Source organism: Salmo trutta, chromosome 37 (assembly GCF_901001165.1).
Source record: "Salmo trutta chromosome 37, fSalTru1.1, whole genome shotgun sequence".
In the NCBI taxonomy this organism is placed as follows: Eukaryota; Metazoa; Chordata; class Actinopteri; order Salmoniformes; family Salmonidae; genus Salmo; species Salmo trutta.
This window is the reverse complement of record NC_042993.1, coordinates 28,186,383-28,474,740: the sequence shown is the minus strand read 5'-3', so window position 1 is coordinate 28,474,740 and position 288,358 is coordinate 28,186,383. Positions and strand designations below refer to the sequence as shown.

Below are 288,358 nucleotides of genomic sequence, written 5' to 3'. Positions count from 1 at the left end.
GTGGCACAGTTCCTTCTAATGCTCAGAGGCCTCTTTTTAGATATACAGTACTTATATTTTAATGTCTAATGCACACTGTTGCTGCAACGCTCTCAAAAGTTACAGTAGCTGTCTATTGTAAAAGCTTGTCTTTCAAAGAAAATGACAAACAGGGAATGTTCCATGCTCTTCTAGGAAAAAGGATGTATGCTCACTATGCTACCATTGCAATCGAGGACACATTTGATGTAATTGCAGTGGAAGCCAATAAACGTTGCCATTCGTAACCTAGAAAACAGAATAATTGCCTTGATGGCTACAGTTATGTTCTGAACAAATATGAACATTTGAGAAATGTTACATATTCGATTGATATACAATACCAGTCAAAAGTTTGGACACACCTACTCATTCCAGGGTTTTTCTTTTTGTTACCAACTGCCTTGATTCAGGTCTTATGTAGCTAAATTGCAAATTGTGTTTTTTACATTTGATAAAAGCAGAGACACAGAGCTACAAAAGGGTATTTCATACACTGCATTTGAAAAACAAAGGGAAAGGAATTCTGCTTTGAAAGTTGATAAACTTGTCACCTCACTTTTGAGAAAATGGCCTTTGAATATTTTTGGTACGAACTGGAGAGCTTTACTTTTTCTACACGCATTCAGCATCATTCACACCCTCTTAAGCTTTAGCCCAACCCATCTCTTTGTGGGCTATGTGGGACGCAGCCAGTGAAATATCAGGGCGGCAAATTCAAAAACAACAAAATGTCATAATTCAACTTTCTCAAACATACACTTCTCCTTGATGTAACCACATTGTCCGATTTCAACAAGGCTTTACAGCGAAAGCAAAACATTAGATTATGTTAGGAGAGTACATAGACACAAATAATCACACAGCCATTTTCCAAGCAAGCATATATGTCACAAAAACCCAAAACACAGCTAAATGAAGCACTAACCTTTGATGATCTTCATCAGATGACACTCCTAGGACATTATGTTATACAATACATGCATGTTTTGTTCAATCAAGTTCATATTTATATCCAAAAACAGCTTTTTACATTGGCATGTGACGTTCAGAACATGCATTCCCACCGAAAACTTCCGGTGAATTTAGTAAATTAATCATGATAAACGTTGACAAAATACATAACAATTATTTTAAGAATTATAGATACAGAACTCCTTTATGCAATCACTATGTCAGACTTTAAAATAGCTTTTCGGCGAAAGCACATTTTGCAATATTCTGAGTACATAGCTCAGCCATCACGGCTAGCTAATTTGACACCCGCCAAGTTCGGGGCACACTGAACTCAGAATTACTATTAGAAAAATTGTATTACCTTTGCTGATCTTCGTCAGAATGCACTCCCAGGACTGCTACTTCCACAAGAAATGTTGTTTTTGTTCCAAATAATCCATAGTTATGTCCAAATACCTCCGTTTTGTTCGTGCGTTCAGGTCACTATCCAAAGGGTAACGCGCGAGTGCATTTCGAGACAAAAAAAATCTAAATGTTCCATTACCGTACTTAAAAGCATGTCAAACGCTGTTTAAAATCAATGTATGGTATTTTTCTCGTAAAATAGCGGTAATATTCCAACCGGACAATAGTGTATTCATTCAAAGAGGAAAAGAAAAAACAGCATGCTCACGTGAATGCGCATATCCAATCTCTTTGTCATCAGGCAGACCACTGACAAACTGAGCTACTATCCTCTGCCCAGAGACAGAAGACGCCTCAATCTGCTTTCTGAAAGCTTTAGAGAGCCAATGGAAGCCTTAGAAAGTGCTACATAACCCCACAGATACTGTAGTGTTGATAGAGAATCAAAAGAAGAACTACAAATTCTCAGACAGGCCACTTCCTGCTTGGAATTTTCTCAGGTTTTGCCTGCCATATGAGTTCTGTTATACTCACAGACACCATTCAAACAGTTTTAGAAACTTCAGAGTGTTTTCTATCCAAATCTACTAATAATATGCATATTCTCGTTTTTGGGCAAGAGGAGTAACCAGTTTAAATCAGGTACGTTTTTTGATCCGGCCGTGAAAATACTGCCCCTATCCCAAACAGGTTAACATTTACATTTACATTTAAGTCATTTAGCAGACGCTCTTATCCAGAGCGACTTACAAATTGGTGCATTCACCTATAATATCCAGTAGAACAACCACTTTACAATAGTGCATCTAAATCTTTTAAAGGGGGGGGGGGGTTAGAAGGATTACTTTATCCTATCCCAGGTATTCCTTAAAGAGGTGGGGTTTCAGGTGTCTCCGGAAGGTGGTGATTGACTCCGCTGTCCTGGCATCGTGAGGGAGCTTATTCCACCATTGGGGTGCCAGAGCGGCGAACAGTTTTGACTGGGCTGAGCGGGAACTGTGCTTCCTCAGAGGTAGGGAGGCGAGCAGGCCAGAGGTGGATGAACGCAGTGCCCTTGTTTGGGTGTAGGGCCTGATCAGAGCCTGAAGGTACGGAGGTGCCGTTCCCCTCACAGCTCCGTAGGCAAGCACCATGGTCTTGTAGCGGATGCGAGCTTCAACTGGAAGCCAGTGGAGAGAGCGGAGGAGCGGGGTGACGTGAGAGAACTTGGGAAGGTTGAACACCAGACGGGCTGCGGCGTTCTGGATGAGTTGTAGGGGTTTGATGGCACAGGCAGGGAGCCCAGCCAACAGCGAGTTGCAGTAATCCAGACGGGAGATGACAAGTGCCTGGATTAGGACCTGCGCCGCTTCCTGTGTGAGGCAGGGTCGTACTCTGCGAATGTTGTAGAGCATGAACCTACAGGATCGGGTCACCGCCTTGATGTTAGTGGAGAACGACAGGGTGTTGTCCAGGATCACGCCAAGGTTCTTAGCACTCTGGGAGGAGGACACAAGGGAGTTGTCAACCGTGATGGCGAGATCATGGAACGGGCAGTCCTTCCCCGGGAGGAAGAGCAGCTCCGTCTTGCCGAGGTTCAGCTTGAGGTGGTGATCCGTCATCCACACTGATATGTCTGCCAGACATGCAGAGATGCGATTCGCCACCTGGTTGTCAGAAGGGGGAAAGGAGAAGATTAATTGTGTGTCGTCTGCATAGCAATGATAGGAGAGACCGTGTGAGGATATGACAGAGCCAAGTGACTTGGTGTATAGCGAGAATAGGAGAGGGCCTAGAACAGAGCCCTCGGGGACACCAGTGGTGAGAGCACGTGGTGCGGAGACAGATTCTCGCCACGCCACCTGGTAGGAGCGACCTGTCAGGTAGGACGCAATCCAAGCGTGGGCCGCGCCGGAGATGCCCAGCTCGGAGAGGGTGGAGAGGAGGATCTGATGGTTCACAGTATCAAAGGCAGCAGATAGGTCTAGAAGGATGAGAGCAGAGGAGAGAGAGTTAGCTTTAGCAGTGCGGAGAGCCTCCGTGACACAGAGAAGAGCAGTCTCAGTTGAATGCCCAGTCTTGAAACCTGACTGATTAGGATCAAGAAGGTCGTTCTGAGAGAGATAGCAGGAGAGCTGGCCAAGGACGGCACGTTCAAGAGTTTTGGAGAGAAAAGAAAGAAGGGATACTGGTCTGTAGTTGTTGACATCGGAGGGATCGAGTGTAGGTTTTTTCAGAAGGGGTGCAACTCTAGCTCTCTTGAAGACGGAAGGGACGTAGCCAGCGGTCAAGGATGAGTTGATGAGCGAGGTGAGGTAGGGGAGAAGGTCTCCGGAAATGGTCTGGAGAAGAGAGGAGGGGATAGGGTCAAGTGGGCAGGTTGTTGGGCGGCCGGCCGTCACAAGACGCAAGATTTCATCTGGAGAGAGAGGGGAGAAAGAGGTCAAAGCACAGGGTAGGGCAGTGTGAGCAGGACCAGCGGTGTCGCTTGACTTAGCAAACGAGGATCGGATGTCGTCAACCTTCTTTTCAAAATGGTTGACGAAGTCATCCGCAGTGAGGGAGGAGGGGGGGAGGGGGAGGAGGATTCAGGAGGGAGGAGAAGGTAGCAAAAAGCTTCCTAGGGTTAGAGGCAGATGCTTGGAATTTAGAGTGGTAGAAAGTGGCTTTAGCAGCAGATACAGAAGAGGAAAATGTAGAGAGGAGGGAGTGAAAGGATGCGAGGTCCGCAGGGAGGCGAGTTTTCCTCCATTTCCGCTCGGCTGCCCGGAGCCCTGTTCTGTGAGCTCGCAGTGAGTCGTCGAGCCACGGAGCAGGAGGGGAGGACCGAGCCGGCCTGGAGGATAGGGGACAGAGAAAATCAAAGGATGCAGAGAGGGAGGAGAGGAGGGTTGAGGAGGCAAAATCAGGAGATAGGTTGGAGAAGGTTTGAGCAGAGGGAAGAGATGATAGGATGGAAGAGGAGAGAGTAGCAGGAGAGAGAGAGCGAAGATGGGACGGCGCAATACCATCCGAGTAGGGGCAGAGTGAGAAGTTTTTGATGAGAGCGAGAGGGAAAAGGATACAAGGTAGTGGTCGGAGACTTGGAGAGGAGTTGCAATGAGATTAGTGGAAGAACAGCATCTAGTAAAGATGAGGTCAAGCGTATTGCCTGCCTTGTGAGTAGGGGGGAAGGTGAGAGGGTGAGGTCAAAAGAGGAGAGGAGTGGAAAGAAGGAGGCAGAGAGGAATGAGTCGAAGGTAGACGTGGGGAGGTTAAAGTCACCCAGAACTGTGAGAGGTGAGCCATCCTCAGGGAAGGAACTTATCAAGGCGTCAAGCTCATTGATGAACTCTCCAAGGGAACCTGGAGGGCGATAAATGATGAGGATGTTAAGCTTGAAAGGGCTGGTAACTGTGACAGCATGGAATTCAAATGAGGAGATAGACAGATGGGTCAGGGGAGAAAGAGAGAATGTCCACTTGGGAGAGATGAGGATTCCAGTGCCACCACCCCGCTGGCTCGATGCTCTAGGGGTATGCGAGAACACGTGGGCAGACGAGGAGAGAGCAGTAGGAGTAGCAGTGTTATCTGTGGTGATCCATGTTTCCGTCAGCGCCAGGAAGTCTAGGGACTGGAGGGTAGCATAGGCTGAGATGAACTCAGCCTTGTTGGCCGCAGACCGGCAGTTCCAGAGGCTGCCGGAGACCTGGAACTCCACGTGGGTCGTGCGCGCTGGGACCACCAGGTTAGAGTGGCAGCGACCACGCGGTGTGAAGCGTTTGTATGGCCTGTGCAGAGGGGAGAGAACAGGGATAGACAGACACATAGTTGACAAGCTACAGAAGAGGCTACGCTAATGCAAAGGAGATTGGAATGACAAGTGGACTACACGTCTCGAATGTTCAGAAAGTTAAGCTTACGTTGCAAAAAATCTTATTGACTAAAATGACGAAAATGATACAGTACTGCTGGCTGGTGGAGTAGGCTAGCTAGCAGTGGCTGCGTTGTTGACTTTGTTTGACCGTGTAGCTGGCTAGGTGTAGCTGGCTAGGTGACCTCGATAGTTTCAGTACTACACCTTGTCATGATACAAAAGCAACTTTGTAGCTAGCTAACATAACACTAATCAAGACGTTCCTTTGTAATGTATTTAGTTTCTACAGTGTTACTAGTTGGCTGGGTTTGGAAAAAATGGCGTCGCGGGGGACGGCAATAGCTGGCTAGCTAACCTCGGTAATTACTAAACTACACAATTATCAAGCTATGACAAAGACAACTATGTAGCTAGCTAGCCAACACTGCACTAGTCAAATCGTTCCGTTGTAAAGTATTGGTATCTACAGCGCTGCTAGTCGGTAACGGTTGGCTAGCTGTTTGCTAGCTAGCTAGCAGTGGGTTAATGATGACTAGGTGTGTTGACTACGTCTGGCGTCGCGGCTGGCTAGTTACTAATAATTACTCTAAACTACACAATTATCTTAGATGCAAAGACAGCAAAGACAACTATGTAGCTGGCTCACTAACACTACACTAATGAAGTCGTTCCGTTGTAAAGTATTAGTGTCTAGAGCGCTGCTAGTCGGTAACGGTTGGCTAGCTGTTGGCTAGCTAGCTAGCAGTGGGTTAATGAAGACTAGGTGTGTTGACTAAGTCTGGCGTCGCGGCTGGCTAGTTACTAATAATTACTCTAAACTACACAATTATCTTAGATGCAAAGACAACTATGTAGCTGGCTCACTAACACTACACTAGTCAAGTCGTTCCGTTGTAATGTAATAGATTCTACAGTGCTGCTAGTCGGTGGAAGTTGGCTGGTTGGCTAGCTAGCAGTGTTGACTAGCTAGCTAGCAGTGATGACTACGTTAGGAGGACGAAGATAGCTAACTTCGATAATTACTCTAAGCTACACGATTATCTTTGATATAAAGACGGCTATGTAGCTAGCTAAGAAAAGAATTGCTCGGATCAAACAAATCAAACCGTTGTAATGTAGTGAAGTGTAATATTACCTGTGGAGTGAAGCGTAGTGCGACTGCTCGCTCCAAACCGGAAGCAAATAATAGTGGAGTCTTTTGTTAAGACATGTAGCTAGCTAGCTAAGTAAACCATGAAGCATAATCAACTCATGACGTTACTACACTGCATGAATCTGCAGGTAGCTAACCAACCAGGTTCAATGTTAGCTAATGTTAGCTAGCTAACAGTACACTTTAACTTGAAATGAAACCTCTTTCTGTCAAAATTAGAGATGTGTAATATCTGAAAATGTAGCTAGCTAGACTATCTTACCCGTATACATAATGGATGGGCGCGTCTCCCTGTCACGGATGCCATGGTTGCCCTTAGTTTGAAGATGTAATCCAGAGACAGGTGTTTTCTCCATCTCCTTAGCTATCATACTGAAAGTGAAAAAATCTGTGGAAACTGATTTCAAAACTCGGTCCTCCAGAAAGTGGACAACAACACTCATGCAGTTATTACTACCTGATACATAAAAAAAGCTGCGTTAGACAGGATTACCTACACATACTGACCAGCTCAAATAGACAGAAGCGTGCTATATGGCAGACCAATCTGAACTCATCTCAGCATGTCCAGCCCACTCATTATCTTAGCCAATCATGGGTTAAGGAGGTAGTCACCTGGAATGCATTTCAATTAACAGGTGTGCCTTGTAATTTTGGAATTTCTTTCCTCCTTAATGTGTTGGAGCCAATCAGTCATGTGGTGACAAGGTAGGGGTGGTATACAGAAGATAGCCCTATTTGGTAAAAGACCAAGGTCAGTTTTTTCAAGTGTAGTTGCAAAAACCATCAAGCACTATGATGAAACTGGCTCTCATTAAGACCGCCATAGGAAAGGAAGACCCAGAGTTTCCTCTGCTGCAGAAAATAAATTAATTAGAGTTACCAGTGCTTTGCTGGTGACACTGTCAGTGATGTATTTAGAATTCAAGGCACACTTAACCAGCATGGCTACCACAACATTCTGCAGCGATACTCCATCCCATTTGGTTTGCGCTTAGTGGGACTATCATTTGTTTTTCAACAGGACAATGACCCAACACACCTCCAGGCTGTATACGGGCTATTTTACCAAGGAGAGTGATGGAGTGCATATATTAAGCACTAATATCATTGACTAATTCATTTGGGGTTTAACACCTGAGGAAATGGAAACTCAAAACACTAGATTGCTATCTCTTATTATAATGCCCACTGCTAGTAGCCATGTAATCATCCAACAGTAAATGCATTGTCCTATTTTTTTTTTCACTTGTAGGCTACTACCCATGAGACCTATAGGCCTATGCCCTCACAATGACCCTCACATTTGGACTCCAGTCAAGTTGTAGAAACATCAAGGATGATCAATGGAAACAGGATGCACCTGAGCTCAATTTCAAGTCTCATGGCAAAGGGTCTGAATACTTTCATATACTTCCATTGATTATCCTTGAGATATTTCTTCAACTTGACTGGAGTCCACTTGTGGAAAAATCAATTGAGTGGACATGATTTGGAAAGGCACACACCTGTCTATATAAGGTCCCACAGTCGACAGTGCATGTCAGAGCAAAAACCAAGCCATGAGGTCGAAGGAACTGTCCGTAGAGCTCAGAGATAGGGTTGAGCTTGCCGCCCGTCCAAACTGAGCAATTGGGGAAGAAGGGCCTTGGTCAGGGAGGTGAACCCGATGGTCACTCTGACAGAGCTTCAGAGTTCCTCTGTGGAGATGGGAGAACCTTCCAGAAGGACAACCATCTCTGCAGCACTCCACCAATGAGGCCTTTATGGTAGAGTGGCCAGACAGAAGCCACTCCTCAGTAAAAGGCACATGACAGCCCACTTGGAGTTTTCCAAAAGGCATATAAAGAATCTCAGATCATGAGAAACAAGATTCTCTGGTCTGATGAAACTAAGATTGAACTTTTTGGCCTGAATGCCAAGCGTCACCTCTGGGAGAAACCTGGTGGTGCTGTGGGGGATGTTTTTCAGCGGCAGGGACTAGGAGGCTTGTCAGGATCGAGGGAAAGATGAACGGAGCAAAGTACAGAGAGATCCTTGCTGAAAACCTGCTCCAGAGCGTTCAGGACCTGGGGTGAAGGTCCTCCTTTCAACAGGACAACGATCCTAAGCACAGAGTCAAGACAACGGAGGAGTGGATTCGGGACAAGCCTCTGAATGTCCTTGAGTGGCCCAGCCAGAGCCCGGATTTGAACCTGATCGAACATCTCTGGAGAGGCCTGAAAGTAGCTGTGCAGCGACGCTCCCCATCCAACCTGACAGAGCTTGAGAGGATCTGCAGAGAAGAATGGGAGAAACTCCCCCAATAGAGGTGTGCCAAGCTTGTAGCATCATACCCAAGAAGACTCAAGGCAGTAATCACTGCCAAAGGTGCTTCAACAAAGTACTGAGTAAAGGGTCTGAATACTTACGCAAACGTAATATTTCCGGCTTATATATTTTTGCAAAAATAAAAAAATAAACTGTTTTTGCTTTGTCCTTATGGGGTATTGTGTGTAGATTGATGAGGATTTGTTTTTATCCATGTTAGAATAAGGCTGTAATGTAACAAAATGTGGAAAAAGTAAAGAGGTCTACTTTCCGAATGCACTGTTTATACACTAATGTTCAAAAGTTTGGGGTCACTTGTCCTTGTTTTTGAAAGAAAATCACATTTCTTTGTCCATTAAAATAACATCAAATTGATCAGAAATACGGTGTAGACACATGTTAATGTTGTAAATGACTATTGTAGCTGGAAACGGCTGATTTTGTTATGGAATATCTACGTAGGCGTACAGAGGCCCATTATCAGCAACAATCACTCCTGTGTTCCAATGGCACGTTGTGTTAGCTAATCCAAGTTTATCATTTTAAAAGGCTAATTTATCATTAGAAAACCCTTTTGCAATTATGTTAGCACAGCTGTAGTGCTGATTAAAGAAGCAATAAAACTGGCCTTCTTTAGACTAGTTGAGCATCTGGAGCATCAGCATTTGTGGGTTTGATTACAGGATCAAAATGGCCAGAAACAAATAACTTTCTTCTAAAACTCGTCAGTCTATTGTTCTGAGAAATGAAGGCTATTCCATGTGAGAAATTGCCAAGAAACTGAAGATCTCGTACAACGCTGTGTACTACTCCCTTCACAGAGCACCGCAAAATGGCTCTAACAGAATACAAAGAGGAGGGGAGGTCCCAGTGCACAACTGAGCAAGAGGACAAGTACATTAGTGTCTAGTTTGAGAAACAGATGCATCACAAGTCCTCAACTGGCAGCTTCATTAAATAGTACCTGCAAAACACCAGTTTCAACGTCAACAGGGAATAGGCGACTCTGGGATGCTGGCCTTCTAGGCAGAGTTGCAAAGAAAAAGCCATATCTCAGACTGGCCAATAAAAAGAAAAGATTAAGATGGGCAAAAGAACAGAGACACTGGATAGAGGAACTCTGCCTAGAAGGCCAGCATCCCAGAGTCGCCTCTTCACTGTTGACGTTGAGACTGGTGTTTTGCAAGTACTATTTAATGAAGCTGCCACAGAGCTGCCACACTATGTAGATATTCCATTTTTAAAAAATCTGCCGTTTCCAGCTACAATAGTTATTTACAACATTAACAATGTCTACACTGTATTTCTGATCAATTTGTGTCACGGTTGTTGTCTGGTAAGGACCAAAACGCAGCGGGTTGTATACTCATCTTCTTTCAAACAAACACGTATACAAAAATAACAACAATGATGAACGACGAAAAGACAGTCTTGTCAGGCAGAGACAGCTAAACAAGAAACAACCTCCCACAAATCACAAACACACCCTAATATATAGGACTCTCAATCAAAGGCAACTAGACAACCCCTGCCTTCAATTGAGAGTCCACACCCCAATTATCTACACATAGACACAGACTAACTAGAAAGAACATAGACATAGACTAACATAGAGCAGTGACCACAAAATCCGGAAATAATAAATCAACTACCCTACTACATAAACCATCACCCCGAAACACATAAACAAAATACCCTCTGCCACGTCCTGACCAAACTACAATAACAAATAATCTTATTACTGGTCAGGACGTGACAATTTGATGTTATTTTAATGGACAAAAAGTGTGCTTTTCTTTCAAAAACAGGGACATTTCGAAGTAATCCCAAACTTCTGAACGGTAGTGTATATACAAATCATTACTTTTTTTGTTTGCCAATTTCAACCTGCACACCCAACAAAAAAATTGTCCAGCCCTTCTGGCATTTGCCAGAAGAGGGCTCTGCCTGTCAGGGAACAGACAAGCTACTGATAGCACTGAGCCTATACCATCACCTCATCCACCATCATCAGCATCCTCATCCATCTTCATCCATACCCCTGAAGACCTGGAGACTGACCCGGCATTAATACGCTGGGCTAGGCATCGACTGCCTTTGAATATTTCAATATAGCCCTGCTTATCTCTCAGCCCTGTGACCTGCCGGTGAGAGAGAGGGTGAGGGAGGGAGAGAGAGAGAGAGAAAGAGTGCAGCGTGAGAAATATGGAATGGATACTCTGTGTGCTGATATATAAATGAGGTACAGCCTGAAGGTACAGTAGGTTTGTCTATGAATACCAGATCTCACTGCACTCTCATTTGTGGGCCCACAACTGATACTGAATTCCAGTCTTTTTTATCAAATCCCTATTCAAATAGCCAGGGGAATGTAACATAAGCAACTGCTATATTAAGTCTTTCATTTTTTGGAAAGATCTTCTCTGGTCTACTCTTTTTGAGTCAAGTGCGCCTCTTCAATGTCCAATTCTTCATTTAAAAAAGTTATTCGGTAGGTGTTGAGAGAGTGTCTGCTTTAAAAGTACAGATTAGCGTATTCAGATCAATGTTGAGGTTAATTTGCGCTGTAGAACTATCAGTTTAACTGTTTCATATTCAGGGTTGTAACCTGCCAGTCATTAACTACAGTATCAGTATTAATGTGAATTCCATGGCTGACTGGTCCAGAATCATTTAGCTCCCTGACAAACTACAGAAAATGTATTTTGGCAAAGATTTCCCCCTGCCCAGCCTGAATTCCTTGGGATAGGACATCAGTGAAACAACCCAAGCTGTCACAATGACCATATACTGTATCTACATCACTCTCTTGTTAAAGTGGATACATACAGTCTACAGACAATCTGTGGATGCTATTGACACACAGGCTGAATATGGTTGAAACAGCATTTGACTGAATGTTATCAAAGAAGCGTGCCAGGGCATCCTTGTCAATATCTATTACCATCAGACCGGTGATACTCTTATATGTAGCCTGGCTTCTTGGCTGTGTCCCAAATGTCACCTTATTCAATACGTAGTGCAATACTTCCATATGGACCCTGGTCAAAAGTAGTGCACTGCATATAGGAAATATGATGCCATTTGGGACACAGATTCTTCAGTACAGACCCTGGTCTGTCCTTGATTTGTGGCTGGTGATGCTTCCTGAATGCACAATGAGGCAAGGGAATAGACTGACCATCAGGCATCAGGGTAATCCCATCATAACCTCACTGACTGCCACATGTCAGCTAGCTCATGCTAATGCATTTAAATGAAATTCACATGATTAGCAATCTAGAGGCCATTCCACTGTTTTGTTGTCTGGTAACAAACAGCATGATTGAACACAGAGTAATAGCAGGTAGTGGGTTGCCAATCTGTCTGTCAGAAGAGCCCATCCATAGGGTCTGATTATTGGGTATGGGAGCAGGAAGAGCAGGAGGTAGCCTCACCTAGAACCCAAGACACACAGTGGATAGCCCTGGTATCGCCTCAATCTAGAATGGGGCACAAGCTTGAGGAGGGATTTAGCACCAACCAGCAGAGAGAAGTTAGAGGATCATGGAATAGCCTAGTATGTGGGTAGGAAGGAGGGAAGGAAAATGGGTTGAGGGAACCTTGCAGCCCCTAATTGGTTTCTCATTCTGGGGCATCCATTGCTCCGTGCCTCGGAGAGCTAGAGCTGTGCTCAGAAAGTCGAGACTGAGAGAGAGAGCAAAGCCTTTGGATTTAAAGGGAATATGTATCTTAAAGGAGCGCTGTGTTGCTCGTGGAGGGGTACTATACAGGGATCTATAATTCATAAGACCTTCTCCTTATTAGGGGTCTTCTAACGGGGCCAAGGGTGCTTATGCAGGGCTCTGTATCGGATGACAGGCTTCTCGGAGGAGCGACGCGGTTACAGAGGAACCCGCCGGCGCTCGACGACACCACCGCCAACCGTCACCGCTGCACTCTCACCCATTTTTTGACACAGATCCCTTTGTCATTCATGATCACTCACACATCTGGAACTCCTCCCGCCACCCCAATCCATGCATCTTCGCATAACTATGGGTATGGTATATAAAGCTCTTGGCTTGTTTAAAGAAGTGCTGTTGCTGCCGTTTCAATCCATACACTAGGTCCAAAGTAAGGGGAATATACTATTTCTTTCTATAGTGCTCACACAGGCAGGGTATGCATCCCGGGTATGAACTGTAAGTATGTGTAAGCATGTGTGTGTACGCTGCACTGTTTGTGTCCCGTACAGTACGCGTGAGTGTGTCCGTACGTGTGTGTGATGTGTGAATGTGTGTGTGTTTGTATGTATGCGTATGTGCGTGTGAGAGTATGTACAAGCATAGGCATGTGTATGTGTGTGCACATGTACGCATGTGTGTGTGTGTGTGTGTGTGTGTGTGTGTGTGTGTGTGTGTGTGTGTGTGTGTGTGTGTGTGTGTGACAAATACAGAGTCTGGACAGACAGGGAGGCCAGCCCTCATCCTTGGCCAGTACTCATTAGAGCCCAGCTGCAGCACGATAAATTACTCATTGGCCATGTGATAAGATCTAATCACGTCAAACAAAGTCCTCAGGTTTCTTTTTTTATCATTACCTCCCCCAGGTTTCCTTTTTACTTCGTGTTTGGCTCATAATGGAAAGCAATATAGTGAAGTTTCTTTCTTGAGTGGAACATTCAGTCCAGATTTCAAGGCTAAAACTTAAGTATGAGTAGTATCCAGCAGTACAAGTGGTAGATAGATAGATAGATAGATAGATAGATAGATAGACAGACAGACAGACAGACAGACAGACAGACAGACAGACAGACAGACAGACAGACAGACAGACAGACAGACAGACAGACAGACAGACAGACAGATAGATAGATAGATAGATAGATAGATACTGTATGGCTAGAATTGATAATTTTATAGTGATTATATAATTAAGAAACATTCCCACTAAATTACTGTAAGCCTACATACAGAATCATGAGGGACTGATAGAGGCAATATTCTATGGTATTTTGAATTCAACATATGCACTTAATACAGCTGAAATGGAATGCTGTGCAGCCGTAATCTGAAGCAGATAAACGTTGATTACAGTTACACTGTGATAAATGGATGGGCTAGGGCGCCCACGTGAGCAGTTTTACTCACCATAGATCACAATTTGTCAGCCTACTGTAGAGGAGCAGCTTTCTACTGTCCATTTCACAAGGAGTCAATAAGTTGTAGTAATGTAAGTTTGGATGCATAGCAGAAACAACTTGCATTAATTCATGGATGGATAACCTGTGCGGGTGCATGTGTGTGGGTGTGTGTCTTCAGCAGAGGACACACACATTTGTGCAGAAGTTAGATGATATTGTGGTGTAGTCTTCCCTGCTACTGCTATCATGCATCATTGCATCCTCTCATTTTCCATACAAGACACAAGCTGCTGTGTTTATCACTGTGGTTACACCGTCTCTCATGTCATTAGCCCTGATCATCATTCTGCATATGGTTGGATGCCTGGCAAGTGTGTGTGTGTGTGTGTGTGTGCAACACACAAATACACAGAACTTGAATTGCAGAGCTGGAATACTGGCAATTTCTAATTTGAGCCTAGTTGTCTAGACGAGTTAGGACAGTCTGCTCTTTTTCCATGCATGAAAATCATGATCTATTTATATTTGTTTATGGCCTTTTAACCATGCAAGGTTGGCGATAAAGCAATGGATTTGTCTTACATTACTGTATGTGGTACTTTTTGGAGTCAATAGATTTGCTAAATAATTAGGCATGGAAATCAATAATCATATTGATATTACACAATGTTTCCAGTGCAGCTAAAAATACAACTGAATTATTTCTGAGAAATTAATTTCCAACCTAACCTAAGGATGTACCAATCATGATAAGAGACTGCAGCAAGTCAGGGGTCAAAGGTCAATTCATTAAGTCTCAAATCATAGGTTGCCATGAATTCCGATTTTTTTCATTAATTATAATGGTGATTGGCTGAGCAGATATGCTGAAAATAGAAACAGACAGTAACTAGGCAGATAATATTACATCTGAATGAACTACAGGAAATTACAGCGCTCTCAAAACAATGTCCACTGAGCTGGATTCAATTAACTTAATTAGCATTCATATGATTTCATTGATTCTGAAGCAAATCTGCCTTGTACTATTTTTTTCATTTTACCAGGTAAGTTGACTGAGAACACATTCTCATTTACAGCAACAACCTGGGGAATAGTATGAGCCAATTGTAAGCTGGGGATGATTAGGTGGCCATGATGGTATGAAGGCCAGTTTGGGAATTTAGCCAGGACACCAGGGTTAACACCCCTACTCTTACGATAAGTGACATGGGCTCTTTAGTGACCACAGAGTGTCAGGACAACCATTTAACATCGCATCCAGAAGAAAGCACCCAACACAGGGCAATGTCCCCAATCACTGCCCTGGTGCATTTTGTTTTGACCAGAGGAAAGGGTGCCTCCTACTGGCCCTCCAACACAACTTCTAGCAGCAACTGGTCTCCCATCCAGGGATTGACCAGGACCAACCCTGCTTGGCTTCAGAAGCAAGCCAGCAGTGGGATGCAGGATGGTATGCTGCTGCTTGCTATAAAGTACAGATCCCTTTTACTTATCTAGTAATTACACATTTGTTGCCAATTCAAATGAAATGCTCTATGACCTCATAGCATTTGGAGAACATACTCTAATCTGAAGGATTAATGTGACCAAAATGCATGATTTTCTTTATGAATTTTCTCTCTCAGTAGTATTGCCCCATTTAACATGAAAGTTCATGAAAGAGTATTTAATAAAGTGAGACCATGTACTTCACCAAAACTATTAAGTACTTTATATTTTTGTTGTCTTAATGTCTTGTTTATTTCCTCAAAGTAGCACATCATTTGTTGCTTAATAATTCCTTTGTTTTTAGTTGGAAATATTAAGCTACTGGAACATTTTATGCATTGAACAGAAATGCTAAAATAATCTCTCTCACTCAAAACAGCCATTAGACTTTTGTTTACCATTGAAATTCATCAGACTTTGTTTGTCTTAATGCCTTATTCTCTTTGAAATAATGAACTGCAACATTTCTTAATCCATTCCGTGTTTTGCATTGGCCTATTACCCTCGAGTATATAGAATGAGAATTTCGGCTCTTGAATTATCAATATTTAGCAACTATGAATTGTTTGAATTGTTTGTATATGCGTATTTTTGGCTTATTTCCAAGTACTTGTGTCAGTCAAAAAGGCAGTGATGTTGACATGTCATTGCTCCTTTAAAACAAAATACAATTTGTCTGTCATCTAATCAAGACTGATACTGCAGCGGTGGGAAGCTTCTGTTGAAAGTCAGCTACTATGACAGTGTAATCCTTTCTCCCATAGCTACCTTGTTTCAGTGCTCATGTTCATTTTTGGTTAATTTCGGCTTCCCTTCATGGCAGAACTTTGGCTGGCCTCTCTCTAGCCTCCTGAGCGGGCCTATAATACTGGACAGCCATGTGAAAAATTGCAGTCATTGTTCTCCCCTGAATGGGACAATGTCCCTTCATAAAAGGCTCCTTGGCATTATCCGCTAAATTGTGTCTCCGGCTTTATGCCTGGAAGTCCGACTTTCATTAACTTTTTAACACTGGTTTATGACAGTGGCGCTGAAGAGAGCAGTGGTACTAGCTAAGATGTTGGCTTTAAATTAAAACAGAAAGGTGATATTCACTTGTGATGTCAGAATGTTTTTTTCCATATTTTTTAAATATTTTCCTTAATTTCTTTATTTTTTGACGCTGCTACTTCCTTTGGTCGGAGTCTGCTGTCTTGTCCTCCGTGTATCACCTGGTTGGGTATGGGCTGGTAAAAATAGCTTGGCTTTCTGCAGCGGTATGTATTGTTAGTCAGTGTTGCTGTCACAGCCTGTTTACGCACAAACAGCCTCTCCGAAAGTCTGCGGTCCTCATACTGTCATATGTGATCGGGTGGATGGAGTTGGATGGCCCAATCTGCCAGCGTGCAAAGGATGCGTTACGAAGGCCCGAGGCCTTAGCCTGAGCGGCCACTGTCAGTTCTGGTCTTGGCTTAGGGGCGAGCGGATCAGCCGAGGTAGAGGATTGAAAGGTGACATGAGAAGGATGTAGGGTGAGGAAGGTTGCTGACAGAATATGCTTTGGAATGGAGAAATCCTGCGAGGGCCAGCTTGACTAAAACCACACATGACTCAATGCCCGCAGGCAGATCAGGAAAGGGTCCTGTCATGCGCTATTACTCTACAGTAGCTACCTCTGTTGTAAGAACAATGTTGCTGCTCCAGCACAGACCTATCCTGTTGTGTGTTGTTGTCCTGTGTATTTAGGTCTAAGGAGACTATGTTTACAGTAGGTGGCTCTATGTGGGGTAGTGGAACTAGACTTAAAACATACTGTACAATATTTCAATATTTTTGATTGGACAGTCACCTTTTATGTAGGGTCAAGATGGTAGCTCTGTTATTTTTAGTACTCGTCACAGTAGTAATTTCCCTGAGTGGTTGATGCACATAGCATGCAGTTTTAATATATGCAACACTGTAAGGGAAATAAAATGGAATCAACAAACAACGACAGTAAAGCAGACTACGTCGATATTACATGTTAGTGTTTATATCAGTCTCTCACGCAAGACAGCCATTAGACTTTTGTTTACCATGGAAATTCATCAGACTTTGTTTGTCGTAGAGAGAAGGTCGTAATGCCTTATTCTCTTTGAAATAATGAACTGCAACAAGATAAAAACGAGTTCATTTCTTAATCCATTCCGCATTTCGCATTGGCCTATTACCCTTGAGTATATAGAATGAGAATTTAGGCTCTTGCATTTTCAATATTTTGCAACTACTTTTTGTTTGTGTATGCTTATTTTTGGCTTATTTCCAAGTAAAGTCAGTCAGAAATGTACATGTCATTGCTCCTTTAAAACAAAATACAATCTGTCTGTCATCTAATCAAGACTGATAATGCAGCGGTGGGAAGCTTCTGTTGAAAGTGAACTAGGGTAGCCCTGTTTTTTTTTTTTTTTAATTACAATGACAGTAAAGCAGACTACACCGTATTACACGTTAGTGTTATGTCAGTCTCAGGTTTTCATTAGCACATCAGTCTACAACAATCTCTTCCATCATACAGTATCTCCAGCAACCCCACTGCCTTGAGCTAGCATCAACATGGTAACACTCAACAAATGAGGGCTCCTTACAATGCCAGTGACAGCAGCAAAGCATATAAACTCAACAAAAAAAGAAATGTCCTCTCACTGTCAATAGTGTTTATTTTCAGCAAACTTAACATGTGTAAATATTTGTGTGAACAAAACAAGATTCAACAACTGAGACATAAACTGAACAAGTTCCACAGACATGTGACTAACAGAAATTGAATAATGTGTCCCTGAACAAAGGGGGGGTCAAAATCAAAAGTAACAGTCAGTATCTGGTGTGGCCACCAGCTGCATTAAGTACTGCAGTGTATCTCCTCCTCATGGACTGCACCAGATTTGCCAGTTCTTTCTGTGAGATGTTACCCCACTTTTCCACCAAGGCACCTGCAAGTTCGGACATTTCTGGGGGGAATGGCCCTAGCCCTCACCCTCTGATCCAACAGGTCCCAGACGTGCTCAATGGGATTGATATCCGGGCTCTTCGCTGGCCATGGCAGAACACTGACATTCCTGTCTTGCAGGAAATCACACAGAGAATGAGCAGTATGGCTGGTGGCATTGTCATGCTGGAGGGTCATGTCAGAATGAGCCTGCAGGAAGGGTATCACATGAGGGAGGAGGATGTCTTCCCTGTAACGCACAGCGTTGAGATTGCCTGCAATGACAACAAGGTCAGTCCGATGATGCTGTGACAAACCGCCCCAGACCATGATGGACCCTCCACCTCCAAATAGATCCCGCTCCAGAGAACAGGCCTCGGTGCTACGCTCATTCCTTCCACGATAAACGCAAATCCGACCATCACCGCTGGTGAGACAAAACCGCGACTCGTCAGTGAAGAGCACTTTTTTCCAGTCCTGTCTGGTCCAGCGACGGTTTGTGCCCATAGGCGACGTTGTTGCCGGTGATGTCTGGTGAGGACCTGCCTTACAACAGGCCTACAAGCCCTCTGTCCAGCCTCTCTCAGCCTATTGCGGACAGTCTAAGCACTGACGTAGGGATTGTGCGTTCCTGGTGTAACTCGGGCAGTTGTTGTTGCCATCCTGTACCTGTCCCGCAGGTGTGATGTTCGGATGTACCGATCCTGTGCAGGTGTTGTCACATGTGGTCTGCCACTGCGAGGAGATCAGCTGTTCGTCCTGTCTCCCTGTAGCGCTGACTTAGGCATCTCACAGTACGGACATTGCAATTTATCTGCAGTCCTCATGCCTCCTTGCAGCATGCCTGAGACACGTTCACGCAGATGAGCAGGGACCCTGGGCATCTTTCTTTTGGTGTTTTTCAGAGGCAGTAGAAATGCCTCTTTAGTGTCCTAAGTTTTCATAACTGTGACCTTAATTGCCTACCGTCTGTAAACTGTTAGTCTTAACGACCGTTCCACAGGTGCATGTTCATTAATTGTTTATGGTTCATTGAACAATCATGGGAAACAGTGTTCAACCCCTTTACAATGAAGATCTGTAAAGTTGTTTGGATTTTTACGAATTATCTTTGAAAGACAGGGTCCTGAAAAAGGGATGTTTCTTTTTTTGATGAGTTTATCTGCTGTAAACTGAATGAGTAATCCATGTTCAGCAGGAGTACTAGTCATATTCTATTCTCTCCTCCATAGGAATCCAAAAGGTGTTATTTACGTGTTGGTTTCTCTCTTTGACTATGAAGGGACGATTGAATTAGACAGCAGTGGGAAGCCTGAGGGCCTTTGTGGCTGTCCTAATTTGGACACCGTTTATTGATACTCCCTTCGTTGGCCCCAAGACTCAACACATAACTCCATAGGGACTTCTCTAGTACTGAATATGCTGCGCGAAGACTGGCAGTGGCCCAGATATGATAATCTCACAAACCATAAAACACCCCATACAATCAAAAACCATAAAAAAGCCAATTCCATTTGCAGTGTGTTTCCCGATAAGCATATTGGAGAAGGGCCAAGCTGCTTTAACCTTTACCCTTCCACTGGGATCAAGGAACTGGATTTTCCCGCTCTGGTAAACAGTCAAATCTTTATCATCCGTATTGACCCATTTCCACAGGGCTTTTTGCATCACTTCACTTCAGGCTTCAATTGAAACTTTTCTGGACTTGAAATAGACCGAACATCAACTGTGTCATCATTATTATAACGTCTCCTATATTTTCTTATCCAGATGGGTGCGTTTCATTGATTCATGAAGTGGTCATTGGAGTGTCACTCTGTGAATAGAAGCCTGATCAAGCAGAGGTGGTTGCCATGGAGACGGATAGGAGGGAAACACAGGTAAGGGCATGGATGATTGCCTGAACTGAAGTGCTGGTTGATGAGAGGACGGAGCTTCACTGTACATTCACAGCCAGCGAGCATTGAGCGTTCTGTCATTTAGTGACAGAAAAAAACACTGAACAGTTTGGATGGAGCGGTGATGGAGCCGTGATTTCCAAATGGCCTAAAATCTGAAAGTGATTTGCTGATTAACCAAGCAAATCCCTTCTCAGGTTTTCAAAGTTACCCTTACAAAAAATATTGCGGTTTTGAAACTGCAATTAAATGCAGTAACTGCAGTCAACTGTGGTATTTTGGATGCAGCATTTGCAGCATACTGCAGTTATACTGCACTCTAACTGCAATCTTTTTTCGCAACCGTATATCTGAAATCTCATGAGAGTAGTGTAGGTCTCAGTCTGATATAGTCTGAAACCTTTTAATGGCTGTAGCATACCTGCCTCCATCCAATTAAAGAACATCTGATTACCATATGAATTGCCACGATTGCAAACAAAATCAATTGGAGACAACATGTAAACACATTAGTCTAAAAAACATAATACATTTTCCTCTTGGTACAGGACGTTGTGACGCATCTGTGTTATGAAAACAGCATTTCACAGTGTGCTCTTAAAGATGATCCGTGAATCACCTATGGGGAAAGTGCTTCACGTAAAATTATGCCCCTAATAGTCCTCTACAGATGCCCCATTATCGGTCCACAGCCAATACTAAGCTTAATCTAGCAAGGCAGTGGAGCAGCACAGGCATCTCCCACCATGTCCCACACTCTATGACGTGGCTCATAGAGATAAATGGCTTCCCAAACACAGCATCTTATTTTTTAGGTCTCAACCCTCTCTGCTGACAAATTAATTGTAGCAAATAAAATCTTTGTCCGGCTCCTTGCATCATCCTGTGGCTGAAGCCATACAAAAGGTACATTTAAAGGGCGGAAAAAAACGCTGTAGTGCAGCGAGCCTTGCCAGGGAAATACTCTTGTGTCATCTTCTCATGCAGGTTCTGTAAGTGTGAGTGGTCTTGTGGCCATGGTGTCAGGTGTTGTCTGTATAGTAGGCACTCAAAGCCACTGGCAGCAGGCTTGTGAAAAAGACAGCATGTTAGACAGAAGAAGACAGGAAAAGGGATGTGGTTGACATTGGAGGTGAAGGGTGTTTGTGAAAGGTGTTCAAACCTCAAAAACACATAGTAGAAAATTGAAATAGCCTGCCTTTGTCATTTTGGCTCATTGAAAAGCAGGATTCAGTGTTTAATATGCAGTTCAGAGGTGGGGTGAGGGGTGTGCCAGGGCTTATTCCAGCTGCAAAAAATGTTCTGTCGATGTGGAGATGGTTATTTTTACAACACAGAGAACATAGGCTTTTGCAAATCTCATTTCTCTAACCTGTGTGCACAGCATGTCACCTTTGCCAGGATTTACTTATGCTGTAATTATGATAAGTCCACTTTTTCCATGTTCCATAATTTTTCTGTTATTCATGCCTCGCATGGCAAACCGAATTTTCTGGGTCAAGAAAAATATCTGAAATTCCCTCCTTGACATTTGCGCCTGTAGCGCTTGTTTTATTCTGCTTGTTTCTTTTATATAAGCCGGATTTATTACCTTAAAGGCCCAGTGCAGTAAAAATTCTGTTTTTCATTTGTTTTGTATCATATTCTACAACAGCTGATCTAACTAACACTGTACAAGTGTGAAAACATTTGATCAGTGTTATTTCCTGATGGTTGAAAATACAATCTACACAGGATTTTTTAATCAGCAGGTTTACATGGTCTTGCCTGGTGACATCACCAGCTGGTAAACTGGTTAATAGACCAATAACGAAGAGAGTTCCAACCCCCCTGTCACGTCCTGACCAGTATAGGGGTTATTTGTTATTGTAGTTTGGTCAGGACGTGGCAGGGGGTGTTTGTTTTATGTGTTTCAGGGTGTGTTTTGTGTATGTGTTTAGGTAGAGGGGTATTTGATTTATTAGTCCGGGGTTTGTTAGTCATTGTTCTATGTTAGTATATTTCTATGTTCTATCTAGTCTTTTGTATTTCTATGTTTAGTTTATTGGGGTTGGACCTTCAATTAGAGGCAGCTGGTTATTGTTGCAGCTGGTTATTGTTGAGGGTCCTATAATTAGGAGTTTGTTTTTCATGTTTTTTTTGGGGAGATTGTTCTTGTTTAGCTGTTTTGTCTGACAAGACTGTCAAGTTCGTTTTGTTTTGTATACGTTGTATGTGTTTTCCTTCTTCACCATAATAAAAAGAAGATGAGTGTACATTTTCCCGCTGCGTCTTGGTCTCTACCCTACGACACCCGTGACACCCCCTCTGCCAATAACAGCTAGTCTTCAGTTTTCCCCTCCCCACTCAGACCACTCCCAGACAGTCCTGGCAAAATTCTTGCTTGAGAAATAGTTTTTTGTTTAAAAGCTATTTTTGCCAATTTTAATGGAAAACTATTACCTTAAGTTACTTAATTGTTACCCAGAAATTATTTGATATTGATATAAAACAGCTGCATTGGGCCTTTAACACTTAAATTTTTTCGAATTCAATTAGTTGATTGTGCAAATTATGAAAAACTGAATGTGTACAGAAAAGATACCAAAAACAATGACACAACATACTGCATATTACCCAGGTCTGGTATTTAAGCAGCGGTTATATATGAACTATTTACTCCTTGTTAAAAAGGTTTAGAATGGACTGACGTTACTGTAACTCTTGTAAATTAAGGAAATAATTATGTACAATCAGGGGGCCTTTCCATTATGTTATTGGCCAGGCAATTTGCCAATTTGTAGTTGAATTTATTCATACATTCAGTGTACAGTATACACTGTATAGCTCCTTGCCTGGTCTCAAACAAGACCACGTACATGTAAATAAATGGGAGATATACACTGAGTGTACAAAACATTAAGAACACCTGCTCTTTCCATGACATAGACTGACCAGGTGAATCCAGGTGAAAGCTAGGATCCCTTATTGATGTCACTTGTTAAATCCGCTTCAAATCAGTGTAGATGATGAGAAGACAGGTTAAATAATGATTTTTTAGCCTTGAGACAATTGAGACATGGATTGCTAATGTGTGCCTTTCAGAGTGTGAATGGACAAGACAAAATATTTCAGCGCCTTTGAACGGGTTATGGTAGTAGGTGCCAGGCGCACCAGTATGTGTCAAGAACTACAACGATTCTGGGGTTTTCATGCTCAACAGTTTCCCGTGTGTATCAAGAACAACCTACCACCCAGAGTACATCCAGCCAACTTGACACAACTGTGGGCCAACATCCTTGTGGAACACTTCCGACACCTTCTAGGTTGACATCTCAACATTAAGAAGGTGCTATTAATGTTTGGTACACTCAGTGTTTGTCCCCTCCAAACAAGCTATATATGGTCTGTACATTAGCCGTGCTTCTATATTGAGACGAAGCGATTCAATTATGCAAGCGGCGAACACATGCCAAGTTCAACATCCAATGATAAATACAGTACATAGCTACATCCAAGTGCACATGCATATTCATTTAATTTCAACCCCAGTGGGCATACATTACTACTCTATATTTATTCCGTCACACCAGCCTTCACTTTTGCTCCCCCTGCTATCCAGCTCAGGCGTTCGGCGTCGCCGGACTTCTAGCTGTTGCCGAACCTGCTGCTTGCAAACGCCCTTCACTCCTCAACCCCGGACTTGTCTCGTCATCATTATACACACACACACACACCTGGTTCCAATCTCCACTCTATCACTGTGTATATGTACTACCTCTGTCATTTGGATTTGTCGGTCATTGTAAATGTTGCTTGTTTTCCTGAGAGGAATCTCCTACTATTTCCTGAGTACTTTATTATTTTGTACTTTGGGTTTCTTCCTGATTTTATATGAACTCAGCAAAAAAAGAAATGTCCTCTCACTGACAACTGCGTTTATTTTCAGCAAACTTAACATGTGTAAATATTTGTATGAACATAACAAGATTCAACAACTGAGACATAAACTGAACAAGTTCCACAGACAGAAATGACTAACAGAAATTGAATAATGTGTCCCTGTGTCACAACGTCCACAGGTGGCGCCTCTCCCCGTTCGGGCGGCGCTCGGCGGTCGTCGTCGCCAGCCTACTAGCTGCCACCGATTTCCTTTTCTGTTTTCATTTGGTAATGTCTGGTTAGGGTAGCACCTGTTTTGTGTTTAGTAATTAGTGGGGTATTTAGTCTGTCTGTTTTGTGTTTGGGGTTGTGTGGGATTGTTTCGTGTCTGTTATCGTAGGATGGGGGGGGGGGGGGGATTTCTTTTCTGGTCCGTTTATATTTAGCGTTTTGGCTTTAGGGTTGCTGGGCTGCGTCCCGTTATATTCCCAAGACTGTGTTAGTCTTCCTTTGTTGGAATATTTTTTCCCTTGCCCTGTAGGCTTGATATTTTGGACTTGTTTTTCTTCATTAAAGTAACTACGTGTTTCACGTACCTGAGTCTCCTGCGCCTGACTTCACCCCTCCTGCTGAACTATTATTTAACACCCTGAACAAAGTGGGGGTCAAAATCAAAAGTAACAGTCAGTATCTGGTGTGGCCACCAGCTGCATTAAGTACTACAGTGCATCTCCACCTCATGGACTGCACCAGATTTGTCAATTGTTGCTGTGAGATGTTACCCCACTCTTCCACCAAGGCACCTGCAAGTTCCCAGATTTTTCTGGAGGGAATGGCCCTAGCCCTCAGCCTCCGATCCAACAGGTCCCAGATGTGCTCAATAGGATTGAGATCCGGGCTCTTCGCTGGCCATGGCAGAACACTGGCATCCCTGTCTTGCAGGAAATCACACAGAGAACGAGCAGTATGGCTGGTGGCATTGTCATGCTGGAGGGTCATGTCAGGATGAGCCTGCAGGAAGGGTACCACATGAGGGTGGAGGATGTACAGACCTCGGTGTAACGTTCATTCCTTCAACGATAAACGCGAATCTGACCATTACCCCTGGTGAGACAAAACCACGACTTGTCAATGAAGAGCACTTTTTGCCAGTCCTGTCTGGTCCAGCGATGGTGGGTTTGTGCCCATAGGCGACGTTGTTGCCGGTGATGTCTGGTGAGGACCTGCCTTACAACAGGCCTACATGCCCTCAGTCCAGCCTCTCTCAGCCTATTGCGGACAGTCTGAGCACTGACGTAGGGATTGTGCGTTCCTGGTGTAACTCGGGCAGTTGTTGTTGCCATCCTATACCTGTCCAGCAGGTGTGATGTTCGGATGTACCGATCCTGTGCAGGTGTTGTTACACATGGTCTGCCACTGCGAGGATGATCAACTGTCCATCCTGTCTCCCTGTAGTGCTGTCTTAGGCGTCTCACAGTATGGACATTGCAATTTATTGCAGTCCTCATGCCTCCTTGCAGCATGCCTAAGGCATGTTCACGCAGATGAGCAGGGACCCTGGGCATCTTTCTTTTTGTGTTTTTCAGATGCAGTAGAAATGCCTCTTTAGTGTCCTAAGTTTTCATAACTGTGACCTTAATTTCCTACCGTCTGTAAGCTGTTAGTGTCTTAATGACCGTTCCACAGGTGCATGTTAATTAATTGTTTATGGTTCATTGAACAAGCATGGGAAACAGTGTTTAACCCCTTTACAATGAAGATCTGTGAAGTTATTTGGATTTTTACGAATTATCTTTCAAAGACAGGGTCCTGAAAAAGGGATGTTTTTTTTAATGAGTTTATATGTAGTGCTTTAATAAATTCAGTAGTTCTAAACCTGCGATTGCCTCCTGCCTACTCCTCTCTACATTTGTGACATTCCCAGATGCTTTCGGCGTGGTTAGCAGGTTGAGGCGCTGCCGTTAGAGAGAGTGTGTTTACACAAGCAGATGAGGATCAGGAAATATCGTAGTAATCATTTATTATACTCTATCACTCAAGTTTTGTGGAAGGGGTCCAGTGTTGCCAGATCTGCGCAGGCAGCCTGGGGAGTCCCCACTGGCCTCTTCTCTCTGGGAAAAGCCCGAGGCGGCAAGCTTAATCCAGCTCTCTCCTGCCAGAGGGGATATCTCAGAGATTGATAAATGATGAATTCCTGACGGATTGCCCCAAGTTGGTCAGCAGGACAGAAAATAGCACTGCGCCGTAATAGACATGAGGGATGTTGTCTGGCGCACAACGTACTGCATCTGACCCCCAGTCAGACAAGATAGACGACGTCCTGCGTCTTTGTTGTTCTGTTCTGTCATTTTTTTATAACACACTTGATCTGTCAATAGTGCTTAACAATTATGGTTTCGAGCCCTACAGTTACATTTAAAGTGACCGGGTTTCATTTCTTTATTAACATACACATGAATTGATCGTTAGCTTCGTAATCGTTCATTAAGGCACAGGACATTTCCTGGGCAAGCCACACATTGATGGAGAGAGAATCATTAGTAGCCCTTTGGGTGCTTTTAATATACTCTCCCGACAGTGGCCGATTCAGCAGTCACTTCGTGGGGGGGGGGGGGGTTTAAACCCGCAAATCAACCTGTTTGACCTGCAATTTGCACTGGGGGAGATCAGTAGCAGTAAAAGCAGTTGACGCCCCCCGGTGTTTCCCTACTATTGCTTTTCTATTATCCAGCCTTTTATTGTCAGCAAGAGAAGAGAACACTCCACATGGCAGGCTGTGTTGTTATAGGAAGTCATTGACAATGGTAGCATAAGTTGAGGTAGAGTGATTCTAGGTTTTATGCAAAAAAATTTACTTATTGTCATTTCTGTATCTATTCATCTCCTCCTTTCCAGCCTTTATTGTCAGGAAGAGACAGAGCCACATATCATGAAGCAGTGTTGTTATAAGAAGTCATTGATAATAGTTGTAGTAATATAGTGATTTTAATTTTGTGCAACCAACCCTGCATCACAGCCATTTATTTATTGTAATTTCTGTATCTTTCCATCTCTGTACCAGCTGTTCCATGATTAATGTATATTTATTGTGATAATATTACAAATTGCATTGTGGGCCATGTTAGCTCAATAAGAAATTATCACCTGCCCTGGAATCTATTATACCCTTATTTTTTAACTTGTACGTATTGGAAAATTGATAGATCTCATAACTTCAGGCGATCACATGTAATTATGAGGACTGTAAGGACTTTGGTGGCCGAGTCCATTGCATTTTAAAAACCCTCGCTTCATTCATCCATATGCCTACATTTCTTCACAAAGAGAGGCTGTTTGATCGCATCGATCTCACCTTGAGTACATAAAAAGATTGGCTAGTAAGATGTTACATTAAGCCGACTGTCTCCGATACGTAACACACCGTAAAAGGCCAGTGACCTTTATATGACGAGGAAGTGCTTACACTCCATCGACGATGAACTCGGCATGATGGCAAAAAATGACAAGCCTTCTAATAAAACAAAGAACAATAATCAATAGGTCTTCCTATTCTCAAAGGGAATGGTAGTCTACAGGGCCAAACTTTTGGGGTTGGCTTTTCCCTCGTGTGCCACAAGACCTGGTGAACAGAGGCACCTCGGGTCACAAATCAAATGAAGCGCTTGATTGCATCTTCAACCGACATTGATTTCCTGGGTCGGAGGATGACCACAAGTCAATGTCCTCCCCCCTGATTAAACATCAACGTCTCCTTTGACAAACTGTTGGAGGTTATCTCGACCACTATCTCCCTCACTGGGAATCCATGGCTGATTGTTAAGTGGTTGAATTATTTGATTGGTTCCATACGGCTGGTCAGAGGAAGCCTTAAACAAGGCCCCCCCAACAGTATAGAAATGATGGTAACACCTAGCTGTGTTCTATAGGCAAACACATGTAATACCTTCTGAGTACATGTACAGTTGAAGTCGGCAGTTTACATACAGCTTAGCCAAATACATTTAAACTCAGTTTTTCACAATTCCTGACATTTAATCCTAGTAAAAATTCTGTGTATTAGGTCAGCTGGGATCACCACTTTATTTTAAGAATGTGAAATGTCAGAATAATAGTAGAGAGAATGATTTATTTCAATTTTATTTCCTTCATCACGTTCCCAGTGGGTCAGAAGTTTACATACACTCAATTAGTATTTGGTAGCATTGCCTTAAAATTGTTTAACCTGGGTCAAACGTTTTGGGTAGCCTTCCACAAGCTTCCCACAATGAGTTGGGTGAATTTTGGCCCATTCCTCCTGACAGAGCTGGTGTAACTGAGTCAGGTTTGTAGGCCTCTTTGCTCGCACACGCTTTTTCATGGCCACTCCAATACCTTGACTTTGTTGTCCTTAAGCCATTTTGCCACAACTTTGGAAGTATGCTTGGGGTCATTGTCCATTTGGAAGACCCATTTGCAACCAAGCTTTAACTTCCTGACTGATGTCTTGAGATGTTGCTTCAATATATCCACATAATTCTCCTACTTCATGATGCCATCTATTTTGTGAAGTGCACCAGTCCCTTTTGGAGCAAAGCACCCCCACAACATGATGCTGCCACCCCCGTGCTTCACGGTTGGGATGGTGTTCTTTGGCTTGCAAGCCTCCCCCTTTTTCCTCCAAACATAATGTTGGTCATTATGGCCAAATAGCTCTATTTTTGTTTCATCAGACCAGAGGACATTTCTCCAAAAAGTACAACCTTTGTCCCCATGTGCAGTTGCAAACCGTAGTCTTACTTTTTTTATGGCGGTTTTGGAGCAGTGGCTTCTTCCTTGCTGAGCGGCCTTTCAAGTTCTGTCGACATAGGACTCATTTACTGTGGATATAGAAAGTTTTCTACCTGTTTCCTCCAGCATCTTCACAAGGTCCTTTACTGTTGTTCTGGGATTGATTTGCACTTTTCACACCAAAGCACGTTCATCTCTAGGAGACAGAACGCTTCTCCTTCCTGAGCGGTATGATGGTGTTTATACTTGCTTCCTTTTGTTTGTACAGATGAACGTGGTACCTTCAGGTGTTTGGAAATTGCTCCCAAGGATGAACCAGACTTGTGGAGGTCTACAATTTTTTGTCTGAGGTCTTGGCTGATTTATTTTGATTTTCCCATGATGTCAAGCAGAGGCACTGAGTTTGAAGGTAGGCCTTGAAATACATCCACAGGTACACCTCCAATTGACTCAAATGATGTCAATGAGCCTATCAGAAGCTTCTAAAGCCATGCCATCATTTTCTGGACTTTTCCAAGCTGTTTAAAGGCACAGTCAACTTAGTGTATGTAAACTTCTGACCCACTGGAATTTTGATACAGTGAATTATACATTAAATAATCGGTCTGTGAACAATTGTTGGAAAAATTACTTGTGTCAATACACAAAGTAGATGTCCTAACCGACTTGCCAAAACTATAGTTTGTTAACAAGAAATTTGTGGGAGTGGTTGAAAAACGAGTTTTAATGACTCCAACCTAAGTGTATGTAAACTTCCAACTTCAACTATATAAGGCCTTATGATACACTTACATTATGGTGCACTATAACACTTTCTATAAACTGTCATAACTCATAAGTAGTTGTAACCTTTCGTATGGTGGATATAATTATTTGCCAAGGTAGACCACAGCAGTTTGCATTCAATCTCCATTTGCTTTGGAGGTTGCTATGTCTTCAAAATTAGTGTGAAACAAGTGAGTGAAAGTTAGCCTAAGCTTTACTGTGGAATGCAAGCTTGCAAAAGAAATGCAATTTACTAATTTACTGAATCACATACACATGCTGTGTTGAGAAAACTGCACAACTTAAGAAATCACTGTGCAAATTCCCCTTGAATCAGTGGGTCAATGTTGTGCTGTGAGGGGTGTTGACACCATTCCAATATTGTGTATTCGCCTCCAACATTGAGTATGTTCAATGGATGTACATGCTTTCAGACGAATTGCCTTAGCGTTACCTTTCAGTACGGTATGCATATTAAGACCTGCATGCTACATCAGACATACCACATGTCCATGGTCCTGACAGTTTTAGATCCTTTGGTGGTGCTGAAAAGACCGGCTACGTATTGTAAGCCGTGTATCATATCTTCTTGTTTATACGGTGTCCGTATTGGACAAACTCAGAATCAAGAAGTTGGTGTCAGTCATTCAACCACACGCACACAACAATGAGCTATTATAAACTGAATGTTACTTTGTACAATGACTAATACCTGAACTTTTGATCCAATGGATGATTTGAGGCCATCAGTGTCAACGGTTAATGACAGGTAAACTTCTGGGGATGCCATTGGTGTCACGAGTGCTGTCTTCGAATTCCCTGTCATAAATTAGCCAAGGCTCAGCGTGCCGGTAGTTCCACATATTTTATTGTGAACTCGAACAAAACAATAAACAGGTGAAACTGAAATAAACATGACATTCTGGGGCTGCACAAAAACAAGATCCCACAAAAACACAGGGAAAAACAGGCTGCCTAAGTATGGCTTCCAATCAGAGACAACGGTAGACAGCTGCCTCTGATTGGAAACCATACCTGGCCAAAACAATGAAGGTCCACCCACCTATCACACCCTGACCTAACTGAACAGAGAAAACACAGCTCTCCTAGGTCAGAGCGTGACAGTACCCCCCCCCCCCCCCCCCCCAAAGGTGTGGACTCCCGGGCGCAAACCTGAACCTATTGGGGAGGCTCCGGACTGGGGACCGTCATTATAGATTCCGGACTAGGGACCGTTGCTGCATACTTTATGCCATGGATCATCTCTACATGTTCCGCGCCATGGATCGTCACTGGAGGCTTCGTGCCATGGATTATCCCTACAGGCTCCGGGCCATGGATCATAACTAGAGGCTTTGTGCCATGGATCATCTCTACAGGCTTCGGACCATCGATTATCACTGGAGGCTTTATTCGTGGAGCTGGAACAGGTCTCACCGGACTGGGGACCGAGTGCTCAAAGCAGGCACCGGCCGTACTGGCTATGGAGGCGTACTGGAGGAAGAGTGTGAGGAGCAGGCACAGGACGTACTGGGCTAGGGAGGCGCACTGGAGGGAGAGTGCGCGGAGCAGGCACAGGACGTACTTGGCTATGGAGGCGCACTGGAGGAAGAGTGCGAGGAGCAGGCACCGGATGTACTGGGCTATGGTGGCGCACTGGAGGGAGAGTGCGCGGAGCAGGCACAGGACATACTGGCTCTGGAGGCGCACTGGAGGGCAGGAATGCTGAGCGGGCATACTCCAAACTGGCAGAGTGCCAACCTTAGCACGACAACGGTGAGGAGCTTGCTGTGAGTGCGCATGGGCAACACCGTGCGCACCACCGCATAACACGGTCCTTGTACAGTCACTCGCTCCCCACAGTAAGCACGGGGAGTTGGCTCAGGTCTTAAACCCGCCTTAGCCAATCTACCCGTGTGCCCCCCCAAAACATTTTTTTGCCGCTACCTCTCAGGCTCCTGTAGCTCCCTTAGCCGTTCTTCCCAGTATCGCCGTTCCGCCTTCGCTGCCTCTATCTCCTCCGGCGGGCAGCGATACTCTCCCGGCCTAGTCCAAGGTCCTGCCCCATCCAGGATGTCTTCCCAGGTCCAGTCCTCTGAACCACACTGCTTGGTCCCGCTCGTCTTCCTGGTGAGCGCACGCTGCTTGGCTTTCTTTTGGTGGGATCTTCTGTCACGAGTGCTGTCTTCAAAAATCCCTGTCATAAATTAGCCAAGGCGCAGCGTGCTGGTAGTTCCACATATTTTATTGTGAACTCGAACAAAACAATAAACAGGTGAAACTGAAACAAACGTGACGTTCTGGGGCTGCACAAACACAGCTGCACAAAAACAAGATCCCACAAAAACACAGGGAAAAACAGGCTGCCTAAGTATGGCTTCCAATCAGAGACAACGATAGACAGCTGCCTCTGATTGGAAACCATACCCGGCCAAAACATAGAATGCCCACCCACCTATCACACCCTGACGTAACTAAACAGAGAAAACACAGCTCTCCTAGGTCAGAGCGTGACAATTGGTTGATCCTACAGTATAGTTTCAGGCAAAGTTGGACACAACAAGCTTTGAATCATTTGAGGCTCACGTTTCACTAATTACTTTAGAACATGTATTTGAATTAATTTGCTTCAGAAGTTCAGGATGAAAAATGCATGGATGTGTGTTTCCCCCATAAATAAACAAAAATTCAAATTCCACTTCCAATTTTTTGTCTCATAAGTTAGGTTTCCATCCAATTACCGACATATTTTCATGAACATTTTTCTAAAATCTGCGTAAAAACATTGCGCATTTTCCCACCAGAGATGTGATTCCATCAAATTGACTTGTTGCATTTAAAAGGCTGTGCGTGATGACATAGTGCTTGTGCTATGAAATGTTATGTCATGTAATAGTTTTAACTGTATATAACTGCCTTAATGTTGCTTGAACCCAGGAAGAGTAGCTTCTGCCTTGGCAACAGCTAATGGGGATCCTTAATAAATACAAATAGTGCACATAAAAATAACTTTTGCTGTTAAACGTACCAAATAAAGAACACAAGTTAAATAGGTTTCCAACTCTACGGATGGTTTCGTCACAACAAATGTTGCGTTATATAGCGAATGTGCCCACTCTGGTCTTGGCACGTGCACTCTACACGTGTGCTCGAGCCAACAGTTTGCAGATACAGTGTGGGTAGGCTACCTACATGATGAGATTATTATGGATAAGAGCAAGATTATTTTTATTTGTCAAACGGCAGCCAAGCAACAATCGTCATGTTTCCATAATAAGACTCTATTGGAAAGTGCTGTTGTATCAAGCTCATCACTTTGCACTTTCACCACCCTGTGAAGTTCATCATGATTTATTCAATCTGTAGCCTAATAAACTGAACGCTTTCCCAAGTTATAGTGGGAGGACCACACAACTTATCAATAGGTGACTACAGACAGTGTATTTTGTTTTGTCGACACTTGGAAAGTTTACAGACAATTGGGCTGTTTCCATCAGGCCTGTCGTGACATTTTTTATCCAACATGTACTATACTCGCATTAAAAGGTTGAATGGAAACCTGGTTAGTCCTTAAGGAATTTGGCCTTACTGCTATTAGCCCATAGAAACACATTGAATAACAGATTCATACATGGAAAAACAGATAGTCAAAAGATAAATCAAAAGGTTTGTTTTAAAGTGTCTGTCATATATATAAGCAATACAAAACATATCAGGAAATTATATAGATTTCCAAAGACCCATATTTAACCCCTTGTTTTGTAGACACTAAACTACTTCCATATACAGTTACAGTCCGAAGTTTACATACACTTAGGTTGGAATCATTAAAACCAGCACTCCACAAATTTCTTGTTAACAAACTATAGTTTTGGAAAGTCGGTTAGGACATCTACTTTGTGCATGACACAAATAATTTTTCCAACAATTGTTTACAGACAGATTATTTCACTTATAATTCCCTGTATCACAATTCCAGTGGAAGTTTACATACACTAAGTTGACTGTGCCTTTAAACAGCTTGGAAAATTCCCGAAAATGATGGCATGGCTTTAGAAGCTTCTGATAGGCTAATTGGCATAATTTGAGTCAATTGGAGGTGTACCTGTGGATGTATTTCAAGGCCTACCTTCAAACTCACTGCCTCTTTGCTTGACAACATGGGAAAATCAAAAGATATCAGCCAAGACCTCAGACAAAACAATTGTAGACCTCCACAAGTCTGGTTCATCCTTGGGAGCAATTTCCAAATGCCTGAAGGTACCACGTTCATCTGTACAAACAATAGTACGCAAGTATAAACATTCATGGGACCACCCAGCAATCATACCGCTCAGGAAGGAGACGCGTTCTGTCTCCTAGACATGAACGTACTTTGGTGCGAAAAGTGCAAATCAATCCCAGAACAAGAGCAAAGGACCTTGTGAAGATACTGGAGGAAACAGGTACACAAGTATCTATATCCACAGTAAAACGAGTCCTATATCTACATAACCTGAAAGGCCGCTCAGCAAGGAAGAAGACACTGCTCCAAAACTGCCATAAAAAAGCCAGACTACAGTTTGCAACTACACATGGTGTAACGGTTTTGACTTACAGGGGTGCCAGGTAGGTTGTGCCTACCAGAAAAAATATTGATTTCTCCTTTTGGTTTGGGAGGGAATGAGTCCCGTCTGGTCCGTCAAGTCTACACCAATACAAAGGACTCATGTAAAAGTCAGGATGGACATACACTTTTTCAAAAACCCTTAAAACATTGGAAATAACTTCAAAACAACTGTATTCTTTTGTGTGGGTTGTATTACCAACATAAATGATCACACACACACAATATAATATAACAAATAATGTGCTCTGGTTCCTCCAGAAAAGTCCTGTTCCTCAGGCCTAAAAGAGTCCAGCCTGGTAAAGGAGTTTAGAGAACTCAAGTGACCTTAGTCACACATGTTTGTCCATTCATTTTACCTTTATTTAACTAGGAAAGTCAGTTAAGAACACATTCTTATTTTTAATGACAGCCTAGGAACAGTGGGTTTACTGCCTTGTTCAGGAGCAGAACAACAGATTTGTACCTTGTCAGCTCAGGGATTTGAACTTGCAGCCTTTCAGTTACTAGTCCAATGCTCTAACCACTAGGCTACGCTGCCGCCCCATAAAAATAAAGTGTATCAATCATACAATCAAAATATCAACTATTTTACCACACAACCATAAAGAGTATCAAATCTCAATAAGTCTTCAACTACAACTGACCACATAAATCGTCACGGTATACATCACACCAAAACAAATGAAATACCGTATACAAAAAGGTTGTAGTCAGTCGGTCAGTCAGACAATCCAATCCGCCAACAGATCTCCAGCGGAGAAAGGCCACGAAGAACAACATAGATGTGTAGTCCAAAGGAAACAATGAGTGTATCCGATCCTGGGTATACTTGCGATTAGGCTACAAAGCACACTTTTAAATACAACAAAACAAACGGAGTAAAGAAGCTTTGGAACTGAGGGTTGAACACATCCTCATTCACGTCTCCATCACAACACCACTTTTGCGTTGCTGATGCTGGCTATTTAATTGGGAATTAAAGGGGAAGCACCCTATTGGAAGTAGAAACACAGACGGTTCAGACAAATTCAGGGCCGTCACAATGGGGACAAAGATCGTACTTTTTGGAGAAATGTCTGATGAAACAAAAAATAAAACTGTTTCGCCATAATGACCGTTGTTATGTTTGTAGGAAAAAGGGGGATGCTTGCAAGCCGAAGAACGCCATCCCAACTGTGAAGCATGGGGGTGGCAGCATCATGTTGTGGGGGTGCTTTGTTGCAGGAGGGACTGGTGCACTTCCCAAACTAGAGGAAATACAATTATGTGGATTTATTGAAGCAACATCTCAAGACATCAGTCAGGAAGTTAAAGCTTGGTCGCAAATGGGTCTTCCAAATGGACAATGACCCCAAGCATACTTCCAAAGTTGTGGCAAAATGGCTTAAGGACAACAAATGTGCAGACAGAACTAAAAAAGCATGTGCGAGCAAGGAGGCCTACAATCCTGACTCAGTTACACCAACTCTATCAGGAGGAATGGGCCAAAATTCACCCAACGTATTGTGGAAAGCTTGTGGAAGGCTACCCAAAACGTTTGACCCAAGTTAAACAATTTAAAGGCAATGCTACCAAAAACGAATTGAGTGTAAACTTCTGACCCACTGGGAATGTGATGAAAGAAATAACAGCTGAAATAAATCACTCTCTACTATTATTCTGACATTTCACATTCTTAAAATAAAGTGGTGATCCTAACTGACGTAAGACAGGGAATTTTTACTTGCATTAAATGTCAAGAATTGTGAAAAACTGAGTTTAAATGTATTTGGCTAAGGTGTATGTAAACTTCCGACTTCAACTGTATACTTCCATACATTTTTTAAACTGGTACCAGGCTACCTTCAGAAGAGTCTTGTAAGGCAGCGTACACCTTCGTGTTCGCGAGAGTCTTATCTTTCCATAGAGTGGTCATACTAGTTTGTAGGCCAAACCATTCAGACGCTACAGACGTTTTCATGAGAAGACAGATTTTCAGGGTGTCTCATGGTCTGACAAACACTGCTGTAGCTCGGCCACCTTTCACTGCAGATGGGAAAGTCTGCCATTGGCGGATGCGGTGTATTCAAATCAAATGTATTGGTCACATACACGTGTTTAGCAGATGTTATTGCAGGTGTAGCGAAATGCTTCTGTTTCTAGCTCCGACAGTGCAGTAATATCTAACAAGTAATATCTAACAATTTCACAACATATACCCAATACACACAAATCTATATAAAGGAATGGAATTAAGAATATATAAATATATGGACAAGCAATGTCAGAGCGGCATAGGCTATGATACAGTGGAATACAGTACAGTATATAGATATGAGATGAGTAATGAAAAATATGTAAACATTATTAAAGTGACTAGTGTTCCATTTATTCAATTGGCCAGTGATTTCAGGCAACCTCTAATGTGCTAGTGATGGCTATTTAACAGTCTGATGGCTTTGAGATAGACGCTGTTTGAGACACAGCCCATGCAAAAAAGCTTAAAAAGACAGATTTTTGTGTTTTTTTTTATCATGCTATTTAGATTTCTATGGGGGGCGTAACATGGACTCTAGGGGGTTAGTGAGAATAGAAGAAAGTTAAAATGGGAATTTAAGAATTTCAATTCAGCCTTCCTGAATTGATAAGTGATGGGTTTGGATTAGTGAACTTTAAATATTATTAATCATTAGTTATAATAGAGACATGAGGGGTGCCATAGTTGAGGGTTTACACCAGGAGTTAATGGTTATCTGTAGGATGAAGGTTTATGGTGGGTGCAATTAAGCTTGGAATGTGCTGAGTGTAGGGAAAACGATCACATGTGGCAGTACTGATAAGGGGAGAGAGCTGTGGATTAGTGATGAAGGGGGTCGAGGTCAGGCCACGTTAAGGCAGCAGGAACAGTTTATTGCCCGTATCACTTCGTTTCCTGCCTAGCAATAAAGATACAATTTGGAGGGTAAGTCTCGTAGCTTTAACGAGGGTAAGTCCTGAGCAGGATGGTTCCTGTGGAGGGTAAATCTCGTAGAGAGAGGGTAAGTCCTGAACAGGGTGGTCCTGTGGAGGGTAAATCCCTAGCGTAGCGGTTTATCAGCCAGACCCGTAAGGAGGGTGAAGGTCTCAGCCGTAGTAGCCATGAGACAGTATAGTGTGTGTGGATGGATAAAGTGACATGCTAGGATACAAGGTTACCATTCAGGGTTAGAAGAAAAGCAATAAGATATTCGAACGATGTTGGTTTTGGGTGTATTAGAAGTAGCAATAAAGAGAGGTTTTTTTCATGCCCTGTTGGGGTGGGGAACCATGACAGATTATGTGGAAATAGGAAGACGTGTGAATAATTTTGGTAATGTGTGTTATCAACAACTTTGATATTTGAGGCACAACACTTGAATAAGACATTAGGTCATACGTATTCTCCAGTAGTACATTTGCAGACGCTATAGTATTGGTTCTAATACAAGGTATTAAGTGCTCCACAATTAATAGGCACAAATACCATAACTATTCTCCGTGGAAGTGGGTAGCGCTACCTGGGAAAATTGTTAATAGAAGGTGTGTATTAGAAACGGGAGTGAAGAAATCTAATCACCCTGGACACCGTCGTGAGATATTTTGGAATAATAGCTATTGAAATTGTGACAGACAGCCTCGATTCTCCCTGTAAGGTTGGAGCTAGGGAATTTTAATAAAGCCACGGAGGCGCTGAAAGAAGCGCACATTTGAAGGTAAGACCCAGGTGCAGATGATGTCAAAGTAACAGTTTATTAATTTGAACACGAGCAGGCAATGGAACAGGACGGCAGGCAGGCTCAGGTCAGGTGGAGGTCGGTAATCCAGAGTAATGGTGCAAAGGTACCGGACAGCCGGCAGGCTCAGGGTCAGGGCACGCAGAAAGGACAAGACCGGGAAAACTAGAAAATAGATAAGGCAGGAGCAAGGAGGAAAAATGCTGGTAGGTTTGAGCAACAAAATGAACTGGCAACAGACAAACAGATTACACAAGTATAAATAGACGGGATTTTGGGGAAGATGGGCGACACCTGGCGGAGGGTGGAGACAATCACAAAGACAGGTGAAACAGATCAGGGCGTGACATACAAGTGTTTTGATGTCTGCATTTTATCAACAGAGGAGTATAACCGGTAAAAACAAAATTAGTATATCTACTCAGCTGCAAAAAGACTGGGTACGTGAGTACATTGATATAATTTGTACGTCGGCTTTGATGATAGGTTTGAAACCTGTGATCAAAACGGCAATTGCGGGGGTTTGGGATGAAATAGAGCAGGATGCTTTAAGAATGGACTATAACTCCGATCACTTTGCAGATGTGCGAGGGGTTAACTGACTTACCTGGTTCATAAAAATGACACATCTCACAGACACATGTTAGACACGTCATTCCTTTAATCTTCATCATCATCATCAAAACATTTATCCAGTTTTGCTGCTAGTCCTAATGAGATGCACTGGCTAGCTAGCTAATGTTAGCATTTGGCTAAAATACATTTTTGGGTATAGCAACAAAGCTAGCTAGCTCAACTTGTAGTGGTACTAGCAAGCCCCATCATGATCGAATCGATGACAAAATTATACTGTACTAAACAACACTGCCTCGCGTGAAAAGAGAGCTTAGCTATATTGCTAGCTAGCTACCGACAGCAAAGCACATGTTTGTATGTAAAAGAACATAAAATCCTGTTTTGTTAATACGGCCACAGCGAAAGTCACTAACAGAGAAAAAACATCAAAGCGTATGGAGATAGATCCCTGTTTTAGATGCGGGGCCGTTAGGAATTGGAAGAATAAGTGTAGAGTGGGAATGGAGCCTGCTACATTTGGAGGTAATGCTGCCATGCAAGCGTTTGCCTTTTTTTCAAAAGAGCAGCAACAAATCCTCCTGAAAGTAGCGGGACAGGAAACTTTCACATAGCGGTGTATGGCCTCGGTACAATTGATAGTGGTTTATAGAGATTACAGTTTCTATGTGAAGGAAGACATATGAGATCACGTCTTACACAACTTTTTAATAGATGCCAGTGATCAAATATCGCAGATTCCTTACGATGAGAAATTGGCTAAATTTGCCACAGGAAAAAGTAAATTGCTTAACCTTTTACGGCTAGGGGTTCCGCTAGCGGAATGTTTCGACAACATCTGGTGAAATGGCAGAGCGCGAAAAAAAATAAAAATTGAAATATTTAGCTTTTATACATCGACAAGTGCAATACACCAAATTAAAGCTTAACTTCTTGTTAATCTAGCCACTGTGTCAGAATTCAAAAATGCTTTACGGTGAAAGCAAACCATGCTATTATCTGAGGACAGCACCCCATCAAACAAACACATGACAATCATAATTCAACCCGCCAGGTGTTACACAAAACTCAGAAATAACAATATAATTCATGCCTTACCTTTGAAGATCTTCTTCTGTTGGCACTCCAATATGTCCCTTAAACATCATAAATGGTCCTTTTGTTCGATAAACTCTGTCGTTATATCTCCAAAATGTCCATTTATTTGGCGCGTTTTATTCAGAAAAACACTGTTTCCAACTCGCGCAACATGACTACAAAATATCTAATAAGTTGATCCAAACATTTCAAACAACTTTCCTAATACAACTTTGGTATTTTTTAACGTAAATAAGACGAGATAAACTGTGTTCAATGCCGGACGAAAACAAAGTGGAGCGAGCTTTCAGGTCGCGCGCCCCAACCACAACAGTATACTAGACTCGACCCTCGTTCTGAACAGCCATACTTCTTCATTACTCAAAAGAAAAACATCAACCAATTTCTAAAGACTGCTGACATCCAGTGGAAGCAATAGGAACTGCAAGCAAGTGCCTTAGAAATCTAGATCTACATAGAAATCCCATTGAAAACCCTGTCACCTCAACAACAACAAAAATTCCTGGATGTTTTGTCCTCCGGGTTTTGCCTGCCAAATAAGTTCTGTTATACTCACAGACATTATTTTAACAGTTTTAGAAACTTTAGAGTGGTTTCTATCCAGATCTACCAATTATATGCATATCCTAGCTTCTGGGCCTGAGTAGCAGGCAGTTTACTTTGGGCACGCTTTTCATCCAAAATTACGAATGTTGCCCCCTATCCTAAAAAAGTTAAAGAATCTAGGCGAAATGCCAGGGGGATGGATTCTAAAGAGGTAACAAATTATAATTATCTGGCCAAACACTCCTGGCAACTCAGAAAACCTTGGGGGTTTTTTAACCTCTCTGGTACATGTGGGACGCTAGCGGGACACACTATTCAACAGCCAGTGAAATAGCAGGGCGGCAAATTCAAAACAACAAAAATCTCATAATTCAAATTTCACAAACATACAACTGTTATATCCAATTTTAAAGATACACTTCTCGTTAATCCAACCATATTGTCCAATTTCAAAAAGGCTTTATGGCGAAAGCATAACAGATTATGTTAGGACTGCGCCTAAACAAGAAAAACCACACAGCCATTTTCCAAGCAAGGAGAGGCGTCACAAAAACCAGAAATACAGCTAAAATTAATCACCAACCTTTGATGATCTTCATCAGATGACACTCCCAGGACTCATTGTTACACAATACATGTATGTTTTGTTCGATAAAGTTCATATTTATATCCAAAAACCCCATTTTACATTGGCGTGTGATGTTCAGAAAATGTATTGCCTCCAAACCCCTCCGGTGAATGAGCACATCAATTTACCAAAATACTCATCATAAATGTTGATAAGATTTACAACAGTTATTGAAAGAATTATAGATACACTTCTCCTTAAAACCTGTTGAGGCCAGGGGGCAGGATCTTATCCCGGTATTGGGATTCATTGTCATGTGACCATGGCGGGGAATTCAAAACTGCAAGAGTAATCATTTCAAATAATCAAATAATCAACTATTTTCCTCCATTTGAAAGATATATCTCCTAAATCTAACCACGCTGTCCGATTTTCAGAGGCTTTACGGAGAATGCATAAAGTTAGGTTATGTTAGGAGAGTACATTGACAATAGCTGTGTGTAATGTTTAGCCAATTCAAAGAAGGGCATCAACAGACAGAAAACTAGCTAGAATTATGCACTTACCTTTGACAATCTGCATCAGATGACACTCATAGGACATTATGTTATACAATACATGCATTTTTAGTTCCATCAAGTTCATATTTATATCCAAAAACAGCATTTACAGTCGCGGTGAAATTCAGAATTTTTTTCGGCTCGAATGCTCCCAGTGAATCCAGCATTACAAATCACGGAATTACTATTCGAAAACATTGGTAAATTATAATATTGTCATTCAAAGAATAATATATTATCATCTCGTAATTGCTACCGAATGGCCAGATCTCAAAATAACTTTACTGGGAAATCACATTTTGCAATAAACTGGGTACTATGCTAACAACAATAAGCTAAGCTATAAGCTAAGCTAAGCTATACAGTTAGCATTAGCATCATCTAATATCGATAATAACATTCTAAATATCCCCTTACCTTTGATTATCTCCATCAGAAGGCGCTGCCAGGGATCCCAGGTCCAGAACAAATGTGGTTTCTTTTGACAAAGTTCATAATTTATGTCCAAATAGTTAGCGTTCAGTAGGCTCCCACAAAATGAGGTGGGCAGTGTAAAGTCACGCCGAAAAGCTAAAAAAAACCTAGTAAATAATCTATTTACGTTTGTTCAAACATGTCAAACGTTGTTTAGCATTAACCTTTTGGTCCATTTTTAACGTGAAACATCAGTAATATTTTCACACAACCTATCAAGTGTCTAGAATAAACGATTATGACAAAGACACTCTTCTCAGATTTATGCGCAGGCGCAAAAAATGAAGTGATGACGTGTCAACTTCCAAGCATTCTAATTCGGTCTGTATTCATCACAGATGCTTCAAACAACTTTATAAAGATCGTTGACATCTAGTGGAAGCCTTAGGAGTTGCGAACTGAATCCTTTCTCACTATGGTATCTATAAAACAATGACACTAAATAGTACAGTCACAAAATTCAAATTTTTTTAAATCTATTTTTTACAGGTTTTTGCCTGCAATATGAGTTTTGTTATACTTACAGACACCATTCAAACTGTTTTAGAAAATTCAGAGTGTTTTCTATCCAAACCTGAACAATAATATGCATATTCTAGCTTCTGAGTTGGTGTAGGAGGCAGTTAAAAATGGGCACATATTTTTTTCCAAAATTCTCAATACTGCCCCCTAGCCCAAACAGGTTATTAATACAACCGCTGTGTCAGATTTCAAAATAGCTTTACGGCGAAAGCACATTGTTCAATATTCTGAGTACAGAGCTCAGCAATCAAAGCAAGCTACAGTTACCTGCCAAGTTCTGGAGTCAACAAAACTCAGAAATAGTATTATAAATCTTCACTTACCTTTGCTGATCTTCGTCGGAATGCACTCCCAGGACTCCCACTTCCACAAGAAATGTTTGTTTTGTTCGATAATCTCCATATTTATGTCCAAATACCTCCATTTTGTTTGCGCGTTCAGATCACTATTCCAAAGGCATAATGCGCAAGCGCAAAACCCGAGACGAAAAGTCATTGTTCCATTACCGTTCGTAGAAACATGTGAAACGATGTTTACAATCAATCGTTAGGGTCTTTTTAACATAAATCTTCGATAATATTCCAACCGGACAATAGCGTATTCATTACAGAGGAAAAAGAAGGAACGGCACGCCTGCGTGACTGCGCAGTAAACAACTCGTTGGTCTCAGGCAGTCCACAGCTCTTATTCTCCCCCCAGTAACAGTAGAAGCATGAAACAAGGTTCTAAAGACTGTTGACATCTAGTGGAAGCCTTAGGAAATGCAAAATTAACCCTAAGTCATTGTATACTGGATAGGGAATCACTTGAAAAACTACAAACTTCAGATTTCCACACTTCCTGGTTGGATTTTTCTCCGTTTTTGCCTGCCATGTGAGTTCTGTTATACTCACAGACATCAAACAGTTTTAGAAACTTCCGTGTTTTCTATCCAAATCTACTAATCATATGCATATCCTACCTTCTGGGCCCGAGTAGCAGGCAATTTAATTTGGGCACGTCTTTCATCTGAATTTCAGAATACTGTCCTCTGTCACTAAAAAGTTAATCTCATGAGACATTTTATGCCGTATTATTCTGAAATAGATTTCTAGAATGGACGAAAGGGTGGAGGGGTCACGTGGAATTAGCATAGGGGTTACCAAACCTAAAATGAAAATAATTGTTTTTTGTTCATGAACATGGTGGTGCAGTGTTTATGGAGAATAATAGGAAAAGAGACCAGTGAATTGTTAGACTCGGTGGCGAGATAATGTCGCCTTGTCTAAGGGTAGTACATGCTAAATAAAGGATACAATAACATTGGGGTGGATTAAAACAAATTAGGAATGATTGGAGTTATCATGTTTGGTTTATAATGAATACTTTTGGATTGCTGATTAAGATAGTGATGCCAATGAAATGCACAATTTATTTTCCAGAAGAGGGGGGGGGGGTTCATTATCTCTCATTGGACTGTTCCCTCAGACTATGGTCTTGGGGAGAGCAGTTAGTGATATTCGGCAATTTTAAGTATAAAAGTATCTGTATTAGGCCATAAATGGAGCTTCCAGATAAGTAAGGCCTGTTCATGTGTGTGTTTTGACATATGGTTTACCACACACCAGCAGCAACACACAATTTACCGGTTATGAATATGCGTTAGTGGTGTTGATACTGTGGGATGTATTTTGTGTGGGGCCTTTTCAATTTGGTTTTAAATTGGGTATGCAGAAGGATGGAAATATAGAAAATATTTTTAATTGTGTCTGAAGGACAGGGAAAGAAAACGGAGACTGAATAGTTAATGGCGTCGAATGCCCTGTATTCTGACTTTCTGGTGAGGCGTGATCAATCTCACTAGAAATGATCAAAACAGGTGGGATGTAATTATAAAGTGAATGAGAAACACCAGTCTCTATTCTATTTTACCATTCCCTTATGGGATACCATTATTTCTTAATGGAGTTAACAAGAGTTGTAATTCCATGTTGATTGGTTATTCAAATTGGTTTATTTTTTATTTAACATGCAGTGTTTGTTTTTCAATCACAATGTGAATCGTGTTAAAAGGGGAAATAACTAGTTGCCTGGGGCCCTGGTTTTGGGTAAATACAGTGGCTTGCAAAAGTATTCACTCCCCTTGGCATTTTTCCTATTTTGGTGCCTTACAACCTGGAAATAAAATAGATTTGTATCATTTTATTTACACAGAAAGCATCACTTTGAAGATACAAAATCTTTTTTGTTTGTTAAACAAACAAGAAATAAGACGAAAAAAATGCTGAAAATTTGAGCGTGCATAAGAAATCAGAGCACACAAGTAATCCCTCTATCAATCAGCTAATTTGTAGACTTTGTTGTTAAATTGGTAGTACCAAAATGAAAGTTTGCTCCTCCTTAAACAGAGGCTCATCATGCAAACTTTCCTCCCTGTCACAAATAATCTACAGTGGCTTGCGAAAGTATTCACCCCCCTTAACATTTTTCCTATTTTGTTGCCTTACAACCTGGAATAAAAATAGATTTTTGGGGGGGTTGTATCATTTGATATACATAACATACCAACCACTTCGAAGATGCAAAATATTGTTTGGGGTGAAACAAACAAGAAATAAGACAAAAAAACTGAACTTGAGTGTGCATAACTATTCACCCCCCCCCCCCCAAAGTCAATACTTTGTAGAGCCACATTTTGCAGCAATTACAGCTGAAAGTCTCTTGGAGTATGTCTATAAGCTTGGCACATCTAGCCACTGGGAACTGGGATTTTTGCCTATTCTTCAAGTCAAAACCGCTCCAGCTCCTTCAAGTTGGATGGGTTCCGCTGGTGTACAGCAATCTTTAAGTCATACCACCAATTCTCAATTGGATTGAGGTCTGGGCTTTGACTAGGCCATTCCAAGACATTTAAATGTTTCCCCTTAAACCACTCGAGTGTTGCTTTAGCAGTATGCTTAGGGTCATTGTCCTTTTGGAAGGTGAACCTCCACCCCAGTCTCAAATCTCTGGAAGACTGAAACAGGTTTGCCAGCCCCTGCCAATGAAAAACATTCCCACAGCATGATGCTGCCACCACCGTGTTTGCCTATTTTTTCTTTAAGTAATGGCTTTTTTCTGGCCACTCTTCTGTAAAGCCCAGCTCTGTGGAGTGTACAGCTTAAAGTGGTCCTATGGACAGATACTCCAATCTCTCCGCTGTGGAGCTTTACAGCTCCTTCAGGGTTATCTTTGGTCTCTTTGTTGCCTCTCTGATTAATGCCCTCCCTGCCTGGTCTGTGGGTTTTGGTGTGTGGCCCTGTCTTGGCAGGTTTGTTGTGGTGCCATATTCTTCCATTTTTTTTATAATGGATTTAATGGTGCCCCATGGGATGTTCAAAGTTTTGGATATTCTTTTATAACCCAACCCTGATCTGTACTTCTCCACAACTTTGTCGATGACCTGGTTGGAAAGCTCCTTGGTCTTCAATGGTGTTGCTTGCTTAGTGGTGTTGCAGACTCTGGGGATTTTCAAAACAGGTGTATATATACTGAGATCATGTGACACTTAGATTGTACACAGGTGGACTTTAACTAATTATGTGAATTCCGGAGGTAATTGGTTGTACCAGATTGTACCAGAATACATATGCACGCACCACTTTTCTGTTTTACATTTTTTGGAATTTCTTGAGACAAGTTTTTACACTTCACCAATTTGGACTATTTTGTGTATGTCCATTACATGAAATCCAAATAAAAATACATTTAAATTACAGGTTGTAATGCAACGAAATAAGAAAAACGCCAAGGGGGATGAATACTTTTGCAAGGCACTGTACACAAATATTTTTTTGTTCTGCATATAGAAGGAAAAATGTTAATGTGGGTTGATAGTTACTACAAATGGATTGTGATAGGTGTATTGCTGATTTCATGAAATGGATTGTGATATGTGTATTGCTGATTGCATTTTTGCCTTTGTTTATATTCAAATTTCACCAGATTGTGTCTACTGGATTGTTGGGATTCGTCCATGGGTTAGGGTGCCAACTCCCTGATCTGGTGACTCTTCCAAGAGGTTGCCAGTAAAATAAAGGGAGTATAAACTAATTTGGTTTCAACAGTAACAATATGTTGTTATGCTCTTCAACCACGCCCGTAATTGTTTAATTTTAGTTTGGTTTAGTTGCTTTATTGGTTAATTCATCAGATGATAGGATAGACGTTGGGGTAATTGTACTCTGGACAACATTCTGGAGGCATTGATGTGAAAGCATATACAGTACTGAGTTACCTCAAGAGGATGTAGCATTGATTATGGCTACGCACTTGCTTATCAGGTGACGTGCCTATCAGGTGGCGATGGAGGAGATGGGGAAAAAAGTGAAAATGACATGGTTTGGGAACACCTCTCGGAACCTGTGGCCGGAAAGGGATGAAAGCATGAGGAGGTTCTCTAGGGCCTTCATTTTTGTGGAATCCAGCAGAAAAGTATCCCGGAGGCATAGAGTCAGGCGAAGAGGGAGTGGGAATTGTCATGTTATCAGTCTCTGGGTTTTCATGCATATATAATTATGCAAAGCTTACCACATTGTTAATACTGTTATGTTTTGTGTTTCTCGTTGCTTTTCAAGTCTTGTGCTATCACTCTCTTAGGGACCAGAAAGAGAAAGTTGAAATGGAAGAAGTCAACAGCTCCAGCGGACACATTATTATCAATGTTCTATGAGAAATGGAAATGAGAATGTGCTTAGTGTGATCATAGAAAAGAGGCCATAAGTCTGAGTTTGTAAACCTCACTGTGAATGTTAATTATGTTCATTTTTTGTTCATGTTTTATTATCATTGGTTGTCCATTTCTAAGTAATTTACAAGTTTATGTAATGTTGAACAGGATGATATCAGATGTTCAAAAATGGGGGACTGATGGGTTTGGATTGCTGAACTTTAAATATTAATAATCATTAGTTATAATAGAGATGAGGGGTGCCATAGTCAAGGGTCTACACCAGGAGTTAATGGTTATCTGTCGAACGTAGGTTTATGGTTGGTGCAATTAAGCTTGGAATGTGCTGAGTGGAGGGAAAATGATCACATGTGGCAGTACTGATAAGGGGAGAGAGCCGTGGATTAGTGATGAAGGGGGTCGAGGTCAGGTCAAGTCAGGTCAGGTCACGTTAAGGGAGCAGGAACAGTTTATTGGTCGTATCACTTAGTTTCCTGCCAATAAATAAAGATACAATGTTTAGCGAGAAGGAGGAGACTCCACCCAAAGTGGGTTATGTAAACCACCACTGGTGGAACCATGTTTCTGGTCGGCACAGTTGTTCGATCCTCTGGGATGAATAAACTTGGTTTAAGCTTTCATAGTGTCCGTTGATTTCTTACTCTTATAATTAGAACCTAACATAAGGAATTGACTACAATATTGCTCACCAGTAACCTTTATGGATTTTGTACACAGGGTCAATGTCCGGTATCCAGTATTTCCCCCAGCCCAGCAGGTCGAATCCGACTAAAGTGTAGGAACTAGGAAAGTGTTTTTCGGTCTCTCTGACTGCCTTCCAGGAGGATATGAGAAGATAGGAGGCCTAGGAGGATAGAGGATTTGGGGAGCCAGCAGAGGCTGACTAATCAGCGGCTGCTTGGGAGAGCATTAAGACCGACGTGTGGAGGGGAAATGTGACACCTGGAAATTACACAATGTAATGGAATCAGCCGAGTGTTAAATGTAGCTTTTAAATAGGTTTTGTGTTCTCCATTAACTTCCCAGACGCTGATTGACTTTGACAGTCGGGGAAAGTGCCGGTCAGCATGTTGACCCCCCACCTGTCCCCCCCCACCCTCACTGATCCAATACAAACCCCCTCCCACACACACACCTCCCACCCACCCCAAGACACAAACTTCTTTATAGTTAGTAAGGTTGTTGAGGGTCAAATGACAATCAGGTTGGCGGTTGGCGGTTGGTGTCCCATTGGACATTGGGGCAGTCGTTATTATAGGTCATTTTGTGGCTATAAAATATGAATTGTGTTTGCAGATCTGACGTATTGCACATTGTTGCATTGGTTATGGTGGCTTTAACAAAAGCTCTGCAGCTAATGACTACAGTGCCTTGCAAAAGTATTCATCCCCCATGGCGTTTTCCTATTTTCTTGCATTACAACCTGTAATTTAAGTGGATTTTTATTTGGATTTCATGTAATGGACATACACAAAATAGTCCAAATTGGGGAAGTGAAATTAAAAAATAACTTGCTTCAAGAAATTCAAAAAACAGTTAAACGGAAAAGTGGTGCGTGCATATGTATTCTGGTACAATCTGGTACAACCAATTAGCTTCCGAATTCATATAATTAGTTAAATAAAGTCCACCTGTGTGCAATCTAAGTGTCACATGATCTGTCACATGATCTCAGTATATATACACCTGTTCTGAAAGGCCCCAGAGTTTGCAACACCACTAAGCAAGTGGCAGCACCAAGCAAGTGGCACCATGAAGACCAAGGAGCTCTCCAACTAGGTCAGGGACAAAGTTGTGGAGAAGTACAGATCAGGGATGGGTTATAAAAAAATATCCGAAACTTTGAACATCCCATGGAGCACCATTAAATCCATTATAATTTTTTTTAAAGAATATAGCACCACAACAAACCTGCCAAGACAGGGCCGCACACCAAAACTCACGGACCAGGCAAGGAGGGCATTAATCAGAGAGGCAACAAAGAGACCAAAGATAACCCTGAAGGATCTGCAAAGCTCCACAGCAGAGATTGGAGTATCTGTCCATAGGACCACTTTAAGCTGTACACTCCACAGAGCTGGGCTTTACGGGCTTTACGGAAGAGTGGCCATGTTTTGTGTTTGCCAAAAGGCATGTGGGAGTCTCCCTAAACATATGGAAGATGGTACTCTGGTCAGACAAGACTAAAATTGAGCTTTTTGGCCATCAAGGAAAACGCTATATCTGGCGCAAACCCAACATCTCTCATCACCCTGAGAATATCATCATGCTGTGGGGATGTTTTTCATCGGCAGGGGCTGGGAAATTGGTCAGAATTGAAGGAATGGTGGCTGGCACTAAATACAGGGAAATTCTTAAGGGAAACCTGTTTCAGTCTTCCAGAGATTTGAGACTGGGACGGAGGTTCACCTTCCAAAAGGACAATGACCTAAGCATACTGCTAAAGCAACACTCGAGTGGTTTAAGGGGAAACATTTACATGTATTGGAATGGCCTAGTCAAAGCCCAGACCTCAATCCATTTGAGAATTGGTGGTATGACTTAAAGATTGCTGTACACCAGCGGAACTCATCCAACTTGAAGGAGCTGGAGCAGTTTTGCCTTGAAGAATGGGCAAAAATGCCAGTGGCTAGATGTGCCAAGCCTGTAGAGACATACCCCAAGAGACTTTCAGCTGTAATTGCTGCAAAAGGTGACTCTACAAAGTATTGACTTTGGGGGGGTGAATAGTTATGCACACTCAAGTTCAGTTTTTTTGTCTTATTTCTTGTTTGTTTCACCCCAAACAATATTTTGCATCTTCGAAGTGGTTGATATGTTATGTATATCAAATGATACAACCCCCCCCAAAAATCTATTTTTATTCCAGGTTGTAAGGCAACAAAATAGGAAAAATGTTAAGGGGGTGAATACTTTCGCAAGCCACTGTAGATTATTTGTGACAGGGAGGAAAGTTTGCATGATGAGCCTCTGTTTAAGGAGGAGCAAACTTTCATTTTGGTACTACCAATTTAACAACAAAGTCTATAAATTAGCTGATTTATAGAAGGATTACTTGTGTGCTCTGATTTCTTCGGAAGGCGATAATGGAGAGGGATGTGACATTGTGAAAAGATCTCACGACTGTGAGGTTTAGAAGCAAACGTAAGTATGCTCTCTGGCGGGGAATATGGTTATTGTGCATACAACACAAACACTACATCATCATCTGCTCAATTCTTCTCTCCAGTCAACAACTGAAACAATGGTTTTTAATCCCGCTTTGAAAATGGATACAATAATGTTTGTTTTGTTACATCAAAGAAACATCAATGTTTTTGGTCCAGTTAATTATTACTTCTGTGAACTGTTTTCAAAGCGCTGGTACAGTTCCTGTCCCTGTAAGCTGTATGAATTTAATAAATGTACTACATTCAAATCAAAATACATAAATTATCAAGTACCTTTTGTAACTGTGCTGAAATAGCTTGGGTAGTCATGTAAAAACCAAACTCTTGGATATCGTCTGTGGGTCTAATACTATATTCAAACAGTATAGGTTAATTACATTACATATCTCTTGAATCCATACCAAGGCCTCATAGGTCTCATGTAATAGGTATCCTGCTTTTCTCCTCAGAAATGAAGAACAGGCAACTGTTGGACTCACATTTGCCTTGAAATCCTTTGAACATGTACTCTAACATGTGGGGGTGGGAGCTGGCCCAAGGGGGACAGTTCTGTGCCATGAAACAAGCAACCCTCAGCCTTCACTCTCACCCTACAGGCCTTTCAATGCAAATTAGAGGAGAGTTTGGTGTGCATCCATCTGCTTTCCCTTTTTGCATTTCAAATGACTAAATGATAAAAGCCCACTTTCAGCCAGTTGCTGATTGTCCTCTCTCTCTCTTTCTCTCTCTCTAGTGTAGCTGCTCTTTTCAGGTCTCCAAGGAGGAGATGCAAGTGTATTCTAATCATCAAATGAATTATTTTTGAAATTATGACTATTGATGTTCTTTGCATAGTATGCGAATGATGCAACTTTTGCTGTCACTTTCCCAGAGCCCCATAGTTATTACCCCACTTATAAAGCCAAGTGGCTTTGGCACAATATCTGAAACACATTGCAAGTGGCTAATTTGACCAGTTGCTAAAACTTTTTTTGCTGGCAATTAATTACATTGACTTCAGTGCTCATTGCCTGTGTGGTTCATGTTTATCATAATGAGGAGGACCCTCCATATTAACATCCCACGTAAGTCAGCAGGGTCTCTCTAACTGAGCAGAACCACTGGTAACACAGTATCACTGAATTTAGTGTTTGCTCTAACGATGAACATCCTACACTAGCTCTATTTGAACACTGGGGTAGAGCATGACGCGTGTAACCCTGGGGTTGTGGGTTCGATTCCCACGGGGGACCAGTAATAAAATGTAGGCTTTAAGTTGCTCTCAGAGTGTGTGCTAAATATGTTAAATGTAACACTGAACACCCTACACAGAAGTCAGTGTTAGCTTTTTTACACTGAATATTCTACACTGAATTCAAACGTAGCTCTTTTAACACTGAATATCCTACACTGAATTCAAGGTCAGCTCATTAACACTGAATACCCTACACTGAATTCAAGGTCAGCTCATTAACACTGAATATCCTACACTGAATTCCCAGAGACGAACAGGGAACTTTCTCCACCATTGTCTCCTCTGCTCTCTAACATTAGCAGCCTCGGGTAAACAGTGCAGTGTGCACAGATCTGTAAAATAATGGGCCATTACTGCTTCTGTTCCTGGTAGAATGTCGAAGTCCACCACCGCAATGTTAGAATGGTGGGAGTGTACGAGTCAAACTGTGGGTTGCCTCATGGGATGTGGGGGTGTAGAGGAGTGTATGTTTAAGTCAAACACCAATTACTGTAGGCAATGAACTCTGGATAATCCAGAGCAGGAGTTTAAACTATGCTTCAGATCCACCATGGCTAGGAATGACAGGTAACTCCCACAACCTGTCCTTATTTTACTTATTATAAATACATCTCAAAACTTAACATCTTAACTCATACATCATTCATGAATTATGTATAATGTGTTATTCAGAGTGGGTAGGATATAAATGTTTAGAGCTGTATCAGATACCTAGGGAATAAGCATATGGTCCCCAGTCAGTCAGAGCACTCAAATTCGACACTTTAAATGATTCATGTGCGTTTGCATGTGAATGAATGTTCATCATCCCATAGTACTCAACAACACACATGGTGATGAAATCAAAAACTTTCAGTGTTTCCAACACATTGTTTAGCTTGGCCACAGCCTGGTTTGAGAGCACACAAATCTAGGACAAATTCATTCATTATTAATCTCATTTCTCATTTGATTATCTGCTTTTTTAAATGTCTGCGCTCGATGCTGTTGAATATTAATAATTCAGAAACTATGCTGGCTCACAGACACAGATATTTTGATATCCATGCTGTTTTGTAATGACAATGGTTTGTTTCACATCTGAGCTCCAACAGAATATAAAAGATTGAGCTAACACGGTATGTGTATTACTGCATCACCTTTACTCAATATGTGATATCAAATATTTAGAGGTTTGAAAGTGATACGTTATAAAATATGCTTTAAAATTAGATGCTTAAACAATATTCATTTTTTTATATATATATTTATAAATTCGGTATTCCCACCAAATGTTATGTAGTTGACCACACCCAAGTAATTACAATACCTCAAATATCACATTGACTGGAAAATGAATTAAACATAAAGAATGTTGAACATCAATCAAAGCCTTGCTTTGCCTTTTTGACGGTTTGCACTGATACAAGCTCTTATTTTCAGCATCTCAGTTCTACTGAAGATCAACTACAAGGTATAAGTAGCAAGAACAAGAAAATGTGAAAAAAAATAGCTCCAGTTCTAAACATCGTGCCAGTCCTTGTATCCTATCTTCAGATTGTTCTGTGACTGGACATTCTATTCGGCCAAACATTAAACCAAATGCAATCTTTCATGACATTCTTTCTAATTTTATCGTATTTCACTTTTTAGAGCATTATCTGAAATCATCTATGCCTTGTGAAAATTCAGAGACAGTGGTGCAAAATGGTCTTATCAGCAAAGACGGATGGGATTGTCGATAGTTGACAGACATGCTGAAAGCGGGATTAGTTTTTTAAAATCTCAAATCACTTTATAGGATGGAGTTCCAGGCAGGCTGCATCTTCAAAGCAACGCAAGGCCAGCCACTCATGCAGGCCTGACAGACGAAGGGGGCTATGTTTTTAATAACCTCAGTGCCACAGAGGCCTCGGGATGACGCCAGACACCGGGGCACCAACAAGGATTCTGCCACGTGCCTCCATACCAGGACACCGGTCCTTGGCCCTCACACATGCAGGACAGCAAATACAACAGACTGCAGGCCTGAAACAGGTGATAATGTCTTTGCATGACCGCCGGTTCCACATGAGGAAAAAGTCAACAGTGATAGTGGAAGGTATCTTGGTATCTCGTGGGCTGTGACATTTAGCTCCCTTTTTTTCACACTCTGGAACAAATGTTTTTGATGAAAGCTCAGTCGATTCAGTGAGATGTCTCTAAATACTGTAACTCAGTTGTGAGTTTCAAGGTTATTACTTAAGCTTTCCTTACCAATGTTGAAATAGTAGTTTCTGTTCCAAGCTTGTGATCGAGGTCCAAATATCTATCTGTTGAAAATAAATGTTTTGATGAAGAACTACATTCTTAATACTCAGACTGAAGTGCTAAAAACATTTTTTTGGTACCAACCGCATGAAGACCTTGTGAATGTTTCTCAGCGTTACCAATAGTTCCCAATGAGTGTTTACAGTACAGTATGTGCTAGCCGTCATGCTATTGAAGAGAGCTCTTACAGCTTACAGATAACGTGAAATATTTCTGACATCCGCTTGCCATACTCTTTCCTCACCCACATCTCATCCACCTATCTGGTTCTACCCATCATGGATCCCTTCCCTTCAACTGATGTTGAAGGACGTTATGTCGACAAGGTTATGGCAGACCCTTATACATGGAGGCTATTTCAGCTGCCATCCTTCTCCATTCCGGGCCCTGCTCTGCTTCTGAGACCAAGGCTTGTTATTCTGGTTCTGTGGTATAATTTAAAATGTAAGGAAGTCCAAGTAATGGAATACTTGTTGAGAAACAGTGAATCACACATGCTGAGCCATAGTGTTCCATCAGGGCTCAGAAAGAGTATATTTTAGAGTAAAAAATGACTATTGACATGCTATTGATAAATAATGCACAGCTTCACAGTACAATGCGAGGAGAATCGCAGACTAGATGTAGCGTGTTTAATGGGAACATCGTTGAGAATGTGATGATATACATGTACAAAGGATCTAGCCTGTAATTGTTTTCAGCCGCATGCATTGATGCTCTTTTTCAGGAATATAGCAGTGGGTGAAAACTGGAAGATTAATCCAGTTCTTTATAGCACATACATTGAAATATTGAGTCATACAATTCTGAGAAGATTCAGAGTAGATGCTTTTATTCAGATATCATGTCGACATGCATTCATGGACATAAGGCATAAACATCGATGGGACTATGTGCTTAGTACTGCAAGCTCCTGTACATCAGCTGTTTTTATTTTCACATGGTTGTATCTCAATCACTTCTTTATCATAATAAATGCACAGCTGTTGTGAGATACTCCCTAAAAAACTAACAGCAGACTGTTCAGCAGCGGTGCACCTCAGGCTCAATTTATGCACATTTGCCAGACAGGTTTAGCAAACGCCTGGTACATTATTAATGATGCTCCCCTAAGAGACAGGCCGTGGGCCAGGCCTAGAGACGACATCTGTCAAGCAGAACTACTTCTCTCTTTTGGTTGGAAATTTGTACAGGGCCTTAAGAAAAAACAACTAGACAGCCCAGGAGCATCCCCAGCCCAAAGAGATCCCTGTTTGAAGGGCCTCTAATTTGACATTCTGGAATATTCCGGAATTCTTCCACTATTCCCCTGTACCTCTTTCTTATAAAAGCCCTTGACGGCCCAGGAGTATCTCAGCTCCAAAGAGATCCTATTTGGAAAATCTTTTAAGGTGACATTCCAATCACAGTTCCTGATTTTGGGGGAATTGTTAAGAATTCTCCCTCTACTTTTATGTACCTCTTCTATATATACACATCTCCAGTTTTGTCAAACAGAACACTTGGGGGTATTTTGGAACTCATTAGTTTAATTGGCAATAAACTGCAATTATTTCTACAGCTGGAATCAGCTTGACGGTACTACAAACATTGTTGGGAAAAAGGAATGAAAAAATAAGAAATGGAGCGCCAGCTTTAGTGAGTTCTCTCTCCATCCTCCATAGCTTTTAGGAGCGATATAATTACTTACTGTGAGGCAGGCAGGTTCATCTTGAAAAGTTACTTGGCACCACCAAGTGTCAATTTCTCTTTCCTCAGTTTAATAGTTATACATTTGTGGGCTTGTTTATTAATACCCGTGACTCAATAAAAAATGTATGAATAAATAATACGGTCAATTTAAGGGACTTGCTCTCTCTTTCTCTCTCAAACACATACCGTATCTCGCTATTCCCTGACCATATCCATAATTCAATAGGTTTGTGGCATGCAAGTGTTGGGTTAGATATCTCACAGAGGAAGGGCATCTCAACTAGAAATAAATGGAGAATATTGAACATTTTGTAAGATAAAATAAAACACATGCAGAATATACAGGAGAGAGGGTAAATCTTATGAGGCTGAGGCCAGAAGTATGGTAATTTATTAGATTTTTCAATGAAGAGACTCATGGAATGTCTCACATGACAATAATGTTATGACCGGTTAATTATGCCATCTTTAGGGATTACAGTAATGGAACAGGTGAGTGTGATGTAATGTTTGAATGTTGAGTAAGACAGAGATATGTAGATGATGGTGGTCATAAAGGGTGGCAGAGGACATCCATCCAATTGCGGGGTCAGACAGAGACCTGCAGTTACTCTGTGGGGCTTTGCAGTACACTATTACGGGGGAAAGAGGTTGAGTTGAATTAGCTCAACTGACATTCAGGCACACAATAATTCAGAGTATGAGGTGTATACTGTTTGTGTGTGTGTGTGTTAGTGCGCTGATGTGTGTGTGTGTCCCCGTGTGCGTGCACTGAAGCCTATGTCTGTGTCTGTGTGCGTGGACTTATTTCTTTGTGTGTGTGTATTCCTGCACAGGCCCTATGCATTTGTGAGTATATCTCACAGGCAATGAGGTCTTGGACAGGAGGAGTAATTGATTTAGAGAATCTTAAAATCAATTGGTGGACAGCTGGGGCCGGGGAGATTAGAAGTGAAGCGCAGGCGGGCCGGAGTGAAGTCAGACATGGCCCCAGAGCAAACAGTAATCTCAGGATTATAGGCCTGGGGGAGATGTACCTGTATTCTCTCATTTCGTTCCCTCTCTCTCTCCCACCAGTGACAGTCTATTCACTAACCACTTTCCCCCGTAACCCCGCTCTCACTCCACCACACTCTCCTCCTTATTCTATCATTCCCCTCTGGTGTCTTACAACATGAGAAAAGAAGTAAATGTCCCCTGGCGTTGCTGCAATGGCGAAATATTGAGAGAATGGCTGTGGTAAAAGGAGAAGGACAAGTCAGGCACGTGATTTAGCGTGATTTAGTCAGGCATTGGATTTAGCGTGATTTAGTCAGGCATTGGATTTAGCGTGATTTAGTCAGGCACGTGATTTAGCGTGATTTAGTCAGGCATTGGATTTAGCGTGATTTAGTCAGGCATTGGATTTAGCGTGATTTAGTCAGGCATTGGATTTAGCGTGATTTAGTCAGGCACGTGATTTAGCGTGATTTAGTCAGGCACGTGATTTAGCGTGATTTAGTCAGGCATTGGATTTAGCGTGATTTAGTCAGGCACGTGATTTAGCGTGATTTAGTCAGGCACGTGATTTAGCGTGATTTAGTCAGGCACGTGATTTAGCGTGATTTAGTCAGGCACGTGATTTAGCGTGATTTAGTCAGGCACGTGATTTAGCGTGATTTAGTCAGGCACGTGATTTAGCGTGATTTAGTCAGGCACGTGATTTAGCGTGATTTAGTCAGGCACGTGATTTAGCGTGATTTCACGTGTTTACGCTCTACGTCATTGTCAGTTTCCCCCCTAAAGTCCATTTCTTAAGACGTCAAGTCAGAGAGAGGCAAGTGGGCATTCTCTTACTGTACTAACTCAAAAGGGAACCACTTAACCTAATGAAGGAACTAAGGCAATGCGTTCAAAGGTCATTTGTATAATTGTTTTTGTTGACCGAGCTTTCGGAGAATGATGCAGACCTGAGTCCCAATGCTGGTGTATATCTTGTGCCCTTTCCGATAGATTGGATTAAATCACAAGAGTAAATCTGTCAGCTTAATGGTGGAAAGATTGGCTTCGGGAGTAAAGGGAGAGTGCATGAAGAGAGGTAAAGAGGAGTCATTTGAAAAAAAGAGCATTGGAGCAGCCAGCACTACAGGCTGATGTTGTCACAAAAATGTGCCAGTTCGCTTTACAATTCCCTCCCATGTTTGCAGTTCCACCTTTTACCTTTTTCAGTCCCAGAGCGGCCATGACAAAGTACAATTTAGTAGGCCTAATTAACTAGGGTTTGCTTGGTCCATTGGTCCACTGTAAGCATTTTCTGTGTACATAAAGCGATATCTATGAGTGGGACAGAAAAATCAAATTCTATTACCAAAAGTATTTTTCTAAAGTTTGAATCATTTGTCAAGGGATTTTAATTAACAATGGCACAGCTGCATGAAAGTCAGTGTAGCGCTGCACTGTTCAAAATCGATCCAATAATTCAAATCGGCTTATTTCAACCGAAAATGAAATACCGAGCTTGTTTTTCATTACAGCATTTAATATTTAATGAACACAAGCTATTAAAAAATGGAAGGCGAGAAAACTCCTGTTTTAGGGACTGCATTGTATTTTTCATCACCTCCAAATGAGAAGTAAACACATTTGACTCCAGCTTATTGTTCCACTCACTCATGATAATGTTAAATGCACAAAATTCACTTCTGACCATTACTACAACAAAAAATGAAGACAACCGATTTGCAGTGGATGAAACATGACCAAACACTGCAATTAAAAGACGCTACCTGTTGAGCTGTGTGCAGTCCCTAAATGTTTATTTTCCTCAGCAGCCTGTCTGTTCGTCAAACTCCCAGAACTACTATTCCACTCTGTCAGTCTGTCCGTTACATCACAAACTCCTCCCAACAACGGCAATGGCACTTTGCTGCCTCTTTTTCCATTCCCATTCTGGTTTCACGTTCACTGACATTAGTGAAACAGTAATGAGAATTGGTCCTTGCTGTACCGTATAGAAAGCAACTGTCAGACTTGGTTTGCAGAACTCTTGAGGATTATTCAGTACTGCGTACTACTTCAGCACATGAGCCTGGTTTGACGTCAATAGGGAACCAAGGAGACTGCATGGTCATGGAGAATGATACATAAGGTGTCACTTTGCTGTGTGTGTATCAAAAATTGTCCAAAGACAGATTTGAACTCAGTGTGCTGGATGCTTTATGAACAATCATATGATCCATTTTGATGAAACATTGAGGCTGAAGTAAGCACAAGGACATTGGGATTTAGACAAGTGCCTCTACTGCACCTTTAATTGGCTTATAACAGTACATGAAGTCATCGCCCTGAACGGTTTGAACATTTTACTAATTTGGAATTTGCAATTCACCATAGCCTCTCTGAAATAGTTAATATCAAGAGTGCTCTTCCTCTCAGTGGAACTCAATAATCAGAAAGAGAGTTAGACAAAAGGCAAAGCTCTTTCAGTGATTCACTGTTTCCCACAGCCCTGCACAGTGCACAGACCGCAGACCTAAAAACGAGGTGCTCTAACTGGTCGTGACTTTTCAGCTGTGTCGTGACATTGATGGGAGTAGTGGCTGGCTCGCTGCATGTGGCTCCCAGACCTCTTCACTGCTTTAAGGATGAACTCCCTCTGATTAGCATTGTAAGTCAACAGATGCTTCATGGTTTAGAAGTAATGGCCGCTCCTTCAGTTCATAACCTTCCCATTGCCCTCATTTATGGTCACTGAGGAAAATCAGTCTCGGCAGGGCATATTTAGAACCGTGGATGAGATCTAACCTCTGACTTACAATAGATCTCACAGGGGACTGATTAATATAGTCACATGGTGGTGTCATAGTAGGCTGATTTCCTTTTCATTGTTACAGTGTATGACAGCTGTGGTATTATAGACTTTTGATTTAATTAGGATATCGTTGCAGAGTTCTTTTGTTATCGACTGTTAAATGCAACCTTTTGCTGACTGGTTCTTCGGGTAGCCTGGATATCACTAAATTGGAGACCTCCCATTAAATTGTGAAAAATATGATGGCTTTGGTGCTGGTCCAAATCTAATAATAAATCGACATCAAATTACTGACGGAATACAGCACTAGTTGCTACTATCACACTGCTGTTAATGTTTCGACAGACCCTTCAATTTATATGAAACCATAATTTTGACAAAGATGCACAAGTCATCAAAATATATCCAGATCTCTTTGCGGTTGGTGGAAACCCTTAGTTTGCCTACTAATTTTTCCCTTTGCTGAGCTCTCCCATGACTGCTGTAGATTTCCTGAGGATTTGCATTTCCTATGAGTGGCGGAGGGTAGGTTTGGCACCATAGTAGAGAGGCTCAGGGAGGCACATGCATGGTTTCCTCCAGCAATCACATGGGCTGGGATGGGGAAGAGGATAGGGATTCGGCAGAGGCAAGGAGGGTGTGGGGTTATATGTGCTCACCGATCCAGAAGATGTGGGGGATCAGATCAGGGAGGGAGAAGGGAAAGCTGGGAAGCTTCGCAGTGTGTTTCCCAGCTCTCCATGCCGGCAGCCTAAGATTTGACAAGGCTGGGTAATTTATGCTTGTCAGAATGAGTATGCACAACATGTAAACCGGACCTGACAAAGAAAACAGCCATTGGGTAGTGATGAACACCATGATTTAAACCTAGCTAATGCAAAGTAATGTACAGTATATACATGTACAGTAGCTTGCGAAAGTATTCACCCCCTTGGCATTTTTCCTATTTTGTTGCCTTACAACCCGGAATTAAAATAGATTTTGGGGGGGATTTACACAACACTTTGAAGATGCAAAATATATTTTCTTATGAAACAAATAAGTAGTAAGACAAAAAAACAGAAAACTTGAGCATGCATAACTATTCATAACTATGATGCTGCCACCGCCATGCTTCACTGTGGGGATGAAATTCTCGGGGTGATGAGAGGTGTTGGGTTTGCGCCAGATATAGCGTTTTCCTTGATGGCCAAAAAGCTCAATTTTAGTCTTATCTGACCAGAGTACCTTCTTCCATATGTTTGGGGAGTCTCCCATATGCCTTTTGGTGAACACCAAATGTGTTTGCTTATTTTTTTCTTTAAGCAATGGCTTTTTTCTGGCCACTCGTCTGTAAAGCCCAGCTCTGTGGAGTGTGCAGCTTAAAGTGGTCCTATGGACAGATACTCCAATCTCTGCTGTGGAGCTTTGCAGCTCCTTCAGGGTTATCTTTGGTCTCTTGGTTGCCTCTCTGATTAATGCCCTCCTTGCCTGGTCCGCGAGTTTTGGTGGGCAACCCTCTCTTGGCAAGTTTGTTGTGGTGCCATATTCTTTCCATTTTTTAATAATGGATTTAATGGTGCTCCGTGGGATGTTCAAAGTTTCGGATATTTTTTTATAACCCAACCCTGATCTGTACTTCTCCACAACTTTGTCCCTGACCTAGTTGGAGAGCTCCTTGGTCTTCACGGTGTCACTTGCTTGGTGTTTCCCCTTGCTTAGTGGTGTTGCAGACTCTGGGGCCTTTCAGAACAGGTGTGTATATATACCGAGATCATGTGACAGATCATGGGACACTTAGATTGTACACAGGTGGACTTTATTTAACTAATTATGCGACTTCTGAAGGTAATTGGTTGCACCAGATCTTATTTAGGGGCTTCATAACAAAGGGGGTGAATACATATGCACACACCACTTTCTGGTTTGAAATGTTTTAAACAAAGTAGCTTTTTTTCATTTCACTTCATCATTTTGGACTATTTAGTGTATGTCCATTACATGAAATCCAAATTAAAATAAATGTAAATTCCACGGTTGTAATGTTGTAACAAATGGAAAAACACCAAGGGGATGAATACTTTTGCAAAGCACTGTACATCTTGTTTACAGTAATCCAAATAATACATTTAAAACACGCAAGTGGTTACAACTGGAGTAGACTTTTATTTATTTTGAACAAAAAATGAGCAGGTGCCTAAAAATACCTCCCTCGCTGTTTAAGCATTGCCATCAGCAGTACAGAAATCAATAGCTCAAAAATAAGGCTGCTGTATCTCCCAATCCTCCATGATTACTCCCATCTTACCAATAACCATCGTAAAGCCCTTCTTTATCCGATGTGTCTGACACACATTTCAGAATGACCTGGCTCTGAATGTACTCCCTCTAGACTCCAGACACAGTTTCTGATGGTAAAAAGAATAGACAAATAAAATGGTGGCGGCACATGCAGCGCTGTTATCTACACTGCACCATACATCAATTTCTCCTACCACCTCCATGATAACCATGATGTTACACAAATACAGTGTAAATCTTCCTGGCCATTGTATAGCACTGTGGCGCATTCTCTGGCTGACTTATTGCTTCCTTTATCAGGGGCCTAAAGCAGTCGCAATTGCCTGGTTTCGTCATAAGCCCGTTGAGTCACGCAGGTTTGGAGGATTGGACCGGCAGGGCGGGGTCCCCTTCAAACAGACATGAGGCATATGCTGGCTGGCAATGCTGTCACACAGCCCGATGCTGGGAGGATTTTGCTGGCAAGGAGAAGTGGCAAGAGTTCAAAGGCTGTGGGCGAAAATCCTCATCACCTTTTTCGTGATCAACCCCAACGTCAAGTTACAGCTTAGACGGCTTAAACCTCCATAGAAAACAATACACATTGCAAGTTATCTAAGAATAAAAGTATATTTTTCAAGGTTACACAAAAGTAAAGTATGAAATACTTTTTGTGAAAGGAAACGGTCTTTCCCCCTTGTTGAAACGTTCCACTTCACCTTCCATCTACTCATTCCATGAGTTCTAAATTCATGCATGCGATCCAACCAATTTAGGGAGAGAGAATGCATTATCGTGATTAGCAGGTGGCCCAAAATGTTGATTAAGGTGATTTGATACAGGCAGATAATTCTGCCTGATGTCTAATATTTGGCTGATCCAAAAGACAATGGACATTAATTATCATCGTTACACATGCTCCTGGCATGAAATTTGCTCATTACCTGCTCCCATCTAATTTACCAACAGTGACGCAGAGAACGAAACAGAGAGGGGGAGAGAGAAATTGAGAGAGGGTGGAGGGGAGAGAGAAGCTGAGAGAGAGTCAATTTATTCAGAATTCCTGGAATCATCTGTAGAAATGTGAAATGGGAGGGTTGTCCACATACAGATGAGAATAAGAGAGCCCTTTCGGTCAGTAAGTGACTGAGCATATTATGGATGTTCAGTGGCGACCCGTCATTCAGAGCAGGTGGGGCAGAGGCACATTTTTTGCAAAAAATGTGGTATTAATATGTGTCACATATCAGTTTGCAAACAATGTAAAATAATATATATATAATTGAGTTATTAATAAAGCCACATACAAACATGGTCTCTTTTTTGCTTTCTTGAGTAAGGCAGCACCAAAATACAGGTGTTTCAGCCTAGCTCATTGCTTTCTGTAGTGGTGGGGCAAGCCATCAGAAAATACGTAGCGTTGCACTGTGATTGGCTCAGTGTTCTGTCACTCATGGGGGACACCACATCACTGCCAAGTCTAAGTGTAGAGCTACACAATTCTAGCCCCTTGGGTGCTGCCATAGAGTTAAATTAGAAGTGCCCATCCAAGAAGGCTCAAGGTCATTGACCACAGATAAAATGATGTCAAATCACGTTATATGTACAGTAGCTTTGATTAGACTGATCATGTCAACATCATACTTTCAAAATCTTAGCTAGAAGTCATCATCATGAATGAAGTCGACAATCTACTGTCAAATCCTTTTTAAACCTTGTCATATGAAGAGAAATAATGAAGAGAAATTATAGATAAAATGTATCGTAGCTCATCGGCCATTGGACATCGGCCATTGGACAAACATTACATAACAAGTTGGAAATCGCAAATTCTACAATGAGGGGTTTGTAAGGAATCAGTGACAGTGTCTAACTGCAAGCATCGCAAAGCAATCACTAGCCTGCTATTCAGTGGAGTGGCTGTGTGGTCCCAAATCTGGCCATGATGTCAATGAAGCATGATTTGTGCCACGCTTAAAACAACTGTTAACTCAGAAATCTGACTTCAGTGAGTTCAAGACAACTGGGAAGTCAGGAATAAATGAGCACCGACTGGGGAAAATACGTTTTGAACGGTCATCCAACTCAGAATTGTAAATCCGGCCTCTTTCTAGAGCTACGACCTGAAGATCTATGACGTCATCATGATTCGACCTTGTTTTTTCAGAGTTCCCAATTGTTTTTAAAGCACCCTAAATCCAGAGAATGCCTATCTTTGATGACAAAATTTGCTCACGAAGGACCACCGCGCCACCTTCCTGTTCAAGTGAGCACAGCACAACAAGGTGTGTCCAAAAATGTATGCTGCTGCATAAATTATGTAATATGCCAGGGAGATATGTATACTGTAGCTAAGAAAGTAATACTAAGTGTATGTTGTGTATAATTTGGTCTATTTTCCCCTCTTAATTTGCCTACTGTTCTGACTTGTTGGTGCACGTGTAGCCTATAGCCTATTTTAGAGAAATATAAACATTGAATATTGTAAGAGCTTTCATAGTCTGCTTATATGCCCCCTTTATTTATCCTACGGTTCTGACTTGGTGTACAGGGAGAACATTGTAAGAACGGCCCATGTTCTGAATTCTGTCGCTGTAAATTTCTAAAGTGCTAAACAAATAGTTATATTGACTACGTCCATCCTAGCTCGCTCCTTAATGTCTTAATCGAAATTACGGATTGCCTTTTATTCACTTGTTGTTCCCTTATGCCATAGTTTGTACATCTCAATTGTCAGTAGAGACCACATTTGTTTAAGCAAGTCAGCCATATCAACTATGTTTTTTTTAAAGGCAGTAAATGAGGCTGAATTAACTATTTCGCTGCCAGACAAGGCTCCGCTGATAGCCAGGTGTAGTAGCAGTGGTAAGATGTTGGGACTGCTGTTGGGACAGCTTTATGTAGGCCGTAACAGTTTGTGGGCACCGTTTCTCACCGTTACAGTGCAATTCATGTATTGTTTAGTGTTGTGTAGTGGCTTTGCTGGCATGCATCCCACTTTTTTTTGCTCCACCTATATTTTAATGCTACGATCACCACTGTGGACGTTATATATGTACATATTACCTCAATTACCTCGACTAACCGGTGCCCCTGCTAATTGACTCTGTACCGGTACCCCCTGTATATAGGAGTACCGGTACCGCTATTGTTATTTTACTGCTGCTCTAATTATTTGTTACTTTTATTTGTTACTTTTTTAAGGTATTTTTCTTAAAACTGCATTGTTGGTTAAGGGCTCACTGTAAGGTCTACACCTGTTGTATTCGGCGCATGTGACACAACATTTGATTTGATTTGAGTATGATAGAAAGATTTTGTAGATGTTAGGGAACACTTTCTCTTTCCTCACCATGCTAACACGCACGCACGCAAGCGCTCACACAGCAACACGCACGCTCGCACACAGCCCGTCAGTGGAGCATGTCGAAGACAAAGACTTCTGACAATTAATATAATAGGGCTGGCAATCAAAAACGGTTCTCCTTAGTATCGGGTGGATGCGCCCCCTTGAATGTAAAGCACACATCATGTAACGTAAAAAAGAGCTGCATGGAAGTCTTGCGTAAGATATTAGACTTGATGTTGTTATACTCATTAATGCTGTGAGAACAGACCTCCTACTGGAGCAAATATCCCAATGATTTGTCCCAGTCTTCTGTAATTATCACAACCAAGGACAAACAAATCGCCCAAAGACAGTGAAATGAAAACTGAAATATCTGCTGCTAAAGTGATAGCTTTTTTTTTATTTCAACGGTCTCATTAAAATGTCATTTTTTAAATATTTAACCATTGTAGTTATATATCACTTCAGCTGAAATGTAAGTTATATATGTCACTTTCGGTGACTCGTTTTCGTAATCTATGCAGAAACAGTATGTAACCTTTCTGAAGTTCAGACTTATGTACACATCAGCGCTCTTCTCACCACTCAAGTGTTGGTTCAAATGTTTTCTCCTCACCCCTCTTCCACTGTTCCCCTGTTTCACTCCTCTGTGCACCAAACTGGAAATGTTATTGTTTTTAATCCTCAGCAACAGTCCGTTGCCCGACTGTAATTGTTGTGTTTTCCTCTCTCTGTCTCAGTCAGCATGTCCCACCATTCACCACGGGGGGATGGCAGTTGGTTGAGATAACACACGGATAGAGTCTCGGGTTGAAGAGAGTTCATTGGTTTGGGTGAAACTTGGCTTTCTAACTGTAGATACATATTGATGAGTCATATGTACGGAAAGCTTTGACAAACTAGAACAGTTAGAGTGGGGGTTGCTACGGACAGTATACTGTAGTTGGCAAAGATAATCTGTTATAAAAGATCATAGGGTTAAACCCCAACATAATATTGTTTTGTGGGCATCCCAACAGGTACATTAATAGAGATTAGTTCAATCTTATACAGCAAGAATATTCCAACCACATAGAAAAGTTTTCCAATATATTAATATATTGTACACATGCATTTCCCGCTCTCATAGCATAGTCTATCTACAATTGCCTTAGTAGATTGTCTTGGAAAACAGTGTTTGAAATTTCATTGACTCTACACAAATCCCTACTCTCTAATCCTTACAATTCGAGCACATTGTATTGTCATTAACCGCTCAGTGGCTGGTAAATACAAATCCCTTCACCTTTCACCATACAGTCGACGGATAATTGCTGTATTCTTCTCTTAGAAGGGGGCCCATGGGGAAACATACAAACAGTCAGAGAGAGAACCAGCAGCACAGTTGGGCTTGACACCGGTAATGGTGGGTTTAGCTCTGAAATGGCCTTGTCTTGTAGAGGTCTGCCATCCCTGACAGAACAAACAAAATGGCTAATTAGACCTTTGCAACCCAAGGTGGTGAAACACTTAAAGGGGTACTTTCTCAGCTCAAGCTTTAAGTCTTTAAGGCCAGTCTCTGGTGTGTTGGGGCAATGCATGATGCTCTGATGCATGACTTCATTCATCAGTGGTAGAATACTCACATGCTGTGACTTTGGTATTCTCTAGTTGCACCGTGATTGGCTCAGTGTTCTGTCACTCACGGGGACACTACGCCACTGAAAATTCAAGCCCCTTGGGTGCTGCCATAGAGCTAGAGTGGGGGAAAAAAGTATTTGATTTTGTACGTTTGCCCACTGACAAAGAAAGGATCAGTCTATAATTTTAATGGTAGGTTTATTTGAACAGTGAGAGACAGAATAACAAAAAAAAAACGCATGTCACAAATGTTAAAAATTGATTTGCATTTTAATGAAAGAAATAAGCATTTGACCCCCTCTCAATCAGAAAGGTAACGAGCTGAGATTAGGTAACGAGCTGAGATTAGGAGCACACTCTTAAAGGGAGTGCCACTAACCTCAGCTTGTTACCTGTAAAAAAGACACCTGTCCACAGAAGCAATCAATCAGATTCCAAACTCTCCACCATGGCCAAGACCAAAGAGCTCTCCAAGGATGTCAGGGACAAGATTGTAGACCTACACAAGGCTGGAATGGGCTACAAGACCATCGTCAAGCAGCTTGGTGAGAAGGTGACAACATTTGGTACGATTATTCGCAAATGGAAGTAACACAAAATAACTGTCAATATCCCTCAGCCTGGGGCTCCATGCAAGATCTCACCTCGTGGAGTTGCAATGATCATGAGAACGGTGAGGAATCAGCGCCGAGCTACACGGGAGGATCTTGTCAATGATCTCAAGGCAGCTGGGACCATAGTCACCAAGAAAACAATTGGTAACACACTACGCCGTGAAGGAGTGAAATCCTGCAGCGTCCGCAAGGTCCCCTGCTCAAGAATACATATACAGGCCCGTCTGAAGTTTGCCAATGAACATCTGAATGACTCAGAGGACAACTGGTGAAAGTGTTGTGGTCAGATGAGACCAAAATGGAGCTCTTTGACATCAACTCAACTCGCTGTGTTTGGAGGAGGAGGAATGCTGCCTATGACCCCAAGAACACCATCTCCACCGTCAAACATGGAAGTGGAAACATTATGCTTTGGGGGTGTTTTTCTGGTAAGGGGACAAACTTCACCGCATCAAAGGGACGATGGACGGGGCCATGTACCGTCAAATCTTGGGTGAGAACCTCCTTCCCTCAGCTAGGGCATTGAAAATGGGTCGTGGATGGGTATTCCAGCATGACAATGACCCAAAACACATGGCCAAGGCAACAAAGGATTGGCTCAAGAAGAAGCATATTAAGGTCCTGGAGTGGCCTAGCCTCAAATCTCATTATATCTACATTCAGCTTTGATTGGACTGATCAACATCATACTTTCAAAGTCTTTGCTAGCGGTCATCATGAATCAACTCGACAAGCAACTCGCAAATCCTTTTTAATCCTTGTCAAATGAAGATAAATAATGAAGAGAAATTATAGATACATTATATCGGTGGACATTGGACATAAACATTACACAACAAGTTGGAAATCGCAAATTCAACAATGAGTGGTTTGGAAGGAATCAGTGGCTAACTGCAAGCATTGAAAAGCAATCACTAGCCTGCTAATCAGTGGAGTGGCTGTGTGGTCCCAATTCTCGGTTTAAGGTTCTATTTTCCTAGTTTAAAATGATAAACATTCAACATTGGTCATGCTGTCAATCCAGCATGATTTCTGTCGCGCTCAAAACAACTGTTAACTCAGAAATCTGACTCAGGAAAAAACGAGCTCCGACTGGAAAAATACGCTTTGAACGGTCACTCAGAGTTGAATGAACTGTTTCGCCAGGTGTAGCAGTGGTAAGGTGTTGGGACTGCTGTTGGGACTGCTTTATGTAGGCCCTTACAGTGTGTGTGCACCGTTTGTCACCGTTATAGTGCAATTAATGTATTGTTTAATATTTTGTTGTGTCGTGGATCCCTGGTGCTAGAAACATGCGCATATGAGCCTGCAGCTACAGTACAAGACACATCAATGAGGTAAAACTGAAGGTACTTGCAGGTCTGTTGGTATGGTCAGGATTTTCCCCCAAAGCTTTAACATTCAAATTGAAAGAAAGCTGTGGTTTTTGAGTCATGAAATTCTAACATTTAATACCTAATACTCAACCTAGTACACATGGAGGGGAAATGGTTTAGATACATGGAAATTAAGTTGTAACACATCAAATTTAAAAGTGCCAAATTGTTTAATCGAAGATTTCTCTCTCCAAATCATGTATATATTTGCATTTCATCAAATGTTTGGACCTCTCTGTCTGTTAGCAAAAAATTACTAATCAACACAGCCTTTTTGATTAAACTTGGATACCATCATATTCAACATTGACATTTGCATCCGGTGCAATTTGAATAAAATTATCTTGATAATCGGCTTGAAATTGTTTGCTGGCTCTCAATTGGATAAAAAAAAATCAAACGTCCAAATCTAGGCATGTTGAAGTGTTACAAATGGGTTGATAAAGGCGCTCATATCCCCTCTGATGTGTTTCAGCCTCCTCCAGATAACATCAGAAACGGTGATTCATCTGATACCGTCTCAGTGAGACTGACTCCTGTAACTCAATATATGTTAATGTCACCCAGGCAAGGTTCACTTCTACTGATTATCTCTGTACCAGATCTTTGATTAAACCAGTGCAGTGGCTGCTGCTGTATGCGTTGAATGAAAGAGCAGGTTTTCTGACTAACCTATTTATCTCGTTCTATCTTTTTTCTTTAGATCGCAGACCGTGATAACTTCAATGAGGGTGCTACTCATTTTCCACTGTTTTTGACTTAGAACGATTCAGTCAAGCATTAAATCAGTGTTAAATACTGAAGCACAGGAAGGCATCTATTTTTATGCATTGTGTTATAGAAATTGTGTTATTATACAGACAGACCCAGAGAAACTCAACTGCAAGAACATTTCAGAGGAGTTCTCATGCTCATGCTCATGCTTTCACCGATTTTAATGTTTGGAAATAATGTGTCTCCGTTCAAAAGGTTCATTTGAAATTTCATCCCAGCCCATTGCATTTTAGTACATGAGATTCAGAATTAAATGGATGTTCAGACTGAGCTGGATCTGTAGTGTGAAATAGAAATGACTAAATGGTTACTGCTCTTTCGTAAAATCACAGGCAAATTCAAGCTCTGTAGCCTCTGTCAAGAGAACGGTGCATGTCATTCATTGGCAGATTGTGAATAATCAGCTTGGCATGTTCCTGTTCAAAGAAGAACAATTACACAATGTAATGTTTCTGAGGAGCTATACCTGACATTATGAGGATATCAATGCAGTGAGAATAGTTTACAATAGAGTTTAAAACTATTCACTGAGCGTACAATACTTTGTACAAAGGAAAGTATAATGAAAATTCCCTTCATCAGTGACACAGGAGACGCTCTCTGAGTGTTGTTTCATTTCCTTTATCAATGACCGGTACGCTTTTGATATTTTCTTGCTCATTCAAATCAAATCATATCAAATAGTATTTTGTCCCGTGCCGAATACAACAGGCGTACAGTAGACTTTACTGTGAAATGCTTACTTACAAGCCCTTTCCCAACAATATGGAGTTAAAAAGTAGATTTAAAAAAAAGGAAATATACTGAACAAAAATATTAACTCAACATGCAAAATGTCAAAGATTTTTGAGTTACAGTTCATATAAGGAAATCAATTAATTGAAATGAATTCATTAGACCCTAATCTATGGATTTCACATGAATACAGATATCCATCTGTTGGTCACAGATCACTTTTTTTCTAAAGTAGTGGCGTGGATCAGAAAACCAGTCAGTATCTGGTGTCACCACCATTTGCCTCTTGCAGCCCGATACGTCTTCCTCGCATAGATTTGATTAGGCTGTTGATTGTGGCTTGTGGAATGTTGTCCCACTCCTATTTAATGGCTGTGCAAAGTTGCTGGATATTGGCTGAAACTGGAACACGTTGTTGTACACGTCGATCCAGAGCATCGCAAAAATTCTCAATGGGAGTCATGTCTAGTGAGTGTGCAGGCCATGGAAGAGCTGGGACATTTTCAGCTTCCAGGAATTGTGTACAGATCCTTGCGACAGGGGTCATGCATTATCATGCTGAAACATGAGGTGATGGCTGCAGATGAATGGCACGACAATGGGCCTCAGGCTCTAGTCACGGTATCTCTGTGCATTCAAATTGCCATTGATAAAATGCAATTGGGTTCGTTGTCTGTAGCTTATACATGCCCATACCATAACCCCACTGCCACCATGGGGCACTCTGTTCACAACGTTGAAATCAGCAAACAGCTCTCCCACATGACACCATACACGTGGTTTGCGGTTGTGAGGCCAATTGTACGTACTGCCAAATTCTCTAAAACTACGTTGGAGTTATATTTGAGAAATGAACAGCAACTCTGGTGGACATTCCTGCAGTCAGCATGCCAATTGCACGCTCCCTCAAGACTTTAGCCATCTGTGGCATTGTGTTTTGTGACAAAACTGCCCATTTTAGAGTGGCCTTTCATTGTCCCCAGTACAAGGTGCCACTGTGTAATCAATAAATACAATTTATTTATAAAGCCATTTTTACATCCGCCAATGTCACAAAGTGCTATACAGAAACCCAGCCTAAAACCCCAAACAGCAAGCAATGCACATGTAGAAGCACGGTGGCTAGGAAAAAACCTAGAGAGGAACCAGGCTCTGAGGGGTGGCCAGTCCTCTTCTGGCTGTGCCAGGTGGAGATTATAACAGAACATGACCAAGATGTTCAAATGTTCATAGATGACCAGCAGGGTCAAATAATAATAATCACAGTGGTTGTAGAGGGTGCAACAGGTCAGCACCTCAGGAGTAAATGTCACTTGGTTTTTCATAGCCGATCATTCAGAGTTCCAGACAGCAGGTGTGGTAGAGAAAGAGAGTCGAAAACAGCAGGTCCGGGACAAGGTAGCACGTCCGGTGAACAGGTCAGGTTTCCATAGCTGCAGGCAGAACAATTGAAACTGGAGCAGCAGCACGACCAGGTGGACTGGGGACAGCAAGGACTCAGGTCCTCCGAGAGAAGAGAAAGAGAAAGAGAGAGAAAGAGAGAGAGTGAGAATGAGGGAGCATACTTAAATTCACACAGGACACCGGATAAGACAGGAGAAATACTCCAGATATAACAGACTGACCCTAGCCCCCAAACACATAAAATATTGCGGCATAATTACTGGAGGCTGAGACAGGAGGGGTTGGGAGACACTGTGGCCCCGTCTGACGATACCCCCGGACAGGGCCATCCATGCAGGATATAAGTCCACCCACTTTGCCAAAGCACAGCCTCCCACACCACTAGAGGGATATCTTCAACCACCAACATACTACCCTGAGACAAGGCCGAGTATAGCCCATGAAGATGATCATGCTGTTTAATCAGTTTATTGATATGTCACACCAGTCAGGTGGAGGGATTATCTTGTTTTTGTAAGAAGTGGTGACAAGCTGATTGTACCGAGCTGTCTGTTTAAACACCCACGCATACCCCACCAGACATGCCATCAGAGGTCTCTTCACAATCCCTAAATCCAGAACAGACTATGGAAGGCACACAGTACAACAGAGCCATGACCACATGGAACTTTATTCCACATCAGGTAATTGATGAAAGCAATAGAATCAGATCAAAAAAAATAAAAAATAAAATACACCTTATGGAACAGCGGGACTGTGAAGAGACGTACACATATGCACACAAGGCCAAGCACACACTCTACAGACACGTACATTGTAATATTGTTGTATGGTGGTATTATACATTTTGTATTGTACATGCAGTGCATTCGGAAAGTATTCAGACCCTATATATTTTATGTATATAAACTTTGGATTGCTGATGCTATGTATTGGCCAACGAGAGGGTTTGAAGCCACCGATTTGCCATGTTGGCACTCCACAGAAGAATCAGTCCTCCATAGGAATGACTGAAATTCTACATTATTTAAATTAAATGTTTCAAGAACAAAATTCCATGTATTTAAGTACTTTTTGTTGTGGTGTTGACAGTAACATTGAAAGTATCAAAAAAATTATACTTTAAGGAACTTCCTAAATATTTTCTACAAAGTGCCAAGATGGAGGCACGGTTGCTTCAAAACAGCTCCCCCTGTCAGTCATCTAGTTTATATATAAATCATTGGTTATACTAGGTATACATCCAAGTGAAAAAATATTCCCAAAATGACTTTGTAAACCAATATTCACTAGTGTTTTAATGTTTTACCACCCTTTTACCTTTTCCAATGTTGTATTACGTTTGCCAGCAGGCCATTCATGTATAGCACAGAATTTAGTAATGCCTCTTTCCTTATTATTGATAACACCTCATAGAGAGAGAGAGAATCAGGGGATGCCATCAGAGAAGTAGTTATTAACCCAGCATGGAATAATATGAGCATCCGCTGTTGTTTAAATTTGCACAGTACATTCAGAAAGTGCATGATCAGGGAAGTGACCAAGAAGCCAATGGTCAATCTGACAGAGCTTCAGAGTTCCTCTGTGGAGATGGGAGAACCTTCCAGAAGGACAACCATCTCTGCAGCACTCCACCAATAAGGCCTTTATGGTAGAGTGGCCAGACAGAAGCCACTCCTCACTAAAAGGCACATGACAGCCCGCTTTGAGTTTGCCAAAAGAAATCTAAAGGACGCTCAGACAATGACAAACAAGATTCTCTAGTCTGATGAAACCAAGACTGGACACTGGAGGAAACGTTTGGGGGAAACCTGGCACCATCCCTACGGTGAAGCATGGTGATGGCAGCATCATGCTGTGGGGATGTTTTTCAGCGGCAGGGACTGGGAAACTATTCAGGATTGAGGGAAAGATGAACGGAGCAAAGTACATAGAGATCCTATATGAAAATCTGCTCCAGGGCACTCAGGACGTTAGACTGGGGTGAAGGTTCACTTTCCAACAAGACAATGAACCTAAGCACATAGCCAAGACAACACAGGAGTGGCTTTGGGACAAGTCTCTGAATGTTTTTGATTGGCCCAGCCGGAGCCCGGACTTGAACCCGATCGAACATCTCTGGAGAGACCTGAAAATAGCTGTGCAGCCGACCCTCGCAATCCAGCCTGACAGAGCTTGAGAGGATCTGCAGAGAAGAATGGGAGAAACTCCCCAAATACAGGTGTGCCAAGGTGTAGTATCATTCCCAAGAAGACTTGAGGCTGTAATCGCTGTCAAAGGTGCTTCAACAAAGTTCTGAGTAAAGGGTCTGAATACTTATGTAAATGTGATATATTTTTTTATATTTAGAAACATTTGAAAACAAATTTAAAAACTGTTTTTACGGAGGGTGGTTGGGATATGTTAAAATCTTTGTACTTACATTGATGTGCATTTTGTAAAACTTGTGTAAACATATATTTTTACAAATTTTAAAAAGATCTTAATCCATTGTAAAATAAGGCTGTAAAGTAACAAAATGTGCAACAAGTCAAGGGGTCTGAATACTTTCCGAATGTACTGTATGTAGCAGTGTAATAATGTTATATGATGCACTGTTTTATCTTTTGTTTTCTATTTCATGTAAATTCCTAAATGTGTTTGGACCCCAAAGAGAGTAGCTGCTGCATTTGCAGCAACTAATGGGGATCCCTAATATTTACAAATACAAATGCTCGCTAACAAGAATGTAAACAAACTTGTGCACAAAATTTGAGATAAGTTAGCTTTTTGTGTGTATGGAACATTCCTAGGATCTTTTATTTCAGCTCATGAAACATGGGACCAACACTTCACATGTTGCGTTTATATTTTTGTTCAGTGTAGTAAAAATGTGGCTGGTTGAAAGTGATCAAGAGATGTATTTGTAAAGTCTTTATTACAACCAGCACATTGCAGGACTGTCACGTCCTGGCCAGTATAAGGTTAATTGGTATTGTAGTTTGGTCAGGACGTGGCAGAGGGTATTCGTTTTATGTGGTTCGGGGTGGTGTGTTTGTTGAAGGGGCATTTGATTTAAGTATTCCGGGGTTTTTGGGCACTGTTTGGTTTTCATGTATTCTATGGTTAGTCTAGTGTGTGTGTTTCTATGTTGAGTTAATTGGGGTTGGACTTCCAATTGAAGGCAGCTGTTTGGTGTTGCCTTTGATTGGAAGTCCTATATTAGTTGGGTGTGTTTGTCTTGTATTTTGTGGGAGATTGTTCTGAGTTTAGCCTTGTGCCTTGCCAGACTGTCTGTAGTTCGTTTTGTTTTGTTGTTTTGGAGTGTTCCTTTTGATTTAATAAATGTTCAAAATGAACAACCGCATGCCTGCTGCGTTTTGGTCCTCCTTCACCGACGACAACCGTGACAAGGACAGCCTGGCCACCACTGGAGGGTACAACAGATAGAGTTAGTATTGCCAATCTACAGGTCTCCTCAAGCCAACTTGACCCACTCACTGACTCTTGTCTTGCCCATTGAAAGACTTGTGTCTTTCCCTAAACTACTGAGATGGAGTATAAGGTCCCATGATGCCAGTGATGTCTTAAAGGTGTGTCTAGCTCCTGTCAATGTGCAGGGGTACGAGGTATTTGAGGTTATGTACGTGCAGGTAGGGGTAAAAGTGACTTAGGTAATCAGGATAGAGTAGCAGCAGCGTATGTGAAGAGTGTGAAAGTGTGTCTGTGTGAGGGTGTGTGGCGTCAATATGCATGTGTGTGTGTGCTTTGTGTGTGTGAGCATATGTAGTATGTGTGAGTGTGTATTTAAGGCAGTTATATACCATTTATTATATGTGGGGTATGCATGGGTGACCAAACTGTCTGCTAGTAGTTTAAACAGACACCTTGGTGCATTCAGCATGTCAACACTTCTTAGAAAAACAAGTAGTGATGAAGTTAATCTCTCCTCCACTTTGAGCTATTAGAGATTTGTTCTGAGCCAATTGTAATTATCTGAGGTCCCTCTTTGTGGCACCTGACAACACGACTGAACAGTAGTCCTGGTACGACAAAACTAGAGCCTGTAGGACCTGCCTTGTTGATATTGTTGTGAAAAAGTCTGACTTCTTCCCACCTTACATACTGTTGTATCAACATGTTTTGACCATGACAGTTTACAATCCTGGGTTACTCCAAGCAGTTTAGTCACCTCAACTTGCTCAGTTTCCATATTATTTATTGCAAGATATAGTGGAGATTTAGGGCATAGTGAATGATTTGTCCCAAATACAATGCTTTTAGTTTTTGAAATATTTAGGACTAACGTATTCCTTGCCACCCATTCTGAAACTAACTGGAGCTTTTTAAGTGTTTCAGTGATTTGACTCGCTGTAGTAGCTGACATGTTGAGTCATCCGCAGACATAGAGACTCTGGCTTTACTCAAGGCCAATGTCGTGTCACTAGTAAAGATAGAAAAAAGTAAGGGACATAGACAGCTGCCCTGGGGAAATACTGATTCTACCTGGATTATGTTGGAGAGGCTTCCATTAAAGTACACCCTCTTTATCCACAATACAGCAGGGGGTGTAAAGCCATAACAAATCTGCAGACTATGACCGATAATGTCAAAAGCCGCACTGAAGCCTAACAAAACAGCTCCCACAATGTTTTTATCATCAATTTCTCTCAGCCATATCAGTCATTTGTGTAAGTGTCGTGCTTGTTTAATGTCCTTCCCTATAAGCGTGCTGATAGTCTGTCAATTTGTTTACAGTACAATAACATTGTATCTGGTCAAACACCATTTTTTTTAAAGTTTACTATGTGTTTGTAACAGGCTGATTGGTCGACTTGAGCCAGTAAAGGGGGCTTTACTATTCTTAGGTAGCGGAATGACTTTTGCTTCCCTCCAAGACTGAGCGCACACACTTTCTACTATGCTTAGATTGAAGATATGGCAAATAGGAGTGACAATATCGTCCTTTATTATCCTCAGTAATTTTCCATCCAAGTTGTTAGACCCCGGTGGCTTGTCATTGTTGATAGACAACAATCATTTTTTCACCTCTTCCACACTCACTTTACAGAATTCAAAATTACATTGCTTATCTTTCATAATTTGAACAATTAATCTTGGATGTTTTGTCAGCATTTATTGCTGGCATGTCATGCCTAAATTTGCTAATCTTGCCAATGAAAAAATTATTCAAATAGTTGGCAATATCAGTGGGTTTTGTAAAGAATGAGCCATCTGATTCAATGAATGATGGAGCTGAGTTTGCCTTTTAATCCCACATTTTCATTGAAGCTTTTTACTTTCATTCTTTATTTAATTTATTGTTTCATAGTATAGTTTCTTTTTATTATTATTCTGTTTAGTCAGATGATTTCTCAATTTCTCGTTTGCCAATTGGTTGTGCAGCCAGACTTATTTTCCATAACTTTTACCTCATCCCTCTCAAGCATAACATTTTTTAATTCCTAATAATTCCTCACAGTTTTTACAGTCATTTTCTTAATGGGTGCATGCTTATTAGTAACTGGAATAAGCAATTTCATAAATGTTTCAAGTACAGCGTCTGGTTGCTCCTCATTACACACCACAGACCAACAAATATTATTTACATTTACAACATAGGTTTCACTACAAAACATATTGTACGACCTCTTATACACTATAGGCCCAGCCTTCGGAACTGGTTTTCCTAGATATGGCTACTATATTGGGATCACTACATCCAATGGATTTGGATAGTGCTTTAAAGCAAATTTCTGCAGCATTAGTAAAGATGGGATCAATACATGTTGATGATTTTATTCCTGTGCTGTTTGTAACTAACCTGAACCAGGTTGCAGGCACTATCACATACATTATCCAGCATTTCACACGTTATCCAGATACTGACTGTTAGCACTTGGTGGTCTATAGCAACTTCCCACAAGAATGGGCTTTAGGTGAGACAGATGAACCTGTAGCCATGTTTCTTCAACAGTATTTAACATGAGATTGTTGCTAAGCCTTACAGGAATGTGGTTCTGAAAATAAATGGTAACACCTCCACCATTGGCATTTCTGTATTTTCTGTAGATGTTATAAGCATGTATTGCTACCAGAGATTGTCAGAATATGAATGCCATCTGTTACTAGGAAATTATTGATTTTATGAACCTTGTTTCTTAAGCAACATATGTGGGTAGAGTCCAGTGAGTGTGCATAGAGCCAGTGCAAGAGAGTCAACGCAAATAGTCTGGGTAGCCATTTGATTAACTGTTCAGCAGTCTTATGGCTTGAGGGTAGAAGCTGTTCAGGAGCCTTTTGGTCCCAGACTTGGTGCTCCGATATCGCTTGCCGTGCGGTAGCACAGAGAACAGTCTATGACTTTGGTGGCTTGAGTCTTTGAAATTCCATCTCTATTGAGAATTTCCCTCAGACCCTAATGCTCACAGTTGAATTGTTGTGACACTAGGACACTGCTCTCACAGTTTCAACTGAGTGACATGCTTTTGGTTTCGAGGGAGCCTCTGAATGAACCCATGATGATGGACAAAAAAAGACACATTCATGAATTATTCCAACAACAATTTTACGTGTAAATAAGAAAAACTGACCTGATCTACGGGGTTTGTAGCAGCCCTGGGTTCAAACACTATTTGAAATCTTTCATACTTTGAGCGTTTGTTCTAGCCTGCCTAGAGTGCCATATGTGCTGGGTTTTAAGACTATTTTGCTATTGGTCCATTAAGTCAGGCAAGCTCAATCAAGCACAGATAAAGTATTTTAAATAATTTCAAATAGTATTTGAACCCAAGTCTGGTCTGTATAGTGGGGTAGTCTAACATTGTTGACAAAAGTGGCCTCTCTCCACCAAAAATAAATACAGACTTCAATCTACAATTCATAACTGTTCCAAATATTGAATTATTTATTACAATTCACTAATCCTACCCTGAAATCTGCAAATACCACGACCACAGTGCATGCCCCTAGGTTACAACAAACCAACAAAAACAGACATATTTACAGACATATTTTCATCATTCAAAAAGAAAAAGCCCTGTAAATACACAAGTGAGTCCAATAATGCAAGACTCTAGTGCTGACATTAATTCAGAAGAACAGTACGCTTTGTAACATAATTAAAAGTGGTCCAGGGGTAGGGAATGCTGCAGGGTGCAATTACTCATAACTGCCAATGTGATAACATGAAAGTCAGGGGATCAGTGTATTGTTTGAAAACATTTTAAATTAGCGGGGCCCTATTCAGAAGGGTTGTAATGTTTCACGCACGTATGCACAGACACAGACACACACCCACATACATGCGCACACGCACACACACACACACGTCATGTTCGCGCACACACATGCTCACATTAGCACACATTCTCACCCCCCCAACACACACACAGTACATGCAAACACACACAAATGCACACTCACACACAAAACATACATTCATAAACACAGAAAAAATTCACACAAGCACACATCGTTGTAGCTATTGCACAACAGTAGTATGTTGAGTTTAAAATATAAACCCTGTGTGACCTTAAACCACTACATTACAAATGCTCTCTCAGCTGTGTGCTGATTGAATTCTTGTAGTATTAACCCACGTCTCCAGGGTCAGGTAAGCATATAGTGCATTCAGAAGGTATTCATATCCCTTGACTTATTCCACATTTTGTTGTGTTACAGGCTGAATTCTAAATTGATTAGATTTATATTTTTTGTCACCCATCTACACACAATAGCACTTAATAACAAAGTGAAAACATGTTTTTTTGACAGTTTTGCAAATGTTTACAGGAATATCTCATTTACATCCGTATGCAGGTCTAAGTATTCACACCCCTGAGTCAATACTTTGTAGAAGCACCTTTGGCAGCGATTACAGCTGTGCGTCTTTCTGGGTAATTCTCTAAGAGCTTTCCACACCTGGATTGTGCAACATTTTCCCATTATTCTTTCCAAAATTCTTCAAGCTCTGTCAACCATTTTCAGGTCTTGCCATAGGTTTTCAAGAAGATTTAAGTCAAAACTATAACTCTGCAACTCAGGAACATTCACTGTCTTCTTGGTAAGCAACTCCCATGTCGATTTGGACTCGTGTTTTAGGTTATTGTCCTGCTGAATGGTGAATTCATCTCCCGGTGTCTGGTGGAAATCAGACTGAACCAGGATTTTGCCTGTGCTTAGCTCCATTAGGTTTCTTGTTTATCCTGAAAAAAATCCCCATTACTTGTTAGGACCGACGCTGGAGATGAGAAGCAGGTATGAGGAGTCAACATTTATTCCAGGAACAGACAGGTAACAAAACAGGAACAGCGTCAGCACACGGGTAAACAACGACAAATAATGCAGAAGCAGGGAACAGAGCGGGGAACCAGACAGATATAGGGGAGCTAATGACAGAGGTGATTGAGTCCAGGTGAGTCCAATAATCACTGATGCGTGTGACGGGGGAAGGCAGGTGTGCATAATGACGGTGGCAGGAGTGCGTGATGCTGGGGAGCCTGGCGCCTTCGAGCGCCAGGGAGGGGGAGCGGGAGCAGGCGTGACATTACTTAATGATTACAAACATCCCCATAACATGATGCAGCCACCACTATATGGAAAGTGGTACTCAGTAAGGTGTTGTATTGGATTTTCCCTAAACAAAACACTTTGTATTCAGGACAAAAAGTTAATTGCTTTGCAACATTTTTTGCAGTATTACTTTAGTGCCTTGTTGCAAACAGGATGCATGTTTTGGAAACTTTTTCTATACAGTCTTCCTTATTTTCACTCTGTCAATTAAGTTATTATTGTGGAGTACTACAATTTGTTGCTCCATCCTCAGTTTTCTCCTATCACAGCCATTAAACTCTGCAACTGTTTTAAAGTCACCATTGGCTTCATGGTGAAATCCTTGAGAGGTTTCCTTCCTCTCCAGCAAATGAGTTATATATTTGTAGTGACTGGGCATATTGATACATCATCCAAAGTGTAATTAATAGCTGCTTAAAGGGATAATCAATGTCTGCGGTTTATTTGATTTTTTACCCATCTACCAATAGGTGCTCTTCTTTGCGAGGAATTGGAAAACCTCCCTGTTCTTTGTGGTTGAATCTGTGTTTGAAATTCACTGCTCAACTGAGGGACCTTACAGATAATTGTATGTGTGGGGTACAGAGATGACATAGTCATTCAATAATCATGTTAAACACTATTATTGCACACAGAGATAGTCCATGCAACTTATTTTGTGACTTGTTAAGCAAATTTTTACTCCTGAACTTATATAAGCTTGTCACGACTTCTGCCGAAGTCGATGCCCCTCCTTGTTTGGGTGGTGCTCGGCGGTCGACGTCACCGGTCTTCTAGCCACCATTGATCCATTGTTCATTTTCCATTGGTTTTGTCTTGTTTTCCTACACACCTGGTTCCAATCCTATTCATTACATGTTGTGTATTTAACCCTCTGTTTCCCCTCATGTCCTTGTCCGAGACTGTTTGTTTGTTATTGATTTTGTGTTGGTGAGTGACGGGTAATTTTTACCCATGTTATTTTTTATGTACGTTGGTTTTGGAGTTTGTTTTGTTTATTATTTATTAAACAACTCCTGTTATACCAAGTTGGTTTCTCCTGCGCCTGACTTCCCTGCCACCTACACACACAACGATGACAAAGCTTGCCAGAACAAAGGGGTTGAATACTTATTGACTCAAGACACTTTTCATTTTTAATTCATTTGTAAACATTTCCAAAAACATAATTCCACTTTGACATGATGGTGTATTACAGTGAGGGAAAAAAGTATTTAATCCCCTGCTGATTTTGTACGTTTGCCCACTGACAAAGAAATTATCAGTCTATAATTTTAACAGTAGGTTTATTTGAATAGTGAGAGACAGAATAACAACAAAAAAATCCAGAAAAACGCATGTCAAAAATGTTATATTGATTTGCATTTTGATGAGGGAAATAAGTATTTGACCCCCTCTCAATCAGAAAGATTTCTGGCTCCCAGGTGTCTTTTATACAGGTAACGAGCTGAGATTAGGAGCACACTCTTAAAGGGAGTGCTCCCAATCTCAGTTTGTTACCTGTATAAAAGACACCTGTCCACAGAAGCAATCAATCAGATTCCAAACTCTCCACCATGGCCAAGACCAAAGAGCTCTCCAAGGATGTCAGGGACAAGATTGTAGACCTACACAAGGCTGGAATGGGCTACAAGACCATCGCCAAGCAGCTTGGTGAGAAGGTGAAAACAGTTGGTGCGATTATTCGCAAATGGAAGAAACACAAAAGAACTGTCAATCTCCCTCGGCCTGGGGCTCCATGCAAGATTCTCACCTCGTGGAGTTGCAATGATCATGAGAATCGTGAGGAATCAGCCCAGAACTACACGGGAGGATCTTGTCAATGATCTCAAGGCAGCTGGGACCATAGTCACCAAGAAAACAATTGGTGACACAGTACGCCGTGAAGGACTGAAATCCTGCAGTGCCCGCAAGGTCCCCCTGCTCAAGAAACCACATATACATCTGAAGTTTGCCAATGAACATCTGAATGATTCAGAGGACAACTGGGTGTAAGTGTTGTGGTCAGATGAGACCAAAATAGAGCTCTTTCGCATCAACTCAACTGGCCGTGTTTGGAGGAGGATGAATGCTGCCTATGACCCCAAGAACAACATCCCCACCGTCAAACATGGAGGTGGAAACATTATGCTTTGGGGGGGTGTTTTTCTGCTAAAGGGACAGGACAACTTCACCGCATCAAAGGGACGATGGACGGGGCCATGTACCGTCAAATCTTGGGTGAGAACCTCCTTCCCTCAGCCAGGGCATTGAAAATGGGTCGTGGATGGGTATTCCAGCATGACAATTACCCAAAACACACGGCCAAGGCAACAAAGGAGTGGCTCAAGAAGAAGCACATTAAGGTCCTGGAGTGGCCTAGCCAGTCTCCAGACCTTAATCCCATAGAAAATCTGTGGAGGGAGCTGAAGGTTCGAGTTGCCAAACATCAGCCTCGAAACCTTAATGACTTGGAGAAGATCTGCAAAGTGGAGTGGGACAAAATCCCTCCTGAGATGTGTGCAAACCTGGTGGCCAACTACAAGAAACGTCTGACCTCTGTGATTGCCAACAAGGGTTTTGCCACCAAGTACTAAGTCACGTTTTGCAGAGGGTTCAAATACTTATTTCCCTCATTAAAATGCAAATCATTTTATAACATTTTTGACATGCGTTTTTCTTGATTTTTTTGTTACATTTACATTTAACATTTAAGTCATTTAGCAGACGCTCTTATCCAGAGCGACTTACAAATTTGTGCATTCACCTTATGAAATCCAGTGGAACAACCACTTTACAATAGTGCATCTAAATCTTTTAAGGGGGGGGGGGTAGAAGGATTACTTTATCCTATCCCAGGTATTCCTTAAAGAGGTGGGGTTTCAGGTGTCTCCGGAAGGTGGTGATTGACTCCGCTGTCCTTGCGTCGTGAGGGAGCTTGTTCCACCATTGGGGTGCCAGAGCAGCGAACAGTTTTGACTGGGCTGAGCGGGAACTGTGCTTCCTCAGAGGTAGGGAGGCGAGCAGGCCAGAGGTGGATGAACGCAGTGCCCTTGTTTGGGTGTAGGGCCTGATCAGAGCCTGAAGGTACGGAGGTGCCGTTCCCCTCACAGCTCCGTGCCGTTCTCTCACTGTTCAAATAAACCTACCATTAAAATTATAGACTGAACATTTCTTTGTAAGTGGGCAAACGTACAAAATCAGCAGGGGATCAAATACTTTTTTCCCTCACTGTATGTCTAGGCCAATGACAAAAAAAATCTCTATTTAATCCATTTTAAGGTCAGGCTGTAACACAACAAAAATATGGAAAAAGTCAAGGGGTGTGAATACTTTCTAAAAGCACTGTATCTTGCCTGAAGCCACCTCTGGAACACCTAATGTACCACACACATCTGAACTCAGAAATACCTCATCCATTTCATGAAAGTAGAAATAAAATATGATGTATATTCTGTCTTGTACCGTACTGCTCCAATAATCACCTCCCCCCATCTCTATATTTATCTTAAAGAAAATTGCAGTTCTCTCACATGCATAAAGATTCTGACAATAAGGCCATGAGAGACTATCAGTACAACTTTTCCAGTCCGAAAATATCCCATTTTGCTAATGATATCCAGCGTTCATAAAACATCCTTTCTCAATATCTGCTCCCCTCCCAAACCTCCCTTCCTACCCCAGTCCTGACACCTGTTTTAAATCCTATTTTTCATTGGTGGAGAGAATTTTAATGGCCCATTGATTTGGAAGCCACAAACGAAAACAAAGTGGAATTGCATTCTAAACCATTTATAAGGTACTTTTGAGCCCACTAAGCCTGTCTGGGATGGATAATGCATACAATTAATTTCGCATTGTTTGTGTTAGACAGGGTCATTCAGGTTAATTGAGTCTTATTTCAAAATCCTGGCTGGGGGCCACGTGTGGAGCCTTTACTGTATATCAAATTTAATTAAAATTAAAGGAGTAGGCAGCAACGAGCATTGCCAGCCTAATGATGGGCAAACACAGTGTAAACAACAACAAAGCCTGGCCTGTTAAACTGCCGGAACGATATTAGCCGATGTAGCAGTTAATCGGACAGTCGCTGTCATCGACGTGTCTCCCTTTCGGTCACTGACAGACACTGAGTGGTGAATTATAGGAATATAGATAACCTCCCCAAACAAAGCATTAGGTTTTTTGACTGGAGGTGTATTAGCAAGCTAAGCATGTTTATGATACAGTCCAAACGTCTCATAGCACCTAGCATAGTATGAACCCCATCGAGATAATCAACACATTATTCTGAAAATGTGTTCTACTGGTGGCAATGTACAATATGTAATGATCGAAGTGAAAACAGTCATTAGCTACATGTATTAGCCATTTGCTTCAATGTCGAGCCCTGTCAACACATATGTTCATTATTTTCATTAGCTCCATAACATGCAAACAATAAACATAAGTGTAGGTAGTGGAGTTGAATTTGACTTTAAGAGCGATACATAATGCTGCATACATGTAGCAGCATCTCTGTAACTGATGTTGCTACATGTATGCAGCAAACCTCCATTCCCAGAGGGAATCGTAAGTGTTTGGTGGGAGTTGGATTACAAGTATTGAGTTGGCAAAAAAGTGCCACTTCACCGACTGCTGTGGGGATTGCGGAGTGTGCTGCAAGACAATGCTGATGATGGAGGTCTTGAGTTCCACATGCTAATTAAGTATGCAAATGGAATTTTATCAGCATAGGTCGAACAGTGCTTTACATTTTTTTCAAATCGCTCTCTGATGACAAATCTGAGTGTAGGTCAGGACAACATTTCATCTCTGACCTCTGTGGACATTTGCTCCCTCTCTGAAGCACATCGCTGCAGTCCAGGGTCAAGTATATTTCAGTCAGGGGAGTTCTCTGAGATAATTAATCGCTCCTTGATTAATCTCGACAAGGTTGCCAACCATCCCTCTCAAGTGTCCTTTTCATGCAATCGACCATAGGTCCTTATGTGGCACACATGCTGCTATTTTACCAATGACCTGACATTACATTTCACGTAATGTAATCACTGTGAGGCAACCAGTGGTAGAAATACATAATTTGAGAAACTAATCAATGATTTTGTAGGTCACTGGTGTCAGCTCCTGCACAGCAAACATGGCCTCATCATGTCTTGAAGCTACGCTGCTGGTATGTTTGGATATCATACTGAAATCGGGATTCTCATCTATAACCTTTTGGATTGAAACCCTCGCAGCATTCATTTCCCATCTCCCAGACTGTCTGGATGAATGATCAGGCCTGTGATTGTCTGCCCTCCCACCACAGCACAACACATGTCAGGCGCGCCACATAGATCTTCAGCTCATTCTCCAGCTCCGAGCCAGAACGGGCCTGAGCCCACAGTATATAAATGTTGTGATCAGAGCCAGAATTTGGCCAATTCCTCATAACCTCATCTGCAGATGGCACGTTGCCTTGAATCATACGTTACGAGGCCACGGCCAGCGTTCAATCTATCAACAGTGAGCAAAGTAGTAGGACAATATTGCTCTAGTAAAGTTGAAGAGAGTAAATCGACATTTAATTATCTGTCTGCCCACTAAAGCGGCAAGGACGTTATGGCAGGGTGATAGAGTCGCCACAAACCCACAGCGTTGACAGGCTTACAGTATGTGTTAGGGAGGTGAAGCACAATAGTCGTGGTTCAGCGTGACCATACTAAACAATGTAAATAAAATGCTATTTTTGACCATGACAGACATAGGGTGGGAAATTATTGAAAAGGTCTGGAGGGAGACACTATGGGCTCTTTCTCAATTATTTTAGTTCTATATTCCTCACATCCTCTCTCCTTACCTCCTTCTCAACATGCATTGGCAAATAAGTTCGGAAAGGAGGGATAGAGGGGACAAGGCCTTTATCAAGATGTATAGAAAGATATAAAACTAACACTGCCTTAATGTGCGTCCATAATGCAGCATAATGCAGCATATATCCCTTAGAATCCAGCGTCCAGTGACTGTCAACCCAAGACCTTAGCCGTTACGGCAAGAAATCCGGACCTCTTGACAAGGTTGCCTGGTGTTGTGTTAAGTTCGCTACACTACATTGCCAAACAGTATGCAAAGAAATGACCATATCAGTCAGGCTAAACATACTTTTGAATTTGCAGGTCATAACTTTTAAAATATTTTTAACATTTTTTTCCGAATGTCACATTAATAAATGCATTTATATAACTTTCAAAATATTTTTTACAAAGTGCCAAGATGGAGGCACGGTTGCTTCTAAACAGCACCCCCTGTTAGTAATCTAGTGTATATATAAATCATTGGCTTTACAAGGTATACATCCAAGTGAAGACTACCAAATAAAATATTCCCAAAATGACTTTGTAAACCAATATTCACTAGTGTTTTAATGTTTTACCACCCTTTTATTTTTGTTTGAATCTCATTTCAATTTTCTTTGGGCCCAAAACAATTTCCATTTAAGGTCTGGATAGTAGATTTTGTTGCAATTGATGAAACCAATCATAAGATTGTGTTTTAAACCACTTCACAACACCATTCAAAGTTTGTCATCAAAGAAGTGGTTTCTTTCAAAGGAGACGCTCGAAAAACCTGACACCCAATTCATAACCATATTAGACTGTAGTCTTTCTGAAAACCGGGTTCCTATTCACCTTTTGTTGTAGGGAGATGTTCGATCTCCAACATTATCTTCTGCCTGGTGGTGATGCCTTTTACTATCTTCTTAAAGAGAGAATGAAAATCAATGAGAACAAATGTTTCACATGATTCATTTTTGCAGCTCAATAGCAGCACAGCAATTTCTCAAAATAATTATGAACAATCTAACACTGTGGATTGCACATCTCGTCCTAGCCAATCCCAGGCCTGGGTTATAAGTATCCACTGAAAGGTGCCTTGGGAGAAACATTGATCGTGTCTTTCTATTCTGTTACCGTCACTCAAAAATAAACAAAATGTGCTGATCAATCCAGTCAACTAAGTGCAGCACTTGTCGATGTTTCTGGTTTTACAATGGGGACTTGGTGTTTTCTGAACCATTAGCTATGACTGACTCTCCTGACAAGTAATTGATCGCAAAAGTCTGCTAGCTTGTAAATGCGAAGGCAATCATTTCACAGGGAAAAAAACAGGACAGAAGCACACTCAAACTGTCGTCATATCTGAACGTGTGACTTAACAGGTGTCAGGTTGAATTATCTTTTAATTTACTGCTTGGCCGATGTGTAATGATTTTTGGTCATATAAGGTAGCCTACATAGGCTGCCCAGTAACACCACAACAGTAGTGTTCATACAGATTCTGACAAAAACCCCAACCCCTCATACATAAACTCTGATGTATATAAACTCTGGATTGTTGATGGTACAGGTTGAAGTCAGAAGTTTACATACACTTAGGTTGCAGTCATTAAAACTTGTTTTTCAACCACCCAGGAGTCAGGCTGGAGAGTATCGCCGACCGAAGGAGGAACTGGAGGCAGCGAAGGCAGAGCGGCGTTACTATGAGGCGCTGTACAAGCCACGAGGCAAGTGCGAGAGGCAGCCTCAAAAAATGTTTTTGGGGGGGCACACGGGGAGATTGGCGGAGTCAGGTTGGAGACCTGAGCCAACTCCCCGTGCTTTCCGTTGGGAGCGGGTGATGAGGCAAGCACCAAGCTATGCGGTGATGCGCTCTGTATCGCCAGTGAGCATTCACAGGCCGGTGCGATCTGTGCCCGAGCCCTGCATTGATCGAGCTAGGTTGAGCATCCAGCCAGAACAGGTGGTGCCAGCTCTAGACTCGAAATCTCCAGTGCGCCTCCACGGCCCAGTATGTCCTGTGCCTGCTCCTTGCACTTGCCTTGAGGTGCGTGTTACTAGTCTGGCGCCTCCTATGCCAGCCCCACGCATCAGGCCTCCAGTGCGCCTGCCCAGTCCGGGGTGTCCTGCTCCCCTCACTCGCCCTGAGGTACGTGTTACTAGTCTGGCGCCTCCTATGCCAGCCCCACGCATCAGGCCTCCAGTGCGCCTGCCCAGTCCGGGGTGTCCTGTTCCTGCTCCCCGCACTCGCCCTGAGGTGCGTGTTACTAGTCTGGCGCCTCCTATGCCAGCCCCACGCATCAGGCCTCCAGTGCGCCTGCCCAGTCCGGGGTGTCCTGTTCCTGCTCCCCGCACTCGCCCTGAGGTGCGTGTTACTAGTCTGGCGCCTCCTATGCCAGTCCCTCACATCAAGCCTCCAGCTACGCTCCCCAGTCCAAAGCCTCCAGCGACGCTCCCCAGTCCAGAGCCTCCAGCGACGCTCCCCAGCCCGGAGCCTCCAGCGACGCTCTCCGGCTCCAGCCCGGAGCCTCCAGCGACGCTCTCCGGCTCCAGCCGGAGCCTCCAGCGACGCTCCGCAGCCCGGAGCCTCCAGCGGCGGTCCGCAGGCCGGAGCCTACAGCGGCGGCCTTTAGCCCAGAGTCTTCAACGGCGGTTGGCGGTCCGAAGCCTCCGGCGATGGTCCATGATCTGGTTACTTTGCACATACAGAAGCGGGGGGATCAGCGGGCGGTGGGGGTACTACGCCCGGAACCAGAACCGCCGCCATAGACACTAGTCACCCACCCTACCCTCCCTTTGTGTTTTGTGGTTGATTTGTTTTTTTTTGTTTTTGTTTGCATTCGGAGTCTGCACCTTTGGGGGGGTACCATCACGTCCTGACCCTAGTAAGATGCCTTTTTCTATAGTAGAGTAGGGCAGGGCATGACAAGGGGTGTTTTGGGTTGTTCTATGTTTTCTATTTCTATGTTGGAATTGTTTGGGGTTGATCTCTAATTGGAGGCAGCTGATCCTCATTGCCTCTGATTTAGAGATCATATTTAAGTAGGGGTTTTTCTCTTCTTGTTTTGTGGGTTATTATTTTTGGAGTAGTGTGTTTTCCTCTCTGCGTCACGGTTTGTTGTTTTTGTATATTCAAGTATTTAAGTGTATTGCATTCAGTTTCACGTTTAATAAATATGTGGAACTACGAACACACTGCATTTTGGTCCGCTCATTCAAACAGCCGTGACATTGTCATTTTAAATGTTTATGTTTAGCTCACATAATATAATTTCAAGATATGCATTAAGGTGTCTGTAACAGAATAAGCGTGGCAAAAACAAATGTAGACCTTAATAAATGCATTTCTATAGCTTCAAAAATATTTTTTGCGAAGTGCGAAGATGGAGTCATGGTTGCTTCAAAACAGCACCCCCTGTCATCTAGTGTATATATAAATCATTGGTTATACCAGGTTTTCATCCCAGTGACGACTACCAAATAAAATATTCCCAAAATGACTTTGTAAAACTATTCACTAGTGTTTTAATGTTTTACCACCCTTTTACAACCCTTTTACCTTTTCCAATGTTGTATTACGTTTGCCAGCAGGCCATTCATGTTTAGCACAGGATTTAGTAATGCCTCTTTCCTTATTATTGATAACACCTCATAGAGAGAGAGAGAATAAGGGGATGCCATCGGAGAAGTAGTTATTAACCCAGCATGGAATAATATGAGCATCCGCTGTCGTTTAAATTTCTACTCATTACCCCTGTTATATTCAACAAACTATCTGGCAATATTTATTTAGCATTATATTCACCTCCTTTTGTTACAGAGAAGGACTTACATCTTGTCAGGGGAGGAGTGCTGGGTGATTGTGATAACAAACCTGGGTTCAAATATTTGAAGTCTTTCAAATACTTTGAAGGTTTGCTTTAGGGTGCCTGGAGTGCCAGATTGGTGGGGTTTTCACTTTTGAGACTTTTTTATTGGTTCCATTGCAACAGGCAAGCTCAATCAATTACAGCTGAAGTATTTGACATGATTTCAAATTGTATTTGAACCCAGGTCTATCTATGTGATAGCTTGCGTGTGTCCCATAGCAGCCCATAGCTTCCCATAGCATCCCACCATGTCTTGGGTGATGGCACACACCTGTCTGACCATTGATCATTGTCATCGATCAGATCCATAGATCAGTCTGGGTGATGGAGAGCACTGCCACAAGGCTCTCTATAGAGGGCACCCCCATACCCCCACAATGTCTTGTTTGCTGAAGCTGTGTACATTTTGTATTTGAAAGAGCAGCAGTCAATTAATCTTGATAATGTGAGAGCAGGGCCACATAACTCACATTGATAGTCCTTGTATTGTGCCAAGGGGCCATAGATCTGCTCCCCAAGACATGAATATGCAGTGGCAGAGTCAGTTATGGTTATTTTAGCTCACATGCCCTCTGATACAATCAGTTTGTTTTCCCCCCATTCAAAATAGGAATATAAAACCAATGGGCCAAGCCATTCTCCCATCAGTGCATTCATAAGCTCATTAAGACTAGATCGCCATTTTGCCATCTTCAGCCAGAGTATCTTCAACACAATCTTTTAAATCCCTTTATATTTCAATATAAAAATCAAGTGCAGAGATAGAGGTAGAGACTCAGTCTAGGGATACCAACATTTCACTCTCAGCCTTTCCTTCATTCAAATATAAATTCAATTTCTCACAAGGGACAAACTGATATATTAATTTACATTTTCACTGGAGTGCTTCATGGCAGTAAGTAATACAGTACTGTGTGTCATCGAGTAGATGAATACATGTGTGATGTGACTTGATACTTCCACACAGTCACTACTGTACCTACAGCAGTGAGGAAGTGGCAGAGAGAGGGGCTGTGCACTGCAGGCGGTGGCACACTCTCTATGCGATTACAATCATGTTTCACCCACCGTCTTGTGACTGACGGCTCCATATAAAGCATGACAAATTGACAGACAGAAAGGCACTAAGCAGTTATGTGAGTTTAATGTACTCATTGACACAGACAGAGCGCTCCAAATAACCGTGATGAGCAGTCTGCTTTGTCAATGGCCCACACCCCACTGCCAGACTATTATTTTCCAACATGTGCATACACAATTCAACCCGTTCAATTGTTTCCTGCTACAGGCTTTCTTTGTCATTAAACATGTTGATTAGGCCTGAAAGGAGTGAGGACATGTCTGCACTTTTTGCCTTAGAGACAACTATACATTTGAGTAGGCGATGCTTTCCAAATGACTCAGTGGGACGGTAGACTACACACTGTTAGATTAAAAGGGGCAACTTCTGTAGTGTGTATCATTGTAATTGTTTAGGTAGAATTGGCAGCATATGCATGTGAAGCAATTTATTATTTTTGACACGTGGGGAAGTTATTTATACTGAACATTTTAATTGGTTTTCAGGGAGCATTAATCTAACCAAAAAAGTGCATCATCAACACATAGATGTAAAATAAGTAGAAATAAATAATCATTGAAAATGTAATAATCTAGTGGTATAATCTCACGTGTCAAATGTTTCATGGACATAACTGTGACCTTTGCCTAATGATTCAAGTGCCTCTAGTGGCACTATTGAATAAGACTGGTGGCGCTCGCTCTCACAACACAAGCTTTGCTCAGTACCAAAAAACATAATCACCAGTGAATCTGTCCAACCACGCGCAGGTTGTGAGTTGAACAAGCATTCAATTTGAAAAAAGTCATTCTGGTCGTCCACGGATTTTTTGTTATTGATTTTTCTAAAACTTGAAGCGCAATAGGCTATTTCTTCATTGTGCTATGAGAAAAACAGACAGCAACGACTACTGCACCATGAAGAAGCTTTTCTTAAACATTTCGAATACTTTTTCTAAATGAACAGTAATTACCATTTAGACAATTATCATCATGATAATAACTGCTATTTGGCTATATCAACATTTGACAAATTTTATATTTCAAATCAGCACTGATATTTTATATATTTGAAATATGTAATGAGCTTGCATGAATTCTGAAGAAACTTATTGAGAAACAGGTTTTCAAGGCTTCTTGTGGCTAACACCGGTCAGAGCATCGTTGGAGGCGACCAAAAGTACCGCAGGCGCAGTTCCCTTCCACATTTTTACGGGAATCCAGCCCGGTTGTTCTCCAGCCAGCAGACAAATAGCATCAACCGTAGGAGGGGAAGGGATACAGACTCGTGCAGGCTAATTGTAGCAGCCAGCATTCGCAGGTGTAACACTGATCCGCCTGTGTGTGGAACTGGGGTATAATCTTGAAAAGCCGTCCAAAATATTGAGAGTGAAAAAACTGGGAGAATGTTGCACCAAGTACAATGAGCGCCCATTTGTCGCAGACACACAAACCCACATATGACTCCGTCGAATTCAAATTTGATGAGCAACACTGAAGCGTCTTTGGAATCTTAAAAAGTGGATCCCACGACTTTACAATCATGAGAAACACTTGGTTGTCTGCCCGGAGTTCGATTTTGGAATACTGGACATCGGCCATTCTATGTCTCTTTTGGATTCAGTACTCTTGTGGGATGCCTCATGTCATTCGAATAGGTAAGCGTTATTAAGTGTCTATTTATGTGTAATATGGACCGGCTATAGGTAAAGAATCAGTATCGTTCTTAAGAGTGGAAATCCTATCTATTTAGGAAAGTGAGTGTATCTATCTGTGCTTGTGCAGCATCTGTGGTTTTTGGAGTAACGGTCTTGCCCGTCATCTATAAAATATATATGTTTACGCTCTTTTCAAGGGTATGCTATCAGATGACTGTGTGCATCTAAAACAATATTGCAGAGACCCACAGTACTTTATACAATCAGAGATACATTGGATTAAATGCTGTGCAACTATTGTGACTTCATGTCAGGAGGCTTCGATGCAACCACATTGTCGCCGATATGTGTAAAAATGACCCCTACCCATGCTTGTTTGTTTTTCAACGCCATTCTTTTCTTATAGTCTATTATATGCTCCCTATGTGGTTATCATGTGGCAATTGATGTTGTTGACGCGTTATAAATACATCCTACATCAATACACATGATTAATCTTCATCTCACGTCAGTTATTCATTTTGGAGAAGGTTGACATGCTTAAAAATGCTTGACAAAGTAGAGAAAGTTTGCATAGCAATACAACATAAGTATGCACAACCCAAACATATTATTTGTACTTAAGAGGGCAAATAAGGAACAAAAACATATATTAAGGGGCCCGTGTGCTGAGATGGCACAGGTGTTGCTTGCCTTGGACAGCCGCATGACGCGTACTGTAGGCCTATGGAATGAAGGAAGTTTGTAAGCAACTCCTGCGTTGATCTCTAGTGCCTTTTTTCAAAATGTTTCCCCTTTGCTTTAACGGTTAATGTGATGACACAAGTGAGCGCGTGATGCTGCCTCTGTCTTTTGGAATCACTCCAAGTAAAACAATGTGAGAATTCTCATTCTGAGCGCGGAGATGTGATGAAACGTTTTGTGCGGCGAGGAGAGAGGGACAGAATGAAGATCAATACGTTTTTGTCCCAAGGCAAATCGCTTTTGACAAGTGGCTCGGTGCCATGCAGGACAATTACTCAAAATGGCATTAGCCGAAATTAACGTAGCTTTACAAGGCTCAATGTAAACGATGGAGAGCCATATGACAGGGCCCTGGACAAATGTGTGTATTTTGTCTTAACAGATAACCTAACAAGTCATTATGTAAAATAGTGAACAAACATATAAGAATATAAAATATAGTTTTCATTTTTACAATTTTACAATTTATTTCGCCCAAATCCAATCCATTTGTTTTGAAAGAACAGGCAGGCATATGTCTTACAGTAAAATATGTGTTATTACATAGTTATTAGGCTACATCATAGTCAAGTTTTTAACCTGTCAACAAAGACAGCCATATAGGCCATACAGTACACATTATAAATAATCAAATATTTTGATAAATAAATGTTGATTTCTGGTAGTTGAAATGAGTAGCCTATATATGTATTATTTCCTATACAAATTATTAGAAAAACATTGAGAGCAAACCAAACCATGATGTCTCACTAGAAAACGATGCATGGTATTGAGTATTACAGATGAGGTTTGTCATCACTTATTCTGGCTGGGCATGTCTTGATGATTGACTGCAGCATTGTGAACAGCTATGACATTGTTGTGGAGAGTTGTGATTTCGTAGATGCTGTGTAGAGTCTGCTTTGTTTTAGTGATGCAAATTGAAGAATTTTGTCAAAATAACCTTTTTTTCTAGTACCGCAGCTCATACAATGGAGTCTGAAAATAGCCTGTGACTGGTCTTGTTGTTGAAATGCCACAGAGCTGAGACAAATTTACCTTGAAATGTGCTACAGCTGCACTATTGCCTTTAAAAAAATATATTATTTTTATTTTTATTCTAGTCCAGGTGCAGTTCTTTCTGTATACATGAGTTAGTCTTTTGACAAAAGGCAGATGAGGATGTGCCAAGAAAATGTGCTGAATTTGAGTTGATGTCCACATGAACAAAAACATACAAATGCTTTAGAACAGAAAAATGAAATGCATGAAAATGTGTCTGAATGTACAGTCTGTGTGTGTGTGTGTGCGGGTTGTGTCTACTGTGCTTCATAGGCATATTTTCTACGTTAATAATATAGTGACATCTATGTCAATAACACTGTCTCTCTGTGTAAATCTGAATTTTTAAGTTAACTTCTGAGTGCCTTTTAATGGGTTTGTATATCTGTCTGCACGTAATCTACTGTATGTTTGTCTGTGGCAGGACTGCCCAACCCTCTTCCTGGAGATGTACCGTCCTGTAGGTTTCCAGTCCAACCCTAATTTAACACACCTGATTCTACTAATTAGCTGCTCAACAAGACCTTAACTAGCTGAATCAGAACTGCTAAATTAGGGATGGGCTGAAAACCTACAGAACAGTAGATTTCCAGGAAGAGGGCTGGGCAGCCCTGGTCTGTGGGCATCATCGCATGCTCATGTATGGAATGTGTTATCCTAGGCCTAGACTATATGTGCATACGGGGTGTCAATTGGCAGTCGCCATACCCTAGCTCCACATACAACAATTAAAAATAGGCTACTAAAATCATTCCAACCCTGATTAAAAGCCAAATGCAGATTAGTATAAATTAGTAGGTTGACTTTAGGACCATGCGGTAGCCTGGCTGGCTGGAGTTATGGAGAGCGCATCAATGAAGCTGCATGGAACAGTGTGTAAAGATGGCTGCAGTAGATGGCTTTGGCTAGGTAACTGCTGTTTGACTTGACATGAAACTAAACTAGAGTTTTAATCCCGGTGCGTACCAGCGAATTCTTGCATAACGTGTTTGTAGAGTGTTAATAAGGATCCGCCCCTTTTTTTCCCAATTTTCGCTTAAAATGACATACCCAAATCTAACTGCCTGTAGTTCAGAACCTGAAGCAAGGATATGCATATTCTTGATACCATTTGAAAGGAAACACTTTGTTTGTGGAAATGTGAAAATAATGTAGGAGAATATAACACATAAGATTATGGTAAAAGATAATGCAAAGAAAATCATCTTGGATTTTGCAAGAGAAAGGCCATAATGTATTATTATGTCTATGTCCTGGGAAATGTTCTTGTTACTTGCAACCTCATGCTAATCACATTAGCCTACGTTAGCTCAACCGTCCCGCGGGGGACCCACCGATCCTGTAGAGGTCCCCTATTGACTGAGGTGAGTGAAACTACAGCAAGAAGGTGACAATGTCTGGAGTCAATTTAGCTTGCCATACCCTCGGTTTAGCTGAAATGACTCCGCTGTGTGCATGTACATTATGTGTGACGTTAAGAGAGTGTATCCGTGAGAATATGTGTGAGTGTGTGTTGTGCTTGTGTATGAGTATACTATTCACACACTCACACTCTGGGTCAAAGCCATTTATCAACAGACCACCAGAGGGCCCTGTTGTAGTTCATGGTCGCTGGCCAGCATCGAACAATACCTTACAATACCAATCAAGCAAGCAACATTCACTGGAAGTGGGTGGTGGTGGCGGGCCAGTAGCGTAGGGTGTTCTGTCTGTGCAGTGTCTGCTCTTCGTTAGGTAGCCTAAGCAGTTCTCTCCAAGTACACCATCTGTGTAATGGTGGGCATCCAAGGTGGAGTTGTTTCCATTGATTTGAGTGCTTTTACAGTGCATAGCTCCATACTGAGGGCCAGATGGTCAATCGCACTCCTTCTGCAGGCCTGTAAACGTCTGAGGGAAGAAAAGAAAAAAGACTCTACTGTATCTAGGCCTATTGTATTCCTCTTAACTTCAGTGTTCTTCTTTTTCTTGTCTTTACTAAACAAGTAGTGCTCATACCATCATTTCTATGGTATATAGATAATGTATAGGATAGAGTGATTTTAGTATATTTTTGCTAGGCTACCCTGGTTGACAATGAGGTCTGGTTTTAGCTTATAATCGGTGGAGCTCAGACGCTGATTGTGTCTACCGGTGCTCATGAATAAATGTATTCTCTCAGTCATACGTGGAAACAAGGACCATGTTAAACGGTGCAACACTGTATAAAAGTCTTGAATGCAGACATTTGTTTGTGCTTTGTCAGAGACTGTCTGTTTCTCTAAAGCATGCCATTGAGAAATTTCTAAACAAATCGAGACATGATCTCTTTCAAGGACAGTCTCGCAATTCTTGCATTCTTGCATTCTAACTACCTGCTACTCAAAGTGCTCTGAACAAATTAAGGGAATCGTTCACCAACATTAGCACATTCTAAGATCTGATGACTATATCGGTAATGTGTTTTCTGACCCTCCTTTTGTCGAATTCTCGTGAAAGATTCTCAGAGATCAATTGTTAAACTCTGATTTACCACCCCACAATATCCCTGCACAACGTCTGTTTGCGCCTCTACCGGATGGAAACTACAAGTGTAGATCCCAATCAAAGGTGTTATCACGTGCTCCACTAAGGCAGTTATTTGTCTTTTAATAACTTCTCCTCGTGGTAAAAATGATGTGTGTAAAAACAAAGCGCAAATTAAAAGTACGACTCCCGGAGCATCGTAGCACCATTGGATGCAAAAACTCGACTTACCCAGTTGCGGCCCACTTTTTTGGAGCGAACCATTCAATTTCGTCCCTACGTTATATCGTCATCGAACATGTCACCCTCCCTAGGAGAGGGGGTGACCTCGAGAATTTATTCAATGAGAGGCTGCCTGGATCTTTCATTTAAAGACACTTGCTTCCTTCTGTGTCAACGTAGACTTTGATCTGAAGCCATTCTTGTGATTATTGTGATTTTGCTATTCATTGTAAATGTTTTGTAGGCCTATGTAGCCAAATTGTATCTATGATCGTATGCGAATCATTCGTGTTTTTTGTATGTGCTGTTTATATCTGAGAATTAACCAATGATATCAGGCCACACCCGGCAATGATTACAGACACCTGTGTGTGTCCTTTGACTCTATATAAACTAGTGACCCGCAGTATTTGTCAATAATACCCAATTATTGCAACTGAACTCTTAGAGTTTGCGGCTCTCCTTTTCTTTTTCAAGTGTTCTACTCCCCCTAGCCAGTACCTCGCCGAAACAGGTGTGCGTTTTTTTCACCTCCAGATTTCTCTATAGCATCCTGTCTGACTTAGGGTCTAAAGCTTTACATCCAAAGCTATAGTTGTTCATTTTGTGTGTCTTCTGTTAAAGTGATGCTCCCGAACAATTGTATAATTTCAACCAGTAGCTTTGAAAGTGGTGCTCATGAGCCAGAACGGGTCTTCATTTCTTGTGTACTACGTCATCCAATTGTCATCCATTTTGTTTGATGTTATGTCCTGAATTTTTTTTAATGAATAATAATTATATATAATTATATATATAATTATTATTATTATTCATTAAAAAAATGTTGCTAATTGCTAATATTTATATATATATATATATATATATATATATATATATATATATATATATATATATATGCAATTTGTATATGTGATAATATATACAATTTGTGATAATATATGCAATATATATATGCAATTTGTATGATATGTGATGAGTCCAGTTCATAGAATATTTTGTTGTGCTTAAGATCCTGGACTTAGTCTTTAAATAATGCCAACTTCAATGGATGCCAATGGTTATGTAACAAATTCAGCCAACCACTGAGCTTTGAGCATACTTCATTTGACATGAGGTAGGCTATAGCACCCATTTTAGAATGTAAATTGACAAAATTTACGACAGTTAGAGGGAAGTTACTGAAAGCTATGTGATGCAATGGAACTATATAAATACCTGAACAGCCGGTAACGGAAAATATGGATTTTTCAACAGCTTAGAACAGTGGCAATGATTTTATATAAATATATATATATATAATGGATGACTCACTCTCATGCCTCACTGTCATAGAGCAGCCAATGCTTATGCTGAAAACCAATGAAATTACAAACCAGCCCACAAGCCATTTAATAGATACTTATAGTTATGCTTATTTAATTTTTGTTGGAGGCAGAAGATTGATTAAACTAAGTTATAGTCTCTTGTCTCTTTTATTTCTTAATGCTGCTTTTCAGTGCCAGACAGGGATGTATTGAATATTCAATTACTTTATCTACCTAATACTTCATCATGGCCAGTTAATCAATCTTCCTCATGATATGACATCGCTTTCATTTCTTTTGCTCCCTTTTGCCCCTCCTCGTCAAACAGCCGGTGTCTGCATTGTCATTTTGTCTCCCCAAATGTAATTTATGCTTTGGGGAAAACACTACCTAAATACATTTTCTGCGTGAAATAACAGTCGAGAAGTCTGAAGATGTATTTGCTGCTGTATGCAATGTGACTGTTCCAAAGCCACACTTCTGTGAGGAGAATTAGAGCTGCGTTCGCTAGCTGCTGCTCGGTTGAAATTCTCCAAACACGATGAGTCACTTCAGAGGCTGGTCTTTATCCCTCCCAACCAGAAAATGTTCTTCATGTGATTAGCCTCTCCAGAATGCAGGCGAGAAGGAGAGCGCTCTCCGTTCACACACTCTCTCTCTCACACACACACACACAAACACACACTTGCCTAGATCCTCCTCACCGGGGTTCACGCAAACTTCTCATTTTAAATGACTCGCAAATATTTCAAGAGGCTGCGAAAAGGGCCGTGGTATAGTACTTCGCTTCTATTTATACAAAAGTTGAACTCAAGGCCGTGTGCAAAAGAATTCACCGCAGAGTTCCGAGAACAGAAAGAAGAGAGAGAAATAGTTGTGCTAGACAAAGAAAGGCAACAGCGAGTGGTGAACACATCAACAGTTGTGTGAAGTTAAGATGGCCGTCAATTGCCAGAGTGGAAAACAAATATTTAATTTTCATGTAAATGTAATCTGTCCCTAGACAGAAGAGGAGAAGGCAAGCAGGGAGAATCCTCTTGGCAGAGAGCTAGGCTAGCAGCCTGGGAGTTGTTGTGGTGCATACGAACAAAGACTGTGAGAGGTCACAGTACAATTGTATCCTGCGAGAGTGGGCTCCTTTGATGTGTGTGATGCGGGGATCTTTGTTAGTGATGCAGAGAGAGAGGAGGAGATACAAGAAGGATACAACAGTTATTCAACCTGTACAAACACACTTCACTCGCCCACACAGGCACAATATACACAACGTCTTCACTTAATAACTCATGCCAGCGGGCTTCTCTCTCTCTCTCTCTCTCTCTCTCTCTCTCTCTCTCTCTCTCTCTCTCTCTCTCTCTCTCTCTCTCTCTCTCTCTCTCTCTCTTCTCTCTCTCCCCACCCATAGTGACACTTCAACTAACACACATAAACGCACGCTCACAAAAACTCCATCCACAAACTCACTCCAGAACATATGTCTGGTCTCACAGGGGCTCTTGTACACAATCCAATTCCATTCGCTGTCAGCACACTTGCGGCCCGTCATTAGCTTCAATATAGCTGATGAGAAACGGCAGATGTTCATTTTGTTAAGGAGAGGGCCCTGTCTCAGAACGTGTTGTTTCCAGTTCTCCGCTGTCAGCAGGACACACTGTTTCTGCTCCATAGGAGACAAAATGTTACCCTCCAAACAAGCAAACACTCTAGGCAATATACTGAAATATAGGGCTACTGTTAGGAATTTTCATATTAATGTGTTATGAATCCATACATATGTCAGCTTGGGTGACATATAACTACGATGGTTAAATGTCACTATTTTGACATAATCTAATGAGATTCTAATGAAAGACAATAATAGGAAAGGTTTAATAAAATGCATTATGAAAACGTTGACGAGGTCAACAAGAGGTCATACAGTGTCAACACCAAGATGATTATATGCTATACTTAGCAACAAACGTTGTCTCAAGAAAGTGTACATCTGCCGTGTACATTAGTAGAGCTGTTGTATTATGCATGCTAGATAATGATTATTAAATCAAAAATCCATTGAGGATTAATGTAACGGATATCTCTAACAGTAAGGTAACCCTATGACACAGTAGGGCCTTTTAGCTACACAGCTAGCCTAGCTGTGTTCCCACACCAGATGGTGTTTTCATATCATACTACAAAGTGTGCGCTCCACAGTGAAAGATTGGCGGCAAGCATATGCTTCTGGTAACTATTTCAGTAAATAATACTGAGCAACCCTCACATCAATGCGTCCGTCTAGTTCTGAAGAAATTAGCCAAAAACTTGAGTTTGGGCAGGAGTTTTATTGAGCAGAGTTTCGGTATTTACTGTTGATGCTTTTCTAGATTATTCTTCTGTATTCGGTATGAAGAATTGAGGTAATGTATTGAATTGAACATAACCAAAAACTGCTTGCACGCATGTGGAAGTCAGGCAAATGGCCAGCTGATAAAGTCAGTTAACCATCTCCCTGTCTCTCCCCAGCAGCCTTCTGGGACTAAATGTCATTATAGCAGCCGGATGTGTGCTTTCCTGGATTTGACAGTGTTTTAAAATTAATGGCTTGTCAATGTTTTTTTGGGGGTTGTAAATGTTGCTGTACCGAGGCAATGAATCAAATTTCCTGCTTTAGCCATTTGTCTTTATTACGTGCCCTTGTCCTTTCAGTTTGACTCCTTCTCTCAGCCTCCTCCGGGTTCTGCTGGAAAAGTCAAATCAAATTAAAACAGACAGGAAACCTTGATCACCAGCCATTTTATTTTGTGGGTCATGGAGCTCTATAGCATGGTTAATTGGTGGTGGAACATTTGGCAGGTATTTGTTAAATTTCAGTGCAGGGAGCATTTCTCTTTGGATTTGTAAATGTGCACCCATGAATGCGCCCAAGCACAACATGCACACACCAAGATGTGTTCACAGAGGGGTGGCAGGTAGAGTGTTGGGCCAGTAACCGAAAGGTCACTGATCTGAATCCCCAAGCCGGCAAAGTGGAAAGATCTGCCATTCTGCTCTTGAGCAAGACACTTAACCCACAACAACAACTGCTCCCTGGGCTCCGATGACGTGAACATCGATTAAGGCAGCCCCCCGCACCTCTCTGATTCAGAGGGGTTGAGTTAAATGCGAAAGTCACATTTCGGTTGAATGCATTCAGTTGTGCAACTGACTTGGTATCCCCTTTTCATTCCAATCCTACACATGCATACACACACACAACACACACAAAATGCACACACCGCTATGGTCTCCCATTATTTCTCCCTCCACGCTGCAGTATAAGCGAAAGAGAGCGAAAGAGAGAGAGAGAAAGAAAGAGAGCGAGCAAGAGAGAGTGAGAGCGCACAGACGCAGCTTGGGAGACTCTTATTTAGTTTGTTAATTAGCTTGAACCTTTTGATCCAAGCAAGATAAAAACAGAGCCTTTATTTCATCGCCTTTCAAATAGGCATTCAACGGAGCAGTTTCCCCTGCCTTCTCTATAAAAATACTGCCTTATCTGTCCACGGACTGTGTATACTGGTGTAACTATGCAGCTCTAAGACACCCCTTGTTACACAGGCATTACAACAGCGAGACCTTTTCTTCTCCTCTTTATAGTAATCAGGATTTGACACCGAAGGTATCAGTGGCCTGCACGGGTTTAAATCCTATTTAGCTTGGCAATGTACAGGGTGTGGTATGATTTCATTCTGCCCTTTTAATCAGGCACGTTATTGTTATGGGTGTGCTGCAAATGTCAGGTCTGGTCGTGTGATTCCTTCCCTGCATTGTGTGTGAGGTTTTATGGCTGGGGGAAGGGGGGGGGGGTGTAATGTGTGTATAGTGTAGTGTAAATGTGTGTATATGTGACTCGTTTCAGGAAACTAGGCGTGTGTCACTACTTCACAGTAGAGTCATTTGAACGTAAACTTTTTTTAATAAAATTTCATTTTTTGGCAGAAATGCCTTCTGGAAAATGTGAATTTTCATGTGCCTTAACAAAATAACAAACTTGTTTGCCATCTGTAACTACAAATAACATTGTTATATAACAAGCCTAGTTGGTTCAGCCAAAGAAAAAGTCAGGAACCGTCCCGCTAGCCATGATTGGCTGATATAATGGATGGGCTGGACATGCCGAGAGATGAGTTGGAGCACGGTTCTGTCTATAACATGATCTGGTTAATACAGTATGTGTAGGTAATCCCTTCTAAAGCAGCTTTTTTTAAAGATATCATGTAATAGATCTGCAATAGTGTTGCTCTCCACTTTCTGGAATGAGAGTATGATAGCTAAGGAGGTGGAGAAAATTCTGGCATTTGATTGCAAATATGCAGAGGGAGTATAATACAGCTGTTTCCGGATTACATCCTCAAACTAAGGGCAACCATGGCCTCCGTGACAGAGGGAGGAAAAGCGTCCATCCATACGGGTAAAATAGTCTAGCTAGCTACATTTCCATATATTACACGTTTTTAATTTAGTCAGAAAGTCATTTTCATTTGAAGTTCAAGCGTACTCTTAGCTATCTAGCTAATGTTAGCTGGCTGGCTCGCTAGCTAACGTTATGTGTATGATCTGTTTAGTAATATTATTCACATCTCAGAGCCATTTGTATTGCTAGTTATAGTCTAATGTTAGCTAGCTAGCTTACATTGAACCTGTTTGGTTAGCTACCTACAGATTCATCCAGGGTAGTAACATTATGAGTTGGGATTAGGGTTCATTGTTTAGCATGTCTAAACAAAAGACTTCACTATGCAAGTAACCATTTCAATAGAATGTTCATGATGTCACTGCGACAACTGTCGATAGATGTAGCAGGTAAATTTTCTCTGGCTATCTACTCCGATTTCAGAGAACTCTCATGTGAGTGTGCAAGAGCGCAGAATAACTGATGAATTTACAAACACTCGTTGAATATGGCCGGTGTCAGTAAACGTTGGCAAAAAAGCTTAATTAAATTGTTGTCAGTAGCACAGTTACAGTCACCAACGCTCTGGACTCTCTCTCTACCGCACCTGCTGTCTCTAACTCTGAATGATCGGCTATGAAAAGCCAACTGACATTTACTCCTGAGGTGCTGACCTGTTGCACCCTCTACAACCACTGTGATTATTATTATCTGACCCTGCTGGTCATCTATGAACGTTTGAACATCTTGGCCATGTTCTGTTTTAATTTCCACCCGGCACAGCCAGAAGAGGACTGGCCACACCTCAGAGCCTGGTTCCTCTCTAGGTTTCTTCCTAGGTTCTGGCCTTTCTAGGGAGTTTTTCCTAGCCACCGTGCTTCTACATTTGCATTGCTTGCTGTTTGGGGTTTTAGGCTGGGTTTCCTTATAGCACTTTGTGACATCGGCTGATGTAAAAAGGGCTTTATACATACATTTGATTGATAAAAACAGCCTAACCAGCTCTGCTAGGACAAGTAAAATGGTCAGAGTGAGCTGTTCTCTCATTTGTGTCTGGAAGTAGCTAGCAAGCTAGCCAACATTAGACAGTTAGCTTGGGTGCTTGCCTGCTGTTGTGAGGTCAGAATGCTTGGATCAACTCTACTCATCGGCCAGAGTATCCAGTGCGCGCTCTGAACACTCGAGAGCAAAACACTCTGAATTTATGAACAGACAATCTAACAATGCTCTGAGTTTACAAACATCCAGAAAGCACTCTGAGCGCACTCTGGGACTCCAGATTGAGTTTACGAACACACCCATAGTATAAACCAGCCTTTAGTACATGGCCTCACATGTGAATACTTAAAGAGATGGGTGGGGCTAAGGCTTGAGGGTGTGAACGATGCTGAATGGGCCATTTTCTCAAAAGTGAGGTTACAAGTTAATCAACTTTCAAAGCAGAATTACTTTCCCATTGTTCCTCAACTGTAGTGTATGATATACCATTTCAAATGTTGATACATAGGACCGAATCGAGCTGGTCGGTTACGTATGTGCTAGTATCTGTGTGTGCATGCTACCAATCAACAGTGGCGAGTGTGTTGGGAAGGACTCATCCTCCATTCCCCCCTTGGTGAGGGGGAGCAGATAAGACAAACCTCCCTGGGCCAAACCATTGCAAATGTATGGCTATCACTCTGGGGAAACAGAGATCCCTTTAAGACAATTCAGCCTCACACCTTTTTTCCCCGGCGGCGACAGTCGGCAACTATATCAGGAGAGATGCTTCCGCGTTTACTGCACTCGTTCACTCCCTCACTCCCTCCATTGACTGATAGATTGGAGGTTGGAAGCCACTGTCAATTTAGTTAACACCATGAAAGCACCTGAAGATCCCTCTCTGGTCTCTCTGTGTGCTATATAAGACAACCTGGGTATCCTCCTCCGTCTAAGGGAATGTTTAACCGTCTACTGTCCGACTGTCCCCGGGGTGCACTATGGTTAACCACAGAGTGTATGCTGTGAATCACTTAAGGGCTGCCCTTCTGCATGTGCCCAGACGAAGACAGATGGGACTCGAGATGGAGATTATCATTAATGGGGAGGGATAGGAGAGGAATTGAATGGGGGAGTGGAAGTTAGTGGGCGACTTGGGATTGTCGGTGCAGATCAGCTAAGTTGTTAGCGATTCTTGCATGAATCATAGCATTAGCAGAAGGGCATTCCATCCAATGTTCAGAACAGTACCCTTCCCTCAGGTCACCACTACAGATGTTCTTTGTGAAGTGAGCGAGAATCTTAGAAGGCCTGGGATGGCTGTCATAGTAACAGCAGCTTATGTTGCCAATTTGCGACGTGATTGGATGACGGCGGCCCCTTTTTTTTATCAAGAATGAAGTGTTTGATTGTCCTCGGTCTAATCAGCATGCTTATTCTCCAAAATCAATTCTCTATCAAAGAGAGATTTAATGAGGAGTTTCGCTGCTGTGCATTTCTCAAATATTATTTTTGTTCACTCTCAACTTTCGCCTCAGTATTTTTATAACGACTGATTCGTTCACTTATTAAACAGTTTCCAGTTACTCATAGTAGCGCTCAGTTTGGTTCCGCAGTGTTATAGTTCTGTTCTAACTTACCAGTCTTTTTTGGTTAGCCACAGTCTTCTTTGTCATGACATGGGTTTTGACTCCACAATTGGTCTTTGATTAGTTACATGAACGTTATTGTGCAGTAACACTGTCTGTGAACCCTCTGTGTATAATACATTTTAGTTTACATATCATGGCTCAGTCTATATACAGTACAAAGTTTATACATGCATTCGTAATGCATGGCTTACTGGAGGCGTATAGACATTGGTACTAAAATCTGTCACTGTTCATTTAATCACTAGTAGTGTGGTTTGCATATTGCTCGAAGATGTGATGAAAATGAGTACTGAATCGCTGGCTACAAGTCCAGCAGAACAGGAGTCAGTCAAGCAAAGAAAAGTCAATCTCACGAACAAAAACCCTTAACCGTTTAACTTCAACCTGATATTACACGCAATACACAGAGAGTGAGAAATCTGGTCTATATTCTGCATTAAACAAAGAGCAATTTTGAAACTGGTTAATTAGGTCAACTAAGTGCACGACATCAAGGGTAAACTTGAGATTATCAAATTTGCATGAGCAACAATAGTCTTTAATCAGCGACTATTATTTGCTTAGATGAAAGGAATCAGCTGAAGGATGTCACAACAATCACATGTAAATGTAACGAGACATCTGCAATGTATTAATTACTCTGAAGTCGGAAGTAAACAATGTTTATCATATTTGTCCATGGTTTGTTTATGCTAATCATTTCAGATCAAATTAATTATTGTTCTATGTATTTTCTACACAGTATATATATGATTCAGCCTAGCAGAATATTTTATAACAGGACAGAGATGTTGTCATGTTGCCATTGCAATGTTCTCATTGTTTGTATTTCCTCTGTGTTCTTCGTGATATATATATATATTCCCTTCACCACCTTTCCATATAATCTTCAAGATTATAGTCTTCATATACGTATGGAATCCTTTCATGCAATCATCCCTTCGGCCATCCTGCTACCATCTAAAACATGACGTCAGCCAGGGATAGCAAATGTGCAGCTCTGTCCACAAGTGAGCACATTACACTGGAAATAGGGGAAATATGGAGAAATGTCAAAGGCACTGCTGAGTCATTCTGCTAAGGCCCAAGAACATTGAGGTGAGAGGTGCATCAGTGACCTCTAGGATTGGAGATAAACACAGGAAATAGCAGCTTAGAAACCGTCCTCTACGACAATGCGATGTCTAGACGGTAAAATATATTACGGAAATGTAGGGGAGTATTGTAGCTTAGAAACAGCAATACCCTGAATGTCTAAAGTGATCTATTCTAAATGTCAGACATTAGGGTTGAGGAGAGGGTAAGGCTGCCTTTGGTGGTAATACAGAAAACCCTCTGCTTTTTCATGGGATTGGTATTGTACTTCACCCTTACATCCTGAATACATGAAAACATTTCCATATAATCCCAACATGGTGTCATTATATATGTCACAATATTGAAATGTAATATTAGTTATGTAACTTCCTTTCACATTGCTTATCTCACTAATTATTTTGATTTCATTCAACCAAATTATACTTGTACCTACTATACATTGTATGCATTTTGCAAAGTACAGTATCTCCCATGAAAACAAGAGGCCCTCAACATTACCAGTCTGCTTGTTGTACTGTAATATATGACCAACAGAGAAAGGCCACACTTAAAATGATTGGCATGCAGGTGGCGTCCCAGAATGAATGCTTGTTTAATGCCCTGCACTTGCTCTCTCTGCACTGTCCACGTATGGATCTCCTGTCTGTCTCAAGGAGTAATTACTTTAAATGTGCACAGGCCCATTCCTGAAGTAGACAGGCATTCTGTGGAGAGAAACCTGCAATGTAAGTCATGTTTGAATACTTTTCAAATGAATCCTTACTTCTTCCCTTCATTGGGTTTGTTTACATGCAGACAATAATATGATTATTGTGAATACTCAGATTAATATGATAGTTCTATTAAAACGTTTGCATGCTTTGCAAGAAGAACAATTTCCTTAATAATCCTTTTTACATGGACACATCTGAAATCCAGGCTACCTGATGGGACTTTGATGAATTCAGAAAATTGGCAGTCAAAGTAAACGTTCTACCATACCGACCATGTTATTTTTTTATGTGTTCGGACATATAAAGTTAGTATGTGAAAACTACAAGTAACTGCCAAAATTAAGGAAACACCAACATAAAGTGTTTTAATAGAGCGTTGCACCACCACAAGCCAGAACAGCTTCAGTGCTCCTTGAAATAGATTCAAGTGTCTGGAACTCTATTGGAGGGATACAACACCATTCTTCCACGAGAAATTCCATAATTTGGTATTTTGTTAATAGTGGTGGAAAACGGTGACTCAGGAGCCGCTCCAGAATCTCTCATAAGTGTTCAATTGGGTTAAGATCTGGTGACTGAGACGGCCATGGCATATGATTTACATCATTTTCATGCTCATCAAACCATTCAGTGACCACTCGTGCCCTGTGGATAGGGGCATAGCCATGGTAGCCAAAATAATGGCCTACCCAGCATTTTCATACATGGCCCTAAGCATGATGGGACGTTAATTGCTTAACTACCTCAGGAACCACACCTGTGTGGAAGCACCTGCTTTCAATACATTGTATTCGAGGTCGACCTATTAAATCGGCAGGGCCGATTTAATTAGGACCAATTTCAAGGTTTCATAACAATCGCAATCGGCCTTTTTGGACGCCGATTATGGCCGATTACATTGCAATCCATGAGGAGACTGCATGGCAGGCTGACCACCTGTTACGCGAGTGCAGCAAGGAGCCAAGGTAAGTTGCTAGCGAGCAATAAACCTATCTTATAAAAAACAATCAATCTTCACATAATCACTAGTTAACTACACATGGTTGATGATATTACTAGGTTAACTAGCTTGTTCTGTGTTGCATATAATCAATCCGGTGCCTGTTAATTTATCATCGAATCAGCCTACTTCAACTTCGCCAAACGGGTGATGATTTAACAAAAGCACATTCGCAAAAAAAAGCACAATCGTTGCAATAATGTACCTAACAATAAACATCAATGCCTTTCTTAAAATCAATACACAAGTATATTTTTTTAAACCGGCATGTGTAGTTGAAAGAAATTCATGTTAGCAGGCAATATTAACTAGGGAAATTGTGCGAACTGTTGAAAGGCCACTTATTCCTAACAAAGATGTATTAATTTGCATGAATTTTACATAAATATGACATAATATTGAAGGTTGTGCAATGTAACAGCAATCTTTAGACTTAGGGTTGCCACCCGTTCGATAAAATACGTAACGGTTCCGTATTTCACTGAAAGAATAAACGTTTTGTTTTCGAAGTGATAGTTTCCGGATTTGACCATAATAATGACCGAAGGCTCGTATATCGGTGTGTTTATTATATTATAATTAAGTATATGATTTGATAGAGCAGTCTGACTGAGCGGTGGAAGGCAGCAGCAGGCTCGTAAGCGTTCATTCAAACAGCAGCTCTTAGCAATGCTTGAAGCACAGCGCTGTTTATGGCTTCAAGCCTGAGATTAGGCTGGCAATACTTAAGTGCCTATAAGAACATCCAATAGTCAAAGGTATATGAAATACAAATGGTATAGAGAGAAATAGTCCTATAATTCCTATAATAACTACAACCTAAAACTTCTTAACTGGGAATATTGAAGACTCATGTAAAATGAACCACCAGCTTTCATATGTTCTCTTGTTCTGAGCAAGGAACTTAAACGTTAGCTTTTTTACATGGCACATATTGCACTTTTACTTTCTTCTCCAACACTGTTTTTGCATTATTTAAACCAAATTGAATATGTTTCATTATTTATTTGAGACTAAATGTATTTTATTTATGTATTATATTAAGTTAAAATAAACGTTCATTGTTCATTCTGTATTGTTGTAATTGTCATTATTACAAATATATATATAAAAATCGGCCGATTAATCGGCAGCAAATTTCAGTCCTCGAATAATCGGTATCGGCGTTGGAAAATCATAATCGGTCGACCTCTACACTGTATCCCTCATTTACTCAAGTGTTTCCATTATTTTGGCAGTTATCTGTATTTCTATGATGCGTACTTTGAGTTTTTCCGAACTCTCTTCACTCACGCAAAAGAGGGAGGCTTGTACTGCTGGTGTAGGACATGCACAGATCAAATACACCACTGGAACTCCGATTAAGGTGTTTACATGTTCTAATAATTCGAAAGATTGCTCAGAAATCCAGTTGTTTTAATCAGAGTATGCTTACTTCGATTATGACCAATTAAGATAAGCAGAGTAAGGTGTTTACATGACTAATGCCATACTCGGCCTACTGCCATCAAATGATTATTGTGCATGTAAACGTACTCATTGAAGTAATCACTGATCTGACCAGATTGGATTGGCAAAAGTAAGGGTTACAAAACACAGCTTCCACCAATCCACATTATGTCAAATTTGTTATTACTTCAAGGAAAGTTGGAAGGAAGGATGCATTTTTTAGGTAATTGAACAGGGCAGTAATGATAAAGTAACTGGAAATATACATAGTAGGTCTGTACATTATACGCTATGTATAGAATTCATTGCTTGATCCAGTCTGAATCATATAAGCATGATTCAAAAGACTATTCACAGTTGCTCATTGTTAGACTTGAATAGTTGGTTTTGCTCACACCAAAATCACTGACTAAACCACATGAGATCGTAAGGGTGATTGAAAAAAGCTTTATTCCTATTCGGGGCACTCTTGGAGGCAAGGGCACAATCAGCGGGTCTTTGTAAGCCTCTGTCTGCAGCCGTTAATGACGGCTGGCACGAGCTGAGCAGAGAGATCAGAGCATGCATGTCCTCCGTCAATAGACAGAGCAAGCACTGGAGATAACAGAGCCAGGACAGTGTATGTGTGGCTGTGTGTGACTGTGTGTATTTGCGAATGTGTACGTGTGTGTGTGTGTGACTTTGTGTGTGTTCCGAGTGGAGCCTATTAGAGCGGGGAGCTGCTCCAGCCGCTGTCAAACTTTACAAGAAAGGACCAGAGAAGATATTACCTGCAATGATGGGCTTTTGCCGACTAACTCTACAGTGTTCAACTGTAAAGACTGGGCTCTATCAAACTGTCAGGATGTCAGACTTTTGTTCATTTATTAATTCATTTATCCTTCGTTTCATGTTAGACATGAACATGATAGGAAAAGACTCCTTTTCCCCTCTTAACAACCTCCCTCCTCCTCGTCCTCCTCTCCTCCCTCATTTTATTCTTTGAGCGGTGAAACAACTGCTCATTTAAACTCTTGTTCCTTTAGGAGGAAAAAAAGAAGCTTTTGTTTGGGGTTTCATTCACTCTCTATTCCATTTCCTGTCAAACTGGAGATGCAATCCTGTTCAGCATGTGCTCATTGTTGTAATCTCGACATTGGGGACAATGACCTTTCCCCTTCCCCTCCTGCCCTCTTACGAATACCCCATTTTCCTTCTCTCACTTACATTTACATTTAAGTCATTTAGCAGACGCTCTTATCCAGAGCGACTTACAAATTGGTGCATTCACCTTATGATATCCAGTGGAACAACCACTTTACAATAGTGCATCTAAATCTTTTAAGGGGGGGGGGTTAGAAGGATTACTTTATCCTATCCCAGGTATTCCTTAAAGAGGTGGGGTTTCAGGTGTCTCCGGAAGGTGGTGATTGACTCCGCTGTCCTGGCGTCGTGAGGGAGCTTGTTCCACCATTGGGGTGCCAGAGCAGCGAACAGTTTGGACTGGGCTGAGCGGGAACCGTGCTTCCTCAGAGGTAGGGGGGCCAGCACTGTATTATCGTCCTTACATTTACATTTTTCTGACCAATTACAGGGTCTTACACGCTGCCGGTTGTGAGGGAATTGATGACCGTTCAATAATTTCCCATGTTTCCAATCATCTTATGCTCATTTGAGGGTTGTCCAGTGCATTGGCCTGAATGTGATCTGACCGTATTGTGATCATAGGGACCATTACAGACAATTTTGACACCAACAGCGGCACACACTTTTTTTGTCAAATAATCTCTACCTTTCCGTCATATTCAACCCCATGAATGGTTATTTACTTGCCAGTTTGTGATTTTCCCAGTCCTTTGAATTCCTCCCTCCCTTCTTACCCATGGCTTGCCAGTCATCTGTACACCTTGATTTGTACGAATTGATGGAGGGAAGAAAAACTGCACATGGAAATGGGCTGGTGATTGCCTCCCTGGGTGGTGATGGATGGTTTGAGAGGAGGGTTTGAGAGATCTCCCCACAGACGTAGCCCCTCCTTGGGGGTTGATTAGCTATGGAGCAGGGTGCCACGCTGGCTGAACAGCCCCGCTCAGCCTCACTCAGCCCTGTCGGGGACCCATTGATTGCAGGGTGCTTCAGAAATCAGCCTGCCGTTCTGCCTCGTCGTCCAGGGCTAACATGCTATCAGGTGGGAGAATGCACAGTGCATGACTTTTCCATTTGCCGGTGAATATGCACATTTGAAAAGGTTTCACGCACTTAAACTTGGGATGGTGGTGGAGGGACGGCCAGTCAGCCTGTCTGGAGGATCTAACCATTGTATGGTTGGGTCCAAACTGCATAGGAGGATACTGTCAGGGTGTCCTTGAGTGACGCACTATGACAAGATATTCTATATTATAAACTATCAAAATAAAGAAAGTTGCACACTCCATATATAAACATCAAGCAATTTAATGGGTATTTACCAACGCTTCGGCATCACTGTGCCTTCCTCCTGCTGGGAGTTTATATATCGAGTGTGCGACTTTCTTTATTTTTCTAGTTTATTCGCCGTTAGTCAGCACCTCCACACAAACAAATCTTTCTGGGTGTGCGCCAGCTCAGATATTGTCCCTCCGAATGTCATGTCAAATGTATCCCTCCTCTGTGGTTAGTAGTCCTCTTTCTGAAGCTTGAAAGACACATTACAGAGACACATTAAAGGCTGAGAGTTTTGGTGTCTGTGGATGAAATCTCTCAGAGATATGCTGTTATGTAACACAGCGTATTATTGTGCGAACAAAGAGCAGGGATGAATTAGTTGTTCTCCGTCGGGTGTCTGATCTTGAGCAATGGATGTCAGAGGGTGGCTTCTCTCACTGTCACCGGTGCCGCCAGCTGAAAATGGGACTCATGTAATGACTTTTTTTAGCAAGGCAGTTCTAATAGAATATCTGTAATGGCATTCATAATAATTTTGTCATGAGACATGATTGAAATTAAAATGATTCTGAAATGAGAGTTCCAGCTCAGGTTATTGGGTCTTATGTCGCTCATTTATATCAACTATTGGAGGACTGCAATTTATTTAATCGCAGACTCTATTAATTCAGACAATCTTTTATGACCGTTGCAATTTGGCTGGCTGTCGGTGTTAGACACAAAACTACTGGAAATCCACCCACTTCACACTACTTCAACGGCAACCTAGGCCAAACCCAACACATTTGAAAGTCTGTATAACTGTACCGAAGAATGTTCTAGACTAGCCTGAATCATATCTATTCCATAACACTGAGTCTAGTAACACATGTAGGCAACACACTGTACATGTACAGACTGCTGTACATGCTGTCGAACAAACAAACACACAAGCACAGTCGCTACCTGGCAAACCATCTCTGCCCTCCTGTTGTCCATCCTTCTGCCTCTAGTCAAGGGCCCAGCAGGCACACCTTGGCCACACAAGCATGTCCAGGCTTGTCCACTCACCGGGTAGCTGGGACAACCTCCAGTCACTCAATCCAGCAGCTGCTTTCACTCAACCAAGACAGGAACACACAAGATGACACCGTGTCTCTTATAGGGTTTTTCGTAATCCAAAACAACTTTATTGTCCATTGAAGCGGAAATGTGTATTTTTAATGTCTGTTCTGATGTTCCTCTGTCTAGACCTGTAGTGGTATTTCAACTGCAAAAAGATGACAAAAATCACTGTGACCCTCTTGACGTGTGCAATTGCATTTAGCTGGCTTCCAGCTTTTATCCCATTTTCGGAGAGAAGTGGGGGACTGTGACCACAGGCTCATTCATGTCCAGTCAGAAATATGTCTCTTTATTCAGACAACACACAGTCATATTGTGGATAAAATCACTCCCCCCGAACCCCATGTTTGTTGCTATCCACATCCTATATTTCCTTTTGCTTCTTTCAAGGGGAAATTCATGTTTTCCAAGTCATTTGGTTGGATGCCAGTCTCCCTCCAGCTACACCACTGTATAATCTTCTATATCTAGCTATGTTGTTCCGCCGCCATTAAAATGTCAGTCAGTTTAAGCCATTCCCAACACCGAGATCCTACTATATGTTTACCAGACATTTCGTAGTAACCCTACTCTTTTCTCAGTGCTACTTTGACAAAGATTATAGTGTCACATCACTTGAATGGTATAGGTTTCACTGTCTCCCCTGTGCCGGTAATGGACACGTGGTCTACTGTGGTAGAATAGTATTGGAAAATAAATCCACAATCATATTCTGCACCTCATTTCCATAAGAAGTGGAAGGCTGTCGCAGACGATTGTCTTGTAGTAACATTACACATTTGTTCAGCAAAGAATGTTTGTCAAAGACGGGGAAGCTTGAGAGAAAATATTGGCTTTGTCAAGGGCCCCTGAAGAGTGTTGTAATCAGAGGGAAATAACATGCTAGCTAATGCTACTGCAGCGCGTGTGTGTATATGTTTATGTGTGTGTGTGCCATGCTTTTTCCGAAGATAAGCTAGGGACTTTGAATAGCAGTAATTCATTTGTTCCCACATTGGGCATAGATATGGTGGAGGGGGGGTGGTGATGCCTGTGGTGGCATGTCTCTCCCTCTCTCTTCTTCTCTCTCTCTCTCTCTCTCTCGCTCTCTCTACCCCACACGCACATGCCCTCGTTCTCTCTCTCTCCCTCTTTCTCTCCCCCAACACACATATACTTGTACATGCCCTCTCTCTCTCTCCTTCTCTCCCCGACACACATACACTACCGGTCAAAAAGTTTTAAAACACCTACTCATTCAAGAGTTTTTCTTTATTTTTACTATTTTCTACATTGTAGAATAATAGTGAAGGCATATTACCTTCTATGTATACGTCTTATAAGCCGTCTACATCTTATGTTCTGACCCTTACATTTGTCATATGAACTACAGTGTGTGACAGAGGCTACAGCAAGCAGCTTTCTACTGCAATTAATATGTTCATTTCTACTCTGTTCATAATATACTTCCATGCACTTCCCTCCGCACATTCCTGGTAGCGCCTCCCTGCAGGACACAGTTACAGTAGAAAGAACCATTCAAAGCAAGGCATATAATTCAGTTGACAAGTAGTTCTAATTGTGTGCCTGCCTGTGTGCCTGCGAGCATGCGTTTTTAAGAACACTGATTATATCATAGCCTGCATTTTTATATGAGGAACATCCTTAGTCACTCTTAAGCCACATGGAAATCAGCAAGGGTGGCTGTCGACACGTGTACATCGTTTGCATCCAAAATGGCAGCCTATTCCTTAAATGTGGTGCACTATGTAGGTAATAGGGTGCCATTTGGGAGCCAGAATTGTGATTGACATGTCCAGAGGCTGGATGAGCTGCAATTAAGGCCCATTCGAGGTCAAGGAGATGGCAGCCATTTGTTTTCTTCTCTGAATGTGGAGGAGGGGACATCTCAGTGCCACAGTTGTCCACAGTAGAAGCCCATTAATGGATAATATTTTAAACCTACATTAGCATTCAATTGCCAAGCTGTGTTTTTTTTCCCTTTTTGTTGCTGCAGTTATTTGTTGTGCTGCACATTATTATTTGTTACATTTGCACATCATGATCATGAACATTGTCTTTTTGCCTGAGTTCTTGTTGATTGGAATATATAAGTGAATTCCATGACTCATGACTACTCTCTAGAAATGTTTGAAACTCCGTTGTGACATTTAGAGCGTAGGGAGCGGATAACGGCTTCTCTTGTGGTTATGCTTTTGCAAACAATGTTCTCTCTAAATGTCTCTCTGCTTCATCCCTCCCGATGATTTTCAGAAAAACAGATCCTGATTAGCCAAATTTCATCCAATGAGAAGGCCCATTTTGTCCCTCTTCAAAATGAATCTCTGATGTTCAACAATTTTATTCAGTCTTTTGGGCATTTCCCATGTCCCTTTATCCCCAATGACAGTGTGTATCTGGAGTAGCAGATGCCTCTGCTTTTATTACTACATCCATCCTGAATGTTTTTGAAAATAAATTAAACTTGTCAAAGTAATCGTACTGGGAAGGAACAGACCCCAGATCATTGATGGGGTAGGATGACCTGAAATATTCTGCTTTTACAAAATGTGATGCTGTTTTCAAATGAAACACAATATCTTGCTCTTGTTAAAGTTACATTTAGCTGTTCTGGTATTTAAAAAAAAAACACTTGATTCACTGTGCTCCTTTCCAAACATGCACAGAGGCACTTAGACATACACCCACCTGCAGAGACACACATAAACATGCACACACCACAAGCACACACACACACACACACACACACACACACACACACACACACACACACACACACACACACACACACACACACACACACAGACGCATACAAGCTACATACTGAAAGGTATTCTGCATGTCTTCAGCCCTGCAGGGAAGAGGGAGGTGAAGAATATGAGACAAATGGTCCATTATATAAACTTGATCTGTTCTGTGGCGGCAAACATCAGCAACCCCATTTAATCCCCCCTCCCTGTCTGGGGCCTCCACCTTTCATCATTTTCTTGTCAAGCATAGCAGACAGCCTAATATGAGAGGGCAAGCACAGTGTAAACAGTGGGCAGATTTGAGATGTATCACTGTAATAGAGTAATTACCCGGCAGTGGGGAACTGCACAAGGGTGCTAACCAATACTCTGGCGTTTGCATTTGGGTCGACCTCTCTGAAGATCAAAAGGAATGTCCAAATATGGAATTTAATTTTTTATCACCTAACCCCTATTGGCCCCATTTTTTTGTTAAGCGCAGTAACCACGGGACAGCGTCTCCTTGGCTTTTTCTTTCTTTCTATAGGAAACCAGAGGCTGCATGGGGAACGTGAAATCGGTAGACTGCTCGCAGTTGCGGCAGCCGCTGTATTGAAAACGAATTATTAGATTTAATGGTATGTAGGGGAGAGAAAAGCAATGAATAAATAACAGGTTATACAGGCGCGGAATTCAAATCAGCCTCGGATTCAATTTGTCGACGGAATGGTAATCGGGAGGCCAGAGAGGGGAGGCAGAGAGCGGTGCGATTATCTCCGCCCACCAGTGTCACACCGTGCTAATTCATGTTTCATGCTTGGCAAATGCAGGCCAAACCGCTATTTTCTCCCTTCAACCATTGCCTGCCATTAGAGTTCTCTTTTTTTCCCTCCTTTTTTTTCAAAGGGATCTTTTCAAAGTGCTCCCCCTCTTTAAAAGCATTAGCTGTGGATGATAGTAATTTTACGAGGGGGTTCGAGAATAAACGTCCAGAGCTTAATGGCCCTTCCGTGAGTTGGTGAGTTGTTTGCGAGGCCGCTTCACATCCATCGGCTACAGGGGCTAGTTGGGCCTCCTTTTCACGGCTCCTGTGTAGCAGCACGTCCTTGTGGCTTCTTCAAAGCACTTTGGCGCCATGCTAGCAGAAAGTGTGTGGATAAGAAAAGAAGCAGACTGTAAATGCCCTGCTAATGACTCTCAGCAGGACTACCCTTGTATCTTTTATGAAGCGGGAAAAAGGCCCGCATCATTATACAGCACCCATCTGAATTCCACCGGCAGCATGATGCTCAACAAAGAGAATCCCCTCCTGGAGAATTGCGCATAATGGGACACATTAGCGTATCGTTATCCTGCTAGCGTTGCCTGGAGGTCAAGCCAGTGCTTCGATGTTCATGCCGAAGAACTCCTGTGTCTCCAGATGGTAATATGGTAATTAAGTCATTTCTGAACAGACGAACACTAGTAGCTAGAAATGCTTGCAGACACATATGGGTGTGTAGTACACATGATGTTGTGGCATTGTTGATTTGTTGAAAGAATTGTAACCTTGAGTTAAAGGGAAAATCCACTCTAAAACTATCTTTTGGTACTTGTTTCATTAGTCTACTGTTGATACAGTCCCAAAAGCTGATATGCAAAACATTTTGGGACTGTATCAACAAAATATAGTTTTGGGGGATTTTCCCTTTAATGTAGGCTGTGCGTCTAACGGTTAGGTTTCTAAAGAAGATTCTGGATCTTTAGTCTATACTGCATCTGTACTCCCTGTTCACTCCTGACTGCTCGGCCAGGCACGACTCCAACACCATCATTAAATTTGCTGATGACAGAACAGTGGTAGGCCTGGTCACCGACAACAACGAGACAGCCTATAGGGAGGAGGTCAGAGAGCTGGCCGTGTGGTGCCAGGACAACAACCTCTCCCTCAAAGTGATCAAGACAAAGGAGATGATTGTGGACTACAGGAAAAAGAAAACCGAGCACGCCCCCACTCTCATCGACGGGGCTGCAGTGGAGCAGGTTGAGAGCTTCAAGTTCCTTGGTGTCAACATCACCAACAAACTAACATGGTTCAAGCACACCATGGCAGTTGTGAAGCAGGCACGACAAAACCTATTCCCCCTCAGGAGATTGAAAAGATTTGACTTGGGTCCTCAGATCCTCAAAAGGTTCTACAGCTGCACCATCGAGAGCATCCTGACTGGTTGCATCACTGCTTGGTATGGCAACTGCTTGGCCTCCGACCGCAAGGCACTAGGGTCAAGCTTCCTGCCATCCAGGACCTCTATACCAGGCGGTATCAGAGGAAGGCTCTAAAAATTGTCAAAGACTCCAGCCTCCCTAGTTATAGACTGTTCTCTCTGCTACCACATGGCAAGCAGTACTGGAGCGCCAAGTCTAGGTCCAAGAGGCTTCTAAACAGCTTCTACCCCCAAGCCATAAGACTCTTGAACATCTAGTCAAATGGCTACCCAGACTATTCACATTGCCCCCCCCCTCCACACCACTGCCACTCTCTGTTGTAATCTATGCATAGTTACTTTAATTAATGCATAGTCACTCTACCTACATGTACATACTACCTCAACTAACCGATGCCACTACTCATTGACTCTGTACCGGCACCCCCCTGTATATATTGTTATTTTTTACTGCTCCTCTTTAATTACTTGTTACTTTTATCTCTTATTCATATTTTTTGAAACTGCACTGTCGGTTAGGGGCTCGTAAGTAAGCTCTACACCTATTGTATTCGGCACATGTGACGAATAACATTTGATTTGAATTACCCTTTTTGGGTGTTGTTAGCATCTATGAGTAAAACCAACACGTAAATAACACCTTTTGGATTCCTATGGAGGGGAGATTAGAATATGACTAGTACTCCTGCTGAAGATGGGTTACTCATTCAGTTTATAGCAGATAAACTCAGCAAAAAAAGAAACATCCCTTTTTAAGGACCCTGTCTTTCAAAGATAATTCGTAAAAATCCAAATAACTTCACAGATCTTCATTGTAAAGGGGTTGAACACTGTCTACACCTATTGTATTCGGCCCATGTGACTAATAAAATTTGATTTGATCTAGCTGAATCGACGATCGATTTCAAGATGTCCAGTGGCCATTGTGTTGGTCTTTGTGGGAAGGTTCTTTGAAGCTCTGGACCATTGTCAGCCTCCTGTTAGACACACTCCTCAGAACTATGACTCATTGTCTCTCCACTTAAAGCTTGAAAAATGGAGCAGGCCATCTAAGTTCAGAGCTCTACAATCGGCAACAAATGTGTGCTGGAGGCTGTTGAGTATTTCCATTGTGTCACTCAGGGCCTGGAACGACAAACACTCAAGTATAAAATAGAGGAAATTAAACTACATGGCAACATGAATGATTTGAATGATTCAAGGCAACAGACGTTTGTTGCTCCATTTTTCAGGAGAGTTTTTGCTCCCTTTTAGTTCCCAGCTCCAGGAGTGGACACAGTGTCACCACCACGCTATAAAAAGATGGTTAAATGATAGAGGAGCATGATTACGGTATTGTCAGTTAGAGGGATGTAGATGGAGGGATGGGTAGACAGAGGCAGAGATGGATAGTGAGGAAGATGGATCGTAAGCACAGAGATTGTTGAGAGGGATAGACGGGTGGACAAAGTGAGAGATAGATGGAGAGATAGCTAAAGAGAGGAGTGCACAGGGAGGAGGGGGCTACTACAGCTGAAGCAACTACGTGCCAGGCTCTGTCACTCGCCTAGCTATTCTCTCACGATAAGGATGTGTCCTAAAATATCGATTGTCTCTGATTTCACTCTCTTCCAAAATGATACAGGCTGGCGTTAATCATCAGGGAGTTTACTATGGCCAAATGATATCAAAAGCAAACTTGATAGGCTGTGTCACGTCCTGACCAGTAAAAGGGGTTGTTTGTTATTGTAGGTTGGTCAGGGCGTGGCAGGGGGTGTTTGTTTAGTGTGTTTTGGGGTTTATGTTTTCTATTTCTGTGGTTTTTCTAGGTTAGTTTTGTCAATGACCTCCAATCAGAGGCAGCTGTTTGTTGTTATCTCTGATTGGAGGCCATATTTAGTTGTGTGTGTTTTCACTTGTGTTTGTGGGTGGTTGTTTCCTGTTTAGTCTGTGCACCTTACGGGACTGTTTTCGTCGTTTGTTTTGTGTAAATGTTTTGTTTTTCCTTCAATAAAAGAAGATAAATATACCCGCTGCATTTTGGTCTACCTACAACGATGCTTGTTACAGGCTGGCCCTAAAATAACGCCTGTTCATCGAGAACCTCATTTTCGATATTGTCACGTCTTTCCATTGTAAAACAATGATAACGGGACAATCAATCTTTCAGTCTGAAAGCAAATGTGGGTGGAAGGTGTAGAAGCGAGGGATTGTCAGGCTAACAAGTGAGGGTAAGTTGGTGGATAATGGGAAAGTCATGTGTGAGAGATGAGTATCAATTATAGGCACTTAGGGTGCTAATGATCAGAAAAAGGATCCTAATGAGGATATGTGAAGGTGGCTTCGCATTTCCCAGAGTCAAGAGTGGCGCGTTAAGATTCCAACAGAGTGCTGAGAGCTATGAATACACAAATGTCCTCACGACCTGCTGCTAAGGTCGTCAGATGGCACAATGCAATTAACACTATTCCAAGGTTGGAATATGTCTCTCATCTTTTACAGCATGAGGTGGAACTACTGTGCTGCTGCTGTCTTGCATTGACAACATTTGCTGCTGACTGTGTTGGTCCGTTTTGCAGTGTAGTATGGGGCCTGGTAGTCTACATAAAACAATTCTAGCAGAGAGCAGTGAGTAGCTAACTGACTGTAAATAAATGAATGGTTTCACCAAACAGTTAGCCAAGATGGTGAGCTAGCTCACTAAAGTTGTGTATAGTTACCTAGCAACCAGACCTACAGTCGATTGTCAGCTAATGTAATGCTGTTGTATCAAAAACATGCCAAAAAATTGAGGTTTCTCCAGTATTTAGATCTTACACATTGTGAAATAATCCCTTTTTAAAAAGTTGTCACGGTTGTCGTCGGTGAAGGTAGACCAATACGCAGCAGGTACGTGTATGCTCATTTGGACTTTTATTTAACTATCAACAATGACGTACAAAAACAACAAAAAAACACGAGAACGAGCGAACAACCACAAACAGTCTGGCAAAGCCTAGGGCTGAACACAGAACAATCACCCACAAATACCAAACACAAACACACCCTACTATATGGGACTCTCAATCAAAGGCAGATAGACAACACCTGCCTTCAACTGAGAGTCCCAACAGCAATTAACCAAACATAGACATACATTCACTAGACTCCACATAGAAATACCTAAACAAAAACACACCACCCTGAACCACATAAAACAAATACCCTCTGTCACGCCCTGACCAAACTACAAAACAATTAACCTTATATACTGGCCAGGACGTGACAGTACCCCCCCCTTAAAGGTGCTACCCCGGAAGCACCTTAAAAAAAAAAAAAAAAATACCCCCAAACAATACCCAAAATAAAAATTTCCCCTTACTAAATGGAGGGAAGGGAGGGTGGCTGCCGTCAACGACGGCACTGTGCTACACCCCCCCTCCCCAACCCACCTATTTTTGGAGGTGGCTCCGGCTCAGGCCGTTCCAGGCTGTCTGGGCAGTCTGGCAGCTCGGGACAGTCTGGGCAGTCTGGCAACTCGGGACAGTCTGGGCAGTCTGGCCACTCGGGACAGTCTGGCCACTCGGGACAGTCTGGGCAGTCTGGCCACTCGGGACAGTCTGGGCAGTCTGGCCACTCGGGACAGTCTGGGCAGTCTGGCCACTCGGGACAGTCTGGGCAGTCTGGCCACTCGGGACAGTCTGGGCAGTCTGGCGACTCGGGACAGTCTGGGCAGTCTGGCCACTCCGGCAGTTCAGGGCAGTCTGGCCACTCCGGCAGTTCAGGGCAGTCTGGCCACTCCGGCAGTTCAGGGCAGTCTGGCCACTCCGGCAGTTCAGCGCAGTCTGGCCACTCCGGCAGTTCAGCGCAGTCTGGCCACTCCGGCAGTTCAGCGCAGTCTGACTCCGGCGACTGTTGACTGGCGGGCAGCTCCGACGACTGTTGACTGACGGGCAGCTCCGACGACTGTTGACTGACGGGCAGCTCCGACGACTGTTGACTGGCGGGCAGCTCCGACGACTGTTGACTGGCGGGCAGCTCCGACGACTGTTGACTGGCGGGCAGCTCCGACGACTTGACTGGCGAGGCTGGGTTTACGCACTTGCCGTTTAATGCGGGGAGCGGGAACAGGACGAGTCGGACTGGGTGGACGCACTTCCGGGTCCGCACGAGAGACAGGAGCTGGAAACCCAGGGCTATGGAGGCGCACAGCCGGTCTAGATCTTACCTCCTGCACAACCCGCCTTGGCTGGATGGCACTAGTAGCCCTGTACGAGCGGAGTGCTCGTACAGGGCAGACTGGGCTGTGCAGGGGCCTGATGGTAGCCGTGCGTAGAGCGGGAGTTGGGTAGCCTGGTCCTCGGAGGCGTACCGGCGACCAGATGCGCTGCGCAGGCATCCTCCTACCAGGCTGGATGCCCGCTCCAGCACGGCACCTGCGAGGGGCTGGAATAACTCGCACCGGACTGTGCGTGCGTATGGGTGAGATAGTGCGCTTCTCAGCAAAACATGGCGCTCCCCACCTCATACGCTCCTCCATATAACCACGGGTAGCTGGCTTCCGGCTCTTCCTTCGCCTAGCCAAACTACCCGTGTGCCCCCCCAAAAAAATTTCTTGGGGGTGCCTCTCGTCCTTCTCCCTCAGCGCGTCTCTGGCCTCGTACCATCGCCTCTCCGCCTTGGCTGCCTCAATTTCCCACTGCGGGCGCTGATAATCCCCAGCCTGATGCCAAGGTCCGGCCCCGTCCAGAATTTCTTCCCAAGTCCACTTCTCCCGCCAGTCCAACTCGAACTCCGTCTGCTCCTTCCTCTGCTGCTTGGTCCTTTGGTAGTTGGGTGATTCTGTCACGGTTGTCGTCGGTGAAGGTAGACCAATACGCAGCAGGTACGTGTATGCTCATTTTGACTTTTATTTAACTATCAACAATGACGTACAAAAATAACAAAAAAACACGAGAACCAGCGAACAACCACAAACAGTCTGGCAAAGCCTAGGGCTGAACACAGAACAATCACCCACAAATACCAAACACAAACACACCCTACTATATGGGACTCTCAATCAAAGGCAGATAGACAACACCTGCCTTCAACTGAGAGTCCCAACCCCAATTAACCAAACATAGACATACATTCACTAGACTCCACATAGAAATACCTAAACAAAAACACACCACCCTGAACCACATAAAACAAATACCCTCTGTCACGCCCTGACCAAACTACAAAACAATTAACCTTATATACTGGCCAGGACGTGACAAAAGTGTTTTCGAGTAGGGACTCGAGCATCCTCTATCTATAATATTAAAATGCAAATATCCATTTTGACTAGTTGTTAGGGTCATCTTAATTTGGTGAAACTGTATAATTGCCGGTAGTTCTTCCAAACTGTTTACATAATGACTAAATAAATACAATTGACCAACACTTGCACTTGACTCCCCCCCTTCTAGCTCTGCCTTTTCTGATAGCTTTATTGAAGAAAAGTGTACCTACTCTGCCTGTGATATGTGCTTGTCCCACCTATCTCTTAAGGTGAATGCACTAACTGTAAGTAGCTTTGGATAAGAGTGTCTGCTAAATGACTGAAATGTTTTTAAATAAATGGACATTGGACAAAGTCTATGGGAGATGTTGAATTGGCCCTATCCAAAAATGTCTATTCCTTTGTCCTATGATGATTGGTTCTTGTGCCTTTGGTACTTTATGAAGAGAACATGTCTGGGCAGGAAAGAGAGCATGATACCACTGACATTGCAGCACCTTTCCCTCGCTCCTGGGTTTTTTGATTATGTCTGGTGGCAGCCTGCTCCGAGATGACTTCATTACCTGTCTGGCACACAGGTCAGCTCCACATTACGTCAAAGAGGACGTACTTCCTGACAATCTCTCTCACCACAAGGCCAGAGGAAACATGGGAAACTCTACAGTAGGAGGAGCAGTAGGACCCTCTAGATTCAACAATGACACAGCAATGGTTTCATGGATTGATTAATTCACATACTGCAGACATACAGTTGAAGTTGGAAGTTTACATACAACTTAGCCAAATACATTTAAACAGTGTTTCACAATTCCTGACATTTAATCCTAGTAAAAATTCCCTGTCTTAGGTCAGTTAGGATCACCACTTTATTTTAAGAATTTGAAATGTCAGAATAATAGTAGAAAGAATGATTTATTTCAGCTTTTATTTCTTTCATCGCATTCCCAGTGGGTCAGAAGTTTACATACACTGAATTAGTATTTGATAGCATTGCCTTTAAATTGTTTAACTTGGGTCAAACATTTCGGGTAGCCTTCCACAAGCTTCCCACAATAAGTTGGGTGAATTTTGGCCCATTCCTCCTGACAGAGCTGGTGTAACTGAGTCAGGTTTGTAGGCCTCCGTGCTCGCACACACTTTTTCAGTTCTGCCCACACTTCATGATGCCATCTATTTTGTGAAGTGCACCAGTCCCTCCTGCAGCAAAGCACCCCCGCAACATGATGCTGCCACCACCGTGCTTCTCGGTTGGTATGGTGTTCTTTGGCTTGCAAGCCTCCCCCTTTTTCCTCCAAACATAACGATGGTCATTATGCTCAAACGCTCCTATTTTTGTTTCATCAGACCAGAGGACATTTCTCCAAAAAGTACGATCTTTGACCCCATGTGCAGTTGCAAACCGTAGTCTGGCTTTTTTATGGAGGTTTTGAAGCAGTAGCTTCTTCCTTGCTGAGCGGCCTTTCAGGTTATGTCGAAATAGGACTCGTTTTACTGTGGATATAGATACTTTTTTACCCGTTTCCTCCAGCATCTTCACAAGATCCTTTGCTGTCTTCTGGGATTGATTTGCACTTTTCGCACCAAAGTACGTTCATCTCTAGGAGACAGAACACGTCTCTTTCCTGAGCGGTATGACGGCTTCGTGGTCCCATGGTGTTTATACTTGCGTACTATTGTTTGTACAGATGAACGTGGTACCTTCAAGTGTTTGGAAATTGCTCCCAAGGATGAACCAGACTTGTGGAGGTCTACAATTTTTTTTTCTGAGGTCTTGGCTGATTTCTTTTGATTTTCCCATGATGTCAAGCAAAGAGGCACTGAGTTTGAAGGTAGGCCTTGAAATACATCCACAGGTACTACACCACGCCTATCAGAAGCTTCTAAAGCCATGACCACATTTTCTGGAATTTTCCAAGCTGTTTAAAGGCACAGTCAACTTAGTGTATGTAAACTTCTGACCCACTGGAATTGTGATACAGTGAATTGTAAGTGAAATAATCTGTCTGTAAACAATTGTTGGAAAGAATACTTGTGTCATGCACAAAGTAGATATCCTAACCGACTTGCCAAAACTATAGTTTGTTAACAAGAAATGTATGAAGTGGTTGAGAAACGAGTTTTAAAGACTCCAAACTAAGTGTATGTAAACTTCAACTGTATATTTTCCCCATTTTCCGCAGATGGCTGTAGCCATTGAATTATGTTATTTATTTGTACTTTTGTATTTGTATTTATTTGACCTCCTGAATTGCAAATGCAATTTCCTTTTTACTGCCCACTCCACTCTGCTTGATGGTGTTTCATTTAGTCTAAATCTACCACAACATTTAATGATTTTTAAAGGGTTTAAGAGTGTAACAATGTGCAAGAAGTTTTAATTTCAAGGTTATACAAAGTTTTATGTAATACATCATGTTTTCTTGACATTTACTTACATAAAATGTGGAAAATACATGCAATAATTGTTTATTTATGAATGCATCTCACCAGCATCACTAAATCCGTTTCTCAGATTATTTACAAATATAGTATTACAACACTGGTATTGTATGCATCTTTTTGTTATTTATAATAAAATTAATGATTACTTCTTGAGTCTGTTATTTATTCTGAGGGGACTAGTCCAGAACTGATAGGCTGGCCCTAATCTGTTCTTCTTTCCTTCCTATTCCTGCTATCTCATCCCATGGGGATACTTTATGTAGTACTTTGAAGAATTGCTATGCTCTCAAGCATCCTGAGGTATTCCTGTTTGTGCAACAGTGTTTTGGGTCAGACAAAGTGAGATGTGGGCCATAGTGTAATATGTGGGTTCCTCAGCAGTGACATACTGCCTTGTTTTTGGACAGACCTGAGACAGGGTTTGTGACAGGGTGCCTCACCTCACCTAGGGGTTAATTGCATCTGTAGCTGGGAAAATGCTCTCCTCTATTACTTTCTCATTTGATATGGTTGCAATCGACAGGCCTCCACATGTAGGTCTGTACCACAGAAGGAGGATGTGGGCTCAGCTTTGAGAGTGGGCTAGGCGGTGTTCATTTAGGGAACAACGTAAAACTTTTTGCAATGGAAAACAGAAATTAGCGTTTCTTATTGGACAAGACTAAGTAGTACTTCCCTTTTTGCATGGCAATCTATTAGAGGGACTGACGGTTAGGGTTGTTTTGAAATCTATACAGCACACTGGAATGACTTAATGCACGCTGTTTAAGAGGCGGATACCTCTGCTAACAAATACTTCAGTGGCCTGAGATGATAAGATATTGAAATGAACACAGATTTCTTTACACTATGCTTTCATGAGATTTTTATCATACAGCTTTTATTTTACACTGAACAAAAATATAAATGCAACATGTAAAGTGTTGGTCCCGTGTCTCATGAGCTGTAAGAAAAAGTCCAACAAATGTTCCATATGCACAATAAGTTTATTTCTCTCAAATTCTGTGCACAAATTTGTTTACGTCCTTGTTAGCGAGCATTTCCCCTTTGCAAAGATAATCCATCCACCTGACAGGTGTGGCATATCAAGATATATTTTGTCACACAACACAATATGACAGATGCCTCAAGTTTTGCTGACTGCAGGAATGTCCACCAGAGTATTGAATGTTAATTTCTCTACCATAAGCCGCCTCCAACCGGTTATTTTAGAGAATTTGGCTGTACATCCAACCTGGCTCATAACCACAGACCATGTATAACCACGCCAGCCCAGGACCTCCACATCTGACTTCTTCACCTGCGGGATCGTCTGAGACCAGCCACCCGGTCAGCTGATGAAACTGTGGGTTTGCACAACCGAAGAATTTCTGCACCAACTGTCAGAAACCGTCTCAGGGAAGCTCATCTGCAAGGTTTTCGTCCCCACCAAGGTCTTGACCTGACTGCAGTTCGACGTTGTAATTGACTTCAGTGGGAAAATGCTCACCTTCTATGGCCACTGGCACGCTGAAGAAGTCTTCTTTTCAAAGAGGAATCCCGGTTACAACTGTACTGGGCAGATGGCAGACAGCGTGTATGGCATTGTGTGGGCGAGTGGTTTGCTGATGTCAATGTTGTGATCAGAGTGCTCCATGGTGGCGGTTTGGTTATGTAGGCAGGCATACGCTACAGACAACGAACACAATTGCATTTTATCAATGGCAATTTGAATGCACAGATATACCGTGACGAGATCCTGAGGCCCATTGTCATGTCATTCATCCGTAGCCATCACATCATGTTTCAGCATGTCCCAGTTGTTCCATGGCCTGCATACTCACCAGACATGTCATCAATTGAGCATGTTTGGGATGCTCTGGATCGCCGTGTACGACAGCGCGTTCCAGTTCCCGCCAATATCAAGAAAATATCAGTGAAGTGTTACCAATAATTGTATGTGTGGGGTACAGAGATAATAGTCATGCAAAAATGAAACACTATTATTGCACGCAGAATGAGTCCATGCCACTTATTATGTGACTTGTTAAGCACATTTTTACACCTAAACTTATTTAGGCTTGCCATAACAAAGAGGTTGAATACTTATTGGCTCAAGACATTTCAGCTTTTCATTTTTAATAAATTTGTAAAAACATTTACAAACATAATTCCACTTTGACATGATGTTGTATTGTGTGACACAAAATCTCAATTGAATCCATTTTAAATTCAGGCTGTAACACAACAAAATGTGGAAAAAGTCAAAGGGTGTGAGTACTGTATATACTGGCAGTGTATACTGTATGTGTGTTACAATGGACGTATGGGTGGCTTAGTTCTGTATTTCCACAGTGAAATGTATAAGTAGTACGTTCAATAATCCAGTGAGTTTGTGAGCTAACTGTTTAAATTAAGCCATATTTTAACCTCCTCCAATGGCTGACACAGTGCAGTCAGTGCAGTATTTCTAGAGTTCCATGGGGCTTTGGAGTCACTAACACAGGGGTTGCAGCATGCAGCACAACACTCCACTTCCCTCCTCATGCCTCACCCCAGCCCTCACCCCTGCTAAACTCCAGGGGGATTGCTCCTGCCCCCACCCACACACCCACACTCCCACACCTGGCCTGCCTGCGCCTCCCCCCACCTCCTCTCCTCTGTGCCTCCTTCTCTTCTTCCTTCTCCCACTGGCAGCAGGCTAGGCGGTAATTAATTTTCCACATTTAACCGGGAGGCAAAACGGCTAGAGTCTTGGGACATGGCAGCGCATGCCACCAGCCTGCATCCCGGATTCCGGGGATTAGGATAATTATCCCCCGGAAGAGCGTAGCAGACAGATGGAGAGAGGAGATGGTGGCATCTCGTGGTCGTGCATGGTGGAGGACTGCTGATCCCTCCTGTTTTTCCCCTCTCCACCGATTCTCTGAAAAAAGTAAAAGACTGTAAACAATAGCTTTCCCACCCAAGAAATGAGGAAGAGCCCAAACACCAACAGATCTCAGAGCGGTTCTGAACACATTTCTGCCTAAGGGTATACGTTTTCTGATGTGCTCTGTTTTGTTGTTCTGGGTGTTTAGGTTGAGATTGTGGATATGTTCTCCAAAAGTTTGGATTTGAAATCAAACAATGACATTGAGGTTAAAGTGCAGTTTGACAGCGTTAATTTGAGGGTATTTTCATTCATATCGGGTGAACCGTTTCAAAATTACAGCACTTTTTGTACATAGTCCCCCATTTTAGGGGAGCAAAAGTATTGGGACAAATTCACTAACAGTGTATGTATATTAATGTAGTAAAAAGTTTTTAAAAAATGTGCCATATTCATAACACACAAAGACCTACATCAAACTTGTGACACTACAAATTTGTTGGCTGCATTGGCTGTTTGTTTTGGTTGTGTTTTGGATTATCGTGAATAATGACGAGTGAGAAAGTTACAGATGCACAAATATCATACCCCCAAGACATGCTAACCTCTCACCATTGCAATAACAAGGGAGGTTCGCTTTTTAACCTCTCTGGGGTATGTGGGACATGACCGTCCCACCTGCAGGTCACACTATTCAACAGCCAGTGAAATAGCAGGGCGCCAAATTCAAAACAACAAAAATCTCATAATTCAAATTTCTCAAACATACAACTATTATATCCCATTTTAAAGATACACTTCTCGTTAATACAACCACATTGTCCGATTTAAAAAAGGCTTTACGGCGAAAGCATAACATTAGATTATGTTAGAACATCACCTTGACAAGAAAAACCACAGCCATTTTCCAAGCAAGGAGAGGCGTCACAAAAACCAGAAATACAGCTCAAATTAATCCCTAACCTTTGATGATCTTCATCAGATGGCACTCATAGGACTTCATGTTACACAATACATGTATGTTTTGCTCGATAAAGTTCATATTTATATCCAAAAACCCCATTTTACATTTGTGTGTAATGTTCAGAAATGTTTTGCCTCCCAAAACTTCCGGTGAATGAGCACATCAATTTACAGAAATACTCATCATAAACGTTGATAAAATATTAAACTGTAATTCAAAGAATTATAGATACACTTCTCCTTAATGCAACCGCTGTGTCAGATTTAAAAAAACTTTACAGTGAAAGCAAACTTTGCAATAATCTGAGTACAGCATTCAGACACGAAACCAAACTCGCCATTTTGTGGAGTCAATAAAACTCAGAAATAATATTATAAATATTCACTTACCTTTGATGATCTTCATCAGAATGCACTCCCAGGAATCCCAGGTCCACAATAAATGTTTGTTTTGTTCGATAAAGTCCATTTATGTCCAAATACCTCCTTTTTGTGCGCGCGTTCAGTCCACTACTCCAAATGCAGGAAGCGCGCGAAAATGTCACGACGAAAAGTCAAAAAAAGTTATGTTTACGTTCGTAGAAATATGTCAAACGATGCATAGCATCAATCTTTAGGATGTTTTTAACATAAATCTTCAGTAATATTCCAACCGGACAATTCCAATGTCTTCAGAAAAGAAAAGGAACACAGCTCACACTCACGTAAGGGCACGCCTCTGAGCTCATGTCATTTCCTCACTCATCAACTTCCAGGCCCTCTTGTTCGCTCCATATTCACAGTAGAAGCATGAAACAACGTTCTAAAGACTGTTGACATCTAGTGGAAGCCTTAGGAAGTGCAAAATGAACCCTAAGTGACTGTATACTGTATAGGTAATCACTTGAAAAAACTACAAACCTCAGATTTCCACACTTCCTGGTTGGATTCTTCTCAGGTTTTTGCCTGCCATATGAGTTCTGTTATACTCACAGGCGGCATTCAAACAGTTTTAGAAACTTCAGAGTGTTTTCTATCCACATCTACTAATAATATGCATATCCTACCTTCTGAGCCTGAGTAGCAGGCAGTTTAATTTGGGCATGCCTTTCATCCGGACATCAAAATACTGCCCCCTACTCTAGAGAAGTTAAGGGGTGGTATGATATTTGAGCATCTAACTTTTTCATTCATCATTATTCACTATTCATTCAGGGTTATCTGTAATCATGGTAGCATCCACATTCATGTAAAAGTGTTTAAAAACATTTTCTATTCTTATTTACAATAAAAGTGACTCCAAAATGACACAATACATTATTTACCATTCATTTATATTGGGAACAAACTAATCTGAAACACAACCAAAACAAACAGCAAATGCAGCCAACAATTGTGTAGTGTCACAAGTTTGATGCAGTCCTTGCGTGCTATGAATATGGGACCAAATACTTAACTTTTTAGTACTTTAATAGAAATATATAAATTAATTTGTCCCAATACTTTTGCTCCCCTAAAATGGGGGGACAATGTACAAAAAGTGCTGTCATTTCTTAACTGTTCACCCGATAAGGATGAGATTACCCTCAAATTAAAACTGTCAGTCTGCACTTTAACCTCAGTCATTATTTGATCCAAAAGAAAAAACATTTTTACTGTCCCAATAATTACAGAGGGCACTGTATATACATGTGGTGGATATGTTACTTGTTGAAATACATTTGGTTGTGTGTGTGTGTGTGTGTGTGTGTGCTTCCTTACACACATGTGTGTGGTAGTGGGCTCTGTTTTCAGAACACAGTGTGCCTTGCCTGTATGCTGAGTGCTTTTTTTGTTATTAATTAAACTTAGCCAGTTCAGAAGGGAAACCTGAGTGTGGTGGCATAAGCTGATCACATCAGCGGATATTGCACCAATTGGATTCACTCTACTTACATGCAATCTATTTAAGTTGAACTGTTTTACACATGCTTCCTCGATGCCGGATGTCACTCGCACGCATGTGCTGGTGTCTCTTGCTGCCATTGCGTTGCTGCTTTAACTAGCTGTTACTTGCTACGTTTGCTGTTTTCTGATATCCCACCACCACCTCAGCCTCCACCTGTCTGGATTCTGTGTTCAGGGGATTTGGTATAGCATATCGTGCTCACTGCCAGTAGTTATTTTATCATCTTTATATGATGCTTCGCTCTGGCAGTGAGCTACGCTGAAGGAGCAGAGCCAAACGCCAAGACTGCATTGTAATCTATTTTAATAAATGGTTAAATGTGCACGTGGTATTTCCTTTCTGAATATAACTAATTGACCAACATCGGTTCAATTACTTGAATTCCATTTAGTTTAGTTTTCTTGCAAGCCGAATGTATAGTTTCTCTAGAGATAAATTAAATCAAGATCTATGTGGGCTTAAGGGAGTTGTGGTTTATATTAAGCAAATATTCAACCTAGTTCAGCGCAGAAACATGGTAATTAACTACAATGACCATAATCCATTGCCCCGTTTTTTTTTCGGCTCAGAGACGGATCAGAGAAGAAGAGGCGAAGATAGAGGTTTCGCTCTTTCCAAAATCTGTCCAAAATAAACTCAATGCATTTTTATTGGATTATTTTGGACCTAAACGTGTCGCCTGCCTTCCTGCCATTGGGACAACGACTCCCATTGTTAGACATAAGCATCTCGTCATTTATATACAGATTTCTGAACGGATACACTTTTACACCTGCTACGTTAGGTTAGATGCACACATAGACCACATGAGAGGAATGTACACAACACAACTAGGAGGGACAGAGGCAGTTTGTGAAAGTATGCCTTATCTACTTTGTAGAACTAGTAAAATGATTTTGTCAGACAGCTCTGCAGCATACTTAGGCAGGGTAGCTAAATAGGATGACTAAAGACAGTAGAGTATGGGGAGCACATAGATTACGTTAGGTGGTCTGGCTGGCTGACTGCTACTGCCTAAGCAGAGATGAGATTATGACTTTAAAGAATGAAAAAATAAAGTCATAAAATAAAAACTAAGTAGTAGACACAACTGAAATATTGTATTATTTCGGAGTAATTTCCTATTTTTCTATTGATGTCTACCCAATGTGGACCTTACAGACACAATGGAATATTTCCAATGTTTTGGCAATAGAATGTTCACTATTTTTGGCTTTGGAATTTCCATTAAAAAGCTTTAAAAACGTTGTAATTTCATTATTTCATAATGCATTTAAAGGTGCACTATGCAGAAATTGCTCCGCCACTTCCTGTTTGCAAAAATTTGAATTGTTCGCAAAATTTCAGTTTGTGACAAAACAAGCAAGTATAGTGTGGAGAATAATGGTGCCATCTAAACCGCTGTGAAATATATTTTCCATAACCAAAAATATTGTATTTTCAACTGTTTGAAACTGGTTTACAAAAACTATTTCTATGCAAGAAGCATAGAAATAGCACACACTACTACTTCTTAGACTTTATTTCAATGATAATGACAGATCTATAACTCAAAATTCTATGTGAATTTTGTTGGGTCACCCAAAAGTTACATATTGCAGCTTTATTGTTTTAACAAATTATCAAAAGTGATATTGAAAACTGTGAAATTTTTTAAATAACTTAACCAAACCGAACCGACCTCAAAAAGCACTAATTGCCCAGCACTACTTGCCTGCTTGTACGGATAAGACTGCAAGCGCTTATCATTTATGCAATGGTCATGCAGACAGGGCAGTCAGACAGCGGCTCCACACTCCAGTCCGCTGACCAGCCGCCCGGCCCCAGCCTCCAGACTCCCTCAGTCGGTTAATGCAAAAGACAGTGGACTTGTTGCAAGGCGCCGATGCAGAAAAAAGATTAACTCAGCTGGGCTGCACAAAGCTAGGCCCCAACATCAGCTGCACCTTGGGTGGTGGGATGTGGAATGAAGGGAGTGAAAGGGAGCGAGGAAGGGCAGGGGGTGGGGTGAGGCTGTATAGATATTCTAGCTCTCGAGGTGATTCCTTTGACCCTTCCCCTCCCACAGCCCTCTAGTATGGCCACATTGCCAAATACATTAATGTTACAAGCCTCCAAACATGTGTAGATCTTAAAGATTTCTAGTGGAGACTGACAGCTTTGGCCGTCTTTTCCACCCAGGGTGTTTTTTCTCTCCCTTTTTCTTTTATTCTCTCTCTCTCTCTCTCTCTCTCTCTCTCTCTCTCACACACACACTCCCCCCCTGTATCTTTCTGTATCTATCTCTCTCTGTATCTCTCTCCCTCTCTCACCCCCCCTCTTTCTGTATCTCTCTGTATCTCTCTCTCTCTCTCCCTCCCTATCTGTTTCTCTCTCTCTCTCTCCCTCTCTCACCTCCCCTCTCTGTATCTTTCTTTCACATGAGCAGAACAAGAAAAATAAGTGACAGTTAGCTCCAGAGACTCTAACGCAGTGGTGCGCAATGTCTGAGGCTGGCATCTGACAAACCGCAATAGGGGGCCTGCGATTGTGAATCAGCTTGACTGTGGGAGACGAGAGGGAGAACGTAGGAGGGGAGCGGGGATATAGAGAAGCCTTTTGACAGGTAGACAGCAGGTGCAGGGATGTGCAGGTTGTGCATGTTCCTCCTGCACAAAATATTTTGTTTCACTCCTCACCACAAGTCTTCAGAGTTATATTAGTGTCTTATAATTTTTACAGTTATGTATGTAGACCAACTGAATTTAAATGATGTGCCAAGCTCCAGTACTGCATGTCAATTTTCTGTCTATTAGATCCTAGGCCATTTTGGGTTCTCAGTATCATGCTTTGGTCTTTTATAGATTAGGGTCTGCTAACATGCTCTCATGTTTCATGTCACATATTTATGTTTTGATCTTATCCTAAGATATAAAAATATTAAAAATCTACAACAAAGTTGGCTCTTTTACAATGGGGTTCAATGGGAAAGAACGTAGGTTTTCCCCAATTTGTGGGCGTGGTCGAGGGGAATTCCTTATTATTACGTGAATATCAACTCGGAGTATACCACCTGGTGATGTCACCAGGTGAGCCAAAACTCCTCCCATGCAAAACATGCTGATTTCAAGGTCCTGTGAAGATTGCATTTTCAACCAGCAACTATCAGGAAATAACATTGATCAGTTTTCTTCACACTTTGACAGTGTTAGTTTCATCAGCTGTTGTACAATATGACACACAAACAAAAACAGAATTTTGACTGAACTGGGCCTTTAAGTAGTCAATTCTTTGAATTTGGTCAATAAGGTTACTTTTGAAGGAAATTGCTTCACAAACATATTGCAATGTCACCATAGTAGCTTATTTTTTTAAACTGTTTTAGATAGAAGCTCACTTGGAATAGTGTAAGTCACTACCTGAATGAATAGGCTACTCTGTCTATTTGATCAACGAATTTGGTGGGGCCCATAACATCATTGATCCTACTCAATCATTTTTCAGCCTTTCTCAGTCAATTTACAATACAAAAATGTGTTTTATTGGGTTGTAAAATACAATGGCTCAGTGAAATTAGCATGGTTAGCTTGTATTTGCCAAGGTTACCTCTTAGAGTTTTCCAATTGATACAACACATAATCAACACGGCTAATTAAAGATGTAGGCCTATTTGTTAGGTGGTGACAAAATGCTGACTTGAGCATATCCCTCTCAAAGGCAAAGAAAGTTGGCTGTAAATACCTGGTATCATAAGTTCCCACCAGGTGTTCGGTGGGGTACATTTGGGTCATGGGAAGGAGGGCTTTATTCTTGCTGAACAAGCTTAATTGCTTGTAACCCATGTGAAACGGTAGAGTTGTGACGTGATGAAATCTAATAATACTTGCAAGATACAATTAAGATAATTAATCAAGACATATAGATCTGAATTTAGTAGCACCTCAATGCATATCATGTTTAAGGTGAAGACATTACAACAATAGTATTACTTCTACTCTACCACAATCTCTTTTTGCCAGGAAGCAAAGTAAAGCAAGTAGGAGCATTTTTTATACATGCCATAATCGAAAATCAGCTATATCTATCTGTTAGGAAACAATCCTACACTCCCCTGCTTTACCTTAGTAGCAGTAACTTGCAAGCAGTAAAGTGGATAAAACCTGTAAAATGTCATTTTGTAAAGTATGAGCTTGCTGCAAATATAAATAATGTGTCCAAATGACTTGGTAAGTAATCACTTCATCTTCCTTATCACAATGAATAAGGTTTAATTTGCATGGGAAATATTACAAGATGAATAATTGAGCAGCTCATCTCCCATGCCAAATTAGTCTTGGGGATGGATTAGTATGGTCTTAACCTGTGATCCCAGGAAAAATATCACACAATCTATTGGTGACATCACGCAGTCGACTTCCACCCAATGATTACTACATATCAGTCAACTTCATTTCAGTTGACTGAAATTACTGTCCCAGTCGAATACGGTTAGGTAAATAATAAATAAGCAATGTCGCTTCATGCAGTGGACCGAGTTATGATTGCTTAGTCACCGAGCTTGTTAATTAAGTCTGTTAACAGGCAATGACACCGCCTGAAACAGCACGCGTCACACGTAATGAGTCGTGAGCTATGAGTCCCCGTGATTCCACCAGACACCTAATAGGATTTAGTGCAGTGTCCTTTGGATAACGACATGTCTTGACTGACAAGCAAGGTCTGACTCTCCACTCACTGGAATGTGGCACACGTGATATTGTGAACCATGCTGTCTATCTCAACAATATGTGCTGTTGAACTTGCAAAATGTTCAATGTCTGTGTATGTACAGACTTGGACAGACTTCCTAATGGATCTTTGATTGTCCTAATGGATGTGTTATAGTCGTAACATTGTAGATCATGTTACGGTGGAGTGGAGTAGACATAAGGGATAGTTTCATGCAAATACATTTTTGAGTCATATTCTCTTGATTGCCATGACAAGCCCTTGCCACAATAGACTTACTAAAGCGTTTCAAGGACTGTCAACATGTAATTTGAGAAACTAGGTAAACCAGTGCAGTTTAAAGTCCTTAAGGAGTCCTGGTACGTACTCTCTCCTCGCCCTCGCTCGCTGTCTCTCTTTCTCGACATGCTCTCGCCCTTTGTCTCTTGATCCCTCAAGCAACCTTGAGGTTGGCCACGCGTATTTGAAAGACGCCCTCCTGGCAGACGGCGTTCATTTAACTGGGTTAGACCGGCAGGGAAAACAATGACGCCTTTTTCTCCCAGAGGCCTGCTGGGCTCACACCAAACAGAGGGCCTCCCCGGGAGGTCTATGTGTGGACAGCTGAGATAATGAAGGGAGGGAAAACCCTGCACACTCCTAGTAATAGTCTTTAGAATGTTAGTTGGTGTGTTGACCTGAGATATTCCATTATCGGAAACAAAAAGAAGGAAAGTCTGCACTGGTCTCCTGAGATATCCCTATCAAATATTTAGGCTTAATACTGGCTACAACAATACACAGTAGTAGCCAGTCATCAAAATGCATTTTGCATGTTTTGGGCACTCTGTATGCTCCATAGCTAAATCATGTAAATTAAACATTGTTTGCTTGATATATGACAACTTCTGCAAAGCCTTTGCGAGAGTGGGAGAAAGTGATTACATTTTATGGGGTCTATTTGACATACACTCACAATAGGGGGGGGGGGGGGTAGTGGGCAGAGAGTTGCAGACTGTGCAGTTATTGTACAATACTTTAACAGTAAAAACCTTTCGTAAAATGACCCACAAGCAACGCAGGTTCCTGTGGTAATGAACTTGTCAGCCAGTGCTGAAGCTTTGGAGTTTTGAGCCTCGTCGTTTCTGCTGTTATTATTCAATTCAGCACTAAGATTGCCCTCTTCTCCCCTTCTGATTTCTCAAATGCCACACTCGGCCTCTTGTTTTGCTACCAGGAACACATTTCCCACTTTCGCCGTGGAGCTGGGCTATATTGAATTGCCTTTCATTCAAAATATATAATCTGCTCTTATAATGTCACTGATGCCATGTATTCGCACAAATGCTAAACAGCCAAAAGTCACATAAGCGGAGGGGATTTTCTTCTCTTTTTCAGCTTTCTATCAATAGTATTAGCGAAAGCCGATAAATACATTAGAGACTTGAATTCACAAGAAGGTGAGGTTCAGTGTGCTGTATAGATTTCAGCTCAGTCTCATTTTTTATGGCCCTCAGATGTCGGAGGAAAAGTGCCATAGCCAGGCTGACGGTATAGATTAGCCTAACATGCAGTGCACGGAACATATATGCTAGAGCATTTGTAGCATGGGGGGGTTTGATGACATTATTTGTATTTTGTGTTAGTATTTCTTATGGATCCCCATGCCTTGGCAGCAGCTACTCTTCCTGGGGTCCAGCAACATTAAGGCAATTTATAAATTTTTTAAAAACATTACAATACATTCACAGATTTCACAACACATTGTGTGCCCTCAGGCCCCTACTCCACCACTACCACATATCTACAGTACTAAATCCATGTGTATGTGTGTGTGTAGTGCATATATTATTGTGTGTGTGTATGCATGTGTCTGTGCCTATGTTTGTGTTGCTTCACAGTCCCCGCTGTTCCATATGGTGTTTTATCTGTTTTTTTAAATCACATTTTACTGCTTGCATCAGTTACTTGATGTGGAATTAGAGTGCCATGTAGTCATGGCTCTACGTAGTACTGTGTGCCTCCTATAGTCTGTTCTGGACTTGGGGACTGTGAAGAGACCTCTTGTGGCATGTCTTGTGGGGTACGCATGGGTGTCTGAGCTGTATGCCAGTAGTTTAGACAGACAGCTTGGTGCATTCAACATGTCAATACCTCTCATAAATACAAGTGGTGATGAAGTCAATCTCTCCTCCATTTTCAGCCAGGAGAGATTGGCATGCAATATTAGCTCTCTGTGTACATCCAAGGGCCAGCCGTGCTGCCCTGTTCTGAGCCAACTGCAATTTTCCTAAGTCATTTTTTGTGCCACCTGACCACACAACTGAACAGTAGTCAAGGTGCGACAAAACTAGGGCCTGCCTTGTTGATAGTGTTGTTAAGAAGGCAGAGCATATGTACATTCACAGTATATATTTCGAACTAGATATGATTTTTTGTTGTCGACAAATCATACAAACGGTACATGCAGTTTCAAACCTGTGTGAAAGAACTTTAGACAGATGTGTTTGATAGTACTGCTGAAAGTAATGGTATGCCAACCCCCCCCCCCCCTTTATTGCTCAAGGAATACAAAACAGATGGATAAAATAAACACAGCTATGGGCAGCAGCACTATATTACTACTACTGTATTTCTTCACTCATAACTCAAAAGGTACATAAAAGGTACTGTGCCAGCCCACTATTACTATCACAGAATGGTCGTTAAATAATGGAGGTGGCGGAAATTCAAGTTATTCATAAAAGCTAGGCAATGAATTATGAATGGGTAACGTTTTCACAAAGATAATTTCATATCAATGCGCCTCCTCTTATACATATGTATGTCTTCCCCCCCCGTAAGCTTTTCCGTGGTCTGTCTTGACAGGGTAGGCTAGTGCCTGCTGTAATGGAATTATTATATCAGACAGCTAAATCATTGTACTACAGTCTCTGTCCCTCCCTCTCTCCCTCCCTCGCTCTCTCTCTCTCTCTCTCCGCTCTCGCTCCCCTCTTTCTCTCTCTCTTTCTCTCTTTTTCTCTCTCCCCACTGTAGCACAGCAACACCTACAGCTCATGAAACATATCACAAGACTGGGATATGAAAGAGATCCACAAGGTGCAACTCATCTCATTCTCCCCGTGTTGTTATTTTGCTGTGCAACGATTGTGACCGTCCCTCAGAGAGAAGGGGTGGAGGAATTGACATACTTTTTTTTTTAAACAAGCAGTTGTTCCAGATAGTTAGAGAGATAAAATTGTATGGCATGAAGTCATTGAAGACGAGAGAGGAGATAATGTTTACACCTTTAGGCTACCCACATACACCTACGAAGCCATACATCATTCTAATCAACTCTCCCCTTGAAATCTTCTTTTATCAAATAGCAATATATTTTCGGTTTCTGTGTCAGACAACGAAGGCCAACGGTTGGGAGATTCTTGGCGTTTATAAGTGGGCGAGGAGTCAAGGAGCATGTACAGCTGGGTGCTGCATTGCAGTTCAATTCAGTGAGAAGAAACTGAATCGAAGAGCAATTCATATAGAGGACCCGAAAGTTATACATTTAAGTATGGTCTACTCAACTCACCACTCCTTGAGTCAATTGATGCTGAGGGGGTCCGAAAATGTACACTGTGCAAAGGACATTATTGGAAACTCAGCAATGAAATGAAAGTGAGATGTTTGTTGGCTCACTGTTTATGTATTGCTCATGATTACGTTGTTGACAGTGGTATTAAAGTGGTATTAAATGTCTGGGACTTGGAACATGGGGATCTGTACGGAAACAGCACCATTGCACATGTTTATATGCTTCCTCATCACCAGCAGCAATTCCAATCAAGGACAGATTGTTGTATGGGATGCAGTTAGCCTTGAGGTTAGAGCGTTGGGTAGGTAACTAGAAGATTGCTGGTTCAAATCCCAGACCTGACAAGGTGGAAAAATAACCTGTGGATGTGAGCAAAGCACTTAACCCCAATTGCTCCAGGAGTGCTGGACAATGGTGAACCTGGCTGTGACCCCACTCCATGTGGGTTTTTCAAAGGGAGTTGGTATATGCAAAAATCACATTTCCATTACACGCTTGTGTTTAACAGGACAAATATAAGCACCCCCAAAATTATTATTGTTTGGACAGAAGCTTGGGGCTTGAGTTGCGCTTTCAAATCGGGTGACAATGATATGGGCCTTCATGTTTTTCAGTAGTTGTAATAAGGGAATGAAAGATTGGGTTTAGGTTTTCAGAAGGACAATGAGGTTAGGGCTAATGTACGGTGTCCATATTAGGAAAGTCACATGTTCATGGAAGCTGTGTCCTAATATGTCCTAATCAATGTTTCTTCAAAATTTCAGGTCTGCTGAGTGCAAACTTCAATATTGTAGAAATTCTGTGCAACTTCCAGCGCACGTTTACTGTGAACCCTGAGGCTGTACCCGCTTTAAGTTACAGTTTTAACAGTGGCCAAGTAGGCTGCTGTGGCTATTTGATCATAATGTAGGCCTACCAAAGTGACCTACCATGAAAAACTATGGAGAAAAATGCATCCCATAACATTTTATGGGATGCATTTATGGAAATAGCTGTTCTGTCAGCAAATGTGTGCTGTTCAATGCAGGCCTACATTCCATGAGACTGAAACAAATAAAACATGCAGGGCTTGACATTAACCTGTTTATCCACTTGTCCTTGTTGTGTTGTTTGATAAAAGAAACCACTTTACAAAAGAAAATTAATTATTATTCCCATACCATTATTAGAGAGAAACAGACAAATTATGTTACCCTCTGCCTATTGGCTACTTAACTTATTGAAGACCGTCTCAAAATACAACACTTCCCCTTTAAGGCATAAAACAAGCACTTTACCTGACTCGATTTCAAAAGATGGCTAGAAATGCACACATGTTGTGTCTCTATAACTGGGCTAATAACTCACTAATTAGCAAAGAATATGAACAAATGTGCACAGGTGGCTACATGCACCTCTCACTTTGTTATAAAAACAAACACATCAACTAGCGACCACTCATGCTATAAACACAGTCCAGTTCAAATTGAATGGCACAGATCCATATAAGGCAATGGCTATTTGCATATAGGCCTACTGCAGCTCTGATTGGTTATGGCGCACTGGTCAGTATAAAGTACGGTCCTGAGTCGTGCCTGTCAATGCAATTCAATCCTACTCCAATGCCCTCTGCCTACAAGAAAATATAGTTCGTTTTGCATACTAAGTCTTGCATAGTTTGTTTTGTTTCGGTATGTTACGTTGAAATTGGCTAATATTGAGTTGATTAGAGCACAATTCCCACAGTTGAGCGAAACATTTATAGTGTTAACTAAAGGGGAAAACTCTACAATCTCGTGCTTCTCTGCGTGGACTGATATTTCTTCTGTGCGCCAGTCCGAGGGGAGCTGCGAACCCACGCACACGCGCAGCTTAGAGGGAACATTGGTCCTAACCCTAGCACTAGTATGGTGTCCATATTAACCTCTCTGGGCCAGTGGGACGTTAGCGTCCCACTCTATTCAACAGCCAGTGGTGGCGCGAAATACAAATACCTCAAATGCTATAACTTCAATTTCTCAAACATATGACTATTTTACACCATTTTAAAGACAAGACTCTCGTTAATCTAACCACATTGTCCAATTTCAAAAAGGCTTTACAGCGAAAGCAAAACATTAGATTATGTCAGGAGAGTACACAGTCAAAAATAATCACACAGCCATTTTCAAAGCAAGCATATATGTCATATAAACCAAAACCACAGCTAAATGCAGCACTAACCTTTGATGATCTTCATCAGATGACACTCCTAGGACATTATGTTATACAATACATGCATGTTTTGTTCAATCAAGTTCATATTTATATCAAAAACCAGCTTTTTACATTAGCATGTGACGTTCAGAACTAGCATACCCACCGAAAACTTCTGGTGAATTTACTAAATTACTCATGATAAACGTTAACAAAATACATAACAATTATTTTAAGAATTATAGATACAGAACTCCTTAATGCAAACGCTATGTCAGATTTTAAAATAGCTTTTCGGCGAAAGCACATTTTGAAATATTCTGAGTACATAGCTCGGCCATGACAGGCTAGCTTATTTGACACCCACCAAGTTTGGGGCTCACTAAACTCAGAATTACTATTAGAAAAATTGGATTACCTTTGCTGTTCTTCGTCAGAATGCACTCCCAGGACTTCTACTTCAACAACAAATGTTGTTTTGGTCCCAAATAATCCATAGTTATATTCAAATACCTCCGTTTTGTTCGTGCGTTCAGGTCACTATCCGAAGGGTAACGTGCGAGCGCATTTCGTGACAAAAAACTTCAAAATATTCCAATACCATACTTAGAAGCATGTCAAACGCTGTTTAAAATCAATGTTTATGCTATTTTTCTCGTAAAATAGCGATAATATTCCAACCGGACAACGTTGTATTCATTCAAAGACTGAAAGAAAAAAATGGAGAAGTCTCGTGAATGTGCATCTCAGTCTCACTGTCCCCAGGCAGGCCACTTACAAACTCTGCTGCTGCACTTTGCCCAGAGACAGGAGACGCGTCATTCCGCTTTCTGAACGCTTTAGAGAGCCAGTGGAAGCCTTAGAAAGTGTCACGTAACAGCACATATGCTGTAATATCGATAGAGATGCAACAGAAGGACAACAAATTGTCAGACAGGGCACTTCCTGCATGGAAACTTCTCAGGTTTTGGCCTGCCATATGAGTTCTGTTATACTCAGAGACCATTCAAACAGTTTTAGAAACTTTAGAGTGTTTTCTGTCCAAATCTACTAATTATATGCATATTCTCGTTTCTGGGCAAGAGTAGTAACCAGTTTAAATCGGGTACGTTTTTTATCCGGCCGTGAAAATACTGCCCCCTAGCCCCAACAGGTTTTAAGACAGACTCACACTCTGACACAACTTCCATGGACACGTGTTTGTCTTGATATGGACAATATACTGGTGCTAGGAATAGGGTTAAATGAATACTTGGGTGAAAGAATCAGTAACATTTCATTCATCAATAAATTAATGTGAAATAAGCATGTTTTGAATTAGTGCATTCAGAAAACTTTGACAAAATATCTGTGATGTTCATGAATGCAGTATTTTTAATAACTTCAAGGGCACAGTAATGGTTGACAATGTGACACGCTTGGATGCATTTAATATAGCAAAACAAATAAAAACCAGAATCATTTTTCAGAAGGCATTGCCTTTGATCTTTATCTGCGATTGTGTAATGAAACTCATGCCTAATGGATTTGTTTAAAGTGGCCTAATGGTGTTCTTGGTTGTCGTCCAATGATATTCCAAGAGGCAATACCGGAATAATTTAGACATTTAATGTTGAACCGTATATTTTTGTCAAGGGCACTGATCTCATTAGTATTATTCTCATATGCCATCTGAACTGGGTGTCTTTGGAGCTAGTGCTTTGTTTCCCCCCAACTTGTATTTCTTTGATTGCGATTTCACTGAGCCTGACAGCACGAGAGAGAGAGAGAGAGAGAGAGAGAGAGAGAGCTTGGCTCTGTGAAAAAAGATTAGTGATGAGATGAGTCTCGATGCACCTGTCAGAGTTGACCAGATCAGGTAATGAGGATATACTCCCTGAGGATGCTAATGATGCTAACGAACCCATTAGCCGATCATGTGCGAATTACTGAGGAAGCCGGGACGTTCAAACGCAGCAGCCAAATTAAAATGCGCTGCACATGGCCCTGAAATGTAAATATCCTGCCTTTGCAACGATGGAGCTGGCCCCCTTCTCGGCTCCTCTAATCGGCTTTCAGAAGATGGTGCAAAGTGCTCAGGAATAATGGCTGTGTGCTGTGATAAAACACTAGGCTTTTATTATAAACCGACAATAGTCAAGCTGTGTTTGAAAAGGGACTAAAATGTAAGCTCTGTGCATATTGTTGTACACGTCTTGAATAAGTGTTTCTTCTTTTTGCTGTACCGTAGCGATTTTTCCACATTTCCGTTTTCATATTCATGTAAACACTGGTATTTCCTTTGCCAATTAGATTGTGGTATTGAGGAATATATTGTGGTATTGAGGTATTGAGGATATTGTGTAGTTCTTTGTCTAGTCGTTTTATTTCATGTGCCATGCAGCATCATCCAGTATGGACAGACCCCTCATACAATAGGCATACAGCAATTGCGCCCCTATACTTAGAGTAACAACTATATTGACTAATAACTACTGTTGGTTGAGGGTATATTGGCTAAAGGTGTTTTAGATACTGTAGCTGATATTTGTTAAGAATGTCAAATTGAGATGATTGAAGTGAAATGTTATATATAGCAGACCGTTGCTAAGTGTCCCTTGGCTTATCGCCAGGTTCCCCGCCTCTAGAAAAACTAGAAGAGGAGCCTTTTATGACTGCAGGGAATAATCTTGCTCCCCAATAACACCAGAAAGGGAGGAGAGGATGTAAAAAGGAAGGGAAAAAAAGAGTCTTGAACCTGAATTGAGATTTTGTGATTGGTTCTGTTCCAGGGGAAGTGAAGGCGATCCGACAGAGCGCACTTAATTTCCATTTTAGTGTCTAGCTGTCCCAGAAACTAGCCAGAGGTGTCCCCAAACGATGTTCCCCCGTACCTCTCCCTCATTTGTCTAAATTAACTTTGCACGGTGTGTGGTCCTCGCCCATAATATCTGGGCCAGTTTTATATTTAGCCCTGTCCGCAAGCACCTTGAAAACAGGGTAACCTAGTCTCCTCGAACCCCATCGACGATGTGGCACGAAACTTTCCTCTCTTCCCCATAGAGCTGCACATGGCTACATTTTAACACCTTTGACAAAAACCTATTGTAAAGCAGTAATAAAGACTTCCTATACTCAATGTTTTATTTTTCAGTTTTGCACTTAAACATTTATAGAATGTCTCAATGTTTCAAAGTAAGACAAGTGATCATAAAACAAAACTTCCTTCGGTCTTTTATTACCGCTTTTGGCAACAGAAACTCATTTCAGTGTTTGTGGGAAGATAATAGCTCTGTCACGAGAGTTTTATACACAGCTACGAAACAGAATCTTCTGTTCTCATTTTGTTACGCCGTAAAAACAACAGAACCAGGGTAAAACTGCCTAAGCTAATCATGTGGAGTCCATAAACAATGGCAACCCTTTCCCTTGACTCCCTTCATATGGAATTTGAGGTGGCGCTATCCACAGGTCTAAACACAGCCTCGATATTAATTGCATCCTTAGTTGTAAAAATCAATGTCAATTACAGCAGCCTAAGTCGTTGTGACCCGCAGTAGATATCTAACCTTGTGATCTATGTTTTAGAGGTTCATTTTGCAGCGGTTGGAGAGACGCATGGAATTAAAAGCCCCTTTCAAGTACCAATAATGAAAATGAAGACACAAAGCCCCTAAGCTACCAATTGACCTGTCGTATAGAATTATGCACATAAAAATATACTGCTGCACAGTTCCGTTGTTGAAAGCTATTAATCTTCTCAACACCTCCTCCCCGTCACACTCAGTCAGCTTTTAAGCTGCTATTTCCCTGACCCTGTTCGTTTAGTTACTTGTCAGGCACTTTACATTGTGAGGATACGAAGAAACGAAATGCAAAGCCATTGTTTTGTGAAAAAGCATTATAATTACTCTGTATTTGTGATAATTGTCCGTTTTCATGTAGGTGCTGACCTAGTGTAGGCTATGACACTTAGATGTATTTAATTTGACTGTTTTTATGTATGCGTTTTCTCTAGGTTGACATTGCAGGCAGTGTTTAGGGAGACTTTTTATGTGCAGTGCCAGGTGATGTGCACTGGGAAGAGAAAAAGTGATGGTTTGGCAGTGTGTCGCAGTGTTTCGTGTGGGGCAAAGTGTTGCATGTCAACCTGCTGCAGTGGTGGCAGCTGGGATGTTTACAGAGCTCGTTCTCCATGCTCGCCTGGCTCATGTTACTTATGAAGGAACCCGCTAGGGTACAAAGATTTCAATCTTTGATGATTTTTTTTTTTCTCTCTCTCTCTCTCTCTCTCTCTCTCTCTCTCTCTCTCTCTCTCTCTCTCTCTCTCTCTCTCTCTCTCTCTCTCTCTCTCTCTCTGAAAACAATGGCGTCATTAGAAACAGAAACCGTTTTTGTCTCTCTGATGCAGAGAGAGTGGCTTTCTCCTGCTGCGAGCCACCTTTGTGTCCTGCAGTGAAAAGATGCCAAGGCTGTGGGTACTGGTTCTTCTCTGCCACCGTATGTGGACAAAAGAGGGTGGTGGTGGGTATAGTGAAAGGGGTGGCGGGTGGAACGGTGCAAAGCTGGCACTGCTCTGGGCCCCCATCCACCTGGCTTTAGTTACCATTGTCCCTTGTTCTGGCACTGTCTTTGATTGGACACGCGGGTGGGGGGGTGTTGGAACACATTTACCTTAGTGTTAACAATGGAACTTAATGGAGAGGAGGAGACGGGGGTGTTTGTATCTTGCATGGTGGTGGTAGACGGTCCATTGGAGGTGTGCTTCGCATTGGGCTGCTGTGCAGAGAGGGATTTATGGTCCATAAAAAAGGCAGCTGTGTCTACTCTATACACACACCATTATATTAATCAATACTCTCTCACCCCTCTGGGATGTCCCACAGCCCTGGTTGTAAGGGACTGTATGCTATTTATAATGAGGGATACCTTGAGAAAATCTGAGCCTTCTGAAATGAAAATGTATATACCCCAAATAATAATTAAAACATAAAGTGTAATACGATATGCCTATCGTTTACTCTCCCTCCTAGGACAGACCAGAGTCTTAGATATGCAGTTTTAGAAACTGTTCTTCGTTTTGTAAGCATTAAATGGCAAAGTAGCCACAAGGTTTTGAAAGGATTAGAATCAAAGCACTGCATGAATCTATCATCTTATTTGCAGTCCGAGAAATAAATGGTCTTTTATAAACCATTTCATGCAATTCTACATAATTTTACATGACTGAAATAATCAGAATCTTTTTTAATATCACAATAGAGCTTGAAAATGAATGAGTGCATGCTGAAGCACCGGAGACGTTTTGATTTCTCTACAGGCTATTGTTAAAAAAAGAGGATAGAGTTGCTAAAGTTGTCTATCAACTGTAAAAATGTAGCGCAACAGAACCAGTTTCAATGGAAGTATCTGATCATCAATGAATTCGTGAAAAATGCATTTGTTGTTTAACACAGCAGCCACATATCATCAGGTAGACCTATATACTTTTTCATGTGGGAAACTATGATTTTCTAAATGTATTATATTTTATTCATGATATTGTTGTAACAAAATAGATTTCTCTTGACTGTGATTAGGGCAATGTCTAGTTCACCTCTTGAGCCTCAAATCAAAGACTGGCCGAACACTGTAGAATGACTGTGTATCCTAAGGCATTTTTTGTTTCATTATTATATAATTCTAAGTAATTCCTTTTTTTTACATCATTTTATACAGCCTAAATGCAACATTTGTAGGCATGTTGTTGAAATGCTGAGTGCTCGTGCTAGCCTGTAGCATGTCACAAATGCTTCACAATTGATTTCTTAAATGGCAGGCTATAGCCTTGAAATGATAATAATGCAGTCAAAGTAATTCATTCCTTCTTAGGCTACCTGGCTTGCTCCTGACTGATTAAGATGTCATATGTTGTTTAATAGCCTGTTGTAATGTGGAACATCAATTGATAGCGACAGAATCACATATTACTTCCCAAGCAAAGTCATTTTTTTTGTCTCCTCAGCTATAGAAGGTTGTAGAGAAGCCTCTGAATGTCTTAAAGACAATCCAAAGATCACGTCTTTCCCCGGTATTTTAAAGCTTGTTTCCTGTGGACTAAAGCGTCGTTATAGATCGATTATATCAGGGATGGGCAGCTTTGATGGGGTGAGGGACCCCCAAAAAACGGAACTCATCATGAAGGGCTGCAGTGGCTCGTGGGTCTGCGTACCCAGATCTAATTTCCTACAATTCTACACATTTTGCCGTAGGGTGGAGGCAAAGGTTTGCCGTTTTTTATGTGAGAACTGAGGATTAATGGGCCCCACCCTGGTCGGTAATTCGACCTTGCTTACTAGAAGTTATATAGCTGGCCGGTAGACTAATTTATCAATCCCAAAAATTATTTTCAAATGTTTTGCTGACATGGACTAATTGAGTGACTGCTGATGAACAACCACATTTCGAAATTGCACCTTAAGTTAGCTGGCTAGCCAGTTCAAATAATGACCATATCATATAGCTGACAATGTCTTAACTTTATTCATTACTACAGGAAAATACATTCACAATAAACTCACATGATCATTATTTACAAGTTAATGGCGAGCTAATTATAGAAAATAGCGTGACGAAATAAAAGCAGGACATTCTACCGGAGAATTTTAGAACATGGACACTGTCTTGTTGGCCTAACGATTTATCCTAATTTGACTTTGGTGCAGGTCATTCTTCACATTACCGTCTCTGGTAAACACACACTATATCAAATAAAATCGAAGTTTATTTGTCACATGCACAGCATACAGAAGGTGTAAACAGTACAGTAAAATTGTATTTTGTTTACACATTTGCTAGCTAGCTAGCTAGCTAAACAATGAACCATAATCCCAACTCATAACGTTACTGCCCTGCATGAAATTGCAGGTAGCTAAAGTTAACCAATTAGGTTCAGTGTTAGCTAGCTAGCTAACATTAGGCTATAACTAGCAATGCAAATGGCTCTGAGATACAAATAATATTACTACATAGCTCATACACGCAACGTTAGCTAGTGAGCCAGTCAGCTAATGTTAGCTAGCTAGCTAATAGTACACTTTAACTTGCAATGAAAAATACTTTCTGATAAAATTAGAAATGTATAATATCTGAAAATGTAGTTAATTAGTCTCTCTTACCGGTATACATGGATGAATGCTTCTACCTCTCTATCACGGATGCCATGGTTGCCCTTAGTTTAAATATGTAATCCGGAGACAGGTGTTTAATACAACAGCCTTCTGTTTGTTCTTTTTTCGACTCCCTCTGCATATTTGTAATCAAACACCAGAATTTCTCCATCTTCTTAGCTATCATACTCTGCTTCCACCGGGCATTCCACTGATTTCAAAACTCGGCCCTCCAGAAAGTGGAGAGCATTAGAAACACTTTTGCAGTTCTTCATAATATCTTTCAAAAATGTTAGAAAAGGATGACCTACACATACTGAGCAGCTCATGTTATAGACAGAAGCGTGCTACATGGCAGACCAATCCGAACTCATCTCTCGGCATGTCCTGCCCATCTATTCTCTCATCCAATCATGGCAAGCGGGAAGGTTCCTGTCTTTTTCTACAAGGCTCGTAATTTAACGATTGTATTCGTATTTACATATGGCATACACGTTTGTTATTAAGGTACATGAAAGTGCAAATGTTCCAGCAGACATTTCTGACAAAAAACGCAATTTGATAAAAAATAAATGTTTATGTTCAAATGGCGCTCGTGTGAAGTAGTGATGCGCAATATACAGCTAGTTTCCTGAAACAAGTCACATTTACTGTCAGCTTCCAGTTACCACTTCCTAATGCAATGTGCTGAATGAGCTGTCTCCTTGCCTTTGGAAAAACTCTAGGGTCATATTCATTACAGCAAAACATGTGCATGTTTCTTGTTGGACTAGTTAAGATAGGGTGAAACTGGGAGGTACTGTCGCGTAAAAGTCCAATTTCAGTAGAAAATTATTTCTGTATAACAATTAAGTACCGTACTTTGATTGTTTTCAATTAAAATGGTAAAAAATAAACAGAAATGACTTCTTAGCAAAAAGGCAATTTCTCTAGCAATCATTTTTCAGGGACTGTCTGGGAGTGGTCTGAGTGGGGAGGGGAAAATTGGCAGAAAAGTTTGGATCCCTCTTTCTATTGGTCTATTAACGAATTTACCACATTGTGATCTCCCCAGGCAGGCCAAAACTCCAAAACTTTTCAAACGGCTCTTATACTAAAACAGGGTTCCCCAAGTGGCGGGTTGTTTTCTGAGCATGTTGGACATAAAAGACTTTAAAAAGGAAATCAGCTCCAAGTGATTTTAATTTAAGAAATCTGTTCTCAAGTATTCCCACGCATAATAGAGAGACTGGTGATCGTATTCAAATGTAAGCAAGGTTTGAAATGATTATGTTTTAGTCAAACATATCTGTTTGGGCTTCTTGCGGTCAATTTGCAGTCTACGAGTTATTTGTAATTGTGTTCCGGCCCCCGACCATCCTCTACAGAAAAACATCGGCCTGTGGCTGAATCTAGTTGATGATCCATGCACTAAAAGGTTGTTATCATAATTTTCACAATTTCACAGTATTATTCCAACCTCATATTATTCCAACCTCTTTTTTGACTCCTCTGGGCTGCTCTCTTTCAAATTTTCTTCAGTCCGGTTCCTACTGAGAGAACGCCCCTCATCCTCATAATTCGGACCGAGGTGCCCTATGCGAAGTCGAGTGCAGGCTCCTGACCTTGACAGATTATCCAGTGTGGATGTTTGAGAACGATAATGAGATCAAAACACAGCCACGTTAAGCTGGGAAAGAGAGGGAGGGAGAAAGTGAGAGAGGGTGGCGAGAGAGGAGGAGAAGAGAAGGAGAAGAGGGAGTAAACGATAGCTGCGATAAATTGCAGAAGCAGAACCACTTGAGCATAAAATTAGATTTTACAAATGTGTTCATTTCCTGACAGGCCTGTGACGAAGGAGATATCACAACATTATAAGGTTGCAAGAGTATTACTATCAGTTAGTGTTGGGTCAGTAACTTAAAGGTTGCTGGTTCGAATACCTGAGCCGAAATTGTTAAAAATCTGTTGATGTGTATATTCAATATAGACCGAGTCAAAAAAAAGGTGGTCTATCTTAATTAAAACTTTTCTCATTATGGACTTAAAGATTATATGGGGCCAAATGAAATGTATTATGATGATATAAGATGCTTTGTAAAAATGTCCCCATTACAAAGCATTCATTTGAGTGCAGTTGCAGAATCAGGGTACAGACAGTGGAGACAGTGAGAAGTTAAACAAGATTTCATCTCATGGGTGAACAGGATATTAGGGCAAATTTGCAACAGGAGTCACATCAGTCCCTTTATGGTCGTTCCAATACAAAGACAAATGACTTTCCCTATATTCCTGGGAGAGGTGTATTGTTGTCCTCTAGGTAGGAATCATATTGATTTCTGTACTCCTATCAGTATCCATTTCATGACAGATGTAATAATGAAAGTCTTCCACTTCACTAAGAGTAATGCATTACATTACCCAACCTAGCCAATCAGAACTGTGTCTGTGGGCCTCAACCATAGTCAACTGGTATCATATGGTCAAGAAATTGTTTTAAGACTAAGGAATGATATGCATTTCCACATTTTGTGGAGGTTGTTTGGGGAATTGAAGTTGTGTGCTGAGTAATCTAGTTGTTTTGGGGGGTTTTTTAGATCTGAAGACTTATATAGGTCCCAGAGCTAACACCTAGACTTTAGCTCAGTGGTTTGATATAAGGTCATTTACATTAACAACTTATGCAGATGACTATACAAATGTAGAACGACTGTGTAATTCCAACAGATGGATAGATGTGAGCAGGAACATTTGTTTGTTATGGTATTAGTGATTCTGAGGGGTAGTTAATGCATCGTTAAACTATTAAAACATTACTGAAGATTGAGTGCTTGCATTCGGATGATGAATGGGTACAGTTGACAAAAACAGAATAGCGACTGTACAATCAATTTAAAAATGAACTCTCATTTGGATAAGAAGATCAAATGTGCAATGTGCAGTTGTGGGTATGTTTAAACAATGTATTCTGTGAATTGGAAATCATTGCAAGCTTTCTGATGCCTCATAAAGTCTTTCAGCTCTCTAAACAGCACATGAGTTGCACTTTCTACTCAGATCCCGTCACTGCCACCAAATGTCATACCAAATAGCTGGCTATTGAAAGAGTTAGTGTGTGTTACATGTCATTAAAGAGGAACATATTACAGCTAAAATCTGTTCTATTATCCAAACCTACAGTGTTTTGCAGGTGCTTTGTGACGGTCATTGTTTGCTTGCATCTTTTCTCTCATTGTATCGCAAAGTGCTTTCACAGATCCAGGGAGCAGGGAAGCTATTCACAGGCAGATTGGGAATCCTACCAGAGAAAAAAAGTACAAAGGAGCTACACTCAGAAATTCAATGGGCTAGCATACCTTTATCCAAGAGCAAAATTATATTGTGTTATTGTTTAGACTTGGCATGGTTCTGTCTTGCAGTATGGTGAATGTGAATAAGCACAATGTGTGGTAGGCTATATTGGAAGGAGGGTTTATAGAGAAACCAGTACAGTGTGGACCTGCTATTTCCTCTCCCAATTTTACTCCTAGCAGATTTTCTTGCTCTAGCCAAGCTACTAATTAGATCTACAGTAACCAACAAACAGATTTAAGACCACAGCTTTGTTATTTATGTGATATACAGAGTATTAAGATGAGCATTTCTCTGAATGTTCCCATTTATTTTTCATTGTGATTTGGTAAAAATCAGACATACTCAGATGGAATCCTCAGGACTAGGGTTGCAAAATTCTGGGAAAAGTCAATAAATTCAGTGAAATCCTGGTTAGACAGGTCTAGATTTCCTGCTTATTCCCTCCTGATTCTGGGAATCCCACAACCAGGATTTGGGGAAAACTAGGGAATTTATTGAACCTTCCCGCAATTTTGCAACCCTACTCATTGACACAGATGTAGATTTACAGTATTAGAGAGGGTTGCTTCATGTTTAGCAGGACTGACAAGAGGCAAGAACTGGATGGATAATTCAAACACAAATGTCAATTGTACAACACAAAACAAGTCAATTGTAGTCTTAAGTGGAATATAACAACAACATTATTATGTTTACCCTCACCCCAACAGGTATCAGAATTATACATAAACCAGGTCAACAGTGTTACAATGTTTTGCCTCAGAAGCAAAAGTGGACACAACTAGAATGGACCTGTGTTTGCTATAATTGATGCAGTGTTGCGGTGTGAAATGTTTTTTTTTTAGGATCTGACCTTGTGTCTAGTGCTTTGTTTTATTCCACACATACGCCTCACGAAGAGGTTCAGGACACGTACTATAGCTTTACATTACGCAAGGCTATGTAATGTCAAACTTTTCTTTATAAGGCCATAGTTTAGGCTCATACTTTTTCTCACACACAGCTGTTCATTTGTTTTATTTAGAGTGAACTATTGTAGCTTTTAAATGCAGCTGATTTCCCAAAATGTTCACGAGAGACAAATTATGAAAATAGGGAGCTGCAATTAGATGCCTGTTATTTAGCATCAGGCTACAACCCAAGAGATGAATTAAGGGCCTTTGTGAGGCAGACTAAGAAGAGGCAACGTGTTAAGCTGAAGCCCATTGACTGAGGTTCACAAGAACAAATTCCAAATCTAAAGTTGCATCTCAATTTGTGTTTACCCTGTCATAAATTGCATTACATTGCCTTACCGAGAGTGCTTATTTTCTGTATAACTATCGTTCTATAATAATATGCCCCTTTTGTTTATTAGTGTGGATATTGTGGTATCAAAACTGAGCTGCTTATTCCTCATTATTTGATGCGTCTGGAAATTCCTAACACATTAAAGCCTCGGCATTGTGCTTATGACAGGATTGTGAAAAAGGATGATGCAAATTATCCCTGGATTTCTTCCCAAGGAGCAGGTCTCCCTGTTTATTAAATTTGTAAAAGTGCTTTCGAGCAATGCACATTTTATCCTCTTAACAGTCAAATTAGTATATACTCCAGAAATTACTTAATGTAGTAATCACATCCCCTTGGAATCAAAGGGGGTTTCACAGTCATAAAAAGTGTATGGTGTCCATATGAGGACAGCCTCAAAGTTATGTGACTCTGAGGCTGTCCTAATATGGACACTGTTGTAGTGTAATGGGCTTGGTTTCTTCCGTTTCCACTGCAAATACAGTACCTTCAGAAAGCATTCACACTCCTTTACTTTTTCCACATTTTGATGTTACTGCCTGAATTTAAAATGGATTAAATTGAGATATTGTGTCACTGGTTTACACGCAATACCCCATAATGTCAAAGTGGAATTATGTTTTTCAAAATTATACAACTTAAATACAAATTCAAAGCTGAATTGTATTGAGTCAATAAGTATTCAAACCTTTTGTTATGGCAAACTGTAACGATCGTCAAAAGGAGTAGACCAAGGTGCAGCGTGCCGAGTGCTCATGATGAATACTTTATTTTAACTCAGAACACTATACAAACCAAACTAACAACGGAAAAACGAACGTCACGTTATGCAGGCTACTAAGCTATGCAAAAACGAGATCCCACAAACCCAGGTGGAAAAAAACCCCTACTTAAGTATGATCTCCAATTAGAGACAACGAGGACCAGCTGCCTCTAATTGGAGATCATCCCCCAAAAAAACATAGAAATACCAAAACTAGAACCTAACAACATAGACATAGAAAACATAGAATAAACCCCCCTGTCACGCCCTGACCTACTCTACCATAGAAAATAACAGCTTACCATGGTCAGGACGTGACACAAACCTAAATAAGGAGTAAAAGTGTGCTTAATAATACGTTGCATGGACTCACTCTGTGCGCAATAATAATGATTAACATGATTTTTAAAAATACTATCCCATCTCTGTACCTAACACATACAAGTCCCTTGTAGAGGCACAGATTCAACCACAAAGACCAGGGCATCTATTAGTAGATGGGGGAAAATATACATTAAATATCCATTTGAGCATGACAAAGTTATTAATAACACTTTGGACGGTGTATTAATAGACACTGTCACTACAAAAATACAGACACCCTTCCTAACTCAGTTGCCGGAGAGGAAGGAAACCGCCCAGGGATTTCACCAATGGTGATTTTAAAAGAGTTACAGAGTTGATTGGCTGTGATAGGAGGTTACTGAGAATGGATAAATGACATTGCAGATACTCCACAATACTAACATAAATACAGAGTGAAATGAAGCAAGCCTGTACAGAATAATAATCCAAAATATGCATCCTGTTTGTAATAGAAATTAACTTTGTTCTGAATTTAAAGCATTATGTTTGGGGCAAATCCAACACAACACATCAAGTACCACCCTTCATATTTTCAAGCATGGTGGTGGCTGCATCATGTTATGGGTATCATCAGCAAGGACCAGGTTTTTTTTTAATAATAAAAATATTCTAGAGCAACTTGGTTATGTCTGCTTTCCAACAGACAATGGGAGACAAATTCCTACTTTTCAGCAGGACAATTGCATAAAAAACAAGGCCAAATATACACTGGAGTTGCTTACCAAGAACATTCCTGAGTGGCCTAGTTACAGTTTTGAAAATGTATTGCAAGACTTGAAAATGGCTTTCTAGCTATGAGCAACAACTAACTCAACAGAGCTTGAGTAATCTTTTTAAGAATAATGGGCAAATATTGTACAATACAGGTGTGCAAAGCTCTTAGAGACTTACCCAGAAAGACTCACAGCTGTAATCACTGCCAAAGGGTCCTGGACTTCCTGACGGGCCGCCCCCAGGTGGTGAGGGTAGGTAACAACATCTCCACCCCACTGATCCTCAACACTTGGGCCCCACAAGGGTGCGTTCTCAGCCCTCTCCTGTACTCCCTGTTCACCCATGACTGCGTGGCCATGCACGCCTCCAACTCAATCATCAAGTTTGCAGACGACACAAGAGTGGTAGGCTTGATTACCAACAACGACGAGACGGCCTACAGGGAGGAGATGAGGGCACTCGGAGTCTGGTGTCAGGAAAATAACCTCACACTCAATATCAACAAAAAAAAGGAGACAGCAGAGGGAGCAGCCCTTATCTACATCGACAGGACAGTAGTGGAGAAGGTGGAAAGTTTTAAGTTCCTTGGCGTACACATCACGGACAAACTGAAATGGTCCACCCACACAGACAGCATGGTGAAGAGGCGCAGCAGAGAGATTGAAAAACAGCTTCTTATCTCAAGGCCATCAGACTTTTAAACAGCCATCACTAACATTGAGTGGCTGCTGCCAACATACTGACTCATCTCTAGCCACTTTAATATTGACAAATTGATGTAATAAATGTATCACTAGCCACTTTAAACAAGGCCACTTTATATAATGTTTACATACCCTACATTACTCATCTCATATGTATATACTGTACTCTACTGCATCTTGCCTATGCCGTTCGGCCATCGCTCATTCATATATTTTTATGTACATATTCTTATTCATTCCTTTTCACTTGTGTGTGTATAAGATAGTTGTGAAATTGTTAGGTTAGATTACTTGTTAGATATTACTGCATGGTTGGAACTAGAAGCACAAGCATTTTGCTACACTTGCATTAACATCTGCTAACCATGTGTATGTGACCAATAAGATTTGATTTGAGGTGATTCGAACATGTATTCACAGAGGGTGTTTAATACTTATCTAATCATGATATAGTAGGGGTTTATTTTCCAATAATATTTATTTTTTATCCCACTTTGTAACGCAACAACATGTGGAAAACAACAAGGGGTGTGAATTCTTTCTGAAGGCACTGTAGCAGCAGAGGTCTGTGATTCCGTTGACCACTTGCAGTGGCTTGTTGGAAGGTATCAGTAGACCAAAGGTGCTGATTCTGTCTCCAGACAAAACACTGAAATATTGATGGGAAGGTGTATCGATCAGAGCCAAGTTTTTGGTCAGTTTTTTTTCTGCCTTATTTTGATACAGTTGAAGTCAGAAGTTTACATACACTTAGGTTGGAGTAATTAAAACTCGTTTTTCAACCACTCCACACATTTCCTGTTAACAAACTATAGTTTTGGCAAGTCGGTTAGGGCATCTACTTTGTGCATGACACAAGTAATTTTTCCAACAATTGTTTAAAGTCAGATTATTTCACTTATAATTCAATGTATCACAATTCCAGTGGGTCAGAAGTTTACATATACTAAGTTGACTGTGCCTTTAAACAGCTTGGAAAATTCCAGAAAATGTGGTCATGGCTTTAGAAGCTTCTGTTAGGCTAATTGACATAATTTGAGTCAATTGGAGGTGTACCTGTGGATGTATTTCATGGCCTACCTTCAAACTCAGTGCCTCTTTGCTTGACATCATGGCAAAATCAAAAGAAATCAGCCAAGACCTCAGAAAAAAATTGTCGACTGCCCCAAGTCAGGTTCATCCTTGGGAGCAATTTTCAAATGCCTGAAGGTACCATGTTCATCTGTACAAACAATAGTATGCAAGTATAAACACCATGGGACCACACAGCCATCATACCGCTCAGGAAGGAGACGCGTTCTGTCTCCTAGAGATGAACGTACTTTGGTGTGAAAAGTGCAAATAAATCCCAGAGCAACAGCAAAGGACCTTGTGAAGATGCTGGAGGAAACGGGTACAAAAGTATCATTATCCACAGTAAATCGACTCCTATATCGACATAACTTGAAAGGCCGCTCAGCAAGGAAGAAGCCATTGCTCCAAAACCGCCATACAGACTATGGTTTGCAACTGCACATGGGGACATAGATTGTACTTTTTGGAGAAATGATCTGGTCTGATGAAACACAAATAGAACTGTTTGGCGATAATGAGCATCGTTATGTTTGGAGGAAAAAGGGGGAGGCTTGCAAGCCGAAGAACACCAATCCAACCGTGAAGCACGGAGGTGGCAGCATCATGTTGTGGGGGTGCTTTGCTGCAGGAGGGACTGGTGCACTTCACAAATAGATGGCATCATGTGGATGGAAAATTATGTGGATATATTGAAGCAATATCTCAAGACATCAGTCAGGATGTTAAAGCTTGGTCGCAAATGGCTCTTCCAAATGGACAATGACCCCAAGCATACTTCCAAAGTTGTGGCAAAATGGCTTAAGGACAACAAAGTCAAGGTATTGGAGTGACCATCACAAAGCCCTGACCTCAATCCTATAGAAAATGTGTGTGACAAAGCGTGTGTGAGCAAAGAGACCTACAAACCTGACTCAATTACACCAGCTCTGTCAGGAGGAATGGGCCAAAATTCACTTATTGTGGGAAGCTTGTGGAAGGCTACCCGAAACATTTGGCCCAAGTTAAACAATTTAAAGGCAATGCTACCAAATACTAATTGAGTGTATGTAAACTTCCAACCTACTGGGAATGTGATGAAAGAAATAAAAGCTGAAATAAATCATTCTCTACTATTATTCTGACATTTCACATTCTTAAAATAAAGTGGTGATCCTAACTGACCTAAGACAGGGAATTTTTACTAGGATTAAATGTCAGAAATTGTGAAAAACTGAGTTTAAATGTATTTGGCTGAGGTGTATGTAAACTTTCAACTTCAACTGTACATGCACACTCATGTTGTTTAAGTTTCGAGATATACTCTAATTGGTGTTTTTAAATAAAAAGAAGAAAAAGTTGATCATATTTAATTTTATTCTTTTTTTACATGGAAACTTATGCTCCTCATATCTAACTGATACAATACGGCAATACCAAGGGCCCTAAATTCAACATGCTAAATTTAGTGATAGTAATAGTGATTTAATTCAATATTTTCTATTATACCTGAGTAGTCTAGTACCTACTCCAAGTTATCTTATCCACCTGTGTTTTAAAGTGAACTAAAAGGACAATGGAGTAGAGAAGAAGCTGAGCTCCTGTTCTGTTGGAGCCATTTTCGCTCTCCTCACTCTCTTCCATTACTGCAGCAGATATCAAAGCTGCTGTTGGTATTCACAGCATTCCCCGAAATGGAGTGTGGCTTTCTGTCTGTTTACAGAGCAAATCTAATGCCGGCTCTAATGTACACAATCTAGTCCACTGCCAGTGTTTAGTGCAAAACCCCTTAAGAATTTTGGCAGTAGTTTCAGACAACTGTGTTCCAGACCAGTTGGCCTTGAGCTAATGTGACTGTCTCCTTTTTCTCAGGGGGGATTTTCGAACAAACAGAGGGACCGGTGCCGCTCGTCAGCCCAGAGGAGCTTGCCTTTAAATTTGCAGTGAACAACATCAACAGAAACAGGACTTTATTGCCCAACACGACGTTAACGTACGACATACAGAGGATTAATATCTACGACAGTTTTGAAGCGTCAAGAAAAGGTGAGTGACGTGCACTTTGTTTGCCCATGGATTGTGGCCAATGGCCACGCTGTGGAATGGATGGAAGCAAGGCGATTGGATGACAGCAGACCATAACAAACCAACCTAAAGGTTTATTGCAAGTCTTTCTGGCAAGGGGTTTCATTGTCAAACTCATAGTGCATTATTATATACCTGGCTGTTATAGATTTTTAATAGTGGTATTTTATTTGATGTTAGTTCATTAACTGCACTCTGAAACCAGGATTTATTCTAGGAGACATATAAGTCTACAACAATTTTGCTTTGTAGTAACAAAACCATTATCCATATAGATTTTTTTTAATAATTCACCAAATACATTATTCAGCTCACTTGTTGAACATCATGAGATGATATGGTGTCTTTCCTAGAGTTAACTCTCTCTCTGTTCTTGCCATTCTAGCCTGTGACCAACTGTCTTTAGGTGTAGTGGCAATATTTGGGCCGTCACATAGCTCGTCCTCAAATGCCGTCCAGTCCATCTGCAATGCGTTGGAAGTGCCACACATCCAGGTGCGATGGAAACATCACCCTATGGACAACAGGGACACATTTTATGCCAACCTGTACCCGGATTACTCTTCTCTCAGCTACGGCATCTTGGATTTGGTGCAGTTCCTGAAGTGGAAAACAGCGACAGTTGTATACGATGACAGTACAGGTGGGAGTATGACGTTTTCTTACCAATGGGTGGGGTGAGTTTCTCGAAAGCTTCGTAGTACTAAGATCAGCTTAAATCCAATCGTCGCGATACAAAGCTTTCCGGAAACTTAGGATTTGTAATACTCTACAGTATATACTTTTGAATTGTGATACTTTTGTCTGATAAATGTGATATGTGTAAGATCAACCACCAAACAACTAAATTACACTTTACAAGAAGCAAAATATTAATTTTGTTAAATGTTCTTGATATGTGTGTGTTGACAGTTGAGTGATATTGTGCGTGGCTGTTAGCTTTCTGATGTTTGTTTCCTAAAGGTCTTATTAGACTACAGGAACTGATAATGGCCCCCTCCAGGTATAACATCAGGCTAAAAATTCGCCAGCTCCCTCTTGATGGTGAGGACACCAGGCCTCTCCTCAAGGAGATGAAGAGAGGACGGGAGTTTCGCATTATTTTCGACTGCAGCCACGAAATGGCTGCACAGATCCTTAAACAGGTGAGAGCCTCACTGGCACTGCCTGGCACTGTTCAGAGCTGACATAATTTAACTGATCAAAGCTACAGTGAGGGAAAAAAGTATTTGATCCCCTGCTGATTTTGTACGTTTGCCCACAAAGAAATTATCAGTGTATAATTTTAATGGTAGGTTTATTTGAACAGTGAGAGACAGAATAACAACAAAAAAATCCAGAAAAATGCATGTCAAAAATGTTATCAATTAATTTGCATTTTAATGAGGGAAATAAGTATTTGACCCCTCTGCAAAACATTACTTAGTACTTGGTGGCAAAACCCTTGTTGGCAATCACAGAGGTCAGACGTTTCTTGTAGTTGGCCACCAGGTTTACACACATCTCAGGAGGGATTTTGTCCCACTCCTCTTTGCAGATCTTCTCCAAGTCATTAAGGTTTCGAGGCTGACATTTGGCAACTCGAACCTTCAGCTCCCTCCACAGATTTTCTATGGGATTAAGGTCTGGAGACTGGCTAGGCTACTCCAGGACCTTAATGTGCTTCTTCTTGAGCCACTCCTTTGTTGCCTTGGCCGTGTATTTTGGGTCATTGTCATGCTGGAATACCCATCCACGACCCATTTTCAATGCCCTAGCTGAGGGAAGGAGGTTCTCACCCATACATGGCCCCGTCCATCGTCCCTTTGATGCAGTGAAGTTGTCCTGTCCCCTTAGCAGAAAAACACCCCCAAAGAATAATGGTTCCACCTCCATGTTTGACGGTGGGGATGGTGTTCTTGGGGTCATAGGCAGCATTCCTCCTACTCCAAACACAGCGAGTTGAGTTGATGCCAAAGAGCTCCATTTTGGTCTCATCTGACCACAACACTTTCACCAGTTGTCCTCTGAATCATTCAGATGTTCATTGGCAAAATTCAGACGGGCATGTATATGTGCTTTCTTGAGCAGGGGGACCTTGCGGGTGCTGCAAGATTTCAGTCCTTCACGGCGTAGTGTGTTACCAATTGTTTTCTTGGTGACTATGGTCCCAGCTGCCTTGAGATCATTGACAAGATCCTCCCGTGTAGTTTTGGGCTGATTCCTCACCGTTCTCATGATCATTGCAACTCCACGAGGTGAGATCTTGCATGGAGCCTCAGGCCGAGGGAGATTGACAGTTCTTTTGTGTTTCTTCCATTTGTAAATAATCGCACTAACTGTTGTCACCTTCTCACCAAGCTGCTTGGCGATGGTCTTGTAGCCCATTCCAGCCTTGTGTAGGTCTACAATCTTGTCCCTGACATCCTTGGAGAGCTCTTTGGTCTTGCCCATGGTGGAGAGTTTGGAATCTGATTGATTGATTGCTTCTGTGGACAGGTGTCTTTTATACAGGTAACAAACTGAGATTGGGAGCACTCCCTTTAAGAGTGTGCTCCTAATCTCAGCTCGTTACCTGTATGAAAGACACCTGGGAGCCAGAAATCTTTCTGATTGAGAGGGGGTCAAATACTTATTTCCCTCATTAAAATGCAAATCAATTTATAACATTTTTGACATGCGTTTTTCTGGATTTTTTTGTTGTTATTCTGTCTCTCACTGTTCAAATAAACCTACCATTAAAATGACAGGCTGATCATTTCTTTGTCAGTGGGCAAACGTACAAAATCAGCAGGGGATCAAATACTTTTTTCCCTCACTGTATAGACAATATCAAATTCACATTCTGCGTTGACATGCATTCTGGAATTTGGCTTATTATTAAGCGGTAATATTGTCTTAGAAAAAATGGTTCTGCTTTTTTGGAAAACGGTATTGCAACAGTGTCAAAATTGAGTTATGTAAATCTGTTTTTCAAAGTAAATATGATGTGTTTTGCTGTGCTTGTTTTGGTTGCCATGATATTTATTGTCTTTTACACTACAGATGAAATGCTGTTATTTGACGTTCTAACTCACACACCAGGAACACTTTGTTGATTTTAATATTGATATTGAAGCACATACTGTGGTTTCTGATGAAAATTACTGAACTTGGCTCATGTATCTTCCACTGTAATTTGCGCAGAGTGGTTACAGATGCATATCAGACCAATAAACTGCAAAATATAGACCGTCACAGATTTATCGCTTACAGTATGTGGTAAGGAGACATGTCTTCTTGAGGCAAAGAATGGCTTTCGAAGAACGTAATCCAAATGCATTTTGACATAAGTAGTTCAGTTTATGTTTGATGTTGTAAAAATGTGTTGATGGTTGAAACAAAATAATATATTCAAAAGATTGCTGGCCTTATGCGTCATTCCCCTTCTGTTAGATATGACTCTTCTGAGGACGAAGAGATATTCAGCAACTCTTGGTAGGATAATGGAGGTTGCGTCAAAAATGTATCTTGTATTTATAAAGCCCTCTTTACAAATAGACATGTATAACACTATTCCAAGCCTTCTGCAGTACCCTACGTTTGAACTTTGATATGGAGTTTGCTGATAGTCCCTGGCCTCCCCACAATGTCCTGCTCTCTACCTGTCTGTCTGCACTCTGTAGCCTGTCTGGCGTTCTCACCTAAAAACAACCTCCCCTCGTCAGTTCATATCCCCCCCTCCAGGTGTAGAGAAAATAAATGGAAAACATGGCAGGACCAGACCTTCTGTCTGGACCTGTCCCAGAGCTATATCCCAGGTGTCTCTTAAAAAGAACTGACCCCTTTAGCGACGGTTCCATCCTGGTAGTACTTTTTGTCACGTTTCTTTAAGTGGCTCGGCCACCGGGGGAGAGAGAGACAGATGGAGGCCAATGAAATGAGGTTGATGAGGATGTAGTAGAGTCAGGTGAGGGACCCAAAACACACAGATCTTAATGTGACTTTGAAATTGCAGGTTATATATAAAAAATCATACGCTCTACTCCCAGCCATTTAATGAAAATTAAATGTGGGTGCTATACTTTCCATAGGCAGGTATTCATCCAACAATAGCAGAGATACTATATCAAAAAATTGTCATGCGTTGGAAATAATTTTTCCCTTCTGACATATAGTATTGATAGTGTCATTAATTTTCTTTGTAGTCGGTAGGTGCGGTAAATGGAGAAGAGACTTCCACTTCCAAAAAACACAGCGACTAATTTGCATAACCTTGGGTATTCTTCACAACAGATGGTACAATTAAACAGGAAATACTGCCGCCATGGGAACGTAGAGGATTTGAATGTAGATTGAGTGAAACAAGTGGTGGTCGTGATGGGGGGATGGTGCAATAGGAGGAACAGATTACTGCACACTTCTTTGATTGAAGGCCCCCTTTCTCCAGGGAGGGAGTCACGTGATCAGAACAATTGCAAACCCTTTAAATGCATGGTGTCAAAAAAGCCCTCAGGCAGCGTAGAATCACAACTTGCTTTTACTTTATTATCCAAGGGTCACATGTGGCGCCATAATTGCAACAAAAACAGCATCACGAACTTGGCAACGACGACACACAGCGATGGTCAATACACTCATTAAGACCTGTGGCTTTTCTCCCATTGCTCCTGAACAGCTTCGATGGTGTTCGCCGTTTGTTTGCCAATGTTTGTTTTGACTGTGGATATTGATTGCAAATTACCCCAGCGTGACACAGTGACCTTCTTCATTGTCTTGTCTCTCCATTCCTCTCTCTTCCTTTCCTCCTCATCTCTCCCTCTCTCTCCCCTACAGGCCCAGACAATGGGAATGATGACAGAGTACTACCACTACATCTTCACCACTCTGGTAATTTACAATGCTTGCTAATGCAAATCGAGTCAAATTTTCCCCCCCATCTCCCCGCCATTAGATTGTTTTGATGAATGCCGCTTAATTGCCGATGGGGGTTTGGATCCGGTACACAATACCAATTTTGTTTGACTAACTGGCAGCGTAATGGAGTCTTCAATAATCCGCCACCTGTAAACACTTCTATCACTGTTAAAGTCAACAGAAGTCTTTGAAAAGGTAGCACAAAGGCAACAGATTGGAAGTAGACGATGGAGAATGCCGTTTGAGAGTTTGATTGAGGAAACATATTCATGCAGATAACCTACAATGAATCTTGAGGGAAGGTAGATTACTGATTAGGCCCATTGTGTATTATGTCAGATTATTTTGGACATCATCCCCCATTGTGAGACATATCGTTAGTGTTTTGATTGTAGAACATGTACAAGCATTTTTCAGTTAGTGCAGCCTTGTCCTTTCTACCCTTTTGAGTGCTGTAGTCTAATGGCCCCTTTTAGCTAGATGTCATTTTGTTCAGAATAAGCACAGGTGTTTACATTTAAAAAACATTTTTTTATTTGAGTCACACCACAATTCGAGTAAGACTTTGGCTCAGGACATTTTGTTCAAGGGTTATACTGTATATGCACATCCTGTGTCCTTTCATCAACAAACTATTCCTAGTTCCACCTTGAATATCCTCTACTGCCATATTGAATTTGGAGGACGTCAGAAACACTAACTCACAGTACAGAAACACATTAATAGGAGACGACGACCTCCCTCGGGTGTGTTATTGGGTCCTGTGCCCAGTCTGTTCACTGCTCCCAGCAGAGTACAAGGCTGGGCAGCACAGATTGAATCTTTCTGTCTGGTGACAAAAGGACAGGGCAGGATTAATACAGTGGTCCCCATGGTGATGGTGCTGTATGTGTTCCTATTGGACAGAACTCTCTTTCTTTCTCTCTCTTGCTATCTGTCTCTCTCTCACACACACACTCACACGCTCGCAAACACGCGCTCACACTGGGGATCAGGAGGATGGGGGCTAGACAGGCCCTAGCATGATGGACTTGGCCAGTCTGTTTTGATAAGACAATATGACATACAGGGCTGGGTGTGATGCGTGTCATCTTTCATGCTCGGCAGCATGGCAACGGCATCGTTCTGCCATGCGTCATCATTTGTGTAGGCCTATCCCAACAAACGTTTTAATAGTACCCAAAGCTGTCTCTGTCACACTGTGTAGGTCTCAACCAAGTGTGAGAGAAACTGGTTGAGTTATTGACGGTCGAGTACTTCAAATATGATATAAAATATACAGATACGCATTTTAGCTTAGTATCTATTTTAAATAACAGTTGCCTGACTTGAGTGCTGCACTGCAGCTACTGTACATAACATTTCTCAAAACATAGGATTTCTTAATGGAATGATATGGGACCGCTAGATTTCGGGGCGGCAGGTACCCTAGTGATTAGAGCATTGGGCCAGTAACCAAAAGCTTGCTGGATCGAATCCCTGAGCTGACAATGTAAAAATCTGTTGTTCTGCCCCTGAACAAGGCAGTTAACCCACTGTCGTCATTGTAAATAACAATTTGTTCTTAAATGACTTCTTAAATAAAAAAGCAGTCATGCCATTTCAAAGATTCTACCTGAAATGATGAATACATATAGGGGCAACAATATTCCTCTTGATAATGTTCATGTTTATCATCCTGGGGACACCAAATTATTAGAGCGTGAACAGGTAATACCAGAATGGTAGTAGGGTAATATAGCAGGAGCCTTGTCCTCTGAAATGAGGCTGTCATGGCTTCAGCCCTTTACACCCTACAGGGTTATCTCCAAGAATCTGTGCTGAGAACCTTCCTTTACTTCCTGTATTAGTGTATTGTCAGTGATATGGAGCGTTCTGAAAGTACCACTGTATGTGTGCTACTGTATATAGTCTAATGTTGATTGACAACTGCAGAGTTTTCAGAATTTCAGAGTTTTCCCAGTCAAGTAAGTGAATTCAAAGTTTAATGCAACTCTCATAAATGTTGCACGTTTAGTTCGAATCCATTACCTGCTGGTATTTTATAGGGTATTTTATACTTCGCAATGGTTGACATTGCCCTCAACAACTCACAATCTTCTAATGGCTGTTTGAATGTGTGCTTGAGTTCTACGATAATTTACAACATCACAACGTCTTGTCAGAACAGATTCGTTTCGTAGTAAACCTGGTGCACATAACCTGAAGAAAATGGTTTCCCACAAATGGCATTTAGTACAACAGGGATTTTTTCTGATCCTCCACGGTAAAACATTTAGTGCCATATGAACCCTACTGCTTGTGGAGAGAAAAAAAGAAACATTTTCTGTATCTGGAGGCAAGCGGTCTTCAGCGTGTGTCTTACACGCTCCCGTTCCCCCAGCACTAACCCCACAGGGTGCTAATGAAATATCTATTATGTTCCTCCAAATGTCTTTTCCGAGGCCCCGTGGCACATTCCAACACGATATGTGTCGACATGTGACTTCACACTTGAGCCGGGATGGCTGCCCTAGAAAAAGAGAAATCTGTGTTTGCATATGGGTTGCGGAGAGACTGTAGCGGCTGCATTATTAATTGGATCCAGCAGATGAAGTGGTTCCCCTTTCAGGCGATGAACGTCGTCTGCCTCATTTACTCAGGGAATATTTAGGATAAGCCACAGCGGCAGAGCACAAAGTAAAAGGTCATGCCTTCAGGTTTTACTTCTGCACAACAACCAGCTAACACAAACCTTAGAGACATAATAAAAGAATCAAAGCACAGTTTTACCTGGTCCCTCTGTATCATGGTAATTCGCATTAAAGGGTTTCGTTTATACTTGCAGTTGGGGTTGTGTATAGTCATGAAGGTTCAGGTTGAATTACATTGGAGGAAGTCAATTTGTAATGCCATGTTAAGGTCAACCTTTCAACATGGTTTCCATCTAGTAGTTTAAGTGAACCTACCTACCATACCAAAATGTCTCTGTGAATGAGACTTAGTGAATGGTTTTAACCACACTGAGAGAGACTGACACCAAAGTCTTGTGTTTGGTTTCATTGACTGAGGCACACACTACACTCGAAACACCAGACCCTTATCCTCCTGACGGCTCAAAGCTCAGTCCTTTATTTCACTTCAATATATCTCCCATTTACCACCCTCTCTATCCCCTCTTTTTATGGGAGCACAAAGAGGCTTCTCTAAAGGCTTCTCTAGCAGTAACAATGAGGCCCCAATCCCAGCCGTCTAAAGCTGAACAAGATCATCTACTCTTTGTTTCATCCCTCTCTTTCTGAAGGACCTCATGGCTATCGACCTAGAGCCCTACCGTTTCTGCGGCGTCAACATGACCGGCTTCCGCATCCTCAACGTGGACAACCCTCAGGTGGCGTCCATCGTTGAGAAGTGGTCCCAAGAGAGGCAGATACCTCCCAAGCCCGACTCGGGTCTCCTGGAGGGGATCATGACGGTATGCTTTTGGTCTTCTGTTGTGGAACTCTGAGGCTGATAATATGCTAAAATCAGCATGAAAGACATCATATTGATATCTATATACTGGGTGTCCTTCACCAGCCCTGCTCTCAAAATGTTATGTCAATAACAACATTTCGTAAGAACATGCATAGAACATTATAGTCCCATCTGTTGTATTACCACTATATTACCACTATTAGTAACAGTATTACTACTATTACTACTACTGCTACGTACCACCAATGATGCTAATAATAATGACAGTGGTGATACTATTGGGTCCTATTATCATCATAACGTCAGATAAGAAGCGCTTGGAAGCAGGAGGGTCACAGTCTACTAAATTCTGAACTGCTTCATTCAATGTATTCAGGGGAGTTCATAATCATTCTCAAATCCCATCACAATGGTCTAAATCCAATAATCACAAATCCCATCCCTGATATTCCAATAAAGCCTCCTTTTACGCTCTAACTTAATAAGCGGGCGTCGCTAATGGGAGATAAAGAGTTATACATGCGCGTGGTATATTCAACATGAATATTATATTGTTGCAATTCCTCGTTTGTTTATCTATTCCTGAAATTTGACTGGGGTTCTGATACACCCACACGGCACTCTCACAGGTCTCATTATTTCTGTATGGAGAAAGAGGGGTTTTATGGAAAGGAGCGCGCTCGCTCCGTGTAGTACGCACTTTTAATTGCTCCCGGAACTCCGTATGAGATAGAATCTAGGTGATACAAACATCAAGGTAGGCGGCCTTTAATTTCGTCTTACTTGCCTGGAAAGCTTCATATCCATATTTACAAAAGGAATTGAGCTCACTTTCTCGGGCATGCTATCTGGAAAATAAGAAAAATCTGAGCGCTTTGATTTCCCTTTGTTAGCTTTTTCTCAAACACTTTTGCTGCTACTGGTGGTAAGGGAGTGGACTCCCCTTGTCCACAGCCGTCAGCTGAAATAATGTCCCCCTTTATTCCAGACAGATGCTGCTCTGACGTACGACGCGGTCCACATCGTGTCCGTCTCCTACCAGCACGCACCACAGATGACGGTCAACTCGCTGCAGTGCCACCGCCACAAGCCATGGCGGTTCGGTGGACGCTTTATGAACTTCATCAAAGAGGTGATGCTGAGCGTTTTGTTTTCATTTGATGTTGATGTTTGAGCTTGTGTGAGGAATCCATATTAGGAAATTGTGGATGCTGTACTGTTGGTCTCTGAATCCATTTGACAAATGCATTTACATTTGGAGAGGAAAGAAACATTGTGTAATGATGGGACATACATCTTACAGACAAAAGCAATGTTATCTGGATAAATCTCTTATTCATGAATAGTGTCTCAAAGTAATGAATTACTCAAAGCTGTGTTAATGTAAACTCTCCAGCTAAATTCCCTGTATTCATAACCTATTTACAGATGGGAAACTCAGTGAGTCATTGTGTCCTATTTATACTGAAAAGGGAAACTGGTGCGCCCTTCTGTGCACTCTGTTCATAATACGTGTACCGACCTTCAGAAGGCCAGAGCCCGGAGTATAAGTGAGCGGAATGTGTTTGCTCCATAGCTCCATCAGTAGCTCCATCATTGCCAGGGGTAACAGACACCTCTCTGTGAGCGTGGAGAAACAGGAGGAGGGCTCTGGTCGGGGGGGGGGGGGCATATCAGTCGATCATAATGATGAGCAGTTATGTGTTTTTTTCTCCCTTGTGTGGAATCAAGCGAAGGAGATGGTCTTTAATTAACACTGTGGTCTGGGGGAAAATGTGTCTGAGGCGTTGGGACGTAAAATGTCATTAAAAAGGAAATTCAGCCGAGTGTGTGTTTGTGATTTTGTGTGTGTGTGTGTGTGTGTGTTTGTATGTGTGCCTTTCCGCCATGGTGTTTGTTTTTACATGTGTGCGTATTCACATGCTTTAATGAATGAGTGTTAATGTGTGGTCGTGTGTGTTTCTCTGCAGTCTCACTGGGAAGGCCTGACTGGGAGGCTGTCGTTCAACAGGACCAGTGGCCTCCGCACAGACTTTGACCTGGACATCATCAGCCTGAAGGAAGAGGGCCTGGAGAAGGTAACACACCTCATTCTGACCACAATGACTTCAACTATCAAACTAACCACACCTTAAAGAAGTATAGTGTTACCTAATAGTTCAGGTTTTCGCTCAGTCTGAGGACATAGCACATGAATGGAAATGTAAAATACATGCTTATTTTCAACAGGGGGATTTTACAGATACACAGGTTTATTTAAACCCTCCACAATACACTATACTCTCTTTCTCGCGTATGACGTAACATTTGTTTTGCATATCCCCTGTTAAATCGTCTAGAGTGAAAATCTGAAATCCGTTCCAGTTTTCTTCTTTAATATGGAACGAATAATGCACAACGGTCTCCATTTGACAGTATAATTTACCTCCTAACAAGGAAGCCAATGGGCTGTTCAAACATAAGCAGAAGTTAATGGATCATAAAGCAAATTGGATGAGGGAAGACAAAGTGTTAATTGCAAGTCTCTAATGGTAATTCAAGTTGTTGCCCAAAATGCTGTTTGCTAATGAGGTGTATAAACCTTACTGTTTTACCCACCAAAGGAAGTCAGAAGTTGGTAATGAAGAAGGAGAATAATAACTTCCTGTGTTATTTTAAAAGGCAGAGTAGCACCCTGCGGACTATAACTGCTTTGTGGTGATATGGGTTTGTCATACGTTATGGAAACATAAACTCGAGATAAGTGCCATTATGACTTCCTCAAGCGCTCCCGTATGGCAGAGCCTGTATGAGCCTGTATAATAGCTAGGACATGTCAGCTCAGAATATCACTGCAGCTCCAGGCTGGAACAACCACAATGCGCCAAACTATTTCCGTATCTCATTCTTCTGCTGTGCTGGGTCTACTGCTGTGTTTGCACATCTCTGAGACTGACTCGTGTGCTAAAACCAGCATGAAAGACACAAAAATGATGTGTGGATAGCTGTATAGGCCTGCTGTGTGTTTTTCTCCATCCCTGGTCTCAAGCATGTTACATATCCCACAATACTCAGTGGATATATCTGTGGAATCGGCTTTAGCTAACTGTTCGAGACTTTTTGGCCTAATCTGCCCTAATTGAATATTAGCCCCAGTTTGAGCTCATACTGGAATTAGGAGAGGTTTCCAGTCAGTGGAAAATTCACTGACATGAATATAAAAGAGGGAAGAAAAAAAGGCAGAAAGCTCTCTTCTCCCTGTAGTTGCACCGGTAAATAACTTTTGAATTGCTTCATTGGCTATGCACATTTAATGAATTGAGTTAATTGGACACAATTAGTAAGATTTTGCTGGCATGCAGAGTGGAAGAAATTGATATTTTTTAAAGCAGCTCTTCTCTTCAGTTGCCTAGTCTTTTTTGGGGGGGCTGTTTCACACAAGCGTTAACTAATATGCTTTTTAAATTCGAGCATACGCTCCTCAGTGGACCAGACAGAAGGACTTTATCAGGTGTTTTTTACACTGGCTGCGATGCAGCGTGTTTGTGTACATTTAAACGGATCCACCTCGAGTGCCAGCCAGCCCTGTGAATATTAAATGGCACTTTGGTAGTTACGCAGAAGGAGAAAGAGAGGAGGATGGCGAGGAGGAGAGTAGGGAAAGCGAGAGACTGCGAAGTCGACATGCAAAATTAGGTCGTTACCGACAGCCTACAGGACTGACTATTTTATGGTAATGATATGTTCCAGAGTCGTCACAACAGTATGGAAGGAGCTTTTTTGCCCGGAAGACGCTACTCGAGTGCAACTCCTTTTATTTGCTCTGATCTTTTTGTATTTATCGTAGTTAGATTACTCAGAGCAGAACTTCTCTGCCAACATTATCAAGCTTTTATATTTCCATTTCCGACAACCTCATGCTGGGCTTTCTTTTCAAAATGAATTGTAGGATTTGTGTTTTGCTACATTCCTAAGGGCACAAAACTGCAAAGATACCAGACCTGAAATAACCATATGATAATCACGCTAGGATGCTTATCTAGTTTGCAATTTTTAATGCTCTGGTTTCTGTATGTGTTTTAACCAGCGAAAGTATGAGATTATGAATCCTAAATGGAAGTTTAAATGGAAGACATTGATCAAGAAATTCAATTTGATTGCTCTCCCACTTTTTCTCCACGTTGCTCACACATACTACACAGGAACTAACAACCTATCCTCTTTTCCTGCATTCAGAAAAGTGCTCCAATTACCTATTGTGTCTGTTATCAGAGAAGAGTTGCAAGTGGAAAGAATGTTTGTTGTAGGAGTTCGACAAGGCTGTGCTCCCTCTTCATTTCAACAATTCATAAGCTATGATATTCACAAGGTATTGGTATTTTTAGAACAAGGCCAACATAGGGGATGACAGGTGACAGTTTGGAGAATCTGACATCTTTTGATACTGAAAAGTTGCGGAAGACACCACAATGTTTTCGTGTTAATCTTAGAGACTACTACTGAATTATATTGTTTAAATTCGATTACATACGAGACAAAATTCTAATTGTTGCATGTTATTTATGTTCCAAACCATAACACCAGGATGAAGTGAAACATAGCCATCATAATTTCATCATTCCCAACAGAACGATTTCATTTCTTAGACTTCTCTCCTACAATGTCAATTCATTTAGAGCCTGCCTCCACATCCCACCACTTCCTCTTTGCACAAACTCTCCCAATAACCTCATGGCGTATAGTGTGTCCAGAGGTGACACAGCCAATCAGCTAATGGAAATGTATCCCGGTGGGCGCTAATGCAGCAAGGTGAGCTTGTGGGAAGTCAGGGTCACGAGTTGCCGCAGTAGAGGTAAAGTCGAGCTCTTACACGCTTTTCATCTTACCGCAGGTGGGGAAGTGGAGTGCGTCCGGAGGTCTCAACATCACCGAGGTCCCCAAGCGGAAAGGGTTGAACATCACAGACTCGCTGGCCAACCGTTCCCTGGTCATCACCACCATCCTGGTAGGTCAGCTGACTTTGATCAGCCCTTCGTGAAAGACACCTTGCCCTGAAAGATGCCCTGTCTCTCTCTCTACCCGTCTGTCTGTCTCTCTCTCTACCCGTCTGTCTGTCTGTCTGTCTCTCTCTCTACCCGTCTGTCTGTCTGTCTGTCTGTCTCTCTCTCTACCCGTCTGTCTGTCTGTCTGTCTCTCTCTCTACCCGTCTGTCTGTCTCTCTCTCTCTCTACCCGTCTCTCTCTCTACCCGTCTCTCTCTCTCTCTACCCGTCTCTCTCTCTCTCTACCCGTCTGTCTCTCTCTCTACCCGTCTGTCTCTCTCTCTACCGTCTGTCTCTCTCTCTACCCGTCTGTCTCTCTCTATACCCGTCTGTCTCTCTCTCTACCCGTCTGTCTCTCTCTCTACCCGTCTGTCTCTCTCTCTACCCGTCTGTCTCTCTGTCTGTCTCTCTCTCTACCCATCTGTCTCTCTCTCTTTACCCGTCTGTCTCTCTCTCTACCCGTCTGTCTCTCTCTCTACCCGTCTGTCTCTCTCTACCCGTCTGTCTCTCTCTATACCCGTCTGTCTCTCTCTACCCGTCTGTCTGTCTGTCTGTCTGTCTGTCTGTCTGTCTGTCTGTCTGTCTCTCTCTACCCGTCTGTCTGTCTGTCTGTCTGTCTGCCTGTCTGTCTGTCTGCATGTCTCGCTCTCTACCTCGTCTGTATGTCTCTCTCTACCCTGTCTGTATGTCTCTCTCTACCCTGTCTGTCTCTCTCTCTTGGTTCTCAAGATTTGAGCTTTTCTGCTTGACAAGCTACTCAAAACATTACCTTAGGGGATGGTACTTTAAATATCAGTGTCTTATCATTCAATATTTTAGAGGGATTGGCTGAGAAACCAATTTTCCCTTGCGAGTTAGTGGCTTGCGAAAGTATTCACCCCCTTGGCATTTTTCCTATTTTGTTGACTTACACCTGGAATTAAAATAGATTTTGGGGGGGATTGTATCATTTGATTTACACAACATTCCACTTTGAAGATGCAAATTATGTTTTCTTGTGAAACAAACAAGAAGACAAAAAAAATGAAAACTTAAGCGTGCATAACTATTCACCCCCCCAAAGTCAATACTTTGTAGAGCCACCTTTTGCAGCAATTACAGCTGAAAGTCTCTTGGGGTATGTCTATGTAAGCTTGGCTCATCGAGCCACTGGGATTTTTGCCCATTTTCAAAGGCAAAACTGCTCCAGCTCCTTCAAAATGGATGAGTTCCGCTGGGGTACAGCAATCTTTAAGTCATACCACAGATTCTCAATTGGATTGAGGTCTGGGCTTTGACTAGGCCATTCCAATACATTTAAATGTTTCTCCTTAAACCACTGGAGTGTTGCTTTAGCACTATGCTTAGGCCATTGTCCTGCAGGAAGGTCTCAAATCTCTGGAAGACAAACAGGTTTCCCTCAATAATTTCCCTTTTTTTAGAGCCATCCATCATTCATTCAATTCTGACCAGTTTCCCCGTCCCTGCCGATGAAAAACATCCCCACAGCATGATGCTGCCACCACCATGCTTCACTGTGGGGATGGTATTTTCGGGGTGATGAGAGGTGTTGGGTTTGCGGAAGACATAGCCTTTTCCTTGATGGCAAAAAAAATCAATTTTAGTTTTATCTGACCAGAGTACCTTCTTCCATATGTTTGGGGAGTCTCCCACATGCCTTTTGGTGAACACCAAACCTGTTTGCTTATTTCTTTCTTTAAGCAATGGCTTTTTTCTAACCACCCTTCCGTAAAGCCCAGCTCTGTGGAGTGTATGGTTTAAAGTGGTCCTATGGACAGATACTCCAATCTCTGGTGTGGAGCTTTGCAGCTCCTTCAGGGTTATCTTTGGTCTCTTTGTTGCCTCTCTGATTAATGCCCTCCTTGCCTGATCTGTGAGTTTTGGTGGGCAGCCCTCTCTTGGCAGGTTTGTTGTGGTGCCATATTCTTTCCATTTTTTAAGAATGGATTTAATGGGACTCCGTAGGATGTTCAAAGTTTCTGAAATTATTTTATAACCCAACCATGATCTGTACTTCTCCACAACTTTATCCCTGACCTGTTTGGAGAGCTCCTTGGTCTTCATGGTGTTGCTTGCTTGGTGGTGCCTCTGGCCTTTCAGAACAGGTGTAAATATACTGAGATCATGTGACAGATCATGGGACATTTAGATTGCACACAGGTGGACTTTATTTAATTAAGTATGTGATTTCTGAAGGTAATTGGATGCACCAGATCTTATTTAGGGGCTTCATAGCAAAGGGGTGAATACATATGCATGCACCACTTTTCCGTTTTACATTTTTTTGAATTTGTTAAACAAATAAAACATTTTCATTTCACTTCAATAATTTGAACTATTTTGTGTGTGTCCATTACATGAAATCCAAATAAATATCAATTTAAATTCCAGGTTGTAATGCAACAAAATAGGAACAACGCTTTTGCAAGGCACTGTATGTATAATTTACATTTGGAAAAATAACATATCCTTTAAACAAAGTCCATGTTAGAAGGTTGAAAAAACATGTTTGGCATTGAGGCCCTCTCCGCTACCACCACTCAGACCGGGAAATGGGAGATATCTGTCAAATTAATCACAGTGAATTAATTGAACACCACCTTGAATTTACCTCGCCAATCTGAATCCAGCTTGGATTGTCAAAGGATGTACTGTCGATCATCATTATGTCATGTTAAGATCACCATGGGGATGTGAGGCACTTGCAATGCAAGGAGCCCATAGAGAACAAGACAGGGAGCCACAATGGACCAGTCTATAAAATATCCACTAATTACATGTTAGGAAATAAACAGGTGTTCTCTCCCACCAGCTTTCCACATTCATTTGCAGATCGTCAATTGTGTATATATAAGCCTGTGAACTGGGAGGTTAGAGGGTCTTTGTGGAGCTATCACCGAGGTGCTGACAATGAACATCCCCACGAGCTTATTCTGGACGGACACACAAGTTATCAACAATTATAAACACTCTCATTAAGTCTGGATTGGAGCGCAAGGCTGTAATTATGACCGAGTGAGGTTTAGAAGAGATATAATCAGTGCCTTCTGGTGCCAACCATGGGGAGTAGCAACTTCAATCACAAAGACAAGAAATAGAACCATAAAACAGGTGGTGTTTAAAGCTGCAGCCAAAAATATATACACAAAATAATAAGATTTATGGTCAGTTTCTTTGAGCCAGATTAAGCCTATTCATGGACTAAAAAACATTTCCAATGGAAATTCCCCATTGGACATGGTTTTCAATCCAGGAGTAGGGTTTAGGTCCAAACCAGCCACTTGCATGGATCACCTGCATCTTTTGATAGTGTGTGATGGTTTAGGGGTATTTTAGGAATCAACACTTTTAGATTGTAAAAGCACGTTGAGAATAGAGCATCCGCAGCACTAATATCAGTGTGTGTTTTTTATCCATTCTGAGCTTAATGACATTGCATCAAACTGATCTCAGCGATCCGCGAATAAGACGTCTGACAGTTTTATGGTGATAACTTCTCGCATTCTACGAAGAGATTAAGATATTTAATGCATTTTCCAGCTCTCACATTAATTGTTTTCACTCCATTGCCTGTAACTGTGTCTGCATATGTCCTTCCCCGTTCTCTTATGTACACCCATGCTGCGCTAGAGAGTGTGAAACTGGTTTAAACACTTTGATTTGAGTCCAAACCTTGGGGAATTTAAAGAGTTGGGAAGGCTAGAAACAGATGGTAATGACTTTTTTCTTTCCCCCTCAACACGCAAACTTTTTGATCAAGATAATTGGACAACTTGAACAAGGTTCACCACTAAGCTCTTGCTTTCTATCTAAATGCATTATAATCAAGTATTCCTTGGTTATCATTTATTTATTAAAGGTAATGTCCTAATTGCAAACGGCCAACTAGCTACATATTAGGATTGCAACCAATTATTTACTTTACATCTATTTCTCTGTCCCTGAGATGGTATTTTGGGTGTAGAAAAGGACATCTGTTAAGTGTCAGACTAGGATGTGTTAAACCTGTTAGACGTGTTTTGATTCTTCCACCAAGACATACCCATCAAGGCATTTACCATCAAGGCAACATGATTTGAAACAATAGTGATTTACATATTTTGTCACAGCATTGTTATAATATACACTACTGTTCAAAAGTTTGGGGTCACTTAGAAATGTCTTTGTTGTTGAAAGAAAAGCAATTTTTTTGTCCGTTAAAATAACATCAAACTGATCAGAAATACAGTGTAGACATTGTTAATGTTGTAAATGACTATTGTAGCTGGAAACTGTTGTTCTGATTTAAAGAAGCAATAAAACTGTAATTCTTTAGACAAGTTGAGTATCTGGAGCATCAGCATTTGTGGGTTTGATTACAGGCTCAAAATGGCCAGAAACAAATAACTTTCTTCTGAAACTCATCAGTCTATTCTTGTTCTGAGAAATGAAGGCTGTTCCATGCGAGACATTGCCAAGAAACTGAAGATCTCGTACAACGCTGTGACCCTACTCCCTTCACAGAACAGCACAAACTGGCTCTAACCAGAATAGAAAGAGGAGTGGGAGGCCCCGGTGCACAACTGAGCAAGAGAAGAAGTACATTAGCGTGTCTAGTTTGAGAAACAGATGCCTCACAAGTCCTCAACTGGCAGCTTCATGAAATAGTACCCGCAAAACACCAGTTTCAACATCAACAGTGAAGAGGTGACTCCGGGATGCTGGCCTTCTAGGCAGAGTTCCTCTGTCCAGTGTCTGTGTTCTTTTTCCCCATCTTAATCTTTTATTTTTATTTGCCAGTCTGAGATATGGCTTTTTCTTTGCAACTCTGCCTAGAAGGCCAGCATCCCGGAGTCGCTTCTTCACTTTTCACATTGAGACTGGTGTTTTGCGGGTATTATTTAATGAAATCTTGCTCAGTTGTGCACCTCCCACACCTCTTTCTATTCTGGTTAGAGCCAGTTTGTGCTGTTCTGTGAAGGGAGTAGTACACAGCGTTGTACGAGATCTTCAGTTTCTTGGCAATTTCTCACATGGAAAAGCCTTCATTTCTCAGAACAAGAATAAACCAACGAGTTTCAGAAGAAATTTCTTTGTTTCTGGCCATTTTGAGCCTGTAATCGAACTCACAAATGCTGATGCTACAGATACTCAACTTGTCTAAAGAATGACAGTTTTATTGCTTCTTTAATCAGGACAACAGTTTTCAGGTGTGCTAACATAATTGCAAAAGGGTTTTCTAATGATCAATTAGCCTTTTAAAATGGTAAACTTGGATTAGCTAACACAACGTGCCATTGGAACAGCGGAGTGATGGTTGCTGATAATGGGCCTCTGTACGCCTATGTAGATATTCCATAAAAAATCTGCCGTTTCCAGCTACAATACTCATGAACAATGTCTACATTGTATTTCTGATCAATTTGATGTTATTTTAATGGACAAAAAAGTTGCATTTCTTTCAAAAACAAAGACATTTCTAAGTGACCTCAAACTTTTAAAGGGGAGTGTACATCACACCCTTTGCCACCATAAGCATAGCTAACCCCATCCTGTGAAGCATGCGTTTTTCCGACCGAGTGGTAAACCGTGTTATGACTGGTTATTCCCTCCTCTTTAACGGCTTTTCGAGCAGCTTTGTGTCACACAAAGACGTGGCCGATGAGAATACAAAAGCAGAGGTCACCTTCACTGGGGAATCAATTACTCTGCTTATGAACAGACTTCATGAATTGTATGTCTGGCCATCGGAAGCAATAAATAGCCCATGAGGAAGTGGACCACCATGTCTTTAAAAAATGCACAGTGGGATATGTATGGGCCCTATATTGCAGACAGATAGTGGGAGACACTAAATAAAGGGAAATATCGAGCCATCCTCCATCCTTTCTTTGAGAGTTTAGCCATTGTTCATGCAGGCAATAGGCATCACCTTGGTTACTCTGAGACCAGTGACGATGGAGACAACATTTCAGGCATGTTTCATTTCATTGAAGCATTCTGTTCCTAATCAAGCTTTTATTCAACCTGATATTATGAGGAGCCAGGGAGAATTTTACAGGGCAGTAAAGACCGCTGGCTCTCTGACCATAAACTGCATAGCGCAGTACTATACAATGTCTACAAGGGGCAGTGGGCAGGGATGTGGGAGGGGGAACGGCCAGGGAAGTTTAGCTGGCTGCAGAGACTATTTTAGAGTGCCTAGATTCACCATCTATTGAAAATCAACAAGACTTCCTATTGCATACTGTACATTTCTCCGATTGCACAGCATAGCCATCACTTAAATCAGTTAGATTTTCCTGTCGACACACAGTGCATTCGGAAAGTATTCAGACCCCTTGACTTTTTCCACATTTTGTTATATTACAGCCTTATTCTAAAATGGATTTAATGTTTTTTTTCCCCTCATCAATCTAAACACAATACCCCATATTGACAGAGCAAAAAACTTTTTTTTTTTTTTTTTTAGCTAAGTTATTAACAATAAAAAGCTGAAATGTGACATTTGCCTAAGTATTTAGAACCTTTATTCAGTACTTTGTTGAATCAACTTTGGCAGCGACTACAGCCTCGAGTCTTCTTGGGTATGACACTACAAGCTTGGCACACCTGTATTTGGAAAGTTTCTCCCATTCTTCTCTGCAGATTCTCTCAAGCTCTATCAGGTTGGATGGGAGCATCGCTGCACAGCTATTTTCAGGTCTCTCCAGAGATGTTTGATTGGGTTCAAGTCCGGGCTCTGGCTGGGCCACTCAAGGACATTCAGAGACTTGTCCCGAAGCCACTCCTGTGTTGTCTTGGCTGTGTGCTTAGGGTCGTTGTCCTGTTAGAAGGTGAACCTTTGCCCCAGTCTGAGGTCTTGAGCGATCTGGAGCAGGTTTTCTCTTTCCCTCAAACCTGACTAGTCTCCCAGTCCATGCCGCTGAAAAGCGTCCTCGCAGCATGATGCTGCCACCACCATGCTTCACTGTAGGGATGGTGCCAGGTTTCCTCCAGACGTAACACAAAGAGTTCAATCTTGGCTTCATCAGACCAGAGAATCTTGTTTCTCATGGTCTGAGAGTCTTTAGGTGCCTTTTGGCAAACTCAAACGGGCTGTCATGTGCCTTTTACTGCAGAGTGGCTTCCGTCTGGCCACTCTACCACAAAGGCCTGATTGGTGGAGTGCTGCAGAGATGGTTGCCCTTCTGGAAGATTCTCCCATCTCCACAGAACTCTGGAGCTCCTTCAGAGTGACCATCGGGTTGTTGGTTACCTCCCTGACCAAGGCCCTTCTCCCCCAATTGCTCAGCTCTAGGAGTCTTGCTGCATCCAGACTTCTTCCATTTAAGAATGATGGCGGCCACTTTGTTCGTAGGGACCTTCAATGCTGCAGACATTTTTTGGTGTCCGTCCCCAGATCTGTGCCTCGACACAATCCTGTCTCGGGAACTCTACAGACAATTCCTTTGCCCTCACGGCTTAGTTTTTGCTTTGACATGCACTGTCAACTGTGGGACCTTATAAAGACAGGTGTGTGCCTTTCTAAATCGCGTCCAATCAATTGAATTTACCACAGGTGGACTCCAATTGAAGTTGTAGAAACATCTCAAGGATGATTAATGGAAACAGGATGTACCTGAGCTCAATTTCGTGTCTCATAGCAAAGGGTCTGAATACTTTTGTAAATAGGGTATTCATTTTCAATAATACAAAAAACTGTTTTTGCTTTGTCATATTGGGGTATTGTGTGTAGATTGAGGAGGAAAAGTATTTATTTCATCCATTTTAGTATAAGCCTTTAACGTAACAAAATGTGGAAAAAGTAAAAGTGGAAAAACCATTGCACTCGTTCATATTTAAACATACAGTGTAGCTAACCAGACATTGGACCGGAGTCTCCCTGTCGTTCCCTGTTAGACGGAACAACGACTTATCAGCCCAGATCACTTTGCCTCAATTAGGTGCATGTGCCGAAGAACAAATGGAAAAAGCTGACCTCAACGCTGGTTTCCATTAGATTTTTTGTGTCTGTGCAGGAGGAACCATATGTCATGCTTAAGAAGTCTGACAAGGCGCTGGTGGGCAATGACCGTTTCGAGGGATTCTGTATCGACCTGCTCAAGGAGCTGGCCAGCATCCTGGGCTTCACCTACGAGATCCGCCTGGTGCCTGATGGGAAGTACGGATCGCAGGACGACAAGGGCCAGTGGAACGGCATGATCAAGGAGCTGATGGAACACGTGAGTTGGACTACCAGTTACCTTCTGACTGTTACTATTACTGTCTTATTATTGCTTATAACTAGTGCTCAACAGTGTAAATTATTAGATGTTTTGACTACTACAGATTCAGTAATTCAGTTCTGAGACAAACCCATTTCAAATAATGTGTCTTGTTTGTTGGGACCCTGTTTTTGTCTGTTAGGATCTGATTTGAAACTTATCACAATCAAATATAATGTTGTTTTTTTTGCAACAAATATAAAGATTTAAGACATACTATGAAGAGTAAAAGTTTAGCAATATATTGAAGTTGGTTTTGAAAGCATCAAATGAAAGCATCAAAGGCTGTTAAAATATAGCTGACATTGACAGCGCGGACAGTACCCCGCTGGCATTTTGAGTGTCTCTCCCCATCGCCCTCTCCCTGTCCTCAGCCCCCCTGGTCAACGATGTGCTCGGCTAGAAAAGTTGTAATAGCTTAAGTGGCATTTAGAGAAGGGAGAGGGTGGGAGTCGGACGGTTTGAGTCAATGGCTAGGTGCAGAAAGGGTTAGGAAAGGTGGGCTTGCGGCCCAGCACTTAATCTCTACCTTAGCCAGATCCATCTTTTATCAGATCCAGGTTGATATCAGTAACCTTGAGGGGGAACTAAGAGATTAAGGCAGGAAAATGTTGCTTATAGAAATACAAGCTTTCTTCATAATGAACAGTAAACATAGGCTACACATGTACTTCGATTATTATTATCATTATCATTATTGTATTCTGCATTGTTGAAAGGGCTTGTAAGTATGCATTTCACTGTTAGTCTACACATGTTGTTTACGAAGCATGTGACAATAAAATTTGATTTCATTTGATTTGACAGAGTTGAATGTTACCAATAGCCACTATCTAGACAGTAGCCTGGATATACCCAGTGATTTCAGTCTTTCACTTTTGATTTAAGGGAAACAATCAAATCAAATGTTATTTGTCACATGCGCTGAATACAAGTTTAGACCTTACAATGAAATGCTTACTTACAAGCCCTTAACCAACAATGCAGTTTTAAGAAAACACAAAAAAAGTAAGAGATAAGAAAAACAAATAATTTAAGAGCAGCAGTAAATAACAATAGCGGTGCTGTATACAGTGTTACTGGTTCAGAGTCAATGTGTCAATGTGCGGGGGCACCGGTGTCAAGGTAGTTGAGGTAATTATGTACATGCAGGTAGGGTTATTACAGTGGCTATGCATAGATGATAACAGATAGTAGTAGAAGCGTAGGGGGGGGGGGGGTGCAAATAGTCTGGGTAGCCATTTGACAAGCTATTCAGGAGTCTTATGGCTTGGGGGTAGAAGCTGTTTAGAAGCCTCTTGGACCTAGACTTGGTGCTCCGGTACCGCTTGCCATGTGGTAGCAGAGAGAACAGTATGACTAGGGTGGCTGGAGTCTTTGACCATTTTTAGGGCCTTGCTCGGACACCGCCTGGTATAGACGTCCTGGATGGCAGGAAGCTTGTCCCCAGTGATGCACTGGGCCGTACGCACTACCCTCTGTAGTGTCTTGCGGTCAGAGGCCAAGCAGTTGCCATACCAGGCAGTGATGCAACCCGTCAGGATGCTCTCGATGGTGCAGCTGTAGAACCTTTTGAGGATCTGAGGACCCATGCCAAATCTTTTCTCCTGAAGGGGAAAAGGTTTTGTCGTGCCCTCTTCACGACTGTCTTGGTGTTCTTGGACCATGTTAGTTTGTTGGTGATGTGGTTGCCAAGGAACTTGAAGCTCTCAACCTGCTCCACTACAGCCCCGTTGATGAGAATGGGGGCGTGCTCGATCCTCCTTTTCCTGTAGTCCACAATCATCTCCTTTGTCTCGATCACGTTGAGGGACTGGTTGTTGTCCTTGCACCACACTGTCAGGTCTCTGACCTCCTCCCTATAGTCTGTCTCATCATTGTCGGTGATCAGGCCTACCATTGTCATCAGCAAACTTAATGATGGTGTTGGAGTTGTGACTGGCCGTGCATTCATGAGTGAACAGGGAGTACAGGAGGGGACTGAGCACGCACCCCTGAGGGGCCCCGTGTTGAGGATCAGCGTGGCGGATGTGTAGTTACCTACCCTTACCACCCGGAGGCGGCCTGTCAGGAAGTCTAGGATCCAGTTGCAAAGGGAGGTGTTTAGTCCCAGGGTCTTTGGCATAGTGATGAGATATGAGGGCACTATGGTGTTGAACGCTGAGCTGTAGTCAATGAATAGTACTCTCACATAGGTGTTCCTTTTGTCCAGGTGGGAAAGGGCAGTTTGGAGTGCAATAGAGAGTGGATCTGTTGGTGCGGTATGCAAATTGGAGTGGGTCTAGGGTTTCTGGGATGATGGTGTTGATGTGAGCCATGACCAGCCTTTCAAAGCATTTCATGGCTACAGGCGTGAGTGCTACGGGTCAGAAGTCATTTAGGCAGGTTACCTTAGTGTTCTTGGGCACATGGTCTATGGTGGTCTGCTTGAAACATGTTGGTATTACAGACTCAGACAGGGAGAAGTTGAAAATGTCAGTGAAGACACTTGCCAGTTGGTCAGCGCATGCTTGGAGTACACTTCCTGGTAATCCGCCTGGCACAGCGGCCTTGTGAATGTTGACCTGTTTAAAGGTCTTACTCACGTTGGCTGCGGAAAGCGTGATCACACAGTGTGATTCGGTGTGATTCAGTCTGGGTTTCAAAGCTATCTAGACAGTAGAGAACATTTGAAAACAACAAAGTTTCAAAGCACCTGTATCTATATCTCCATTCATATATCCCATGCTGTGAAATGTACTTTGTACTGTACTCAGTGCACTCCAACACATTTGCCCCCTATTGTGTATTATGGGCAACATATACTTAGTACAATGCAGATGAATTCAAGCCCTGTGGTCTTCCATGTTTTGATTTATGGTTTGAGTTCACTCTCAGCAGTTCCTCACAGTTAAATAGTTGGCTGAAGAGGTCTCAGTAATTCCTAAACACTTATCTTGGCTTGGGTAGAACTGAGCATGCTACCTGATGTTTTCTACAGTTCTACTGTATTTGGGTCTATTGCTTCCAAGAGAGTAATATCAGCTGATAGTAGAGGAATCAAGAACACCAATGTTCCATTCAGATATTACGTACTGTAGGTCTACCTGTTATCCACATCACGGTTGTAGAATACAGTAATATAGTACTCGTTTTTGATCTAGTATGTTCCTTACACAGTATGTAAAGGGTAATTGTGCTATAGACTTTCTCCCTGTGCTACTGCTCTTTATTTGAATGGCCTACACTGTATCAACACTGCTATATGGATTTATTTAGCTGGTTCTATTTTGTGGCTCAGAGCTTGTCTTCCTCCTGTCTATACTGATAAGCTGATCTTGAAACAGCAGACCTGAAAATTAAACTTTGGAGCCAGCTCAAGAGAACTGTCCCGGGATTGCCATGAGAAGCTTGGATGGATATTGGTTTCCATACAAGTAAACCAGCAACACCAACAACAATATCATTCATAATTCCATTCCTTTACTTTAGATTTGTGTGTATTGTGCATATTGTTGTGAAATTTAGATATTACCTGTTAGATATTACTGCACTGTTGGAGCTAGAAACACAATAATTTCTCTACACCCACAATAACATCTGCTAAACACTTGTATGTGACCAATAACATTTGATTTGACAACCTTATCCCAAGGATTGGTATCATGGCTGTGATGCTGCATTCTGTTCATCCCAAACCAGAATCACCATGTGTCATTGGCTAATGTGGAGTCAATCACCACCTTCCGGAGACACCTGAAACCCCACCTCTTTAAGGAATACCTGGGATAGGATAAAGTAATCCTTCTAACCCCCCCCCCCTTTAAAGGATTTAGATGCACTATTGTAAAGTGTTTGTTCTACTGGATATTATAGGTGAATGCACCAATTTGTAAGTCGCTCTGGATAAGAGCGTCTGCTAAATGACTTAAATGTAAATGTAAATGTAATGTGCTGACAGGTTTGACATCCAATGGAAGACATGGATATGTTTTTGGGATACTTTTATGCAAATAAACAGAGGTATGAGCTGAAATGACACTGACAGCAAACAAATATTTATTAACCCATGTTGTGTTGGGATGACCACGCAACATTACAATGCTGCCGTTTACTAGTGACTCAACGGGTCACCTACAGTTTTTAGATAAATTCATTGGTTTAAGGAAGATGACAAGCAAAACAAAGCCGTCTGCGGTTGTTTTTAGCTGATTCGTCCTGCCAGCCCACAATCTCACATAAATCATAGTTTCATTACTCAACGGTGCAATACTCGTGTGGGTTTTTTTTTTAAAGCAGTTGTAAGCCTTCATTCGTCTTTGTAGGTCACCGAGCTCTGTCAAACAAAGAAGCAAATGTGGTTTGACAAAAATAAAGTCTTTGTTGGTATGTCTGATGTCAACTGATGTCAACGTGTAGGAAAGGAGCAAATGGTCTCTGATTTCTAAAAACATGCATGCATGTAGCTGGGTTAGTGTTTTTCTATACATTTCCTGAGATTGTACTATTGAATAAACCAAGTCAGAAGTATGTCTCACCTACAAGTCCAACTTTGTGTGCATCAGGTGAATATATTTCTGTCTATGCATACACATGTGTATGGGCATAATATACAGTACATGATTAATAGGCTGTTGTGTGTAAATACAAATGGGATAAATATTGAATGAGAAAGAGTGTGTGTGTTGTGGCTAATTAAATAGAAAAAGCCTTCCGTGCCCATGTAGCATAGCGGCCTTTATTTTCCTCTGAGTCGCCAAAGGGCATTGTGGGAAAGGCGTTAAATTATGCAACAGGTCATGTTAAACTTGATTTAGTCACAATAGATGATCCAATTAATCATGATGTTGATGCCAGTATTAATAGCGAGCTTAACATATCATTTGTTTCTTTTCAATGAATCTCTTGCTCCGACAGATACACAGGAAGGTTACGGCGATACCGATGCACACCACAGCAATCCACACATCTCATTGTCTACATGTAGAGATAGCAGGCTGGATTTGGGACCTTGGCAAGATATTGGATTGAAAAGGGGCTTTATTTGCAGTTCTAGGCACGTACATGCACGTGGGTCTCTATCTGAGGGTCGCAGACCTGATTGGTTTTACAGTGGTACGCGGAGGGGGTTTTGACTACTGAGGGCGGGATAGTGGTCAGAGCTGTCATTTTGACGGACGGGCAGCATGACTTTCAATTGCATCAACAACCACAGCTACATTATTCTGCTACATTATAGTGTTTTTGTGCTTTAGAAGTCTACTTGAAGGATAGGATGATGTTATAGTAATGCAAATGCCATTATCACTCTACAATCCTTTGCTATTCAAGGGGGATGTACTGTAGAGTCAGACGATGGAATTACCAGGGACAACATTCCTCTAGTCATATATGCAAACTGAAACAGGGGTGGACAATGAGGCAGTTGGAGCACCGTATGCAAATCTTTGTAAAACAATTGAGTTAAGAGGTACAGGAAATGTGGCGATATCTTCTCCGGCGCTGTCCAAGATGATCATTATCAGACTAAATAATCAAACCCCACAAACGTTAAAACCAGTAAATGTCAAGGGACTGCAAGTAACACAGATTGTTATAGCTTGTTACAGTTAACTTCTGCTGGGGGTGTTGATCTAAACTACCGGTCAAAAGTTTTAGAACACCTACTCATTCAAGGGTTTTTCCTTATTTTACTATTTCCTACATTGTAGAATAATAGTGAAGACATCAAACCTTTGAAATAACATATGGAATCATGTACTAACCAACAAAGTGTTAAAGAAATCAAAATATATTTTATATTTGAGATTCTACAAATAGCCACCCTTTGCCTTGATGACAGCTTTGCACACTCTTGGCATTCTCTCAAGCAGCTTCATGAAGAAGTCAACTGGAATGCATTTCAATGACCAATTCTGCCATCTTGCGTTTGCGCCAATCAGTTGAGCCAAGGTAAGGGGTATACAGAAGATAGCCCTGTTTGGTAAAAGACCAAGCCCATATTATGGCAAGAACAGCTCAAATAAGCTAAGAGAAATGACAGTCCATCATTACTTTAAGACATGGTCATTTCACCACAGGAATGAAAGATCCAGAGTTTTTAATTTTACATTATTTTAACCCTCTTTGGAGGACAAATATTGACATTTTTTTACAGCTTTTTTGCTACATATACGTACATTTTACCTTTTACCTTTACCTATTTACATACATGGTACTTTTATATATACATGGTACCCCCAACCCCGGACAACAGCTCCGCACCCTCAGCAGCTACTTGCCCAAGCCTCCCCAGCTTCTCCTTCACTCAAATCCAGATAGCAGATGTTCTGAAATAGCTGCAAAATCTGGACCCGTACAAATCAGCTGGGCTAGACAATCTGGACCCTCTCTTTCTAAAATTAATTGTTGCAACCCCTATTACCAGTCTGTTCAACCTCTCTTTCATATCGTCTGAGATCCCTAAAGATTGGAAAGCTGCCGTGGTCATCCCCCTCTTCAAAGGGGGTGACACTCTAGACCCAAACTGTTACAGACCTATATCGATCCTGGCCTGCCTTTCTAAAGTCTTCGAAAGCCAAGTTAATAAACATATCATTTCGAATCTCACCGTACCTTTTCCGCTGGTTTCCGAGCTGGTCACAGGTGGACCTCATCCACACTCAAGGTACTAAACGATATCATAACCGCCATCGATAAAAGACAGTACTGTGCAGCCGTCTTCATCGACCTGGCCAAGGCTTTCGACTCTGTCAATCACGTATTCTTAGCGGAAGACTCAACAGCCTTGGTTTCTCAAATGACTGCCTCGCCTGGTTCACCAACTACTTCTCAGATAGAGTTCAGTTTGTCAAATCGGAGGGCCTGTTGTCCGGACCGCTGGCAGTCTCTATGGGGGTACCACAGGGTTAAAGTTTTGGGCCGACACTTTTCTCTGTATATATCAATGATGTCGTTCTTCCTGTGGGTGATTCCCTTATCCACCTCCACGCAGATGACACCATTCTTTATACATCTGGCCCTCCTTTGGACACTGTGTTAACAAACCTCCAAATGAGCTTCAATGCCATACAACACTCCTTCCGTGGCCTCCAACTGCTCTTAAACGCTAGTTAAACTAAATGCATGCTTCTCAACCGATCGCTGCCTGCACCCTCCCGCTGACTAGCATCACTACTCTGGACGGTTCTGACTTAGAATATGTGGACAACTACAAATACCTAGCTGTCTGGCTAGACTGTAAACTCTCCTTCCAGACTCATTAAACATCTCCAATCCAAAATTAAACCTAGAATCGGCTTCCTATTTCGCAACAAAGCCTCCTTCACTCTCGCTGCCAAACATACCCTCGTAAAACTGACTATCCTACCGATCCTCGACTTCGGCGATGTCATTTGCAAAATAGCCTCCAACACTCTACTCAGCAAACTGGATGCAGTCTATCACAGTGCCATCTGTTTTGTCACCAAAGTCCCATATACAGTGAGGGAAAAAAGTATTTGATCCCCTGCTGATTTTGTACGTTTGCCCACTGACAAAGAAATTATCAGTCTATAATTTAATGGTAGGTTTATTTGAACAGTGAGAGACAGAATAACAACAAAAAAATCCAGAAAAACGCATGTCAAAAATGTTATAAATTGATTTGCATTTTAATGAGGGAAATAAGTATTTGACCCCTCTGCAAAACATGACTTAGTACTTGGTGGCAAAACCCTTGTTGGCAATCACAAAGGTCAGACATTTCTTGTAGTTGGCCACCAGGTTTGCACACATCTCAGGAGGGATTTTGTCCCACTCCTCTTTGCAGATCTTCTCCAAGTCATTAAAGTTTCGAGGCTGACATTTGGCAACTCGAACCTTCAGCTCCCTCCACAAATTTTCTATGGGATTAAGGTCTGGAGACTGGCTAGGCCACTCCAGGACCTTAATGTGCTCCTTCTTGAGCCACTCCTTTGTTGCCTTGGCCGTGTGTTTTGGGTCATTGTCATGCTGGAATACCCATCCATGACCCATTTTCAATGCCCTGGCTGAGGGAAGGAGGTTCTCACCCAAGAGTTGACGGTACATGGCCTCGTCCATCGTCCCTTTGATGCGGTGAAGTTGTCCTGTCCCCTTAGCAGAAAAACACCCCCAAAGAATAATGTTTCCACCTCCATGTTTGATGGTGGAGATGGTGTTCTTGGGGACATAGGCAGCATTCCTCCTCCTCCAAACACGGCGAGTTGAGTTGATGCCAAAGAGATCCATTTTGGTCTCATCTGACCACAACACTTTCACCCAGGTGTCCTCTGAATCATTCAGATGTTCGTTGGCAAACTTCAGACGGGCATGCATATGTGGTTTCTTGATCAGGGGGACCTTACGGGCGCTGCAGGATTTCAGTCCTTCACGGCGTAGTGTGTTACCAATTGTTTTCTTGGTGACTATGGTCCCAGCTGCCTTGAGATCATTGACAAGATCCTCCCGTGTAGTTCTGGGCTGATTCCTCACCGTTCTCATGATCATTGCAACTCCATGAGGTGAGATCTTGCATGGAGCCCCAGGCCGAGGGAGATTGACAGTTCTTTTGTGTTTCTTCCATTTGCGAATAATCGCACCAACTGTTGTCACCTTATCACCAAGCTGCTTGGCGATGGTCTTGTAGCCCATTCCAGCCTTGTGTATGTCTACAGTCGTGTCCCTGACATCGTTGGAGAGCTCTTTGGTCTTGGCCATGGTGGAAAGTTTGGAATCTGATTGATTGATTGCTTCTGTGGACAGGTGTCTTTTATACAGGTAACAAACTGAGATTAGGAGCACTCCCTTTAAGAGTGTGCTCCTAATCTCAGCTCGTTACCTGTATAAAAGACACCTGGGAGCCAGAAATCTTTCTGATTGAGAGGGGGTCAAATACTTATTTCCCTCATCAAAATGCAAATCAATTTATAACATTTTGACATACGTTTTTCTGGATTTTTTTGTTTCTTATTCTGTCTCTCACTGTTAAAAAAACCTACCATTAAAATGATAGACTTATCATTTCTTTGTCAGTTGGCAAACGTACAAAATCAGCAGGGGATCAAATACTTTTTTCGCTCACTGTAGCTGTAACCATAATAATTTGCACTGTTAAGCATATTGTAGCTGCAACTATGTAAACCACCAATTGTCCTAATATTCCACCCACAAAAACCTCCCCCCATATCTAGGTCTGTTGTCACTAAGACCATCAGACCATCTCCCTGACTCATGACGCACCTTTGCGTCCTAAGGCAAACCCTTGGCCGCCGATAGACATTGGCCAGAGGGAAATATAATTATCTATGAGGATGCCTAAGAGAACTAACCAAATATCATGAAAAAACAGTCAGAAAAAAAAGTAACAATAATAGATCATATTTATATAAATAATAACAGCACAATCTTATACATGCCTGCTCATATTTAGAAAGTCCTAGCAAGGCTATAAGCATGTCAGCCCAGCCTGCTCAGTTGAAAAAAATAGAAAAGAAGTGCAAACAACCTAAATATATTGCAAGGCCAGTCCCTTTTTTATGTCCATTAATTGCAAAACATATTTCATGTAGTCCTCGTTATATCCTGTTTTATTCCGACAAAAAAAGGAAGAAGGAAAAAGCAACATAGATTCTAACGGCCGCTAATGACTGCAAGTAAAAATTTGTCTTAGGCATCACATTATATCCTGTTGTATCGTGCCAGAGGTACCTCTGCTGCATAGGATAAGTTCATTTCAGTTACCAGCCTCAGAAATTGCAGTCCAAATAAATGCTTCACAGAGTTCAAGTAACAGACACATCGCAACATCAACTGTTCAGAGGAGATTGTGTGAATCATGGTGGAATTGCTGCGAAGAAACCAGTACTAAAGGACACCAATAAGAAGAAGAGACTTGCTTGGGCCAAGAAACACGAGCAATAGACATTAGAATGGTGGAAATTTGTCTTTTGGTCTGGAGTCCAAATTTGAGCTTTTTGGTTCCAACCGCCCGCGGTGTCTTTGTGAGATGTGGTGTAGGTGAACGGATGATCTCTGCATGTGTATTTCCCACCGTAAAGCATGGAGGAGGAGGAGGTGTTATGGTGTAGGGGTACTTTGCTGGTGACACCGTCTGTGATTTATTTAGAATTCAAGGCACACTTAACCAGCATGGCTACCACAGAATTATGCAGCGATATGCCACCCCATCTGGTTTGGGATTAGTGGGGCCTGGCCTCCACAATCCCCAGACCTCAACCAAATTGAGATGGTTTGGGATGAGTCGTACCGCAGAGTGAAGGAAAAGCAGCCAACAAGTGCTCAGCATATGTGGGAACGCCAGGTAAAGCTGGTTGAGAGAATGCCAAGAGTTTGAAAAGCTGTCATCAAGGCAAAGGGTGGATATTTGAAGAATCTCAAATATAAAATATATATTTGTTTAACACTTTTGGTTACTACATGATTGTATATGTGTTATTTCATAGTTGTGATGTCTTCACTATTATTCTACAATGTAGAAAATAGTAAAAATAAAAAAGAAACCTTGAATGAGTAGGTGTTCTAAATCTTTTGACCGGCAGAGTTGGTGTAATTGTATGAATCCTACAGAATGTTATCAGGTGTGGCAGTATGGAGGTAGCACAGCTCTAAGCTTACAATACCATCTGCGCGCCCACAGATAACACAAAGCCATGTGGCACTCAGCAGGGTACTATTAGGTTATCACGCTTGTGCTCGGCAATACGTGTCTAAGCAGAAAATAGCCGTGCAGCATGTATATTAGCCCACCATAGGGATGGCTGAGATTGGCTGGGATCACCTGCTGCTCGGTCTTCCGGTTGAGTGGCAGCTAGCTTGAAAAGCGCCGGTCGACGGCAGAGAACAGAGGAAGCGGGTGTGTGTTGTAAACGTAAATGTTTAATGAGGGCACAGTGGATTGCACCACATGACAGATTGGCTGTGCCCACACTGTCTCTCTTTGTTAGGCTTTCTCGTGTTTAGCCACCACAGTGTTAGCTACAGGCGCAGGTATAATCCAAACGGTCACACACGGAGTTCGACCATTTTCTTATACTGACCCCCATTGACTGCTCTGAATGTTAGAATAGTAATTAGTAATTTTTTTGGAAGTGGGGAGTGACTGAGCTATGTGGTAGTGACAGCAACAACAAAAAAATGCCCATGAGTTACTTTCATAACACCACAAAAGCATTTTTTTCTAATTTTGGAGGTTATTGCTCTACATTGTAATGTTGACATGTCAGCTAAGCTAAGAAATGAAGGGGACTGATTAGATGCATTGTCAGCCTTGTCCATACATTACAAATTATTTAAAAAAAATTGGGGGGGGGGGCAATTAATTGTCCTAATTAAAGTGTTGGGTTGGGTAGTACAAATCAGCTACATTTGTTTCTTGGAATACTTATGAGCACTTTCTTGGAATACTTCTGAGCTTATAGGGAGCAGGGTTCTGGTAATTCAGACCTTCATATGATCTACAGGACTAGACATCCTCCACAATTGCCAATGTACACACCATTACCTAATTTAACTGACCTCCATCAGGGATGTTCGGGTGCTAGCACACTGAGCTTTGTTGCTATGCCACCACTCAAAAAGGAAGAAAAGGAGATTGGCCCAAACCCCTTTGTGAGTTTCCTTCGTTTCTGAGGAAGGGAGCAATCCAAGCGTGAACCAAGCAGCTGGTTTCATTAATCTCCTGTCCAACCCTGACGTGTTTGAGGTGTGGGGGGAGGCAATGTAAATGGTAACCTTCTGAATATGCAGCCAGACGCAAAATCATGGGCCGCAACGTTCACCGTCAGACCCTGCCAGGGCAGTATCTCAGAGAGCTATATTAGGCTAGTCAGAAGGCACCAGGCTCCAGCTAGTGGAGGCATGGGGAGAAGCTGATGGGAAGGCATGTGGGAATGGCCCTTGTTTCTTGTGATTCATTAGGGCAGGTGTTCGTCATATCTTATGTAAAAAAAGATTGGAGAAAAATTGGAGGGAGGGGGCAACCTGTGATCTCTGCAAAATTACTTTGGTGTGAAGTTCAATAGAACTTTGATTTTATCAAATTATGTCATATGTTACAGGGCTTAATACTTGTTATGAAACTACCAATGTAATGTACTTTATTTTTCCTCAAACAGGTTTTCAAGTTTCATGTACCTTTTTGGTGTAACAACAATGGTTCGTACAGAAATACCTGAAGAACATATGAAAGTACCAGCAAAAGAAGCTCAAATCAAATCAATTCAACAAGTGTAGACTTTACCGTGAAATGCTTACTTACGAGTCCTTTCCCAATAATGCAGTTAAAAAGTAAGAAAATTAACAAATAGATACAAATAAAATAGTAACAAAATAAAATAACACTAAAATAACAATAATGAGGCTATATACAGGCTACATACAAGGATTACTGGTACCGAGTCATTGTACTGGACTACGAGGTTGTTGGGTGATTGATTGAGGTAATATGTACATGTCGGTTTGGTTAGGTGATTGATTGAAACGCTATGTACATGTACTGTAGGTAGGGGGTGAAAGCAGAAAATCCGGGTAGCCTTTTAATTAGCTGTTCAGCAGTCTTATGGCTTTACAAAGGTAATAAAGCTAGTGAAAGGGTCTTATCGTTTGACTGATCGTCCCTTCTCTTGTCTCTCCTACAGAGAGCCGACTTGGCTGTGGCCCCTCTTACCATTACCTACCTGCGTGAGAAGGTCGTGGACTTCTCCAAGCCCTTCATGAGCATGGGCATCAGCATCCTGTACCGCAAGCCCAACACCACCAACAACGGCTTCTTCTCCTTCCTCAACCCCATGACCCCTGACATCTGGGTCTACATCCTGCTGGCCTACCTAGGCGTCAGCTGTGTTCTCTTCGTCATCGCCAGGTGAGTCCCAGACTTTTCTTGGCTACTTCCTTGGCTACTTCATGTTCTGCCTGTCTGTGTGTGTTTTTGTGTTTATTGAATTTTATTGAGAGTGATATATTTTGTTTATTCTACTTGTAGGGCTAAGTTACAGTTGCAGGCACGAAAAAGTTAGTTAAAACAATTATTTGTACAGCGATACAGTTTTTTTGTGGCAACACTATCTCTCAGTAGGGGAGCACCATGTTGAACATGCCAAAACCAAGGCGCAACCTAACGTTTTAATGCCCCCAACTGTGTATTGTTGCAGCTATGTGGAAATGTTTTATCTGGAAGGATATAGTGCACAAATTGAGGCTGGCCAATCTGAATCTCTGCAGAACTGAGTCAGTCAATGATGGTCTCAAGTGATTCCATCAGTTGGGGGTAAGAGAAGGTCTCTGCTCAGCGGTAGGTCCATGTTCGATTGGTACAAGTCCAACATTTTGTGTGAGCTGGTGGGTAGTGATCAAGGCAGTTATGTCAGAGGGGGCTCTCTGTGGAGCCCAGCAGTGGAAGAAAAAGATGATGAGAGTAGCAAACCACCAGCAAAGTTATACTCTCCAATTCAAAGCGTTTCCTGTATAATTTCTCTGCATTTGTAATGCTTCTTCAAACAACTTTCGTCTTTCAAATGTATAAAAATAAATACCTGCCGATACCTGGAGAAAGACATTTGATAATAAAAAAAATAGGTCTCTCATGACATTTACCTGTGCTTGTTATCTTTTCCACATTCCTCACAAATTATTGAAAATCATTGAAAGTTGAAATTAGTATGGATTGAGGTCAGGTTATCTCAGATTTTTTCAAAATGTCCCTATGTGTTCCAAATGTGTTCCTGAGACTTTCTATGGAATTATTTACATAATAGCGAAAGAAAAGAACCCAAGTGCCACTTGCAGGCATCCTGCTCGCCTTCTGTGGTCATTGTCACCGCTTCTCACCACTTCCTGGTGCCTCCAAATGCAGAGTAGTGCTTGAGGAAGTTCTGACAATGTAGAGCTTTTGAAGGGGCTTGGGGTTCTGAGAGGAGCCAGCTGCGCTCCTCAACCCTCTCCTATTATGTCTTGAGACAAGCTCACAAGCTCATTTTAGCACCCTGTTTTTATAAGTACAAGTAGAAAATCATCTCTGACTGTTGCATCATTCTTTGGAGACCTGCCTAGAAAGCGAGCAGAAGTACTTAGAGCCAAAAGAAGGCTCAAATAGCAGTTTGATGTATGGGTGCTTGAGATGTTGGAGAAACCAGAACGCTTTGACGAAAGAGGCAAATGTACAGTGGGGAGAACAAGTATTTGATACACTGCCGATTTTGCAGGTTTTTCCTACTTACAAATCATGTAGAGGTCTGTAATTTATATCATAGGTACACTTCAACTGTGAGAGACGGAATCTAAAACAAAAATCCAGAAAATCACATTGTATGATTTTTAAGTAATTCATTTGCATTTTATTGCATTACATAAGTATTTGATCACCTACCAACCAGTAAGAATTCCGGCTCTCACAGACCTGTTAGTTTTTCTTTAAGAAGCCCTCCTGTTCTCCACTCATTACCTGTATTAACTGCACCTGTTTGACCTCGTTACCTGTATAAAAGACACCTGTCCACACACTCAAACAGACTCCAACCTCTCCACAATGGCCAAGACCAGAGAACTGTGTAAGGACATCAGGGATAAAATTGTAGACCTGCACAAGGCTGGGATGGGCTACAGGACAATAGGCAAGCAGCTTGGTGAGAAGGCAACAACGGTTGCCGCAATTATTAGAAAATGGAAGAAGTTCAAGATGACGGTCAATCACCCTCGGTCTGGGGCTCCATGCAAGATCTCACCTCGTGGGGCATCAATGATCATGAGGAAGGTGAGGGATCAGCCCAGAACTACACGGCAGGACCTGGTCAATGACCTGAAGAGAGCTGGGACCACAGTCTCAAAGAAAACCATTAGTAACACACTACGCCGTCATGGATTAAAATCCTGCAGCGCACGCAAGGTCCCCCTGCTCAAGCCAGCGCATGGCCAGGCCCGTCTGAAGTTTGCCAATGACCATCTGGATGATCCAGAGGAGGAATGGGAGAAGGTCATGTGGTCTGATGAGACAAAAATAGAGCTTTTTGGTCTAAACTCCACTTGCCGTGTTTGGAGGAAGAAGAAGGATGAGTACAACCCCAAGAACACCATCCCAACCGTGAAGCATGGAGGTGGAAACATCATTCTTTGGGGATGCTTTTCTGCAAAGGGGACAGGACGACTGCAGCGTATTGAGGGGAGGATGGATGGGGCCATGTATCGCGAGATCTTGGCCAACAACCTCCTTCCCTCAGTAAGAGCATTGAAGATGGTTTGTGGCTGGGTCTTCCAGCATGACAACGACCCGAAAACACACAGCCAGGGCAACTAAGGAGTGGCTCCGTAAGAAGCATCTCAAGGTCCTGGAGTGGCCTAGCCAGTCTCCAGACCTGAACCCAATAGAAAATCTTTGGAGGGAGCTGAAAGTCCGTATTGCCCAGTGAAAGCCCCGAAACCTGAAGGTTCTGGAGAAGGTCTGTATGGAGGAGTGGGCCAAAATCCCTGCTGCAGTGTGTGCAAACCTGGTCAAGAACTACAGGAAACGTATGATCTCTGTAATTGCAAACAAAGGTTTCTGTACCAAATATTAAGTTCTGCTTTTCTGATGTATCAGATACTTATGTCATGCAATAAAATGCTAATTAATTACTTAAAAATCATACAATGCGATTTTCTGGATTTTTGTTTTAGATTCCGTCTCTTACAGTTGAAGTGTGCCTATGATAAAAATTACAGACCTCTACATGCTTTGTAAGTAGGAAAACCTGCAAAATCGGCAGTGTATCAAATACTTGTTCTCCCCACTGTATGTGTTCAATATCAGGTAGGCACATACAGTAAAACAGTTCAGACAAATTTGGAGTCAAAAGCTTTTCTGGACAATCATGATCCATGTTACTGAGCAGGCACCCACGAGAACTATGAAAGCCCTAAGCCTTATGTTTTTCCACAGCCATCTTGGAGTCCATGACCGTAGGTCAACAATATGGGAAACCTACTTGAGTGCCTACAGAAGTGTGAAAACAGAAAATAAATCACAAGCAACCATTCTCTAAGTACGAAAGAGAGAAAACATTGAGCAGTGCCCGGTATATGCACTTGCCTTATCAGTGCTCTTATAACCTGGGATCACTTTAAGGATGTAACTAGGGGGGTAGAAATCATCAATGATTGTCCAGAACCTGGAAAATGTATCTTTGAAATTCCATAAGATAAAAATTGGCAGTGGAATACAGATGACAAAATAAGACTTCTATACCATGCCAATGTTGATAAGAACTTACGCTCTAGCAAGTGTGTAATAATGGAGTTTTCCCCCGGTCATCCTTATCTTTCAAATAGCAACACATTGGCCAAGTTTCAATTTCTTTGAGTTACCGCTTCAGGTGCTTCTGCTATGTCTGTCTAGAATGAGGGAGAGGCGAGGGTTTGCTTTCTGATTCGCATTCATACTATTTAGAGGACAGATTTTTTTTGAGTGATTTTTGCATCCTTAGAGTGTGACCAGATTTAATGAAAAACACACTATGAATGACGAAGGTGCATAAAGATTTCGGATATTCAGATATGACGTCATGGTTTTACCACTATCCATTGAGGGTTCAAACGACAGTGCGTGACATGGTTCAATGCGCCAATAAATCAGCACAATCTACTTTTTTGGGTTTTTCAAATTGTCTGCTTAAATTGTGTTCATGTATACTGTACATACTGTGCTAATGACGATCCCCAAAAAATTGTAACAGAGCAATGTACAATACAGTGAATTTGGTAAACAACTCATTTGTATTTAGTGTATGGAGGCCGCCATCTTTAAACACCTTCCCCATTAAATGGAGGAACGTGGAGATGCAAACCAGTCTCCTGAGCTATGTGTTCCATTAAATGAACAAATTTAGTCGGAAGACACTTTATTGACACTATATGTATGGTCCTCACTTAGAAATGTTTGTTAACACAAAAATATCGCTCAGCGTAAATGTCAAAGTGACTGACGAGGTAAAAAAAGATCATTAGCGTTTGACGTCTAACTTGAAGGTCTTGATTTAGTCTCTTCTTTTTGAATAGACTATTTTCGGGACCATTTTCGGTCATACTTTATTTGGATAATCCGGATAGTCTATCTGTAGAGCATCATACTATCAACAAACTGTTGATAGCAACTGCTTGATAAGGTTACGGTTAGGGTTAGGTTTAGAATAAGGGTAAGGGTTAAGATTAGGGTTAGTGCTAGGGTTAGTAGATAGTAAGTTTGAAATGTTACTGATAGTCCATTTGCAGATGCTCTATAGACTATCCAAATAAAGAGTTACCTTATTTTCTCCACTCATTGGCTAACGTTCATGACAGCCAGTAGATAGCGTCTCTTCTTAAAATATGCTGCTTCTATCTGGCTTCGAAGGATCTAAGCCTCCTCTTCTTCTCCTCTCCTCTGACAGCAAAACACCCTGAATAAATCAGATCGTATTTGAAAACATTTTCAAAATTAATTTGAGGAAGGGAAATCACTGACATTTAGCATGTTTTATCTCTCCAGCTGCCTTTAAAAGTGACTGTTTCATCTACATTAAAGGATTTATGGTGTGGAGCACTTTGAGAAGATGTTACACTAAATGGCAGAGTACGTGGAACCATGGGCTTCGCAGGTTTTATACTAGTACATTTTCAGCGTTGCATGCCTCGTTCTATCACAAAATGACATTTCAATATCTGTCGTCCTGAAAGTGGTATTTCTGTGTACAGTTAGCTACCTTTGAGCACAGCGAGATATCTACAGAGATATATAAAGGTACGGCAAACTTTTGGATTTGAACAGGGTTGACAGACAGCTATCGTCAAGGACACATAAGAGCACGTCAACACAACTGACAAATGCTATGTCAAATGCACCGCTAACAATCAAGTTACTGAAAACTTGAAATGTGGACATCTTTACAGCTTGTCTTTTGTTTGTATAGTGAGTAAAAAGCCATAAGAAAATATGTCTCCTTTTGCACCCCGTAATTTGTGCCCACAGTTGCACAGATCTTTAGGGACACTGTAGGCTAACGCTTCATGGGTGGTTTTGTCAGGCGAAATTCAGGTTAAGTGCTAGGCTCAAGGACACATCAGGAGTGCTATACCCAGCAGAGAGGCCTTCGATGCAGAGAACTAGAATGTATTATTAAGCACAGCTTCTGTTCCATCTTATTAGAACCAATTTGAGATGCATTGCTATGGTTCATCCCAAAAGCCACAGGATTACTGGCCAAGAGCATGAAATGAATCAAAGATAGGTATACCCATGCATAATACATGTAAACTTGGGAGCAATATATCAGATCTATGTAAGTCCCTATATTACCCCCATCCCCATATTACAGTATGAACACAGTTATATCATTGATTATTAAACTGCTTTGAGTCATAGTTTTCCTTTGAACTCATTTTTCTCTTTCTTTGTATAGCATTTCTGTATGCAAACATTGGTGGGCTACATGAGTACCCATTATTTCTATATTGATATTGATGTTGGTGAGAAAGGGATTGAATTCTAATGCACATTATCTCTTTCCCCATGCCTCGTCAGGGTTAACTGAGCCCCACAGTAACAATACACCATTATGCCGAAATTGTGGTACACTGGAGCCTTTGTTGCTGATATCCTTCTCCACCTGTCTCACTGTAGATTCAGTCCGTACGAATGGTACGACGCCCATCCCTGCAATCCCGGATCCGATGTGGTGGAGAACAACTTCACCCTCCTTAACAGCTTCTGGTTCGGTGTGGGCTCCCTCATGCAGCAAGGTATGGTATAGCCGAGCTTGTTCCCTCTTTCACATGTCAAAAGCAACAGTCCCCCCTCCACTCCCTTCCTCCTCTGCGCAGCCACCCTCCCTCTCTCCACCTCTTTAACTGACAAGCTACCTCATTTCCATTTTCGAGACTGTTTTAGAAGACACTTGCCCGTCAGAAACAACTGCAGCTCAGACGTACATTACAAAAGAAAGCTGTTGTCACCTCCCTGCCTGCTCATAGAAACAGGAGTGGTGAGAGAAAGTAGGTGTCAGACACCTGTCAGAATGTGGCAGGTAAAGACAGAAAAACACGGTAGAATTTGTTTCCCCCATAACACAGCTGTTTGTGTTTTGGGACGAAAGGGTAAGTTGGAGAACGTGTCTGACAAATGCCAGCTGTCACTCCTCGCTGGCGTTGGCTATGGCCACAAGGTTGACGTTTATATTGTTGTGTTTCCCGAGTGCTCGTACCAAAGACCCATTGTCGGAATCTATGTCCGACACACAGCTCAGCTCTCGGGACAAATTACATTTTGTTAAATGCCACTTGGGCCTTTTATAGTGCTGGAGTAGTGTATTGTCATTGTCCTTTATGCATAATTTCATAATATTAAAGTATGTCAATTCTCAGCATCTTTCTTATGCCAGAGCAGACAGTTAACTTTAGTCTTTCCCCAACCCCCAAAGTACCTATTTGAATTATTCCACTTTCTGTGTAAGCTTACACAAATCTGAGGAAGGTTAGGGGAAGGATATTACGGCGACACCAAGCTAATGCGGTCGCCTCGTCCACCCTTAAAGACATTCGTAAGCAAATGGAGCCCCATAAATGCTTTGACGTAATGAAGTCAGCCGAGTATAAAAAAAGAGCTACTAATAAAATGTTTAACCTCAATGTAACAAGACAAATTAGGGAGGCTCGACGAGGCTCGACGGTGGATCTCCGCCGGTAAGGAGAGCAAATGCGACAATCCATTAAGCACAAAAGCTGTACTACTCGGCAGCTCTCCCGCGTAGCTGTATGGTATCTCTAACAATTTGCATTGTGAGTGGAGGCTAGGAGGCTAACAGGACAGTATGCGAGGGAGGAGAGGAACAAGCAAAACAGGAAGTTAGTGATTCATCTTTGAACAAAATTGATAGTCCTTTGTCATTGGGATGGTAGGTCAACCACTTGAATCTTGAACTTAAAACTTAAACCACCTGTGTTGGTAAAGAATATTGTTCCTTTGAATACTGTCCTCCTCTAATCAGGTTAATGTTGTTCCCCCAGATTACATACTATACAACAGGATATTTTACTTGACACAGCAAAATTGGTCTAAGAGTCTATACAGTTACTTTAAAATGATTTGGACATTTTATCTGGGATATTGACTTGCTTTGTTCTTTGGACACAAGTGCATTTGGTGACAGTAGCAAGGTCAACAAAACCAAAAGGATATCTACTTTTGTAATTTGTGTGAACTATCCCTTTAAGATCATAGTGCTAATGTGGTCTGGAATCGCTTAGAACAACTACGTTAACAAGTTACAATTACTCTTTAAACATGTTACCTTTTCCCAATCTAACTTAGTGAAAGTAAAACAAAAAAAAGAACCTGCATCATTTGCAGTTAACTTAAAAAGTTGGTCAAACATTGATTCTCTGGAAGACATACCCACACAAAATGCATTTTTTATCCAGTTCCTTATAACAAACCTTTATACTATGTAATTTATTAATGCAGAAATAACATAGTCTTCACCCTGGAACACCATGTGCTGCCTGCGCACATTTATCTACGGACTAGTATTGAGTAATTGTGGCACCTATGTGTTCTGTAGCCAGGTGCGGACTGGCCATCTGGCATTTCGGGCAAATGCCAGATTACCTGTCTGTAGCAAAGAAGTTTGAGGGTCTGTGCTCAGGCTAAGGGGAATGGTGACCGGTGCGTGAGAGAAAAAATGACCATGGAGCTCAGCAGGTGCTCACACTGAAACCGTAAAAAGGAAAAACCAAGGAGGCTGAGAAATATACTTAATTTAATTCCATGCTGGAAAGAATACAATAAGTGCTAATGGAAAGTTCAAAAAGTCCTATGTGTTCTGCCCTGATACAAATGGTCCAAATATGTATCCAAAGGGGTGCATTTTGTTATACAACCCAGACACCTTATGCTCTGCTGCCAAACTCACCGACAGCCGCTGAGGAGGAAGCCATTTCATTGACATGTTTAAAATGCAAATGGACATGTTTGGAAGAGGAAGAACAGCCTAATAAAACAAAATCCTGCCGGCTTGTCTGTGGGAGTGAGGTGTCCCACAAAACAAGAAGAACACACAAAATGGAGTGGTGTAAAAGCACACCTTGCATGCTTCAAAAGAGGTGCGCTCTGGGCCGTGTGAGGCTTTCCTCATGACAAACAGTGTCTGATAGGTGTTGCAAAACGGGTGAAACATGAATATTAATTGCTATATTGATATGCAAAATGTGTAAGTTACATTAGCTGTACAAAATATTGCATTTATAGTCATGGGGCATTGTTTTGACCTTATCTGTGTTATCTTATTCCGATAAGGAGAAGAGAGTTTCTCAACTTGGAAAACATTTTTAGTTTATATGACATTCAGTATTTAAAAGGGATTAACAAGCAGTAACAGCCTCTGGCGTAGAGAGCGTGTTTTTATGTGATGAGGCCGCTAAGGAGAGAATGTTAAGTGCAGGTAATGATTCTCACGGGAAGATGATGTTAAGTTGAAGCTTTGGTTGTGGGGGAAATAATAATGGGGAGAAAAAGCCAGGGCATTGCACTTAATAGTACTCAGTGCTTCTAAATCCACAGACAATATAACTCCCAGAAAGGCTCCGATTGTCCTTTTTCAAACTGACGATGGAGCAAGCAGTTTTCTTTTTTATGAGACACTTCTGTGTAATGCATTATGAATCTATTTTAAGCATGTGTGCTTTTGTCAAGGCTGTTATAAGGAGCCATGAGTAGTTATGAATTATTTTTGTAAGTCGAATATTGTACTATGGTTGATAGGGGGTACTGTGAATGCATGAATTTCACACAGGCGGATCACAGCAAATGTTACCACTGTATGTAATGTTACAAGCATCAATAGTTATCACAGAATCATCACAGTGAATTATTGTAATGTTTGTTTGTGTCAATCAATCCCATAAGGGATGGGTTGCAAACTGGTGCTTTGGCACAAAAATAGAATGTCCTTCATTCATTCATTCAGCATCCCTGAGCCTAATACCTTTCTCAATAAAATTGCCATTTTGCCGTAGTGTGTATTTAGAGTCACATCCCCCATCCCGTAACATACTTTAGATTGGAGTTTTTTGTCATAGTGTTTTGCAAGGCCTTTCACATGACAATTACTACTTGAAACTATGATGTCAGCACCTAGCCATTCTAGCTGCAGCAGCACTGCAGTCACTGAGATTGTGTTGCTTTGTTGACTGGAACTGTATCATTGTCTTCTGCTCTGAAAGGACATTTATACTTCTTTGGCTTAGAAGACATGAAGTCCTTCAAGGAGATGTATAATGCATTGACAAAGGTTGTATTTCCTCGGCAGCACTATATGACCAATCCGTTTTTTGTATTTATTTGAGTGTTCCAGGTGCTGTGCACTCCAGCTGACAACAGCATTTTATGGCTGTAACGGGCGTCGTAAGGATTGGACCAAGGTGCAGCGGGAACGTGTATACTCATCTTCTTTATTCAATTTTAAAGAAGGAAAAACAAACAAATCACGTATACAAAAACAACGAACGACATAAAACAGTCCTGTCAGGTGCACAGACACAAAACAGGAGACAACTACCCACAAACCCCATTGCACAAACACCCCTATACATAGGACCTTCAATCAGAGGCAACGACGAACAGCTGCCTCCAATTGAAGGTCAATCAACAAACCCTAAACAAAGAAGTAGAGAACATAGAAAAACAGTAACCTAGAACATAGAGCAAAAACACCGGAACACTTTAAACAAACACCCCTCTTACATAATAACATAGCCCAACAAACCCCGAAACACTCTAAACAAACACCCCCTGCCACGTCCTGACCAAACTACAATAACAAATAACCCCTTATACTGGTCAGGACGTGACAATGGCCTGGAATCCAATTGGGCTACCAGTTTCAGTTCCTTACCAGTTTGACTGCCGAGCTGGGTGTCCTCCTATACTTAATTGATAGTTCTTACCTTGGTGTGTTACTGTACTGGCCTTGTTTAGCCACCGTGTAAGGCTGTCAAATCGCAAAGGACAAATCCAATCAAATTGGGTAAGGAAGGTTAAAAAGCTGACCACTTTACCTTCTCTCAGTGGGGTGGTTACTCTTCAAAATTGCCCTCATAAATCTTCTCCGTAAAGTAATGGAGGGCACTGAACGCAACCTCTGGTGGAGAGGTTGTTTTAGACGTCGACAGGGACAGAAAATAAAGTAACTAACCGTGAGTCAAAAAGCAATTGTAAACAAGATATGGGAATTTATCTGACAGAGGACCTCACAATGTCATACTAAATGCTGTGGGAGGCAGTCTGGCCAACCTAAGTAATTGAACATTTATGTCCTGAGACTGATAAGCCATTTTCAACCTGTCCAATGTAAGTTGTCACAAATGGATGTATGTTATCTGTGCATTCTTTGTGAGACACTGCTCTACACAATTAAAAATCATGCAAGGAAGAATACAAAACACAGAATAGACACATTGTAATCTCGAAATCTTAGCCCCAATAAAAGAAAGCATATAGAACATATGGCTGTGGCAAAGGAGGTGGAACATTTCAAAGGCAGACAAAGAGCAGAATCACATTTAGATGTGACCTCTTTGTCTTGGTGACATTATTTTAATTGGACGCAGGCCTAGTGTCAGGTTTCTTTATGAAACCCCACAGCGAAAAAGTAAACACGTGTCACTTTATTATTTCAAAAACACCAGAATAGATTTCTGTCTGTTAAGCTTGGTGGTATCAGAGGCCGCGTTCCAGGCTGACTACATTGCAGATGCATGCCAGTTCTCCAGCCCAGACCACCCACTCCATTACTGCTTTGATCTCCTCCCGTCATGTCGGAGATACCGGACAATTAAGTGTCGCATTGCGCCCCTCTGGAGGAGTTTCATCCCGGGGGTTATCACTATAATGAACAATTATATGTAGCTTCCCTCTGTGTGTGTGTGGGGGGGGGGGATGCATTCGTTTGTGAGCTGTGCTAGGATTTTCCTCTTATAGGACAATCAACCTGATGCTGACCTGATTATGATATCTCACAGTGCGTGTATAGGTGTTTAAAATTGCAACTAACCTCATCATATGATCTAGCAATCAGATACCTGACTCTGTATTCGATAACTTGCACACAACCATTGAATGGTGCATGAAACACAACTGGAATATTGTCAGCTTGGAACATGACCATTCTTTTTAAAATAATTCTCAACCCAGACTGGGGGTTTGTGTTGATCCAGGAATCCTACTGTATCTGGCATTCGAGTTTGGGATCGCCCCCAAAAAGTTATGCTTATCCGCTTCCTTCATAATCAGCCAATTGTAGTCAAATTAAAATATAATACATTTTCCAAACTTAGGAAGGCTGCCAGGTGCTTAGATATGCCCCTTTAGTTGTTTTCCATCTGAGATTTGAGTTAGACCAAGAGTGTGTGTTCCATGAATCACCTTTATGTGAAAAAGCAACCATATAACCATTGTGTGTGTTATATTCTGTAACAGTCTTATATAAAGAAGATGCATATGTGATGTCAAACATCTCCATTATAAAGGCTATACTAAACTTTTGCCTCTGGGGGTACTCTTGAGTCAAAATGGGTCCCTTAAATGGACAGAAATATTGTCTAGAAATTACCTAATATATCATAGAATATGTATATGAACCATACAACCAAAATTCAAGCCAAAATGTGAGCTAAACAATTAGCGACTGAATACCTATAGTGTATCTGTAAGATGACCGTTGTTCTCCCTCACCCTGTCTGCCATCCAGGCTCTGAGCTGATGCCCAAAGCCCTGTCCACCAGGATCATCGGAGGCATCTGGTGGTTCTTCACCCTCATCATCATCTCCTCCTACACGGCCAACCTGGCCGCCTTCCTCACCGTGGAGCGCATGGAGTCGCCCGTGGACTCTGCCGACGACATCGCCAAGCAGACCAAGATTGAGTATGGTGTGGTCAAAGACGGTGCCACCATGTCTTTCTTCAAGGTATGTAGCTTAAAAGACGGGGTCTGTCTGCTTTGGTTTTGCGTTGTGCTTTGTTTCATGTTGATTTCATTACTCATATTAAATAAACAATCTGCCAAGAACATTATCTGAAAAGAACATAATTAAATCTCTTCATTTCTCCAGTCATTTTAAGCAGTTTGAATGCAGCCCTATTGATTGAAGCACGCTGAGTACGCACAGTTATATTGTCATAAAACGTGTTTATGAAGAACTGAGACAAGATGCTGGATCAGTACTTTTTTATATGCAGTATGCTTCTCAATAAAATAAAATAATAATATTCCACTAAATATATATATTTTTTTATTTATTTCTTTATTTATTTCCAGTTAGATCTTAATTCCCGCTGCAAAAGCAAGTTCTCCACTTCTCCACGCTGTTTGATGTGATCCTCCATAATGATTTTTTTATTCCAAAGTTTCAGCTTTTGCCCTGCAGGGTTCTCAGCTTTATTTAATTATTTTGACTTTCGCCTCAGATGCTGTTATAGTGGTGCTGAATAACATGTAAGGGTTTGCTGTTTTTCTGTGTAAGAAATGGAAAAAATTGGACACAGTGCTATGGAAAATGTTTTATGGACAAGGGAAGGTCCATATGTTTATGGCACACAATAGCTACGATAACAGATCATTTTACACAGGGTGATTGTCCCAGTTTTACACTTTCAAATATTCTCTGTTGAATAGTTCATAAATACTATATGTAATATGTGTGCCTCTGCTAAAGAGTGTATCTTTGTAGTTTCCCCTGCCCTGACAATAGAATTGAGGATGTATTTTTAGTTGACTTCTCTCTTCTCTCATCTGCTATTTCCGTCATCCCTATTTCCTTTATATTGGTTTATTCATATTACATTCAATTAATATTATACTTATATTGTATTCATATTCTATTTATTGGCACTTTGGGATTTTGAAAAGTGTGTTACAAATATTATTATTATTATTCATAATTTATCTCTTTCTACTCTCTGTTAGCAATATGTCTCAGCTGCTCTATGACCCGATCAGAATATCCACCAACAGAATTTTGACCCACATAAAGATTCCCAGTTACCACCAAAAAATCCACTGGGGGAGAAAGTGAACATTAGTAACCATTCTATTCCATAAGGCTTGATTAACATGGAGTTCAATGAGGGATTAGGCATGGTCCATGGAGTAACTAGAATTTGTGATTATACCAAATTAGAGTCATCAGTTGCCTAACCATTGGAACTACTGGCTATGGTATAAACCAGGGGTGGCCAACTCTCTTCCTGGAGAGCTACTGAGTGTTCAGGCTTTTGCTCCAGCCCCTACTGAAACACACCTTTTTATCCTACTAATCATCTCCTCATTAGGGGCTTTAGTACCTAATGGCTGCCTGTCTACCCTGAGCTATACACATCTATTTGAACCTTTTCTAAATGAAAGATTATTGACAGTTAGTCAAGAACTTGCTGTAAGTTCTCGGAACAGTAAAAAGTGGATTTTACTCCTTAAGCGTGTTTACTCTGATTAGTGACAGATATGATTGCAGTGTTATTAGTCAGAGGAGACACAGGTGTCTATAATTACCTCATCAGTTGCAGAGCTCAAGTGCCCTTCTCTTTCTCGTTATCACTGGGAGGGCTAACGAGCTCGACTGAAGCAGATGAGGGAGCTGATAAATACTGAAGAGGTCGGGGAGTAGCTGTAGATATGTCAAATCACACTGCATGGAAGGGCACTGTAGGGCAAAGTCAATCTTTGCACTGTAATCTCTGGCACACTTGCAGTAGCACTATGCTATCTTGACAATCAGATGTACTGTATGTGTGTCACCTGCACGTCTAAATAACGTTTTTTTCACATTTTAACCGTCAATGCAGGAATTAAGTAACTAAAGAGCTTTAACATCCTTCATATTTTCAAATGACTATGATGATGAGTCAGTAATTATCTCAAATTAGGTATGGAATAACATTTGACCCCATGTCAAATAGCATGAAATATCACAGACAAACGCAAGGCTAATAGAGAGGAACTCAATTAATCCATCCTTTTTCCCTATTTCCTGTGGATGAAAATAGATGACATTACCTCCCCTTACTAAATGATTATATCCAGTGGCACAAGTCACTTTTTATACAAAAAAATAAACAATAAATGTATGAAAGTATATGTGTCAAAGTAGATATAGGACTTGAAAGCTGTGAATGTTAAAGTGGCATTGCACAGTTTATTCCTTTTCTTGGAGCTCAAGGCTCCAATACATTCCTTTATTCGTACAATTATACACTTCTCGAAATGGAGAATTGTGGGAAAAGGATAATAATAGCATGATAGGTGCATGATAGGAGTATTTTCAACACCAATACTATGTGCTACAAAGATGAGAGGGCTGTATGTGTAATGGGATCAACACAGTGTAGAACACATGTTAATTTCAACAAAAGAACTGTGTAGACTCAATGACCCCTTGGGCCAGCTGTAATGCACAATCTGAGATTCAACATTGATTGTACTTTCAATTCTTCCCCTTCCAGAAATCAAAGGTTTCTACTTTTGAGAAGATGTGGGCCTTTATGAGTAGTAAACAGAGTACGTCGCTGGTCAAGTCCATTGAGGACGGCATCCAGAGGGTTCTGAAGTCTGACTATGCCTTGCTCATGGAGTCCACCACAATCGATTACATTACCCAGCGGAACTGCAACCTCACCCAGGTTGGAGGCGTCATTGATAGCAAAGGCTATGGAATAGGCACTCCCATGGGTAAGATGTAACAACATCTGTACCTTAAAAGATATAATAGGTTGTTGATGGTATGAATACTCTCCAGCTCTCCATAACTCCTGCAACAAGCACCATCCCCCACTGATACACTGGTAGGAGGTGGTCCTTCGAGCTGGACAGAAACAAATAACACATTAATCCTATATCTGTGCTTTCGATGCAGAGCATTTCGATTAACTACTACTGTGCTACTATTGTATTTTACTCTTGGTATTTTTGCAATTTTTTGACTATGTGTGTATTGTTCAATTATTGCTAGATATTTGGGGCGGCAGGTGGTTAGAACATTGGGCTAGTAACCGAAAGGTTGCTGGATTGAATCCCCGAACTGACAAGGTAAAAATCTGTCATTCTGCCCCTGAACAAGGCAGTTAACCCACTGTTCACTGGTAGGCCTTCATTGTAAATAAGAATTTGTTCTTAACTGACTTGCTTAGTTAAATAAAATAAAAAAATATATTGCTGCACTGTTGAAGCTAGAAACATAAGCATTTCGATGCATCTGCGATAATATCTGCAAAACTGTGTATGCGACCAATAAACTTTGATTTGATTTACAGTACCAGTCAAAGTTTGGACACACCTACTCATTCCAGGGTTTTTCTTTATTTTTACTATTTTCTACATTGTAGAATAATAGTGAAGACATCAAAACAATAAAATAATACATATTGAATCATGTAGTAACCAAAAAATTGTTAAACAAATCAAAATATATTTGAGATTCTTCAAAGTAGCCACCCTTTGCCTTGATGACAGCTTTGCACACTTTTGGCATTCTCTCAACCAGCTTCATGGATTGCATTTCAATTAACAGTTGTGCCTTAAGTTAATTTGTGGAATTTCTTTCCTTGTTAATGCGTTTCAGTCAATCAGTTGTGTTGTGACAATGTGGGTTTGGTATACAGAAGATGGTCTTTTACCAAATAGGGCTAAGTCCATATTATGGCAAGAACAGCTCAAATAAGCTAAGAGAAATGACAGTCCATCATTACTTTAAGACACGAAGGTCAGTCAATACGGAACATTTCAAGAACTTTGAAGGTTTCTTCAAGTGTAGTTGCAAAAACCATCAAGCACTATGATGAAACTGGCTCTCATGAGGACCGCCACAGGAATCGAAGACCCAGAGTTACCTCTGCTGCAGAGGATACATTCATTAGAGTTACCAGCCTCAGAGATTCCAGCCCAAATGCTTCACAGAGTAACAAGTTTTAATATTTTTTTCAACTTTATTTCACCTTTATTTAACCAGGTAGGCCAGTTGAGAACAAGTTCTCATTTACAACTGCGACCTGGCCAAGATAAAGCAAAGCAGTGCGACAAAAACAACACAGAGTTACACATAAACAAACGTACAGTCAATAACAAAAGAAAATAAAACATCTATGTACAGTGTGTGCAAATATTGAAGAGTAGGGAGGTAGACAATAAATAGGCCCTAGAGGGGAAAATAATTACAATTTAGCATTAATACTGGAGTGATAGATGTGCAGATGATGATGATGTGCAAGTAGAGATACTGGGGTGCAAAAGAGCAAGAGGGTAAGTAATAATATGGGGTGAGGTAGTCGGGTGTGCTATTTACAGATTGGCTGTGCACAGTTACAGTGATCGGTAAGCTGCTCTGACAGCTGATGCTTAAAGTTAGAGAGGGAGATATAAGACTCCAGCTTCAGAGATTTTTGCAATTTGTTCCAGTCATTGGCAGCAGAGAACTGGAAGGAAAGGCGGCCAAAGGAAGTGTTGGCTTTGGGGCTGACCAGTGCAATATACCTGCTGGAGCGTGTGCTACGGGTGGGCGTTGCTATGGTGACCAGTGAGCTGAGATAAGGCAGGGCTTTACATAGCAAAGACTTATAGATGACCTGGAGCCAGTGGGTTTGGCGACGGATATGTAATGAGGGCCAGCCAACGAGAGCATGCAGGTCGCAGTGGGGGGTAATATATGGGGCTTTGGTGATAACGGATGGCACTGTGATAGACTACATCCAGTTTGCTGAGTGTTGGGGGCTATTTTGTAAATGACATAGCCGAAGTCAAGGATCGGTAGGATAGTCAGTTTTACGAGGGTATGTTTGGCGGCATGAGTGAAGGAGGCTTTGTTGCAAAATAGGAAGCCGATTCTAGATTTCATTTTGGATTGGAAATGCTTAATGTAAGTCTGGAAGGAGAGTTTACAGTCTAACCAGACACCTAGGTATTTGTAGTTGTCCACATATTCTAGGTCAGAACCGTCAAGAGTAGTGATGCTAGTCAGCGGGAGGGTGCAGGCAGCAATCGGTTGAAGAGCGTTTTACTAGCATTTAAAAGCAGTTGGAGGCCACGGAAGGAGTGTTGAATGGAGTTGAAGCTCGTTTGGAGGTTTGTTAGCACAGTGTCCAAAGAAGGGCCAAATGTATACAGAGTAACAGACACCTCAACATCAACTGTTCAGAGGAGACTGAGTGAATCAGGCCTTCATGGTCGAATTGCTTCAAAGAAACCACTACTAAAGGACACCAATAAGAAGAATAGACTTGCTCGAGCCAAGAAAGATGCGCAATGGACATTAGACCGGTGGAAATCAGTTTTTTGGTCTGATGAGTCCAAATCTGAGATTTTTGGTTCCAACCACCATGTCTTTGTGAGACGCAGAGTAGGTGAACGGATGATCTCCGCTTTTGTGGTTCCCACCGTGAGGCATGGAGGAGGAGGTGGGATGGTGTGGAGGTGCTTTGCTGGTGACACTGTCTGTGATTTATTTAGAATTCAAGGCACACTTAACCAACATGGCTACCACAGCATTCTGCAGCGAAACGCCATCCCATCTGGTTTGCGCTTAGAGGTCTGTCATTTATTTTTCAACAGGACAATGACCCAAAACACACCTCTAATCTGAGTAAGGGCTGGCCTCCACAATCACCCGACCTCAACCCATTTGAGATGGTTTGGGATGAGTTGGACCACAGAGTGAAGGAAAAACAGTCAACAAGTGCTCAACATTTGTGGGAACTCCTTCAAGACTGTTGGAAAAGTATTCCAGGTGAAACGGGTTGAGAGAATGCCAAGGTTGTGCAAAGCTGTCATCAAGGCAAAGGGTGGCTACTTTGAAGAATCTAAAATCTAAAATACATTTTGATTTTGGTTACTACATGATTCCATATGTGTTATTTCATAGTTTTGTCTTCACTATTTTTCTACAATGTAGAAAATAGAAAAACCCTTGAATCAGTAGGTGTGTCCAAACTTTTGACTGGTACTGTATATTAATATGCAATGACAACATATACATTTGAGCCATGTGTTGTGAAAACACCCCTGTGGCCTCATCAACGAGATCCAGCTAGTGGTTTATCTTATCTTTCAACCAGACTAAAGCAGACCTGTTGCTTGCCTTACAGGCTCTCCATACCGGGACAAAGTGACCATCGCCATCCTGAGCATCCTGGAAGATGGCCGTCTGCACATGCTCAAGGAGAAGTGGTGGAGCGGCAGCAGCTGTCTGGACGAAGAGCGCCGTGAGAAAGCCGGCCCCATGGGCATTCAGAACCTGGGAGGGATCTTTATAGTGCTGGCGTCTGGCCTGGTTCTCTCCGTCTTTGTGGCTATAGCCGAATTCATATACAAGCTAAGGAAGACGGCGAAACGTGAGCAGGTAGATATTATCCCCATGAATCAAGATTATTGATCAGTAATTTAATGTACTTGATGTGATTATTTTATTAATTACATTGTTTGCATGACGTAGAGTATATATTGGTTAATTTTAGATCCTTCACTTGCTGTTCTCTGTCCATTTTAGTTCCCTTTATTAAAGGGATTTGCATTCCCTCAAATAATCCCTGTGCTATTTGTCCATAAAATAGAACATTTATTTAATTTTAACAGGCATAATTGCAAATTGGAGCATGCCGAATTAATCCGTTATTAGTCATTGCAGATGTCAGAATACCATGAATCTCAACAGTTGTAAATCGCAGATTGGAGTTATGCAACTAAGTGGGTTGTGTCAAGCATGCTTGTATAGGTAATGGGGTAAGAATACGGCTCTGTGTTCAATCTATCTGACAGAGCAGGAACAGTGCACATTGCGTGGGTTGCATGTGGTGGGGGTTGCAGTTTGACATGGCTGTCAGCGATGGGAGATGAACAACATGCATGAATGTGCTATGGCTAATGTGTTTTGCACTCTTGATTTTGTTGACACTCTATGCTGTCAGAACCATTTAAAGCTAAGGCATTTACCCCCCCCATCCCTTTCCCCCCCCTTCTCTCCCCTCATCCTCGCCCTTTTTGCCCAGAGGTCTTTCTGCAGTGCCATGGTGGACGAGATCAGACAGTCGTTCACCTGCGGGACGCGTGTGAAACACAAGCAACACCACCAGGTCCCGGTCATGGTCAAGACGGATGCAGTGATCAACATGCACACGTTCAACGACCGACGACTCCCGGGAAAGGACAACATGAGCTGCAACACTGGGATGACCCCCGTGTTCCCGTGACAGTTTGCGCCTCCCAGAGAAAGAGCCTCCTGAGCAATGTGGAGGGCGTGATTGGTCCCGACACCTGGGACAATGGAATCGAGGGGATCACCAGATTCACCATCAACCACAGCGACATAGGGACACTAACGAAACATGGAACACTATCTAAACATGGTACTATCAAAATGGCAGCATCGGCGACACAGGTATGACAACGTTCACCCATGTATTCCAAAAGAGACAGAAAAAGAGAGAGAGAGAGTGAGGTGGAGGAGAAGAACCATCTCCAAATAATCTGTATTCAAGTCCGATGTTTACGTACGTAACACAAAAAATACACTCACCAAGGAATCACAAGATATCCAAGGAATCCTTGATTGACAACAAAGATTCAACCTTTTTATTGGACATATGGCATAAAGACAGAGTTGGCTTCGTTGAGCATGGCAATAAAAGAACTACAGACAGACATGGGAAATGGGGTTTTGACGGGAGATCAGTTATGTCAAACATAGCACATCACGATCATTCAAAGTTAAAGTTCTGACCGATTCTTTTTTTATCTTGTCTGGAGGTCCTTTGGCAGCAGAAAATGATGTTACCTCAAACCTTGTACAGACATAACATTGAGTTCTTGATTTGCTCTCTTTGAGTCACCGTCTATTATGTGGGAGGCGTTTTTAAACGCATGGCTTGGACCATCGGTCTTCTATAATTCCACTACAATAAACATGTCCTTAGTACATGCAGATGACAGCAATGGAATCCCATCAATGAGCAAATCCCATAGTAAGAGAGAGCATTGGTCACTCGGTGAACTAGGTTTGCAGATTATCTTTAATTGATGAAAAATTACTGTTCGAAGACAGAGAGATATCACTGAAGCCATCCCGAGGTTTTAATGGGGAGACGTTGATTTATTGTTAATGAATAACGTTTCCACATATGGTGCCATTTTGTTATTGTGACTAAACACAATGTAGGGCCCTATTTGTTTGTGCTTCACCACATTATTTTCAGACATATGTTTTGTGGATGTTAAGATAATTTAGTATGTGAAAACAATTAAGAACAATGATCTAGCCAATTGCCAAAGATCGGCCCGTGAAATAAAACGAATCATTGGATGTGACTGCTCATGCAAGTTCTTCATGAGATACTGATCCAATATTTGTAAATTAGACTATGTTAAAGAAGAGTATCCATGGCCTTTTTCCTCTTTACAACACAGGGTAACGTGTTTCTATCAGATATGACTTTTTTGGGGCATCTTATTAATCAAACAAGCAAATCTACAATACCCATGGGATAATGAACGAGGAGTGATTTGCTTCAATGTATTCATGTACCAAAATGGAAGTACATAACTTGAAGTGTTTACTCTTATTTGGCTCCCAATGATAAATGGACATGAACCCCCTACTTATTGCACTACTAGTCTATATTGTCCTCTAAAATAACTGCCTGGTCTCATTACTTTTTTCGACATTTAGACGTTGAACAACTGTACGATTTAGGGGTATAAACTGAACTGATTTACTCATAAAAGCATAACATATGTATGGTTATGTTAAACCCTATCATACCATTCATGTTTGAAGGGTTATGGTTAGGGTTATAGTCAGCTAGCTAGTTAGCCAGCTAGCTAGGCTAGCTTGGCTAGTTGGTTTTCTCTGCCCATATCCACTTAATAAACATTTCAGAGAAATGTGTCTACATTGGCTTTTAGTTGTCTTTAAAAAAATCTATGGCAATATAGCATTTTCAGAGGGCAATTAGCCATCTGTTTCCATTTTGTCAAAGTCTCTCTACAATAAGGCCGCTCAGAAATAGCCATGTTATAATCGCACAGCGTCCATTGAATTGCTTTTGCTGCTTGCAATGAAATACTATCTAACCCTTCTGACTGCTAAACAGACACTCTAATCTAAAAATATCAGTGATATGAAAGAAATGCAGAAAGCACAGTACAGATGTACGGACTTCGTAGTCACTGTTTTAAGCCGTTTGGTTTTAGTCCTGCAATTGCAGGTGACTGACTGTAAATGACTTGGTTTAGTAGTGTGTTGGGAGGAGGACAATGGACAAGGGACCGTATGAGTTAGAAACAAATGCTGTCATCATACTCTTCCTTCTATGTGTGTTTACGTTGTGGCCACGGCAACAGTGAATGTCCTTGGGACTCGCAAATTATTTAGCTTATTCATATTGCAGGCCCGATCTAAAAGCTCTGTGGCAGTGTTACCGAGCGCTATGCTACCGTTACGGAAATGAGATAGGCTAGCTCTGAGTGGCTGACAAGACCCGTTGGTTTTGCATATGATTTTCATACTGTGCACTAGAGATAGATATCATTAAATTAGTCAATATCATGAATCAATATCATGCTCAGATGATGAGATGAACAAACAGACGGAAGTTTGGTTTTCTGTGTTTATGTCGTCTGTAACGCCTATAAACTGTATATCTGCAATGAGTATTGAGCTGTAAGATGCTAGGAGTCTATATGTGAGCTGCCGGAATAGGGAGCTGAATAGACAGCATACCTCTGTGAGGTTTACAATATTGATAAAAAAGACAAACTATCTTGGGTTCCTTTTTTTCAACATTAACAATGTAAAGATTCAAGGAAACTTACATCTGTGTGACTTATTATTGGTTTGGTAGAAACTCATTGTATAAATGTTAATCAACTCCCGTCTGCAAAGTAGAGTATATGTAGATAAGATCAACAGGAGAAAATGTATTTTGCTACATTTTTACAGGTAAATAGATGCATTTTTGTTCTCAGCCAAACACAATTTCTTAATTTAAATTTGGTTTCATATGCCACGTTAACCTGTACCCCACTCCCACTTCCCCATCCTCCATATTAATTTATTCGATTGGAATGGATTATAATATATTATATTGGATTATGATCATCAAGAGCAGAATATTATATGTAAATCTTATTTTATCGCACCTAATATATTGATATGAGGTGTATGTGACGTTGTGATATTGAATTCCCCAAAACTGTAGAGGAAACTCATTTAAAATAGATTTTGTATGATCTAGCTGGCTCTTTTCTTCTCTTTTGAAACCCATGATGCAGTTGGGCAAAGACTGGTTGTTACACTACAGGTTAGACTGGCTTCCAGTTGAATTCCCCTTTGACTGCAAACACAAGTTACTTTATTGCTTTTTTTTGTCAATCCACATACTCTCCGAAATAATTGTGGTGAAAATGGACATTAGTGATCCATTTTAATAAAACTATTTGAATTTACTACCAAGATTTGAGTTCAGTTAATTCAATCAGTCCCAGTTTTATACCAAAATGTGAATCCAGTTATTTTACAACATTTTATGAAATCTAAGATAAAAAGAATGAAAAAAATAAAATGTCACATATGTGCAGTATGTGGTATGAGTTAGAATGAGTTACACTTTATTAAGCAATCAAACAGTCGCAGCGCTAGGTATTTATTTATGTTTCGTTTTGAGTTGAGCTGAATTGTCTGCTCCTATCGTTTGACAGGAAACCTTTCAAACAATAGGGTTAATATGTTGATGCCGACCAGGGTTTTCTTTGTGGACATGCAGAATTTCTATGAATATAGTTTTTTGTAACGTTTTGTAACATTTTCTGTTTACCTAATAACTGTATGTGTTAAGAGAAGACTATTATTAGAATAACCAAGTAAAACATGGGGAAATATAAAATCATAGAGAAGCTATTGCGTTATTTTCTTTTTAACACACTGTGAATAATTCAATTGTACAGTTTGCTGTATGGGTTATATGATTTGAAAGTTTTAAATAAAAAGTTTTAAACGATATTACTCTTGTTTGAGTCCTATTATTCATACACACTGTCAGTTGATAGAGATGCGATACATACAACTAAACCTGAGAATATGTTGTTGCTATGCAATGCTATACACGGTAGTCTACCCAACATTATATTCTCAGGTTAAAATCTCCAGCTGTCTCTCTGATTGGTAGACTACAATGTATTGCAACAATGTACAGCACAGATTGAATGCAGGTCTGAACATCTACTCTGGAATTCTATGTATTAACAGGTTGTTTTTGCACTACTAGTGGAGTGGTACATTATATTCTCAGGTTGTTTTTGCACTACTAGTGGAGTGGTACATTATATTCTCAGGTTGTTTTTGCACTACTAGTGGAGTGGTACATTATATTCTCAGGTTGTTTTTGCACTACTAGTGGAGTGGTACATTATATTCTCAGGTTGTTTCACATTTGTATTCTTCTCGGTATGGAAAGGTAAACTTTTCACACTGCAGTGTATCCAAACTCTCTCTGCAGAGCTGGCTCAAGGAGAACTTTGTTGCCATTTGCCGTATGGATCCATTCACTCGGTGTGGAATATCCCTTTTGAAGTCATGCTTTACCTGAGTTTGCTGATACCGAACCACTGAAGTATAAGTGCACAGTGACATGAAAGACAGGAGGGCGCCACAGAGAAACATGTGCGTTTTTAAACCTGCTATTTACAAGATTACCATTGTGACTCACTAAGATATGCATATCAAGCAGGGAGAGTGGAGAGAGTAGTGCATGTTGGAGTGGTAAGTGACTGAGCTGTCTAATGTGAGGGGCACCTCTGCTACGCGAAAAGATGGATAGAGGCCTTCTGAAGCGAGTTCATCTGCAGTGACCGCATCTGAGACTCCAGGGGTAATTATTGATACACACTGAGCGACCATTTGTCTATTTCATGACTATTACTCAATGGCAAACATCCATACATGAGAGCATAGAAGCCTTCTTAGAAATGGTCTCTTCTGCTATTGTCTGTTACTGTGACATTTAATGAGGAACAGCAAGCAGAGATACATTCTTATAACAGTCTTTGTCTAGGCCTTGATAGAGATTGCCAACCATCAACCCTTATACTATTCCAGTAATCATCATCATCATAGTTTGGCTGCAGAACAGTTGTATAACCGACATAACAAGTGACAGAATGCAATATTTCAAGAAAGGAAGCACATAATACATAGTCCGTCCTTTGAATCATGGCCCAAGACACACTACATCACCAACATCTCATTCCAAAATCATGGGCATTAATATGGAGTTGGTCCCCCTTTGCTGCTGTAACAGCCTCCATTATTCTTGGAAGGCTTTCCTATAGAAATTGGAACATTGATGCTGGGACTTGCTTCCATTCAGCAACAAGAGCCATTAGTGCGGTCAGGCACTGATGTTGGGTGATTAGGCCTGGCTCGCAGTCGGCCATCCAATTATTCCTGAAGGTGTTCGATGGGGTTGAGGTGAGGGCACTGTGCAGGCCAGTCAAGTTCTTCCACACTGATCTCGACAAACCATTTCTGTATGGACCTCGCTTTTTGCACGAAGGCATTGTCATGCTGAAAAAGCAAAAGTTCTTCTTCCAACTGTGGCCACAAAGTTGGAAGCACAGAATCGTCTAGAATGTCATTGTACGCTATAGCGTTAAGATTCCCCTTCACTGGAATGAAGGGACCTAGCCCGAAACATGAAAACAGCCTCTGACCTTTATTCCCCCTCCACCAAACTTTAAAGTTGGCAGTATGCTTTGGGGCAGGTAGCGTTCTCCTGGCATCTGCCAAACCCAGATTCGTCCGTCTGACTGCAGATGGTGAATTGTGATTCATCACTCCAGAGAACACATTTCCACTGCTCCAGAGTCCAATGGCAGCGAGCTTTACACCACTCCAGCCGACGCTTGGCATTGCAGATGGTGATCTTAGGCTTCTGTGTGGCTACTCGGCCTTGGAAACCCATTTCATGAAGCTCCCGACGAACAGTTCTTGTGCTGACGTTGCTTCCAGAGGCAGTTTGGAACTCGGTAGTGAGTGTTGCAACCGAGGACAGACGATTTTTACACGCTTCAGCACTTAGCGGTCCCATTCTGTGAGATTGTGTGGCCTACCACTTTGCGGCTGAGCCGTTGTTGCTCCTAGACATTTCCACTTCACAATAACAGCACTTGCAGTTGACCGAGGCAGCTCTAGCAGGGCAGAAATTTGATGACCTGACGTGTTGGAAAGGTGGCGTCTTATGACGGTGCCATGTTGAAAGTCACTGAGCTCTTCAGTATGGGCCATTCTACTGCCAACGTTTATCTCTATGGAGATTACGTGGCTGTGTGCTCAATTTTATACACCTTACAGCAACGGGTGTGGCTGAAATAGCCAAATCCAATAACTTGATGGTGTCCACATACACTATATATACAAATGTATCTCAAAACAATTAGCAATAGTCCACAGACTGAAAACATCTGACTGGTGTGGGTCTGTGTGTGCGTGTGTGCTCACATCTGATCACGGAGCGAGCCAAAAGACAGACAGAACTGCGACAGAGAGAGATTAACCTTGCTGCCGCGGAGATGCCAGACGTCGGTGTTAAAGGAAGCAGGGGAACCCCGGGACTCAGCGCTCAGGAGCAGCTGGTGCATAATGAGCGATGGGCAGGGGCCTGCTCCTAATGGGAAGATTTATTATCTCTCACTATCAATTAATCCCTGTGGACAGGCAGGGGCCAAGAGGAGAGCATCAGGAGTATGTAAAAAAGAGAGGGACAGAGGGAGGCAGGGATGGATAGAGGGAGCAAGTGGGGGAATGAGAGATATGTGAGAAGATGTGAGAGGTGGTGAAGGGAGGATTGGACTGAGAGGTAGTGAAATCAGAAGTATGTAAAAGAGGGTGAGAGGAAGGGATGGGGGGAGGGCGGGAACTGGCCATATGAAAAGAGAGAGATGAAAAGAGACATGAGAGATTCAGGAGTGAAATCAGGAGTATGTAAAAGAGAGAGGGATGGAGGGAGGGATAGAGGGAGGCAGTGGGGGAACTGGACAGATGAAGAGAGAGATGTCGAATGAAACAAGTGAGGTGGAGGAGGGAGAAAAGACGGGTCAAGTGAAATTAAGAAAAAGAAATAGACAGTACGAGAAGGAGAGTATGAAAATGTTATGGGGGATAAAGCCCACAATTGAGAACTACGCAAAGGGGAGAGAAGAAATAATAGTGAATGTATAAGTGTTTAAGAGGGTTTATGTTTAAGTGGTTAAATGTGTGTCATGTGAAAGTAGAGTAGGAAATGATGAGTAATAAGATAGGAACAAAGGAAGCCTATGAATGAAATAGAAGCGAGTGGGAGAAGAGGGGAGAGAGAGTTGAGGAAATGTGTCAGCTGAAGTGAGAGACGGAACAGAGGTGAGAGAGAAAAAGAAGCCAAGGAGGATGGAGAGAGAATTGTAGAGAACAGGAGGAAAAGACAGAGAAACACATAAAAACAATGATGAAGAAAATATGTAGCTAAATATAGAAGTTTTGTGGGAGTGATGTAACATTAATTCAGATAACAATCGCTCAAAAGGGCGGAACATTATTCCGTTTTTATGATTATTAATTGAGTTATTTATTTAATGTAATGAATTAAGTCCCCCCACTCAAAGGGATACATATTATGTCAATATATTTTCCAGTGGTAGCTTTTATGCAAGGAGGCAATATGTTTAAGGTGATGCAAAGTCATTCTTTAATGCTACCCTAAAATGTGCTAGCTCTGCTGTCGGACATAATACACTGAGTGTACAAAACATTAGGAACACCTGCTCTTTACATGACAAACTGACAAGGTGAATCCAGGTGAAAGCTATGATCCGTTATTTATGTCACCTGTTCAATCCACTTCAATCAGTGTAGATTAAGGGGAGAAGACAGGTTTAAGAAGGATTGTTAAGAGTTAAGACAATTGTTTGTGTGCCATTCAGAGGCTGAATGGGAAAGAAAAGATTTAAGTGCCTTTGAACGGGGTATGGTAGTAGGTGCCAGGCTCACCGGTTTGAGTGTGTCAAGAACTGCAATGCGGCTGGGTTTTTCACACTCAACAGTTTCTCATGTGTATCAAGAATGGTCCACCACCCAAAGGACATCCAGCCAACTTGACATAACTGGGGGAAGCACTGGAGTCGACATGGGCCAGCATCCCTGTGGAACGGTTTCGACACCTTGTAGAGTCCATGCCTGACAAATTGAGTCTGTTCTGAGGGGAAAAGGGGGTGCAACTCAATATTAATAACGTTTTTTACTCAGTGTATATTTACCCGAAGTGGTTTTTACATCCTTCCTACTGTTCTTTAACTTATGTTATGAATGTAGATGTAAATTACAGTAAATATTAATCCCCTCCACAATGTGTTTTATTCTAAAGTGTATCACTTCATCCATGTTTCTCCTTATGTTTCCTTTTCATAAAATGTGAGGGCTATGTATATATTTTGTAAAGTTGAGAAATACAGACATATAATTAACACATCATACTCTGTGCAATATGAAGCTTAATGCACAGTTTATGTCTATACACAGTACATTGTCTTTACTATTAGATTGATGTGCTCTGTTGCTCACGCATGTTTGTGGTGGTGTTCTGGCTGTAATGGCAGATCTCCAGCATTCCTCCCGATGACCTTGACTGGGCCGTTCCACGGGTGTTCCATGTTCTGCCCGGCTCTCTGGAGTGAGATGCCGGAGCCCCGCGGCCATGCTCCATCGACCTGTTTGAGGGTGAGTGGAGCTGCCACAGCCCTCCCTGGCTGTGACCATCTCCCTGGGCCCATAGTGCGAGAGACCCATCTAAAAGGGAGCAGCATTTTTTTGCTTTGATAGGGGCCAGTGTGCACCGAACCTTAGCATGGACTATGACTGCACAGAGAACCAAGCTCCCCACAGGAATATCAGGATGTAACATTGAAGGGCATGGCTAAAAGACAAGATTGCCCAGTTCTAGCATCTGAAGAATGTACTGTAGGTAGCTACTGCTTTACTTGTTGAACACATAGTTCAAGGAGGAGTAAATTACAAAAATAAACCTGAGAAGTTAAACTTAAAAAGCCATGAAGGATGAAAGGTTCTTGACTTTGTCCTGTACTGGCAAATGCCGTTTGGAAGGATAGCTATCATGAAAGGGCCAAACATTATGCATTTTCTTCATACAAGCATAAAATCTAACCTTAGCCCACAGGTGAACAGCGAATTTCAGAGAAAAATCATCAGGAGATTGTAGTAAGCTGGTATATTGATGCAGTTTTTCTTTGAAGTTTCTAGGCTGGTGCACATAACTAGCCTACTGTAGAAGATTGGGCCCAGAACCAGTAGAACCAGTACAATACTGGAGTGTAACATTAGTAACGGTGAATAATTTATGTGTGTAATTACAGTACACCATAGTCCTCCAATGGAGGAGTCCCATGGAGGGAATCCATAGATTAGTGCCGAATGAATTTCTTTCAATTGACTGATTTCCTTACAGTGAGGGAAAAAAGTATTTGATCCCCTGCTGATTTTGTACGTTTGCCCACTGACAAATAAATGATCAGTCTATAATTTTAATGGTAGGTTTATTTAAACAATGAGACAGAATAACAACAAAAAAAATCCTGAATAACACATGTCAAAAATGTTATAAAATGATTTGCATTTTAATGAGGGAAATAAGTATTTGACCCCTCTGCAAAACATGACTTAGTACTTGGTGGCAAAACCCTTGTTGGCAATCACAGAGGTCAGACGTTTCTTGTAGTTGGCCACCAGGTTTGCACACATCTCAGGATGGATTTTGTCCCACTCCTCTTTGCAGATCTTCTCCAAGTCATTAAGGTTTCGAGGCTGACGTTTGGCAACTTGAACCTTCAGCTCCCTCCACAGATTTTCTATGGGATTAAGGTCTGGAGACTGGCTAGGCCACTCCAGGACCTTAATGTGCTTCTTCTTGAGCCATTCCTTTGTTGCCTTGGCCGTGTGTTTGGGTCATTGTCATGCTGGAATACCCATCCACGACCCATTTTCAATGCCCTGGTTGAGGGAAGGAGGTTCTCACTCAAGATTTGACGATACATGGCCCCGTCCATCGTCCCTTTGATGCGGTGAAGTTGTCCTGTCCCCTTAGCAGAAAAACATCCCCAAAGCATAATGTTTCCACCTCCATGTTTGACGGTGGGGATGGTGTTCTTGGGGTCATAGGCAGCATTCCTCCTACTCCAAACACAGCGAGTTGAGTTGATGCCAAATAGCTCCATTTTGGTCTCATCTGACCACAACACTTTCACCAGTTGTCCTCTGAATCATTCAGATGTTCATTGGCAAACTTCAGACGGGCATGTATATGTGGTTTCTTGAGCAGGGGGACCTTGCGGGCGCTGCAGGATTTCAGTCCTTCACGGCGTAGTGTGTTACCAATTGTTTTCTTGGTGACTATGGTCCCATCTGCCTTGAGATCATTGACAAGATCCTCCCGTGTAGTTCTGGGCTGATTCCTCACCGTTCTCATGATCCTTGCAACTCCATGAGGTGAGATCTTGCATGGAGCCCCAGGCCGAGGGAGATTGACAGTTATTTTGTGTTTCTTCCATTTGCGAATAATCACACCAACTGTTGTCACCTTCTCACCAAGCTTCTTGGCGATGGTCTTGTAGCCCATTCCAGCCTTGTGTAGGTCTACAATCTTGCCCCTGACATCCTTGGAGAGCTCTTTGGTCTTGGCCATGGTGGAGAGTTTGGAATCTGATTGATTGATTGCTTCTGTGGACAGGTGTCTTTTATACAGGTAACAAACTGAGATTAGGAGCACTCCCTTTAAGAGTGCGCTCCTAATCTCAGCTCGTTACCTGTATAAAAGACACCTGGGAGCCAGACATCTGTCACGTCCTGACCAGCAAAGGGGTTATTTGTTATTATAGTTTGGTCAGGACGTGGCAGGGGGTATTTGTTTTATATGGTTTTGAGTATGTGTCTGTGTAGAGGGGTGTTTGATTTATGTATTCCGGGGTTTTGGTCATTGTTATCTATATTGTATCTTTCTATGTCTGTTCTAGGGTGTTTAATTCGGATTGGAGCCTTCAATTGGAGGCAGCTGTGTATCGTTGCCTCTGATTGAAGGTCCTATAATTAGGAGTATGTTTGTTTTGGGGATTGTGGGAGGTTGTTCTTTGCACTGCTGTATTTAGCCTGCAAGACTGTTAGTTCGTTCGTTTCTTGTTTTGTTTGTTAAGATGAGCACTCGACCCGCTGCACCTTGGTCCATTCACTACGACGATCGTGACAACATCTTTCTGATTGAGAGGGGGTCAAATACTTATTTCCCTCATTAAAATGCAAATCAATTTATAACATTTTTGACATGCGTTTTTCTGGATTTTTTGTTGTTATTCTGTCTCTCACTTTTCAAATAAACCTACCATTAAAATTATAGACTGATCATTTCTTTGTCAGTGGGCAAATGTACAAAATCAGCAGGGGATCAAATACTTTTTTCCCCTCACTGTACATGAACTGTAACGCAGTAAAATCGTTGAAATTGTTGCATGTTGCTCTGTGGTATTTAGCCACCTTCTACAACTTCTCAGGATAAAAACACTTAATCTAAGAAAAATGTGTTAAGCAGGGCCCCCTATTAGCATTTTCATATCATATGTAAATTACCAACTTTTTATTTATTTAACCAGACAAGTCAGTAAAGAACACATTTTTATTTACAACCCTAACCCAGATGACGCTGGGCCAATTGTGCACCACCCTATGGGACTCCCAAACACAGCCGGTTGTGATACAGCCTGGAATTGAACCAGGGTCTGTGGTGCAGCGCCTTAAAATGCGGCGCCACTTGGGAGTCCGAGAACCTAAAGATACTGTAAACATAAACAATTGGATATGGTGATAATTTCGTATAATTTTCACTGATCTATATCAAAGTGTACCTTATTTAAGGTTTATATTTTATTGTGTGCCTAGTAGTATTGCAACCTCATTAAACATATAAAAAGTATTGAGTTTGTTAGCTAGATTGATAATGTAACTAAGTGTCTGTAGGGTTCTGTAACTATAGTCTGTACTTTTGATCACATACACTAAAAGCTTGATTGCATTCATTTTACAGTATGATATGATTGCAGTGGAAGAATTTCCATCCCATGACTATTAATGATCATACGTTGATGAATGTTGGAAAAAATCTTTCACATACTCACAACCTGTCTAACTGCTATTAGCACAGGTATTTGATTTTGTAAGTACTCCAATGCTGCTAATTTTGTTGAATTGGTGATATTTGTTGATATTTACAGAATTACACATTTTGCCACAATAGCCAATGTGTTCAATAGAATCCCCCAGAATCGGTTTAAAACATCCAGCTTTAGTAAGTAGGCTTGTTTTGTAGGTTTACTATATTTATGGACTCATTGAATATGACATTACAACTGTTATATGTTATAGAATAACAGATTCAATGTTTTTATGAAGTGTTTTTATCCTGACAAACTTTAGAGGATGGCTAAATTCCACTTGAAAGGCCATTGGAGTACCTCAACACAAATGGCAATGCTTTAGAAAGTCTGTGTATTTGTATGTCATTATCAACAGCACATCTCCAATACTTTTTCATGATGGGCGATGCCATTTTCCAAGTATGTACACTACCAGTCAAACATTTGGACTCACCTACTCATTCAAGGGTTTTTATTTATTTTTACTATTTTCTAAATTGTAGAATAACAAGGAAGACATCAAAACTACGAAATAACACTTGGAATCATGTAGTAACCAAAAAAGTGTTATACAAAATATATTTTAGATTTTTCAAAGTAGCCACCCTTTGCCTTGATGACAGCTTTGCACACTCTTGGCACATACACTGCTGCCATCTAGTGGCCAGTATCTAAATTGCACCGGGGCTGGAATAATACTTTATGGCCTTTCCCTTGCATTTCAAAGAGAACAGTTTGGTTTTTCCTTTATATTTTCTTTTACCAGCTCTATTGTATTGTATTCTCCTACATTCCTTTCACATTTACACAAACTTCAAAAGTGTTTCCTTTCAAATGGTACGAAGAATATGCACATCCTTGCTTCAGTGCCTGAGCTACAGGCAGTTAGATTTGGGTATGTCATTTTAGGTGAAAATTGAATAAAAGGGGTGGATCCTTAAGAGGTTTTAATACACATTCTATGCATGGCATTTGTGCTGTCCCTTGTTTTTCTACTAGTGGTGTTAGCTTCAGTGCTAACTAAAGTTATAGTACTGCATTGCATAACTGTGAAAACGAATTGTGCTTACACAGCTTGGCAAGTTTAGATGCAGTATGTGCTTTCCTTATTATTCCTTGTGCAAGACAGGTTTTGCTCACCATCAAATACTGTAGCAACTTCTGATCTTTTCGTTCATTTCTACCTGAGGAAGAACTGTCAGTGTTTTTTATCCCAAGGTTTCTTGCTGCCTACAGCTAGGCTGTTTGAAGTCTGCCCTGGACTATCCTCTCTCCTGTTCCATAGGCGGTAAAAAGTTCATGAGGAGGCGTTTAACAATTCTGTATCAAACCCCATGCCAGATTTTCTATATCTCCATCTCTACTTGGGGAGCATGCAGTGCATTCTCTAGTATTCTTTCATATAACCATCCTAAAAATGTGTGCTTTGCATAAGAACAAGTGGTAGGACTAAAATACAGCGAAAGAACAAAGACAATGTTGTGAAAGATGTGTTCAGATATGAGTCACAAAGACATGTAAAGGCTTTTTCTATTGCAGGTAACATATGCGCTCTCTTGGCAAACACTGGAGTGTACAGAGCCTACATACAATGCATTCAACAACAACATTGGGCTGGTTTCATTCAAACCTGCCATAGGTCAAGGTTTAGGTACAATAATTACATGCATGCACATGTATTATTTTTAACATTTTAAGAATTTACTGTACCTGTGAGTACTGGTACTTATAAATTGTCCGAACAGTATGGAAATACAGAAAATAGCCATGTTCAAACTGTATATGCAATGCAGGGTTGATTTTGCCCTTTCCCAGTGACTGTCACACGGAAAGAATCATTAGCGATATAAGTCGGCGGTTGCTCACTCTTTATTTATTTATCTAGTGCACTTTATATGGCCAGTCCGCAGGGAAGAGTCTGGAGGGAGGTCAGCTAGGGGGAAGTTTATGGGCTGTGAAGGCCAATTTGAGCAGCTCGCAAACGGACTCCCGGCCTGCTGTGTTACACCCCCCCCCCCTTCCATGATTCCTCCATCGCTCTCAGTCAGGACCTCGAAGGTAACAATATTCCTAATGACACACAATCTCCCGCTCTGAGAAAACTTGGCACTGTGCTTTTGACTACTTGGGATGTGGACAGGAGGTTTGTAGCTTAAGCTGCTCATTAATATTGAATAAGGAAGTGACAGTTGGAGGGGGCTTGGCACAGAGTCCTGGTAATGTGGGGGGGGCTTTGTTTGACTCGGGGTGTTGGTGTTTCAGTCAAACAGCTGTTTTAGACTTCTAAGAAATCTCTTGGTGGCAGTCTGATTTAAAACGTGAATGTTAGAGGAATATAATTGTAATCTAGCTTCATCTAGTAAGGAAGGATCCATGATATACTTCGAAGAGTGTATGAATATTGAAAAATGGTAAATCATCTTCATTTAAACTGATCTTTACCTGACATATGTCAGAGACTTTTATCACTCAAAACCTCACCTTCAGGTGAAAACATTAGCATAATTGCAGTAATTTGGATCCTGCCAGTGAGTACGATTGCAGATTCGGGATTCGTAATTATTAGGCTTGCTGACCTCACACTCTCATAAGCTAATCACTGTCCCTATTAGCTTCAAAAAAAGATTTGTCTTAGAGACCAGGTGGTATATGGCTGAATAAAATGACTTTGGCAGGAAGGCATCTGCCATGATCAGCCAGTAAACAAACATCCATGAGAGGGGCTATACTACACCAATCTAAAATATGCACTTGTAAGCAAAGCCAAACATTTCATGTTGTGCTTAAACACATTTTTAAAACATGTACGGCTCTGTATAATTGGCCCGCTGTTTACGTCATCCTACGACCTCGGATTGCTTACTCTGGTTGTGCTAGGCTGGTTTTAATAGCTGCTCGTTGCTACTGTACAAAATGTTAATGCTTGACCGAAACATGAATTTATGAGTTTGAATGTGCGTTACTACTTTTGTAGTCTTCTGTTCTCTCTGTGTCAGTGGGATGGCCTGAATTAGAAGTCATATTTAATTACGGTGCGTTATTGCTCATTGAGGCTTTATTAATGCATGCTGGTGTCTCCATTATACAAGTTAAAGTGACAGTGCTCCTAGCTGTGCATAAATGAGACCATATATCTCACCTTCCTGAATGACTAGGAAGAACCGAAAGAGTAAAATACACCCTTTAAATCGGTGCATCTAACTCAAATAGTTCATGACCTGAGGCAAGACATTAACAAACAAAATGTGTTGAAATTCCAGATTAGCAGTGTTACTCTGAGGCATACAAGGGACTTGCAATGCCATTTTGAACAAGGCTAGAGTAGACTAAACACCAAAGCTTGTCCTTGGGGGAGAGTCTTGAACCACAACACACTCTCCCCTGTTATGGTTTGTCTCCTTTGACTTTTCAAATTGAAATGGCCGTTAGGAAAGTGTGTTTGGCACAGAGCGGAGTGGCAGAGCGGCAGTGGCGGTTTGTGCCGTTGCATATGGGAAGTCCTTCAAAGTCACCCGTTGTGCCGCAGGCAGCATTCTAATGAGGTCATCAATAACCTGCAACAGCTGCTCAAAAAGAGACACTCATCTATTGCAGCTACAGTCTTCTCTAACTGAAAAATATCTACAATATAATTTGATAAATGTAAGTGTGGCAGTATTTAAATCCTCATAGTAAATGTCTATTTGACTGTCTAATGACTTTCACTGTGAATGTATTATGCTTCCTCTAAAAACACCTATTATCCAAATGAATTAAGATATTACTCCATTGCAAAAGATATGGATGGTGTCCAATGCAAGTTTGTTTATGTAAATGAGTAGACTGACCTTTTGCTTTTATTTGTTGGGAGATATTTTAAATGGATGACTTTATATCTGTGATCTTGTTGTTCATTATAGTCTTGTCTGCCACACTATATTTTCTATGTTTTTTTACCACGGTTGTAAGGTTGAATTTCCTCTCATTCCCTTCTCCTTCTCTATTGGATATGACTAGACACTAATCTATTTTGGTGACATTTGCAGCATGGCACCTGTAACCTACGAGGCTTTCTTTGTTTGCCTCTGTTACTGCCCCTAGAGAAACAGGAACACTGACAACAAAGAGGTGTGCTTTCTCTCTGTCTCTCTCTCTCTCCTACTCATTCTAGGCCTCTCTCTATGTCTTCCCGTCTTGCTCTGCTTGTATCTCCCTGACGAAATAGGCCTGTTGTAGATTTAGCCTGGCGTCCCTTCCTATTTGGAGATAGACAGCAACTCTGAGACGCAGGTGCAGCTGCTTCCCAGTTAAAATCCATCTGCTCACCCTCTCCATGTTTGTGAGAATGCCCGGTCTAATTGATTCGTCTGTAGTTAGTACTCCCAAACAGATTAGGTTACTACCTTTGAGCATGGCTTTTGAGGAGTAATCTACGATTAATAGCAATGCCTGATTTGTAAATTGATCCCTCAATTGAAGGATACAATTTTACATTTCTGTTACAATTAAAGAAGAGTACCAGCCAACTTTCACTTTAACCATTTAGTCTGTAGTTGCGCCAGTATGGTTGACGTGGAAGGGGGATGTGGGAAGGTGGTGTTAGCTGGTGGTGGTGGCTGCGGCTGGAGTGAGGCTGAGCCTCTGTGAGACGGCCATCTGTGGAGGCTGCTGGATGGAGTGATGCAGGCCGACAAGTTGCCAAGAGCCTCACCTCAGATCAAGAACCCCTTAATTCCTGTAGAAATACACTGTGTTTCTAACAAACAACTGGCAAGACATCCAGCTCTGCTCAGAATTCATTGTAACAAACAGAGTTTTGTATTGCTATCTTTGTGGGGACCAAATAATTTATTCCCATGTAAAATTCTATTTTCCTTAACTCCTAACCCTAAATCTAACACCAACCCTAACCCTAACCTTAAACCTAACCTTAAATCCAAAGCCCTAACCATAAAAATATACCTAACCCTAACCATAACTATAACTCCTAACCTTAACCCTAACCCTAATTGGAACCCTAACGCTTCGATCACACCGAAAGCGTCATTGCATTTTGGTGCACCAGAATTACATTCATTTCCAATGAATGCCTTGCAGGATTGCGCTGCAGAGGGTAGACGGCTTGACAGAAATGGTAGCAGAAGGTGAATGTTGAACTTTTGTTGCATACATAGCCAGATGATGCTGCGTACTATTATGCGCAATGCGGTGTGTTCGAAGAGTAACCCTAAACCTAACCCCTAAGTCTAAAACAGCATTTTTCCTTGCGGGGACCAGCAACATGTCCCCACCAAATGTTCATTGTTTTACTATCCTTGTGAGTACTCCTGGTACACACAAGGATAGTTAATAAAAGCACACACACACACACACACACACACACACACACACACACACACAATCCCCTTGAGTTTCATTATACCATCTCTAACATCAGTGTAGCTCATCTGGCCTTCAGCATGGGCAATCAATCGTGTTGATTGCAACTTTATTTACTTACTGGAATGTACTTAGTACTAGCGTCCATCTTTAAATGGTGTATTACTCTTATTGATAGACTCATCTACGTAAACTGTCTCTGTGTTCCAACTAATAGTGTCCCTTGATTAATGTTTTGTTTTCAGTCATTAGTGCCTCCCTCTTCTAAAGTGTACTAAACAGAATATCTACATTACCTTCCTTTTGTCCAATAGGATGTGTCAGATATTTTGCCTATACTGTTTATGTGGTATGTTTCTTTCAAAACAAGATACAATTTATGTTATCACAAAGAACTTTCTCTGGAACATAATGTGCTAAGAGAACATATCCATGTTTGATAGTGAATCCACTATGGTTATGATGAAATAAGAGTCATTTGTTTTATTATTGATGTTCATCAATAATGTTCCCCATGTATCATGGATAAAGCTACATTTTTTTAGCTGTTGAACCATTTTCATTTTATTTGTTCAAGTACGAAACAGCAATACAAGACATATTTCACTGTGAATATTATTAGCAGGCCACAGAACTTAAATGATGCAGCAAAAACAATGAGATGAGGTTTGACAAATCAGGTCGGGGGAAAAGTGAATGTTACACGTTGTCTGACCTCTCCGTGTCCTCCTGATAACTTCAGCAATACTTAACATTGTAATGCTGCTATTTATGGCACGTGTTAAATAAGGCAATATCTCAGGATCGATTTTGCTGCCGCTCTCTCCCCTGGCTCCCCCTCCAACACATGGTGGGTGGATTTGATAACTCAAGCTCCATTGATTTTTCTATAAGCAAAAATAGTCTGAGTAGGAGCATCAAGAACATACGGTAGTGGTGACAACCTGGTTTTTGGCAGGTTTGTTATTTTGTTTCAGGAGTAGTGTCAGAATAATGAGTCGTTTGTAAGGAGGGCCTCATTTCCTTGTTGCTACAGATGTAGGATCTTAATTTGAGCCAGTTTGCTACAGCAGGAAAATAATCCTGCAGCAACAGGAAATGTTAATTCATGTAAATATTTTGTAGGGGTTGATACATTTTTTGTAAGTGAAAATCAAGCCTGAAATGTCTATGTGGAAATTACAAACTTCCGAAGCCTTTTTAAACCTCCAATACAAGTATAAATGTTCTGCATTGCAGGAAAGTTGTCCTGCAACAGGGTGATCAAATTAAGATCCTACATAGGTATATCCATTTCAAGTGTTAACTCATAGAAAAATTAAAAGGCGACTTAATAAATCATAAGAGTATAAAAGGGACAAAAACAAACACATAATGTCATTGTATTTAAAGGATGGCTCCTGACTGAGTTTATATAAAGTGTTTCCCGTTTGCTTTGACCAAGAAAAATGTATAATGCCACAGAATCATATCACAGCTGCACAAGCTCAAGACAAGGTGTTGCAGAAAATGTCAGCCCTCAAAAGCCTACAGTACTTGCAATATTTGTTGTTGACAACATGCTTTCTTGAAGGATGGAGCAGATAGAATGTTGATATGATGTGTGGGAGATTGCATGTCCAGACACACAAATGTCTGCACAATTGGAAATAAGCAGAGCATAGTAAACACAGAAAACTTAATGGTGTGGCAGCATTTGGAAAGATCTTGAAGGGGAAAAAAATGAAAATAAGACATAGGAGGAGAAGGAGGGAAGGGGAGAGGGAGATACAGAGAGCATAACATTCAAATGGCAGATAAGGATCTGGCTTCCTGAGTTGGGGGGGAGGGGGACTGACAGAAAATAATGGGTTTCTGCGCCTGGTGTGATTAAGAGGCTGTACTAAACCTGCAATAATGTGCTGATATCTGTGGGGAGCTGCCTGACGCTGGGCTGATCCTAATCGCCAGTGCCCGACTAGAGGATAGTCAAGCAGTCACTTGCCTCCTCTCTGCAGCCCTTGCTGCATTACGCCCATGGTTCCGCCTCAGAAACACCATTTTGTTTTCTACCCATCTCCTCCTATTAAAGAATGTGATGTTGGCTTAGTTAGCGCCAGGGCTAGCTCTTGGGTAGCCTGTCTAGATGCTAGTTCCGATCCATCTCTTCCCCCCGATGATAATAGATCGCCTTTAGATAGTGTGCAGTATTTCGCTGTAGCATATTAAACCACACAGACAGTTGGAGAGCTAGTAAACACTCCACTGTGCAGTTCTCTGAGAGTGTCCTCTACCATCAACAAAAGATGTAGTCTCTCGAGATTGTTAACATGAATACTAGTGAGCTGTCTAACACATTAACATGCTAGCTAGCTAATGTACAGTGCCTTCAGAAAGTATTCATATACTTTGACTTATTCCACATTTTGTTGTGCTACAGCCTGAATTGAAAATTGATTAAATTGATTTACACACAATACCGCTTAATGACAAAGTGAAAACATGTTTTTAGAAATGTTTGCACATTTATTGAAAATTAAATACATAATATCTGTATTCACACCCCTGAGTCAATACTTTGTAGAAGCAACTTTGGCAGCGACACAGCTGTGAGTCTTTCTGCGCAAGTCTCTAAGAGCTTTCCACAGCTGGATTGTGCAACGTTTGCCCATTATTATTTTCAAAATTCTTCAGAATGGTTGTTGATCATTGCTAGACAATCATTTTCAGATCTTACCATAGATGATCAAGTAGATTTAAGTCAAAACTGTCACTCTAGAACATTCACTGTCTTCTTAATTGGTACACAACTCAAGTGTATATTTGGCCTTGTGTTTTAGGTTATTGTCCTGCTGAAAGGTGAATTCATCTCCCAGTATCTGGTGGAAAGCTGCCTGAACCAGGTTTACCTCTAGGATTTTGCCTGTGCATAGCTCCATTCTGTTTATTTTTTTATCCTGAAAAACTCTCCAGTCCTTAACGATTACAAGCATACCCATAACATGATGCAGGCACCACTATGCTTTAAAATATGGAGAGTGGTACTCAGTAATGCATTGTATTGGATTTGCCCCCAACATAACACTTTGTATTCATGACAAAAAGTTAATTGCTTTGCCACATTTGTTGCAGTATAACTTTAGTGCCTTGTTGCAAACAGGATGCAATTTTGTACAGTCGTCCTTCTTTTCATGCTGTCAATTAAGTTAGTATTGTGGAGTAACTGCAATGTTGTTGATCTATCCTCAGTTTTCTCCTATCACAGCCATTCAACTCTGGAACTGTTTTAAAGTCACCATTAGCCTTCCTGACCAGTTTCCTTCCTCTCCTGCAAATGAGTTAGGAAGGACACCTGTATCTTTGTAGTGACTGGGTGTATGGACACAACATCTAAAGTGTAATTAATAACTTCACCATGCTCAAAGTGATATTCAATGTCTGTTTATTTTTACATCTACCAATATGTGCCCTTCTTTGCGACGCGTTGGAAAACCTCCCTGGACTTTGTGGTTGAATCTGTGTTTGAAATTCACTGCTCGCCTGAGGGACCTTACAGATAATTGTATGTGTGGAGGTACAGAGATGAGGTAGTCATTCAAAATCATGTTAAACACTATTATTGCACACCAAGTGAGTCCATGCAATTAATTAAGGGAAATGTTAAGTAAATGTTTTTGTTTTGTTTAATTATTATTTTTAATTATTTTTTTTATCCCATTTCTCCCCAATTCTTCTCCTGGTATCCAATTGGTAGTTGGAGTCTTGTCCCACCACTGAAACTCCCGTACAGACTCGGGAGAGGCGAAGGTCGAGAGCAGTGTGTCCTCCGAAACACAACCCAACCAAGCCAAGCCAAGCCGCTTCTTGACACAATGCCCACTTAACCCAGAAGCCAGCCACACCAATATGTCAGAGGAAATACCGTACACCTGGTGACCGTGTCAGAATGCACTGCACCCAGCCCAACACATGAGTCTCTAGTGCACAATGGGACAAGGACATCCCTGCTGGCCAAACCCTCCCCTAACCGGGACGACGCTGGGCTAATTGTGCGCTGCCCCATGGGTCTCCCGACCGCAGCCGGCTGCGACAGAGCCTGGACTCAAACCCAGAATCTCTAGTGTCACAGCTAGCACTGTGATGCAGTGCTTTAGACTACTGTGCCACTTGGGAGGCCACGTTAAACACATTTTTACTCCTGAATTTATTTAGGCTTGCCATAACAAAGGGGTTGAATACTTATTGGCATTTCAGCTTTTAATTTTTTATTCATTTGTAAAAATGTATAAAAACATGATTCCACTTTGTATTTATAGGGTATTGTGTGTAGGCCAGTGAAAAAACATATCCATTTAATCAATTTTAAATTCAGGCTGTAACACAACCAAATGTTGAAAATGTCAAGGTGTGTGAATACTTTCTGAAGGCATGCAAGATTTGGTTCTGTGGTACTCGATGTGGTACCACTAGCAAAGCTATGGCAAAGGCAAGGCAGGTAAGGTGGCTAAATCAAAGATTCAGTGCATTAATCACTGCTGATGTTCCCTGTGTCATGGCCATTAGATTTCGCTATGCCGTTTCGCATCTTAATTTTCATCTTAATCAATGTTTCGTACTCTAATGAAAACACAGATCTTTACACGCTTGTTGACCTGCCAGTGGAGGATGCACTAAGAGTGGTTAAGCACGTATTAGCCTCAAGTAGGTGAGAACATGCCTCTAGCAAGAACCACAACACAATTTTACGGTGTCTATATTAGTCTTGGAGAATACTGTTGTGTTCTGGGTTTGTTCATTTTCTTCCAGTTACCAACCGGTAATTGAAATAACACTAAGCTAATTTCTCCCAAAAGGAAGTTAGCCTCTTTAAAATGATAAAGTAACTTAGCGTAGCCAAAGTTGAAATCTCCCAATGCCCCCACAGACAGCCGTGGTTGAGGCTTTGTGCACTACCTGTGGAGATGCGACACAGTCAACACTGTCAATGTGTTCCATACTGCCATTACCACTTAACTGGTCCTATGGGACTCCTTACAGATGAATAACAAGTCGCTCCATCTTAACACCATATGTCCCTCCTTCTCCCCAGGGAACATGGCTTCCGGCTGCAGCCTGGGTCCCTTCTCCTTCCTATCGAATTTAAGAGGAAGAATCCTGACAGCTATATATTGTACTACTAAGATGGCTTGGGGTGAAGTACTGTGGTTAGTGCATACAGGCATCACAGGCATTGTCAGATCATTGGCAGTGGAAGCCTGTGCTTATTGTCTAATAAGCTTTGAGGTATAGATAGAGCCAGTGTGTCATTGCGGTATAGAATAGACAGCTGGCTCATATATTTTACAAGCGAGTCATGCGACTGCTTTTATATCTGATCAAAGGCAGCGATCAGATATTAAAAATAAAAAAAACACTGTAGAAGGAGCTCTACATGAACCATGTACTGTACCAGAAAGCTTTTGAATCATATTATAGATTTGTTATGAGTTGTGACACATGCCATAGCCATACGCATGATTTTGAACAAATGAAAGACCATATGCTGGGGTTATGCTATCGTGGTGAGACCTACGTCTGCCTACGTGACCCAAAAAAGACATTCATGGAGAATCATTGTCTGTTTAGTTTGTGGTTAATGTTGCCCGTATGAAGCTCATGCTTCATGTAAAGAATATATTTATGTTAATTATATGTGCTTCAAATCCATAGATTAGTATATTCTTTGTGGATATGTGAGTGAATGCTACATCCTGGTTTTCGTCATTTTGTCCAATAAGTAAAGTTTGGTGGTAAATCACCTCAAAAACCTTATACATGTAGCTGAAGTAAGATCAGACAGATTAATGCATGTTTGCGGTGAAATGCACTAGATTTGGGGACGGGTCTTCATGTGATGTGGGATTGAAAGGCTGGGGGGAACGACTTGGCACCAACACAGATAAGAGCACAGGAAAAATCTGCTAGGGGTTTCATCATGCACCTCTTTGAGGTTTAAGCAATTTTTGGAGCATTCAAAAGTATTAGCACTCAGGATAGATGTATTTTTAATGCGGTTTGATTGCAATGCATGTTTTACAGGGGCTTATAGTGCACGCTGTTAATATATTACCACCGAGCATTGCACACTGATAGATCCAATATGAATGAGAATTAATTGCATAAATGAATAGGAAAGCTCATTTGTTTCTTTATTTTCTCCTTGTTCATTATTAAATTAAATGATGCAAACCAATTAGTAGCGTGCTTCACCCTTTCTTGCCGTTTGATTAAACAAGTAAAATATTACAACTGATGCTCAGCCAAATTATGTTGCATTACAAATCCCTCAGTTCATGCATCTTTTATTCCTTTGCATAAAGGAGGATCTGATTTTATGAAAACCCTCTAAACAGCAACTAAAACACCTAGGAGTTGGATTGCTGACAATCCTTCTCTCAAATAAATTCAAGAAATTATTGCTAAATTCAAGAAATTGATTTACTCAGTTGTAGCTTTTACATTCATGACTGTTGCTCTAAATGTAATAGCAACCTAGATGACAGGTCTTGCAATGCAGTATAGCCTCAGCACAATGCATTACAACGGTTGGCTTTAAGTTTGACCTAAACGATGGAAAATAAACGGTTTATTCTGTGACACAGTAGCTGCAGTGTCTGTGTCAGGATGTGTACACGCAACAGATTACTCAAAAGTGTACAGAAAGTTGTGGCTCCACAATGGGAATTATGAGACTCTCTCATATCCCTATTATTGTCTTTGCATTCACCCTCTTCCCATCCTGTTGGCATGCCAGCATATAGGCAGCCATTGACATAATTTATCTGGATGTCGAGGGAACATTCTGTTTCATTTTGCTGGAACACGCTCCACACACTTTAGGGGAATGGCAACATTTCAGGCCTGCCATTCCCATAATGTTTAAAAAACAATTCTATCTCCTCTAGATGCATTCTCTCACTCCTGCCTCATAGTTGTTGTATTATGATTTTTTTCAGTGGCATTGTAGCATAGATAACAATTTAGGTATGTGATTTGGACCATGTAGTTTTACAAGTTCTGTGTAATGTTCGGAACTCTTCCAGTAACAAACTCTGTTTAAGTTTCATAGTATGCTAGTTGATCATGGAGAGAACCATTGTGATGGACTTCCATTCAGACTAAAACAGTCACCTGAAAACGTTTCCATGAAGCACATTTGACTTTGTTCAAGCATGTTACTCTGACGCCATTCATAAGAGAGCAACAACAGCTGCTCAGAACTGAAAAGGTAATTATTTCCTATTTGCAAGGAAACGTGACAGGTGTCATTTCTAATTCCTTGACACGTTACGAGGCAGCTGGCTCGGAAAGAAAACAACCCCTGTGTAGAACAGATCAAATATATTTCCAAATGACTAGACGGAATAGGCGTCAAGATATCGCCTCAATTTTCCACCATGTTTGTGACAAATCTCTCTCCTTACAAGTCAATGTGAATGTGATGAGGCTTACTTTCTCTTTTATCTAACCTTTGGGGAGTGCTGGAACATTAACTTGGCATGGTGTGTAGTCTATAATCCGGGTGAATGGCTCTGACATGTATTTTAGGACTTGGCAAGACTCCTGTATGGTTCCCTTTCTTCAGATATTGAGGGAAAATAGAGGTTGGTTTTTGGACAACCATAGTATGACACAAACTAGGCTTTAGGGTGAATTTAAAAAAAGGAAAATGCATACATTTCTGTATTCTTGACTATGTATTCTTTATTGAAAAGACTGACATTATTCGCTGTAAACATTGTTCAGGTATGAAAGCACATGCTTCCACAAAACCCCTTTACCTATTCACATTTGAGGAAAAATATTGCACATATACAGGCTACTGTAGTATTATAGGCCTACAATTATGTACAGCTTAATACCAGTCTTATATGTGATTGGACTGTATGTATTCGCTCATGAGGAAGAAATGTAAACAATTATCCATTCAACCCCCATAGATACATTGATCTAAGGGGTTTTGACACAATCTACCACACTCAGAAAAACAACTGGACAGAAAAAGAGCTTTCTAACAGGACAGCAGCTCGGGACGTGAACACTTGTGTTGCTTTCTCATGGGAGAAAACAATAGAAATGGAGGGGGAGGGCATCTATCTGCAATAATCAGGCGCAAATCAAACCAGCCGGTCCTTAATGGAACCTCTCACTGTATCGCTCATCGCCATTCCCTCCAAGGCTTAGCAAGATTGAATACACCATATGTTTATCCCAAGCTTTCTCTCCTCGTAAGTGGCACTGATGGCATGGCTTTGGCACTACTCTTGTCCTTCCCATAATGCATCATTCCAGAAGCTCTTTTAGAGAGTCACTTTTCAAACTTTGTGGACTGAAAGTGACTGGTGAGGCGCAGTCACTGGCAGGCTAGAAATATCATGACTGTAAAGTCATAGGTTTCTTTTGCACATAACCACGTGTACAGTGTTGGATATTTGTCTTGATACCTTGTCAAATATCTCTGGTAACCCATTTGTAATACAAATTCACAATTCATGAATAATGTGAAAGTAAAGTATTGGAATGAGGTCTGAAGTGCATATTTCAAGATTCAACCAACACCATTTAATCTGAAGTTCTAGTACCCGTATCTTTATGGTACATAGGGCATGACACCCTACAGTATACATGATACTTCTGTTTATCATAACATTTGAAGATAGGAATGTACAGGCCAACCACAGAACACAGACAACTACATTGTCCTATCCCTCAAGCCTCCTTTATGTCTCTGAACTGTATAGTGAGCTTTTCATAATATCACCATCTCATCTCACCTTGTAATGATATTCCCCTGTCCTAGCCAATTGGCCCTCCCTCCTCTCTCCTCCCTTCTCTTCCTCAACCCTCCTGGTGTCGTGTGGCCATTTTTAGCCCGATCATTTCCTTGGCAGTAAGCTCCTGATGAGGTTGGTCAGGGATGAAGACTTCTATTAACTCAAGTGTCGTACATGAAGGGATTTACGGAGCCATAAAGCAGGTTCTTGTCAGTCTCCCAGGTGAGGTGTTGCATGAAGAGTACACCCTCCCTCTCTTCCTCCCCCGACAGATTTCCTTCCCTTAAAAGTTTTGCCGCCCAGGGGGAAATAAAAACTTTGATAAAGCTCTACTTGATTTTTCACCCATCTCTTCACTACCGTCGAGCTAGTTTGTTTATACTGGCTTCAGTGGGAGATGGGAAAACATACTTAGCTAAGTTATAGCTGTCATCTTTGCCTTTAAATACAGGTGCGGTATAGTGGGTGTGGTGTGGATCACTAGTATCTTTTAACTTGTGAGTTCTAGTACTGTAGTTAATAGTCAAGGCCAATAGAGGACAAACGACTATTCCATTTTGATTGACTTATAGATGGGTTTTAGTGCAGAGAAAAATAGCCACTTCTTTATCGGTACCTACTTAGCTGTCAAGTGTTTCCTGGATGATCTCAATTTCTTATTTCCTGCAAATACTTACAGTATTATAGTGAGCTCCAAAAGTATTAGGACAGTGACACTTTTTGTTGTTGTTTTGACTCTGTAGTCCAGAACTTGATTTCATGAGGTTTTACTACACAGTCCCCCCATTTTAGGGGACCAAAAGTCTGCCGATTGATGATGAGTGAGAAAGTTAGACGCACAAATATAATAGCCGTCGCAAAAATGCTAACCTCCCCTGTTGTTGTAAACTCATCATTATTCACGATTCATTCAGAACAATCCAGAATTATGGTAGCATCGACATTAATGTAGAAGTGTTTACATTTTATTGACAATAAAAGTACATCTCAAACATTACTGTCACTCCCATACATACATTATAGACTGCACAGACACCACAACATACAACTTACCTATTGAAGTTAATTTGGAGTAGATGTAAAAACAAAATGGTGGTACAAGGACATTGGACCGTTATGTTAGATCACGCCTGTCTGAAACCACTGGCAGGCTAATAGACTGGCGCTGTTTATATTTCACTAAAGCTCATGCTGTCTAATTAAGTTTTCTAATAGCCACAATTAAGTTAGCAAAGTATCTGGATGAAACACAAAACCTCAAGGACATGGGAATCAGAGGAAAGACACAATGCACAGAGCAGGCATGACAACTTCCCTGCCCTCTATAGCTAGTTGTATCTCATGAGCATGGTCTTCAGGAGAGGGGAAAACATTATCTTGAAATCATCTAATTTCGACAGGATTGGTATAGTATTATGGTATGTATTGGGAAATAATATTTTCCTACAGGCTTCAGGAAATGGACCAATGTTTGCAGACCATTCATGGATCTTTTTTTATACGAGTGCGATAGCTGTCCTTAAGCATTATACTAAGTTAATTGATGCTCATGGGAGACCGTCTGGTGCGGTTTCCCCCCAGGTATAAATTAATATAATTTACAACCTCCAGACATTAATCATGATGCTAATGAATGATTGGCTAAAACTCAAACCTCATACTTGGTAGACCTACAGGATACTGAAAACACACACGCAGGGCTTGAATAGTTTTTACTTTCATTGTAGAGGAATTAATCATTCTTTCAATTCAGTCAGTGAATGTACGGTATATGAAAATTATGTAATGTTACGTTATTTTGAACCTATGAAAAATGTTACATTTCATACTGCTGCTGAACATTTAAATATAATATTTAATTGATTGCTGCTAAAGAGGATAGAAAAATCTATTCTGTCTGTTTTGTATTGCTTGACTGAGTTAATGCGAAAAACAATATTAGAAACATATGAATGTGAATTGAAACAGCACAAGAGTGTATGTTCTTGTTCCTGTGTGTGTGATTTAGTGACATGTCTAGTAATCCAGGTTTGTTCCTATCAACAATGAACAATTTTTTTCTCACTAATTAGTCATAAATCAGAAACCTTGGGGCAGCCAATGTACGACGCAGCATATTGCAATTTCTCTTTTACAGCTCTTGTGATGGGAAGCATATTTCATGACGAAAGTAAGTTAATACGCCGGGCTGAAATTGGCAAAACAGTAAGTCTATTTGTGGTGACATTTTATTAGTAATTGTTTTGGCTAAGGCAGCAGCAAATTATTTGGGACATAGAGAAAACAAACATTTCATAATGTTGTTTGATATAATGTGGCGTAGTTGGCAGCAAATTAAAATGTATTTTGGGTTATTAGAGTAACATTATGGCTTATGGACACATAAAAGCATATTTTCAAATTCAGGTCATTATCATAATTTTTGGATTCACAGCAAGTTGATTTTGGCATAATTGTATTTGTTTTGGCCCATTGCATGCTGAAAGACTTATCTGTTAAGCAAATGAGGCCTTCATCATCAGAATGATAGCAGGTGAAAATCTGTCGGGTGTTCTGGAATGTACTCTATCTGTGAAACATTTCAGTCACTTGCCTTTTTTATGGCAACGACTCCAGTGATATGACTGGTCAGTATGACGAAACGCAGTCTGGATGTATTTTGAGAAATACTTGTTCACTTAGCTAGCAAACTAGCTGCAGTATTGACACTTTACAGAAGTCATGTCTTAATGTGTGGCGTTCTGTTTCGCATATCACGCATTGTCTGTGTTCCACTTTGATGGAAGTGTATGCCTCAAAACAAATTTGCATGATTTGTGCTCCCACCTCATTCCCATAAGTCTAAAAAAATAAATAGCAAATACCAGCCTGAATTACTCTCACTCCTCCCAACTCTTAGACCTAATGTATCCCCAGGTATTCAACCCACATAACGCGGATTGAAGTCTTATAATTCAATTGATAACCTCTCCTGTTATGTCAGCAGTATAACATTCACAATGAAGGGGAAGGTGCAAACAACACAGTGATTAGAGCATGTTATCAGCACTGCTTTTTGACACTACAATTTTAAAGGCTGGTTAGGAAAACAAATACTATCGTACAAAGGTCAATTAAAACCTATCCATACCCGGGCATTCATTAATTTCACCATGGTGACTGGCTTTCATGTAGTCAAACCTTTGACACACCATTTGTAGCTTATAATAATTTCCAAGACCGTGAAAATAGCCAATTTTAGCTTGTTTGTGTACAACTTATGGATGTAGGATATCGTTGGTTTGTGGACTATGTTCATTTGGTCAGCAAACCTTTCTGACAAACCATTTATAGCAAAGAATGTTTTGCAAGACCTTGAAAATATCCGGTTTTAGCTGGTTTCTGTTCTCCTTATGGATGTACAGTACACAAGCTACAATTCACAAAATGTCTAGAAAATGTAGTAACAATTAGGCCAAATCAACTGGGTCTTGTGCCTGTGACATGTGAACTCTCTTGACCTGTAAGGCCATCACAACAGACTAGACACAAGAGTAACGAAACGCTATTGCTCTCTCCAGTTCTGATCTAATTTATTATGATGAGCACAGAGGTAATGGAGTGTTTTACTTGCTACAGAACAGAAATGAATATCATGATTAAGAAGATGACAGTGTCACTTCCCCACCTTGAGAGAGAGAGATGATTCTACAGTACATGTGGCGGTTGTCGACTTGCGTTAAATGCCTGTTTCATCACTGTCGGCGACAGATGTCTACATCGCATCCCACCGCCTCCAGCATGGAGCTGCTGCAAAGAGCCGACAGAATCGTTATCACTGCAGGGAGAACATGATCATGCAAAAGTCAGTAAAGTCAGTCAAAATGTAGTCTACAGTTTTTTATTTATAGGCCCCAAAAAAATTATTTGTTAGTGGAACTATTAATCTATACCACTCATGTGGCACTGTATTGATTTTCTGTTGCAACATTATCCTCTGACTTCTGCCTAATGTCAGTCTCAATTCCGTGCTTTGGGGAAAGTCTCAGAGTGGAAAGAGGTAATTTGCCACAAGACCCCCATTGGAATTGCCAGTCGGAAATGTTTGGGTTGCTACAATTCATCAACTGTCTGCAGAGAGGTGGGATGCAACGCTGCCACTGGTCATTAGGACCACTGAGAGTTTTACTACCCTGGCAAAGAGCAGCGTTTATAAACTGCAGTAATCCTTGGGATTTGTATGATTGTTATGTACAAAGTGATGGAGTACCTTGACTTCAGTGAACCGTGAGGTGGCGACTATGGAATCATTGAGACCTCCAGCTGGTAAAGAGCTATATAAATATAGATTGCTGTGTGTTCAATAGGGCCAAATCCATAGCCTCAACTTAAGGAGAAGCTGTAATTATGGACAAAAAGAGTGGTTGTGTTTGTCTGAGGAAAACAGTCAGTCTACAAAAGTCTGCCATCTATGGGCTCTTGCTCTGTGCTGCACCTCTGCATATTACAGTATACATTTGTTCAGTTTCTTTCGGTTACTCCACTCAGTTTAGAGGAAAACACTTGTGCAATCATATACTTTTCTCATTGAAACTGGATCAAATGGCCCAAGCCAGAGAGGTTAGTTGAGTTGTAAGCACAGACAAATGTCTCTTGTTCTGCAGGCCCAAACTCCTGTGAAAGCTGACATGATGATGGAGAGAGTCCGGATGGGGCCACGTCTCCAGGCCACTGTGCCATCCCCGGAGTAAAGCCACAGCGGATGAGAGCTCCGCACTTTCAGTTAATGCAACAAAAAAAATTGAGAGGTAAGCCAAAGACTGTAGAATAGGGCGGTAGAGAGGAACTCCCTCACTCTAGTAGTCCACATAAAGGAGAGGAGAGAAGACACACAAGCCTGGCTTTTGTGGAGTGTGTATTCACAGAGCGAGCCGTGAATGGAGCACTGTCAATTTGCCAAAGTAGCTTGGATGATTAACATTTGAACTGTGGCACATCAAGAGCCCCCAGTGGATGAATGGCCATTATATCAACCTCATTAGGGGACCCTATTCACAGATGCCAAGCACAAATTGCCCAGGCCCAACTGACAAGCTTGGGCAGAGAGGGACAATGGACTACCAAAAGTAAACAGTATAGTACTTCGTAAACAGCTCAGCAAATCTGCAGATAAACAACATTCTGAGGAGTGGAGATTGATGAAGAAAGTGTAGGGGTGGTTCTTGAACTGATGGAGTCATGTGGCTCAAGGTTAGAATGTGAATACACGAACACACACACACTGTAACAACGCCCCAAACTGAGAAGTGGTGTGATAACCTAACCATGAAATATTCTTACAAGCACATTTTGTCTGGATAAAAGTTGCCACTGTTGCTTTCTTAAGGTTATCCTGAACATTCTTCCCCCAGGATGCACCAGACTGTTCAGTGGATTGAAAGGTATTTTTGGGGGGATACACTGACTTTAAGCACAGGATTATTTAGGGAATCCAACCACCTTCTCTCTTTGGACAAAAAAGGAAGAAATTAGTTGCTTTTCATTCAAACATGCATGATTATTTGACCTCTTACTTACTTTGATTGTGTTTACCGTTTACCATAACTATTGCCACTACTCATACACTGAATTGTACAAGTAACAGTCTGAATGAGCAATGGTTAGTTTAAGTTTAATCTTAAAATGTCACTTACCTAAGGTACTTCTACCATATCAATCTTAATTCATGAGAATTCCTCGGTTCTTATGCTCTTAACATTAAATACACGGTACAAGCACCAGGCCTTTGGCTACCTATTAGCAACTCATCACTCGCTCTACTTAGAGTAGTAACGATAAGATTTGTTTGCGTAATAAAATGTTAATATAAAAATGTCTTTAGTTAGCCCAGGAGACAGTCACAGCACATATCTCTACTGAATTTAAAAAGAAGAATTATCATTTCCCATTGGCTTTGTATGTTTGCTTAACAAAAGATATTAAAAGCAATGTTTCCATTGTGTGCGCACTTAACATATTACCCAGAAGACATATCCCGCCAAAAATGTGTGGGTATATAATTTGGTTCCTTTCATTTCAGGATTCAAAGATCAGGCCTCAAAGCATGGTTAAAACTATAATTTTGATCTCATGGATGGTCCTTGCATCCACTGCTCTGTCTAAATAACATTGAGTGGTTACATTTCTCCAGCCCTATCTCTCCACTGTTTAACAAAGCAAGTAGCGGGTGTCTGCTTTGTTTTGGTTTGAGCTGCAGACTGCACCTTTAAGACTTTATGGATGGAATATTACAGTATTATACAACGGGTGGGTTGAATCCTGAATGCTGATTGGTTAAAACCGCATTCCAGCCGGTGTCTATTCCACAAGTTACCACCGGCTAAATCTGACATTAAAATGCCTATTTACTCTGTTCCACCTGACTTAGCAATCCACTGTCTCATTAGCCCAACTAGGCAATTAATGTTTTTAATGAACATATATAAATCCATTTTTGAATATGTTGTTAGGCCCGAGAAGAAGTCTCGGACCTAAAAACACTTATGCCAATATATTGTCCAAATACCGGATTCTCGGGCATTATCACTTAAGTGTGAGATGAAAGTTGTCCAGTTCAACTGTCTGAAATGTACAAGATGTTCAGATTAAGTTAAATCACAATCTGAGAATTATGGCCATTGGATATTATCAGTGAGATATACATTATAACACAAACGTTACTGCCATAGAAAACGATGTAAACATATACTACTGTATTACCTACATAATAGTATACATTTCAACTATCTTCCACTTTATTTCCAAAGACCCCTCTATGTAATGAGTATGATGGGAGACAGAGAGCTCATTTCAAGCGCAGGGCACAGCAGGTGTTTATTTAGTAAAGGACCACAGGAGGAGGCAGGTACCAGGGTCCAGGGACAGGCAGAAGGTCATATACAGGGAGGAGGAGGCAGGTAGCAGGGTCCAGGGACAGGCAGAAGGTCATATACAGGGAGGAGGAGGCAGGTAGCAGGGTCCAGGGACAGGCAGAGGTCATATACAGGGAGGAGGAGGCAGGTAGCAGGGTCCAGGGACAGGCAGAAGGTCATATACAGGGAGGAGGAGGCAGGTAGCAGGGTCCAGGGACAGGCAGAAGGTCATATACAGGGAGGAGGAGGCAGGTAGAAGGGTCCAGGGACAGGCAGAAGGTCATATACAGGGAGGAGGAGGCAGGTAGCAGGGTCAGGCAGAAGGTCATATACAGGAAGGTAACAGTACAGGCAGGAAAAAAGGCTAATAACGTAGTCCGGGAGATCAGGCAAGAGGTTGATGACAGGAAATCTGATAGGCAAAAAGTACAAGCAGGGAATAGGTAAAAAAAAACGTTGTTAGTGAGGATGACCAAAAACTATGACACACGGGAGGACTAATATGGAAATAAACAAAGCTCCGAATAGAACGTGTAACAAATCAAACAATACCTCACAATGATGGGTGCAAAGAACTGAACTAAATAGTGTGTGTAAATGACATACAGGTGTGAGAACAGGTGATCAGAATTCAGTGATCGGGAGAGTGAGCTGCATTCAGGAGATCTTTGTGTTTGAGAGTGTGAGTTGGAAGCAGACGTTACACTCTACATCAAGTAATGTGAGTCAACTGTATTTATACCCAGGTGCAGAGTGTAATTCCAGTCTCGAAGAGGGTGGTTGTATTGCCTTAATAATCTACCAGGCAGGCTATGTTTACACAATTACACTCCATTCAAAGTATATTTGTAGAGCTTCACTTAACCAACAGCTGGACTCCTGGTGAGCTGAATTAATATAACTCCCGTTTCACAACATTTTGTACTCAGCTAATCTAATATTTATGCATTACTTATGGCCAGTAAATACTTATGCTTTCGACGTAATGGAAATGCTTAGCGAAGCATGTAGTATTACTTTGTTGCTCTGTGTGAGAAACCACATGATACATTTGAACCCGAGGGCAGTGATACGCAATATGTAGCTCATGTCGGTGTGTTATGTGTGACAAACTAATACAGAAAATCCGGTTTCTTGAATTAGTTATTTGAGTTAGCATTAAAAAGAGAAACCGAAGGAGCTTGAAAAGAGGAGGAGCCAGGACTTTGAGACAGACTTCCTTAATCTTTGGGGAGCAGGTGTGCTCTTCTTAGGTGTAAGTAAACACCCCAAGGGCTGCTATGTTCATATATTTCCCACATTTTAGGCCTGTTTGGAAGCGTTATCAGATGAAGTTAACGTCCCTTCCCAAAAAATGTTTAATTCCGTAGGTTTCCTAATTTTTCTCCCTTATTTGTTATTTTTTCACTTCTGTGAAGCATCAGCATCATCTTGTTTGATAGGCATGTTTACCCGAGCTCTGCATGGAATTCATTACCTATAATTAAGCGTTTACTTGATCAGGAGAAAAAAAAAGGATTATGTGAAGTCAGATTAAAGGGAGCTGATTTGAAACCAGCGAAGCAGATTATCAAGCGCTGCCAGGCAAAGCAGGCTGCGTTTGGAGCCGGGCCCCTTCTGATCGCAATCGTTAGCGCTTTATTCGTCAAACGCCTGCTAATGCCTTAAACAAGCTCGACTTAATCCAGACTCTTAAACAGAACCACAATTCTGGAGATGCCTTATTGACAGTTTGCTGATAAAAGAGCAAAAGAGGATATGGGGGGTGAGAGGTAACTGGGTTTGAATAGCCTTTGGTACAATGCACAATGCTCTGCCTCAGTCTACTAGTCAGTATTATTACATTTGAACACAGGCCAGCTCTGTTACCATTCTAAGCCCTGTCATTACTCAGAGTCAAGCAGTAATTTGATATGTAAATCTCACAGGTTTTTACCACGCTGTAGAGGCGGTAAGACTTACTGTATTACTGGTGCTGCTAACACAATCCCTTTAGGTGAAACACTGATAGAAGATGTATTAGATGTATTTTGCTCTAATGTCCCAGTTATCCTTTTGTGAGGGTGAGGGTATACAGAGAGGCTGTCAGCTCCTGTCTAGTATGTGAGTTGTTCTCCATTCTCGAGAACTCAGAGAGATATGTTCAAACTACTGTGTGTAAAAATGTGCTGGTAAACATTACACTAGCTGTCACACTGTAGTCTTTCAACTTGTTCATCTTGCAAATGCTAATATCGTCGGAGGAGAAGACAAAAACTTTGATGCTGAAATTCACTTACCAAATTTCCGGCATTGTAAGGTGATTGAATACACTTTGCACAGCGTACACTGTCTTAAAAAGCATATTCCTAAAGATATGCCTGACTAGGAATTATCCCCACTGTCTGTAATTATGATTATGTTCTGTAGAGTTTCTGTTAAAACATGATTCAACAAATCAAAGAATGGCTAATCATAAGCGGTGATCTGTTTTTCTCATCTGTTACAACAAGGGGTTGCCATATCTCCTAATGTATAATGCATGTGGAAAATGGTCACAAGCTCAACACAAAGGGGAAACCTGAGCATAAACATAACAGATGGGGAAAGTCATTTGTGAGGCATGATTTGCATATGTTTTAATGCCATAAATTACTGGGCCATCTGGAGATGAAGTGATACATTTCTCATATCACCTAGTATATTAAAGTTTAAAAATGTACAACGGAATGCACAGCTGATCTCTGTACCATTGCTCATTTCCATTTCATAGATCACACAATTCTAATAGGACATCATGTTCCTAAATTTAGTTTGTCATACTGTAAGTAGGTTGAGATATCAAATCAAATTTTATTGGTCACATACACGTGTTTAGCAGACATTATCGCGGGTGTAGCGAAATGCTTGTCATGCATCTGGGGTAGAACTCTGACCATTGAGATTCATATAGTATTTTGCCAGTATATTACCGTATAGATTGATGTACTATGATGAAAAATGAGGGCTTTCAAATCAGAGCCCTAATACAGTACACTTCAAAATGTGGAAAAAGTATACACCACATACCTGTCAATCTTTAAGTGCACATGACAGCCATGTTTTATACCTACAATACAGGTGACACAAAGAATGTATTGCTCAATGATTGAACTCCAGCCACACACCAACAGTACAGTATGTATTGCATCACAATTTAGTGGTAACTACAGTACACATGCAGATGTATGCGATGCCCAATTAAAATATTAAAAAGGAACATGAAAGCTTAAACTGTTCTCTAACAAATTTTACTCCCTTCCCAAAATTCATAACTAAACCACGCTACCGTTTAAATGCTTGGCTCTCTCGCTAAGGGAAACCAACACAGGGCCTCAGTGACTTTGATTAGTCTGATGAGGTGTGCCTTTGCTTTTTATGATCTTACAATGACAGCATTCAACTTTTAGTCACACATTTTATCATTAATTGCACCATGTTTGCACCATGTTTGCGGAACTTGCCTGGTTCACCAACTACTTCTCTGAGTTCAGTGTGTCAAATCGGAGGGCCTGCTGTCCGGACCTCTGGCAGTCTCTATGGGGGTGCCACAGGGTTCAATTCTTGGGCCAACTCTTTTCTCTGTATACATCAATGATGTCGCTCTTGCTGCTGGTGAGTCTCTGATCCACCTCTACGCAGACGACACCATTCTGTATACTTCTGGCCCTTCTTTGGACACTGTGTTAACAACCCTCCAGACAAGCTTCAATGCCATACAACTCTCCTTCTGTGACCTCCAACTCCTCCTAAATACAAGTAAAACTAAATGCATGCTCTTCAACCGATCGCTACCTGCACCTGCCTGCCTGTCCTGCATCACTACTCTGGACGGTTCTGACTTAGAATATGTGGACAACTACAAATACCTAGGTGTCTGGTTAGACTGTAAACTCCCTCTTCCAGACTCACATCAAACATCTCAAATTGAAAGTTAAATCAAGAATTGGCTTCCTATTTCGCAACAAAGCATCCTTCACTCATGCTGCCAAATATACCCTAGTAAAACTGACCATCCTACCGATCCTCGACTTCGGAGATGTCATTTACAAATAGCCTCAAATACCCTACTCAACAAACTGGATGCAGTCTATCACAGTGCCATCCATTTTGTCACCAAAGCCCCATATCATCTTGACGGTCGCCTAGGATAGGGGGCGCTACAGCGATTTTTGAAAAAAAATTGTGCCCATTTTAAACGGCCTCCTACTCAAACTCAGAAGCTAGGATATGCATATAATTAATAGTTGTGGATAGAAAACACCCTAAAGTTTATAAAACTGTTTGAATGGTGTCTGTGAGTATAACAGAACTCATATGGCAGTCAGAACCCCGAGACAGATCGTAACAGGATGTGGAATTCTGAATTGCGGACTCAACTTCATCACTTTGCCTATAAATCACACCGTGAGCTATGGTTCATTGAGCACTTCCTATGGCTTCCACTAGATGTCCCCAGTCTTTACAAAGTGGTTTGAGTCTTTTACTGTGAAAAGTGACTGAATGAGAGGCTGTTGATCTTGGTCGCATGGGGAGGGCCGTTAACATTATGACGCGTGCGCCCCTGGCTACCCTCCCCTTTCTAAACGTTTTGAAAGACAATGCAACCGTCCCCCTTGAATATTATTGGAGCTCTGGTTGAAAAAGGCCCTAAAGATTTATGTTATACAACGTTTGACATGTTTGAACGAACTTAAATATTTTTTTTTGCATTTTGGTGACAGAGAAGTCCCACGGACGACGGTACATTTGGAGCAGCCTTCAGAACGCGCTAACAACAAGAAGCTATTGGGACATAAATTAACTTTTTCGAACGAAAATACATTTGTTGTGGACCTGGGATGCCTGGAAGTGCCTTCTGATGAAGATAATCAAAGGTAAGGGATTATTTACAATAGTATACAAGAGTAGATTTGATATGCAATTGTTCCAAGATGACGCTGACCTGTAACGGTAGCCTATTTTTCTGAGTATCGCATCCCCATTTTTTGAGTATCGCATCCCCATTTTTAAATCTGGCATTGCGGGTGCTTTCACGAGATGTTAATCTATAATTCTTAGAATGACAATATTACATTTTAAAAATGTTTTCGAATAGTAATTTAGTAAATTGTAGCGCTGTTTCACCGGATGCATTTGAGGGAAAATAGTTAGTTAACGTCATGCGCCGATTTAAAATGCTGTTTTTATATATAAATATGAACTTTATCGAACAAAAGAATGCATGTATTGTGTAACATGATGTCCTAGGAGTGTCATCTGATGAAGATTGTCAAAGGTTAGTGCTGCATTTAGCTGTTTTTTGGTTATTTGTGATGCATGTGGTTGGTCGGAAAATGGCTATGTGAATACTTTGACGATATACTCCTCTAACATTATCTAATGTTTTGCTTTTGCTGTAAAGCCTTTTTGAAATCGGACAACGTGGTTCGATCCAGGAGAGGTGTATCTATAAAACGATATAAAATAGTCCTATATTTGAAAAAAAAAGACATTTTTCTATTGTTCGGTTATGAATATGGCGAAATGATTTTACGCTGGATGTTGATCCCACATACGGGACGGAGAACTTCAAGATATACTACCCACCACTGCGACCTGTTCGCTCTCGTTGGCTGGCCTTCGCTTCATAATCGTCGCCAAATCCACTGGCTCCAGGTCATCTACAAGACCCTGCTAGGTAAAGTCCCCCCTTACCTCCGCTCACTGGTCGCCATAGCAGCACCCACCTGTAGCACGCGCTCCAGCAGGTATATCTCTCTGGTCACCCCCAAAGCCAATTCCTCCTTTGGCCGTCTCTCTTTCCAGTTCTCTGCTGCCAATGACTGGAACGAACTACAAAAATCTCTGAAACTGGAAACACATCTCCCTCATTAGCTTTAAGCACCAGCTGTCAGAGCAGCTCACAGATCACTGCACCTGTACATAGCCCATCTATAATTTAGCCCAAACAACTACCCCTTCCCCTACTGTTTTTATTTATTTTATTTTGCACCCCATTATCTCCATTTCTACTTTGCACTTTCTTCTACTACAAATCTACCATTCCAGTGTTTTACTTGCTATAATGTCTTTACTTTGCCACCACTGACTTTTTTGCCTTTACCTCCCTTATCTCACATCATTTGCTCACATCGTACATAGACTTATTTTTCTACTGTATTATTGACTGTATATTTGTTTTACTCCATGTGTAACTCTGTTGTTGTATGTTGTCGAACTGCTTTGCTTTATCTTGGCCAGGTCGCAATTGTAAATGAGAACTTGTTCTCAACTTGCCTACCTGGTTAAATAAAAGGTGAAATAAAAAAACAAAATGGCAGTAAATTGTAACAACCTAGCCTACTGAACATCACAGATAGAAATGGCATGACCAGATCAGCTGAAATGATTCCTGACTATACATGCCAGATAGATTGTAAAACAGAGTTGCCTATCTGATAACTTCACATGAAGTTGCTCGTATACCTATGTTGTAACGACGTTATTACTAAAGTGCTGGAAAGCAACATTTATGTTTTTGTAAAAAAAAAAGCCTCTACTCAAAATTGAGTGAGGTAATCAAGTAACATATTGACTTTAATTCATTCATTACCCAAATAATACAGTGTATAGTTTTTTTTCTCATCTTGTTTGTATTACCTAAGCCTCTGTTTCAGCGTTCTAAGTGGTGTTTCAGTATATATGAGTTATCTTTCAAAAACAGACCACCTTTCTTTGCCAAAACACAACGCTGGCAAATCTTATAAGGACGTCAAGGAGGCACACGGTTTTTATAATTTGAAAAAGGCACTCAGGTGAGAACAAAGCAACAGTCTCAGTTTTCTGTGGAAAATCGTGTTTGATGTCAATCCTAATGCTCGGGAAAATCGTTGCATTTTCATCTTTGCTTCTTCTAAAACTGTGACAGAAGTAGCAGAGTATTAGGGCCGTCTTGTTTACTCTGGTTGTATACTGAAGCAGCAGCCTATTTGTAGTCATCAGTGTCTAAAATAAAAAAAAATCAAAGTACAGTACATGCATGTATTCTGTATGTTTTTGTTTCATGAGTCATGGATTAAACACAATCACAGTAGGCTACTATAGTATAACTACCGGATGTACAGTCCTGTATTTGCCTTGGGCTATCACAGTAGTTCAGAAAGGAAACACCACATGTACATCTAACCATTTATTAGCAAAGATTACAATGGAAAGTCTTGGCGTTTGGCTCTGCTCCTTCAGCGTAGCTCACTACCAGAGCAAAGTATCATATAAAGATGATGAAATAACTACTGGCAGTGAGCACGATATGCTATACCAAATCCCCTAAAAGAACAAACACAGAACCCAGACAGGTGGAGGGTGAGGTATCAGAAAACAGCAGCAACGGCAATAGCAGCAAGAGACACCAGCGCATGGTCCGCGAGACATCCGGCATTGAGGAAGCATGTGTAGAATTGGTCAATTTAAATAGACCGCATGTAAGTAGAGTGAATCCAATTGATGCAATATCCGCTGATGTGATCAGCTGATGCCATCACACTCGGGGTTCTCGTCTGAACCTAAATCTATTAAACGTAGCAGCTACTCATGTTGTAAATTGCTCACTTGGACTGTTCAGATTAGTGTCAGGGTTCAGAGGGTCAGATTCTGAGCTTCCTGAATACTAAAGATCATCTGCTTACTTGATTTTAGAACTGCTGACATTCAATTTGAATTTCAAGGCCGTCTCCAGCTCTTTCTTTCTTTCTCACACACACACACACACACACACACACACACACACACACACACACACACACTTTTAGTATATTGTTGTAAGCAAATTAGTCAGCTTGCTGTTTTGAACCGTCACATATCAAAGCAAAGCCCCTTGGTTATTGTAATTATAAAGTGCAATAAATCTAAATGTAAAGAGCGGATGTTGTTTTCCCATTGCTTTTCACCTCCCAGTAGATTTCTTTGGAAGACCCAGCTGCTGATGTTGCACTTCTTGAGACAACAAACAAGAGAGAATTTCATGTCTCAGCAAATTTAAGAAATCTCTATCAGAGAGTAATGAGGTGACTGAAATGGGGGACAAGGCCCCAGCAGGATGACTTTCAGGAGATCCGGTTTTACTGTGTTGATTATCATGCTTGTGACTACCTGGTGATGTTGCTTCTTAGTTGCTCAGCAGACTCTCATATCCTGATGGAAACTGTAATATAGATGTTTTTACAGAGGTGATGTCATCTGCTGTTTTCACGACCATCCATGTCTCTCTGTTGCCAATATCTATAGTACAGTACAAACATTGGTAGAGACAGTATAACAATATGCCACTGGCTGAGCCATTGTAAAAAATCTATAAAGGGTGGGGCGATGGTCAACAGGTCCGACTGTCTATGTGACTGTACACTATGAACAGTGGTAGGGACAGTAGCTTGACAAGATACTGTATGCCGCTGTCAGTGCCATAGTAACAAATACAATTTCTCAAGGGTGTGATGGCCAATAGCCCTGACTGTAGCAGGCTGCTTAGAGTCGTTGGTCAGCAGCTCTCGAGTAAAAGAGAAAAAAGTGACAGACGTAAACAGACTTCCTAAAAACACGCCAGGGGCAGAATTCCCATAAACTGTTATTTGCCATACGACTCGCAGGAGATTGACAATCAATTCCTTTGAGCTTTTAATACCGCCATTCCCATTTTGGTTGGCGAACAGGAAGGGAATAGTTATTTCACACTAAAAAGAAAACAAAATGCATCTCTAGCACTTTTCACACTAATATTTCACTCACTGCAGCTGTCATTGGTACAAGAGATCCCAGAATTCAATTTGACCTTTCACAGTTTGGTTAAAGGAAGATATTATTTCAGGGGGTAAATGCACAAAATTCTAAATAGGATAGTGAATTCCTGCAGTCAGTAAGGCTAGATTATGCTGCATTAGATCTGTTTTGCTGTAGGGATACACGTCATATTAAGTTATGTTGCGATGGAAATGTATCGCTTGATGATTCGAGACTTCGCACACATTTCATGTGGCGGCCCTATCTGAGGCAGAAGCAGTCGGGGTAAGACTAAGAGGAGAATGTTGCTCTCCTAACACACCCTTGAGGCGAGCTGGCTGTCGCAGCCGCTCTGCAGCAGAATCAAGCCTTCACTTTGATTTGTGTAAGATAGGCCCAGGTCCTCATGAGGCTCACCCTCTCACTGTTTCCTGCACACAGGGAATGCGATGTGGGGATCATTTAGAGATCAAACCTGATATAGTGGAAGGTAGTACAACTATGTTTTCACGTGAAAGCCTTTGGGAAAGAGGAGATACATATTTTTGGATGGGTTAAAGAATGAACGGTTCCCATGACAACCAAAGATCTTTGTAGAAAAGTTGAGGGGCTCGGTTTCAAATGGCTGATTAGTGAAAAGGTACTTGCAAGGGAGGAAGTGCTTGACTCGTTCAAAGCGGAAGGCAGCTGTGCCTGATTGCAGCCAATCAATTTCTCTGATTGCAGTCATTTCAGAAGAGCCCTGTTTGTTTCAACAATGTCAGAGAGAAATTATCAAATTTCCAACAAAAATAATACATTCCTGAAATCCTACGTTTGGTTCCTCATGACATCACTACCTGAGATATTGGGCTTTTGGTTCCTGATAAACTGGGACTTGATCTGCACCTCTCGTGGAAAGAACATGAGCCCAGATAGATGGAATTCGTAGAATCTGCCCTTGTGCACTGGTACAGGATTAGAAATGTTGTCATCGCCTAATGGTTATAGCTCCCCATTAGGGAAACCTAAAATCACTGGTTACAAACATGCTGGGATGCTATTTGTTTATTAACACACATTTCGCTGTGTGAAGGCACTCCTATCCATCTCTGTCATCTTCTCAGGGAGGACACATATACAGAGGACACAATCAGGCTAACAACAAAATTACCCTTGATCAAATTACCTCAGCCTTGGTGGTTAATAATACTGCAAAGTTCAGAACACCCCGAAGCCAACAGTACACGTTTATAGGATGTTCTTAGTGCAGTCTAAGTCAAATTAACTTTGAAATTACAGGCTCATAATGGTTATGAGTTCCCACCACTGGGCCCCTATTATAAGTTAAATACTATAGTTTCCCCATTATATCCCCAAATTCCACCTTGCAAAGGAAAATGATGCCTTCTCCTTCAGTCTCATCGTATGTCTCTTGTTTACCGACATTTTCATTTTATCGTGTCTGAATTGATTTCCTGTTTTTCTTTGCTGAGCAAACATTTTATCAGGGATATTCTACCTTCATGGTCTTTACATATGAACCTGAAGTGTTTACCGAAGCAAGGTATAGGTTGCGTCTTGGTCAAGGGCAGAGAAGAAGCAATAACATACCCACCTGGGATTTGATCGTGTCAATAGTGATCATCAGCCTCTCTACCTTTCGGACCAGAATGCCTGCCTTCCAGTAGGAGCTCATGCTCTGTGTCAGGTGTCAAGTGGAATTATCAGGGCCTGGGAGAGAGACCTCCATTGTTTGTGAAAGCCCCAGTCATTGTCACACCGCATCTCTAGCCACAAGGGGAAATGGGACAGGAAAGCTTCTAAAGTGATCTTATTCTACATGTTAGTCTAGGTAACTCAGAGGGGAATGTGGCAATCCCTAAGGCAATAGACTCACCATGATCTTACAGAGTGTATATATAGGGTGTCCAGGCCAAAAAATCTACTTGCATGTCTGTAGAACATGATTATTTAAAGGAACCGTCTTCACACGGAGCACCAGTATCCTTACATCACCAGATGTAAGGATGTGTGATGATAATATGTGGAATTCCTCAATTAAGATATATCAATAGTACGAGACAAGGTGAAAAGGCCATTTTATGATCCTTGGTGTAAGAGAGAGAAAGAAATCAAATAAAATGTTATTGGTTGCGTACATGGTTTAGCATGTGTTATGGGAGGTGTAGCGAAATGCTTATGTTCCTATTTCCTATCAATAAATGCAGTGAATGTCAAACAAGCACACAATAATCAAACATGTACTACAGCAGTAGATATATAAATAGTATGTAAACATTATTAAAGTTACTGGTATTAATTTCAATGACTATGTGCATAGGCTATCAATCCATAAGGTGCAGGGTAGAGTACACGGTGGTAGCTGGCTATTGACAGTGACTAAGGGGCAGAGTAGGGTACTAGGCAGAGGGCAGGGTACTGGCCTGGAGGCTGTCTAGTGGTGTCTATTTAACACTAAAACCGCTAAAGCAGTCATTTGGACTGCTCATGAATTGAATCATTTTATTAATCTGCCATTTTTTAAGTCATTTCCTCAATAAGTCTATATAACACTGTCGACAAACAGAACGGGAGATATAACCAGTTTTAGGAGGGCACGTCATTTCCCCCCGCAGCCCCTCCTACCCCCGACAGTAGGGCCTGCTCTACTCCTCCTGACATTGAAGGTGCAGTGCTCAGTTGATAATCAACCAGATAATTGCCTCGAAACTGAACCTAAACCATACCGAAAATAATTGTACACATATTACAACAGATTAAATAAATTAAGTAAAGTATGATGGGGGAGAAAGGGGGATAATGGGTGAGTTGATTAACGAGGGGACGCGAACGATGCATAATTATGTAATCCCCAATTGTGAAGGAAGAACAGGGTGGGCCATCCTATTGTACTGATCTATTCTAATTGTAATCTCAAAATGGTATGTACCCTATATCAGTCTACTCTGGCCTACTTGGAATACACAGTAAGAGCATGCGCACTTTACAATGGCAAGAAGACCAAGATGGATGGATGCACATGCTACGTTGGCATTGCTACAACATCTGAATGAAAACAACTTAGATGGTGGGGAAGAAATTAATTGAAAAGGTATCTCTGCACAATCAGGATCAATGCACAATTTTTTATTTGTGACCGACCGGGTCGATTCGGTCCTATGTAACAAAATTTGAAAGGGTGTTTTCATTGGATAAAAGTAGAGACTTAGAGCTAGAAAAATGGTATATCATACACTGCCATTGAGGGACAATGGGAAAGTAATTCTGCTTTGTAAGTTGATAAACTTGTAACCCCACTTTAGAGAAAATGGCCCTTGAATGTTTTGGTACACCTACTGAAGAGCTCCTCTTTGTCTACACCCATTCAGCATTGTTCACAGCCTCTAAGCCTTAGCCCCACCCATCTCTTTAAGGATTCACGTGAGGCCATGTGCTAAACAGAGTGAGTATAAAGGTAGGAGAAACAATACACTTTATCTAGTCCTTGGCCTATATCCTAATCTGACTTTGGTGCAGTTCATGTTGTTCTTCACATTACCGTCTCAGGTAAACACACACTATATAAAATAAAATCAAATATTATTTGTCACATGCACAGGATACAGAAGGTGGAAACAGGACAGTGAAATGCTTACTTGCATATTTGCATAATAGCAATACAAAAAATAAAATTGTCAAGTTAAAAATGTGTAATAATTATTAGATGATTCTTACCCAGACACACTTGTCATGTGAAAGAAATGCTATAACCACCCCCAGCCATATCTAGCTAAGTGGATGGATCACTGTTGTACTGTACACATGTTCATGAAATACAATAGATGACCGTAATCACCCCCAGACACATCTGGCGAAGTGGAGTCTTTTGTTTAGACATGTGGCTAGCTAGCTAGATTTCCGAGTTCCCAGTTGTTTTGAATGTGGCAATAATCCCATCCCATACTACTAGTTAGAAATACAAACTGATTGTCATAGCTAGACACCATGCATGAATCTGCAGGTAGCTAAAGCTAATCAACAAGATGCAATGTTAGCTAGCTAGCTAACATTAGGTTTAAGCTAGCAATGCAAATGACTTTCTGACATACAAATAATATTACTACACAGATCATACACGTAACATTAGCTAGTGAGGCAGCCAGCTAACATTAGCTGTCTTGGGCAGTTCAAACAAAGGATCCAGGTCCGGGAAGTCAAATTTCTGGTGAGTGACCACCGATCTACTTTCCAAAAGTTATTTTTGGCTGTAGGTAATAGTACTAGAAACGTTCTGAGCAAATCATGTAAAACATAACAAACAAAAAAAAGAAATAATGCAAAGTTGGCTAGGAGTGAGAAACAGGGTGACCGTGTCTGTCGACGCCATCTTGTTCAAGAGAGAACTTTCGAGGGAACAAAGCTTAAGGCCTAGATTCAGTCAGATCAAGCGTTACCTGCCGATAACCGACAACCGCATAGCTGGTGTTTTGACTGTGTCGGAGGTGTAACTGCTTTAGAGTTGTGAAATCGGTGATGGGTTGCTCGTGTAGTTGTCACAAAACCACACCGTCCGACACGTGTTAGAAGTTCAGAATGAGAAAGTGTAGGCTATTCAGAAATAATGATACTCAAATTGAAAATCATTCAAAATAAATAAAAAGGATTTATATCAGTCTAACCGAGGTGTAGATTACAACACACATTCCAGTGTTCGAATTTATAACAAGACCGCATGAGATTATTACTAATGCGACTTGGCGCATCCAATGGCAATGTCCGCAATAGTTATGACGCCGGGAGCCATTTTCTGATCTGACAGATCCAACACCTGCTATGCAGTTGTTAGTTATTGCGTGTTAAGGCAGAACTGATTGAATCTAGCCCTAAGTAATAGTCAATACAACATTTAACATACAGTATGCCATAAAACGACACATTGTTGCACACCGATAAAAAAAATCAGAAACGTCCCTGCAGATGTAACATTGGAATTCTACCCACTATCTTTATTGAGCTATTTTTACACTTATGACTTACAGGGAAAATTATGGCCTGGGCTAATTTTTTGACCTTGGATGACATAGGGGGAATGGGTTATCTTTCACGGTTGCACACCTTATGGTGTTTACAGCAGAAAACTGATGATGTATGGTCGGGGTAGTCTTGAAAGGTAATTAACAAATGATGTTTTGGCTAACAAAGCATGGCCTTGATTTGGATGCATCACTTTGAGAGAGCCCCACAGCTAGACCCACACAAGGATGCCGCTTAATAGAGGTTGATGAATGGACTGTTCCCCTGGACCAAGCAGGTGGACCCCCCCATCCCTCCGCCAACACACACACACACACCGCACATAGCACACAAATATCACCCCTTATGGAGAGCGTGTACAGATGCAAGGTGAAAGATGGCAAAGAGGAGACCAATTATCCTCCAGACGAATGACCTGGGAAGCGGGAGGCCTGATCATTTTTCCTGCTGAGGTCTGGAATTCTGCTGCTGTCAGATGCTGATGACGGATACCTCCATCTCCTCCTCATAGAAGCCTCTGCCTCTTCATGCTACCAAGTGCCCACCTTAAAGACACATTTACCTCCCATACTGTTAAGCTTACATGGTAGCTTTATTGTTTACTGTGGAAATCTTCTGATAATGGTATGCATCAGAAACAGTATTTATGTCTTGCATGTGTAATCAGAAAAGGACGCTGTTGTGTATTGATATTGTAGTTTTGTCCCTTTAGGGCACCTGTAACCTCCCCCTTGCTTACCTATGTTGAAATGCTTGGAATGTTCTTCCTGTGAAACGCATTAAACAATGCCCACGTTAATTTCTACTCCCGTCTCATGTCCTGTCCTTATATTAGATGTATAAGTAATACAGTGTGCTATACAACAAAACTGGCAACGAGGAAGAAACGTTCTCACGTTTGTACTCATCATCTTCGGCAGAAAGTCTGAGTAAAATTCGTTATTTTTTTTCGCTGTAGAAAGACAAACAAAACGCGTCTTATATTAGTTGTATAAGTAATACAGTAGTTTCCTGTGATTTTACTTAAATACAGTATTTGGAGAAGGCATGAGAGTCTTGCCATAGTTTGCACGGTAGCGGTGCGTGGTTGAAATCACTGGGGAAGCCAAGCCAGGAAAAAAAAACATATTACAACCTATGTTTTGTGATAATTGTGTTGTTTGCTCTAAAAACCTGTTAGTTCAAATGCCATGCCACATCATATATAGGCTTAATGCCAAGACAATGAGAAGATACAGTGGCAGAATAAATTCAACCACACCTTTGCTTCATCACAAAACCTGATAGCAACATCTGTCCTGTGGAGTCCACAAAGCATATTGCATGTAAAAAACAGTTAGCATGGTCAATCAAGTAAACTTTTCAGACATTTTCGGACTACTAAACAACTATTAATTTGGAACACCAGAAAGCTATTACAAGTCGCAAAGTAAACAGGAGCTGCCTCTGCTATTCCAGCACCATTTCAACGTCAACATCCTTAAATCATCTATGTTCAGTCTAATAGTTTGACAAGTAAAAGATCCAAAACAATTTAGTCCAATCAATGTTAGATAAATATGTGTCTATCCATGGTACTGATATCTGTGTGTGTATAAAATACATGTTGACTCACTCTACTTTTGGAGAAATGCCAATGCCATGATCCTCCTCTCTTTCATGTCGTGGAAAGGTCTATGACTTTGTCATACAGTACACACTTTTTTGTGGCCGTAGGCTACCTGGCTAAAACTGCTGGCGCGCTAGGCTAACTTCCTTTCATGGGCAAAGATTAGTCAGCTAGTTAACAATAGTCTACTACATCTACAGTTGCTACATATTGAACTTCTATCCTGTCAGGCCAGAGGCACAATGTATGAATTTATGGTTGGATCAGAATCGTTGTTGTAATCGTTGGCCAGTACGGAAAATTAAGTAAAACCACAAGTCCAAATCCCCATTTCCATCCATGGCTTATTTAGGAAAGGGCCCATTTTAGTTAGCTAGCCACCGGAGGACAACAACATCATTAAATGCAACAATTCAAAATGTGTACGGTCAATTATGTTCTGTTTTTGATGTGATTGGTGTGAATTTTTTATATATATATATATATATATATATATATATACACACACTGCTCAAAAAAATAAAGGGAACACTTAAACAACACAATGTAACTCCAAGTCAATCACACTTCTGTGAAATCAAACTGTCCACTTAGGAAGCAACACTGATTGACAATAAATTTCACATGCTGTTGTGCAAATGGAATAGACAACAGGTGGAAATTATAGGCAATTAGCAAGACACCCCCAATAAAGGAGTGGTTCTGCAGGTGGGGACCACAGACCACTTCTCAGTTCCTATGCTTCCTGGCTGATGTTTTGGTCACTTTTGAATGCTGGCGGTGCTTTCACGCTAGTGGTAGCATGAGACGGAGTCTACAACCCACACAAGTGGCTCAGGTAGTGCAGCTCATCCAGGATGGCACATCAATGCGAGCTGTGGCAAGAAGGTTTGCTGTGTCTGTCAGCGTAGTGTCCTGAGCATGGAGGCGCTACCAGGAGACAGGCCAGTACATCAGGAGACGTGGAGGAGGCCGTAGGAGGGCAACAACCCAGCAGCAGGACTGCTACCTCTGTCTTTGTGCAAGGAGGAGCAGGAGGAGCACTGCAAGAGCCCTGCAAAATGACCTCCAGCAGGCCACAAATGTGCATGTGTCTGCTCAAACAGTCATAAACAGACTCCATGAGGGTGGTATGAGGGCCCGACGTCCACAGGTTGGGGTTGTGCTCACAGCCCAACACCGTGCAGGACGTTTGGCATTTGCCAGAGAACACTAAGATTGGCAAATTCGCCACTGGCGCCCTGTGCTCTTCACAGATGAAAGCAGGTTCACACTGAGCACGTGACGGACGTGACAGAGTCTGGAGACGCCGTGGAGAATGTTCTGCTGCCTGCAACATCCTCCAGCATGACCGGTTTGGCGGTGGGTCAGTCATGGTGTGGGGTGGCATTTCTTTGGGGGGCCGCACAGCCCTCCATGTGCTCGCCAGAGGTAGCCTGACTGCCATTAGGTACCGAGATGAGATCCTCAGACCCCTTGTGAGACCATATGCTGGTGCGGTTGGCCCTGGGTTCCTCCTAATGCAAGACAATGCTAGACCTCATGGGGCTGGAGTGTGTCAGCAGTTCCTGCAAGAGGAAGGCATTGATGCTATGGACTGGCCCGCCCGTTCCCCAGACCTGAATCCAATTGAGCACATCTGGGACATCATGTCTCGCTCCATCCACCAACGCCACGTTGCACCACAGACTGTCCAGGAGTTGGCGGATGCTTTAGTCCAGGTCTGGGAGGAGATCCCTCAGGAGACCATCCGCCACCTCATCAGGAGCATGCCCAGGCATTGTAGGGAGGTCATACAGGCACATGGAGGCCACACACACTACTGAGCCTCATTTTGACTTGTTTTAAGGACATTATGTCAAAGTTGGATCAGCCTGTAGTGTGGTTTTCCACTTTAATTTTGAGTGTGACTGCAAATCCAGACCTCCATGGGTTGATAAATTGGATTTCCATTGATTATTTTTGTGTGATTTTGTTGTCAGCACATTCAACTATGTAAAGAAAAAAGTATTTAATAAGATTATTTCTTTCATTCAGATCTAGGATGTGTTGTTTAAGTGTTCCCTTTATTTTTTTGAGCAGTATATATATATATATATATATATATCAAGGGAGGCCAAATGCTCACTGGCTTCCCTTGCGTTCAATGCTACGGGCAGCAACAATATCATACTATTTTTAACCAGACAGCATCAGATAAATGGGCTACAGAGAGACGCTGTTTTGCTCGCTCGGACGCTTTATCCGGTGAGATACATTTAGCCTCTTGCAAATTGAAGGCAAATTATGAAACAGAGAGGTGAAAGAAAGGATTTTATATGGTATTTTTTTCTTGGTCAATTTTTGGGATAGGCCTGGTTTCCTATGGCATCCATGAATACACGGTACTGAATTTGCAGCATTGTCACTAAACCTTTTATGGGATTATTAGAACTAGGACAAAGTGAAAGCATTTCAAATGTATATGACATTTGTTAAGTTCCCACAAGACAAACTCAAAATGTCACTCACAACAAAGGGAACTAACAAAGAAAATCACTGAAAACAAAACAAAAGAGAAAAGGGTTCAAAAGGGGTTCTGAAAGGCACCTATGTGGGTGCCCGCTGAAAGTTTGCAAAGCCACTAGTAAGGGGTTCTAAAGGACACCCACCATGGATTCCCACTAGGTTTGCCTCTGAAAAGACAAACTAAAAGAAAACCCACAACAATGTAGGATTGGGAGTAAAAAGAATATGGAGCAAAACAAACAGGGGAAACCAAAACTAAGGCTTCTTTCAAATTTATATAGGTTGAGCTTGAACTCACACCTCAGCTGATGTGAAATGTAGCTCTCTCAAGCTCAACTGGAGCACTGGCCAGCCGCTCCTAAATAGCACCTGGGCCAACACAGGTGAAACACCTTCCCACTAACGAGATAGCAACCAGCACAGGTGTAACACATAATAAGTGCTAAAATGCTATACGTGCTAAAAGTCCAACCTTATAAATGGAAAAACCAAAACCTGTCACAGACTTAAGATGAACACCTTTGCTCAACCTCCACTTGCTTTGTGTGTGAGGAAAATAAAAAGCGAATAATCTTTTTGCCAAAGCAGGCACTGACAATGTATTGTTTTCATGGAGTTCCAATCTGCCTCTGTCAACAACACAGGGTAGCTAGGTAGTAGATTGACTAATTTGAACAATCTCCTGATACAAATGAACTATTTTAAACATGTGTAAATGACATTAATCTGATTTACATAAAGTATAGACGGTAAGAGAAAACAATACTGTCCGACCCAGGGTGCTAATCTACACAGTGGCAGAACAAGTTACTTAGTCAATGAAAGACTTTCAAAATAAATTAACATAGGATTTTGCCCAGAGAACTAGTTTAATCAGAATATACTATCACTTTCCATTTTTGCTTAATGAATCGTGTGAATTATAGTCATATTACAAATGGCAAATCTTTTCAGGCTATTAGTTTGTTTCTTTAGGGGTCTAATAGAAGACATGCTTCATTTAGGTCCCAGTTGTGTCCCGGAGCAATACAGAATGAATTGCATTATTTCCAACAGCTGCCATTTTCAAACGATCTTATCAGAAGTGCTCTAACATAATGCGGCAGGGGGAAGTTATTATTCCAGACCAGCCGCTTCAGTCTCTCCATAATGGCATTCATCTTTCAGATGAGGTATTTTACTTCCAGTTCTCCATCCTTCTCACACATTCCTAGCGATTTTTACTTAATTACTAAACGCATTTTTCCTCAGATGGATTCTGTCAGCGGATACATTCCCAAGGAGAAGATTTATATTCACCAAGAGTTTTTTTGCCTTAACTTTCATTTTAATGCTAATGCTGGGGCTTTATTTAACTCTTTTGTGTAAACTATGTTTTCTTTGGAAATATATGAATACCGAATACAAATGCAATCACACCAAGTTCAATGCATTGATTACATTTGGTGGATCTCGACAGTCTCTGTGGAGATTTCGATTTCATGGGACAAATGTTTTGTTCCATAAATTTGTTTTCTAGTTTTGGATGACACCTGTTGGAACCTTGACTGCCTTAGCATTTGAATCAAAGAGAACATGGCACAAAGAACATGGATGTTAATATCTGACATTGTGCCAAAATAAGTGGAATTAAGGTTAGTCAAATCAAATCAAATTGTATTTGTCACATGCGCCGAATACATCAGGTGTAGACCTTACCGTGAAATGCTTACTTACAAGCCCTTAACCAACAATACATTTTTAAGAAAATCCCTAAAAAAAGTAAGAGATAAGAATAACAAATAATTAAGAGCAGCAGTAAATAACAATGGTGGTGCTATGTACAGGTAAAGAGTCAATGTGTCAATGTGCGGGGGCGAGGTAATTGAGGTAATTATTTACATGTAGGTAGAGTTATTAAATTGGCTATGCATAGATAATAACAGAGAGTAGTAGCAGCGTGGGGGGGCAATGCGAATAGTCTGGGTAGCCATTTGATTAGCTGTTCAGGAGTCTTACGACTTGGGGGTAGAAGCTATTTAGAATTCTCTTGGACCTAGACTTGGCGCTCCGGTACCGCTTGCCGTGCGGTAGCATAGAGAACAGTCTATGACTAGGGTGGCTCGAGTCTTTGACCATTTTTAGGGCCTTCCTCTGACACCGCTGGGTATAGAGGTCCTGGATGGCAGGAAGCTTGGCCCCGGTGTTGTACTGGGCTGTACGCACCTCCCTCAGTAGTGCCTGCGGTTGGAGGACGAGCAGTTGCCATACCAGGCAGTGATACAACCCGTCAGGATGCTCTCAATGGTGCAGCTGTAGAACCTTTTGAGGATCTTAGCAGCCATGCCAAATCTTTTCAGTCTCATTAGGGGGGATAGGTTTTGTCGTGCCCTCTTCACAACTGTCTTGGTGTGCTTGGACCATGTTAGTTTGTTGAAGCTCTCAATCTACTCCACTTCAGCCTCGTCGATGAGAATGGGGGCGTGCTCGGTCCTCCTTTGTTGTTCTTGCACCACACGGTCAGGTCTCTGACCTCCTCCATATAGGCTGTCTCATCGTTGTCGGTGATCAGGCCTACCACTGTTGTGTCATCAGCAAACTTAATGATGGTGTTGGAGTCGTGCCTGGCCGTGCAGTCATGAGTGAACAGGGATTGCAGGAAGGGACTGAGCACGCACCCCTGAGGGCCCCCGTGTTGAGGATCAGCGTGGCGGATGTGTTGTTACCTACCATTACCACCGGGGGCGGCCCGTCAGGAAGTCCAGGATCCAGTTGCAGAGGGAGGAGTTTAGTCCCAGGGTCCTTAGCTTAGTGATGAGCTTTGTGTGCACTATGGTGTTGAATGCTGAGCTGTAGTCAATGACTCGCATTCTTACATAGGTGTTTCTTTTGTCCAGGGGGGAAAGGGCAGTGTGGTGTGCAATAGAGATTGCATCATCTGTGGATCTGTTGGTGTGGTATGCAAATTGGAGTGGGTGTAGGGTTTCTGGGATAATGGTGTTGATGTGAGCCATGACCAGCCTTTCAAAGCATTTCATGGCTACAGAAGTGAGGGCTACGGGTCGGTAGTCATTTAGGCAGGTTACACTAGTGTTCTTGGGCACAGGGACTATGGTGGTCTGCTTGAAACATGTTGGTATTACAGACTCAGACAGGGAGAGGTTGAAAATGTCATTGAAGACACTTGCCAGTTGGTCAGCGCATGCTCGGAGTACACTCCCTGGTAATCCGTCTGGTCCAGCGGCCTTGTGAATGTTGACCTGTTCAAAGGTCTTACTCACATCGGCTGCGGAGAGCGTGATCACACAGTCGGCAGGAACAGCTGATGCTCAAATAAGAATAAATTCATATTTACAATGACTAGCAAGATATACTACATGCTTTACCTTACTACAGTAGTTGGCTGAACAAAGAACAGGAACAAATGAGGACACCATGGAGACATCTTTAATGAGGGAAAATCACACTATCTTTATTCTGTCCGTCCTGTCAGTGGGTATTAGCTAATTTGTAGGAGGGTTATATAGTGATTTTATAGTAGGGAGAGGGGAGGGATCCAGGATACAGAAAACAAAATAAAGTCACATTTGTCTGTGTCAAATCTTTGTTCAGCAATTCTCAGAATTGACCCTGTCAAAATAAATGCATAAAACAATGATAAATCAGTACATACAATAATGCATTTCAGAATAATTGTATCTGAATATGTAATAAAAGAATCTCAAGGAAACGTAATGAAAGTCTCCTTTGGTTTATTAAACTCAATTTTCGCCTAAAATGACCTACCCCAATCTAACTGCCTGTAGCTCAGGACCTGAAGCAAGGATATGCATATTCTTAATACCATTTGAAAGGAAACACTTTGAAGTTTGTGGAAATGTGAAATTAATGTAGGAGAATATAACACATTAGATCTGGTAAAAGATAATACAAAGGAAAAAACAACAGTTTGAAATGCAAGAAAAAGGCCATAATGTATTATTCCAGCCCAGGCATAATTTCAATTTTGGCGACTAGATGGCAGCAGTGTATGTGCAAAGTTTTAGACTGATCCAATGAACCATTGCATCTCTGTTCAAAATTTTGTTTCAAGGCTGCCCAAATGTGCCTAATTGATTTATAAATAACTTTTCATAAGTTCATAACTGCGCACTCTAATAACTACTGTAAATTGGACAGTGCAATTAGATTAACAAGAATTTAAGCTTTCTGCCAATATCAGATATGTCAATATCCTGGGAAATGTTATTGTTACTTACAACCTCATGCTAATCACATTAGCACACATTAGCTCCACTGTCCCACAGGTGAAATGGGTGGGTTAACTGCCTTGTTCAGGGGCAGAACGACATATTTTTACCTTGTCAGCTCAGGGATTTGATCTAGCATCCTTTTGGATAGTGGCCCAACGCTCTAACCACTAGGCTACCTGCCACCCTAAGAGGTTAGAGAGCTACAGGATGGAAAGAGAGAATGAGAGCGAGCTTAGAATAACACTGTACATTTATTTTTGCTCAACTGATTCGGCCCTTGCATATTAATTTATGTGTATTCAACAGCTCAGAGAGGTGCTAAAGCTGTCGATTGCACCTTTTTCAGTGGTATCATAATATTGTTCTGGAAAAAAGGAGCAAAGTACATTTTTGCTGAAAATGATTTGATTTAATTTCATTACTTGCCTCATTGTTGGTGACCATGAACGAAAATATAAATTCACTGATGGCACACTATTGATTCCAAGCTTACAAAATTGTTGAATCTATGAATTGATTTGCTTGCTGTCATCACAAACAGTTATATATTATGCTAATATATTGAAGGTCGATCAAAATACAAGTAACATTGTATTTAGAGTTTTTTACAACTGCTTACACACGTTTTCAAAACTGTCTCTCCTTTTTTCAAAATTCTACACACAATTCCCAAAACTGCACACACAAAATGAAAAATGCCTCACATCTCCTTCAAACTGTAACACTGCATTCAAAATGCCATAAACACATGTCAGAATTAAGCATTTGCATCAAATGGCAAACACTGCTTTCATAACAGTACATTTTTGGATATACCATGTAAACACTGTTGTTCTAAATCTAAAGCTCTTTGGTCTTTCATAGGCTTATATCTACATTTCAATACAATGTTCTACAGTGAAAGTAATCTGCTGAGAGGGGTAACAAGTACACTGTAAACACCAATGCAATGTAGAAACAGAAAATATTTATTAGGCCAAACATTACTGTTGTATACAGTAGCATACAACAAAACCATAAACATATGTAAACCAAAAGTGTATTCTTTAGAATACAATAAAGAACACAATTGTGTGTGTGGGGTCCCGGGGGGGCAGTCCAGGAATTGTTGGGGGGGGGGGGGGGGGGGGGGGGGCAGTCACCAGTCCTAATCTACACTTCATCTCTTCTCTGGGCTGGGTCTGGCCACAATACTTCGTCCACATCACAAGATACATTTTCTCTTGCCAAACATGGAGGGAAGTATCTCCTAGCATGGCGTATCCAACCTTGGACAGAGGCAACCTCTATGTCCCCACATGCGTCCTCCATTGCCTGGAGAAGCGGCATGCAGGCATAGGGTTGGCGATCATACACTTTCCAGCGCCAGGCTGAGAAGAATTCCTCTATGGGATTTAGAAAAGGTGAATATGGGGGTAGGTACAAAACTACAAATTGTGGATGGGTCGCAAACCAGTTTTGGACCAGAACAGCCCAGTGAAAACTAACATTGTCCCATAAAAGCCCAAATCTAGCAGGCTCCTGATCTGGATCAGGGACAAGCATTGTGTAAATTGCATCCAGAAAAGTGAGCATATAACCGGTGTTGTACAGACCCAGTGTGGCATTGTGATGGAGGACCCCATTTTGAGTGATGGCAGCACACATAGTTATATTACCCCCACGCTGTCCAGGGACATTGGTAATTGCCCTCTGTCCTATTGTGTGTGTGACCTGGTGAATAAGTGTAGCATTTTGATTGGTTGTGTTTGGAAAAGGAAAGCAAGTCACTTCCTGTTAGATTTTTGTGTTTTAGGTAGAGAATTGTGTGTAGTATTTTGAAAAAAGTGTTTTATGCAATTGACAACTGAGTCAAAGGTTGAGAAATAGCTTATGGTTTTGGATATTTGGTGTGTAGTTTTGCACTTTGAGTGAGAGGTTTCAAAAATCGTGTGACATGACATTTTTTATGTGTAAGCAGTTGGAAAACTGTAATACAGACTATTTAACTGCATAAAATAAGTTACATTTTCCAATGACATTGGCATCTTGTAATAGATGTTCAACTGTAACTAACTGGTCCATGTCCATTTTTATAAACATTTTGAAGTTTGCTTTAACAATCTCTTCCCTTTGTGGGGTAGTAATTTAAGTCAATTAGCATAAAATACAAATGTAAATAAGATTTAGTACAAACACAATCAGGCTTGATTTTACTCAACATTTCTCCCCCAAACTGAACACTCCTACTTCATCATCTCTGAGTAGAGATGTTATATTGCACATAATAATAAACTTCATTCCTCTCTCTTGTTTGTCGATCAAAAGTGTCCACTTGCCACCTTGAATAGGAATAGATTACGTTCTGATTACTTTAATAATACATGAGAAATCTAATGAACATATTCATAATCTGGCATATAACCCGAGTGTGGCGGCGTCGAGCGTTGATTAAAGTTTGCCTGTTTGGCATTTGGATAATGAACAAACACTGTAGAGAAATGGCAACCATTAACCTTTGCGCCATCGTCAGTGAAATGACTCCATTTTAAGTCCTTCTGTTCAAAACCACTGAAATAGGACGTTACAATTTCTTACCCACATTTTCTACTATATTACCTTTCAAGAAGCAGACTGTCTGATGGTTTTGTGTCGTTAATGGACATACATCACATGGCCCTCAATAGTGAGGTATACTTATGCCTGCCAGAACACTTTTAATGTCTATATTTACCTATATTCAGAGTATGAATGGAATTCATTGCATGTCCTCATTGAGTTAATTGGCAAGAAGAGTATGCACCACACAAAGCAGACATGATTCATCTCTTATCCCGATCAGGCTATAAATACTCAACCATTTCAACTCTGTTACCACAAATCAGCACTGTGGACAGCTTCTTGTAACACGTCCAATGTAAACACAACGTACATTCCTCTTACATGGCTCCTGTGGAATGTTCTACAACTCCATTCAATTCAGATGAAGGCCATTTGCAGAAAAAACATGTTTTTTTTTACTTATAGAATTCTGAACAATCTCTTTCTCTTCTAACCATTAAGTATTCCACTCTCTGATTTAGAGGGGTTGGGTTAAATGAGGAAGACTCATTTCAGTTGAATGCATTCAGTTGTACCACTGACTAGGTATCCCCATTTCCTTTTCCCTTTCAATGACAGAGCAGTAAGGTAAACGAATGTGTTGAAGTAAAGACACTCACAGAAGTGTAATGTTCAAAATTAGGTGCATAAGAGTTTGTACATGTGGGTCTCTGCTTGTTGAGTTCCTTGTTGCCTACATTGTGTGTTGACAACCTGCAGAGAGCACAGAAACCCACCAGATGTCCTTCCACATAATGGGGTGTTTGGTTGTCTTACTATTGCTCCAAAGTTCCGTTTGTTTTTGGTCTTTCTTGGCATACCATCTGACTAATGGTGTGACTCACAGTGTTCCAACTGGATATGTTTATTCTTAGTTCTGAGGCATGGTGCTGGTATGAAACCTGTTTTAACTCTTACCCAGCAACAACGATAATACAACACCAAACCTGGGCTTACCACGTCTCAAGAAACAACATGTCTGCCTTATTTGGCAAGAATCCCAGTTTAGGGATACCCTTCTCACTGCTGTTTCTATGAAAGGACAATGTCTAATATATATGTGATCGCAATTAGATTATTTAGTTTGTGTTACTTCTTGTATTATTGATGTAAAATATACCCGACACTTCATATAAAATGAATACACCACGATAACAAATATTGGGATATCTCTTTCTCTTTTCTCTCTCTCTTTCTGTCTCTCTCCCACTGGGTACACACTGGTTGAATCAACGTTGTTTTCACGTGGAATAGACGTTGAACTGACGTCTGTGCCCAGCGGGCTCTCTTTCTCTCTGATCATTATTCATTATTATTATTATCATCACACGTCCTTCATATTCTCAATCTCTCTCTCTCTCTCTCTCCTAATCCCTCACTCTCTGTGTATTTGGTGTTTGTGAGTCACGATTATGAAAACCATAAAACATGACGAGGAGTAGAGGGAGAGAGAGTTGTAAGGGCTCTTTGAACTCGATCCTAAATCACTTAGAGCAGCATGGCACATTTCTCAACTTAGTACTCTCAGGTGACGTACGGAGGACAACGCTGGCTACACTGAGTGCATAAAAGTGTCCGAGAGTAGCATTCGTCTTAATTATCCTGAGGAGAGCATTAACATGTATTAACTTGGAGGGCTTTTACCAGACCCATGAAGGAAGATGTGACATGATGACACTAAATGTTCTCAGAGCACAGTGTTCGTTCAGGAGGCGTCTAACATTTATGCTGATTGACAGTTGCGTAGGATAACATAGTCAGGGCCTTGCACTTTCATGCCTTTCGTTCAAAGCTCCATCGAGCACTGAAGGGAATTTAAATACAGCCCTGTTCAAATGTAAAGGGCATAGCAGCCTAGGTAGAAGTTTTGTAAAAATTTGTTGAGTTTCGTGTTGAGGGTTTAACATATGGTGAATGGGAGAAGGTGTGGAAAATCAACAGAAATGTGATTTCTGTTTGAAACACTTGAAAGCAAATGACCATCTGTGGGATATTTCACATAGCAGGATGAATGAACTTCGATAAACATTCTGAACCAATCAGATTTTTAATAAAAGACAGGACTGATAACTCACTTATTTCTCATAAAAATCCATCCTAAACATGTTTACACAATAGAAATTAAAGAGTTATTTCTGAGTCTTCTGACCTATCCTACCAAGTGAATTACCCAACAGCTGAGGGATTTTCACAAGATGGATTCTAGTGAAATCTTATAGATCTTGTTTCTGATTTCTTTTGTATCACAGATTCAACTAAATGACAGACAGGTTACATTTATGTAGAAACCTTAAAACTGAATAGAAGTTGGTGTAAGGACCTACAATAGGTTTCAGGGATTATGTATGCTCCCAGTAGAACTAGCACTTGTGAAGTGTAACTGAAAAACTTTCAGTTTGGAGGTTTATTCAGTCACTAGCTCTGTTCTACGGTTGCCCTTCACTCTGACTCCATAGATAGCGTCTGTTGGTAGATGGGAGGAATGTAATGAGACTGGTATTTGTTGAGAGGATTGTAAAGAAAACACTTCCCTTAACATTGTGCTGACTTTTCACTGTTTGCTGTCTGCTTGTTGTGATTCTCTTGGCAAGATTCATTCCACATCAACAATGATCACTGATCTGTACGAGTCGCAAGGATTAACCTATGTTGCGTTTTTGGTAACCCTTTATTTTAGAGCCCGGTCAGTACTGGGTATTTATAGGTAAACGTCATGGTTCTTAACATAATTGATGGGTAACAACCGGTATTTCTTTTGCCTATTTTCAGAGTACTTAGTTACTGTTTCTTTATAAGTATATATTTAAGTATATTCTGTTACCAAGTATTTACCAAGCAAGTACCTTTACTTACAGGGCTTTAAAATAAAGGGTCACAGCATTTTCTTAGCATTTGATTGCTAGCACATCCTACAAAACAACCACAATTGGTGTGCCAAAGACTTTCAACCATTAATGCGTCCACAAGTGAGTATGTTTACTGTACTAAATTATTGTCAAAAGGTTACACTCCATGGTGTTACACTTCTGAATCAAGACACGTTTTAATGTAGTGGGATACTTCTATAATGGTTCCATTAGTCCAAACCTTTAGAGGAAAGGCTTATTTTTTGAATTTCGGTTCGCCCTACTACATGGTTGTTATTCCTTTAGGAAAACAGATTTGGGGCAAATATGCCCCTCTGCGTGTGTCATTTGCTGTTGGCAACCTTTGATAACATTCCCATTGTTTGAAACCGTGGTGACACACACACACACACACACACACACACACACACACACACACACAAGCTCTCTGTTGGAAAGGGAGAAAAGTGTCAGCTGGAGGCACAGAAAGATAGGCCGCCCTCGCTACACACTTAATCTTAATGAAAAACGAGTCTGCCTCCCAACTGGGTACTTTGGCTGACATCCATTGATGTCCTTTCCTCAATCTTTTTTTCCCACATCTTCTAAGCTGCAATGCACCATGTAGTTGTTACTTGTATTTAAATATTGATAAAGATAAATGGTAGGCAACAGCAGTTATGGTTACATGACTACGGCCATTACAGTTTGAGAATATGTAATTTTCTTTACCCCAATGACCATATACTAATGTGCACTTTGTTTTATTGGGTGCTTTTCAAAATATACAAAGTAACATTTTAGACATATTTCCTCCATACCTAGCTTACAGTAAAACATGATTCATTACTAATCAGTATTTTACTTTTCTGAGAGATATTGGCATCCATTAATTTAACAAGTGGAATTACTCCAGAAGATAGTCATTTGGCCATTGTGCCTATTATAATGTCCATTTCTCTATACCAGAAGCAGTAGGCCTAAAACTTAAGGCAACATCAACCTTATGACCTTGGCAGCATATTAGCATTCAGGTTACAACTAATTTCTGTAAACCAGCAAAATGATAAGGCGAGAAGCATCATTAATTGTTACCTGCTGCTAACTGGTGATGGCTATGTGATCTGCTATCCAGGTGGTTGCATTGTGTTGACAAAAGCTCTGCTGAGGCAATAATCTGGAAAATATTTTGTACCAACAATTTCTCAATTTTCAACCTTTTATCTTTGCTTTAATTAAGAATTGAGGTGATCCCACAGCGCCTCATCTTACTGATGCATGCAGTGAAATATTTGTTCTGATTTTACATGAGAAAATGCTGCTTTATTTAAGGGAATCAGTGTTTTTTTTTCAATATCTTTCTATACCTCACCCAACGAAGATAACTGAACTGAGCCTTTTAGTCAAATGTTTTATGAGATTGGAGAACACATTGGGAGGTATGTTAGACCAATCTCCCATACATTATATTTCTAGATCCTTGATATCCTTGGTCTGTGCTTATGGACTGCCCTCTTCAATTCTAAACACAGGTTTTCAATGGGGTTCAATTCCAGAAACTGAGATGGTCATTACAAAATGTTGATTTTGTGGCCATTTCTTTGTGAATTAATATGTGTGTTTAGGATTACTTTTTTGCTGGAAGATCCACTTGCTGCCAAGTTTCAGCCTCCTGGCAGAGGCAACCAGGTTTTTGGCAAAAAAGACCTGGTACTGGGTAAAGTTCATGATGCCGTTGACCTTAACAAGGGCTCCAGGAACAGTGGAAGCAAAATAGCCCTATAACACCAAAGATCCACCATCATATTTTACAGTAGGTATGGGGTTATTTTCTGCTTATGTATCCTTATTTCGACACCAAACACACCACTGGGGTGTATGACCAAAGAGCTCTATTTTCATGTCATCCAACAAACGTTAATGCCTGGAGTTTGCTAAACGGCATTGGCACCTGGATTGGAACGGTGCTATGGTCACGCACACCAGAGCTCTTGGGCCACGCACACCAGTGGTGGGTTTGGTATCGCAAAATAAAAATTTTGCAATGGCCATCTCAGTCTCCAGGCTTGAACCCGATTGAAAACTTGTAGTTTGAATTGAAGAGGGCAGTCCATAAGCGCAGATGAAGGATAGCAAGCATCTGGAAAGATTCTGTATGGAGGAATGGTCTAAGATCCCTCCCATTGTGTTCTCCAATCTCATTAAACATTTTACAAAAAGCTCAGTGCCGTTATCCTCGTAAGGTGAGGTATGAAAGGTGTTGAAAAAAGAGGTGGCATTCATTTTGACCCATATCCTTTTGAGAGAAAAAACATATTACTTGTTAAACGAAATCTATTTCTCTGAACAATTGCGTTAGTATACCATCTTTATCAAGGGTGCCTATAATTTTGGACCTGACTGTATGTGAGTGAGAGGGGTAAACATGACAGAATCTGTACATTTAGGTGAACATGTTTGGACATGATGGCTTAATTTAAACTTAATACATGGTTGCCTCCCCTGTAGTGTCACGACATTGGAGAGTGGAAAACCAATTGAATTACAGTGATAAGTGCTGTACTTTCAGAAGGGAAAGAAGGAATTAGCAATTTTCCTTCCTTCCTTTGTAGTACCAACGGGCTCCAAGTTAAGTTTGTTGAACATGCTGTGTTGGTCTCCACTTGTACTGTTAACAACAGCCTAGAGCTGAGTCCTGACCGTTGTGCCTGTCAGATCATGAACTTGGAGCTGTGACTTTCTCTTCTTAGCACTCACATCATTTCGGGGTCTTTGCTGGAGGGTGGGAGGCCTTTACATGAGTAGTAGGCCGAAGAGGCCTGGGCCTTGGTTAAAGGGTCTTGTCCCTCTTGGGTGATACTCTGACAGGGTCGCTCCTTGGGGTTCCCAGCATGTCATTACACATTTAGGCATCCAGAAAGCCAGAGTGAATAAGGGTTTGACGTGTTAAACCCCACTAGCCTAGGGGTTGAGCACTTAATTAAGTCCTCACAACTCCAAAATAGTCTTCATTAATATTTGGGATAACTGAGTTCTTCACTGTGTGACTACTACATCAGAAAATATTTGGTTTGTCTTATGTGAAAAAAGACTTCTGTCTTCTGGTAGATAAAAAGCCTTGTTGGTGTACACACATTTGATGATATTTCATGGATATATAATCGGTCTGTCACACCCTGATCTGTTTCACCTGTCTTGTGCTTGTCTCCACCCCCCTCCAGGTGTCGCCCATTTTCCCCATTATCCCCTGTACATTTATACCTGTGTTTTCTGTTGCCAGTTCTTCTTGTCTCGTCAAGCCTATCAGCGTTTTTTTGTTTTTTTGTGTACTCCTGTTACTCGCTTGCCCCTGTTTTTCTAGTTTTCATGTTTTGACCACTCTGCCTGCCCTCACCCTGAGCCTGCCTGCCGTTCTGTACCTTACTGACTCTGCCCTAGATTACCGACCTCTGCCTGCCCTTGACCTGTCGTCTGCATGCCCCCTGTTTTGTTAATAAACACCTGTGATTCGAACTGTCTGCATCTGGGTCTTATCCTGAGCTCTGATACGGCCATATATTCATATATACATCTCTATTTTTAATGGCCAATACATCCATAAATACCTTACATTTTCACATGTTCCTTTTTAGCATTTGGAAACACAGCTCAAATGTGCACTTAGTGCTCTCCAGCCATGGACTTGAGCTATTATTCAGCTCGTTGGGCAGGGGCTTGTAAATGTAAATCTCCACCTTGTGCGGAACCATCTAGAAAAATCCCGGATTGTAGCTATCTGTGAAGTAGAGGGGATTTAGTTTTTTCAGCAAAATAGCAGCCCACTGTGTTGTTTTGGTATATGAGGGATTGGGTTGGGGATAATTAAGAGTTTCTTTCCAAAACCCTATATCCACCAATTTTTCACGTTTGTGTCTTTTCATCAGAAATGATTGGTTATGGGTACCTTTAAGTGTGTGTAAAATATTACTATTGTCAGATGTTTTATTTATACATTTTAGATGTGTAGCTATGGGGAGAACCGGGATGAAAGTAATACTTTTATTTTTTTCCCTAATTAGTCACAGATCAATAGATCTAGAAAAACATGAAAAACAGCTCATATATGTATGTCCTTTACCATTTACCAACTTTTAAGATGGTCATACCATGAATTAATTTAGCTATTTGATTTTGAATTTCAAGATCCCTTTAGGTTGTGGTGGATGAATCAGAATTAGTTGGGTAACATAGATAGTTAAGATGTCTTATCTGCATAATATGCTTATGTGATATACTTGTTATTAGAATGTATCCCTTTGGACTCTGGTGTTGGCAGTTGCACTTCTTCCCTCAGCTAGGGCTCAGTCACCTGGGGCCCAGAGAGGGGAGAGGTCAGGCTTGTCTTTTACATGTCTCTGGTGCTATACAGATGCAGAATATCAGAAAGGGAAGAGGACAGGATGGAACATTGTCTTCATATGTGAATGTGTCTTTACCTATTCTTAAACCATGTGAAGGGATGGCGTGATTAATGGGGAACCAATTACTTGTCTCCACAATGTCTGTGCGCAAGTCACTCCCTCCTTTGGCATTGGGGGGAGGTGTATGGCAGTGTCTGGAACCATTGTATGTCCTCTCTGATGTTGCACTTATCCTGGGATAGTGTATGACCTAGAGGCTCACTCCCCTCAGTGAGCTTGTCCAGGAGTGGGGTCAAAAAGGGTTTTTACTTGAGATAGGAGTATCTAGAGTTGACAATTGATTTATGCCATTGGATGAGTTTGTGTTTTTGTGATAGGAGTAACAGGAACAAGATAGCAACCTCGTCTTAGGGGCCAAATGGAATGATAATTTATAGCGAATGCTATCTGGCTATGGGATACTCCTTTCTCATTTATAAAGTCTCACTTTGTGAACTGTTCCTAATATCTGTGGTTTGTTATGTCGACTAGGTGGTGGATCTTTGCTATAAAAGATCTCAGTAGCCATTGTGTTGTCACTCTCAACGGATCATTAGAAATAGTGAATCGTTGAAAGTCATTGCTATTGCAAAGCTCTTATTATTAAAGACATAGTTTAAGTATAACTCTGACTTGTGTGATAAGTTCGTCTCTCCTAACTTGATAATACAGAAATAAACCACCACAAGGTATCAAAAAAAAAAAAAAAAAAAATATATATATATATATATATATATAAAACAAATATAAACACAATTGAATAACACATTCAAAAAATAAATTATAAGAAATAAATGTTTGTCTTATACTGTATATAGGAGATATAAGAAAGCTCAGGGAATTTAACCCCTTATATTTGTTGCCACAAAACGACCTCCATAATTCCATTTGTTTGTATGGGTTAACTTCAGACGAGTCCCGTGATACTTGTGGGGGAGAACACCATCGTGTCCTTGAGTGTCTCCCCTTTCCATAGAGTGGTCATAATAGTTTGTAGGACATTCGGAGGCTGCAGAGGTTTTCCTGAGAAGATCGACTTTCGGGATGTCTCATGGTCTGACAAAATTCGCTGTAGCCTGGCCAATTCTAATGTTGTCATATATAATTCTAAAACATTCAGTCACTTTTTGATAGTTTGCTAACATTATAAAAGCTATATGAACTGATGTTTGAAGTAAATTGACCCAAAAGCATTTTTGACCTCCGTTGGACACAATGGTCTTGGAGTTCTAAAAACTAAGAGTCTTGTTATGAATTCTCTAATTAAGAGGATTTTGACTTGAAACAGTCTGTATCTTTATGCCTGTCTGGAGAGAGAGAGAGAGAGAGAGAGAGAGAGAGAGAGAGAGAGGATGGATGGACGGGGAGAGAGAGAGGAAAAATGCATTTCCAGCATCTAGTGACTGTTTTTTACCCTGTTAATTACTGACACGGAGAGAGAAAGAGACCTGTGGTGGAGGTAAAGCTATGATCAAGCCTGGTGTTTTTTTTAGCAACTGTTGCCCTTGGAAACAAAGCCATGTGACAGCTAGTCTGGCACAAATACGTAAAAATCCTTGTTTTTAGTCTATGATCTTTATTGTAAAGACCGTTCGGTCATCAATGATGAGAGTATGTCTTCAATGAACATTATTGTACATTCAAATGGATCTTTTTAGTCTTATTATGACCCAGATGCAGACACGGGAGGCGGATAGTTCGGTTCTCCGAATATTTGCATTAACAAAGGGGCAGGCAAAGTGCAAGTCAAGGACAAGCAGAGGTTCGTAATCCAAGGCAGAGTCAATCAGAGGCAGGACAGGCAGAAATGTCAGAACCGGGAACACTAGAAAACAAGAATTAGAGAAGAGGAGCACCGGGAAACACGCTGGTAAAACCTGACAAAACAAGACGAACTGGCAATGGACAAACAGAAAACGCAGCTATAAATACACTGGGGATAATGGGTAAGAATAAGAGACACCTGGTGGGGGGTGGAGACAAGCACAAGACAGGTGAAACAGATCAGGGTGTGACTTAAGAAATGTATCTTCTGTAGACATGGCCACTGAGAGTGTGCTGTTAGATCAGCGTTGCAGTGCTTTTCTCCCACCATCAAAACACCACTCATATGCCCTTATCACTTCATCACAAAGGGTCTGAAGTGAGCCTCTTCACACAGCCTCTGAAACTTATAGCCCCAGTGCTTTAGAGAAACACACACCCACACACATCTCAAAGCAAGAGAGAGTGAGAGAAAGAGAGAATGTGTTTATGTGAGGGAGAGTGTGAGAAAGTCACAGGTTAAAGCCATTTCTCTACAGTGAATGACAAGCCTTTTGTTACACCCCGACAAACCAATTTCCCGAATCTATGTTGTCTGCATGAGTCATCAATTTGCTTATTCAGGTCCTTAGCATACAAGTAACCAACATACGTACGCACACACACACAAAAATGCTTGAACAAGTGAGATTTGTTATCTATTGAGCAAATCAATACCCCCACCTGCACCCCTCAATCTAGACTCTGAAATTCATGTGACACTCTTCATTGAAATGGAGGGTAATCCCCTTCACAGTGCATGTTGATAATACAGGGATTGTTGTTAGGTGAGGTAAATTGAAAAGTGCCATCAAATGGAGGGTAGCTCATCAGGGTCTGAATAATAATGATTATGGTGCCCCCCTCATAATAAGTTACTTCTTTGTGTGGTGGACAGCTAAAGAAGCGCAGGCTGAAATTGAATTTGGTTCATTTCCTTCGGCCGTCTTGTTCCTTTGTGCAATTTTCCTCTGCTTGGCATTGATCGTAAGGATCCTGGGGGCACACAAGCACAGGCCCAAACTCACACACACACACACACAAACCTGCGCAAACCTAATAGAAGAACATTGGAGTTAAAACTCCCCTCCTTACCCCAGTTTGACTTGTGAGCGGCATTTTGATTCTGCCTGGCTGATGGGAAATCAATAGTAGACACCAGGTTAGATTAATGAATGGGAATCTGCATTTTGGAGTCACGCCGCTATCTCTCTACTCTCCCTTACCCTCCATGGCCTCACACCAACTTGTAGCAAAGTGGCAATTGGCTGACTGTGCTGCAGGCACTGCAGTATATAGGCTGTCCTAAGGCTTCTTCAGAAAGTAGTGTCAACACTGCTCCACCGATTAACATTCACATATAATTTGATCTTTGATATGATGCATATTTTAGGACACCCTAAGCCAGTATAAGTAGTGTCATGTGTCTTAGTGAAAGGACTTTTGAGATCTGAGCCACACAGATCAATGGCAACACTGTAAGTCAAAAAACAACTTGATTTTATAACACATTGCTATGTTTGTGCCATGAAGTAACAGTCTCATATCTCACAAAACATAAATACTAGCTTCCTACTGATAGTTCTTCGGGGTCATGTTCCCAGCCGCACTCCGAACCCCCTGCAGTGGTCATTATTTTCTTAATTCTGCTATTTTGACTGCAACAATATGTAATTATTGAGTTTTGGCAGTGTTCAGCCTCTGACCATCACTCATGGCATGTTCTCTGAGCAGTGGAACTCTCTTACTGCCAGTAATCCTTCCTCTGTTTTAGCCCCAGAACAGACATCTGCTCAGGCATTTGCCCCAAGATTAGCACTAATGACAATAATGATCATACTGTGCAAAAAAGCAACAAAGAACAAAGCCAAGTCTTTTATACACATTTTGTTACACATGTCTACGAGGACAGCAGTGATCCATATAGAGATAAGAAAAAAACATGCTAAAAGTTCAGTGCCCTAACTATCCCTGAGTGCCTTTGAGTTACAGGTGATTATTTTGGCCTATAGAAAGTAATGTTACCATCTTCTATTTATTTAACCGTTATTTAACTAGGCAAGCCAGTTAAGAAAAAAATCGTATTTACAGTGACTGCCTGCCCCGGCCACCCTATGGGACTCCAAATCACAGCCGGTTGTGATACAGCCTGGAATCATACCAGGTTATGTAGTGACGCCTCTAGCACTGAGATACAGTGCCTTAGAACGCTGCGCCACTCGGGAGCCTTTCACTGACATAAGCAGGAGATGAGGGAAACTGTTTTCACATTTTCATTTACAATGTGACTCAATACAGCCTTCAAGTCATTAGAACTAGTCAATAACTAAAAGTAATATTGACTGTTAGTGAACAAACTAATGCAGAGACTCAGAAGCCTGAGTCATAACAGTCAAAATACCAAGAAATGAAAGACATTCTTGAGAACCCCAAATCGATATTTGTGCTAAAAGTTCTAACCCCGCCTCTAATCGAAATTCAGTGAAACTTCTTATCGCTTATTGATGTGGCTTCGCTCGCGGTTAGGAGAAAAAAAGCAAATTCCCACATTAATAATGGGTTATACCTGATGCACGGACCCGGTAAAGGAGTTTGGGGTGAAATCCCATACTCCTGAGAGCGCGTGTTATATTCAGATAAGCCTTGGCTGCATGGATTCTCCGTCTTATCTCAGGCCAGCAATAGGACTGTGAGATTGAATAATCGGGGAAGGTTCGAGAGCAATAGTTTAGTTACCATAGGCCCTTAATTTGTTTTTGATAATGTGCTGCACTCTTGACAGTTTACAAGCGTGGCGAGACCTTGTCATCAGCTAAGGCAGCCAAAACAAGGAAGCCGTTCCTTCCGGAAGTCTTGAAATCTGCTGTGGAAAATACAGAAATTTTGTTTTTGTGGTAAGCAATGACTCAAGGGGTTATTTATATGCATTGTTTTATTACTGTACTAAACTTTAAAAAGTGATTTGCTGGATCAACTTAAATGTATTACTTCAACTGGTAACAAACAAATTAGTTTTTTCAGGTAAAAACAAAATACTTGCGATTACATGTAATTATGACACTTGTATTATTTGATTACAATCAAATCTATAATTCACCTCAGTAAAACTTAGATTTTCATATTTTTCAACCTTTTTTATATCCTTTAGTGAAAACTAAAATACTATGCAAATACAACTTTATAATTAGGCTTCAAGAAATGCAAATGATTGGATTGGAGTAATTTAACAGAGTTACTTCAACTGGTAACATCTAATTGAATGAAGTTCCTGCAAATCAAAATATTAGTTTGGCTCAAAAACATGTCTCATCATGACCCAAAATGTCAAATTTCTTTCACAATTAAACATTTATTGGACACAACCCACATGTACAACAATACAACCTGCATGTACAACAAAACCTCAACACAAAAACTCTTCAGTGTAGTGGGTTACGAGAGTGGAGGCAAAGTGGGAGAGATGAGAGGGTGAGAGAAGAGAGTTTGGGCAGACAGACGACCATTCAGATCATCCCCTATGTACTTGTGTTGATCTTAAATGATTTGACAGGTGTAATCAATCTGGTAATAACTCCACCTCGCCTCCTTAGGTTAAAGTTTCACCGTATTGCTTAAATACCAAATAAATCCGCTCAGATCTTCACAAGTGCATAGGGCGTAGCTTTAGGGGGACAATTTGGAATTGGCCCAGTCGAGGATGAGAGGGCAGAGGAGGGTGACAGAGGAGGGTACGATAGAATAGGGTGAGAGGAGGGTTTGGGCTGCGAGGACAGGAGGATGAGATAGGAGAGTGAGAGTAGGTCAGGGAAATAGAATATGAAAAAGTAGAGCAGGGGGGAGATAGAGATTAGAGGGAGAGGAGAGAGAGAGAGAGGTTTGTGTTTTACAGAGGTAAAAGCTATAACCCATTCAAACAAAATCACCTTAAGCCTTAAAATAAACAACCATATTTAAACCAATCAGCACAGAGGAGTAATAGTGTTTGTTATTGTGGGTCTTGTAGTTTGCAAAACAGATTTAGCACTTTGGAAGATATAACTGAATCATCAAGCGATCAAAGACATTGTGTTGAGCTATTGTGCAAGCTCAAGAAAGACAACTCCTTCAATGCACACAAAACAATTTGTCCACACTAGTTGGGTAGTGCATTTTCCTTAATGACAACCTGAATGAACAAATCCTGAAACACAAAAACATTTCCAGATAGTCATATTTTAACTTCATTAAAACTGTAGTTTCTAGGAGCTACCTTACACATGGTGAGTTGAGACCAGTGCTCACATGCAACAATCTGTTCTATGACACGTTCAACAATCTTTTCCAAGAAAAGAGTACCAGAGACACAGGTACCAGAAACACGTGAATGGGTGGAGTTAGGGCACTTCCACCCGAGTTCTCTAATGGCACCAGGGGGAGACTCAATTTTAGTGGGAATGGGAGATCGTATCAAACATTGCTCCTCTGTGCTGACTGGTGAAATGTGCCCCGTAATAATTCCCTGTAAAGCCAGCTTGAGTTATCCTCCTTTGGCTCGGATTACTTTGAGCAACTGACTTGAATGCGTGTCTAACTGGGTCATGAACTTCGCTTCCAGAGGAACAGTCGTGATCCTTAGGAACTCGGCATTGATCTGACACAAATAACATAGCACAGAGCTTTGGAATCAGTATAACAAATCCAACCTGAATGTCCATAAAAATCACCAACATCTACTATTTCCTCTCAACCTTCCCACATAGTGACAAATGTATAACATCCCACTGTACCAAAAACTAATCAAGGCTTTCGAGAGACTGACCAGTAGGGATGGATGAGTAGTAGTTAGCCATGGCTCATTTTGGCTTATTAACCTTTTTTGCAGGGAAAGCATCTGCAGTCGCTTTGGATTTCACTGAGTTAACTGAGAGCTCAGGACTGAGAGCTCAGGACACCTGTGTAATTTGAGCTGGGTCCTGTAGTTTCCCATTTTGTTCTTAAGTCTTTATTTCCAACCGTAGCAGCCATTGAACGATCCAGGTTCTTTTAAGCAGGGATGCTTCTTGATTAAAGCCTCTGAAAGTGGCAGTCTACTTCTTCTGGGTAGGCCTTGTATTTGAAGATTTCCTTTCCTAGTCTGTTCAGCATATCATATTTCAGCTTGGACCTGACAGTCAGCGTTGTTTGGCTAACCTGGTATTCAGGATTTGCCCACTCGAGTTGGATCTCACTGTCATATGAGAAGCATGGAATCTGAAAGTGCTTTGGCCACTGTTCGGTTCGGGACAACACAGACTCGGAGGACGGGAAGATCAGCGTGTCATCCGATGCAATGTAGATGCAGTTGTCGGAGCCATGTGAGGCTGAGTGAGATACAATCTCAATAGGGGTACTGGTCAAAGGTGAGTTGGTGTGCTGCTTGACCACCTTCACTGTCCCCAAATCCTGAAGTTCAGAGGTAGAAGTCAGATTGAAGTACTCCTTGTCAAAATGTTTGTACATATATTGCAGCCTAATGTTGCTTTTCAACCCAAAGGCACTCTTTATCTTTTCGAGCAGGTCATCCAGCAGCTCTGGTATGACATTCTAGAAGGTCAGTTTTTCATTGTTGTTCTCCCCGAAGATGACCTTTAATCTTTTGGGCTCCAGCCATTTTGATCTAAAAAGGTGCACACAGAGAGAGCAGAAACACAGGACAGACACAGTTAGTCATTCTTTGTTTGTTACATAAATGTAGCATTCATCTCATAATATAGGTATAACGACACAGGACGAGACCCAAATGCAGAAACAGGAGGCAGATGGTTTGATTGTCTGATATTTATTGATAGACAAGGGGCAGGCAAGAGGCAGGTCGAGGACAGGCAGAAGTTCATAAACCAGGTCATAGTCAGATGCGTACAGGACGGCATTCAGGCTCGAGGTCAGGCCAGGCAGAATGGTATGGCAGGCGGGCTCAAGGTCAGGGCAGGCAGAAAAGGTCGAAACCCAGGAGGACTAGAAAACAGGGACTAGAAAAAAAAAGTACGGAAAAACACGCTGGTAGGCTTGACGAGACAAGACGAACTGGCAACAGACAAACAGAAATCACCGGTATAAATACACAAAGGATAATGGGAACAAATGGGAGACACCATTTGGGGGGTGGAGACAAGCACAAGACAGGTGAAACATATCAGGGTGTGACAGTGTCCCCCTTTTAGGGGCGCCAGCTGGCGTCCTACCCGGGCGCATACCTGGTTACCCAGGATTCCGGTAAAAGTCAGCGATGAGGGCCGGGTCCAGGATGTCCTTAGCAGGGGGACAGCACCTCTCCTCCGGACCATAACCCTCCCAGTCAACCAGGTACTGGAAACCCCTGCCCCAAGGTCGAACATTCAGGAGGTGTCTTACTGTGTATGCCAGATGGCCATCGATGAGACAGGGAGAGGTCATGGGCCTGGAAACAGGAGACAAAGGGCTGTGAGACAAAGGTTTAAACTTAGACACATGAAACATGGGTGCGTGGCAACAGAAGACGAACAGCAAATTGGGGGAAAAGTTTATAGGTTTCCACCCTGAGGGGCAGATCCCGAGTGGAGAGCCATACCCTCTGCCCGAGACAACAGCGGAGAGCCGGGGTCCAGTGGCAGTCCACCTGTCACTGATACTTGGAGGTGATCATAAGAAGAGCTGACCGGGCTTTCTTCTAGGTACGCAGACAGCGATTGACAAAAATTTGGGCTGAGGGTATGCTGACCTCTTCCTCTTGCCCTGGGAAGAGTGTAGGTTGGTAACCAAGGGAACACTTGGGCGTACTCCCCCCACACGAGTTGCTGGCTCCAGGTGGTGGGATTGGCTGAGACAAGGCACCGAAGAGTCGTCTCCGGGTCCTGATTGACACGCTCCGACTGGCTGTTGGACTGAGGATGAAACCCAGAGGATAAGGCTGGCCACGACCCAATGAGGGTGCAGGATGCCTTCCAGAATCAGGCCGAGAGCTGAGGACCACGATGTCGACTGGAAGACCATGGATTCGGAAGATGTTCTGCACCATGAGCTGGGCCGTCTCCTTGGCTGAAGGTAACCTGGGGAGGGGAATGAAACGGGTGGCTTTAGAAAACCCAGCCACCACTGTAAGGATGGTGGTGTTGCCATCAGACGGAGGGAGACCAGTGACAAAGTCCAGGGATATATGGGACCAGGGGCGATGAGGCACAGGGAGTGCTTGAAGGAGGCCAGCCGGAGCTTGCCGCTGAGTCTTGTTCTGAGCACACACAGTGCAGACAGCGACGAATGTGGAGATGTCAGAAACCATAGTGGGCCACCAAAAACGTTGTCGGATGAAAACCAAAGTCCGGTGGGAGCCGGGATGAAAGGTAAGCTTCGAAGAACGGGCCCATTAAGGGACGAACATCCGGACCTTGCGTACCAGGCTCTTGATTCCCCAGACAAGTGTAGCTGCGAGACAGGAGGTAGGGAGGATGGCCTCTGGGTCTGATGGTGTAGCTGTCACACTCTGATCTGTTTCACCTGTCTTTGTGTTTGTCTCCACCCCCCATCCGGGTGTCATCCATCTTCCCCATTATCCCCAGTGACCTTAGACCTGTGTTCTCTGTTTGTCTTTTGCCAGTTTGTTTTGTTCTGTCAAGCCTACCAGCATTTTTTCCCATGCTCCTGTCTGTCTCTAGTTCCTGTTTTCTAGCTTTCTCGGTTTTGACATTCTGCCTGCCCTGACCCTGAGCCTGCCTGTCATTGTGTACCTTGCCATACCACCCTGGATTACTGACCTGTGCCTGCACTGACCCTGCCATTCTGTACCTTTCGGACTCTGCTCTGGACTACTGACCTATGCCTGCCCTTGACCTGTCCTTTGCCTGCCCCACTGTTTGAGTAATAAACTTTTGTTACTTCGAAACTGTCTGCATCTGGGACTTCTCCTGAGCCTTGACAGTAGCCACAGAACTATATAGGCAAGAGAGAGCATCAGGCTTAACATTCCGTAGGTGATGGTAAAGATAAACCGAGTGAATAACAGAGCCCAACGAGCCTGTATAGAGTTGAGGCATTTGGCGGTACGGAGATATTCAATATTCTTATGGTCAGTCCAAACTAAGAATGGGTGTTCTGCCCCTTCAAGCTAGTGCCTCCACTCCTCCAGTGCCATCTTGACCTCAAGAAGCTCCCGATTACCAACGTCACAGTTCCTCTCAGCGGAATTCAGGCGATGAGAAAGGAAAGCGCAGGTGTGCAACTTTTGGTCCGGGGTCGAACGTTGGGACAAAACGGCCCCCACTCCAACGTCCGAGGCGTCAACCTCCACCACGAACTGACAGGACGGGTCCGGATGGATGAGGAGGGGGGCAGAGGCGAAACAATGCTTAAGATCCAAAAACGCCCTGTTTGCAGCTGGGGACCATGTGAACGGTGCCTTAGGAGAAGTGAATATAGAGAGGGGAAAAGCCAGGGTGCTGTAGCCCCTACTGAAGCGGCGGTAGAAATGAGTAAATCCCAGAAAATGTTGCAGCTGCACTCTAGATGTGGGTTGGGGCCAATCCACCACCACTCTCACCTTGTCAGGATCCATCTGAACGTTCCCTTCAGCAATGGCATATCCAAGAAAAGAGAGAATGGAGCGATGGAATTCCCACTTCTCAGCTTTCACAAACAATTTGTTCTCCAGAAGGTGCTGGAGGACTTGTCGGACATAAGGGAC

General features: G+C 41.5%; 1 protein-coding gene across 1 annotated transcript; it reads left to right on the top strand.

The window, feature by feature from the left end:
• Positions 1-91,229: 91,229 nt before the first annotated feature.
• On the top strand, positions 91,230-216,620 carry grik3 (glutamate ionotropic receptor kainate type subunit 3). Its single transcript, XM_029737840.1, has 16 exons — positions 91,230-92,161; positions 158,783-158,956; positions 159,381-159,638; positions 159,959-160,140; positions 163,790-163,843; positions 167,154-167,324; positions 168,315-168,458; positions 169,297-169,404; positions 172,197-172,310; positions 180,347-180,550; positions 193,228-193,451; positions 199,215-199,333; positions 205,336-205,553; positions 208,084-208,309; positions 211,714-211,967; positions 212,616-216,620. Exons 1-16 carry the CDS (start codon positions 92,047-92,049, stop codon positions 213,006-213,008), a joined length of 2,958 nt encoding a protein of 985 aa, XP_029593700.1. The 5' UTR covers positions 91,230-92,046; the 3' UTR covers positions 213,009-216,620.
• Positions 216,621-288,358: the final 71,738 nt, after the last annotated feature.

What these genes read in the sequence shown, in the direction of transcription:
- grik3 (XM_029737840.1), top strand. Translation starts at nt 92,047, where the DNA reads ATGAGAAACACTTGGTTGTCTGCCCGGAGTTCGATTTTGGAATACTGG. An exon ending in TGTATACGATGACAGTACAG is followed by an intron (nt 159,639 to 159,958) that starts GTGGGAGTATGA and finishes TGTTTCCTAAAG; the next exon opens with GTCTTATTAGACTACAGGAA. An exon ending in GGGCTCCCTCATGCAGCAAG is followed by an intron (nt 199,334 to 205,335) that starts GTATGGTATAGC and finishes TCTGCCATCCAG; the next exon opens with GCTCTGAGCTGATGCCCAAA.